The sequence below is a fragment of the Sphaeramia orbicularis genome, chromosome 8 (genome assembly GCF_902148855.1).
Source record: "Sphaeramia orbicularis chromosome 8, fSphaOr1.1, whole genome shotgun sequence".
In the NCBI taxonomy this organism is placed as follows: Eukaryota; Metazoa; Chordata; class Actinopteri; order Kurtiformes; family Apogonidae; genus Sphaeramia; species Sphaeramia orbicularis.
In genome coordinates, this window is record NC_043964.1 from 38,612,934 (window position 1) to 38,825,433 (window position 212,500).

Here is a 212,500-nt window from a genome sequence, read left to right on the forward strand (position 1 = left end):
CAAGAAATGTTAGATAGAGAAAAAAATCATTTGGGAACGACCACAAAAATAGCACCGGGTCTTTATGGATTAACATTCAGAATACTGACTCATTTTGGATAACAAAATGTACTGTTAACCTGTAAAATATGCCTCTATTTCAGATCCCTTATATACTCTTTAATAGTCTTTAAAAATAAATACTCTTACTTTAAATACTTACTTTAATACTCTTTAAAAATTTAAGATGCCCCGGAAATAGAGTACCATTCAGGTTTTCAGGTGCATGACCAAATTCTGGGTCACTTGAGGTAAAAAAAAAAGGAAATATTTGAGTGAAAATTCTCAAAATCAGAGTGAAGGAGTAAATTAACATGAAAACAAGATTAAAGAACAATATCATTTAATATTTTCTGAAATGATAGTAACCATTTTCAGTGATTAAAATGAAAGTAAATTGGTGTGAAAGAAAAAAAAAACGTGTAACTTGTTCATCTTTGAGCTCTTTAATCATACTTTAGAATCTTTATAGACTTTATAATCTCTGGGAATATACTTTTTTTTTTTTTTTTTTTTTTTTCATTTTGTGAGGTGTTTCTTTTAAATTTGTCAGAGAACTGCCAAGTATCTCAGAAAGTTACTTTAAGCTAAAAAAAAAAAAAAAAATTCTGTCAGTACATTACCTCCCTTCTCTACTTTGATTCATTTTCTAACATGAAGCAGCCATTTCAGGTCACAAAATATGTCTTATAAAGTATTTTATGGAGTGTGTAACAGACCATAATTGTTTCATACATATAGTCATGGGTCAGTCGTGACGTATCTGTGATAATAATGAAGAATGTGTCGTAAAATGTCTTAAATGTCACCTCACTATGACCAGGCTCTGAGCTCCTATGCCTGACATTTCTTTTACCCCATTGCAGTAGCGTTTGCTTATGCTGTTCTGCACATTATATTATATTGTACATCTAAAACTAAAACTATCCACAGCCTCTTTACATGCGTTTAACTGCCTGCTCCACGCTTCTCTCATAAAACCACAGTGAGGCTTCCAGTCACAGTGGGGTAAACACCACACTCCTACATACTGCATATAGACATAACATGCACACTTTGGCTCACATCTCAACTGCGTTTTCTGTAATTTGAGGGAAGACTTCGAGACTATAGATAATTCTCTAGCTGTTCATATTATATGTAATAACCCTGCATTTTTCAGAGTTGTTTTGATTTTGTACTTTGATAATTGTTTGCAGATGTACTCTGTGTACATGAACTGTACTCACATTAACACTGTTCCTACGCCTCTCGGTTGTTTTGGAGTGTGATAAAAACAACCGACACAATTTCAGACCGGGAATAGCCTGTATGTATAAACACGTGTCCTTCATGATCAACCTTTTTTCTAAATAAAAACACAATCTTGTAGTTAAGATGACTAAACAGCCTGAAGAAAAATGTAGTTAAAGAAGACGAACATGATTTAGCTTTTCCTTTTCCAGCATTTCCTTATCTGATAGTGATTTTTTATGACAATTTGGAATACGTTTTTGCAGATTTGTCAGTCTTTTTTATTATTATTCACAATTTGTCAAACGTAGAAGTATCAATCCTTAAACTCTAAATGCTGAATGTCAGACCTATGACCAATAATTGATCAAAATCAAGCTACTTTTGTGGCAGTTCCCTGATTAATTTTTCTCTGTATTGAACCTAGGGATGTAACGATTACCGGTATAACGATAAACCGTGGTAAAAGTGCCGACAGTTAGTATTACCGTTTAAATTCTAATTATCATGATAACCGTGTTTGATTAGCACACTTTTCCAGAGAAAACGCCCATGTAAAGATATGCTTTTACGTCAAATATTTGAGTATAGTTTTATTTATTACAAATTTGATTTTGTATACCTAATATTTGGAACCAATATTCACTTTTAAACTCTCTGGAAAGGTTCGTTAAGCATCTTTGTGTTATTTATGCAATAAATTATATACATTTTTCAAATCAGATTTTCTATTTTTTGTGTGTTTTTTGTCCTTTTATGGTGATATAGTAGGTTAAAATAAAAAAAAAATAATAGACAGATGATATAGATGAAGTTGTGCTGAAAAAAAAGATACCAAACATAGGTATAGTAAACATTTGTTTATATAGTATATAAAGGCAAAATCAAAAGTACTGAAAAACGGACACGATAGACTCAGACCACTAAGGGTTAATATTTGAATGTTTCTGCCAACAGAAGTTACTTTGTGCCAATTATTAATTTTTTTTTTTTTTTTTTTTTAAATACAACTTGGTTAAACTATTTCAGTGTCTGTATTAGTACTTTTTGAACATTTTGAGCACAATTTCAACAATACCGTGATAATAATGACAACCGTGATAATTTGGGTCACAATAACCGTGATATGAAGTTTTCATTTCGTTACATCCCTAATTGAACCATTCTTAAGTGATTTATCACCATTTATTGCAATACCATCCTCTGTATTTTAGTTTGTTTTGTTTTGTTTTTTCAGTGAAAATCAGTTATTTTCTATATTTAATTCACTGATCATGTACATGTTCATTCAAACTCAGATTAAAACAGATGATTATTGCATTAGAAACAGACAAAACTGAAGAAAAAATTACTTTGATTGTAAAATCTATCATTAACTGAACATAAACCCAGCGTCTCCATCCACTGTCATTTATTAAACTCCGTGGGTTTTACTGGTGAATCAGTGTTGTAGAATATGACGGTGTTTCCATGGTAACTACAGAGCCTCTGAACATCCAAATGGGTCATATCTGATGACCATGAAAAGATGACAAACTGCATTTTGCACCAATTATTTACATGTATTAATAGGATTACTGGATCAACAGATATTAAACAGTTTACATGACCAGATAGTTTTAGCTGCCAGTAGGGATGTAAAGATTACCGGTATAACGATAAACTTACTTACTGTTTAAATTCTAATTTTAATGATAACTGTGTTTGATTACCGCACTTTTAGGGGAAAAAACCTATGTAAAGATCTGCTTTATGTCAAATAATTGAATATAGTTTTAATTTATTACAATTTTAATTTTATATACCTAATATTTGGAACCAATATTCACTTTCAAAGTCTTTGAAAAGGTTAGTTAAGCATCTGTGTGTTATTTATGCAATAAATTATATACATTTTTCAAATCGGATTTTATATTTTTTTGTGTGTTTTCTGTACTTTTATGTTGATACAGTAGGTTAAAGTGAAAAAAATAATAGACAGATGATATAAATGAAGTTGTGCTGAAAAAAAAAATGATACCAAACATGGGTATAGTAAACGTTGGTTTATATAGTATATAAAGGCAAAATCAAAAGTACTGAAAAACGGACACAACAGACTCAGACCACTAAGGGTTCATATTTGAATGTTTCTGCCAACAGGAGGTACATTGTGCCTATTATTCTATTTGTTTTTTTTGTTGTTGTTTTTTTAATGCAACTTGGTTAAATTATGTCAGTGTGTGTATTAGTACTTTTTGAACATTTTGAGCACAATTTCAACAATACCACAATAATAATGATAACCGTGATAATTTTGGTCACAATAACCGTGATATGAAATTTTCATATGGTTACATCCCTAGTTGTCAGTGGATGTTTGGGTCTTTATAGGTTACAGAAACACTGATGGAAAATGAGGATATAATCATGCATGTGAATGTGTGGTTACATCCTTTTGTCATTTACATCTTTATGTGACTCCCAACAGATTCCCCTTACATGTAAGAGAAAATAAACCAGCAAAAACACACAGAAGACGTCCAGCTAGAACCCTGACCTGCTACCATCCACTGAGACACAACACAGGAGACGTTTGATTGACTCATAAGAGAGCAGCCATGTTGATTATCTTAGTCTTCATCATCCTCTTCCACATCGCTGCAGCCATCTTGCTCTTTGTTGCCACCATACATAATGTAAGTAATGAATCAGTGACTAGATAAGTGACTCAGAGGAACACCGGACACTATCATTGTTTTAAATATGTCTGTGTGTCTGTATTTGTATCTGATGCAGGCGTGGTGGGTGGTGTCACCACCTGGACGTGATGCGATCTACAGTGACCTGTGGTATTCCTGTAACAACACATGCTACCCTGTGGAGAACAGCCACACCGCTGATGCAGGTACAACAGCCCATCAAATGCTAAAAGGGGTACTTAAATAGACAAATTAACATTAACATGCACTGATCAGCCATAATATAATAACCACTAACAGAAGAAGTGGTAATAATATTGATTATTTCATTATAATGGTACCTTAAGTAAGATGTATTAGGCCAGTGTTTTTCAACCTTGGGGTCGGGACCCCACACGGGGTCGCATGGAATTCAAAAGGGGTCGTCTGAAATTTCTAGTAATTGACTGAGAAAACTGGAGAAAATGCCTATGTATGCTTTTAGGTCAAATATTTGAGTATATTTTTAATTTATTACAATTTTTAATATTTGGAACCAATATTCACTTTTGAAGTCTTTGAAAAAGTTCATTAAGCATCTTTGTGTCATTTATGCAATAAATTATATACATTTTTCAAATCAGATTTTATATTTTTTGTGTGTTTTTTGGCCTTTTATGTTGATATAGTAGGTTAGGGTTAGGCCCAGCACGCAGAGCCCAAGGAGGGGAGGACACCATCAACCTCCCGCACACGGTGTATTCATAATTAATTATTTACATTTAAGCTGAAACTCATCTACAGTAGGTACTGTTACCATTACAAGGATCAATCTTATGTAATATAATGTAAGTCTCTGCTATCTCAGTGGTGGTGAATGAATTCATCAGTGGACTTACTGTTATTACTGGGGTTCAATTCGTATTCATTTTTTTCTTTTTTTTTTTCAAATTAGGGATCACAACTACTTTTTAAGGTTTAGATGCCAGAACTGCAACAAAAAAACTAATACTAGGTTTAGGATTTGAGTTAAAAGACCATAGCGTGAGATCAAACTAACCATCTGACACATCAACCATGTGTTAGGAAGACTAGGAAGCCACAGAGGCTTTGCACTGAGGTGCAAATATTCAAAGTACAGGGCTAATAGGATAGTTTCTAATATAAAAATGTTCATAATTTAATTTTACTTTTTCTACACTAAAAACAAAGAGAAACATTGGAGTTCTTATTATTTATAAGCTATTATGCAGATATTTTACTGGTCCGGTCCACTTGAGATCAAACTGGGCTGTATCTGACCCCTGAACTAAAATGAGTTTGAAAGCCCTGGTCTAAAGTATGTTACAAGTGAGGATGTCTAACAAAATATAAAACACAAAATAAACAGGTAAGAAATATATATATAAATATGAGGATTTTAGAAATAAAAGGTAAAAAATAGATGAATCTAACTGAACTGAAGAAGATTACACTTCCATGTATTGTATATCCATGTGTGTATAACGTTACCAAATCTTGAGATCACACGGTTACCGAACAATTCTCGCACAGCCGCCAATGGTTACTAAAATGGGGGGGGGGGGGTTTACTTGCTCAAGGTCACTGTCTCGCAGTGCTGCCACTTGCTCATGTCTGCCAATACGCACTTCAAAAATTCCCGTTTTTTTTTTTGGCCATTTAACCATTGGTGGCTGTGCAAGAATTGTTCGGTAACCGTGTGATCTCAAGATTCGGTAACGTTCCCTGGCCCCCCTAGATCGCCAGATTTGTCCGTTTGTGATTTTTTCTTGTGGGGCTATCTCAAGAGTAAAGCGTACATGACTCGACCAAGAACTCTGGATGAGTTAAAACAGAGAATTCAGGATGAAATTCACAGTATCCCAGCTGAGATGTTGCAGCGGTCAATGAGGAATCTCAACAGCAGATTTCAAGAATGCATTCGTACAGGAGGACGCCATCTACAGGAAGTCATTTTTTTAAAAAATGAAAATTCCATCATTGTTTTCTTAAATGGCATGGTTTAAGGTTTCAATTACTATGAATAAAATATTTTTCTTCCATCACTCTTGGTTTTATTGGATTGTTGAAAAGTTCCCGTTTTTTTGTGTCACCCTGTATATTTGGTTGAGGAGTATTGAAAGTGTGCAGCACGTTATGTTTCCTATTTGTGACATAATGATGTTACACTGTAATGAGAGGGTAGCACAAACCCTCATGCCATGATGCTGTTCTTACATTACAATAAAACACAACCTTATGTGCGTGTCTGCTTGTGTTCGTGCCTATAACACTTCCTGTCTCCTCTCCCCTCAGCCTATTTGCAGGCGGTCCAGGCTACCATGATCCTGGCTACAATTTTATGTTGTGTCAGCTTCTTCGTCTTCATTCTCCAGCTCTTCAGGCTGAAACAGGGCGAGAGGTTCATTTTCACAGCTATTATCCAGCTGTTGGCCTGTATGTAGCTCTCACTGTGTAAATTCATTCAATCCAAATGACTCTCATACATCACCCATTCCATATAACAACCTGTGCCTTGTTCGTCCTCCTCTTCCCAGCTCTGTGTGCGATGATCGCAGCCGCCATCTACACGGCTCAGAAGAACAGCTTTCACGTGGCTAGTCTTCAGCAAGGCTCCTACGGATCCTCCTATATCCTGGCCTGGATCAGCTTCCCTATGACTCTCATCAGCGGCCTTATGTATTTAGTGCTGAGGAAACGCAAATAGAAGTGACGGGCTCGATGTATAGGCACGCAGACATTCACATATATTAACAGGAATACACGGAGGCACATGCATGCACGCATTCTGGTTCAAACCCTTCATATGTGCTATAGGAGATAAAGAAAGTCCACATCCCATCATTTTGACAGTTTCCACTCTAAAGGCCTTTTGTTTTCCTCCTTATGGTACACTGTTCTCACCAAGTGTAACAAAAATACTCAGACACCCAAGACTTCCCAGGTCTTCAGTTGACAGTAAAATATTTCTGGAAACAATTAAGGGCAAAAAAAAAAAAAAAAAAAACAAGCCACATTTTCCATTTGATTTGCAATGCCTCATTTCTAACATATAATCTACCGGAGTACAATGCCCTCTAAATGTTTAATTGCATGACAGAGATGAAAAATCTGTTCTTTTTAGTGCATAACACTTGAACTGTACACTTGCTTCATTTGGTGAGAACATACCTTTCTTCTTTTGCCTCCGCTCTATTACACAGGACAGTAATTTGCCTCATGACGATTTTCTCATTCACTATATTTACATGCACATTAATATTCCACTCTGAATGTGACAATATTCGGATTTGATAGGCGTCATGTAAACAAATATTTCAAATTACACCTATTTCCAAATGGATGCTTTTCATATTAAGATCAGTAGAGATGACAGTTTTTACATGGACCCAAATATTTCAATAATACAACGGTGTATTCGGGCCACATAAGAAAAAACAAAAAAACAAAACGCTTGTCACCACGAGAATAAAGTCGTTATTTAATGAGAATAAAGTAGTAGTTTTAAAAAAGTCATTATTTAATGAGAATAAAGTCGTACTTTTATGAGATTAAACTCGTAATATTTTGAAAATTCGACAGAGTTTCCGGCTTTACGGCGAAGGGCAACAAGCGAAGCAGCAACTTTCCCTTCTGTTGGACTCATAAACTCGCAGTAGAATCCTCACAGTTTGTTCAGAACAACACAAACCCTCTGTGTTTAGTTCTCTGGTGTTTCCACTGATAACCCTACAAGCTGAACACTTCATCACTTTCTCCTCCATAAAAGAGGCAATTTGCTACAAATCAGTTTGGTTCTTACAACAAACCCAAATGTGTGCAAACTCTCTTCAAAGTCCTTAGACCAAGGGTGTCAAACTCATTTTAGTTCAGGGGCCACATTCAGCTAAATTTGATCTGCAGTGGGCCGAACCAGTAAAATAATAACATAATAATAAATAAATAATGTCAACTCCAAACTTTTCTCTATGTTTTACAGTGAAAAAAGTAAAATTACATTATGAAAAGGTTTACATCTACAAACTAACCCTTCAAACAATGTGAATAACATGAACAAACTGAAAAAAAAAAAAATGTAATTTTGACACTATTATGCTTCAGTTTATCATTTCCACATGTACATTATAATTTATAGATCACAGTGGATCTACAGATACACAAAACATTTAGTAACAGATGGAATATTATTAAAATTGCACTTCTCTTAAGACATTTCAGGTTGTTCATATTTGTTCAGGTTATTCAGATTTTTTGCGAAATTATGCTTTGGTTTAGTGTAAATACATAAAAATATTTACATTTAGAAAGGGAAAAATTTGGAGCTGTGAGTATTTATAGGTTATTATGAGATTGAATTGGTCTGAATGTGGAACCTGAACTAAAAGGATTGTATCTTAGTGTAAATTTTGCATTTCACAAATTAATCCCAAGGGCTGGACTGGACCCTTTGGCGGGGCCGGATTTGGCCCCCGGGCCGCATGTTTGACACCTGTGCCTTAGACTAATGTGTGATGGAGGATAGGACTAATGAAAGCAGAACTTCACAAAATGTTTCCAAGTTCTACGTCATGATTAGGTACAACTTCTCATTATATTATGACTTTATTCTCGAAATATAACAACTTTATTCTCGTTAAATAATGACTTTATTCTCTTTAAATAACGACTTTATTCTCATAGTGACAAGCGTTTTTTTTTTCTTACGTGGCCCTAATACGCCGTCGTACAATAATAACTAGTAGAGCTGCAACTGATTAATCAATTAGGTGCTTGAAGCGAATGCAAAAATTCACAATTCAATTTATCGACTTGAATGGATCGAAGGAAAATATTCTACTGCAGTTTTCCTGAATTGAAGCTTCTTTGCACGTCACAATAAGCGTCCGTGTGAAACACAACAGTGGAACCAATGTTTAACAGCAGAGAAATGAAGGAAACAAAGCTTTGATTCAAGAGAATTGTGACTGAATGATTTTTTTTTTTTTTTTTATCATTTTGAGTCGATTAATCGGTTGCAGCTCCAATAACTAAAATATCAGCCCAGTCTGGATAGAAATACATGACGAAACAGAAGTCAGGCAGTCAATCAAAAGAGGCCGGCCTATGGAAGGAAACAGCGGTGAGGTGAATAGGTAAATACACTATTGCTAATAAAGTTAGAGTAATTTTGTTTTCCTCTTTTTATTCCTATGTATACACATCAATAACAGTGGTCAACAACAAATTTATTGTTTAAGTTTTTTGAGCTGATTTAGGATAATTTTGGTGTGCTGAATCCAAAAATCACATTCATTTTGCTCAATCAGGTCAACTTTCTGAACAATGCTACATATTGGCTTTTTAACATTTTTGCTTACATTTATGGGCATTTTCACATCATATGATACAAAATTCTTTCATATTTCTTGCAATAAACGAGTTCTGAAGATTTTACTTTTGCCAATTTATGATTAATGGTTTTTTTAATATTACAGGTGAATGAAATGGCTTCGACTAGAAGATCTTGCAAAAATAAGCCTGACGTATTCTGCTACATCTGCAGTGAATACACCATTGTACCTAACAGGAATCCTGTTAGAAAATGATTTTTTTTTCTCTTAAAACCAATTTTGGGTGAGAACTATATAAAAAATCAACTGATAAATTCACAAAAATGTAATCAGTTTTGTGAGAAGATCAAATTTTTCAAAATCAAATTAGCAAAAAAACCTGACCTGATTGAGAAAAACAGATGTCATTTTTGGATTTAGCGGTGCAAAATGGTCCTAATTCAGTTGAAAAAACCTAGACAACTTGCAAAAAACATTTTTTTGTAACCCAGTGTAATCACCTTTGACCAGGTGTAATGATTACATTCTGAATCCCAGTTACACTTTATCAAGATGTAATCACATTGTTACAATTTTTTTAAGAGAAGAGTTAAAAAAAAATATTTTATTCCAACTTTTTGGACAACAGTGTTATTTGGCCATGTAAAGGCTTGAAAAGATCCACTTGGGAGTGACATTTAACACAGATGGGGTCATGTGATTCATCTTAAATCAGGCTGAAATCACAATTATTAATACTCGACTTAGTGTGCATCTGATTTATGGGAGATGACTTTATTACTTATCATGTTCAGAAAACATGTTAAATGTTGAAATATGATGATTTCTAAAGTGTATCAGTGATCATAAAACACCCTCCAGTCGAAGTTAAGAAGGAATGAAGAATAAAGTAGGATGTTAAAACTAAAACTCCACTCCCCATTATTGGCCATGTGAGATAAGATAAGATAAGATAAGATAAGATAAGATAAGATAAGATAAGATAAGATAAGATAAGATAAGATAAGATAAGATAAGATAAGATAAGATAAGATATACTTTATTGTCCCCAGGGGGAAACTTGTTGTAGGCAATAGTGCAGGGGGGTTGCAACGCCATACAGAGAACATAGTACAAACCAGAAGACATCTCAGTGCAGACACATAATAATAAATAACACTGTAGACACATGACAGCAATACTATGACATGCCATACTGAAACATGGGACAGGATACAGCACCAGTAGATAAATAAATAAAACTATTGCACAACCTTAAATCCATACCAAAATATTAACAACAATCACAAGAATTAAAGCCAAAGTGATTAAAAATATTACCAACAAAGGATGAGACACCACCATCAATAAATAGAGATAAAATGTGATAAATAAATAATAACCAGCCAGTTTTGCAAGACAAGATTCATATGATAGATCATCAGAATTTCATATGACTTGACTCACCACTTGCTTGATCTAAATCAGTGGTTCTCAATCTTTTTCTGTCAGACCCCCCCTTTAGAGCACGAAAAATTTCCAGGCTCAACCCTCAACCCCAACAACATTGTAACAGTGGTGCAATTATTACTTTTATTGAAAGAAACATCAATATTGTAACAATACGTTTTGCTTTTCCTTGAATAATTTGTTGTGCAAATTAAAAATTACTTAATTTTTTTGCTTGAACAATACAAATAAACTCAACCAGACTGCTCCCTGAGATATATTTTTCCAAATAAAAATAGGAAATGTGCAATTATCTTACAGCTATGACAATAAAGTTACTTTTTTTAGAACAACAAACAAATTTGGTAACAACGATGAACATTTTAACAATATCAGTGGCTGCAATCAGCCCATTTACAATGTACATCTCAGAACATTCAGTGCAAACTGCACAAAAAACACAAACATGTCACATTTTCTTTTTCCAGTCCAATCCTAATCCATTCTCCAAACCTAAACTCTTTGTCTACTCTAGTGTCAGATCACCATGGCAGTAGATTGGTTTGTTGTACGTCCCTAAAATGAGTCCAAGGTGCTCCAACACTAAAACATTAGTTCCACCCGCTGCATGTTCTAACCTGAAGAGGAAAAAAAATACCCGGGGGTGATCCCATGCCGCCCCCTGGCAAGCCTCGCACCTCACCTAGGGGGCCTGCCCACAGTTTGAGAAACACTGATGTAAATAATGACGTGACTTGTTTGCTTTTTGACTTTAACCCCAGAACCTTGAGATCTTGAGAGGAGTGTAAACTCACTTGTTTCTGTTACTTGCACATGCTTAACTTCCCATTTCTGACATTTGGTCACATAATGGGTTTCCTTAAAGCAGGGATGTCAAACTCATTTTAGTTCAGGGGCCACATTCAGCCTAATATGATATAAAGTGGGCCAGTAAAATAATATAAATAATAGGGTAAGAACTTTTGAGTGAATAAAGTAAATTCCATAATGAAAATGTTTACATCTACGAATTGTACTTGAACATAACACGAACAACTATGAACAACCTGAAAATTCATTAGTAAAATAAGTGCAATGTTAACAATATTTCGCCTTAGTTTAACATTTATACATGTGAATCACAACTTAGAGATCACAGTGGATCTACAAATACACAAAACATTAAATAACAGGGAAAATATTATTAAAATCCCACACACTTCTCTTCAGAAATTTCAGATATTCACATTTTTTGTTATAGGATAGTCTGTAAATGTAAACATTTTTGTGTAATTTTACTTCTTTTTACACTAAAACAAAGGCAAATTTACAGTTTTCATCATTTATTGGTTATTATGATAGTATTTTACTGGTCTGATCCACTTTAGACTGAATTGACCTAAAATGATTTTAACATCCTTGATTGTTAATATCTTCAGTGTAATTTCTGCATTTCACAAATTCATCCCAATGGCCAGACTGAACCCTTTGCCGGGCCGGATTTGGCCCCCGGGCCGCATGTTTGACACCTGTGCCTTGAAGGGTAGAAATATAGTGGCAGAAAAGCAGGAATGATATTTGGCTGATTCAACTATTTTTGTCATTATTGATCAAATTTTCCTCCCAAAACAGACTGTGGATCCATTTTGTCCATCTTGCTAATAAAAAAGCTTCTTCTTCTTCTTTTATTTCTAACATGACAGACAAAATTACTCTGAACATGTCAAAAAGTGACTAAATTCTTTCAGTAAATGCATATCTTATCATATAGACGTCCATGTAAACACTTACGTCAGAATCTTGAAACAGCATGGATTAACCCTCCGGTATCCTGTCCACCAAGGCCCTTACTGAGCACCAAGTGTGCCTTTTTGGTACACTTGTGGAATAATGTCAAAACATTTTTCATACAGTTTGTTTTTAATTCTTTTACACTTTTTTCTATTTCATCAACTTGAGCCGTGAATAAAAATACCTAATACTCAATAACTGTCACATTTTTTAACCCTTTAAATGCCGTGTTTGTAATGTAAACAAACCATTTTTTTGGATGCAAAAAAACACAAAAAATTTATTTTTTTCAAAATACTACATAAAAAGTGGATCACGTATTATTTGATTTTTGCAGCCTGGCATATGTCAATGATTAACTCCAACATCGGTTAATCTGCATTATTATTTTTGGCGCTAGGTCAGATGTTCAAAAATACTAGCATCTGTCACCAAGTGTGCCAAAATTGCACACCTGTAAATCAAACTATTAAATATTATATATTGATTTATTTTTCTGCTCTAATTTGATTTTATTTTAAGTGAATCAAGGTCAGCCCTAATCATATATATCAAATAATCATTCATTTTAGATTTTTTTAACCCTTTAAACGATCGCTTTTCATCATGATGTCACTATATTTTTTGATGCAAAAAACACAAAATATGTTTTGTTTTGTTTTTTCAAAATACTACATAAAAATTGGAATACATATTATTTGATTTTTTCAGCCTGGCATATGTCAATGAATAACAGCAACATTAACAACGTTAATAAATTAATTCAGACCCTCACCTCTCAAATGAAGCCCAGATATCAGTAAAAGCAGGATTTATGCCTCAATGGCTTTCAGATCAAAAACAGTGGTTATAATGGAAGAAATAGTGCGTTTTAGGCACAGTTGGGAGACAGATGCTAGTCTTGTAATTTTCTTTGTTTACAATGTGCAAATTTTAGTTGGTGGCCAGAATTTTAAAGATCACGCACAAATGAACAACTTTTGAATTCTAACCTTATTTAAATTGTGAAAAATAATATGAAGTTTTTTAACACGAAGTGCAAAGTGTGCCTAAAAAGTGCACCCAGATACCGGAGGGTTAAAGATTTATTATCAATGTAACTACCAGATGTGGAATATGCTATATTGTTCGGTTTTAGGAGGCTCCCTTTGGACATTAATTCAGTGCATTCAGTATCATGTCACACGTTGTGACACACGGCGTCTGTTTACAGTCAGCAGGGTTAGCAACAAAGACCATCTCTGGTAGCAGTGCATGTCCAAAAGACAAGCCCACATTTCTGTTCAAAAGCAGAAGGACGCATACTTTTAAACATTATGGAAGTGGAAATAACAGGTTTCTGATATGTGTAAGTATCATGATTACAACCTTTTCAAAACAGTGTTTGAAGGAATGAAAAATGGAGGCTTTATTCGCATGGATTAATGTGCACCGCCAGTAGTAAACTTAAAACAAAACGTGTTATTTTTAATTGGAATATATGTAAACAGGAATATTAGTGTATTAACATATTACGAATATTGTCTTTTTTGTAATGAGGGTAAAAAAAACTGAATATTTTGTGCATGTAAACATACTTATTGCCCACTGATTTTTACCATTATGCATGATCATAAAGGAAATGATGAAGACGAAACAAGTGGAGAGTTTTGTCTCAATGGGACAAAACTCTTCCCAAAGGGTCCATATGTTTTTTTGTGAAGCTAAATTCAACTGACTTTATTTTGTACATATTTGCTGTGTATTTATAGTTCAGGTAACTGCCACAAACATTTCAGAGACTAAAACACTGAACTATGATCTTATGTTAACCATAGCATCCAAGAAATGTAGTGATGAAGTAGTATAGATATAATATGTAGGAATTTAACCCATTGTTTGTATTTGTATCCTGTTACTGACTTGTGTTTTTAACGGTGAAAGAAAGGAACCAATGATGTGCTGATATATTTGGGATTTTAAAATAACATAGAAACACACAACTTGAAGTAACAATGAAGATTGTTGTATTTTTTTTTTTTTTTTTGTTCACAGCATCACTGAAAAGGACAAAATCTTTTTATTGTTTGAAACCACTGTTGTGTATTTTAGCATCATGTGACTGACGATACATGAAGAAAGCCTTTCCACATCTTTTCCTCTCTGACTAAGCAATGCTTTATTTACTGAAATGGCTCTAAATTCCTCACTACAATCTTTGTGGAATTGTGAAGACAATGTTTTCTTTCTGCAGTAGCTTTGTGTCTAAAGGCCAGCTGGGTATTCACTTATTAGCTGCTACACAACCCAAAACATTAGGAAACAAATGACGCTACTGTGTTGAGTGTCCATTTCAGCCCACGGTTGTGTTGTGACAGGATTTATGTCTATGTCGGGCCGAGTTTGGACCGCAGAGCCTGTGTAGCCCATCAACTATAAAAAAGTCAGGGAAAAGAAAGATAGTGAGTGAAGATTTTGCTCTGTTATCTTAAGGTGATACTTGAAAATGATCAAAACAACACATTGGAGGCCAAGCTTGTGATGTTATCTATGCTTTTTTTTTTGTAAAATTGTCACCCTAAGAGTGTTTCACTAATTAATAAGCCTCCTGTTTGCATGCACGTTCTTGTCCTTCAGTGGATTCCTTTAACTTATATATAGTATGATGAAATAGTTGCTGTATTGCTTTTTTTTGTTTTGTTTTGTTTTGTTTTGTTTTTGTGAAATACTGTTTATTACAAAGTCGTTGTTTGTATGCATTTGGCTTAGCTCTGATGATTTTCAAACCAATGTAAATTACATTTTGAATAAAACAACTATTTAAACAATTTCTGTTGTAGACATTTAATGGATAACACAGCAGATATTCTATGAAGCTAAATAAATAATAAACCTCCCAGAAATATCAATTAAATCTGTACTCATGATGAGTTATTTCAGACATTGCCACAATAATGAAATTATTCTTATGAAGCATTATGAATTATCATGTGTGCTTGATGCATTCTTAAGAATTATAGCAAATTTCTTTTTTATAAACATTGTGATCAGAGATTATATCTGAATATGACCACTTACCAATAACAGTTACCAATAACATAACAGTAAGACAAAATGAGATCTTATAATGTGGACATAAACACAAGATTATCCATGACTTTATAAATTTAAATGGCTATTAATGGAGATGAAAAAATTTAATTAAAGTATTTTTTCCAGAGTAATATAAGATTCATTTAACCTAACTTAATTAAGTATTTGTTGGAATAGGTTTATGAAGTTACAGCATATATACATTATAAAATGTTATAGGGAGAAAGGGCAGGTGTGGTTATGTTGCAGACATTTAATTTAATTTAATTTAATTTAATTTAATTTAATTTTATTTTATTTTATTTTATTTTATTTTATTTTATTTTGACTGAGGTATATTTTCTGTAGAGCATGCCATCATGAAATGTAACAAGTATAATTGAATGAGGGAGGATTTATGTGACAGGATAAATAAATCAGAGCTGAGACGGAGGTTAAAAGGAATATTGGACAGAAATGATAAAATGGTAAATGATAAATGAGTGCTATAAGGCTCTTTGCATTTTTCTGAGGGAAACAGGAATAATAGATAAGATATAAATTCTAATGTATATAGTATTATGCTAATACTGATGTTATTTATAGCTCTACCTCAATATTTATTATTATTATTATTATTATTATTATTATTATTATTATTATTATTATTATTATTATTATTATTAAGATCAGGGGTCTCAAACATGCGACCTGGGGGCCAAATACAGCCCGCCAAAGGTTCCAATGAGGCCTGGGAGATGAATTTTTAAAAAGTGCAAAAATTCCACTGTCAAGGCTGTCGAACTCTTTTTAGTTCAGGTTCCACATACAGACCAATATGATCTACAGTAAAATAATAACAGCAGAATAACCTGCAAAAAATAATGACTCCTGATTTTCTTCTCGGTGTGATGTGAAAAAGATAATATTACATTATGCCTATAAATAATGACAACTTCAAATTTTTGTCTTTGTTTTAGTGCAAAAAATAACATTAAATTGTGAAACTATTTAAATGTACAAACTTCCTGTAAGAATAAAATGTGAATAACCTGAACAAATATGAACAACCTGAAATGTCTAAAAAAAAATTAAGCACAATTTTAACCATTTTCTGCCTGTTACTAAGTGTTTAGTGTCTTTGTAGAGCCGATCCATAATGCACATGTAGAAATGATAAATTGAGGCAGAATATTGTTAAAATTGCACTTTTTTTTTTCTTTAGAAATTTCAGTGTTTGCAGGTTATTCACATCTTTTTTTTTTTTTTTGGATAGTTTTTAAAAGTAAGAATTTTCATAATTTAATGGGGTTTTTTTCACTAAAACAAAGACAAAAATTTGGAGTTGTCATTATTCATAGATTATTATGTTATTATTTACTGGTGTGGCCCACTTTAGATTAAATCGGGCTGAATGTGGCCCCTGAAAGAAATTGAGTTTGAGACCCCTGATCTAGAATGTAACCTGAAGTAATAAACCCTGATTTACACACTCCAGTACAGTAGGTGGCGGTATACACCTTTTAATGTCGCTTGTACGCCGCTGATTAAATGAGAGGAGAAAAAGCAGCAGCGTATTTATTTATTTATTTATTTTTTGAACAATTAACGTTGAACAGTAAATATACATAATAGTATACAACAACAAGGGTAGAAAGTTACATAATTCACAAAGTCTTTTACATTATACAGAGAAATACATGTAAGTAAAAACATTAGGAAAGAATAAATTAAAATAAATTAATAAATAAAATAAAATAAAATAAAATAAATATGTAATAAATTTTTTTTTTTTTTTAATTGCTCGAGGAATAAATAGAGATTATACAAACTGAATAAGATTAAACATTTGACATATTTTTTTTTTTTTTTTTTAATTTGCTTAAGAATTTATACTGTTTCTCAAATTGTCTACATAATTGGAAAAAAGGGCTTTGAAAACAGTGATGTTTGGACGTTGATGTGCAAATTTGGAGCAATGAATGTGAAATTTGGCAAAAATAATCAAAAGGTCGATAATATATCTTTTTTTCTGGAGTTATTTTATCAATGTGTGATAGGCCAAATAAAATGTGTTGAAAGTTCAATTTACACGACGAGTCAATTTTTGTGTTTAGAAAATTATTTAACCCTTTCATGCATACTGATCACTCCAGTGGACAGCTACTCTCCAGCTGTTCTCTTGTATATTCATGGATTTTGTTGTTCTTTTCTTTGTTTTTTTGTTTGTTTGTTTGTTTTTACACATATCTTTATTAAAGTTTTTAGACACTACATATCTTTTATGACATGAATTGGTCATATTATGTAGATCTCTCCTGAGCATAAACCCCCAGAATCATAAGCCCTCCCCATAGTTTTCACACAATTTATCAGTAAATACATGTTTCTGTGTGTCAAAAATTAAACGTGTGGTGTCCAGCTGAGTGGACATTTTTGCAACTTCATGAAAAATAGGTTCAGAAGATTTTTTTTATTATTATTATTATTTTTGTAATGTTTTTTTTTTTTTACATTTTTTTTTTTTTACATTTTTTTTTTTTTTTTTTTTACATTTTTTTAAATTATTCAATTTTTTAAAAAATATTGTTATTATTATTATTATTGTTTTGTTTTGTTTTTTTGTTTTTTTCAGAAGAAAAATTTCAATCGCATTGTGTTTTTTCATGCCTAAAGAGGAATAAAAACACTCAGGAAAAAAATTGATTAAGGTTCTCATAATTCGTGCATGAAAGGGTTAAATCAATCCAAAATATAGGTGTGTAGGTGCAATCCTAAAATAAATGACATATTGTTTCCTCTGCGTTGCTGCAAAAGAACAAAGAGTATCAATATTTATTTTATATTTAATCATACAGGTAGCAGCAGCGTATTACTTGTTATTGTATTGTCCTCGTACGTATCCGGAACCTTTGAAGGGGGAAGACTTTAACGGTAGGACACAGTGTAAATATGGCTGATGTACCGGACAATGCACCTGAGCGTGAGTTTTTATATGTAACTTCAATACCACACTGCACATTTATGTCCAACATCCAGTCGTTTCACGTTTTATCTAATGTTATTATCGTCCTGTAGTCTGTACCGTAACGTTTTGGTACGTTAGCATGTTAGCTTAGCCTCCCTAGTGTTACCGTTACCTGATGTAACAACTATCCGTGAAGTTTTCTGTGTTTTTTTTTTTTTTATTCTTTTATAGTAAGAAACAGTGTCGTGTTTACTATCAGGAGTTACAGACTAATAATGGGTTCAGCAAAAGTAAACAGAAACCATTCGTACAATTGTTACTTACTAGATGTCAGTTTTCCTTTTCATCCATTAGGTTGAAATAATCAGATTGTTATTGTAAAAGATATGTCACTTTTTCTAGAACAGATAAAAGGAAACAAGTAAGGGTTATTGTTATTATTTATTTGTGTATTTGAGTGATAGATATGCTTAAACTTTTGCTGAGTCACAGTGATATTTGCAGTTTCTTCCCACCATGTTTGTGTTGTGGCGTGTTTCCTATTAGAGGTGATGGAAAGAGTCAGATGATAGTAACTCAGTGGTAGAAGTATTCACATCCTTTACTAAAATAAAATACTTAAGTAGTGAATATGACACTTAGAAACAAAGTGGACTTAAGTATAAAAAGTAAAAGTGAAGTAGTCTGTATTATTGTTTTAACGGATTTATTTTACTGCTGCATTAATGACCTAGAATTGTTTTTGTAGTGACATTCAAATGAATTTTAGTCTACATTCAAACTTTAAAAAATGATTTTGCATTTTGTAGTGAAAGTCAGGTGTTTTCCTATCTATTTTACTGACCATGTACATGTTCATAAAAGCTTGGGGTAAATTTGAAGGTTATTTGTTTTATCAAAACAGAGAATTTAGTAACTTTCAGCAAATTATATCATTAACTGAACATTAACAACACTTGTCTTCTATAATCAACTTTCATTTGTTGTATGGGTGTCTGCGTTGTTTATGGAGCCTCTGAACGTCCAAATAAGACACATTTGAAGGTGCTGAAAAAACGGAGAAACGGCATTTTACTTCAATTATTTACATGTTTTGATAGGATTAATGGGTCAAAAGTTATTTAACAATGTGGATCAGTAGATGTTTTTGGTCACCGGCAGCTGTTCAGGTCTTTGAGGGTTAATGTGTGTCTTCTGATTTTTTATTGTTGTATGTGTTGAAGGTTCAGCTTATTTGACCATCTTTATATGTGTTAATAGTAGGGCTGCACCATATTGGCAAAACTTGTGATATGCGATATGGGTGTACAGCATTGCGGTAATAATAATATTACAATATTTCTCCTTCACCTAAAGAAATATCAATTTCATCTACTAAGAAATGTTAAAATGAGCTAGTTGTTTGTATGCTGACTCTATTATTTACAGTTTAAGAAAAATACCTTACTACTACAATCAATTACACAATTCTGTCCAAGAACCTGGTGATGCTGCTACCATAGACCTTCAGACACAAACATAGTCAAATATTTTGTCATTTTATTCACATACAACACTGTGTAAATGACATGGGTGTATTTCATAATAACACAAGTGCCAGAGTACCGCCGTGTAAGAGCTTTTAAAAACACTTTTCCATTGCTTGCCTGGTTTGGTAAATGCTGCATATAAAAATAAAATATTTAAATGTAGTTGTTCAGGCTTTGCCCAAAGTTGTGGTCTGAAAATATTCACATCTTTTCAACATTAATAACATGTAAACTTGCATTCAGCCTGCAGCAATAGCATTACTTCAGTTTTTTTGCCTGAAAAGCTAGTATGTTAGAGTGGTAGAGAAAACCACTCTGGTACCCCATGGTGTGTAAAACAGAAAGTTAATGAAAAAAAAAAGAAAATGAATGATTGCACCTCTTTGTGATATGAATACTGTACACTCCGTTATCGCAACAACGATATTTTTTTGGTATATTATGCAACCCTAGTTAATAGTTTAATCTATGGCAATACTTACATTCTGTAAGAGCATCAAATATCCGTAGTGTTGCTGTCCTGCTTCATGAACCACATATCACATAAAAGGTCGACCTTTCATGACCTCTTAATAACAAGCCAAACTAATTCAAGAGGGATTTTGAAGACTTTATTTAGCATGATAAGTAGAACAATTTTATCAATCCAGAAAGGAACACATAGCTAGTGCTTCAGTTTATTGCAAATATTCACTGGTTTTCACTAGACAGAAAGAGGATGGAAAACTGATCTAGAATGTATATAAAACTGCTAGATAAATTAAGTGGAGTAAAGTGTACAGTTATCACTCCTGAAATGTGTTGGGATTAAAAAATAAAGGTACTTGTATACATTCCACCATTGTAATAAACAAATTAATCAGCAAAATTAAACTTATGTTATGATCAAAATTAAGTAAAATATCACCCGGTACTGATTGAATCTCAGAAAATGTATTGGTCTGCGAGCTGTTAATGATTCCCTGATAATGTGTTTATACTGTGTTTAGAGAATTCATGTTGACGTCTACATTATCCTTTCAGACTGCCCAGGCACACAAAGTGAACAAGCTGGGAAATCATCATCATGTCAGGGTTGTCCCAACCAGAAACTATGTGCCTCTGGAGCTACAAAGGCCCCCGACCCAGGTGAGATAGTCAAAACATTTTGGTATTCTGATCATCTGGGCAATCCGTCAGATACTTGTGGCATTCACCTGAAACCATAAAAGTTACGAGACTCTTAACAGCCTGACTGAGTGAATCTTTGTTTTGTCTGAATGATTAAGAAATCCATGGCAGAGGAACTTTATTAATCCCCAGGCGGAAATTAGCTTTTTTCATCAACTCAATTAAAAGAAATAAAGGAAAATAAACAAATATGAGCCATTATCAATCTATGAATCATCAGACTGAGGTGTAGAGTCTGATGCAGTGGACATGACAGATCTTCCATCAATCTCAGTCCTGCATCTTAATGAGGTAGTCACCCACTGTAGCTGCTCTTCTGGTTTGTCAGAATAAAATGAAGAGGATGATGTGGATTTTCTAAAATGTGCTTTATCATATTCAGTGTGTATATCTCCACCACAGTCCCCAGTGGTGGTGGATACAGTACAACCGACTGGTAAAACTTATGCAGCATCTCATTGCAGACATCAAAGCACCTGAGCCTCCTCAGGAAACACATTTCCTGTGAGAAATGATAGCAGAAAAGGCCTGTTTCTCCATCTCCTAGCCTTTAGGTTATCATTAGCTCTGCATCCACAATGTGGTGTCTTTAGTTCGATTGGAATATGGTGATGAATTCCAGAAGCTCCAGTAGGTCCTTTGAGTAAATCTTGTTGCAGACTTGTACATCATAAGTTTGACCAGTCACAAAAAAGATTTCATGTGCAAACATTGCAAAAATTTGACTGATAAAGTTTGCTGCCATTCCAGAAGGTGCATTAATCCAAAAAAAAATGCTTTTATTATTCATAGGTATATGTTAGAGTAATGAAAAACTACTTTGTGTCCCTGTTGTGGTCTTACTGATTAGTCTTACACAAGTGTCCTAATCTGTTGTAGTCTTTTTATGTCTTTTATTGTCATTGTTCTTTGTATCAAGAAGATGACAGTCCCATCTTAAATTGTCATCCTGTATGCTAATGTTATCATGTGTCTAATACACGTAGTAAGAGCCTGACTTAACAACTGTGGGTATAAAAGTGTTTTCCTTTTGGATGGTCAGCAGACATCTCTTCTCACACTCTGACTATCCTTCATTGATGTGTGACCTCTTACCTGTGCACAAATAAGGCCTTGAAATAAGCAAAGCATTTCTTCTTTCAGCACCTTGTCTCAGAGCGGCGGAACAGCTAATAACAGTTTTCCAAAATCTTAAATGTAGAGCTTTTATTGGCAGACAATTGGTACACAGAAATATTTTGGGTGCTTTATGCCCCAAAATGTAAGCAGCTTGGATTTGTGTGAATTTGTGACCATTCATTTTCCTTTTGGCTGTATTCCTTGAGGTTTTCCATGGGCGTGAAGTGGGCATTTAAAGTGATCCAACAGTGTTTTCATGACCCCCAAGGACCAAAACATACGTCATTAAAATACAATTCTAATAACTTAATTGTGTCTTCTCTCCTGCAGCCATAGCAGAGATTGGAGCAAAGCTGTCGACAGTCAAACATAAGATCCTTGTGCTGTCTGGTAAAGGAGGAGTGGGGAAGAGCACATTCAGCGCTCATCTGGCTCATGCACTGGCGAGTGACAGCACCAAGGAGGTAATGGTTCTGGATTAGAGAATGCTCAAACCACTGTGAGCCACTGTGTAAGATGCCCCAAAAGTTACTGTGCGCTGATGTCTATGCTCAGACACCACTGATTGGTATTTATCAGGTCTCATTCACCACAATGTAGAAGGTCTCTGACAATAGTGTTGTGATAGTTGAGATGACCATAACTATATGAAGATCTAATTTCTATTTCCGAAACAGCCATGTCCCAGTCTGATGTTCTGACCAACGTAAACTCAAAACTTGAGACAACAAAAAATGGTTAATAGTTTTTCTTCTTTGTGGTTTTATGGCTATATTTATGGATGTCACTTACTCAGTCTGCACTGGGTAAATTTACAGTATTACTGCAGCACAGAGCGAGAATAATTTTAGCAGTATAAAAATGTTTTGTTGTGTTTTTTTTTAAGTGAAAGAAATGGCTAAGAAACTAAGAAATAGCACAGAGAGAGCAACAAAATAGTAAACAAGTAGAAGATAAGAGCTCAAGTGCAGGGAATTAAACCAGAAACACTGAACAAGCTAAATTATACAAAAAGAAGATGTGTACAACTTATATAGTACAATGGTGTATGCCAGTATTATGCATTAAGAAAGGCATTGCATAAGAAAGCTATTGGACATTGAGAGTATATTGTAAACAACAAATTAAAAAAAACTAGTCCTGCTGATACTATAGTGGAGGAGAGTGTGATGGGGCATATATCATGTCATGTAATGCCCTATCATAACATCATATCATAACATATGTCATAGTAGGGCTGCACAATATTGGAAAAAACTGACACTGCGTTTTTTGTTTTTTTTTAACCCTGCGATATATATTACAATATGAAAAAATACTCAGAAGGATATAATAGCTGTGTGGTGCAGATGTAAATGGTCAAACAAATTAGTTTCGTTACCTCTTGTTGTGGCAACAGGTGCAAGGCACTGTTGACACAGAACACGTTTTTCAATATCATCCTTCTTGTATCTGAAATAATTCCAGATAACTGACGTTCCTTTTGTTTTTGGCACCAAGTCTACATTTACAGTGATTTTCTCTTGTTCGTTGCTCATTTTTCAATGTTGTTACCAGCGACTCACTCCAAACTGATTAAGAACAATTGTGATTGGTGGATCGCTGCGTGCAGTGTGTGTCAGGTACCCTTGAAATGAGATGAGAACACGTTGAGTTCATTCGCCTCCTACATTGCAGGACCTACGATGTGACTATTTCGCACACGCACATTGCAATGTCAATGCTCAAACGATATATTGTGCAGCTCTATATTTTATCATATAACGATGGATTAGATTTATGTACCGCTTTTCTATCAATGCATACTCAAAGTGTTTACAATAGATCCATTATTCATTCACTCTCACATTCACACTCTGGTGGTGGTAAACTATGTTTGTAGCCACAGCTGCCCTGGGGCAGGCTGAATCAAGCATGGCTGCCGAAATGCACCAACAGCCCCTCTGACCACCACCCAACATTCACATGCATTCATACACTGGAGTGACACTGGAGGTGGGTGAAGTGTCTTACCCAAGGAAGCAACGGCACATGACTAGGACAGAGCTGCCTAGATTTGAACCGCCAACCCTTCAGTTATTGGACGACCTGCTCTACCTCCTGAGCCATGGCTGATATATCATGTCGTATCATATATTATATCATATTGTAATGCCCATGCCATGTCTCTGATCTTGTCTCTGTCTTTATACACTTGTGCCTAGATCATGTCTTAGTGTAGTTGGTCTTGATTACACACTGACAATAAAATCAAATGTGTCCAGACTTGTTATCAGGGCCGTGTGGGGCATTTCCAACATCTGCTGTTGGAAGTACTGCAGTGCACAGTAACTTTTAAGGCATTCTGTTTTTATTTCCTCCAAATATTCACAGAATACACTGCACTACATAGTAAAGATTCTCTCTGCTCTTAGGTTGCGCTGTTGGATGTAGACATCTGCGGTCCATCCATTCCTCGAATCATGGGCTTGGAGGGAGAACAAGTGAGTTGTGGCCGTAAAGTTCACATCATTGCCCAAATAATATGATCAATAACTTGTACAAACATACCATATCTGTTTTCCTTCATTTGACAGAGGCCTGCAGTAGAGCCAGACCTTTATTTGTAATGCCCATTTTCATCAGGTTTTATTCGCCCTCATATGCGATGTTATAATTACGGCGGTGCACCTTTTTGCCAACGCTTCTTTAACCCTTTCAAAATAAGAGCCCTGTAGTATTTCAGTGGGTAGAAACCACTCATTCCGTAATAGAGCTTTTACTGTGTAAACGTTGTCCTCCTTTCTCACTTATGTTTGTCCAAATGAGAGTTCTGCTGAAAAAGTAAAACACAGATACACTAACTTAAACCAGACAAGTACGCTTCAGATGACAGCTATGAAGTGTTGAAATTAGCTGGATTTTGTTGGTGAAAGTATAAATTAAATATATTGAAGTCGGCTAAAATTTACTTAGGGGGTCAAATGAGTGGCCATTTTTGTCAAAAAAAAAACAGTTGTAAGAAATGCATAGAACTGTGTTGAAATAATGCTAATACATTTGTGCACAGACTACTGATATTATTTGACAGTAGAAGCTATATTTTCAGAAATATTGGATTTTGAATAGCACGTGTATGTGAAAACTTTTGCTGGTGGACGGACGTGACATTACCCATGATGATCTGGTCAGTACGAGTACTTTATTAGTAATAAACTTATATACTTACTATTGCTAATTCTCCTCTTATTCATAAATGTTAGTATTGTGGATCTAAAACAATAACAGCTGACACAAAAACACAAAATGTGGCAGTGGACGGATGTGACATGGTTGTTACAGATCCCATCATACTGATGCTCGGCAGCCATGTCACCGTTTCCACAAATGATCCCTGTGCAAAAACTAGGATCATAATTATTTATTGTATAGTTTATCATCATACTAAAGAGTAAATAACAATATAGAATTGTTATTTCTTTATAAAAAGGCTTATTATTAGAAAACTGTTTATTTAAAAAGTGACGTGTGACATTCTTCATGTATGTATTGGCGTAACATAAACAGGATGGATCAGCATGATACTCCATATTGCAACCTGTAAAAATAAAACGTGATATGTAGGATATAATCTTGTAAGAAAAACTGGGGAATCTAAAATAATAGAATATTTGTTTTTCAGGTAAATTCAGTTCAAATATAACTTGGCCATTTGTGACATGAAAATATAGCATTAATTGTGATGAAATTGGACATTTTTGACCTGAAAACACAGTTCATATGACCATCAACAACCAGCAACATAACTGAAATCCTGTAAATTTGCATAACTTACATTTACCAACACAAAGTTCCTTTGGGGATTCACTTATATTGATTTCTTATGCACAAAGACATAAATAAGACCTCTAAGCAAATTTTAGCCGAAGTGAAAATTGTGCTTAACTGGGTGCACATTACTTGACAGGCCCTAGAAGTTTATCCAGATAATTTTTTTTTTTTTAATCATATTGCTGCCTTTATTCGAGGATTGACTTTTAGTTGTTTGTGTCCATGTGTTCCCTGGCTATTTTTAGATACCCAGCTTGTAATTGACTCATGTTTTGTTTTTTGTTTTTTTGAGGAAGTACTGTATCACATTAATACCACAAACCACTCAGATGGTGGATGTCCAGTTTTATTCATTTTAGTGGAAGAGTGTGAGGGATGTCTTTTTTTTTTAGTCTGACAAGCTGATATTGTAAATAAGATAATGTTTTTAATATCTTGTGGAAATAAAGGTTAAAATAAGTCTGATTTTTTTTGTGCACAGGTTCACCAGAGTGGTTCAGGCTGGTCTCCTGTGGTGAGTAAATTCTGCTGAAATTTTAAAGGTTTTAATTCTCTGAGGTCAATGTATGTTAAGTATGTTTTTTTTTTTTTTTCTATGTGTATGTTGCAGTATGTAGACGACAACCTGGCAGTGATGTCTATAGGCTTCCTGCTCAGTAGCCTTGATGATGCTGTGATCTGGAGAGGACCCAAGAAGAACGGTACTTTAATGTTTCTACTATTTTATTTTGTCCAAACCTTAACAGGAAGCTACAACCTATATGGTGTCTGTTTCCAATCAGGGATGATCAAGCAGTTTTTGAGGGACGTTGACTGGGGGGATCTGGATTACCTCATCGTGGACACGCCCCCTGGCACATCCGATGAACACCTGTCTATTGTGCAGTACCTGAGCTCCACCCACGTGGACGGAGCTGTCATTATCACCACACCACAGGTAATACACCAATAATTACAGCGGTAAGCTACACTATTTAATGTCTGTAAGCATCTCTGTAGAGCAGGGGTCTTAAACATGTGGCCTGAGGCCAAAACTGACCCGCCAAATGGTCCAATCTGGCCCACAGGATGAATGTGGGAAGTTACACTGAAGATATGAACAATCAAGGGTGTCAAACTCATTTTAGTTCAGGGGCCACATTCACTCCAATATGATCTCAAGTGGCCCGGACCAGTAAAATATTATCAGTGACAAAAGTAAAATTACATTATGATAATGTTTACACGTTTCCTTAAAAATCTGAATAATGTGAACATCTTGAAATGTCTTAAGAAAAACAAGTGTAGTTTTAATAATATTCTGCCTCAGTTTATTATTTACGCATGTGCATAAAACTCATTGCAATTACAAATACACAAAACATTTACTAACAGGTATAATATTGATAAAATTGTATTTACCTTTCTCAATACATTTCACATTGTTCATATTTGTTCAGGTTATTCACATTTTTGTGAAAGGATAGTTTGTTAATGTAAACATTTTCATGTAATTTTACTTTTTAGACTAAAACAAAGATAAAATTTGGAGTTGTCATTATTTATAGGTTATTATGATTTATTATGATTATTTTTCTGGTCTGACCCAATTGAGATCTAACTGGTCTATATGTGTCTGTATGGAACCTGAATTGAAATGAGTTTGACACTATTGATTGTTAATATCTCAAGTGTAATTTTTGCATTTCACACATTCATCCTACAGGCCGGATTGGACCCTTTGGTGGGCCGGATTTGGCCCCTGGGCTGCATGTTTGACACCTGTGATCTAAAGTAAAATAATAGCATAATAACCTATAAATAGTGACAGCTCCATGTTTTTTAGGGTCAACTGGACTCGGGTTGCTCTTTTGAGGCAAAACTAATCCAGTTGAACCTCGAAGAGCTACTAAGAAGAGCAATGACTTGGGCAAATGAGAAGTTGAATGAGAAATTTTGCTTATTAAAGTTCCAAACTCCAAATTTTTTAACAATATTATGCTTGTTACCAAAGGTTTGCGTAACATTGTGCATAATGCACATGTATAAATGATAAGTTGAGGCATGATATTGTTAAAACCACACTTATTTTTGTTACAAATTTCTGTTTTTTTTTTCCAGGTTATTCACATGTTTTTTGTTAAAGGATAGTTTGTATTTGTAAATATTTTCATAACTGAATGTTTTTTATTGCTCTAAAACAAAGAGAAAAAGTTGTCATTATTTATAGGTTATGATGCTGTTACTTTACTGGTCCGGCCCACTTGATTTCCAATTGGACTGAATGCAGCCCCTGGAAGAAATGAGTTTGACACCCCGCTGTAGAGGGAAACTCCACCCTGTTAACGTTATAGGGGTGTACTGCAGGGAATTTTCTATATTTCCCAGTATTCAGTTTTCCCCCCACAGAACACTCATGGACAGAGTAATTATGATACTGATACAGAAAGACAGTTGACCGTTATATAGAATAGAAACACATTACTCACAATGAGATATTGCCACGGCATTGTTTCCTGTTGACACAACCAACACCAAAACTTTGATTTTATCACAAGTATTACAAATTAGGTTTGATTCAAATGCACGTGAAGCCGCACAGGAAACTAAACCATAATGAAGGACCGCCCTTAGCTGCAAGTCATGAGGGGTTTCTTCCAAGTGGAAACTCCCCACTTTACCCCACTGTTGCAATAACGGTCACCCACACTATTTGTTTGGGTTTTTTATGTTTTATCAGGGTGGGCTACAGAGGAAAGTAATTCTGGTAAATGCAAGTATGGGGGTGGTTATGCAACATGCAAAACTAAATCACCAAGTACATGTTAATCCCAGGTTTAACTGAAGCAATTTCTCATAATATTTTATGTTAAAACAGTAAAGAACAAGTTAAAATTATCAACAGATAGTGAAAAACCACTATGATATTATGTCAAAGATTTCAGTATAGCGTGTTGTGTTGCAGTTAGCATAATAACCACTTATCCCTAGAGGCACAGTGATAATAATACATATGTGGTTGATGCTATATTAGATTCAACGAAGTGAAGTTCAACTCTGCTACTTGTCTACTGTAGATTAATGTTCTGCTGCTACTTTAAATATGAGCTAATATAGCTACTGCGCTAATAAGCCAGTAGCAATTAACATCTGACTTTAAAGCGCTTCACTTTATACACACAGAGGCATTTATTTTTTTCTTCAGGATGCAATATGTCTGTTATTATTATTATTATTATTATTATTATTATTATTATTATTATTAACATTTTAAAGGGGTGGGATTAAAGTTCATAGTCCCTCCCACTCCTTTTCGAATATGCATATTAAATTATTACAAGTTGTTATAAGTTTTCATGTTTTCTTGAAATCTGTTTTTACTTCTAGCCACTAGTGTACGACTGTTTTGTTTATTTTTATTGCATATTGATGCTGTCAGATGGAAACCTCTTAATGTCCAAAAGGGTATTTTTCTGGAAACTAGAAAAATAATGTATATTCTGAATAAATGAATGAAGTTAAGAGATGTAGTCAAAAGCTGTTTTCAACCCTTTTCATTGGTTAAATATTTCTAAAACCATCAGGTCAAAGTGAAGACTGCACAATAGAATCGTTTTGTGACTAAAAAAAAAAGACCAAAAATGGACTTGCGAGGTTTCCGCCCGAAAGTGATGATATTCAGAATAAATTGAAACTAACTAACTTAATATATGGTTTTGCTGTGGTGATTTTCTTGCTACCATTTTCATTCTATCTGTGATTTGATTGCTTCAAACCCATCCGAACCCTTTGACTAGCCTGGCACACAGGACCTATTGTCTAGAATATTTCCATCGTCCAACAACAGGATTATCATTCTTCACCATTTCCTTTATCTGTCTGTCATCCCTTTAAAAATCCCTATTGTGATGTGATAAAACAACAACATCCAGGCTGCAACTACACCCTGAAAATGACAAGTTTTGACAGACGTGCATCTTTTTAAGTGGTTTTAAATGTTGTCTTCTTCTGTAGGGATTTACTCAATTTAATCTCACTATACGCTTCCTCATGAGCACATACTTCTCTCCTGACACTATTTTGCAGCTGCTTTGTGCAGCATCCTGTACTCAGTGCTGCCCGTGAACTAGCAAAATAACTTCCTCCACTATTTCAGAACAATAGTGCTAATTAGTGTAGACATGAGGTGTTGTCTGGCTATGCGAGACTACTATTTGACTAAAACAATCCTCTTCTCTGAAACTACTGGTTTGATTCATTTCAGATTTTATATGTTGCTTCCTTGGGACAATGTCTATAAAGTTTATTCCCAGTTTTTAGAAGTTTTGATTTCTGACGAATATTTGGATTATTAAACATTTGCCTTTGCTTATAATGGGCCATGTTTTGATGTCTTATAACATTGAAATGGTTAGAGATATCAATATAGTCCAGGGTTTCTGTGGGTCATTAAAAAGCATTGAAAGTCTTTAAATAGATTTTGTGAAAATTAAGGCCTGAAATGTTATTAAAAAGCATTCAATTCTATGTCCAGAGGCATCAAAAATTAAATATACTTGATGGAAAAAAGCATTGTTTTTCATGATTATTTTGATTTTGATTGCATAAACGTTTAATAATTTTGATCGGAAGTATAGTGTGATGATTGACAGGCGGAACCCTTTAACTGACTATTGTTTATGGCTGATGCACAAAGTCATAGCACCGGATGCTTGGAATCCAATGTCCTGTGTGTGTGCTCATACTGTGGCAAAAGAGCAGAGGGAATATTAGCAAATGTCGGAAAAATGCAAGTTTCAGTAGAAGGTTAAAGTCCGTTGATGGTAAACCTTTATTTATGTATATATATATATATATATATATATATATATATATATATATATATATATATATATATATATATATATATATATATGTATATAGTATCTCTTAGTATCTCTAGTACCACTTATTATCTCTAGAAGCACAGTGATAATAATACATCTGTGGTTAGTGCTATATTAGATTCAACAAAGCGAAGCTCTACTCTGCTACATGTCTATTGTTGATTAATGTGCTACTGCTACTTTTAATATGAGCTAATATAGCTACATGTGCTAATAAGCCAGTAGCAATTAACATCTGACTTTAAAGCACCTCATTTTATGTGGTAGCAAAAACAATACACACAGAGGCATTTATTTTTTTCTTCAGGATGTAAAATGTCTATTATTATTATTATTATTATTATTATTATTATTATTATTATTATTATTATTATTATTATTATAACTGTATCTGCAATTGGACATGGGCATTAAATTTGTTTAAAGTGGCATTAAAAAGCATTAAATTAGATTTACTGATACCTGCAGGAACCCTGTAGTTACTATTGAGCACTGATAGGAAGTCATATATGGACTTTGATTAAATTAGTTGAGTTCTCCTCCAGTGAAAGTACCACCCACGTCTATTGGGAGATTGATCTCATACATCAAGACCACAGGACTCTGAACCTGACAACCTCACAAATTCAACTTGTTATTGATTCTTGATGGAATATTCCGTGTGCGACAGGGACACTGGTCCTATTTTAGTGTAATTCAAGTTGGAGTGTGTGCATTAGCAGATTCCACCTTTTAATTTTATGTTGTATAAAATGCCCTCACAACATGTTTGCCAACAGAGGATGCTATTTAACTGCAAATCTATAAAAAGTCTAGAGTGACTGCACTATGACTTCACTTGGCGTTACAGCAACATGTAGTCACACCACACACACCTGCCAGTTAAACACCTGCCACCCAGATAAACAAAATAAGATGAATAAATGAATAGAAACAAGCACCCAGTCAAAGAAATTATTGAATTTTTCTTTCACTCACATACATAACATGAAGTTGTGTTTTTATAAATGCATAAAACTGCATTCACATCGTTAAAGGTCAGTTTCACCGCACATTCTTTCATACCTGTTCTGATAAAGTGATATCTGGTTTTACAAGGACACACACCTTTTCCAGCAAATAGGTGTGTATGCTATTACCGGCTCCAAAATGTCTGCTGCAATGGTAAGAGATTGTATCCTTTAGTCATCGAGTACATAGAGTGTATACAAACACACACTTCTGTGGTTGTATATTGGCAGATTCAACATGTTAACACTGGAAATCTGTTTGCAGCCATATGAGAGCTTTAACCTCCTAAGACCACGGACATGTCAGCAAAGTACGAGCATTTTTTTGGTTTTTATTAAATAAGTGCCTATATTGGAAACATCATGATGCAACAGTTTTTTCAGATGCAGTTTTTACATTTTTTATGGAATGTCCTTTGTGATGGACAGTTTTCTTTTCTTTGTTTTTGTTGTTTTGTTTTTTTTTTTGTATGAAGTTGTGAAACTCTTGTCCATAGATGTGGACAGTGGGTCTTAGGAGGTTAAGTTAAGAGAGTTGGGTGGTAGTAGTATTAGATCTGGTGGCTTGTTACCGTGCATAAACAAACAATTCAGCTGACAACATCGGAATGTATTGTCTCTGTACAGGGTATTTTTATGGTTGTAAAATTCACCGATCCGTGTGAACATTTCCTGATTCTTACTTTGTGGCCTGGCTGGTTGAAGTCAGACAGCAGTAGAATCAATTCCTCATTCCTCCAGCTTTCACTTAACTACACAGGCAACAAAGGTGGGAAATACCCTACCGGTCTGAGAATATTTACAAAACTCTGGTGTAAAAGAACGACAACATTCTCACACTCTATTCCTGCTGATTTGCTCTTCTCAAAGCAACCATCACACACAGTTGTGATAAAAACAAAAAGGATCATAGAATAGGAACTACAGTGTTTCTCTATTGCTGTTCTTCATTTTTGTTGTTGTCTGTTTCCTCCTCGTCTCTTTCGTTCTTTGTTTCACCCCTATCTCCCTCCAATCTTTCTTTGCCCCTCTGTTTCCGGTTCTCTCTTTCTAGGAGGTATCGCTGCAGGATGTACGTAAAGAGATCAGATTCTGTCAGAAGGTCAAGCTCCCTATCATCGGAGTGGTGGAGAACATGAGTGGATTTGTCTGCCCCAACTGCAAGGTCACTGATGCATACACTAACGCAAAGACACCATGCTTCATTAAGTTGGAATACATTTTTATAACGTATTTTCTTGAAATGACTGTGACTGTGTGATTTATTGTTGATAGATAAAGTCTAACTGGAACTCGAATCATTACAGCAGGTCAGAGGTGATTACTGATGTGTATAAATAGGAATAAAAAGAGGACTGTGTCTGAAAACAATATTATTCCAACAAAAATGGGCAACAGTGCATAAGTCAAACACAGACAGACTGATGTTCATATAGGATGAATTACTGATGGACTGAACCACACTGAGTAGTTTGTGGTGCCTCAGGAATTATGAAACAGAGCACATTAAGTAGTAGTTATTAAATGGGTGATATTTTGCTTTTTTAAATGGAGTTATACATTCGAAAACATTTCCCTGTGGTCTACATAAACTGTAAATGCTATGCTTGGGTCTGAATTCTTCATGAATTCAACTCCACAGATCCATCTTTAATCCTATTTCTGAGTAACGACACCAGAAAGGTGGTTTTGAGCGCTGGCCCTTTAAATGCAAATGAGCCACTTAACGCCCCACTGCCTCCAGGTGGTTGGTTGTGCTGCTCTGTCCCGTTCAATCACTTGTGTTCCTTAATACAACCAACAACTGAACATTTTAGGTAAACAGCTCGAAGTTTGGACATATTTTCAGTTTTTGCTACAACCGCTGCTGCTGATAAACAATTATGTCGTACTCGGAGAAATTTTCATCTGAAGTCTTGACCTTATATGTGCAAATGTCGTGACATAGCTAGTTATAGACGTAACAAATCAAGAAGAAATTAAAACAGGTTGTAGAAATTCACTCGATTTTTGCCGAAATAAATATAAAGATAGCTTTGTAGCAGCTGGAGGGTTCAAATTCAAACTTTTCGAACTATCAGGGTCCAAATACACAAATAAATGTACCAAAGACTAATAAAAGTGGGTTTAGCAAAATATGACCGCTTAAAGGGTTTTAAACTGCACTGACATTCATTGTTATCTTTATTATTATGTTCCTGTATTCTTTCATCCCACAAAATACTCAGTAAATATCCTTTGGTCTTGCATCCATCCAAGTCAAGTTGATCAATTTCTTATTATACAAAGGCTCATTTGCATTATTTTCATAAATGTGATTAGTAGAATGACACAACGGTCACAACCCAAGGTTAAAAATGAAATTAGACCAAGCAGGTGGGTTTATGTTTTCAAGAGTAGAAGCTCTGGGGAAATACACAGCCTGTTGTTTTGACACTTGAGTTTTCAAAGTGTCAAACAGTGATGCTAGCTGTTTCCTCTCTTAACCCTGAACTACTGTCAATATTAGGGTAGTGTCCATAACATCACCAGTTTTTTGTTCACTCACCGATTGGTCTTGAGTTATTGTGGCATTGTCTTCATTAGCAATTTCTTCAAACTAACAACAAAACTACTGGTCAGATTAATTTAAAATTTTATACGTAGCTTTCCTGGGACAATGTCTACAAATTCTGTTCAAAGTTTTGAGAAATTTAGATTTTCGAATTTTTGCCGAATTTTTGAAATACACTGAACAAAAATATCAACACACGAAGAAATATTTTGATTTATTTTTATGTAATAATCACCTGTTTATTGTTCGCTCACTGATTGGTCTAGAGCTATTGTGGTGTCGTCTTCGTTAGCAATTTCTTCAAACAACAACAAAACTAACAACAAAACTACTGGTCAGATTAATTTAAAATTTTATATGTAGCTTTCCTGGGACAATGTCTACAAAGTCTGTTCAAAGTTTTGAGAAATTTAGATTTTAGAATTTTTGACGAATTTTTGAAATACACTGAACAAAAATATAAACACACAAAGAAATATTTTGATTTATTTTTATATAATAAAATAGAATATATAGCTAACAATAACAGCATATTTTCCTTAACACATGGACTTTAATTTGCGAGCATTACTGGCAGTTAAAAAGAAATAGTCCAGGAGTTATGGCATCAAGAACACAATAGGTGTCAACGATCCAAGTTCACAGACATTAATAACGGGTGTGTCCACCGACCGATGTGACGACGGGCAGTCTAATCAGCAGTTCTGGTTGCTGATCGGAGCTGATCACACAGGTGCTGGAGCCGCATGTGCCGGTCCTGAGCGGGGGTGGTAACACGTGGCCAGCGGGCATGTGGACGGTTCACAGTGCTACCAGTGTCTCTGAAGCGTGTTCTCAGGCGGCTGACAGATTCAGTTGTGCTGCCACTGCTGTAACAGGCAACCCAGCATTAAGCATGCCAATGGCACGCGCCTTCATTATTTGTGACATCTGTGGCATGTTGACAAGTGACGAAAGTGCACTGTTTGGTGTGCCCTTTTATTGCCTAGACTGTAAGGAGTGTCTGTACTGGTCATACAGATTGACCACCACTCTGTCATACTCCATGACTCTCATGGGTGGAAAAACGCAACCTTTGAGTATACTCACTGGGAGTAGCCAAGTGAAATGTGACCACTATATTTGAGCAAAACAAATCTATCAATTCACAAATAAATCATGAATCTGAGCATGTTTCATGAAAATCCATTTTAAGTCACCATTTTATTTTCGTGCGTTTGTATTTTTGTCCATTGTATTACAAATTTGCCTTATAATGGGCCATATTTTTTGGCTTATACCATGGAAATGGTTACAGATATCAGTATAGTTATTGTTGAGCACTGATAGGAAGTCAAATGTGGACTTTCATTTGCGTCCATGACCCTTGACCTTGGATGACGTTGGGGGTCAAAGTCAAGGTCACCAATGTCTAGATTTCAATCATCTTTTCTAAAACTACTAGTCGGAATAATAAAAAAAAAAAAAAAATGCAGCTTCCTTGTGACAATGTCTATAAAGTCTGTTCACTGTTTTGAGAAATTTTGATTTTACAGTTTTATCATGAATTTTGGAAGTATTACAAATTTGCCTTTACTTATAATGGGCCATATTTTGATGGCTTATAACATAGAAATGGTTACAGATATCAACATAGTTACTATTGAGCACTGATAGGAAGTCATATGTGGACTTTCATTTGGGTCCATGACCTTTGACCTTGAATGACGTTGAGGGGTCAAACTCAAGGTCACCAATGTCTAGATTTCAATCGTCTTCTCTCAAACTACTTGTCGGATTAATAAAAAAAATGCAGCTCCCTTGTGACAATTTCTATAAAGTGTGTTCACAGTTTTGAGATAGTTTGATTTTACAGTTTTTTTCATGAATTTTTGAAGTATTACAAATTTGCCTTTACTTATAATGGGCCCTATTTTGATGGCTTATAACATGGAAATGGTTACAGATGTCAATATAGTTATTATGGAGCACTGATAGGAATTCATATATGGACTTTTATTTAATTAGTTGAGTTCTCCTTCAGTGGAAGTACCGCCCACTTCTATTGGGAGATTGATCTCCTGCATCAAGGCCACAGGACTCTGACAATAGTGGCAGAACCTGACAACTTCACAAATTCAACTTGTTATTGATAATTGCTAGAACATGCCGGTGAGCGACAGGGCCGTTGGTCCTATTTTTTTGTCTTCCACATCTTGAACTATTCTTATTGCTGAAATCACAAGCATAACTTCATCTCTTTCTTTGTCTTGTAGAACACCTCACAGATTTTTCCTCCCACAAGCGGTGGCGCTGAGAAAATGTGTGCTGATCTAAATTTACCGCTGTTAGGAAAAGTACCGCTAGACCCCAGAATAGCACAGAGCTGCGACGAGGGCAGGTCTTTCCTCAACGTAGTACCCGACTCCCCTGCTGCTAAAGCCTACAAAAGTATTGTGCAGAGTGAGTTTTTACAGCCGTCCACCACACACCCACATGTACCATTACCCTCCTGTTGTACCTCTGTTGTAATATTGTACAATAGAATAACTTTGTCATTGCAACAGTTACAACGAAATTTAAAGGTGCCATCCAATCTGTACATCATACATAAAACCTGCCATAAATATACAAATAAAACCAGCTAAAATAAATAAGTTTTGGGTAAAAAAAAAAACAAAACACAGTGTTCGTACAGGTGCTTGAAATCCTTGAAATTGCTTGAATTTCAATGTTGCGTTTTCAAGGTCTGAAAAGTGCTTGAATTGTAATTTAAGTGCTTGAAAGTGCTTGCAGTTCTAACTCTGTGAAGTTATTTATTTATTTATTCTTTCTTTCTCTCTTTCTTTCTTTCTTTCTAAATATTAACTGCCAGGTTAGATGCCAAGCCAAGTTAGAGGCCATGTTTTTATATTTATTGCTATTTTATTAGTTGCACTTTAGTAAGGGCATCCTGATTTCATTGTAACTTGGAGTACAATGACAATAACACCTATTCTATTCTATTCTATTCTATTCTAAGCCAAAGCTACTTACAGAGAGATGATACATTTTGAAAATAAAACTTTGTCAGAAAAGAAAATTACCAGGGGCTCTCAGGTCAACTCCACGTACATTTTTATCTGAATCTTTGTCTCGTTGTGTCTGAAGAACGTCAAGTGGCTTTCCTTTTTTTTGGATAAAACTTTGTGTTCTTTAATTTCTAAAGTTTTTGCAGTAATGAAACATCATTTTAGATGTTTATACCATAATGTAATGGACATCATTGTGATAAAAAGTGGGGAAAAAAACAATCATGAGGATATGTTTTCCTGTAGATGTGTATTTTACCCCAGTGATAAGGGGCTGTGCTGGATAAATTTAAAAATGACACTTAAAGTGCTTGAATTTGAAAAGGTAGTACGATCCCTGCAGATTGGTAGAAGGTTGCTGTTACATTATTGATTAAGGAAGTGAAACGCATGCACAGACGTATTTCGATTTCCAGCTAAGTCCTTTATTATTTTCTGATGATTACGTAGTTTAGTTGACGGGCTGATTCCTGATTAAATGTAACGAAAGAAGAAGTGGGCATCTTATAAATGGGAAGCTAAAAAGCTAAAGGGGAAGAAGAAGAGTTGTATTGAAATGTGATTAAAGTGTATGATTTCAGATTAAAGCTGAAAGATCAGATGTGAGCTGTGTAACTGATAGTAACAACTGCACAAACCTAGTATATTGACAGGCATCTTGCCAATATCATCACATCCACTTCCTCTTTTACTCCATCAGGTATCCATGACTATTGCTCCCACCGTGAATCTGAGGAGCACAACGCCACATGAAGCTGCTCTGATAACAGCCGCAGGAACACAAGGATGTCGGAGAGTTTGTTAAACGCGAAAACGCACTGAGAAAAGACCAAACCATTAAAATTGTCTCCACATCTGGCCTGATGTGGACAGAATGTGAAGTGCAGTGACTCCTCTGGGTTTATTCTGCAAGGAGACGATGTGACGACAATGACCAAACCTCCTGAGGCCGATTCTGAGCATCAGAGCTTACAAGAATATGAAACTAAGAGATAATATACCCAGAGCGTTAATTTAGTGATGTATTTTGTACTTCAACTTGACTGTCAAATATGTAAAGGAATAAAGTATTTGATATCTAAATTTTTTGAGCTAGTCTTCTTAATGTCAGAATGCTTATCCAGGTTTTTTCTGTGTTGTAATAATTTCTCTTGGAAATGGAATGTGTCACATATAAGTTGGTTTTCCGAGAAACTAAATCTCCTTTTCATTATAAAAATGTGTAATCTTGTCCTTGTATGTACTCCGGGTTGCGTGGTCTTAGTTCCTCTGGGGTTCACTGAAAAACACATGTGAAACTGGATTTGCATCTTCCTAACAGACCAAGCAACAGCAGCCACTGCCACCAAGACGGTGTGTTTAATAAACATTTCACTTCCTACGTAGATCCTGTTTTTGTTCAGTAACTCTTATGACCAGATGTAACCTCAGATACTCTATAGGTTGTCTCCCACGTGCATGACTCTAAGGATTAAAATGCCTGTTTTCAATAAACAACTGGCCATTTTATTAGGTACACCTGTTCAACTGCTTGTCTAACAGGCTGATCACACAGTAGCAACTTGGTGCATTTAGGCATGTGGCTGTGGTCAAGATGATCTGATGAAGGTCAAATCAAACATCAGAATGAGGAGAAAAAAGGTGATTTCAGTAGGTTTGAATGTGGCCAGGTGTTGGAGTTAGATGGGCTGGTTCGAGTATCTCATAAACTGCTGACCTACTTGGATTTTCATGCGCAACAATCTCTTAGGTTTACAGAGAACGGTCCGAGAAATGAATGGCTAGAATGGTACAAGCTGATAAAAAGACAACAGTAACTCAAATATCCACTAAAATCAAGGTAAATGAGAGAACATCTATAGACACATGTCTAGGGATGTAATAATAAACCAAGGTTAGAGATGTAACGATATGAAAATTTCATATCACGGTTATTGTGACCAATATTATCACGGTTATCATTATTACAGCGGTATCGTTGAAATTGTGCTCAAAATGTTCAAAAAGTACTGATACACACACTGAAATAATTTAACCAAGTTCTATTAAAAATAAAATAATAGGCACAATGTGCTTTCGGTTGCAGAAACATTCAAATATTAACCCTTAGTGGTCTGAGCCTATTTTGGCCGTTTTTCAGAACTTTTGATTTTGCCTTTATATACTAAATAAAGAAATGTTTACTATACCCATGTTTGGTATCTGTTTTTTCAGCACAACTTCATCTATATCAACTGCCTATTATTTTTTTTCACTTTAACGTACTATATCAACACAAAAGGACAGAAAACACAAAAAAAAATAAAATCCGATTTGAAAAATGTAAATAATTTATTGCATAAATAACACAAAGATGCTTAACGAACCTTTTCAAAGACTTTAAAAGTGAATATTGGTTCCAAATATTAGGTATATACAATTAAAATTGTAATAAATTAAAACTATACTCAAATATTTGACATAAAAGCAGATCTTTACATAGGTGTTTTTTCCCCTAAAAGTGCGGTAATCAAACACGGTTATCATGATAATTAGAATTTAAATAGTAATACTAACCGTCTGCAATTTTACCACGGTTTATCGTCGTGCCAGTAATCGTTACATCCCTAACCGTGGTAAAATTTCTGATGGTTAGTATTACTGTTTAAATTCTAATTATCATGAAAACCATGTTCGACTACTGCACTTTGAAAAACACGGTAATACTGCTTATTTCCTGGATAAGCAGCGACACTCCAGGCGTACATGTGCAGTTTGTATTGTTTGGCATCTGAAAACATGGCCGAAGGCGTCTGCATGGATAGCGCTCCAGAGACAGCGGACTGTGCGGGAGCAATTCCCACCCCTACTGCAGATATCTCTAATGGCCATAAGGTGCCATCTTAGTGCACATTTGTATGTTTGATGTTTACATGTTAATATTTTAACCCTTTCATGCATGAAATATGAGAACCTTAGTCAATAGTTTTTCTTGAGTGATTTTATTCCTCTTTAGGCACGAAAAAAAACTATGCAGTTGAAATTTTTTTTTTTTTTTTAAATGAACGTTTTTTTCATGGTGTTACAAAAATGTCCACTCAGCTGGACATCATGCATTTAATTTTTGAAGGAAAGGAACATGTATTTAAAACCCATCATCAGAAAGTAAGATAAGAAAAGATGCACTTTACTGATCCACCAAGGGGGAAATTGAAGTGTGTACAGCAGTGCAATACAGTATGTATCAATACAATAGAAAAATAAAGAGATAAAAAGATAAACAATATACGCAAGTTTGTTAAAGTGGCTAAAGGGACAAAAAATAGCAATAATAACAATAATAAAGTTAAATACTGTGTGAAAACTATGATATAAAAACATTTTTAATGCTGCTAATCTGATGTTTTCTCACATTTTAACATACTCTAATACTAGTTATTACTCACTTCATGGAGATAATATGCAAAAAAAAAAAAAGATTGAGTTGTTACATGTTAGTGCAGATCAGGTTTATCAAGAACAGCAAAGTGATAGTAACGGTATGAATTGCAGTGTATGAGATGATGCATAACTGTCCATTGTGTTGACTGATATGGAACTAAAACCATAAAATGCATGAATATACAAGTGAACAGCTGTAGAATAACTGTCCACTGTAGTGACCACTATGCATGAAAGGGTTAATGTTTCTGCCAACAGAAAATACATTGTGCGCATTATTTTATTTCAAAATACAACTTGGTTCAATTATTTCAGTGTGTGTATAAGTACTTTTTGAACATTTTGAGCAAATTTCAACAATACCAAGATAACGATAAACGTGATATGAAATTTTCATCTTGTTACATCCCTACACATGTCAAACGTTGAAGTACATGGACTACAGTAGCTGAAGACCACACAATAGGTGCCACTCATGTCCCTTAACAACAGGAAACTGGCGATACAATTCACATAGGTTCAACAAAAGTGGACAATAGAAGATGGGAAAAACATTTTTTTTATTTTGAATATAAAAAAAACCTCAAAACAAGGAAAAAAAATGTTAAAAAAAAAAAAAGTTTAAAGAAAACATTTGAAAAGGAGCGGGATGAAGTACAACTTATATACTCTTGCCACCTTACCCCATCTTTTTCTACTGATCTTATAGTCCCATGTCAATTCCTCAAAGTAACTTAAATCTTACACATGTCAAAATAAATTCTAAACAATCCTGTACAAAACACATAAATTATTATACATATCAAAATAAAGTCTGTATTATGCATATAGATAGACTTCACTTCAAACATAAGTAGGCAAAACAAATTCCAGATCCAAAAGGACACTCCAATAAATGGAAATCAATCAACCAATAAAGAAAACAAATTTCACACAAATGTATGATTTTTGTTGCAATACATGGATGGTAGGTGTAAACAGCATAAAAACATGGATCTCTCCTGATGTGTATCAACAGTTCAGGCTGATGCTGATGCTGCAGTGGTGTGGTGGATGTTTTCTCACACCCTTTGGTCCCGTCAGTACCAAATGAGCATCCTTTAAACACCACTACCTCCCTGAGTACTGTCGCTGATCAAGCCCATCCCTTCATGTGCACCAGGTCACGATGCTCACATCATCTCAAATCAGGTTCTTGAAGATGACTAGAAGTTTATTGTTCTCAAATGGCCTCCACTTTCACCAGATCACAGTTCAGTGAGCACCTCTGTGATATGGTGGAACAGGAGTCCATGGATGTGCAGCAGCTGTGTGATGCTTTTGTTTCAATAAGGACAAAAACCCCTGAGGAATAGTTCCACCTTGTTAAATCTGTCAGTTCTGAAAGCAGAGGGAGATCCAACCTGGTAATGACCATGTATAACTAAAAAAAGTGACTAGTTAGTGGTTATTTTAGAGCCCACACTAATGCAATTTTACTGTAATTTATGCAGACCTAAGAGGGCAATTCAGGTAAACTCAGGGTCCATGTAAGTGAAAGTAACACTAAAATGCTTTCTAACAGGAACTGTCACTACCTCAGGAGGTTTTTATTTTTTTCTATGCACTGTCATTGCAAACCACCAACCAAATCTGACAAAGGGTATGTGACTGTATCATGTTACACAACAAAAAAGTCCCTAAAACATTACAACGATAGGTCAAACCTGATCTGATCAGAATATCAGATGATCACGTACTAAATGTTCAGTGGACATTCCACACATCTAGAGAAAACTGTCAAAAATTAAAGAATAGCTTAGATAATGTTCAAAATATTAAATATTAAATACTGCTGTCAGAGTCTTTGTCTTTATGCTGATGCTGTTCATAATATGATATGTATAGCATATGTGTTTTTATTCAGACCTGAGTGATTAATTTAATTCAATTCTCACCAAATAAAACTTATGCAGAAAATACTGAGATGTAAAGTATTTAACACATTTCAGCTGCATTTAGAGGCTTATTTATAGTTTAGTTTATTAGTTTGATCCTCATTAGCTGCTGCACACCACAGTAGCTACTCTTCCTGGGGTTATTAACAACATAAAAACAAGGCACCACAATTTCCTACAACTCGCTCAAACAAACAGGATGTACATACTCTCAAACCAACACAAAAAAAAAAATTCAACAACAAGAACACAATGCAAAACAATTACAACTAGAAGCACTCGGAGAGCGCAGACCTCCGCCAAGGCTGATCCGTGGCCCCCCCGTGGGCCCCCCCACCCCCGATCACCACCAAAATTTAATCATTTCTTCCTCATCCCATTTCCAACAAACCCTGAAAATTTCATCCAAATCTGTCCATAACTTTTTGAGTTATGTTGCACACTAACGGACAGACAAACAAACAAACAAACAAACAGACAGACAAACAAACAAACCCTGGCAAAAACATAACCTCCTTGGCGGAGGTAATAACAATAATAATAATACCAACAACAACAGAAGAAGAAAAAATAAATAAACCCCCCCCAAAAAAAAACAACTAGAAGCACTCGGAGAGCGCAGACCTCCACCAAGGCTGATCAGTGGCCCCCCCCCGTGGGCCCCCCCACCCCCGATCACCACCAAAATTTAATCATTTCTTCCTTATCCCATTTCCAACAAACCCTGAAAATTTCATCCAAATCTGTCCATAACTTTTTGAGTTATGTTGCACACTAATGGACAGACAAACAAACAGACAGACAGACAAACAAACAAATCCTGGCAAAAACATAACCTCCTTGGCGGAGGTAACTAGAAAAGCACTCGGAGAGCGCAGACCTCCGCCAAGGCAGATCAGTGCCCCCCCCCCCCACACACACACACGTTTGTCTGTCTGTTTATCTGTCTGTCTGTGTGCAAGATAACTCAAAAAGTTATGGACGGATTTGAATGAAAATTTCAGGAAATTTTGATACTGGCTCAAGGAACAAATGATTAAATTTTGGTGGTGATCAGTGGGCCACGGGGGCCCACTGATCTGCCTTGGCGGAGGTCTGCGCTCTCTTTTCTAGAAAAGCACTTGGAGAGCACAGAGCCTGAAACTTCTAGTAATTGATGAAAAAACAAAACAAAACAAAAACAAAAAACTTAGTAATAAAAGATATATAAATACATAGACATGACAAACCGTGGAGCTGAAACTGAAGCACCGTGGTACTGTTTATCTTTCAAATGTTCATTGTGGTCGGTTTCAGATGCTCCAGCTCTTTCATAATTCATAGTTTGAGTTATTGTTTGTTCAGTATTAATTGTCAGCCTTGTAAATCCAAGCCTGACTGACTGTGCATATCCTGACCCAGGTGTTACGACCCGAAGGTGAAACACATTTACAAAGGACACCAGAGTCAAAAGAGTATAATTCAAAAGAATGTATTTTATTGTATTAGATTTATTTTGTTTCGTTCTTTATTGGTTTTCTTCTTTTCTCTGTAGAAACAAGCTGCTTTTCATTAAGCAGAAACAAACCCTTTAAAACCCGGTGCCCAAAGTAACAAAAGAAAAGACCAGAGTGGAACGGTAAAATAAACATTAAGATGGTGCAGTGGACAGGCCAACCCCATACAGGGCCATAGGAGCTGCCAGTGCACCGCTACCCTATCAAAATAACAAACCACAAAATAAGTCCTAACAAAAAGAAAAGCAAAAACAGACGTACGGATCCACCTGGCTAAACAAAAAGAAAAAGTAAGTAAAGTCTCTCTGCGATTACTCACCTGAATCTCTTGCATTACGGTGAACAGTTTCGAAGTGCCATCCACCATAAACAAACCATACGTTTACATCTATAGCTGGGAGGTCACTCGGGCATCTTCGGAATTTTATCGCAACGTGCATTGTGAGAAACGCCAGTTCGCTCCGCTGTCTGGCAGCGGCAGTTGCTACAGACACGAGGCAGAAACGGCAGGAGTTCCCTTCAGACTATGCATATTCCTCCAGCCATTTCCGCATTTCAGACGTTTCCGCGTCGTGGTTTTTTCATCCATATAATATCATATGGTTATTATGAAAGTCTCCCGCACCTTTAAACACACAAAAATGGGAGAAATACCACAAAGGATAAAAAAAAAAATAGTTAACCTAGAAAAACATAATCAACTAGGCAAAATATATCAATCAAAAATAGACCAAAGTCAAATGAAGAAAAAGACTAGAAAAAATAGTGCCCAGCACCTAACAAAGGAAAATAAAATTCTCACTTTTTGCAGTAATCTCAACCTAGCTTTTCTGCCTCCATCCATAATAATATCCATTATATAGACTAAATGTCGTCTAAAATTAACATTTATTTGCAGCATAGTATAGCAAACTCTTACATGATCAAACACAAATTAATTTTAGCAAAAAAATGTCTGTTTTGAATGTCTGGGGTCGACAGAAATTTGTGATGTTAAAAAGGGGTCACGAGCCAGAAAAGGTTGGGAACCACTGCTATATTGTGTGGAGTTTACAGCAGTGTGAGTGATAACACAGCATAACAGGGTTATTTTCATTATAAATCACAACTGTTTTTGTCTATTTAGAGCAGCAGCACCCCTGATTTAGAGTCTAATAATGGGCCCTTAGTCCAGATAGTATGTGTGTACTATCTCTGAAAAGGTGATATTTAAAGTAGAGTTAGGAGGATAATTTGTGTTTCCAGACTATTGCTTTCATTGGGTTTTCTAACACAACTTGTAACAATAAATGATCATTCTAGCAGAATGGGATCGTTGGTGTTTGGAGCAGCTTGTACTGCCAGAATATTTACCACTGTGTGAGAGTGTGAGTTTGTTTGACCATTTGCATCATGCTACGCTATAATGCAAATGCTCAAAGGCAGAGGCCAAATATACAGTAGTCTGACAAATCTAATCAAATCAAATTCAAATGTGGACGAAGAAGTGGAAAATGTGTGGGTATTCTGGTTTAGGACACTGATGCAAAAGTGAAGTTTTATGAAGGATAATAATTACATCTGATAATAACCTCAATATCTTCATCAACCAACCGAAACAAATGTGTGTAAAATTTCCATCTATCCTTTGCCCAATTTAAGACCAAAACACAGACACTGAATACATGTCATAGTAACTTCATGTTCACACAGTTTTCCCATCTAAAATGTAAAAAAAAAAAAAAAAAGTTAAATATGAAGCGAAACATTTCAAAGATCTTTAATATTGAATGGGTTCAGTTTGACACCAAATATAATAAGAGCATTAAAACATAGTATAGACTGTCCTTGATGATGGTAAATGCTATAAAAGATCACATAATAACCTTCATGTCAGATCAAATTGTGATTGCTTTATGGTTTTACATCTTACAATATAAATCCACTGTAAATAATATATACATAAACATATATTTTAATAGACCAGGTCTCTGTACACATCTACCCAGTTATTCATATTCATCTTAATTATTCTCAACCCATTGTTGTTCTTGTCTCTAGTCGAATGTTTGTGTATATTAGGTCTATGTTTAACCCATAAAGGCCCAAACATCCACCATTCACCAAAACCATCTGCTGAGCTAAACTGTTTAACCCTTTCATGTATACTGGTCACTACAGTGGACAGCTATTCTACAGCTGTTCCCTTGTATATTCATGGATTTTGTTGTTCTTTTCATTGTTTTTTTGTTTTTGTTTTTTTTTACACATATCTTTATTAAAGATTTAAGACACTACATATCTTTTCTGACATGAACTGGTAACATTATGTAGATCTCTCCTGAGCATAAACCCCCAGAATCACAAGCCCCCCCCCCCCCTCATAGTTTTCACACAATTTATCAGTAAATACATGTTTCTGTGCGTCAAAAATTAAGCGTGTGGTGTTCAGATGAGTGGACATCTTTGCAACTTCATGAAAAATAGGTTCATGAGAATTTTTTTTTTTTTTCATTATTATTTTTTTTTATGTATTTATACATTTAAAAAAAAAAAAAAATATATATATATATATATATATTTTTTTTTTTTTTTTTTTTTTTAATTTATTTTCCAGAAGAAAATTTTCAATCGCATTGTTTTTTTCATGCCTAAAGAGGAATAAAAACACCCAGGAAAAAATTTTGATTAAGGTTCTCATAATTCGTGCAGGAAAGGGTTAATACCTGTTGGTTCACTTATCCTATCAATACATGTAAATAATTTGTGTAAAATACAGTTTGTCATCTTTTCATGGTCACCAGATATGAGTCTTTTGGACGTTCAGATGCTCCGTAATTACCGTGGAAACACCATCATCTTCTACAACATCGATTCACCAGTAAACTCATGGAATTGGATCAATGACAGTTAATGAAGACACTGAGGTTATGTTCAGTTAATGACATATTTTACTAAAAAAGCCACTTTTTCTTCAGTTTTCTCTGTTTTTAAAATAATGACCCTCAACTTTAATCTCAGCTTTTATTTACATCTACATTATCATTGAATTAAATATAGAAAAACACATGTTTTAAACTGAAAAAACACAAAATACAGAGGATAATAATATAATAAATAATGATTAATAACTTAAGAAAAGCCAAATATAGAGAAACAAATATTTTGGAAGTGCCACATAAGTAGCACAGGGTCTTTATGGGTTAAGTGTGTTTGGGTTTATGTTGAAATTGTACATCATGAGCTCAGAAAAACTGAAGCCAAATTCCTTGTATGTGTTCACATACTTGGCCAATAAACCTGATTCTAATTCTGACTGTTTTTGGGATGTTTTCATAAACAAGTGGTATAAATGTTAAAATATATAAAGTTACACATGGAAAAAAGACATTTTCATGGAGCCATCATATTTTATTTTTCATTTTAACTGATGATAATCAATAGTTGCTTCTCCATTGGACATTTGCGGAAAACTTTACTGATATTTACTAAATGTCGAAAAAACAGAAGTACGTAATGTCGGTTTTTCCATTAAATTACAAATGCGGTGATTTGTTTATTATCGTGAGATGACACAAGAAGTCATGCCATAAACATGGCAAATGTAAATATTGTGTTGATTTACAGATATATTCATTATTATTATATACTACCACTCTATCTCATACTAAATTTAAAAAGTGGTTCGGTTTCCTGATGTGTCCACACATACGGCACCATGTTTCTTTTAAAACCCTTCTTCTTCGCTTGCTTTAACGATTGTCAACATCGTTTTTTTTTTTTTTATTCACGTGTCTCTATCTGCAGAAAAAGGTCTTTCCATTGCACTTCTGCATGATATGTGCTACGCCCCAAAAAAACATCTCTTGACAGCGCAAAAACTTTTAATCGAAAAACAAGAGTGTGGCAAAATTGTTGTTTTGCCATTAGGTACATTTTTATGCCCAAGTTATATTCGCTCAGTTTGAGGGTCAATGGAAACGCGACTATTGAGAACATATTCAACAATTCAGATCAATAGGTAATTGTGAATTCAGTCACATTATCAAAATGAAATCACTGCATCTGCAAACCAAGAATCAATTCTACAATATATCTATTGTGTGCATGTTATGTAGAGTTTTGTGTCTCTCAGAGTCATGGAAATTAAGTACAATTAAATATTTCGTGACGTGGAAAGTTGGCATTTTAGCCCTTGATCCTCTAAATCCATCATCTAAGTAATAAGTAATACAAGTAATAAATCATCTAAGGATAGACTGTATTTTTTCTTTGTAATCATGTTTGGCTCTAGAGTAAAAAAAAAAACACAGTTTGACTGGTGCTGATCTGATTTTTTCATAAGTAATATAGACACAGAAACAGATGAACTTTACTGATCTCCAGGGGAAATTCAGTTTTTACATCAGCTCAGTTAAAAAAAAAATAGAGAAAACAGAAAAAAAGACAAGCAGTCATCAGTCTATGAATCATCAGACTGAGGTGTTGTAGACTCTGATGCAGCGGATTTGAAGGATCTTCTGTAAATATCAGTCCTGTGTCTTAAGGAGTTCGTTGCTGACAGCAGTTTTATAGTTTATCAGAATAAGATGAAGAGGATGATGTGGATTTTATGACTTATATGTTACTCAGTCAGCCCTGCAATGAACTGGTGACATGTCCAGGGTGTACTCCGCCTTCACCCTTAAGTGGCTGGGATAGGCTCCAAGCGACCCCCGTGACCCTAGTGAGGATAAAGCGGATTCAGAAAATCAATTCAATTCAATTCATTCATTCATTTTCTGAACCCGCTTTATCCTCTCACTAGGGTCACGAGGGTCGCTGGAGCCTATCCCAGCCACTTATGGGCGAAGGCGGAGTACACCCTGGATATGTCACCAGTTCATCGCAGGGCTGAAATACAGAGACAAACAATCACTCTCACATTCACACCTATGGGCAATTTAGATTAACTGGGGTTAACTGGGGTGTCAAACATGTGGCCCAGGGGCCAAATCCGGTCCACCAAAGGGTTCAATCCGTCCCGTGGGATGAATTTGTGAAATACAAAAATGTTAATGTCAAGGATGTTAAAATAATTTTAGGTCAATTCATTCTAAAGTGGATCAGAACAGTAAAATACTATCATAATAAACTATAAATAATGAAAACTGCAAATTTGTCTCTTTGTTTTAGTGTAAAAAATGTAAAATTACACTAAAATGTTCACATTTACAGACTAGTTTTTTACAAAAAAAAAGTGAATTTCTGAAATGTCTTAAGAGAAGTATGTGGAATTTTAATAATATTCTCCCTGTTATTTAATGTTTGGTGTATTTGTAGATCCACTGTGATATCTAAGTTGTGATTCACGTGTATAAATGATAAACTAAGGCGTAATATTGTTAACATTGCACTTATTTCACTAAAGAATTTTCAGGTTGTTCATATTTGTTCATGTTATGTTCAAGTACAATTCGTAGATGTAAACATTTTAATTACAGAATTTTAAGTGTATTTTTGTGTGTATTGTAGGATATTTAAGCATTTTCAATTGTATTTTTGTGTGTATTGTAGGATTTTTGAGCATAATTAAGTGTATTTTTGCGTGTATTGTAGGATATTTAAGCATATTTAAGTGTATTTTTAATTTTACGGAATTTACTTTTTTCACTCAAAAGTTCTTATCCTATTGTTTATATTACTTTACTGGTCCGGCCCACTTTAGATCATATTAGCCTGAACTAAAATGAGTTTGACACCCTTGGATTAACCTATCAGTGCATGTTTCTGGATGGTGGGAGGAAGCCGGAGTACCCGGAGAGAACCCACGCAGACCCGGGGAGAACATGTAAACTCCACACAGAAAGGTCCCACCCCCATCGACTGGTGTTGGAATCAAACCCGGGACCCTCTTGCAGTGAGGCTCAATTCAGTTCAATTCAACTTTACTTATAGAGCACATTTCATGCACAAGGCAGACTCAGTGTACTTCACAACAGGTATATAACATAAAATATGGATATGAAAACAAACAACAGTCAGATAAAAAGTAGAAGAAGGGAATGGATTAATGTCCCGGGCTTCCCCTGTCCCTTAGACCCTCCTTCTCTGCAAGGAAAAACTCCAAAAACCCAGTGGGAAAAGAGAAACCTCAGGGAGAACCACAGTGAAGGAGAGATCCACTCCCATGAACAGACATGGGAATGAATGAATGAATGAATGAATGTTACTCAGTGTGCCCATCTCCTTGTCCTCATCATAAGTTTGATCAATCACAAAAAAGACGATTTTATGCAGAAAAATTGGAAGAGTTTGATCAAGTTTGCTGTAAATAAGAAAACTGAATAGAAAAAAAGAAACTATTATTTCTGTTGTATCGATGTATTCTGTAAAAAAAAAATGGAAAAAATATGTGAATTGCCAAAAAATGATCTATTATTGTTATTAACATAGCTAGTGTGACCTGTTAAACTTAATTTCATTACAAAATAATTTGAATAGAATAGAATAGAATAGAATAGAATAGAATAGAATAGAATAGAATAGAATGGGCACATGGATATTTTTACTACTATCAGTACATTGTGTCGATCACAGCATAGCGTAATTTATAGCTTCTGTTTATGAATAATGTTGCATGAATATTATTCACTATATGGTCTAAAGCAGGGGTGTCAAACTCATTTTGGTTCAGGGGCCATATTTAGCCCAGTTTGATCTCAAGCAGGCCAGACCAGTAAAATAATGACTTAATAACCTATAAATAATGATAAATCCAAGTTTTTAATTTTGTTTTAGTCCAAAAAACCCCCAATTAAATTAGAAAAATATTTATATTTTACAAAAAAGATGTGAATAACCTGAAAAAACAGAAATTTCATTTGAAAAATTTGTGCATTTTTAACAATATTATGCTTCAACTTATTATGTATACATGTACATTTACACACAATGTTACATAAACATTTGTTAACAGGCAGAATATTGTTAAAATTTTGGAGTTTGGAACTAAAATTTGAACAATTTCTACAATATTCCATCTCTTATTATTTTATTAACACAACTACAGATCACAGTGGATCCACAAATGCACAAAACATTTAGTAATAGGCAAAATATTGTTAAAATTGCACATTTCGGGTTGTTCATCTTTGTTTTTATATATGTATTTATGTGCATTTTATTGTGAAAGAATAGGTTTGTAAATGTAAATATTTTCACAGTGTAATGTTATTTTTTTTTCACTGAAATTTTTACCACATAATTTTTCACAAAGAAAATTTGTAGTTGTCATTGTTTATGGAATATTGTGTTGTTATTTTTACTGTAGATCACATTGGTCTGTATGTGGAACCTGAACCAAAAGGATTTTGACAACCTGGACTGTTCAGGTCCATTTTTGCACTTTCATCCTGCGGGCCGGAATGGAACCTTTGGCCGCCCAGATTTGGCCCCTGGGCCGCATGTTTGACACCTGTGGTCTAAAGTATTAGGACACATTACATTCAAGTGTTTCAAAGCAAAATGAGGCTGACCTACAAAACTATAATGACAACTGACTGACTTTTGATAAATATCACTGCGATAAATATCATTATTTCATCTTAATTTTCTTCACATGCTTCTGTTTTTTTTAATCATAATTATTTAAATATTCTATCTCAATATTTCTGAAATATTTCTCACCCTCTGACCTTAAATAATCAAGTAAACATTTGGCTTAAAATTTCCAATTAAACTTAAAATCAGAATTTAAACTGATGAGAAATATTGATGATAATTATTGACAGCTGACGTGAACATTTTTATCGTAACACATCAAGTCCTACAAGCTCTCAGTGGGACTTCTCCCAGTATTTTTATCCATATAGTGTTTGTTTATAGACTGGCAAATCTGGATAAATAATTGTACATTACAGTATAAGTGAATATGACTGAGAAATCCTTACTTGTCTCGTCACTCTTTAAAATAATCTGCGTAAATATAATTTCAACCTCACTTCCTGATAAAACGATACATCTGCCTTCAGATTATTAATGTCTTACTTCCACACCATAAACTGGAACAGCTCACAAACAGACCTCCCCTTCAACCACACAAACACCTCCCTCCATTTAAAAGAGCTCCTCCTGACAAAAATCACTGTGTCCTTGTTTCAAAGCTAAATCTCACTTATCTATAACTGACAGGTGCATCTATGATTTCAACGCAGAGGCCGTCACCATGGTCCACTTCGACACGGTTCTGGATGGAGTGCGTCTGGCTCTCACCCGGTCTTCTCCTGCTCAGATACAAGTGTTTTTGGAGGGTTTGGTGGAGGAACAGATCATCTCAGAGGTCTACGGCGAACGTTTGGGTCTGCTTCGACTCGCTGAAGGTACCGAAACGGATCATCAACCAATCAGCCACAAGCAAGGAACCCAGGTGAGGATGCTGTCTGAAGAATCTCACAACCAGACAGGGTCACCAGAGGACGGATATTCAAGAACATCACAAATTCAACCTGTGTATGAGCAGTGTATGGACAATGAAAACACATTCAACCTAACTGGGATTAGTGAGATTTCACCAACAGAGGAAATAACTGATTTTAAAGACAGACTTGTATGTGCACAGCCCGATCCGGGGCTAAATGGAGAAATAAGAAAACTGCTGAGAAGTGCAACTTCAATGCAAGGGCCTGTAAGTGATAATGAAAGAAAGGATGAGGGGAATTTGGAGAGTGAGAGGGAGTGGTTAGAGCAGGTAGAGGAAGCAGCTCGCAGAATAGCAGTACCTCTTTGGCAGCACTGGGACAGAGGACAGAAGATGTTACTGTCACTTGTTCCTGATTTGACAAGTGACAGTCCAGCAGCGCACAGAGAAGCACAAAGCAATGATTCGGACATGGAAGAGGAGGCAGAAGTTGCAGTTGCCTGTAAGATGCTGGATTTTTATATTAGCGGAGCAGATGTTACAGATACAAACCTCTCACTGGACACAGACGGAGCTGCTGACCCTCTACACGACCTTTCTCTGTACGACAACATCCTGGATTGTTTCAACGTCCCTGGAGAAACAAAAGCTGCCTCATCTATTATCAGTAAAGATTCCACAACCGATTCCAACAACAACATTGCAGAGTCACTAAAGGATGATTGTGATGTTTTCTGGGCAACAAACACAACAGAAGAAACGAGTAGTTGCACAAAAACTGGACTCGCAGATAGTTTTGCACATTTTATTTCATCTTTTGCACTTAAAGACAATCAAACAAAGCAGCAGGAAAACTCGTCACTCCCAGATGTACATCACAGCATGGAAATAGATGATACAGGAATCCTAGAAAATGTACTCCGGACTGCTTTTTCTACATATGAGTTAATAGACTGCCATGAAAACCAAGAGTCATCATGGGGTAAGTCTGAAAAATATTTACACTTGCTATAAATACAACCAAAAAAGGCTTGTGTTCACTTGTTCCGTTGTGTGTTGCTGGGAGGGATCTGTTATTAAGGCTAAACCAAACTTTCAGTTTCATTTTGACTGATTCCAAAGGGGATTATGGTAGCTACTCTGCATGCGCCCCTGTCCAGAGACACAATGATCTAACCACTAATGGGTGTGGGTTACATCTGGGAACTAAGTCACTCAATAGGAATTTTGACTGTTGCTGTCTGCCATATTCTGCTGTTGGGAAACTATTTCCCTTTACACAGCGAAGTTTTGGCAAAAGAGAGGAATTATAGGCATGTAAATGTTATGTAATAAGAAACAATGATGTCACTTTGAGCTATATTTCCTGCATTTAGTAGCGTTCAAATAGAGTTCAATGAATTTAGAAGTGAGACAATGAGTGTGAGTTTATCAGTGTTTATTGAATACACAAACATCAACAAGTAACAGCAAGAATAAATGCATTGCAAGTTCTGAACACGGAAAAGTTATGAAATATACATTCCTGTTTTCTATATTATTTCATTTAAGACTATTTTTGTTGTGATCGATTTGCTAAGTTATTGAGAAGTGTGTAATTATACCCAGTGTGCTTATGACATGTGTTATAAAGCAGTAGTTGCAAAGACTAGCTTTGTTTTGTGTGCGTGTGCATGTGCGTGTGTGTGTGTTTTTAATTCAATGGTAACACATAATACACCGGTGATTAATCTAAATGCCTCTGTTAAACAGGTAAAGCCGGTACTTTCCACTTCAAAGTGTGTTTCCTCATTCATGGTGACTTTGTAACTGTGCTGCGTGGTTAATATTTTAGCAAAGTTTAACAATTTCCAGTGATTTGGTCACGATTTAAGCCATGTGACTTACTTTTAAAATCATTAACCAGTATTCAGTCTCACAGCTTTATCATGTACATTATAACTGCTTGTAATGTTGTAATAATATCAATGACATGGATATTAATGGGGATTCAGTTACAAGTGTTTTAGGATTAATAATGGCTTTTATTCCACACTGACTACAAAGACAACTGAAAGCACCATGTTTTTCAGCTCAGTATTTAGACTAAAAAAAGAGAAAGTGTGCGCTGAGAGTAACTCTTTAACCCTTAAACCATAAAGACCCAAACATCCAACAGTGACCAAAAGCATCTAAACTGTTTAATACCTGTTGATCCACTAATCCTATCGTATAATTGATGTAAAATACAGTTTGTCATCTTTTCATGGTCATCAGATATGACCCGTTTGGACTTTCAGAGGCTTCGTAGTTACCATGGAAACACCATCATCTTCTACAACAATGATTCACCTGTAAAACCCATGGAGTTGGATCAATGACAGTGGATGGAGACACTTGTTTTTATGTTCAGTTAATGATATATTGAACTAAAAATGTGACCTTTTCTTGAGTTTACTCTGTTTTTGATATAATAACCCTCAATTTTAATTGGAGCTTTTATGAACATTTACATGATCGGTAAATTAAACATGGGAAAATACTTGATTTTCACTGAAAAAACATAAAATAAAGAAGATAATATACAATAAATGGTGCAAAATCACTTAAGAAAGTTAAAATTTAGTGAAAAAATCATATGGGAGTTACCAACAAACCTGATTTTCACTGAAAAAATGTGAAATTAAGAAGATAATATACAATAAGTGGTGCAAAATCACTTATGAAAGTTAAAATATAAAGAAAAAATCATATGGGAGTTACCACGAAAGTAACACTGGGTCTTTATGGGTTAAAGACCTTGAGCCTCTGAGTTGTTTTTTATCAAACATCATGTGATTTAGGAGAATCTGCATCATTTTAGTCCCAATTTTGCTTTTTTTAAGAATAAGTGATGTCTTAGATGCTATCATGTGAACTCACAGAAGGAGAAATTACACAAAATAAAACTAAGAAATACATTTTTTTCTACATGCTCAACCCTTGCTAGGTGATTTCCAACCCTCTATTATTATTTCATTTTCAGTTTACATCAGGCAGTTTCCTACATTTAAGTAACTGATCATGCAGATTTTCATAAAACAAAATTAAGGTTATTATATAAGAAAAGAAAACTGAAGTTAAGAATCATTAACAGATCCTAAAAACAAGCATTAACAATGGGTTTTATTGATGAATCAGTGCTGCATGATGGTGTTACCACATTCACTACAGTCACTGAACATCTAAATGAGTCATATCTGATGTCAGTGAAGAACTGAGAAACTATAGTTTACCTGGATTATTTAACCCATAAAGACCCAAACAACATCTCATGACCAAAAACAAACTGATCTAAAATGTTTAATACCTATTTATCCACCAATCCTATCAATACATGTCAATAATTGCAGTTTGTCATCTTTTCATGGTCATCAGATATGACCCATTTGGATGTTCAGAGGCTCCGTAGTTACCATGGAAACACCATCATCTTCTACAACATTGATTCAACAGTAAAACCCATGGAGTTGGATCAATAAGTGGATGCACTTGGTTGATGCTCAGTTATTGATATAATTGTTGAAAATGTCACTTTTACTTCAGTTTTCTCTGTTTCTGATTTAATCTTTGAATTTACTCTGAGCTTTAATGAACATCAACATGATCAACAGATTAAATATAGAAAAATACCTAGTTTACACTGAAAAAACATTAGATACAGAGGATCATATTACAATAAATGGTGATAAATCACTTAAGAAATGTTCATTTGGGAACTGCTACCAAAGTCTTTATTGGTTAAGTGTATAATAGTTTGAGTTGTCTACATTTTATAGCTGTAGATGATTTTAAGACATAAGTTGCAGTTTAGGGCTTTGAGGGTAAATGGCAACATTTTAGTTTTGCTGTATTTAAATTCATGCTCTATACCACAGGTGTCAAACATGTGGCCCGGGGGCCAAATCCGGCCCGCCAAAGGGTCCAATCCGGCCCGCGGGATGAATTACACTGAAGATAATTACACTGAAATTACACTGAAGATATTAACAATCTGTGGTGTCAAAATCATTTTAATTCAGGTTCCACATACAGACACATACAGTCCAATTAGATTTCAAGTGGGTCAGACCAGTAAAATATTGTTATAATAACCTATAAATAATGACAACCCCAAATTTTCTCTTTGTTTTTTGTTTTTGTGTAAAAAAGTAAAATTACATGAAAATATTTACATTACCAAACTATACAAACCTGAACAAATACGAACAAATGGAAATGTTTTAAGAAAAGTAAATACAATTTTACCAATATTCTGCCTGTTAATGTGTTGTGCGATTGTAATGCACATGTGTAAATGATAAACTGATAAACCGAGGCAAAATATCCTCCTGAGACCCAGTAAGTTAACATTTTCACCATTTTACATTGAATAATTGCCTTAATTGGAAACAGCATGACGCAACAGTTTTTTCAGATACATTTTTTTTTTAAATGTTATGTAATGTCCTTTTTAGTAGCCTTTTTTTTTTTTTAAGTAAAGCTGTGAAACTTGTCCACTACAGAGGACAAAAATGCATTACTGGGTCTCAGGAGGATATTGTTAAATTGCACTTGTTTTTCTTAAGACAATTCAAGTTGTTCATGTTATTCAGATTTTTAAGGAAACTTTGTAGATGTAAACCTGATCATAATAAAATTTCACTTTTTTCTCTGTTATTATTTTACTGGTCCGGCCCACTTGAGATCAAATTGGGCTGAATGTGGCCCCTGAACTGAAATGAGTTTGACACCCCTGCTCTATACACTAATTGAACTTTAGAATGAGTAGCTGTGCAAGACACTTTTGTGGAATCAAGAACCTGGACATTAAGGCCCAAAATATGAAGGTAGGGCACATGAAGCGACAACAGTGTGTACACAGCAAAAATTGGAGAGTTGAATCAACTCCCACAGAGTTGATTTTAACTCTTTTAGGTCCACACTTTACAGAGTTAAATTAAAATTTTCATTGGAGTTAATTATTTAACACTATGCCAGAGTTGCCTTTTTAACTCGGTAACCTGAGTTAACTGAACACTGACTGATTTAACTACCAACACTCACAAGAGTTCGTAAATGGTAAACTTTACAATTCCTCACATTCATCCATTCACACACACTCATACAGTAACATCAGCGTCTTGCCCAAGGACACTTTGACACGTGGATAGTTGGAGCCAGGATTCGAACCGCCAACCCTTTGGTCATCAGACAACCCGCTCTACCAACTGAGCCACAGCCGCCCTACATAGGCTCAGCGACCTGGGTTAAATTAACCCATATGGATTTATTATTGACACTGTCAGAGTTTCTCCTTTAACTCAAACAGAGTTAAATTAACACCATGAAAGTAACAAAAATAACACACATTTTACTTAATTTTCACTCTGAAAGTAGTGTTCATTTTAATCATAAAAAAAAGTGAATCCATTAAAAATGACTTAAAATTCAATGTGAGCAGGATGATTCAAAGAAAGCTGATGCATTTTTTAAAGAAAATGTATTTTTCCTCTTTTTTCTCTCTGACAGTGACAGTCTGATAGAAATTGCACAAGTTCACCTGGTTTGAAATGCAGGGGCCAGGCAAATTAACTATGGACAGATGCAAAACAACACTTCTCCTGAGTTAATTTCCACAGGCTTGACTAACTCTTTTCATTAACCCCAACTCTGAATGACGTTTAAATGACAGTGAGTTAAAACCTAACCCCCCATAGCCATATTAATTTAAACTGATTCATATAAACTCAAAACAGATAGTAACTGATACAAATACATTGTTACACATATTAAATTATTTAACAAGTAGTATTGTGTCTGCCTCCGCCGCTACCGCTGCCACAATAATTCTAGCAAATTAGGCTACTGGTATTATTAAATATTTTTGTATTATTACAACAATTATTATTTTCCCCCTCACTCCCCCCTCTCTCTCTTTCTCACTTTCATTTACACCCCCCTCTTCCCCTTCTCCCTATCACCCCTAACCAAGCTATATGGTTTAGTTGCTACTTACATTTATGATCTTTTTCTTTGTAAAATAACGTTGTTGTTGTTTGTCAATACTCTGTCATTGTTGTTTTTGGTTTGTTTATTTTTATTTGTTTGAGTTTCCCTTTGTTTATGTGTTGTTGTTGTTTTTCTGTCCACATTGTCTTGTCACTATCACTAATAATAAATATAAATAAATAAATTAATTAATAAATAAAAACAGTGAGTTAAAACTACACTTTGAGAGTGAAAATTGACTCTCAAATGTTGAACCCTGAAATTTCATCTCTCCAGTTTTTGCTGTGTAGGTGCACCTGTTCTTTAGACTGTTTCAGCACTGATTAATGTGTAATCAGGGACTTTCCTACAGGAGGACCAAAAACAAAATTCCACATTGCTCCACCACACGCAGGCACAACCCTACCACCAAATCCCCTCACCTATCCACCCCCCTTCTCCCCCCTCATCGCGTCTAACCTTCAATTGCCTGAGAGGGTAAAGTGAAAGCAAAAGTTTATAGGCGATGCAGGATGCATACACACACAGATCGGGTCGAGTTCATATGAGGACACACAAGTGTTGATGCAGCTTCAAGGTGGACTTCATCATTTCTCAGAAACTGGGGACAGCTGGGGAAGTGGACTGAAAACTGAGACCCTTCTCACAGGTAGGGGTCATCCTCCTGGATTATACGGGACCGCGTGGGTGCATGCGTTCATCCAAATTACGCACGCCTTATAGATGCCAAATCGGAACTTTCCCCCTTTTGTGTGTCATGTTAGGTGTAAAAGATGATTGTTTAGGAGTTTTCAGTTGTCGGTTCAAACTCTGAAGCCTTTTTTGTTATTATTATTATTTTTATTATTATTACTATTATATTTGATAATCTGGCGTGAATTAAGTAGAAACAAAAGCAATAGGCGCAAAAAGTTGTATTTTTCTACTTGGAATTCATCTTAATCCGGGTCTGCTTGGTTTAATTATGATGTTTAGTGTGAATCATTATCAGACAGGTTGTGGAACTGTCTCTTGTTGTGTGTGTGTGTGTGTGTGTGTGTGTGTGTGTGTGTGTGTGTGTGTGTGTGTGTGTGTGTGTGTGTGTGTGTGTGTGTGCCAGCGCGCCAACATGCGCACCATGCATCAGCCGTAAGTGAAGTGCGCTTTTACTATTATCTTAAGTAAGACAAAGCAGGTTATTGTGGTGATAATACAGGAGGTGCAAAAGAACAAAAGATTCTGGGTAAACTCTAAAGACTTCAAATAAACGCATGCAGAAGGCGATGGGACAGGATCCATTACGCAGGAGTGCTGCGCAATTTAGAGCTTTTGTTCAGTCTTCCTGCCCTGGCCATGTTGTTTTGGTGTTTTAAAAGAGCAAGTAGAATGTGTTATCCTTGTGGATCCAAAACTGTGTATTTTGCACATCTTCTTTGAGCACTTTGAAGTAACTGAAAGCAAAAGGAAACTTTAAATTGTTTTGTTTATTACAAGCCAAACGAGTTATTTCTTAAAAATGGAAAGATATTCAAGGACCCACAGTGAACCAGTGGATTAAAGAAATGTCTTTTAACTTGGCAGTGGAAAAGCTGATGTACCTGGTTAAAGGAAAGATAAAAGACTATTATAAGGCTATTATTTTTAAAGGACTTGTCCGTATAGACAGTTCAGTTGTGTCTGTCAAGTATGTTTTGTTGCACTGGGAGTGGGGGCTATTGTATGGATGGGGGGTGGTAGGGATTGTTTTGATGTGTTTGTGTTTTTTGCATGTTCTTATAAAATGATGAAAGGACGATAAATATATTTATGGAAAGAAAAAAAAAAGAACAAGTTATTTTTGGGACATATTTTTGGAGTGTGTGCTGCATGGTGTTTAATTCAGCTAGTTCCTCAAACTTGAAGCTATTTGGTTAAACTGGTTTTTCAGTGAAGCCTTCCCATGGCTACATACAGTGGCTTAAAACAGAGCATGCAGCAGGTGCCAAACCGTCACTTTCCAAATGCTCACAGTGATACCATTGTAACAGAAGACGGGCTTATACTTTGCAAATATGCAGACAGGTAAATGCAGAAACAGTATAGATCTGAGGCATCCCTTCAGTCCAATGTTGTCTGTTTTTTGTTTGTTTGTTTTGTTTATTTATTATCAGAGAAAATAATCCCTCTACAACCAATAATTAATAATACAGGTGAGAAACAGAACGATCGCAATAAGATAGACATGACAGGGCAGTAACATGCAATAATTGGCACAGTCCAAAACATAAGTCATCCTTAAAAGGCACTGGGGGTCCAAAAGTTAACTTAGTAATCCTGAAGCAAGAAAGCATTTCAAATCAAACAAAGCAAAGACAAACAGACGTATACTAAATACATAGCAATACTCACTGGCAGATGGACATGCAAGGAGAGCATGCCACCAATGCTTTTCTCCCCTCTAAGAACACCATAAAAGACCTCCACATACTGTCAAAGATGAGAGATTTACCCTTAAATATAAATTTCCAGTGCTAGAGAGTCTGACAGTCCTGTAAACCAGGCACTAACACTTGGTTTGGTAGTGGATTTCCAAGATTTGGCTATGGTATATCTAGTTTATAGCATAAAAACAGTAATTATACATTTATTTGTCTTGCTAAGGTTATGATTTACAGGAAAAACACCAAAGACACAGAGTTTGGCGTCTTTTAATAGTTTTATACATGTGGCATGAAAAATCATATCTATTACTTCATTCCAAAAAGCCTGGATTTGTGTGCAGTCCCATAGGCAGTGGTGTAATGAGCCCTTTCTACCACATTTGTAGCATGTGTCGGGATTATTAGGGTTAAATTTATTTAGCAGAGTTGGTGCTACATATACTCTCATTATCTACTTATACTGAAAAATGGGTATTTATTGTTTGTGTTTGAGGTTTCAAGCAAATCTTCTGCCAGTCCTCAGTTGGGATTACAGAGGTCTGTTTTAGGTAGAGTGAGGGTTTGTGTCCACCATGAATTCAACCTGATTACAAGTAATAGATTTTATTGTGTATTTGCATTTCACTTGTGTGGACATGAAAATCCCAGACAGTCAGTGATCTAACTTTACCCTGCAACATGCCCCTACGACTGCCACATTCTTCTAGACAGATATGCATCTATGCCATCCTGTGCAGATCCCAGTATGGTCATGGGCGTCCCAGTACATTAGAAGAGAAGGAGTTTATTATGCAACAGTGATAATGCAACATTATCCAGTAACACTTTATAATAAGTACACACTATGAAGCATTAGTTAAGCATTGACAAATACTGAATTTGTTATTTATAAAGCATATTTCTGACATGAATACTCATTAGTATATGGTTTATAAGCACTGTTATAAATGTTTTACTCATCATTCATAATCATAATCATTCATCATTCAATCATGCAGTTTGTTTTAATAATCCAATGTGCTGTGCCTTTCCTTTGTTAGAATAACTGAGACTTTTGTGAGTTTTTAGGCATTGCCAACCTTTAAATCTCATTTGTAAATGCTTTATATGGCATAGATAGTGCACACTTTAGATGAGCTCACGCCATATACTTAATTAATGAGTAGTAAGTGCTTTATAACTACTTGAAATAATGAATTCCTGTATTAATAACTGTTTACAGGACATCTATTGGAAAAGAAATGTGTGAGTTAGTATAAAATACCCACTAACATATTCACTAACCATTAGTACATGTCTGAATAGTGTATGTGTGAGCATAAATGCACATCATAACTGGTTTGTAAGTGATGCAATAGTAAATTTTTAAATGCTGAATCCATAATTTACAAAGTATGAAAATACAATCATTAAGCACACTGAAGATGAGCTTATTAATGATGAGTAAATGCTTATAAACCATATATTAATGAGTATTCATGTCAGAAATATGCTTTATAAGTGATGAATTCAGTATTTGTTAATCCATAACTAATGTTCTTATTAATAATGAGTAAAACATTTATAACTGTGCTTATAAACCATATACTAATGAGTATTCATGTCAGAAATATCCTTTATAAATGATGAATTCAGTATGTTCATGCTTAACTAATGTTTCACAGTGTGTACTTATTATAAAGTGTTACACATTATCCTTCTATGGATGTTTGAACACTGTGGTTTGGTCTATAGTTTGATAGAAATAAGTAAAAAGTAAAAGAAAATCAACAGAAAATGGAATCATCAGTGTAGTTTGTCACTGATTCTACCTCTGTTTATGTTCTGTTTGTACTGTCGAGTTCCTTTTGTCTGTTATTGTGGCGTGTTCTGGTTAACTTCACCATAGGCGGAGCTGAGGGTGCACTTGCAGAGTCTCTAACCAAAAGCAAAAGTTCTGCTGTATTTGATTGATGTTAAAAAATTGGCAAGACATAGTGTACGGTTATGTGTTAATAGCAGGTTTATAGCAGGATACTAAATGCGTGTAAGGAAAGTACCGGTACTTCAAGAAAACTGTAGTCATTTTTTAACTCACACACCAGCATGAGGTGGAAAAATACTGCAGCTGACATGTGCTATCACCTGTATTAAACTGTCTGTGTGCTACATGACACACTGAAAACAATAATCAGTGAATATCATGTGATAATACGTCACACACTGGAGAAAAATGCACGTATTTTGCTTCAACAGACATGGTTATTGATATTAGTGCCTGAGTCCTAAACATGTGATCATCATATTCAGAGTATTTTAATACAGTGTGTTAGTTTCTGTTTCAGATAGGTGTTTGATATGATGCCCAGTGTGTTCAGACAGAGTACAGATACAAGGGCCGCTCAATAAGTTCATGGCCTCACCCAGAACAGAACAACACAGACTGATAATTTATATTTTATTTTTCAACATAATCTCCATTTACAGCAATGCACTTGGTCCATCGATGTTCAAGCATCACTATCCCATCACGAAAGAATGTAACATCCTGTATTATAACAACCAGTATTTCTGGGTGAGGCCATGAACTTATTGAACAGCCCTCGTAGTTTGACTGATGTCACAGGTTGGAATGGGCTTAGTTAAGTTAAGTAAATAATCTCAGCGTTGTTTCAAAGTTACTGTTTACATCAGGGCTCACCAACACGGTGCCCGCGGGCACCAGGTTGCCCGCAGGGACCATGCGAGTCGCCCGCAGGCCTGTTCTAAAAATAGAACTAGTTCAGGGTTCTCCAACACGTTGCTCGCTATCTACCGGTGGTTCGCCAAGGGTCACTAATATAAGAACACAAAGCTGATTCGTCATTTGGTAGAACAGGTCTAAATTTCCACCCAATCAAAATTACAAGTGTCCCCCTCCCGAGATGAAATGGTCAACTAGCTGTCAATCAAACTTTAGCGCTGGTTTGCTGCCTGTCATTGGAGAGGGGCGGGGCCCAGGATGAGCCAGATGCCAGGCAGGTAGTGGGTTTAGCCCCGCAACGATGTGGGCCAAATATAGTCAGGGAGTTATTTTCACCAACAATGAGACACGGACTTCTGTTTGACAAATGTGAAAGATGAGTGTGTGTGTGTGTGTGTGTGTGTGTGTGTGTGTGTGTGTGATCTGTGGCGCGTTCTGGAAGTCAGTAAAAGATGCAACGTGGAGCGGAACTTCACCAAAGTTCACAGCAACTTTTCTGGCGATTCTCCAGTGGGAATCAGCCTCCGTGAAGAGAAGGTAAAAGAGCTGAAAACTAAAGTCCAAAAACAACAGTCCATGTTCACTAAACTGTCCAAGGCCAGCACTTCAACAGAGACATCAGTAAAGTGAAAGTGGTTCACATCCTGGACTAGTGCAAACATATGTACACTATCTGCGCATGCGCTCAGACAGCTGGAGTCAGACCTGAACAGGTGCCTCTGCGTTTGACTCCAGTGTGATGACTCTGTAGAAGTGACGGGGATGGTGGATTTATGTGCATAAAGTTCTGGTTTTAATTAATATGTTTTGACAGCATATGTAAATTTAGAAAAGGTCAAATCCTTCAGAAAAACAGCAGCACATGCAGGAGAAGTTTTATTGTGTGAGTGACAGCGTTCCTTTTCACAATTTCAAAGTATTAAAATGCACATACAGGTGTGTATTATTTGTTTTTAGTAATTCTATAAAAATATGCAGGATTGTTCCATTTCATAATTTTTGACATAGTATTAAAATATTTAGGAATACAGCATGCAAATGCTTGTATTTGTTTTTTTCTACTTTTGATTTTCTTAATTAAAGTAAAATAATAGTTTCATATTAACACTTTTTAAGTATTGTAAATGTTAAAACAAAGATATATAAATAAATAAAATAAATGAAGAGCACAATGTTACAAACGTATGATACAAAATATGTGTATGTATGAAAAATAGCTATGTAAATAAATGTTGCTAAATTAGAGTAGCCCTCCGGCAACTTCATTAGGTAAAAGTAGCCCACAGAGGAGAGAAGGTTGGTGACACCTGGTTTGCATTGTCGTCTACAGTCACTGCCTTCCCTTCAGGGCTCATCCTCTGTTATTACTGACAAGATCCTGTAGTTCTACACCTCTGAAAACCACAAAACACACAAAGCAGTGTGTTTTACTCCTGTTAGATGTGACGGTTGGTCAGGAGGGAGGATTAAAAAGTTCAATATGTGATAAGATGCAAAAATATAGTCATTCTAATTATGAAGTTGTCTTTTTAGCTGAACATTGAAGCAGACTTCTTTTTTTTTTGTTTTAATTTGTGTTCATTTTGACCAGTTTCCTTTGTTTTTAGGTTCATTACCCATGTAAATATACATACATACATATTATACATAAGGTATAACACAATGATAGTACGATGAGCACCATAGATATGCTAATACACAGGTGTTTCATTCCTAACATATGATAATGACGACTGTCAAAATGCTATTTTATATTGTGAGAAAATATAGCAATATAAGCAATTATTTTGTCTTTTAAGTTAATTTTGCTTTCATTATTTTCTACGCTTACAGAATTTCCCTATACTTAATTGTACTCAACACTGAAATATTCGTCACTATATGGACAAAAGTATTGGGACACAGTAAATCCAGGTGTTTCATTGCTGACAGAGGGTTGGACAACAAAATGATGGCCACAAATGTCATTATATCATTTTATATTGTGAATATCATGATCAATATTTTTATTTTGTCTTTAGGGTTAATTTTGTTTAGTCATCGACACAAAGCATCTACTCATCTACTCTGCAGTAGTATTTTTTGTCATTATAATTGTTATAAATGTTCTACCTGTAAATTTCTGTTATATTTGTCCCATTTTGACCTTAAATAATCATTTTAAGCCACACAGTCATTTGGTTTCTTCAACTCACAGAAAGAAAAGTCAGCCTTTAAACTTAGAGGGAATATTTATTTGACATTTATCTTTATTATTATTAACAACAACTGACATAAACTGTTTTAGTCTGACAAACTGTGGGTGTGATATGTCCCAATATATTTGTTTTTATAGTGAATAAACCACAAACATACAAAATGTGAACAATTAACCCTTTTAAGACTGCCATTATCAGAGGCCGCCTAGGTGTCCTCATGTTTTCTCTGCAATAAACGTGTCAGAAAGTGTTTTTTGTTTTGTTTTGTTTTCTTGTTTTTTGCCCCTGTTTTTTGCACCTTTGTTTTCAGGAAGAACCTAACTCAATATCTGGCCATTAATTATCCTTATTATAAATCATAAATGCTTAAAACAGTGTGTTTTAGTAAAAAAGAAAAAAACAGACTTCTAGTTTTTAGTATATTTATATCAAGAACAACTATAATTGTCCATAAGGAAACCTTTTCAGATGGCAAAAATAAACTTTCAACTATTTTACATCTGCTTAAACATGCTTTTTGGTCTTCAACATTCAGTATTCATATCATGGTTTCATATTTCTTGTTTTTTAGCCTGTGTGGAAGTGTCTGAAACAGTTCCTTTGTTCTTGTAATAGTCCCACATTGCTTCCATAAAGAGTTGTACAGTCTCGGAAAGGTCAGGATCTCAGCTTGATGCTTGATGCTGTTTCAATTCTGTGGATAGCGCCGACATTTTAGGAGTTACAATCATTTGAATGCTGTAAACTACAAAATGCAGCACTGGAGAGATTACAGTTGTTAAAGGGTTAAAAAGCTTTAAATGTTTTTATGAGGAACCTGGGTTGAGGTGCTTCATAAATATCTCTTGTTCTGTGTTTTTCTAAACAGGTACCAAGATGCAGGAAGTAGATCAGGATCCATATATCTGTCCTGATTTAGGAGATTTACCAGGTAAGTGTTACTAAACTAGCTCATAAAAGGTTCCATCTACACAAAGAAAGAGCAATAGGTGGAAGAGAAATAGTTGCATAATTAAAGATGACCTAATGACTAATGTGAAAGTGAACAGTGGCAGTTATAGCGTTTCATAATTGTCGCTGTTTTGTTTCAGATTTAGAGGATTTATTTTTGGACGACAACGATGACTTCCTGGGGAAGTTAGTCGGTAAGTAAGTGGGTCATCAATCATGTGCAACGGCTAGAATTTTGACACCCACACATAAACACTTACACCTAATGTACAGCATGCAATAATACATTTTGTCACCTAGATAATGTCCTGTTGGGTGACCCCTGGTTGAACTGTGAGGATGGCATCGAGGGGTTCGGTAAGAATCATCACCTTTAATTCACTAAACAGTCGATTCTAATGCTTTTACTGGACCCTTACCTTACTTTGAAACCCTCGGACTTAGGCCTTTTGGATCAGAAGTGTGTTTTATACAGGAAATGGAGTTAGATTTCTATAAATTTAGTTATTAAACAGCATAACATGAAGCTTGATTGATTTGATTTGCACTTATTATAACGTTAAAAAGCATCTTAAGGGGAAGACACACCAACCCAATTTTCGGGGGTTGGATGTTGTCGGGTAGTCTGGCGAGGTCAGTGACATGAGTCTGGTTGGTGTGTTCTCGGCTGTTGTTAATGCCATCGCCAGTCTTTTCAGCCCATTCAACATGTGTATTCGGCCACTACCCGTCATTCAGTCAGACCAATCTGATTGGTGGAGGGATAGCCTTTGACTAGTGAATCAGTGATGAAGAAGTTTACATGTGAGTACAGCTATGCCAAATTACTTCACACTATTATTGTCTTCTATAATGGGCCATTCACTGCTCATATCATATCTCAGTGTTTCCCAACCTTTTTGAGCCACAGCACATATTTTACATTAAAAAAATCACAAGGCCCACCACCAAACACAAATGTCACAGAAAGTATATTTATTGAAATATGATGCAAATCTTGTCCCAATTTACTTAGTGTGAAATCTGGGCCTGTTTAGTTGAACATAAAGCTGATATTCTTGCAGGAATTGAAGAAAGACACACACAAATCTTCCTTAACAGCTCTAAGTCTCTCAGTTTTTTCGTCTTTATATCAGTCATGCTTGAAAAGCCCACCTCGCATAGATAGGTTGTGGAGAAAGGGAACAGAACTGAAATAGCTTTGTTTTCTAGAATGGGGAACTTCTTGGCAACAGTCACCAAACACTCTCCTGAGGGGGGGCACATCGAGGGTGTGGGGGCAACATTGTCACGGGGCGTTTGGAACAAGAAAGCAGAGAGGGGTCTGTCAGCGACCCCTCAGACAGACCCCCGGCTTGCAGATTGAGGTCCGTCGTATAATAGCATGGGAGGCATATCTCCCCCACCCCAACCCAATACCCGGGGTTCATGAGTAACCTGCTGATCTGTGCATCACTAGTGGGGGGGGCGGCTTTATCAACAGAATGCACCGCCGGTTCACTTTCACTTTTATTTTGCAAAGCTAAACAGGAGACTGTAGTTGTAGAGCGGATCATCGGTGTGTGCAGTCGTATGTATCTGTATCACACTGCTCGCTCACAGTACCAATCAGGTTAAGATGGATAATCTTCCATGGCACACCTGATGATTTCTCACGGCGCACTTACATGCCACGGCACACTGGTTGGGAAACACTGTCATATCTGGTAAGTGCCAGTCAGTGTTGCCTGTAGACTTCATTCATTCCACAAAGTGAACACTGTTAGCATTGTTAGCATAGTACGATTTCTCCTTAGTTTTCGCCTGCGACATCTTTCTTCTTCCACAAGAAGAAGCCCAAGAACTGACAACACCAGTATCTTCTTATTACTATCTGTTTAACAAGTACAACAACCACAACAACCCTTTGTGACTGCTCAACACTCTGCTGACAACAATAACTGATGACAGCGAGCTCTGGGTTTAGGGAGATGCTCCATTATTTTCTGGTTTTGCATCTCGCGCAAGCGCAGAACATGCGCTGGAGTCGGTAGTCGATTTGGTGTGTTCTTCACACTTTTTTGACCATGTCAGGGAGACTGGAGCCGCTTGATAGTCAGGCTATCTATTCTGGTGAAAATCGGCAGTCGGGTTGGTGTGTCTTCGCCTTTACACCCTTAATACACCTTCACTAACTCAGAGAGCTCAGACCTCCACTAGGATCATTAGTTCACTTGTTTCACAAACCACAAATTTAGACCTCTGTTTTCCCCCTTTTGGTCAGTGGGTTCCACTGTTCAGTTTAACTGTTTTAAGTTCTAAGTAGCTTGGTGTTCTCAATCTGACTATCATATCATGTCCAATCAGATGAAGGGCTAACATCACCTCCAGTAACTACTGTTATTACTTACAGATTCACATTCAGGTTAATTTATTTATACCTGTAGGTAGGTTTGTTTTGCAAATTGGTCATTTCTCAAAACATAATGACATGTAACATCATCATCATCATCATCATCATAATAATAATAATAATAATAATAAACTTTATTGCAGACACAAGTCCATATAACACAAGCACACAACATACAGAATAAATAGAATAAAAAGGAGATACAGAATTTGTGCACATTATAAGGTATACAGACTATTGCACCAATGCCATCTCAGTTTAGAAGTGAAACAATAGCAGCTTTTCAGGGGGCTGACTAGGGCTTCTATTATGTGATTCTCTGATGTATCCAAGTGACACATAAAACTAAACATCTAAAAACTAAGCTAAACATAAAACCAGCACATAAAATTGAATGAAAAACTAATGTCACATGATACAATCTTATCTTGGGTGTTGTTGTGAGTCACAGTCACCCCAAAATCTTATCTATTTACCATTTTTAAATACTGAACATGTTTGGAGAAACATGATACAATGCCATTATTTTCTGTTTGATACTAGCATGCGTGAGAATAACAACCATATCTGGTTTTGCTACACCTTCAAACTGTTTAATTACTCTTCTTCTTCCTCTTATCGCCCTTTCAGATGAATTTTCTACCCTGACGGAGCTGCTCAACTCAGACATCCAGCCACTGAGACAAGAGGACACACCGACGGGAAAAACTACTACTAAGAGAAAAAGAAGTAAAGGTAAACGATCATCTTCAAACTAGCACTGACTCAGCTGCACCCCAGCGATGTGAAATCTGTCCCATCCCCCATGTTGCCGCATAAAACCATAAAGAATTGCATGCACATTGTGTAACCCTGTGATAACAGATGATCAATACGCCCTTGAAGGAAGTTTTAATGGTGTTTTTGTGTTTTTTTCCTCTTTAGTTCCTCATTCAAAACAGAGCGCTGATGAGAATACACCTACCAGAGCAAAAAGGAAAAGAGGAGCAGGTGACATGCCCTTTTAAAGGCTCATTTAATTTCTGTGAAACCTGTAATGTGCTCAGTAAGCTGTTGGCTACAGGCCTGTGTAATAGCTAATGTTTTACACTAGAAGAAGTGTAAAAGAAGCCAGTAATGAGCAACAGCTGTGCATATAACAACTGAAAGTGTTCTATCAGCACTCTTCTGTTTTACTTTATTATAACTGATTATTATTTATCTTTTATTGATTATGTTTTAATTGTAATTGTGTGTTTTTATCTTGTCTCTTTTCCATTTTTGTAAAGCACTGCAAATTGCCCTGTGTGTAAATTGTGCTATATAAATAAATTTGCCTTGCTTTGCTAAGAGGACAGATGATATGGATCACTGTGACCATGATCATTATTTGTTTACTTCAGTTTTATGATATAACAACTAAGCTTATGTTATGCAGGTATAAATGATTTTGGTGGTTGTACTCTTGACATGTAGAAAAATCAACTTTTTACATGTCCTGGTGCGAGTTTAGGCTGTTTTTTTAATGTTTGTTCTTCAATTTTTGTAGATCGAGGGAAACACATAGAGGTGCAGACTGAACCAGCTGTCACTCAAGGTATGATTTCATTAATCCAGCTTTAAATGTGTACATTTACATGAGGAATGTGCAGGTAAAAAAAATGTGGAGAAGACAGAGAGCAGTAAAACTTTAGTGTCCAACTTCAGATGCCACAATACAGCGCACATTTAGAGTTCATTCTTACACTTCCTTCCCAAGTCGTCACTCCAAGGTGACTTTATAGCGAAACACAAATATCAACCTAACCAATCAGAGTCCAGATAGATAACAACTGTAAATATGAAACGTTAACTGTATAAATACAAATGTGTATGTAGTTTAGAATGCAAGTATTTTATAAATTTGCTTCAGTACACACATATTAAATACATGAACTCAGTGATTTTGAACCTTACACATGTGCAGTAACATTCCACTATTTTCCAAATATAACAATGATGTTATTTTTATAGGTGTCATATAAACAGTATATTTTGTTATGATGTGAATAATTAAGTGTTTTTTTCCTGAATGGAGCATTTTTCAAATAAGGCATGACGTATATGAATACAAGATAACAAATGTATGTGAGTGTATGTATATGCAACTATTATAGTTTTATTAGGATTCTTCAGACGTGTGTAGAGGGCATTCATTATACAGTCACGGAAAAAATTATTAGACCATCAAAAGTCATCAGAAACAATGGTTAGGCAATCAAGTACTAACTCCTGCATGTATCATGTGACTAAAACAGACAGAAAAGAAAACATGGAATGCCTAAAAGCACTGTTTTTGGCAGAACAATGCCATAGCTATTGATGTAAGAACTGAAGTGAGTTTGGTTATTATCAAGAAAACATGGAAAATGGATAGATATCAGCTCTGAAATTAAACTCTTATGAGTTATTTTTGTTGTTATCATTATATTTGTCAGAAAAAATGTACCTTTAGTTGTACCGGGCATTAAGATGAACAAGAAACTGAAGAAAACAAGGGTGGTCTAATAATTTTTTCCACAACTGTATATGTATCTCATTTACTGGTTTTACTACAGGTCCTGTAAACATGACACCTGTTTATGGTCAAAGATCCTCTCTGGTAAAGATGTATGTGTGGTTTTTAATCAGAGTATGCATGCCTGTACCTAAAAACAGAAATATTAACAGAATATCAATTTTAATGGTCATGTAAGGAGCTTCATTTTTAGAATAATGGCAAAAAAACTTAATATTTTGTGTAGCATTTCACTCACCTTGCTTTAGCATACAGTGACTTATACATAATCACTCATCAAATTTAATATCGTAACAGAGTAAAGTGTTTAAGCCTAAAATGTGCAGGCAGAGTAATCCATAAATCTGTGTACTATAAACATCAGACCCATGGGTGAAGCAGACGCTGGCCACTCATGTTTGACTTAGTTCCTTCCTGTTGAATATACAGTCGTGGAAAAAATTATTAGACCATCAAAAGTCATCATAAACAATGGTTATGCAGTCCAATATTAACTCCTGTCTGTATCATGTGACTAAAACAGACAGAAAAGAAAACATGGAATGCCTAAAAGCACTGTTTTTGGCAGAACAATGCCATAGATATTGATGTAAGAACTGAAGTGATTTTGGTTATTATCAAGAAAACATGGAAAATGGCTAGATATCAGCTCTGAAATTAAACTCTTATGAGCTGTTTTTGTTGTTATCATTATATTTGTCCAAACAAATATACCTTTAGTTGTACCAAGCATTAAAATGAACAAAAAACTGAAGAAAACAAGGATGGTCTACTCATTTTTTTACGCAACTGTTGGTAAGAAACAGGAACTTTTGAATCTGTCAGAGAAAGGGTGGAATTGATCGAGCAAAAGGAGAAGTCTGACTTTATGCATCTTCATGCATGTCATGTTGCATTTTTAGGTACTTGGGTTTTTTTTTCACCAAGTGTATTTATTTATTTTCCACAAAAATACAACAAATACAACAAATAATTAATAATAAATAATACAGTAAATAATAATACAAACAATAATACAGGTGCGAAACAGCTATCACAGTAAGGCTCATCTTCAATAAAATAGACATGACAGGGCAGGAACATGGAATATAATTGTTACAGTGTGAGACATAAATCATCCTTAGAAGTCACTGACTTTATACATCTTCATGCGCGTCATGTTGCACGTCATGTTGCATTTTTAGGTACTTGTTAGTTGTAATGATAATAAGGTATTGCCACAATCAGATGTTATACTTTGCAGATGTAAATCACAAAGGTAACTGTGTCTGAGAGAGTTTCAGAAAACAACAGTTCAGATATGTAACAAAAAGTCGAAAATTGCAAAAAAAATATATAAAAAAATACCACATAATAAACACTAAAACAGTTGGAAAAAGTTGACTGTTGAAGCAGCATGTGCAGTTTATACCTCTAATAACACTCCTACCAGTAAGCTAGGACAAAAACATAACATGAAAAAAATCTGCAAACAATGAAAATTCAGTGATGACACAAAGTCAGTCTCTCTATTCTCCATCTGCTATCAGTTCATGTTGGTTTTCCAAGGCCGTTTTTTTGATACACTGAAGGATAACAAAACCTCCTCACACAGGTTGTTTTTTGTTGTTGTGCAGGCAGTGATGCATCAGACCTCAGTCCGGTTGAATTCTTCTCCACACCCCCGCCAAACATCGTACCTCTCTCCCAGGTCCCGTTTATCACCATCCAAGACCTTAGCCCGGGGTATCAGGTCGTTCGGACCCTGCGGTTATCTCCGTCGGTTTTCAGGCTTCCACTCCCCAGTACAGCAGCTCCACCTCAAATCATATTTGGTGAGTTGATCATAAATAGACCTTTGACTGTGATATAAATGTATAGACTGAGCCAGATTAATGCCTATTACAGCTTTAATTTTATGATTACTGAATTCATGTTACAATAATTTCACATAATTTACACATCTTCTTGCCACGTCTTATTATTTCAGTATGTGCATGTAGTCTTTTAATAGTATATTCTTTATTAATTTAGTACCTGCACCCTCACCTGCCTCTAAATGCCAAGTCCCACCCCTTTCACCAGGTGAGTAACACTTGAAATCTCGTATTTTCACTTTTCTTGTACAGTTTTTAAGATTTCATAATTTTTAAAACTCAGGGTTTCATTTTGGTTTTTGAATTTCAGATTAATGAAGACATAACAAGAACTGGTTGATTTTGGTTCAGTTTTAGTTTTAGTCTTAGATTTTAGGGATTATAAAGATATGAGGAATGAAGAACCGCCTGATTTATAGAGGCTAGAAAAGGTAGAATATGAAATATCATGCAAAAAAAAAAAATGGAAACATGATCTTGATTCAGGGAAGTGTTGTAGTGGTTAGCACTGGTATCTCACATCAAATAGGTTTAGCGTTTTATTACCCCCACTATCAAAAACATGTGTTAGGTTAGACCTCCTGTCAGTGCATAGAGTACTATTGATTTCCCTACAAGGACAAAACAAGTGAACTTTACTTGATTTTTTTCTTTTTTTTTTGTCTTAGAGTAAAGTGTCACTACAGTGGACAGTTATTCTCCAGCTGTTCTCTTGTATATTCATGGGTTTTGTTGTTTTAGTTCCATATCAGCCAACACAGTGAACGCTTGTGCATCATCCCAAACACTGCAATTCATACCATTACTGTAACTTTGCTTTTCTTGATAAACCTGATCTGCAGTAACATGTTTCAAGTGTAAATTAATTACTAGTTGTTATAAGACTGTATTTAACACTTTTCTTAAACAAAGAGTTTTATTTTTTACATTTCATCTCCATGAAGTTAGTAATAACTAGTATTATAGTACGTTAAAATGTGAGAAAACATCAGATTAGCGGTATTAAAAATGTTTTTATTTCATAGTTTTCACTCAATATATCACTTTCTGGTGATGAATTTAAATACATTTTCTTTGCTTCAAAAATTAAACGCATGGTGTCCAGCTGAGTGGACATTTTTGTAAGTCCTTAAAAAATAGGTTCATAAAAAATAATTTCAATTGCATTGTTTTTTTTATGCCTAAAAAGGAATAAAATCACTCAAAAAACAACTGTTGACCAAGGTTCTCATAATTCAGGGTTAAGAGACTTAGACAAACTTTATTGATCCACAAGGGAAATTAACCCTTTCATGCATGAATTATGAAAACCTTAATCAAGATTTTTTTTTCCTGAGTGTTTTTATTCCTCTTTAGGCATGAAAAAAAAATGTGATTGAATTTTTTTTTTAAATCAACCTGTTTTTCATGGAGTTACAAAAATGTCCACTCAGCTACACCATGAATTTTATTCTTGAAGCAAAGAAACATGTATTTAAAACCCAATATCATAAAATGATTTGAAAACATAGAAATGAAACCATGTTTAATGCAGCTAATCTGATGTTTTCTCACATTTTAACATATTCTAATACTAGTTATTACTCACTTCATGGAGATAATATGCAAAAAATAAATATTAACAATTGATTTCCACTCAAGAACCAACCAAGAACAGCAAAGTTACAATAATGGTATGAATTGCAGTTTATGAGATGATGCGTAAGTGTCCACTGTGTTGGTTGATATGGAACTAAAGCAACAAAACCCATGAATATACAAGATTAAAGCTGTAGAGTAACTGTCCACTGTAGTGACCACTATGCATGAAAGGATTAAATGGTCATAATAGCCCAGTTGCATACAAAGGCACTTGCAAAAAAAAAGCAAAAAACAAAAACAAAGGAAAGTAAATGTGAAGAGATAAAAGTAAGAAATAATGTAGTTTAATATAATAATTTAATATAATTCATTTTTCATTGGTGTAGTGCTTAGTTTTAATTTTTTCTCTCGCCTGTGCATAGTGAAATGTAAAACTAAGAGTACTGCGTGACTTTAAAGTTCCACATTTTTACAGTTTTAGTTCTGCCTTTTAAGCAGCAGTATAGTCCTCTGTGTCTACAGTATGTGTGAATGCCATATCTTCCTGTTTCTGTGTTTGCAGTGGGCGGGGCAGTAGCTCCTGTCCAGATGAGCTCATCCCCACCAGGATCTCTGTCAGACACCGCCAGCAGAGCCATGTCTCCTCCCTCCTGTGTCTCACCACAATCCCCCATAAGTGGTTAGTATCTACCTGCTCTGTCTCCCACTGTTCTGTTTATCCTGCTCAGTTTTTACAATGTTAGATTTATGGTGATGTATTGCATTTCAGATAAGTCCCCGTTTAAGGAGTCACCTGTTCCTCAGTCTCCCACTTATCTGGATATTCCACGTAAGTTACAAATCACCTGAATCATTTTAGATCTGAAATGATTAATTGATAAAACTGACTTGAATTGATTACAAAAAAAAGAATTTTCCTGAATTGAAGCTGTTGTGTTTCTCACGGACACTTATTATGACACACATAATGCAAGGATCACCAAACAGTCATATGTTAGTTACATCTTAAGTTGTTAGTAAGTACAAATTTGTTGAAGACTGCATAGATAGATAGATAGATAGATAGATAGATAGATAGATTGCTTTTATACTGTTGTTATTGTTGTTATTTCTATATAGATATTTTTTATATATCCTTTTACTTTTACAGTGGTACGTTGACTTAAGAGCAGGGATGTAACGATTACTGGTATAATGATAAACCACAGTAAAATTCTAATTATCATGATAACCGTGTTTGGTTACTGCACTTTTCCGGAGAAAATCCCTATGTAAAGATCTGCTTTTATGTCAAATATTTGAGTGTAGTTTTAATTTATTACAATTTTAATTTTATATACCTAATATTTGGAACCAATATTCACTTTTAAAGTCTTTGAAAAGGTTCGTTAAGCATCTTTGTGTTATTTATGCAATAAATTATATGTTTTTTTGTGTTTTCTGGCCTTTTATGTTGATATAGTAGGTTAAAGTGAAAAAAATAATAGACAGATGATATAAATGAAGTTGTGCTGAAAAACAGATCCCAAACATGTAAACATTTGTTTATATAGTATATAAAGGCAAAATCAAAAGTACTGAAAAACAGCCTAAATAGGCTCAGACCACTAAGGGTTAATTCTTGAATGTTTCTGCAACAGAAAGTACATTGTGTCTATTATTTTATTTGTTTTTTTTTTTTGCTATTGTTGTTTTTTTCAAAATACAATTTGGTTAAATTATTTCAGTGTGTGTATAAGTACTTTTTGAACATTTTGAGCACAGTTTCAACTAGAAGCACTCGGAGAGCGCAGACCTCTGCCAAGGCTGATCAGTGGCCCCCCCTGTGGGCCCCCCCCCATGCCAAGGAGGTTATGTTTTTGCCAGGGTTTGTTTGTTTGTTTGTTTGTCTGTCTATTTGTCTGTCCGTTAGTGTGCAACATAACTCAAAAAGTTATGGACAGATTTTGATGAAATTTTCAGGGTTTGTTGGAAATGGGCCCCCCCATGGGCCCCCCCACCCCCGATCACCACCAAAATTTAATAATTTCTTCCTTATCCCATTTCCAACAAACCCTGAAAATTTCATCAAAATCTGTCCATAACTTTTTGAGTTATGTTGCACACTAACGGACAGACAAACAAACAGACAAACAAACAAACAAACCCTGGCAAAAACATAACCTCCTTGGCGGAGGTAACAATACCGCGATAATAATGATAACTGTGATAATTTTGGTCACAATAACCGTGATATGAAATTTTCATATTGTTACATCCCTACTTACAAGTTTAATTCGTTTCGTGGCTGAGCTCATAACTCAATTTGCTCTTATGTCAAATCAGTTTTCCCCTCTGAAATTTACTGAAACACAATTAATCCATTCCAGCAACCAAAAAAACACCCCGATTGCACACCTAATTTATAGATAACTGATAACAGCGAAAGCTCAGTATGTTGTCTGTGTCATAGCCAATAAAAAGAGAAATGTTGGAGGACTATAGTAGGTATTCTGGTGGTGGATTCTCCATGGATCCATGGATTCTCTGCTCACAACGGTGTCTTGAAGAGTACTAACGGGTTCCATCAGTCAACCCCATTTTTATGTACAGGGTTATTCAAAAAGAATGAACTGATATCATGACGCATTGCTTCAGTTCTCAAGCATCGTCATGGAATAAGTCAGTGACTATTTGAAAGTTTTCCAAGTTTGAGGTTTTAGGGTTTTTTTGTCACTTAACTTTTTATTGAAATTTTTTACACATATTTGACAAAACAATAAAAAACGAAAAACAAACAAACCAACGTCGCTTGGGTACACATACCTATTTCAACACATTTTTATCCAATCTTTCCATCATTCTTCGCTCTGTAAACAGTCCATTTATTCCACTTTTTGTCCATTTGTGCTTCCTGTAGTCGCAGTCTATGAGTCACCCTTTCCATTGTATATATTCCATCAATGATTGCGATCCACTGGTCCTTTGTTGGTGGGTCTGTCTTTCCCCAGTTCCTTGTAATAGCTTTTTTGCAAGCCACTAAAAGTATCTTAACCAAGTATATGTTGTTTCCTACTATATTTCCATCAGATAAGTTACAAAAATACAGAACATCACAGCACATTGGAATCTCATACCCCATTATTTGTTTTAGTACTCTACACACCATATCCCAAAACACAGTTATTTTAAGTTTGAGCTATTTTAAATGAAAAAGTGCCCCAGCGATGGATTGGTCAGAGGGGGGCCCAAAACCTTGCTCTTTATGCTTGGCCTCTGAGATCCCCAGACCTGTGTTTGATTTTTTTTTGGTGGGGACACATAAAAGATCACGTTTATGTTCCACTGCTACCCACTAACCTCGATGACCTTAACCTCCTAAGACCCAGCTATGGGTTTTCTGTCCACATTTGTGGACAAGAGTTTCACAACTTTACACACAAAAAAAAGAAAACTGTCCACCACAAAAAACATTCCATTAAAATTTTAAAAACTGCATCTGAAAAAACTGCTGCATCATGATGCTTCCAATATAGGCACATATTTAATGAAGAACAAAAAAAAGCTTGTACTTTGTTGACATTTCCTGGGTCTTAGGAGGTTAAACATCGAATAACAACAGCAATCAACTCAGTGGATCGTGATATCCTGATACGCGTCTGGGAAGAATTCTGTTATCGCATTGATGTTATCTGTGCTGCAGGTAGTGACCACATTGAAAACTTGTAAGTCAGGAAATAAAAGTTGATTGTGAGGAGAATACTTGTGACTTGGCTGGAGTTTTTAATAGCTTTTCCTTATTAAAATATTGTGTAATGAAACGGGTTCATTCTTTTTGAATAACCCCATATATATATATGTATATTTTTTATATAGTCTACTGGGCAGCTCCGGAGCCACATGTAGATCCTTCATCCCTCTGCTGTGGCTCCCTGTGGCTTTGGACAATTAATAATGAGTATTTAATTTAAATTTATTTTATTTTGTTAGTTTTTTAAATGGAATTCTAAGATTATGGTGATATTAGGTATTACAGGTATTATCTCCTGCAGCACAGCAAAGTCTAGTCACTGTCCGCAGGGGAGGTGCTGAAATGCTTTACCGTGTGTCTGGAAGAGGTGAAAAGAGGTCAGACCCATAGTTAGGAAAAAAAATTTGGCTAAGTACCTGCACAAAAAGCACAAAACACGAGCACAACACAACAGAGATGCTTCCACTGCAAGGTAACTATGCAAAGTGAACAAGTGAGACGCGGAATTCTGGGCGGATGTTGTGCCAGCTAGTGGTGGCATATCTGAAGCTCACTCATAACTCGGGTTTTGACTAGCAAAAATATTTACCTAGCACCGGCTCGAAAATTTGGAAAACTCCTAAATTGAGGCACTCGTAAGTCAAGGTAACACTGTATACTTTTTGTGATTTTACAATTTTTTTTGGCCACTTCAAATAAACGTTTAATCAAATCAAATCGAAGAAAATACTCGATAGATTAATCAATTACAAAAACAATCAATAACTGCAGCTCTAAACTTTTTTACGTCTCAAAGTTACAAATTGCTCCAGAGTGATTTCTGTGTGAGCGCAGTTTGTTAATAGGTTTTAATCTCTTCCAGAAACTGTGAAGGACTACATTCAGGACACCAAAGCCCACATGAGTCAAACCTGTGAGGACATGGAAGCAGGCCTCAGCTTGACCTCTCATTACGTTGACGTCCAAGTAACCCAGAGAGAGATTCCTCGCACTGGAAAAAACACCAACAAATGCCTGGAGAAGGAGTTAGTCATCATGGGAGATACGGACCGAAAGAAAAACATGGTGGGGATGAATCAGGTAAGAGGTGACAAATTAAAATTATATGACAAACATTTTATCTTCCTCGCAGCAATTCAATGTGATATCACAGAAGGTGACTCGGTCCTAAGCATAGAATGAATATATTGAATTTAGATGATGTACAGTTGTTTTATGCCTCAAAGTAAAGTCAAAATATCATGGTTAGGGGTGCTGCCATGTTGCTTCTGTGATGAGTAGATGCATCTTGACAGTAGTCACTTTTCCATTGGACATCTGCACAAAACTTTACCGATGTTTACGAAATGTCGAAAAAACAGAAGTGCATAATGTCGGTTTTTCCATTAAATCACAAATTCGATGATTTTTTTATTTATTACCGCAAGATGACATGAGAAGTTATTCCATTAACATGGCGATGAACATAAATATGGTGTTGATTTACAGATATACTCATTATTATTATATATTACCCCTCTATCTCGTACTAAATTAAAAATTGATTGGGTTTCCTGGTGTGTCCACACATACTGAACATGTTTTTTCTTCTTCTTTGCTTGTTGTAACGTATGTCAACATTCGTTTTTTTTTAATTCACCTGACTCTAGTTGCAAAAAAAGGTCTTTCCATTGCAGTTTTATGTGATATACCATTTGCGCTACAAAACTTTTAATGGAAAAATGAGACTTTTTGTGAAATTGTCGTTTTTCCATTTGGTAAATTTTTATGCGCAAGTTATATTTGCACAATTTGAGGGTCCATGAAAAAGCGACTAGTGATAGTCGGTCATTCCAGCTTTCATTCACTCTTTCTTCCCTGCTACTTTTTCTTACACCTGAATGCAGCAACTCTAACCACACGTGATATTGTACAGTCTACTCTCATTATACCGCCAACTTCCGTTCACGGCCAAATTGGCGGTATAGCGAAAATGGCGTTACAACGGGTTGCGTCCATAATGTGCATGTCTTTACTATATGATGTCTATGCTGCCTCCGTTAACCCGTTCTAATTGCGTTTCTAAATAAATCTTGATTCTGTTATGTTGTAAGGGATCATTTAAGGTGGGGAAACATTTTAAGCATTATTATACCGTGTCGGGAAATGACACCCCATCATCTTGAGGCTTTGGCTTAATCCCACGTCCTCTTCCCGACATCCTGACCTACTGAGTGTTCTGCGATAAATGAACGGTGGCCGTTCCGTAGACCTACTCGTAGCTTGTCGCGATCAGCGTCTGGCGCATTTGTTTCAGTGCATTGTTAAAATTTATGTGTACTCGATGGCAATCACGCTGGCGGTATAACGGTCGGGAAATCAATGGTATAAGTGTTGTTTGTGCATGGAACTGGGCTGGCGGATGGCGATAGGCGGAAATGGCGGTAGCTAATGGAATAATGCATTGGGGATTTTTGTGCAATGGTTTTGGTCAGCGGTGAGCGAAAATGGCGGTATAACGGCGGGCGGTTTAACGACAGTAGACTGTAGTTTTTTGTTTTGTTTTGTTTTTTTTACCATTGTTGGTATGTAATTATTGCTGTGCATTACCACTTGTGGTATTGTAGTTTTTCTCACCATTGTTGGTCTGTGCCGTAATTTATCATTAGTGGTATTTTAGTTTTATTCTTACCATTGTTGGTATGTAATTATTATAGTGTAAGTTAACGGTTAACTCTTATGAATGTAGTTTGTTTCTATTTTTCACACACACTTTGGTGATATAATGTAAATACTGTCAAATGAGTTTATTCTAATTTAGTATAGGCCTATTTTGTTCATTGTTCTGGCTTGAAGTCTAAGGACAGGAGTGAGTATTTAAAATGTGATTATGTTAAGTTATTTGATGATGAGAAAACATTTTTCTTCTTCCCACTCCTTTTTCGAGTGTAGACGAATGATTTTGGAATTTTGCATTTGCATGTATTCTGTAAATGCTCAAAAAAGCAAATAAAAAATGAAAAATTAATAAGGTATTCTTAACCTAAATCTGAAAAAAGCTTCAAGAAATCCATTAAACTGCTAAATTAAATGTAGACCAAACTTGAAAGCAAATTCCCAGTTTGTATCTTACGCCTAATTATGTTCATTTATTTAACGCAGATCTTTGAGAGCTCAGATGGCAACAAACCCAAAAGATACATCCTGCTGCTGGGCAGCGCAGGGATGGGAAAAACTACTCGTATCAGGAGACTGTGTCTGGACTGGTCCAAAGACTGTATCCCCCAGTTTGACTTTGTCTTCTTACTGGACGGCAAAGCGCTCACTTTAACAAAGCCGGTCCATAGCCTTCAAACCCTCCTCCTCAGCCTTTCCTCCTTGGCCCCTTCCTGCACCGACCCCGAGGCAGTGTTTGCTCAAATCCTCGCAGCCCCTAAGCGAGTGCTCATCATTTTTGATGGGTTTGAGGAGCTGCGGGAATATGAAATACTCCTTCAGGCTCAAGAGAAAGACTTGATCGCGTCATTGCAAAAAGACAGTAAAGCTCAATCCTATACAGTAAGACAGGTGTACTCTGCCATCCTCCAGAGGGTCTTGCTTCCAGGATGCACTCTTCTAGTCTCCACAAGACCAAGAGGTAATGTCGGTCCACTGCTGCGACGGGCGGACAGCCTTTTGGATGTGTGTGGCTTCTCTCCCTCAGATGTAGAGACCTATTTGTCGAAGTACTTCACTGATCCTGACCTCAGGGTCTCTGCTATGAACTGCCTAAAATCCAGCAGCTATCTTAACCTCCTCTGCTGGAACCCAGGGTTGTGTCGACTGGTGTGCTTGGTTTTAGAACAATCCCAAAACTCAGAGGTCCTACCAAGAACTCTGACAGGGCTGTGCCACCAAGTGCTTCATCTGAAAATGGAAGCAGAGCGTAGGAGAAAAGACTCAAAGACCGAAACTGAAACTGAAACTCAAAGGTCCGAGCAATCTGAAGAGGAGACCCAGACGCAAATCTCAACCGGTACTCAACTGAAGAAGCGTCAGTCCAGAAAGACAGTATGCACCCGATCTCGGGCAAGGGGAACTGGAAGAGGCAATAAGAACAAGGACAATGGACAGGTAGAGGTAGAGGTAGAGGAGGTGCAGATTTGTGGAGGAGGTGATGTAGATAGAACAGAGAAAGTGTTGCTCTCCCAGCTCAGCTCCTTGGCCTGGGAAGGGGTCAAAGCCAACTCATCTGTGGTCTCCAGGGAACAGACTGTGTCCACCAAACTGAAGGAGTTTGGCCTCAGGACGGGGCTCCTCCTGCGTAACCCACTGACACCTTCTGAAAAAGGAGAGGAAAAGGGAAATAAGACAAAAGTCCAAAAGAAAACAAAGGATGATAAAGACTGTACCACTGAACCGGATGATCACATCCTGTTGTGGGCCAGTCCTTTTCTTCAGAGTTTCCTGGCAGGAGTCCATGTGTCTTTGTCAAGGTACAGATAAGTATATTCATCTTTCAACAATAATAGTAAAGTTTTCAATAGAATGGAAATGATTAATAGTTATAATTTCATTTTCTTTTTTTCATTTCAGTTTAGTTTTGGTTCATTTTAAGAGTATGTGACTTATGAGTTTATTTATTTTTAGTGTTAGTTTTTGTTTTATGGGCATCATTGGGAAATTCCTAACTTGCCAAATTCTAGAACCTTCTATTATAGTGTTGTGATCTTCATTCATGATCCTTTTTATTATTGTTATACATATGAAAAGGAAGCCGATTGTGTTTCATTTCACCTCCTGTTCTATTGTTCACCATATTTCCTGTTTTGTTTTGTTTTTTCAGTTGAGCAGACTATTTTTTCACACCTATTTTTCAGTTTGTTGACTATAATAACCCTGGAAACAATAAATCTACTTCTTTTTTTCTAAATTGAAAGCGAAAGTGTGTATCTATTTTCAGTGCTTGGATCTTTTCCTCTCTTTCACTTCTCCCTACCCTCTCCCACTTTCTGTTTTGCCAGAATGGTAGCAGACCGTACGTTCCAGCAGACCCTCCCTTTCAACACGGGGGCGAGGGGACGCCGGCGACCTCAAAGAGAAGGGCTTGAGCTAACGCAACGGTTCGCCGTCGGTCTCCTGTTCCACGACAGGACCGAGCTGCAGCGGCTTCACCACAACACCAACACGGCCTTCAGAGACATGTTGGTCACCAAACAGAATCAAGTCACAAAACACCTGGAAGGCCTTTCCCTCGGTGACCTGAGCCCCGCCCAGATCCTGGAGGCGTGTCACTATGTTTATGAGGGATGTTTCACACACAGTGAAGGTGGAGGAGACTCACGACTAGCTGTGCACCTGGCAGCGAATCTCCCAGAGCTCCTGACATTTCGTGGAGTCCCCCTCAGCCCCCCAGATGTGTTCACGGTGAGGAACATCCTCCAACGAGGTGGAGGGGAAGGAAGATGTTTCAGCTTGGATTTGCGGGAATCAGGGATACAGATCTCTGGACTCAGATCCCTTATGGAGCTCAGTAACATCAACACATACAGGTAATGTTTTTTTCTTTTTCCGTCAGGTGTCCATTTGAGAGTATTTTGGAAGTAATCATTGATCTCATTCCTTAGGATATGCCTTAATAAGTGGCATATCGTCCATTATATTTAAGTTTCTTTACAACACTGCTTTGTTTTAATGTACTGTATCAGTCTTTATTTTTAACCCTCAGGCCATTTTTGTCCATTTTTGTCATTTTTCTTTTTGATTTACTCATCACACTTGTGTTACTGCCTATGAATTTCTGCAAGAATGTCTCTCTTTTGCCATATTCTTTTTATCTAATGTCACTTTTTGCATCATCTCGGGCAAGGTTATTATCGTTAACGAAAACTAACAAAATGACGAAAACTGGAATTGAAAAAATGTTTTCGTTAACTGAAATAAATAAAAACTGTAATTAAAAGAAAAAAACAATAACTAACTGAAACTGTATTGGGTGTTAACAAAGCTAACTAAAACGTATAAAAATTACAAATAAAATTCCCTTAGTTTTCGTCTTTGTAAATGTCGGATTGATTTGAAATAGATTTATTTCATTTGAGCAATTTTCCACCACCATACAGCACTTCATGGTCCGTACTTCTCATCACTTGTCGTTTAGAGTTGACTTCTCGTCCCCATTCTACCCGGCAACATGGAGATTAAAGTTGGGAGAAAACAGCAGAGTCCTGTTTGGGATTTCTTTGACTATGATGGTGAAAATATGAAAAAATAAAACTAAACTAAAACCAAGCATTTAGAAGAAAACAAAAACTAATAAAAACTAGCAAACCTGCTCTAAAAACTAATTAAAACTAACTGAATTACAGAAAAAAAGTCAAAACTAAATAAAACTAGACTATAATGAAAAATTCAAAACTGTTATAAACCTGCTCTCAGGACTCTCAAGCCAAAAATGTACATGCAACAAAAACTTCTATAAAATCATCATATCCTCCTTAGACCCAGCTAAGTAAACATTACATTAAATTTTATTTATTTATTTATTTATTTATTTATTTATTTGACAGGGACAATGCAGTCAAACATAATTACAAGTTTGCAGCTGATGTGATGCATATAGAGTTTATAGCTAGTGCTAATTCTCAACTCCAGTCCCCAGTTGGGCTTTTCCACAACACTGCAGTACAAGTATAAAATATACATCATTTAAGACAATCATACTGTACCATTCGATAATCCGGTGTTGCATTTATATATGAGGCATTCACTCACTCACTCACTCACTCACAATATACACAATATCTACAAATTAAATAAGTGTCTTGATCAAAAACAGCATAGTGCAACAGTTTTTTTTCAGATGCCTTTTTTTAATGAAATGTCCTTTGCAGTGGACAGGGTTTTGTTTTTTGTTTTTTTTTAAGTAAAGCTATGAAACTCTTGTCCAATAGAGGACAAAAATGCATTGCTGGGTCTCAGGAGGATATATCAAGGTTATAATAGTTTTGGATTTTTCATTATAGTTTAGTTTTATTTAGTTTTGACTTTTTTATTACCTCTAATTCAGTTAGTTTTAATTAGTTTTTAGAGCAGGTTTGCTAGTTTTAATTAGTTTTCGTTATTTTCTAAATGCTAAGTTTTAGTTTACTTTTACTTTCTTTATATCTTTCATCTCCTTCTCCGTCGAATTCAAATAAATCCCAGACAGGACTCTGCTGCTTTCTCCCAACTTTAGTCTCCATGTTTCCAGGTAGAGTGGGGACGAGACAACGACTAAACGACAAGTGACAAGAAGTGACGGACCGTTAAATATCACATGGTGCCAGCAGCTAAAATTGCTTGAGGGAAATAAATCGATTGTATATCAATCTGACATTGACAAAGACGAAAACGAAGGGAATTTTATCCAGAATTTTTATACGTTTTAGTTAGTTTTGTAAGCACACAATACAGTTTGTTAGTTATCATTTTTTTCTTTTAATTATAGTTTTTATTCATTTCAGTTAACGAAAATGTTTTTACAGTTCTAGTTTTCGTCATTTCGTTAGTTTTCGTTAACGATAATAACCTTGGGATATATCAGAATTTTTTTCAGTTGTTCTCTACATAAATCTCTTAAACCACTTCACCTCTTCTCAAAACTATGAAATGCTCAATAATTTTGAGGATTTTAACTTTTGAAATGCCAGTTTGAATATGTGATGCAACTTGGTTTATTAAAAAAAATAACACAAGATATGACATATTTTGTATATAACACACGGTGGAGAGATGTGGCATTGTTTTATATCAGAGTCTTGGACATGTCAAAGATTAGCAATAACATTAGTAGCATTAGTAGTTTTTGTGCAGCACAGAACCCTCATGGCAACGTTGCCTCATGGACTTAAATTGGAGCCAAATTTTGTCATAAATATTACTAATGCAATGAAATCAATGTTGCTGCACATTTTTGACATATTCACGATATAAAAAATATGTATTTTTTCTAAATAACAGTTGCATCATGTATTCAAACTGGCATTTAAAGGGTTAAAATGAAGAAAGAATGAAAGAACTGGTTGTAGTTTTGAGCAGAGCTGATGTGGTTTTGGAGATTAATGCAGAATAAAAGAAAAATTGATGATTTTATAGCAGTTTTTGTGCATGTACATTTTTGACTCGAGGGTCCTCAAAGGGTGCAAAAACTGTCAGTAGTGCCTGAGATTAGGTAAAAAGAATATGGCAGAAAATAAACACTAGCAGAAATTCAGATGCTAAGAGGGTAGTAAAAACTAGAGGGATCCACATTAATCTTGTTAAACACAGCCTGAACCTCTGGGTGTCTTTAGGGCGTGCATTGCTGATGCCATTACGCTGTGGGAGCAGCTGGAGCAGAGCGTTGAAGAGGAACTCCTACATGGAGCTGTGTCCAAGTTCAAGATCCACCCTCTGAAAGCCACACAGGTGTCCCACATAGAACATCTGGCAAAGCTGGTGGACATTCACACTCACAGGAGACTTTCAGACAGGTAGGACGCCACAGGTTCACACAGAAAATAGTACTGAGACTTAGGAACTAGAACACTGGGGAGGACGTTTTCTGAAATGTAGTCCAGATCCTGGGACTTTATTCCACTTTTTCATTTTATTGTTGAAGAAGTTTAGCTGTATTCTGTTTGGTCAACACTCACAGAGGTCAGAAGTAACTTAACCCATAAAGACCCAAACAACCACTAGCGACCTAAAGCATCTACTGATCTAACATGTTGAATATCTGTTGATCCACTAACCCTATGACTACATGTAAATATTTATTTTAAAATGCAGTTTTTCAGCTTTTCTAACAGCATCACGTGTCTTTTTTGGATGTTCTGAACCTCTGTAGTGAATGTGAAAACAACATTGATTCACCAGTAAAACCAATGGAGTTTGATTAACGACAGTGAATGGAGGCTCTCGGTTTATGCTCAGTTAATGGTAGATTTTACTGAAAAAGTCACTTTTTCTTCAGTTTTTTCTGTTTCTGATATAATAGCCCTCAACTTTAATCTGAGCTTTTGTGAACATCTACATGAACAGTAGATTTAATATGGGAAAATATATGATTTTCACTGATAAACTGCTAAATACAGAGGATAGTATTATAATAAATGCTGATAAATCACTTAATAAAGGTTAACTCCACAGACAAATTTATTCTGGAATAGTAACAAAAGAAACACTGGGTCTTTATGGGTTAATGCAAACACTTTGTTACTGTACTTACCTAAAATTTTCCAGTATCTGTATTCTACTTAAAGGGGTCATATTTTGCTAAACCCACTTTTATTAGTCTTTGGTACATTTATTAGTGTATTTGGACCCTAATAGTTCATAAAGTTTGAATTTGAACCCTCCAGGTGCTGCAAAGCTATCTTTATATTCATTTTGGCAAAAATCAAGTGGATTTCTACAACCCGTTTTAATTCCTGCTTAATTTGTTACGTCTATAACTACATTTGCACAAAGTCAAGACTTCAGATGAACATTTCTCAGATTATGCCATAATTGTTTGTCAGCAGCAGCGGTTGTAGTCCATACTGAAAATATGTCCAGACTTCGAGACAATTACCTAAAATGTTCAGTTGTTGGTTGTATTAACGAACACAAGTGGTTTAACGGGACACAAGGCATGGTCAACAACCTGGAGGGGCTGGGCTCATGTGCATTTAAAGGGCCAGCGCTCAAAACGACCTTTCTGGTGTCATTACTCAGAAATAGGGTTGAAGATGGACCTGTGGAGTTGAATTAATGAAGAATTCAGACCCAAGTATAACATTTACAGTTTATGTAGACCACAGGGAAATGTTTGAAAATGCATAATTCTATTTAAAAAAGCAAAATATCACTCCTTTAATATTCATTATATCTGACATGTTTTCACTTTTTCTGTGTATATTTTAACTCACTCAGTACTTTGGTGTTCAAGCTTTTGTGTCATTGTGCCAATTTTACCCTAAAACACATTACGTCAATCCCCTTCTATGGTGCAGATTACACAAAATAAATGTGACACAGTGAAAACAACATAAAGGATGTAACAAGACACAAAGTCGTGTTGCTTACATTAAAAACTGATTTGCACATCGGAGTGAAGCTAATGTTCATTATTCTTATTAGACTGTATTTTTTTATATATATATGAAATGACAGTACTTTAATAGTATTCATATTAGATTGTTATGGGGGTCATTTAGGGTTAAACAGGAGGCATTAGACATCATACTAGGGATGCAAATTATTAATTTATTTATTAATCATTAGTTGGTTGACCTTGTCGATCGATTAATGATTAATTGATAAGCAGTGATATTCCTGTGAACCTGAATTTCTCTTACAATAGGGTCTATAGAATAAAAGCTAAATATTGTTTATAAACTTCATGAAAAAAGCATGTCATATTCCTTAATGATTGATTTATTGTACCATTAGGGATACAGTACAGGCAATGACATTTATGTAGTAGAACTAAATAAATTCTGCAGAGAAATTAAATAAAATAAATGGATCTGAAGAGGGGCAGTTTAGAAGAAAGGTTCATGTGGGGGACGGATTTCAAGGAGCGGGGAGATGCCGTCGAGCAAATTCTTATTGATCATTAATTGATAGTTGATTAATTGTTTCCATCCCTACTCCATACTGTACTTTTTCACTTGAGCTGGACCAGTCTTCCTTACACTGTAAAAAAAATCCTGTTGTTTTTACGGAAAAAAAACTGGCAGCTGTGGTTACCAGAACAATACTGTAAAAAACACATCCAACTGTAAACATATTTGTGGAGTAACGTGTAGATTTAACAGTTTAAACATATAGATTTAACGCTGGATTTAAATGGTAAATGGACTGCACTTATTTAGCACATTTTCTCCACCTTCATGGTGTCCGAAGCACTTTCCAAATCCACCAGGTCCAACTGGGAGCAATTTAGGGTTCAGTGTCTTCCATGGACACTTGGACATATGGACAGTCAGAGCCAGGATTTGAACCACCAACCCTTTGGTTATTGGACGAGCTGCTCTACCAATTCTACCAACCCATTAATTTACAAATTTAAAATATTACATTGTTAAATGTTTACTTTTTTATAACTTTTATATACAGTACAGGCCAAAAGTTTGGACACACCTTCTCATTCTTTGCATTTTCTTTATTTTCATGACTATTTACATTGTAGATTCTCACTGAAGGCATCAAAACTATGAATGAACACATGTGGAATTATGTACTTAACAAAAAAGTGTGAAATAACTGAAAACATCTCTTATATTCTAGTTTCTTCAAAGTAGCCACCCTTAGCTCTGATGACTGTTTTGCACACTCTTGCCATTCTCTTGATGAGCTTCAAGAGGTAGTCACCTGAAATGGTTTCCTAACAGTCTTGAAGAAGTTCCCAGAGATGCTTAGCACTTGTTGGCCCTTTTGCCTTCACTCTGCGGTCCAGCTCACCCCAAACCATCTCGATTGGGTTCAGGTCCGGTGACTGTGGAGGCCAGGTCATCTGGCGCAGCACTCCATCACTCTCCTTCTTGGTCAAATATCCCTCACACAGCCTGGAGGTGTGTTTGGGGTCATTGTCCTGTTGAAACATAAATGATGGTCCAACTAAACGCAGACCGGATGGAATGGCATGTCACTTCAGGATGCTGTGGTAGCCATGCTGATTCAGGTTGCCTTCAATCTTGAATAAATCCCCAACAGTGTCACCAGCAAAGCACCCCCACACCATCACACCTCCCCCTCCATGCTTCACGGTGGGAACCAGGCATGTAGCATCCATCCGTTCACCTTTTCTGCGTCGCACAAAGACACGGCGGTTGGATCCAAAGATCTCAAATTTGGACTCATCAGACCAAAGCACAGATTTCCACTGGTCTAATGTCCATTCCTTGGGTTTCTTGGCCCAAATAAATCTCTTGTGTTTGTTGCCTCTCCTGAGCAGTGGTTTCCTAGCAGCTATTTGACCATGAAGGCCTGATTCACGCAGTCTCCTCTTAACAGTTGTTGTAGAGATGTGTCTGCTGCTAGAGCTCTGTGTGGTATTCATCTGGTCTCTAATCTGAGCTGCTGTTAATTTGTGATTTCTGAGGCTGGTGACTCAGATGAACTTATCTTCAGCATCAGAGGTGACTCTTGGTCTTCCTTTCCTGGGGCGGTCCTCATGTGAGCCAGTTTCGTTGGAGCGCTTGATGGTTTTTGCGACTGCACTTGGGGACACATTCAAAGTTTTTGAAATTTTCTAGACTGACTGACCTTCATTTCTTAAAGTAATGATGGCCACTCGTTTGTCTTTACTTAGCTGATTGGTTCTCGCCATAATATGCATTCTAACAGTTGTCCAATAGGGCTGTCAGCTGTGCATCAACCTGACTTCTGCACAACACAACTGATGGTCCCAACCCCATCAATAAGGCAAGAAATTCCACTAAGTAACCCTGACAAGGCACACCTGTGAAGTGAAAACCATTTCAGGTGACTACCTCTTGATGCTCATCAAGAGAATGCCAAGGGTGTGCAAGGCAGTCATCAGAGCTAAGGGTGGCTACTTTGAAGAAACTAGAATATAAGAGATGTTTTCAGTTATTTCACACTTTTTTGTTAAGTACATAATTCCACATGTGTTCATTCATAGTTTTGATGCCTTCAGTGAGAATCTACAATGTAAATAGTCATGAAAATAAAGAAAATGCGAAGAATGAGAAGGTGTGTCCAAACTTTTGGCCTGTACTGTATATATACATATATATATATATATATATATATATATATATATATATATATATATATATATATATATATATATATATATGTATGTATGTATGTATGTATGTATAAAAAAGCAAATATGCCATTGTTTCACCATTATGGTCTTACAATTTAAACGGCACCACATTGTATTTCAATTTACAGTTTTATTTTCTAAAAACAATAGAAATACCTAATTTCTACATAAAAGTCTGGTTTTGTTCACATACTCTTCCTGTAAAAACTACAGCTATATTTGATCAAATCGTTAACACAAAAATCTTTTCAAATAAACAACTTTGCATTGTATTGTCACTTACAGTTTTTTTATGTTGCAATTTTACAACTTTTTGGTGTTGATTCTACAGTCATTTTTTACAGTGTGTATAAATGCCTACCTGAGGACAGAATATGTGTACTTTTTCTATTTATGTTATTATTTTCAGCCTCTATGTCTAAAAGTGTACTGTATACACACGCTCTACCTTGAAGTCTCAGTGGAAAACATATGACCAGTAGACCGACAACATGGGCAACAGCGTGGGCCAAATGATGTGTAAAAACAAGTTTTTGTGCGTCACAAAACTAATTTGCCTGATCTTCTCAGATCACAGTGGAAATGTTCTAAAGGAATCTCTCAGTTCCTGAAAGTACGAGTTCAGGTTCCTGAAAGTGTACAGAAAACACTGAGATATACTTGGCACCAGGTCAGTCATATGTGTTCAACACCTGATAAGTATGTGTGTGCGTGTGTGTCATTTCCTGTTGTAGTCCCAGCCAATCAGATTCTGTCCTGGCTGACGGAGTACCAGCAGTCAAAGAGCTACAGAAGCTAGAGTTTGAGTGAGTATGTTTTGACATTTGACAGTGAAATGATGATGACGAAGATGCGGTTGTTGATGATGTGGAAGCTGATGACTCTTGTTTTCCTTTAGGTTCGGTCCTGAGAACGGCCCACTGGCTCTTCCAAAGCTGTGGGAGCTCCTGCCTGGTCTCCATAACCTGCAGCACTTAGAGTAAATACACACACCTTTACTTCTACTCCTCCCTTATTGCATTAGTGCTGCAGTATTTAAGTGTCTGCAGTATCTGACAGTGTTGTTCTTTTCTCCTTTAGTCTGGAAAACAGTAAGATTGGAGATGACGGAGCAGAGAAACTGGCCGATGCTCTGGTCCCACTTTGTTCCCTGGAGATACTCAAGTGAGTGTGACATATAGAGTAAAACGACCAATGTTGTGCAAGTTACTTCCAAACTGTAATACATTACAGATTACTTTTTATCGGTATTTAAAAGCAATTCCTTACCTTACAGTATTACTGTATCAGAATTGTAATGCGTTACATGACTCCTATATTACTTTTGAGTTACATACAGACTCTCGTCATAAATTTTGCGTGCGCAGTAGAACTCAACCCCCCCTCAAATACAAAAGATAGGAGAGAGGTACAATGTTTGAATCCCAGCAGGAATGCTTGCATTTATTCCAACAGGATGGCAGTGAATAAATCCGCAATTGATACAGAATTCTAACTAGTCATAGAAACGTTAGCTTACCTTGTCATTGCTGATCACAGGGATCATGCTAACTAGCTTCTGTAAAGCAGGATTAGGGTTAATAATGAACATACGTCCATGTGGACAATGGTCTTCTACCATCTTCGCCTATTGACTGAACACCAGCAGGAAATAGAACTTTCCTGCCAAATTTTTGATTCCTTAAGGCAGGGGTGTCAAATTCATTTTCTTCCAGGGGCCACATTCAGCCCAATTTAATCTGAAGTGGGCCAGACCAGTGTAATAATAGCATGATAGCCAATAAATAATGACAACTCCAAATGGTTTTAGTGCAAAAAATGACATTCTATTATGCCAGTATTTACATTTACAAACTATCCAAACAAAAAGGATGTGAATAGCCTGACAAAAATGAAATTTGTTAAAAAAATATATATATAAGTACAATTTTATCAATATTGTGCCTCAACTTACATATACATTACAGATCAGATTTACAAAGGCACAAAACTTTTAGTAACAGGCAGAATATTGTTAAAATTGCCCTTAATTTTCTTTAGGCATTTCAAGTTGTTCATATTTGTTCAGGTTATTCACATTTTATTGTTAAAGGATAGTTTGTAAATGTAAATATTTTCATAATTTAATGTTTTTTGCACTAAATCAAAGAGAAAAAATTGGTGTTGTCATTATTTGTAGGTTATTATGATATTATTTTTGAGTTTGATGCCCTAAATTGCACTTTGTAAATTCATCTTGCGGGCCAGATTGGAGCCTTTGCCGGGCCAGATTTGGCCCCCGGGCCACATGTTTGACACCTGTGCCTTAAGGTCTCACGGTCTTGCTGTTTTTTTTGTTTTGTTTTGTTTTTTATTTGAGCAATTAAATTATGGTCAAAAAGTGAGTTGTAACACAAACACTATTGAACATGTAAAATATGTGTGTAAAATATTACTGAAAATTGATTAGTAATGCCTTACACTACTGAATTACAGCAAAAAGTAATCTGTTACTGTAATGCATTACTTTTATAACACATTACTCCCAACACTGAATACTACTCAGCTGTGAGAATGGTAATAAAAGACTAGCTATTTTGAATAACAACAAAAAATGCCTTAATGTGTGTTGTACTACATTAAAGGGTATATAATGTTGATATTCCAAACTCTCAACATCAAGGGGAGGTTGCGTACCAGATTACATCCATGACTCCAAAAAACACCAACGAATCAACGCTATGTATCCACAGACTGTATCACTCACAGAATAAAGTATAAAGTTCATAGTTGACACACATCTGTATTATAGTATCAGCAAATTTTCTTCTTCAAACAAAAACTCACAGATCAAATTTTGATCAAACAACAGTCGTATAAGCTTCACATGCAGCTGAGTGTTTACATTATAGCTCTGTTAGCTTAGCTCTTTTTTTTAGACTGAAAACAAACACAGTAAAACCACAAATCACCTTTGTTTTCTTTACAGTTTGTGTTATCAGTACCTGCACTAAAGGTCTGTTTGGAATCATCCAAACAAGATCAGGACTGTCAGTTTAGTCTGAACCATGGATGAACAAACAACAACTTAGCAAAGACAATAACATCACATATTTACTTTATACCTTCATAAGATTCATATTCAAACTCTCATGTGTAGAAGAAACAGTGTGAGTTCAGCATCAAACTCCGTTCTTTTCATTTAGAGCTGAGTCCAGTGGTGAAAACAACAACAGTGTTTGTAACTTTTATCACGTTGTCACTTTCTTTGACTCTAAAAGTTGTTTCTTAGTTGTTCTCATGCCATTTTGTCACTTTGGCCCCATGGTGTTAGTTTTCCTCATCATGGGGGACCGACAGATTGACTCACTACTCTCTCTAGTGGTGATGATCCATCAGTATGAATATATTCAGTGCGTGTCGGTGCTTCTATGAAACTGGGTTCACTTTAGTACCTGGCACTTTGCCAGCTTTTTAGACCCAATAATAAAAGAGACATTTAGACATATTTCCCCCCAGGATGTACCTAACAATGACCTCAGATAAATGCAAAAAAATTATACTCTTGCTCTGAGCCATCCCATAACTAATGGATTTTTAATAAAATATTGGGACCAAAATTGGGACATGAAAAACTACCGAGGTGTCAGTGCATTTGATCTGGAAAACATGGCTTGAAATGGTTTTATATACCACTATAAATAAAGACAATATGTTAAATTTGGTGATCCTAGTGGTTTTTCGAATCCAGACATGAAGGTTTTTCATGAATCTCAGTCTCATTCCAGGTTTTGTATGTAACCCATCGTGTCCACTTGTGTTACATGCAGAACCTGCCCAGTTAAACACATAAATCGTGAATGATTTTGCAACAGCAGTCATTTTTGTTAAACACTCTACTTTGCATAACGATGGCCAGAATACAAAACCTCCTATCTGAAAAAATCACTTTTTTCAGGAAACAAAAAAAAATGTTTAGTTTTATTGTAGTATGGTCTTTGTTAAAGATATCCAAGCATATTCTACTGTTCTCAGACTCTCTTTCTATAGTGTGTTAACAATATCATCCTTGTTCTCACCATTTAATGTGAAAACTCAAAATCTAAAAATTTGCAGATAAGAGGTTTTGTTTTTTGGCCATCGATATTTAGTTCAATTCCCAAAATGTACCTGTAAGAGAATAAAGAGATATAAAAAAAAAATAGTACTATGTAATTTTCATGTCCTTTTTACTGTTAGATTCGGATTTTTGTATTAAAAATAATATAAAAATGTGTTTTTTCTGAAAAATATTTTCTCTTGTATCTCAGTATTTATTTTTAAAATAGACCCAAAATGCTTCCAAACTTGCTTCATAACATTAGTCTGCATCTGGTTTGAATATTTAGCCCCCATGTCCTGTTTTTAGGGACCAGTATCATGGAAGCACCCATATCTGTACAATCCAATACATTAGCATCTTTAACACAACTCAGAAGCTCCTCATTCTAAACACTAATGAGACTTTTATATTGATTTTAATATTTGAAAGTATAAATACTACATACAACATCTTTAACTGTGTGCTCTGTTTTGTTTCCAGTTTGTCCCAGAACTGCATAGGGGATCGCGGGGTAAAGAAACTGGCAGACACATTGATGCATCTGCCCAAACTGCACCGTTTAAGGTACAAGACACACACACTCATAGTGACACCTATAATAATAGCATACATACTGTGGACCCACATAATTTCACTTCCCTCTCTCTCTGTCCACGTGGTTATTTCCAGTCTCTACCGTAATGTGATTTCTGACGAAGGGGCTGAGAGTTTAGCGGCCGCCCTCCCACACATGGCTTCACTCGCTGACCTGGAGTAAGAATCTATTTTATATTTTATTAGACATTTATGGATGTTGGTGTTTGTTGTAAAGGAGCAACTGTTCTGACACATTTCATCCAACAAACTATGAAATCCACTGTGATTTTTTGTATTTCATTTATAGCTTTTATCAAACTTGACATAGAAAAAAAACACATAAAAAAAAGGAACCATGAAAGCTAATTCAGGATCAGGGTAAACTTTATTTTCCCATACAGGAAATACGCTTTGTACAACAGTGCTACACTTTGCTGCATTCACATTCAGACACATACAATCATAAAACAACTCAGTCACAAAATCTTGAAGTCAGCATAATCCCAATTATGTATTACACCTAGTCTATATGTTACACCTTTCCCACCGAGATTCAATAAATAGAAAAAATATAATTAATACATTGGTACAGTGGAAGTCTGCTAAATATCCTTCCATCTCCCGGTGGCTTAAAGACATCATGTCTTTTCTAAAACTCAAAAATATGAAATTCACATTAAGAGGATGTACTGACAAGTTTTTTCCACAAATGGCAACGCTTTATTTCTTATTTTACAAACTTAGAGGTACTGCCTGATGAATGTGTGCCTGTTGTTGTATTTTACCATACCATACCATACCAACTTTATTTATAAAGCACTTTAAGAACTTTACAGCTGGCCAAAGTGCCGTACACCAAACATAAAACAAGGGATTAAATAAGTAAATAAAACTAGTGATAACACAGGGTGTTAAGCAGGCTAAGAACAACAAAATACAACCATCATAAAAACAAAGACAAATTAAAATCTGTTAAAAACAGCATAAAAAAAAACAAAAACAAAAAAAACAGACATCACTCACTGATTAAAAGCTAATGAGAAAAAGTGCGTTTTTAGATGTGTGTACTTTATAATACATAAGTAACTATTATTTTGTACTGGTCAGGATGAGCTGGGGTGGGGGTGCAATTTGTTTATTTTATTATACATTTTATTTTATTTTATTTCTTTTTTTTCTTTTTTTTTTTTTGATACTCTCTAATACAGTGTTTTTCAACCTTGGGGTCACATGGGGTCACCTGAAATTTCTAGTAATTGATTAACAAAAAAAAAAAAAGTACTATGTATGGTGAGTTGAGAGAGACCATCACAATACATAAGACATGACAAACTGTGAAGCTGAAACTGAAGCACTGTGGGACTGTTTATATGTCAAATGTTCATTGTGGTCAGTTTCAGATGCTGCAGCTCTTTCATAATTCATAGTTTGAGTTCTTGTTTGTTCAGTATTAATTGTAAATCCAAGCTGGACTGACTGTACATATCCTGACCAAGGAAAATCAAATTCTCACTTTGTGCAGTAACCTACACCTGGCTTTTCTGCCTCCGTCAAGAATAATATACATTATATAGACTAAATGTCGACTAAAATTACTGTTTATTTGCAACATAGCATAGCAAACTATTACATGATCAAAAACAAATGAACTTTCAGGCTCCATTTTGAATGTCTGGGGTCGCCAGAAATTTGTGATGTTAAAATGAGGTCACAAGCAAAAAAGAGGTTGGGAACCACTGCTCTGTGCACATATGTTTATACTTGGGGAAAAAAAAAAAGGGAACGTAAATTGCAATTCTGTGATTGGAAGTGTTCGATTTTTCTTCAATAAAAAATATTGGGAAAAATATATATATAATTAATACAACAAGTTGATTTAAAAAGTGTTGGAGTAATTTCATCCCTTAGAGTAAAAATTTTAAAAGCATTGAAACACATAAATAGTAAGAACATGGGTAGTGTTAAAAGCCAGACCTTAGGCAATGTTGAATAAAAGACAGAACTGATAGAAGAGGGCATTTGCAGTGACATCCCTGTTCTGGAGACCCCGATACACAGAGTATATGAAGTATTTGAGCCTTTAATTATTGTGTTGTTTCTTTTCCCATTCTATTTAACAGTGTGGCATATAACAAGCTAACAGATGTTGGAGCTCAGAGTTTGGGGACCAGTCTGGGACACTGTAAACAAATTAGGTCTCTGAGGTGAGAAAACTCTGCATTCATTACACTGGGTTACAAAAAAATGGTTTTTGCAAGTTGTCTAGGTTTTTTCAACTGAATTAGGACCATTTTGCACCGCTAAATCCAAAAATGACATCTGTTTTTCTCAATCAGGTCAGGTTTTTTTTGCTAATTTGATTTTGAAAAATTTGATCTTCTCACAAAATTGATTACATTTTTGTGACTTTATCAGTTGATTTTTTAGATAGTTCTCACCCAAAATAGGTTTTAAGAGAAAAAAAAATCATTTTCTAACAGGATGTATTTATTATTTATTATGTATTCACCGCAGATGTAGCAGAATACGTCAGGCTTATTTTTGCAAGATCTTCTAGTCAAAGCCATTTCATTCACCTGTAATATTAAAAAAAACATTAATCATAAATTAGCAAAAGTAAAATCTTCAGAACTCGTTTATTGCAAGAAATATGAAAGAATTTTGTATCATATGATGTGAAAATGCCCATAAATGTAAGCAAAAATGTTAAAAAGCCAATATGTAGCGTAGTTCAGAAAGTTGACCTGATTGAGCAAAATTAATGTGATTTTTGGATTCAGCACACCAAAATGATCCTAAATCAGCTCAAAAAACTTAAACAATAAATTTGTTGTTGACCAGTGTTAACATGGTCACATCCAAAATAAAGCACCTTTATCTTGTTTCCACTCCTGTTGTGTAACTTTTAAACATCTCTGTAATTTTTTTTAATCCATATCTCTTATATTTGACTGTTGTTTTTTTTATTCAGGATGTGGAACGAGTGCATCCCAGTCGGGGTGTTGGAGCGACTCCAGCAGCGGGATCAACGGATTCTGTGGCATTAGACCATCACCTTTACACTACTCAGCGACTTTTTAAGATACACATTAAAGCTATACCTACCGATGTGGCATTTCTCACAGCACTTGGTAAAAGTTTGAACATGAACAACCCGCCTCCCTCCAAAGCCCCGCCCCCTTCCCTCTGCTTGAGCTCTGAGGCTCCTCCTCCTCTCATCTGATGCGCGATGGAAACGGAGGAGGAAGCAGAGGTGGAGGTCCGGTCCGTTTTGGCGTGTCCACGGACCCCTCCCTCAGTAATCAGATGCATCATCCACCTGCTGTGGGCCCGCGGCTCCTGTTCCATCAGTAGACCTGGTCTGTGCAGTACTGGGTCAGTGTTTTCACTGCAGTGCCCAGGGGATGGGTGCGCGCACTGTGAACGCGTGGTCTCCGCAAATTTTCCATGGACATTTGAGGTTTCATAGTCCATACAATTATCATCCTACATCATCTTACATGTGTGACACCATGTACATGTACCTGTATGAGTCCCACCGTCATAAAAGCTGAGCTTTATGCAGACCTGTTCAGTCCAGTACAGCTGACTTCCAGACTTTTATCTCCATCCTTCATTCATCAGACTCCTGTTTGTGCCCCTCAGTTGTCATTTCTGTAAATAAATCCGTTTTTTCCCTTCCACATGTGCATGTCAGTTCTACCATCACATCCACATCACATCCATCCAACCATACAACACATCGTAGACAGTAGACTGTGGTCAGTGACAGGAGAAGCAGCACCAGTGAAGCGTCAGATTCAGAGGGACACATATTGGATGTGAGACGGCAATAATGGTTCGGATGCTGGACGGCCGTAATGGATGATTGACAGGAGGTTCAGTCAGGTTCAGCCAATTATTTTATTCGGACCGACTAAAATGATTGGTCAGACTTTTATCGGAAATATATGAGAATTAAACATTTTTGAGTTTCAATACCTGGCAGATTTCATTTATATTTTAGTTTGACACACACTTATTAGGAGCATTTTAAGATGGCAAAAGAAAAGTGTAAAAATGCCACATCATACGGTATAGCTTTAAACCACACATTCACCAAACAAAAAAAAAAAATTATTTTTTGCTGCTGTATTCAACAATTTGCACTATAATGTTTGCCAAAGCATTCATGTTTTTCACCTCTGCACTGTCTATTTTTTTTATATGCATGTGATGGATTTGAGGAGTGTTTTTATGTGTTTACCTTCTGTCTGTAAATGATTTGGCTCACTAATAAAAACTGGTTCGTGTTGGCAACAGGTAATGGTTTTTACATTTCCTTTTTCACATCACATGTTTACAAGATTCACAAGTGTATCAAAAACTTCTCGTCACTTCCTTCTCAACAGGTTTCTGTTCTCTGTTTTGATACTGAATGACCTTTAACAGGGCTGTGGCGTCTGCTGGTGTTATTTTGTTTGTTTTAGGCCACATTTATTAGTCACTATTGCCTAATTTTGATATCACGGAAAAACAGAAGTGGGGTTACGAGAGACGTCTGGTGTCTCGTGGCATTCACACTACGAAAGTATAAACCAGCTGCATGGTTGGAGGTCTTTGAGTTCAATTCACTGGAAATAAAATGAGCAAGGTAACCAAAATGCAGATTAAGCTTAGCCAAAATGATAAAAGATGAATAAAACACCAGGGTTAAAATGTAAAGGGACCATCTTAATCTAGTATACAAGATGTTCATAAAATCTCTTTACAATTTAACATTTATTACAAAAGCAAATGAACAGACAAATCTGTTAAAATTATTACAAATTGAAAAGTAGATATTGAAGTTTTTTGCCTCATTTAACCCATAAAGACTGAGTACTACTTTTGTAGCAGTTCCCAGATGAATTTTTCTATATTTTAACCTTTCTCAACTGATTTATCACCAATTTTTTATATAATGTTATCCTCTGTATTTAGCCTCTTTTGGTGTAAATCATGTATTTTCCTATATTAGATTCACAGATCATGTAGATGTTCATGAAAACTCAGAGTAAATCCAGTTAGTTATATCGAAACAGAGAAAAATGAAGAAAAAGTTACTTTTTCAGCACAGATATTGCTAACTGAATGTAAAAACAAGTGTTCATCCAATGTCATTGATCCAGCTCCATGGGTTTTACTGGTGAATCAATGTTGTAGAAGATGACGGTGTTTCCACGGTAACTACAGAGCCCCTGAACGTCCAAATGGTTCATATCTGATGACCATGAAAAGATGGTTATGCCATGAAACCCTCCCCCTCCAAAGGATTCTGCGATCAATCCGGATGAAGTCGCAGAGCCACGCAAACAACTTTGCAGTGGTGGAGGCCCGAGGTTGGATGGATCTGTCTGTCTGTAAGTCTGTCTGTCTGTCTGTAAGTCTGTAAGTCTGTCTGTCTGTAAGTCTGTCTGTCTGTCTGTAAGTCTGTCTGTCTGTCTGTAAGTCTGTCTGTCTGTGTGTAAGTCTGTAAGTCTGTCTGTCTGTAAGTCTGTCTGTAAGTCTGTCTGTCTGTAAGTCTGTCTGTCTGTAAGTCTGTAAGTCTGTCTGTAAGTCTGTCTGTCTGTAAGTCTGTCTGTCTGTCTGTAAGTCTGTCTGTAAGTCTGTCTGTCTGTCTGTCTGTCTGTCTGTCTGTCTGTCTGTAAGTCTGTCTGTCTGTAAGTCTGTCTGTAAGTCTGTCTGTAAGTCTGTCTGTCTGTCTGTAAGTCTGTCTGTCTGTAAGTCTGTCTGTAAGTCTGTCTGTCTGTAAGTCTGTCTGTAAGTCTGTCTGTCTGTCTGTAAGTCTGTAAGTCTGTCTGTAAGTCTGTCTGTAAGTCTGTAAGTCTGTCTGTCTGTAAGTCTGTCTGTCTGTAAGTCTGTCTGTCTGTCTGTAAGTCTGTAAGTCTGTCTGTCTGTAAGTCTGTCTGTCTGTAAGTCTGTCTGTAAGTCTGTCTGTCTGTAAGTCTGTCTGTAAGTCTGTCTGTAAGTCTGTCTGTAAGTCTGTCTGTCTGTAAGTCTGTCTGTAAGTCTGTCTGTAAGTCTGTCTGTCTGTAAGTCTGTCTGTCTGTCTGTAAGTCTGTCTGTAAGTCTGTCTGTAAGTCTGTCTGTAAGTCTGTCTGTCTGTAAGTCTGTCTGTAAGTCTGTCTGTAAGTCTGTCTGTAAGTCTGTCTGTCTGTAAGTCTGTCTGTCTGTCTGTAAGTCTGTCTGTAAGTCTGTCTGTAAGTCTGTCTCAAGCAAAAACAAGGTGTGAAACAGTGTAAATTCAAAGTCAAATGCATAGCATGGTCCTTTTTAGAGGTATCAGTAAGACTGACAACACAATGTAAAGGCCTACAAATGACTAAAGTCAAAAAACCCTTCTTAAACAGCCAATAGCTGTAATAGTGTCAGTTTTAATCATGACAGGCAGTGATGGCAAAATGAGGCTTTCTGAAGCTCTGAACCTTTTTGAACCATTGTGTCATAAATTGGTTCACTACTCCAAGCTTCATTCGATTCACTCTGGTGACATCTACTGGCAACAGTGGTTGTCACAACTAAACGAAGCCCTGGAAATGTGATGTGTCTCATGCAAGGCCGGATTAACCATATGGGCAACTAGGCAATTGCCCAGGGGCCCGCGACCTCTGAAGGGCCCTGGGTAGCTCGGGCATAACAAAAATATCTGGTTATCTTTTGCTTATAAATGAAACTGTCCACTGCCCGGAGCCGTTGCTATTATTTATTTTTTGTGAAAATGGAGGACACTTCCCTCTCTTTCTAATGTAGTGGATCAATTTTAGATTATACTGATGCTAATGTGTTTTGTTTTCATATCATCATATGCAAGTGAGTGGCCTTGACAAGAGGCTATAGTGGTGCACTTGTAGTTCTACGAGCATTTACACATTTGTACATCAAAATGCATTTGATGATAGTTAGATATTAAAGTATGGGGTATATTTACATATATTCCTGGAACTTATTCTGCATTTTGCCAGATTATAGGGATCCTGGGGTTGTGATGATGGGGCCCTTGAATATTGTTGCCCAGGGTACAATGAAGTGTTAATCTGGCCCTGGTCTCATGTGAATAATAAGACTTCTTAATTAAAACCCCATTAGCCCTATCGGCCCACCCGCGGGCCTAAAAAATTATATTAATATTCATCTACTATAAAAATATAATAAATCAGGACAATGGATGTTTTTTTCAACTTTTGCTCAAAGTTTAGACCCTAATGTTAATAAAAGTACATCAAAAGTGTATTTTAGTGCAAACTTTAATGTTCAAACATGATTTTTAATCTTTGTGGGGTGAAATATACGCTATCAAAAATCTCCGACACGAACAATTAATTTATGCATATCATTGTCAATCCAGCCGAAAAAAAACAGGCGAGGATAAAAAAAATTCTAATTTCTCTTTTAGTTTGTTACAGTTTACTCAGGCATAGTAATAGATACAATAATTTAGACAATGGAAATAGATTCTGTGAGGTCTCTAAATGTCCATAGACACCAAGAACATCCATATGAACCTTATTATTGTGAAGTAATTCTTCATTTACTTTGGGTTTGTCTTTTTAGGCGTTTTTCCCCTGAAAATATGGTCAGGGTTAAACAGGTTAAAGTTTGTTGGTACAACTACTCAAATGACATGGTTTGTATTTGTTGTTTGTGTCCCATATTAAAAATTCTGAGTGTTCCATGTATGAAATAATAAAAAAAAATACATTTTGAAATGGTTTTGGTTTGTCATTGATTCTAAAATTATTTATTGGACACAGAGAAGTTGTTCAGTAATGATGCAGTGAGGTAGTAGGTATGATTGGTTACCTTGTTTTTCCGCTGGTAAACTGGATATTTTCCTTGGGATTGTGGTTGGTGTACTGGAAATGTGTGCTTACTGTATGTAACTCAGGTGTTTTTATTCAAGAATAATTATTTTTCCACAGTTTATGAACTTAAGCAGTTTCTTTGTTTGGGGACAACTTCCCCACCCTTTCACAAGAAGAGAGAGAGAGAGGGGTGCTTCTATGAAACTGGTCCCTAAAAACAGGACATGGGGACTAAAAATTCAAACCAGATGTAAACTAATGTTATGCGGCAAGTTTGGAAGCACTTTGGGTCTGTTTTAAAAATAAATACTTACTGAAATAAAAGAGAAACTATTTTTCAGATAAAACACATATTATTACCTTCGCCAAGGAGGTTATGTTTTTGCCAGCGTTGGTTTGTCTGTCTGTCTGTCTGTCTGTCTGTCTGTCTGTTCGTATACAAGATAACTCAAAAAGTTATGGATGGATTTGGATGAAAATTTCAGGAAATGTTGATACTGGCACAAGGAATAAATGATTACATTTTGGTGGTGATCGTGGGGCAGGGGGGGTGACTGATCTGCCTTGGCGGAGGTCTGTGCTCTCCGAGTGCTTTTCTAGTTTTTAGAATGCTTTATAAATAAAGTTGACTTGATTTGACCAGTTGTACTGGATTTAGCCAGTTTATCATTTACTGTAGTAAAATTCACTTTATTTGGATATTCAAAACTACACAGTTAATGAGGGTAAAAATAATATGGGGGTGAAACATGTGCATTTTTGAAGTATTACAAATTCACCTTTACTTGTAATGGGCCATATTTTGATGGTTTATAACATGAAAATTGTTAGAGATATCAATATAGTTGGGTGCTTCTACGAAACTGGTCCCTAAAAACAGGACATGGGGGCTAAAAATTCAAACCAGATGTAGACTAATGTTATGAAGCAAGTTTGGAAGCACTTTGGGTCTATTTTAAAAATAAATATTTACTGATATAAAAGAAAAGCAATTTTTCAGATAAAACACATTTTTATATTATTTTATATTATATTCAATACAAAAATCTGCATGTAACATGGCCAAAAGGACGTGAAAATTACAGTTTACAATTTTTTAAAATATCTCTTTATTCTGTCACAGGTACATTTTGGGAATTAAACTAATTATGCAAAGCAGAGTGTTTCACACTGTTGCAAAGTCATTTGCAATTTATATATCTTTAATTGGGCAGGTTCTGTATGTAGAGCAAGTGGACACAGTGGGTTACACATAAAACCTGGAATGAGACTGAGATTCATGAAAAACCCACACGTCTGGATTAGAAAAACCACTAGGATCATCAAATTTAAGTGTCTTTATTTATAGCACTATATAAGACCACCCAGATAGCAAAATCATTATGGCTTAGATCTGGCCTAAAACTGGCATGCCATTTTGGCAAAGTTCTGGGCGGAGGTATGGGCCCTAAATGGCCCAAAATAGACAAGCCAAAACACAAACCAGAAGGAAGCCAGAATTCACCCAAAACTACTTGCGGACTTCCAAAATATAGCCATAATTGTCCCAGAAAATCCCCAAATCCCCATAATCCAGCCAAAAAGTAGCCAAAACTGACCCAAAGAGAGGCCAAAAGGAGGCCAAAATTCACCCAAAATTTGTGTTGGTCATGCTTTTAAAATGAAGTGAGGTTTTCTTCTGGGTAGAAATTCCTGCTCTTTGCGTAGTGTTTTGGCTTTACAGAAATATGGCAAAACACAACCAAAACACATCCTTATATGGAATTAGATGTTGCTGCTCTTTAGTCAGTCTTCTGGCTTGCCATAAACATGCCATACCATCCCTATACTTGATCCCGCTCTTTGCCCAGTCTTTTGGTTAACCACACATATGCCAGAACTCAGCCATATATTGCTGCTGCCTCCATATCTATTATGGATAACCTTAATCATACCACAGTTAAGCCTAAAGGTTTTCATACTGCCAAAAGAAAGCCAAAAATGCCCAATGTATGTCATAATACTGCCAAAATATTTGCTATCTGGGCATTTCATGCCATGGGTTCAAAATAAAACGCACTGACACCTAGGTAGCTTTTCATGTCCCAATTTTGGTCCTATTTTTGGCCCCAATATTTTAATGAAAATTTGTTAATTTTGGGATGGCTCAGAGCAAGAGTATATATATTTTTTGCATTTTTCTGAGGTCATCATTAAGTACATCCTGGGGGAAATATGTCTAAATTTCTCTTTTATTATTGGGTCTAAAAAAGTTGGCAAACGGCCAGAGACCAAAATGAATCCAGTTTCATAGAAGCACCCAGAGAGAGAGAGAGAGAGAGAGAGAGAGAGAGAGAGAGAGAGAGAGACTGCTACTCTAAATACAAATAATAACAGTAGGTATAAGAACACTGGATTACACTCACCACAGTAAAAGGCTGAGATCCCTTCACTATGAAGTCCACAAGAGCCAACATTACATGCTATTCATACCATACTTCATTTTACCTTCTATAGCACAGGTGTCAAACTCCAGTCCTGGGGGGCTGGTATCCTGCATGTTTCAGATGTTTCCCTCTTCCATCACACCTGGTTCAATTAATCATCAGCTCATCACCCAGCTCTGCAGAAGAATGATAACGATGTAATGGCGTCCAGGTGTGATGGAAGAGGGAAACATCTAAAACATGCAGGATACCGGCCCCCCAGGACTTTAGTTTGACACCTGTTCTATAGACAGAGATCTGCTCCTAAAGGACATCTGACTGGCATATGAAGAACACAAATACAACTGAAGAGCTACAGACGTTGTCCTGTAGGAGGGCTGAGGTCCCATTCTGGACCATCCATAGTCCCAGCCCCCTGGTCCAGATCTGAGGATGAGTGGAGAGATGGTGTTGTCTCTCATAAAAGTGTAAATAATTGCATAGAACATAGAGACCCCCTGCCAATGTACATTCTCACAAAGATCTCAAAGGGAACAACATAAAGCAGAAGTGCCAAATCCAGACCAAACACACCTGGTTCTGCTGCTGAGGGGTTTGACCAAAGTGTCTAAATGCAGAATGACAGTAGTTTCCTCAGGTTCATGGCTCTGTTTGTTTCCTGGTTTGTATTTCCTAGAACAGTACAAACACAAAAATGGACAATATGATATCAGGTCTAAATGTGAAAGTAAGGCAAAATAAACCTACATCACACACACCTCAGATACTCAGAACATATTTGCACTTACAATTTCAAACCATGCTCACCACGATCTACACTTACGAAATAAGATTTTAAAAAATAATAGAAATGAGTTTTAAAAATATATATCTTCAACCATAATTTAAAAAATCTTGTGAATGTTGTTCACACACGTTTGTGCATTCGTGCCCAACATCAGATCTTTAGGCAAAAATGAGTTTATGGGGATATTCGAGCAGGAGCAAAGGCCTCCAGTCAACTGTGTGGAGCTTCTTTATTTGAAAAAACAAACAAACAAACAACGAAAAACCCTATTAAAAACAATTACAAGTGCTTTGGAGTGGTGTGTATGGATCTGTGTGTGTATCACAAAGCTGGGACACAAATGCAGGTCAAAGTGAAATTCTTCAGGTCAAAACAGACTGTACTGAATTGACGACAGAAGACAGTATATGGACAAAAACACAACGACAGAGCAGTGAACAAAGGAAACACAAGGACACAAATACAGACGCAAACTCATTAAGGGACACGAATCATTGAATAATGGACTTGTTGGACTTAGCTGGTCAGATAAGTGGGAGGGAATATTTTTGTTGGGCAAACGCAGGGAAAAGCCACCGCTATAAGTAACATCACTGACTGTTGTCGGATGAAAAAGCCTTACTGCAGTGGTTCCCAACCTTTTTTGGCTCGAAACACCATTTTAACATAATACATTTTTGGCAACCCCAGAAATTAAAAATGGAGACTTTTTTTCTAAAATTAATTTGTTTTTGATCATGTAATAGTTTGCTATACTATGTTGCAAATAAATGTTGATTTTAGATTACATTTAGTCTATATAATGTATATTATTATGGATGGAGGCAGAAAAGCCAGGTGTAGATTACTGCACAAAGAGAGAATTTGATTTTCCTTGGTCAGGATATGTACAGTCAGTCCAACTTGGATTTACAAGGCTGACAATTAATACTGAACAAACAAGAACTCAAACTATGAATTATGAAAGAGCTGCAACATCTGAAACTGACCACAATGAACATTTGACAGATAAACAGAACCACAGTGCTGCAGTTTCAGCTTCACAGTTTGTCATGTCTTTTATGGATTGGGATTGTCTCTGTCAACTCACCATATATTTTTTATTAGTAAGTTGGGGGTTTTTTTGGTTTTTTTGTCAATTACTAGAAATTTCAGGCGACCCCGTTTGAATTCCAGGCGACCCCACATGGGGTCCCGACCCCAACGTTGAAAAACACTGGCCTAACCCAAGAGTTTGAATTGTGAAGCATCAATAACAGTGTTACTGTTGAAAAAGAATCTGGAACTAGTTTTAACTACTTTACATCCAGTTTTACTCCACTACATCTCAGTCAAATATTGTACTTTTTCATCTACAATTATTTGACAATTTTAGTTACAAATTACTCTGAAAATTCAGATTCAAGTTTATTTGTCATTTCAGCATATAAAAACACACAGAAACTAAATATTGTACTCAGGTCCCCGACTGTCAGCAGCATTTAGTAAAAATAGTATAAGTTACTGATAAAATAATTAAATAATACAATACTGATATAAAAAAATAGCAATAACAATAACACCCCCCCCAAAAAAAATTTACTTATAAACAACTTAAAAAAAGTTTTATTTATAAAGTGCACAGCAGTAAAGTGCCAATTTAAAAGCACAATGTATTATGTAACAAGCTTTTAAAATACAACACCTTTTAAATATTAAATCTGTGGCTTTCAACCTTTTTATCATTTGGCTCCTCATTAAAAAGCAGTGTGTTGTCAGGCTCATATTTCCGATGTTTGAGTTCATAACAGCTCCTCCCACAGTTTCATTTCTTTCGTTTCAGATCCCCTTAATATCAGCTCTTACTTTTTTCTTCCTTCATTCAGAAACCAGATATGTTTTTGTTGGACCACTGGCTTAATCTCTACCAATGTGTATCTGTTGTGTAACATCATCATAAATGTAACTAAAGCATAAACATACATTTGTTTATTAGTAATTTTATTTTTATTTTTATCAAATACTACAAATTTCAGGCGACCCCATTTGAATTCCAGGTGACCCCATGTGGGGTCCCGACCACAAGGTTGAAAAACACTTCCTTACTGCCACCCAGAAAGCATCGTCTTAAGCCAGCCAGCTGAGTCATTCATACCCAATGACAAGGTAAAAGTTAGCATCACATGGTTAACAACTGGGAAATGACAAACAGGAAGAACAGAACATGCTAGAAAAACTACAAAATAAAAGTCAAGGAAAGTGTAAAAGCATACAGAAAGCATAAAGGTATATAGATATTAGTGGTGGGCAGCGATTAAAATTTTTAATTTCGATTAATCGCATAGTTGTTGGGGGGGCGCATCAACAGCATGTATTGCCTTTCAGTGATATTCCAGACTGGAAGTACTCCGGTGAAAAAAATAATTCCACATCAGTGCTTTCAAACAACTGTGTCCTTCTCAACCCCCCCATCTGAAGACATTTAAAATGAAAATGTCCATGTAAAAAACCACTACTTTTACACATGTTTATGTCCCCACCAGTGTATTTACAGTTGTGAGTGATTGACAGGAGTCTTAAGCCCACTAATCAGTACTAATACTAATAAGCCCATTAATATGTGATGTTCAGTTGTTCAAAGCAAGTAAAAGGGGCCCTGAAGTGGTCAGAATAAGTGGCACTAACATATGTTTTGTCCTTTCCGTGTTACCGTAGTTAGTTCGGACATAAAACTAACAGACATGTTTCTTTCACTCTGTTTGTATGGCCCCAAAAACGTTTGCCTGTGAGTATTTTATGTTCAGTTGTTGTAAGAATGAATAGTATCAAATATCTCTGATGTGAGCCTTTGTTGCTGAATAAAAAGACGTTGTAAATCTTTAATTAAGCTGTAAATGCTAATCGTTAGCGTGTCTATGGATTTTCCCATTCAAGTTAGCATCGAGATAAAATGACTGCTAATACAACATTCACATCGTAAATGAGTAAAGGTTAGTTCAAAGGCTGACATATTCTACCTAAACACAACCAATGAATTTACATAAACTTAGCATGAGCCTGCATAAAGAATTAGCAACCCATCTCCGACTGCTTGCATAAACAAATTAGCTTAAACATCAGCATTACTTGTAAAGTTCGCCGGTTTTCTCCTCTCAGCTGCACATACACACAGCACCGGTGTGTGGACCGGCAAAATAAAAGCATGAGTTTCAAAATAAGAGTCCGTCTGTATAAATCAACTAAGACTTGCTTGAAAGGCAGAACAATAATAAAACGGCGTTAACGTGAGATAAAAAAAAATTGTCGGCGTTATTTAATGAATGCGTTAACGCGGTAATAACGCGTTAACTTGCCCACCCCTAATAGATATATGTGCATAAACGTGTCAGTAGTAATGTAGTAATGTTAGTAGTAGTAATAGTAGTAGCAGAATTAATTGTTGTGAACACTAAATGCCATTTCATTTAAAATGGCTGCCCAGTCATCTGCCTGGTTTAAAACAGTGGGATGCGTAAGGCTTTTTCACTACACACACTACATCAGTGTTTTTCAACCTTGGGGTCGGAACCCCACGTGGGGTCGCCTGGAATTGCTAGTAATTGATAAAAATAAAAACTTACTAATAAAAAATATATGGTGAGTTGAGAGAGACAATCAAAACACATAAAAGACATGACAAACTGTGAAGCTGAAACTGCAGCACTGTGGTACTGTTTATCTGTCAAATGTTCATGTGGTCAGTTTCAGATGTTGCAGCTCTTTCAGAATTCATAGTTTGAGTTCTTGTTTGGTCAGTATTAATTGTCAGCCTTGTAAATCCAAGCTGGACTGACTGTACATATGACCAAGGAAAATCAAATTCTCACTTTGTGCAGTAATCTACACCTGGCTGTCATGCCTGCCACCAGATGTTAGTCTGGTTTTGTCTGTCTTGTGTGTTTGTCTGTCATTTCCTGTTTTAATTTGTTAAGTTCTCCTCGTGTGTCATGTCTGGTGTCTTTGCTTCCTGTCCCTGATTGTGTCCACCTGTGTGATTACCTTTCTCCGCCCTGATTTGTTCCACCCGTGTCTCATTGTCTTCCCTCCCTTTTGTGTATTTAAGCCCTGTGCTTTCCCCTGTTCGTCGCCAGTTCGTATTTTCCTTGTGAGATACTTACCAGCGTTTTTGGATCCTGTCTGCCTGTGTTTGACCCGGTTTGCCATCTCTGTTTTTCGCCTGTTTGCCTAACCCCTGTCTGTGCTTCTGCCTCCAACTGACTCATCGTATGTTCGACCATATCGCCTGTTTAACGTCGGATTTCCAATGTGCCTTACCGATCCGGACTGTGGGTTTTCGTCTCCGGTCCGATTTACTAACCCTGAGAAGAACCCAGGATTCTGTGTTCTCAAGATTTTGTTCATATTCTTTATCAGAGAACTGTCAGTGAACTTTGTGTTTAATAAACACTGTGAACTTTTACGTCTGTCTCTGGGTCGTGCATGTGGGTTCAGTTTACGTACTCAGTCCATTACACTGGCTTTTCTGCCTCCATCCATAATAATATACAGACCATCCCACATGTTCCCCTGATTTAAATCCCATAGAGAACATTTGGGGATGGATGGCAAGGGAAGTTTATAAAAATGGCCATCAGTTCCAGACAGTTGATGCCCTTCGTGAAGCCATCTTCACCACTTGGAGCAATGTTCCCACCAGCCTCCTGGAAACACTCACATCAAGCATGGCCAAACGAATTTTTGAAGTGATTAACAAGAACGGTGGAGCTACTCATTACTGAGTCCTACTGAGAAAATTTTTTGTTCTGGTTTGGAGAGTTGTTTATAATTTTTTGAGCGATGGTCTTAAACTTTTGATCAGCTGATAAACAGCCTATTTCAGTTTACTTGTTGTTTTCAATAAATTACTTTTTCAAAGTGCTTTTTGTCTCACTCCCCCTTCTTGCTTTTGTATATTGTAGCTCCACTTAAAACCTCATTAAGATCCAAATGTGCAAAAGGTAAATTCTAGCTATTTTTCAACTGGTCTTAAGATTTTGATCAGGTCTGTACATTATATAGACTAAATGTCATCTACAATTAATTTTTATTTGCAACATAGTATAGCAAACTATTACATGATCAAAAACAATTTACTTTTAGTGAAAAAAATGTCTCAGATTTGAATGTCTGAGGTCACCAGAAATTTGTGATGTTAAAATGGGGTCACAAGCCAAAAAAGGTTGGGAATCACTGCTCTATGCATATATGTTTATACTTGAAAAAAAAGGGAAGGTAAATTGTAATTGTAATTCTGTGACTGGAAGTGTTACATACATACATTCACTACACACCATTCACTCATATGTGTTGAACAAATACAGCATCTCACTCACTGACATGGTCACATGGTAGCACCATAAGATTTCTACTGGTCTGCTGTCTGATGCACCTCTGTCTAATTGGGGGCGGCCGGCCATGGCTCAGATGGTAGATCGGGTCGTCCAATAACCAAAGGGTTGGCGGTTCAAATCCTGCTCTGTCCTAGTAAGTCCGTTGTGTCCTCCCTGCCTCCAGTGCCACCCACACTGGTATGACTGTTTGGTGGTGGTCGGAGGGGCCATAAGCATGAATTGGCAGCCACGCTTCTGTCAGTCTACCCCAGGGCAGGTGTGGAAACATACAGACGTAGTTTACCACCACCAGAGGGAGAATGTGAGAGTGAATGAATAATGGGTCAATAATGTAAAGCGCTATGAGTGACCAAAAAAGCGCTATATAAATCTAATCCATTATTATTATTGGCCAAGTCCAGTTCACATCGCCCACAAGATGTGACGTCAACTGGACGCCACACGCTAACATACTGGCACTTCTGTGAGCTGCTCAGAGAGGAAAAGTCAACTGTTCTTGATATGAAGAGCAGTGAAACATCACAACAGCACTGCAGGCTAAGAACTGTTCCTGAGAGTCTCTGGTCTATGTTTGCATTGTTTTTCAGTGATAATAGGGTGAAGTTAAGATACTGAAACTGCTGAATAAATAATTATGATCTTGTCTCAGAATCAGGAAGTCAAATATATAACCTGAAATGTGTGTAAAACTGCCACTAACCCACAGAGTGAAAATTATTATTATTCCTGCTTCTCCTAGTCAGAATGTTATAGCTGATGAGTGTATTTAGTAGTAATAAAAACAATGCATAATATTCCAGAACAGGGGTGTCAAACTCATTTTAGTTCAGGGGCCGCATCCAGCCCAATATGATCTCCAGTGGGCCAGACCAGTGAAATAATAGCAGTGGAAAAATTGAAATTAAATTATGATAATGTTTACATCTACAAAGTTTCCTTAAAAATCTGAATAATAGGAACAACTTGAAATGTCTTAAGAAAATTAAGTATAATTTAAAAAATATTCTGCCTCCGTTTATCATTTACACATGTACATTATAACTTGCAGATCATGGTGGATCTACAAATACACATAACATTTAACCCTTTCATGCACAAATTATGAGAACCTTAATCACATTTTTTTCCTGAGTGTTTTTATTCCTCTTTAGGCATGAAAAAAACAAACAAAAAAATTAAATAGAAATAAATAAATAAATAAATACTTAAAAAAATAATGGAAAAAAAAAATTCTTATGAACCTATTTTTCATGAAGTTGCAAAAATGTCCACTCAGCTGGACACCACACGTTTAATTTTTGATGCACAGAAATATGTATTTACTGATAAATTGTGTGAAAACTATGGGGAGGGCTTGTGATTCTGGGGGTTTATGCTCAGGGGAGTTCTACATAATGTTACCAATTCATGTCAAAAAAGATATATAGTGTCTTAAAACTTTAATAAAGCTATGTGTAAAAAAACAAAAAACAAAAAACGAGAGGGACAACAAACTCCATGAATATACAAGAGAACAGCTGTAGAATAGCTGTCCACTGTAGTGACCACTATGCATGAAAGGGTTAATAACAGAATGCTGGTAAAATTGCATTTACTTCTCTTAAGACATTTAACGTTGTTCATATTTGTTCCGGTTATTCAATTTTTTTTGTAAAAGTATAGTTTGTTAACCCTTTCATGCATATTGGTCACTACAGTGGACAGCTATTCTACATCTGTTCTCTAATATATTCATGGGTTTTGTTGTTTTAGTTCAATATGAGTTAGCACAGTGGACACTTTTGCACCATCTCATACACTGACATTCATACCATTACTATAACTTTGCTGATCTGCAGTGACATGTTTGAGTGTAAATCAATTGCTAATAAAAATTGCACATATGATAAAATGTGAGAAAACATGAGATTAGCTGCATTAAAAATGTTTGGATTTTGTATATCACTTTCTGATATTCATAAATTAAACACATGGTGTCCAGCGGGGTGGACATTTTTGGAACTCCACAACAAAATTATGAAGGTAGATTTGTTTCTTTATTGCTTTAACCAAAAAAATATTTTCATTAAAAAAAAAAAATAAAATCAATTAAGAAAAAAATCCACTTCAATCAAAGAAAAAAAGTGTACAAATGCAATTTTTTGGATCGTAATTTTTTTTTTTTTTGCATTCAAACACTTTTTTTTAATTGAATTTTTTTTTTTTTTTAGTTAAAGCAACAAATCTACTGTCATAAAAAACAGGTTTATTAAAAAAAATTTAAATTGCATTGTTTTTTCATGCCTAAAGATGAATAAAAACACTCAGGAAAAAAAAATCTTGACTAAGGTTCTCATAATTCATGCATGAAAGGGTTAATGTAAACATAGTTACATAATCTTACTTTTTCACACCGAAACAAAGACAAAATTTACAGTCGTCGCTATTTATGGGTTATTATGATAATATTTTACTGGTCTGACCCACTTGAGAACTAATTGGTCTGTATGCATCTGTATGTGAAACCTGAATTAAAAGGATTTTGACACCATTGATTGTTAATATCTTCAGTGTAATTTTTGCATTTCACAAATTCATCCCACAGGCCGAATTGGACACTTTGGCGGGCCCGATTTGGCCCCCGGGCCGCATGTTTGACACCTGTGTTCTAGAATCATATGACTTTGAAGAGTTCCTATGCAGAAAGTGTAAATGCAGTAAAGTACATTTAGCTGAAAATACTTAATTCCGGACTTTTATTTGTAATAGAGCATTTAAACACAACTGTATTTCTGCTTCTACTGTAGTAAACGATCTACTTTCCATCTCTAATTCAAATATAGGATGAGCGTTGTTTTTTGCTTCACTGGTCTCTTCCATCTCAGACGTGCAGTGTTTCGGTGGTAGAAAAGTTAGTAAAATGCATGTATTACGGCAGTTGATGGATTTTTTTGTAAGTTTGTACAAGGTGGGGAAGCAAAATTTACAATATTTTGAGGCAGGGATTGAAAGACAGTGTATGACCAATTAGTTTATTGAAAGTCATGAGAATTTATTTGCCACAAGAAAATTTACATCATAGAAAATGTTTTTATTCTATGTGTCCTCCTTCTTTCTCAATAACTGCCTTCACACGCTTCCTGAAACTTGCGCAAGTCTTCCTCAAATATTCGGGGTGACAACTTCTCCCATTCTTCTTTAATAGTATCTTTAAGAAAGTCGACATTGCTGTGTGATGTTCTATTGGTAGCATGTTCTAAAACACCCCAAACAGCAGAATCCAGAGGGTTTAGATCTGGGCTAGAAGGCGACCATAAACATGATTCCCAAAAATTGCTAAAGTTGGATTTGTTGCTGTTGTCAACAAGTGTTTTGGTGTTCTTGTGTAAGATTTTAACTTCAAATCATATTTTACTGCATTTCTAACGGTCCTTGTTGTCTACCTCAAGTTCAATTGCCATTTTTCTCATGGATTTGGTTGGATCCTTTAGGATTTTGGATTTGAGAGCTTTAATAAAAGCTTTGGTACGTTTTTTGTTGCTTCCTCCACTTCCAGACTTTCTCGTAATAGTTTTGCTCATAGTCATTCTCTTCTTTACATTATAAACAGTCTTTATGGACACTCCAACTATTTTTGAAATCTCCTTTGGTGTGACGAGTGCATTCAGCAAATCACACACTCTTTGACGTTTGCTTTCTTGATTACTCATATGGGCAAAAGTTTCTGAAAAGGTATGGATAATAGTGTTAGGTATGATTATGACATCAATATATGTTTGGTTTCAAAACAATTGACGCAGTGCCTGCTGAGAAAAAACAACTAAATGTTCATTGTAAATTTTGCTTCCCCACCCTGTATCCCAAAGAGATACCACATTTCTTGTTTGGGTGTTGACCTGATCTAGTGCAGAATACTTGACACAGACAAATCAATTAGAAGACAAAAAAGCTGGCATTCGCTCATAGTTTATTAAATACACATTGGAAAATAAACCTCTGTTACCATCCGTAGCTTATTACAGCATGTGCATGTCTGCGAAGAAGCAGATGTGGAAGGATGACACAAGCACTGAGTAAAGACTTTGTTGATGACGATAAATGTTATATAGTGCCTGGGAAATGACAAAAAAAAAAAAGTGTTTCACGTTCCAAACTTTTGCCCAAAGCTACAATCATCCCCAACTGACAGCATGACTTCCAGCTGATTTCTCAATATGTAGAGTTATGTAGACTCTTACATTGGAAAATATCGTCATCATCGACCATTAGATTAAAATCAGCATGATAATGTCGTTCAGCCTCAGCATGACAGTGTTCTGTTACACATTTTACCTCTTGAGAACATATTATTTGCATACTGTTCATTACAGAGAAGCCCTTACTTGTGATTCCTTACAAACATCTCCCTATATTTAATGAATTATTAGTGTCCTGTGATCAACAACTTATTTCGGATAATTTTTTCTCTAACTGCCAAAAAATACTCAACATACTGACAGAATTGATAATTAACTTCCTCCCAAAAATCATTAATAAATCATATTCACAAGAGTAGAATATGGGTGACTCTATAAAAATAAGAGTGGAATTAGTAGAAACAAATATTTTCTCCTTCTAAAGGTTTTTTTTTTTGAGTCAGACCATGGCTTTTTCTTCTTCATTTATTAGACAACATTGTAGTGAAAACTGCATCTGGCTATATTTAGTCTAGTGCATCATTTGAGCTGAGTTGGCACGGAGTCGTTCGAAATGACATCTCAACAACCTGAACTGAATACAGCAGAGCCATGTTGGTGTAAAGGCTGCCTGGCAGAGGCTAACCTTCAAAACACTGATGGGTAACATAAATATGGGGTAAGAGAGTATGAAACATGCATGTATCAACACTTTCCCTTCTAATACTTTCGGTTATTCATGTCGCTTTCTATTGTCTTTTTGGTTTAGTATCCAGGGTGTAAGTGATCATCATAAATGTATATTGCATAAAGCACTTTCAGACACAATCAGTCCCTTTACAATCTTCAGTCACGGTGAAGCAGATGATTTATTATTTAATTCATGATCTGGTTTAATTGCCCCTAGCTTAAATCCTGTTTATTATTGCTGCCAAGAAATAGAAATTTAAATGTGAAGTTCTACAAAACAGAAGTCAAACTTGTTTAACAGCCATTTTAACATTATCAAAACAAATTCATAGGCAAAAAAAAAATGAACGAGTAAATATGTGTAGCACTTTTTCTCAAAATGAGGTTCAGCCTTTTAACGCTACTCACATTGAGAACATTTTGACACATTAGTCCAGCGATGATCACAGCTGTCGTAACTCACCGGTTACTAACATCTTTGTTAAGAGTGAGAATAAACTTGCGACAAAAGTCATACTGCTTTAAAGGAATAACGTGGTGGATGAGTAAATATTTTGTGTTACAGTAAAAGGTGTGGTTGGTAGGGTCTTCCTGATATGTGAGAGTACCCAATAAGTTTAGGGCTCTCCGTGTTTCACAGCCTGTGTCCAGTGTCAGTGTTACGTTTTGCCAGTATGCCCCAAGTTCCAAACTGTGCTCCTGAGAGTTTGATTTCATCCCTGAAGCAGACATACAGTAACATTTCACCTCAAAAAGATGGAAAGATTAATTTTTGATGACATGTGAGCGAGTGAAGCAGCAATACTTTATGTGTTCTGAAAATGTCAATGACGCTTAAAACAAATTCTTGTGAGAGAGATTAATTTGACTTTTTTTTTTTTTTTCCTAACAGTTTTGAGTTCTGAGCTGTCACAGACATGTAGGACATCACACTGGAAGTGAAGTTGGGAAGCTTTGAGTAATTTCCTTCTGCAGTCCACTACCAGATCTTCCACAACTTGGATGATTGTTTGGTTGTGATCCAGTCCAAACCACTCTTAGTTTTTACCTTCGTGCCACGGTGCACTCACAGGCTGTTTAACTGTTGTCCATGCACACAACCTGAAACATGCTCCGCTTCTGATTAACTCTCCATATGGAAGGGCCAGTTCTCCTCGCTTGCAACCCTTTGTGCTCCCCTTTTGGTAACCAACAAGCTGCTGTTGGGTAATGAGGGAGGACAGAGTGCTGTGATAACCCCCTGGTTTCCTGAGTCGATTGCCTTTCAAGAGCAACAGAGAGACTGACAGCTGATCCAGTGTGGAGTGCTCTTCCCCTGGGACATTTGCTGACCATATGGCTGGCGGTGCTGCAGCTTTCCTCAGGCTACCTTCTTTTGAGCCGAGACAACCTAGGACATGTGAAAGCAGATAAAACAATGCTCACAGATTTCCAAAGAACAAAAGGACATGCTTTTGTTAATAGCCTAACCCAGGGGTGTCAAACTCATTTTAGTTCAGGGGCCACATTCAGCTAAATTTGATCTGCACTGGGCCGAACCAGTAAAATAACATAATAATATATAAATTATGTCAACTCCAAACTTTTATCTGTGTTTTAGAGTGAAAAAAGTAAAATTACATTATGAAAAGGTTTACATCTACAAACTATCCTCTCAAAAGATGTGAATAACATGAACAAACTGGAAAAAATAAGTAGAATTTTAACAATATTATGGCTCAGTTTATCATTTACACATGTTCAATATAACCAACAGATCACAGTGGATCTACAAATACACAAAACAGTGAGTAAGAGGCAGAATATTGTTAAAATTGTACTTACTTCTCTTAACACATTTCAGATTATTCACATTTTTTTGCAAAATTATACTTTGTTTTAGTGTAGATACATGAAAATATTTACAATTACAAAGAGAAACATTTGAAGTTGACATTATTTCTATGTTATTATGATCGTATTTTACTGGTCCTGCCCACTTGAGATTGAATTGTTCTGAAAGTGGAACCTGAACTAAAAGCATTGTAAATATCTTAGTGTAATTTTTGCATTTCACAAATTCATCCCAAGGGCCAGACTGGACCCTTTGGCGGGCCGGATTTGGCCCCCGGGCCCCAGGCATGGCTGTTCCAAAGTTGAGGCTTAAATTGAACGGTGACCGGACCTTTTCCATCAGGGCCCCTCGACTTTGGAACAGCCTGCCCGAGGAGATAAGGCTTGCGGAATCAGTGACATCTTTTAAATCACTTCTTAAAACACATTTTTATAGGCTTGCTTTTATGTGATGTCTGTCCCTTTTAATTTTTCATTTTAACTTTTTTAAATGTGATTTTATCCTGTTTGACTACTAATTTATATTCTCATACATGATGTTGTTTTATCTCATTTATTAATTTTTGCATTGATTTAACAGCATCATGTTACATTATCCCTACCCTCTTTACTCCGATTCACTTAATTTATTCAAAGTACCATATTTTTTGCATTTGTTGTACACCTCTTTCTTATTGTGTTGCTTCTGTTTGCGTTTTTACTTGCTTCTTGTATCCTGCTGTTGTGCCCTCTGTCAAAGCACTTTGTAAACTTTGTTTTTAAGGTGCTATACAAATAAAGCAATTATTATTATTATTATTATTATTATTATTATTATTATTATTATTAGAATAGAATACCTTTATTGTCATTATACCGCGGGTCAACCAATAACCGAAGGGTTGGCGGTTCAAATCCTGCTCTGTCCTAGTCAGTCAGTTGTGTCCTTGGGCAAGACACTTCACCCTCCTTGCTTCCAGTGCCACTCACTGGTGTATGAATGTTTGGTGGTGGTCGGAGGGGCCGTAGGCACAAAATGGCAGCCATGCTTCTGTCAGTCTGCCCCAGGGCAGCTGTGGCTACAGATGTAGTTTACCACCACCAGAGGGAGAATGTGAGAGTGAATGAATAATGGGTCAATAATGTAAAGCGCTTTGGGTGTCTAGAAAAGCGCTATATAAATCCAATCCATTATTATTATTATTATTATTATTATTATTATTATTATACATACTGTATGTACAACGAAATTGTAAGAGACAACTCTCTAGTGGTGCGTAGTGCAAACAGTTTAAAGAAGAAGAAAGAAAAAAGTAAATATATATACAGAATAGAAACAGGCATGTCACCAACCAAGAAACAGTAGAGATAAGTATATATTGCACTTTGACCCTGGCTGAACACTATGAATATATGTTAAATATATGTCATTATTATTATAATTATTATTATTATAATAATAATTATTATTATTATTATTATTATTATGTTTGACACCTGTGGCCTGTAGAAGTATTAAAGCCAGAACAAACAGACTGAAAAATAGCTTCTACCCCAATGCAGTTAATGCACTGAATGCTGCTAAAAGATAGTGCAATAGGATGTGGCTGTGTCTGTGTGTTTTTATTTTTTAATCTATTTTATGGTAGTGTGATTGTGTCTGTGTGTTTTTACTTTCTTAATCTATTTATTATGCAAGTGTGATTGTGTATGTGTGTTTTTTTTATGTCAGGGACAATGACAATAAAGATCTATTCTATTCTATTCCAACCAATAAGACTTTGTCCCATTCTACTTACTTTTTCACTAATATGTCCCTGTGTGACAAAGGCAGCATCTTCATCGTCCCCCACATCACTGAGTAAGGGATGTTCCCAAGGTCCCAAACTGAATCACCACCATCTGAACTCTATTTCTTCTTCTTCCAGAAACGTCCTGTTACTCCAGGTACCCCTCAAACACATCTAGTTCCGTGTCCGTGTCATAGGGGACAGAAGCCGAATCGGACAGCACCCCAAGGTCCACCAACGCCTGGTCCATGTCCTCAGGTAGAAATACTATCCCCACATTCAGGACAATGTACTCCATCAGAAAGGCATAGTAGAGGATCAGGACGTTCACAAAGAACAGGCCCAAATAAAACATATATGGGAGTTCAAACAAAGGCGATCCCACCGAATCTAGTCGGGCATAAATCGGGTGTGTCATAGAAGATCCAGTAAGTCGCAGCTGGGGTTGTTGTGTTTATGCCCGGCAAGGACGTGGCGGACCCGAGTTGGTTAGTGGTGGGGTTAGCAATGTGCCTGCGGTGATGGGGTGAGGGACTCCATTTCGACTCGTACTGACCTGCAACAGTGATTGAAAAGCAGCTTTAAACCGTCAAAAGTGTTAAAAGACATAAACACCGGGACAGTTAAGGGTGTAACTTTGCTAGCTTCAATGCTAATAATAACCAACAGAGCTATAATATCGGGTTAAGCTACTCGACGCATTCTTGGTTTCTTGGCTTTGCGGAATTCACGCCATGCCAACTAGCTATGGCTAAAAACAGTAGCATGCAATGCTCGTATAAAAAAAAAAATAAACGCGACTATTTTTAAAACAGACCATTTTTTTGATTGTACATGCACACACCTGGAAGCAATACGTCTACGAATGAATTCTTTTGACAACGCCTTTAAATGTTTCTTCTGACATTTTTCGTCAACCGCATCAAAACACTGCATATAAAAGTGAAACCTGATACCTTGACGTTTGATTGGTTAAGAGAATGGTCTCTCTGCTGTGACTAGTCATTTGGGATGTCAATCAGCGTCATGCCCTGTGTCGCGTGCTTTAAATGTCACAGCTAACACAGGAAGTGATTTTTGTAGTTTTCTCAAAGCTTTCTTATGTGGTCTATCAAGTAGCCTCTGAAGTGAAAGAACAACAACTCCCATGTAACCCAGATACCGGAGCTGTTACGCAATGACCCCTGTGCGCTGCTATCGCCGCCTATCACCTTCTGTTTGCTAAGTAGCTATCTGTAGGGGAAAGTGGGTGTAATGGATAGATGCGGACACCAACATTAGCAAAATAACGCGCCTGGCAAAGTATAACCCACCTTTAAATCACAACCATGTTCGGCCGGTCACGGAGCTGGGTTGGAGGACAGGGGAAAACAAAAAATATCCATTCCTTGGATCATTTAAAGTGAGTAGCTAGCATTAGGTAAGCTAACGTTAGCCTCTGGTCACCGGGTGAGAAGGAATGCCAACATTTTCAGTAGATCATTTATTAAGAACTAAATTAACAGAGGTTTAGTTAATTAATTACTTGACTCAAGACGTTCTGTCCGTCAGATAGATTATGAATAGTTGCTGTGTTGTTACAGTTCTGTTTGGTAAGTTGTGGCTACATGCAAACAGATTACCGTTCAATTTTGCAGTTAAAGATCCAACACTGACAGCAACATTACTTTACAGCCAGTATCTAATTTCTGCTACTTAACAATAACATAGTCATTAAGTTAAGATTCAAACTATGTCGACTTCAAAACCTTTCCATTAAACGTAGGTGTCTTAATTCTGGCCGAGTAGCTCTGCAGAAGTTGAAAAACAGGGACCTATGTCTGTTATTATTGATAGTAATGTCAGTTCACCAGTCAAAATGGCTAAAGTTAAAATTGTCCCACCTTGACATGTGCACAATATTGATTTTCCATCAGGCGAAGTAAGAGGTATCACTTGTCTTGGTGTATTGTATACAGTCGGTGACCTACATTATACTACAATACTACTTCACACGATAACTTTTGTGTGTTTACAACAAGAGCAAAGGTGAAGTGTCTCTACATGAGTATATCATGTGTAACAGACTTACAGCAGTTTTCAAGTATTTCTTTTTATTGCAATTTAGTGTTACTTCACTTAGTTTTGCAAGTATTCAGTTTGGAGGGCTAATTTTATTTTTAGTTAACTGTTTTGCTCATTTTCAGGCATTATGAGTAAAGCTTTGATTTATAAAAACTGAAAAAAAGAATGAAAGAAGCATAACATCACATAATTTGCACAACTATCATTTATTAAAAATATTAAACATAATGTTTAAAGTAGTTCAACAACCACCAGTCTACAGTGAGAGGGAAAGAAATTTCATGTTTACCTACAATACTATTTCATCTATGTTGCATTGTGTGTGTTTTGTTTTTAAAAACTCTTTTTCACTGGTAGGTTCAGTTTTAGTCTTAGTTTTCGTTAACTTGAATTATTCTGTTTTTAATCAGGTATTTGTACCATGTCCTGACGAAAAACACCACAGTAACGGACCACAACAGAAATCTGCTGGTGGAGACCATTCGCTCCATCACAGAGAATCTCATCTGGGGAGACCAGAATGACAGCTCTGTGTTTGAGTAAGTCCCAGCCAGTGTGTTTGAGCTGCTATTTAATAAGTAAATGTTACTCCTGCATGGAAATCAAAGTACGTTTCTTATGATATAATAAAATCAAAGTGTTTTTTTATAATGCAGACATATAGACAAAGCTTTCAAATTATGCATGCTCCTTCAAGTGCGATCATGCACTGAACAGATCCACATCTGTGAACTAATAAGCTCTGCAAGGACGGCCTGGTGTTCGTCACAGAAAATTGCTCTGCATAATTTTTTTACAATCTATGTTTATTCAGTTGATAACACTCAGGAAACAGGAAATTACAAGTACATCTATGAAGAGCTGAGGAGATGCAGATGACTTCTTGGTGCTATCATTCATTAGTAGGAATGTATCCAAATATTAATAGCTGTAATAAAACTTGAACAGTCCCTGAAAATTAAAATTTTTGTCCCCACCTGTAAATGTTCATCTTTTTTGGAAGTTATTATCATAACTATGGTTGTTAATTATTTATCCAGTGTACAAAGAGGAATTAGAAAAAGTAGCTTCTTTTTGTTTCTAACATTCAAGTCTTGTACCTGGGAATGACATGCTGCAATCTTAGCCTTTATGCCTGGCACATGCAAGAAAATTATTTTTTGTTTTGAAAATTGTACAGAAAATCAAATCATATTGAGTTCAATCCTATATGTATCTGTCTTCACGTACCTGGATGTGTTCAGCTTCTTCCTGGAGAAGAACATGTTTGCCTTCTTCCTGAACATCCTGCGTCAGAAGTCAGGACGTTATGTTTGTGTCCAGCTCCTTCAGACCCTGAATATACTATTTGAGAACATCAGTCATGAGACTTCATTATGTAAGTATGAACATTTACACTGACTGACCAATAGAAGTGGAACATATTGATTTAGTCCAGTTCAGTGAAATGAGCCTGCAGAAAATACCAGAAGAAGAAGTTCTGTTTTGTGAGAACTGTGCATTTACTCAGTTGTACAGTACATTTAAAATTCATATTTTCTGTTGGTTTAGATTAAAACATTAGTTACAGGTGTGGTATTCATTTCAGGGCTATTGGATTGTCCTTCATTATACTGTGTGCATTATTGATGCATTTGAAACGTGTGTTGTACTGGTTTGTCTGTTTTTAAATATACCATACACAGATTATGGCAGCTTGCAGCAGTTTTGTTGTTGCTAGGCAACCAAGACTTAGCAGGTTCTGGGGAGTCGGTCAGACAGTGCAGTTATGTTATGAAGTATTTAGGATTATTGTATTAAACTAAATTCTACAATTATTAAACACAAACATCAAACTAAATATGATATGATAAAAAAATATGATCCCAGTGGCACACCCTAAAGGCTAGAGGTTCACCTTTCACAGTAAACAGTGTGATCTGATGACAGACAACTGTACTGACTGCTACAAACATGACTCTTGGATTGAAAATAGCAGTTCACAAAAGGGTGATACAGTCTTCCAAAACATTTCTCTTCTTTTCAGATTACCTCTTGTCCAACAACCATGTGAACTCCATCATCGTCCACAAGTTTGACTTTTCAGATGAGGAGATCATGGCCTATTATATCTCTTTCCTCAAGACGCTGTCACTCAAACTTAATAACCACACCGTGCATTTCTTCTACAATGAGGTGAGGCCACCGAGCAATGGGGAAGTATAAAAGACACAGGGATGGAAGGAATGTAGACAAGTCATCAACAGATTTTATATTTTGCACTGTCAGAGGCTGAGAATAGGTTGTATATGATAAAATAGTCACAAGACCAAAGAAATACTGCAGGTGCAAGTATTGCGCTTGCATTGTGTACACATTGGCCAAGTTGTACAATGCGGTAACCTTGATCAGTGCGTGCTCAGTTGCACACTTCCCCTGTCAAACACCAGCTTTCTGTGTAGATACTGCTAAGTGTACAGACCATATCCACCACAGGCATGTTTTTCTTCACTAGCAGGACAGATAAAGTGCAACATCATGCTGATGGTATCACTTGAGGGCATTTTTCGTCATATTATTGCTGAATAATTTTGTGCTTCTTGTGTGTTAATAGAGTATTTGAATAATGTTTCACATTATTACCATCCATTGTTTCAGCAGCATCAGTAGTTCCTTCTTTGGCCTGTGTGTGCTGGGGAAAGTTATTGGTGTACTGTGGATGGTAGTTTGAACCCTGAAGCCAAAACCAGACCCACTGTGTAGATCTGAGAGCAAACATGTAAATCTTACCGTTTTACTTAAATTCTGTTTTACATTTTCAGATCGTGGTTATTCCAGGGTTTATCATTTCAGTATCGTATTTTTGTCATTTGCTTTACCGTTTGTTCTCCTCCAGGTGGTGCCATTTTTGAGCTATTTATGTACTTATGCATCCTTTTGTTCCTGTCAGAGCTACACAAGTCACATTCTGAAGAAACGTTTTGGTTTGGTTTTGGTGTCAGGGTCCGGTTTCTTCATTTGCTGTGACCTCAGGGTGACAGTGTGAACTCTGACCCTTGACTGTAAATGGTTCGAGGTCACTGTGACTGAGGAATAGTTGGGTAGAGCGTCATGGGCTGGCACAGAGAGAGATGATGAGGAGCTGCCGGTTTGTCACAAGCAACACATTTGTGTATGCTGACCACCTAAATTAATATTACTACTATTTACTATAGCTATTATTGTGAAGAAGATATGTCCTTTTAGTGTAACTCTTAACTTTGTTCAAAATATTTGTCTTTTGGGTGTTCTTTCTTCCAAAAGTGGACGTTTTTATACTATTTTTGTTAAACCAAGCTCAGAAAAATCCACTAACAAATACATTGTGATTCATTTTAACGTGTTAGGCTTTTACTGTGTTTTTCCACTGGGAAACTGCTTAAATAATTCCGTACCTGAAGTGATAGAATTCATCTTTTTAGTCTCATTCTGTTTTACAGTAATGCCCTGCTCTTCATTATTAACCCACTAGGCGCAAGAGTTTTTTTCCAAAAATATTCAATTTTGACATCCACATTTCAAAAAGCTGTAGTTTGGAAGTGGTTAGAGATGAATGTGTACTGTAAGGGAGAAAAATATTGGGTATGAATCAAAATGTATGATGGGAGTAAATTTATACATCTAATTTGTATATTGTGATGTAACAGAGTGGCGGCCATATTGGATCTTTTAGTAAAATTGAACTTTGAACATATTTACATGGATGTTTTCTTTGTGTTTTTGGTTTTTTGTCATCTTATCCTTAAAATAAATGAACTTAAACATTAGTAGAAAGCAAAATACAGTGAGTTTTAGTAGCTTTTTAGCCAAGCAACAGAGAAATCTGTCCTTATCCATCAAAACTAAAACTAAATAAACTTTAATTACGTACTAAATCAGTTCAGGACCATACCTTCCAAACTGGACTGTCTTCTTCACTTTGAATAGAAACATGCCCTGAAATAGTGTTAGGATTGAAGGGGCACATATCTGCCATCTATTGGTGGGAAGTGGTAACAAGATTCGGCAACTCTGTCTGGAACTATGGTCTGTTTCATTCAGTTATTGCTTGTTACATTAAGGCCATGTTTGCGCTTAAAGGGTTAAAAGAGCTTTTTTGTGTTATTGCTCAGTGTGTATTTCAGATAGCCCAGCCAAGGCAACATCATGATGATATGATATGCAGTGATACTCCCAGTGAATAAAATACTGCCCAGTGTTTCTCTCTCTCTGTGGTCCGCTGTGGCCTGAGCGTTGTCGGTGCAGTGCCTTGCTCACCGGCGCCCCCTCTCTGTCTCCCACACACAGCACACTAATGACTTTGCCCTGTACACCGAGGCCATTAAGTTTTTCAACCACCCTGAAAGCATGGTCCGCATCGCAGTCCGCACCATCACACTCAACGTTTACAAAGGTGAGTGCTGGCACGAGCACATGCCGACATTAACACCTATGCGCGCGCACACACACACACACACTAGTGGGATGGTGAGACTGCCTACTGCCTTTCCTTCGACTTCTTCCTGTTCTCGCTGCTGCTTCTGGTGCATGAGCATGACTAACAGGTGACAAACTCACAAGCATACTGTTACTGGCCTTTAAGGTGTTGTTGCCTTTATGTAATTTACCATCACCCTAGTGTAAAAGAGGGGCTCTCTAGAAAAAAGTGTTTGGCATTTAAGGCATTATGTAACAATCCTTTGTTTTATTTTCCACGCAGAACTTGTTCATTTTTTTGCTATCTCAAAAGTAGATGAACGTGAAATACTTTGTTCCTTAAACTAGAAGGACATCTTTTAATATCTCACAGTTATTTGCCTAGATTTTGGCAGATTAAAATATAACAGTGAGTTGAAATGACATTTTCATTCAGAGTGTATATTTTGCATGTTGTTGTTTGTTTTTTTTTAAAGTTTACTCAGAAATCACAGCTTTAGTCAATTTTTATGCCATCTGAGTTGCAAAGGGAGAAGATACAGCACAGAAAATATCTGTTAAAGTAAACATGTCAATACAAATGTTAGATATTGCCATATTAACTTAAATGCCATCATGTAGGATTAGATTAAACCCAACGTCCACTTGTTCAATGTAAAATTCAGGCACCTATCACCACCACCAGGTTCAGCATCTCTGGCATTAAACTCAAACCTACATTACCCAGCATCCACAGTTCTTAAAATCCATCCACCTTCTAATGAATCATGTATTAACACTGCAGGTTTTTCAGAATGAGTTGTTCTGTGAGTACAGTGGCTGTGTTGTAAATTTGGAAACAGCAGGACCTGTCCCCTGGCTGTGTTGCTTTCCACACCTGCCTCTGCTTCTCCCTCTTCCTCTCCTCTCTGTCTCTCTGGGGCTCTTTGGGGCTCTGCTGGTGGGCGACAGTCCAGAAGAGGCACCTGGTGCATTCGGCAGTTTAGCTTTTCTCTACACTTCACGCCTGTTATCTTAACTGTAAAGAGCATCACATCATAACATAAGGGCTGTGGCTTACGGCTCTCTGTCTTTCCCCATACCTGTTTGTCTTTTCCTGCATGCAGCACTGTATAACTGTTTCTCGCGTCGTCCATAATTCCTTAATTCCCTTCAAGATAGTGAGTACTACTGATTCTAACCTTTTGTAAAACAGTAGTTAAACATAACCTGGTATGGGGAATGCGCTGTATCACTGCTGGGCTCTGCTATGGTAAGGAATCTGTCAAAGAGGAAGGCATCAACCTAATGCAAAACTCAGGGATCAAACATCTGGATCACAGGTGTCAAACATACAGCCCGCAGGCCAAAACCGGCACGCCAAAGGGTCTAATCTGGCTCATGGGATGAATTTGTGAAGTGTGAAAATTTCACTTAGAATTTTGACAATCATTTTAGTTCAGGAGCCAAATTCAGCCCACTTCAATCTCAAATAGCTCAGATCAGTAAAATCTATGTCATAATATAACCCATAAATAATGACTTAGTTTAGTGTTAAAAAAAAAAGTAAAATTACATGAAAATGTTTAGATTTACAAACTATTCTTTCACGAAAAAAGTGAATGGCCTAAACAAATATGGACAACCTGAAATGTCTGAAGAGAGTTAAGAGTAAATTTTATAGTATTATGTTTGTTACTATCCATTTTGTGCCTTTGTAGATCCACTGTGATCTGTAGGTTGTAATTAACGTGCAAATAAGAAGGTGAGGCACAACATCATTAAAATTGCAAATTTTTATTAATAAATGTTAGTTTGATCACGGTTGGTCATGCCATTCACATTTTTTAAAGGATAGTTTGTAGATGTAAACATTTTCTTGGTGTAATTTTACTTTTTCACTCCAAAACAGGGTTTCTCAACCTTTTTTGAACCACGCCCCACAAACGGCGTCATGAGCCTACTGGAACTCACCTTATCATTGACTACCTGCTGCCCCCCAAAAACGAATTTGCAGACGGGGGGTGGCCGATGTGCTGGACGATATCGCCCCCCCACACACACATACACCCACTCACGGTCCATGAGCAGGGGGACAACAGTAGTCGCTAACACACCTGCACACACACACAACAATGTTATGCGCCCCCCAGTTGAGAACCAGTGCTCTAAAACATAGTGAAAAGTTTGGAGTTTACATTTTATATATATATATTATTACGTTACTATTTTACTGATCCGGCCCACTTAGGATCATATTGTGCTAAATGTGGCCTCTGGACTAAAACGAGTTCGACACCCCTGATCTAGATCCTGATGTGTCGCAAAATATTCACCGAATCTGGAAGTTTTAGACGGTAAAAACACAGCTTTATTATTACATATTAAGTGCATTTCAGACTGTTACATTTGTACTTGCATTAAACATGTGACTGTTTGATGCTTTTTATCGATTCCTTGAGTCATTGACTGCAAAAAATGACAACCTGGAAAAAGATTTTATTAGTTTCAGGCCAATCATGTCACTACCAGGTTATTGACTGGTTATTTCGGAAAAAAAAAAAACGGAGGTGCTTTGCTTTAGATACAGTGAAAAGCAGCTGTAAAAGGCTTCTACGCTGCTTTTCCCGGTGTGTCATTTTTTGTAGTGTATTTGTTAAACCTGCAGGGTCCTTCCCAACCTTCACCCCTCCACAGCCGCCCCTTTACTCACATTAACCCTGTGTCTGTTTCCCCTCTTCCTCCTCAACAACCACTCCTCCTCCTCCTCCTCCTCTCCCTCTCCTTGTCTCTCTCCCCCCCTCTCCCTCCCTCCCCCTCCCTCTGCGCGCCCCATCTGCCTAACTCCAGTTTCATGTAAGTTGGTTCCATTCATTCAGTCTTATATTTAGGGCTGGGTATCCTAGAAGCATGGTCTGTCCTTATTGTTGTTGTTGTTTTTCCTCATACTGATGACCAGTTCGAATTCACGGGGCTACGTTTCTCCATAAGCCCACACCAGTGTCATACTGGGAAGGCTGGTTGTATCAGTAGAGATGGTCTTAATGGGGTCGATTAATTTCAACGCTTCAAATAAATAATGATTGGAGGAGGTGGTTGTCCATTAACTATTATTATTATTATTATTATTACATGGCATCTGTTGATACCCAGCCCTGTTTTTTTTGCTTACAGTGTATTTATTATAAATGTACCACTTTGAAAATTCTTGCAGTTCTCCTTATGAACCATTCTGCATCACCCTCCCTACTTTCATGCAGAAAATCCAGCATGCTTTTAATTAATTTTCTTGGGTTAATCGTTCCACTGTCTTAATTTCAGCCGAACCCCACATTTAGTTTTTTGATTTGGTGATGGGTTTAACAGTTTTGCTCACTGCTGTTATTGAGTCAGTGTCTTATTTCTTCTGTTAATAGACAAAGCTGAAAAAAAAACCCCAAAAAAAAAATACAGTCTCCCCCCGAATAGTTGCAGCTTGTGATTTGTCTTTGTTTTCTGCTGTTCTGTAAAACATTATTTCTGACATGGCTGCTCATTCATTACCTGTTTGACCCAGTGGATTGGTACTGTCAACTCACTCTCCGCTCTACTTTTGCATTTGGACTAATGCATAAGAGTTACTCCGCAACTTTTGGTTTGTACAGTACAGATATAGCCTATTGCTTTTAACACGTCTGTCACTGTGAGCAGATTTTTCTGTTCTGATTCTGGAGAAATTTAGTCGACGCTAGAAGTATATTCGTCACATTACTGTTCTTGCAGGTTTCATTGAGGACAGGTAGATTAATCTTTCCAGAGTTACCCATTATTGCCAAAACAGAGCTTTCCCTACCAGTTAACTTTATAAAAGGAGCTATACTGAGATATTTAAAATTTTAAGCTTTTCATATTATTATTTTTTTTTTTTTTTATTATTAATATTTGCTTGGACACAGTCTGGCTCAAATCTTAGTAACTCGGATAACCTAAAAAGCATCTATAAATCCGACACTCTGATATGTCAAAGCTCTGATCACAGACTTAACAAGTGGAAAATTGGCTTGAAAAACATTTCCTCATGTCTCTTGATATATGTGTGAGAGGCCACAGTTGATTCAGATTAATCTTGATTTCCTTTTCAACCACCCTCCAGTCGTATTTGGTTCACACACTTACTCTGAACTGATGGTCACTTGTTAATCGCTTTAATTTGTCTGTTAATTTTAATGCTTCTGTTTTTTTGTTTTTTTTTAAGAAATCATTTTTAATTGTCACATTATGGGTTGCACAGGGTTCGTTCATTCATGCAGAGTGTGTGTATGTAGCATCTCTTGGCAGCTTTTGTAACTGTGCCTCTTCCTGACATTCATTTCTCCAGTGGACAACCAGCATATGCTGCACTACATCCGAGATAAGACTGCAGTTCCATATTTCAGCAACCTGGTCTGGTTTATTGGCAGTCATGTCATTGAACTGGACAAGTGTGTCCAGACAGATGAAGAGTAAGTACCTTTTATCTATCAGTGTATCAGTGTCGTTCTCAGTGTCGCCTCTAGAGGTCAGGCTTGTCTTGGGTTTGTAGCCATTGTTCTGTTGTTTATTACAAAACCTGACTTAATGTTTTCAAGCAGTGAATAATGTTACAGTTTGTTTGTTTGTTTGTTTGTTTTTCCATTTAAAATAGCCATCTTATACAAAAAGACTATAAAACATGTCTGTTTGATTTGTGTTTTGCTTGTGTCTGTGTTAACCCAAAAAGAGTGCTACTTTTGTGGCAGTTCCCAAATGATGTTTTTTCTTTATTTTTAACTTTTCTTATGTGATTTATCATTATTTATTCCAATATTATGCTCAATATTTTGCATTTTTCAGTGAAAATTAGATATTTTCCTCATATTTAATTTACTTATCATGTAGATGTTCATAAAAGTTGAAATTCAAGTTGAGGGTTATTGTATCAAAAACAGAGAAAATGGAAGAAAAGGGGACTTTTTCAGTAAAATACATCAACTGAACTTTAAAACAAGTGTCTTCATCTGCTGTCATTTATCAAACTCCATGGGTTTTCCTGGTGAATCAATAGAAGATGTCAGTGTTTCCACGTTTACTGCAGAGCCTCTGAACATCCAAATGGGTCATATCTGATGACCATGAAAAGATGACAAACTGTATTTTACACCAATCATTTACAAGTACTAATAGGATTAGTGGATCAACAGGTAAAATATATCAGTAAGTGATTTAGGTCGTCAGTGGATGTTTGGGTCTTTATGGGTTAAACAGATGCATAGAGACTATTTAACTTTTAGCATGTGACCTGTTTGCAGAACAGTTTTAATACCTAGTATCTTCTCAGTGTCTCCTCTGGTCTAATTGTAATTACAGGCATAAGAACAGGGGAAAGTTAAGTGACCTGGTAGCGGAGCACCTCGACCACCTCCACTACCTCAACGACATCCTCATCATCAACTGCGAATTCCTCAATGACGTTCTGACCGATCACCTACTCAACCGCCTGTTCCTGCCTCTCTACGTCTACTCTTTGGTTAGCCCCGAAACGGTACGTTTACCTACGTGTGAAACCAAACCTCTATACACACAAAACTGGTAGTACCTGTGAATCTTCCCCCTCTCATGTTTGCTGGCACTCGTACAGCTGACTTTGTAAACAAGTCAGCTTTTGCCTGATTAAAATAAAATCTAGAAATAAAACTTTGTAATAAGTGGGGACCTCGTCTGTGATTTAATCCATTGTAATTCTACCATGTTGGTAATCTGTAAAGTAAAATTTCACTATAAATTACATACCCTATTTCAGTAAAGGCAGAGGCCTTGTGACATTATTAGTCCTGTGTGAATTAACATCTCTCATTTGTTTGGATATGTGACATCTTTTGTTTCCGTCATATACTTACTCAACCTTTTTCCTGGTTGAGGACAATGGAGGCTGGTGTTGATAAATGGAAGTTTTGAAAGTGTTTTAGTGATGATTCAGGAGTTTGCATCACAATTAAGTATGGATATTCAGTGAAAGAGGAAATTTAAATCCTTTAGAAAAGCACTATCTGAAAAGATGGTGTTTGATATGCATGACAGCGACAGTAAGAAACATTTTTATGTCTTATAATGATGAGGCTTGACATCAGAAGCAGAGAATAATTTCAGTAAATTCAAGTAAGAACAGACTTCACCCTTTCCATGATGATGCACTGCATGAAACACAGACTGGAGGAATCAAACCCATACAAATAAATAATAATCTACTGTGGCAATACTTTACCATAACATCTTATTCAAGATTCCAGCTGGATCTTTTTGTCTTCATTTCCTATCAGATGTACAGTATATTGTTTCATATCTAGTAAAGACTAGTACACAATAGCTACGCCCTCCAGTTTTCCTTTGTTTGTATCTCAATGTGAATTTTTCATTTTGCTGTGAAGGCTAAATGTATCTTGTTCTTCTGTCTTTCAGTCTGAAGACCGAAAAATCAACCCTCAGGTGTCTCTATACCTGCTGTCGCAAGTAAGACACACACAACCTACCACCAAAACACCGGCATATCTTAATTTTAGTAATTTTAGTAGTAGTGGTAGAGGTGATAGTAATGGTAATAGTTTTACAATAATTTTGACCTCGATATTCAACAAGGGCAAATTTATCAGCCACTTTTAACTCTTTCAGTGCCATGGGCCGATTAAATCGGCTTTACGAATACGACCTTTGAAGTGCCGTGGGCCGATCAGATCGGCTTTGGAGAACACGCCGGATGTTACCGAGCGGTTTCCTGCAGGATTCTTCAAATATTATAAAAACGACGCGAAATACTGAAAAATTCTGTGGCACTTTTAAGGCTTATTAGCCCCTTAACTGTCTGGCACCGAAAGAGTTAAAACACACTAAAGGGGCATAATCTGTACAAGAATGATTTTAGCTTCATGTGTCTATTATGCACAGTTATCTTGTCTTTATTATCTCATGTAAGATGAGCCAGATCAGTGACTCTCTAGCCTGAACTATTCAAAGTCTATTTTTATAATCATACGAAGATATTATAAATAAATCCTGATACTTACATTATCAATCATTCAGATTGTTTGGGATATTTTGTCAGAGAGAAAAATGTGTTGCTTATTCAGACATCTTCTTTGTTTTAATTACCACATTGTGTATTTTTTATACTACTTTTATACGTTATTTGAATGCTGCTTTAGTTACCTCCGCCAAGGAGGTTATGTTTTTGCCAGGGTTTGTTTGTTTGTTTGTCTGTCTGTTTGTCTGTCCGTTAGTATGCAACATAACTCAAAAAGTAATGGACAGATTTTGATGAAATTTTCAGGGTTTGTTGGAAATGGGATAAGGAAGAAATTATTAAATTTTGGTGGTGATCGGGGGTGGGGGGGCCCACGGGGGGGCCCATTTTCAACAAACCCTGAAAATTTCATCAAAATCTGTCCATAACTTTTTGAGTTATGTTGCACACTAACGGACAGACAGACAAACAAACAAACAAACCCTGGCAAAAACATAACCTCCTTGGCGTGGGGGGGCCCACGGGGGGGGCCACTGATCAGCCTTGGCGGAGGTCTGCGCTCTCCGAGTGCTTCTAGTTCTTGTGTATTTAACAGGATGTATGTGTGTGTTTGTGTGTTGCAGGTGTTTCTGATCATCCACTATCAACCACTGGTCAACGCCCTCGCTGATGTTATTCTCAATGGAGACCTGTCTGTCTTCACGCCACAGACAGACATGCATAGCGCACACAAGAACACGGTAACACACACACACACACACACATGCATAAATGTGACAAATACAGTCAAACATACAAGCGTTCCAAACCAACATGCAAACCCGACACAGTAATGTTTCGACATAAACAAATGTACACTGCATTAAATACACACACACTAGTTCTGCACACAGTTAAGAAACACACAAATACGCCCACACAGTCAACCACATGGACGCATGCGCACACACACACACACACACACACACACACAAACACACACACACACTCTTAGACTGGCATTCCAGAAGTGCACGTAGGTGGTTATGAGATTGTGGGGTCATGGTTTCTCCATAATTCACCCACATCAAGGCAACAAGATGCAAATTTCCTCCACATTTTTTCTTTTTTTTTTTTCCTTTTTGTGTTTGAATGGCACTCTCCTTTTTCCCCAGTTTTCTTACCGTCTGAGTTCAGATTGATATGATGCTTTTTCTTTGTTCTGTTCAGCTTTTGTTGTTTTTCATCCTTCTGCACTTGTCTACCGGTACTTGTCAGTAACTTGAATGTTATTTTCCTTTTCCTTTTAATCTTTTTTCTTCAGTCTCCCCCTTTTCTCCCCCTTATCTTCCCCATCCAGTTCCCCTCATTTCTCATTTTCTACTTCTCTATTCCTCACACTCTATTTTCCCTTGTGGCTCAGTTTCCACCACCACCTCACCCCCCCCCCCCTTCCCCTCATCTCCTCTTCTTAAATTTTTTGACCATCTGTTTGTAAACTCAGGTGGGTGTGTTGAGTTAGTGAGCGTTTCTGAGAACCCCTGTGGTTATTCTCTGTGCTGTGTGTGTGTGCATGCGTGCTAGACCTGTGGCTTTTGTAAGAAGCAGCCTACCTTTTCAGTGAATGTGAGTTGAGGCGTAATGTCTTAACAATATTGGTCTACCGCAATAGGAGACAACCAGATCCAAACTAGTATCTGCCACTTATTTCTTCATCAGTTCATTTCTCCATGTTTGTGGCAGTTTTACAGTGTTTAAAACTAATTATAGGATATCCCACTAAATTAAATAAACTATAGAAATTCATATAGATTTTTTAAATTTATTTTTACACGATTTTACTCTTCATGGTTTTCACAGATCTCAAATTTCAGACTCAGTTTTATAGTCATTCAATCAACAGACATGATAGAACCAAATATAGTTAGCCAGGTCTCTGTGTTTGCGGCATGAAAATAAGGTCAAATATTAAATAAAATATATAAAAGCTAAATAGAATTCAATAAAAACTATCATAAAATTTGCTAAAGTATAATATAATAAACCTCTGAATATGTACAATAACACAATGTTAACCAATTATACTGTCTCGTTATTTAGGGCTGATGTACGTTTTTTTTGGCCTAAATGGTAACATGGTTATGAACTCAAATGTTTTAAGGCTGCAAGTGATGCATCTGTCTATCTGTAGTTCTTCATGACCTGCTTGTGCAAGTTTCTCTTATAAATAGTCAATCCATACCAATAATATGTCATTGTATAGAAGAGTTGTTTATGTTCCGTGGATCAAACTGTTGTGTTATGTTTTTTGATGTAGATGAGAAGACATGGGCTCCGTCCCAGCACAGGTGGTCAGATGGTACTTCCTGTTTGTCTGTGATGTGGCAGGAAATTAGGTCACATGACAGAACACTGACAGAGCTCACCTAACCCAGATCTCTTTCCTGGAAGAAGTGTTGTTTTTTTTCTCTTTTTCTCAGTCTTTCTTTCTCTTCTTCTTCTCTCTCTCTCTCTTTTTTTTTTTTTTTTTTTTTTTTTGTGGTATACACATGTGCACCAGTACACGATGTAAACATTTGCATGTGTAAACTAGTATCTTTACTTGTGCATTCATTGCCCTGCCAACGGTACCCTATTTTGTTGCGATCATAGGTGTGCGTGCAGAAGTTTGCCTGTGCGCATACATGTGTAGGATTATCTTACTTGCTCCTTGACCTCCATTAGTTTCTCAGCATTGGCTCTTAGTGTGAGCGGTTTACCAGAACACAGTCAGCTTACAGGTGCAACACACACCACACACTGATACTAGTGTGTGGTTTCTGTCAGAGAGCATACACAGTGTGTTGTTTAGCAGCAACTATAGTGTAGTCTTAAGGGTATAACACATACACTACACATGCTTGATACATGTCAGAAATAACAGCGTTTTTAAAAGTATGAAAGAGACAGTAAGATTGTGTGAAATTAGTTGCTAAGTCTTTCCGGTTTATAATGCTGAGTGTAATCATCTAAAAACCATGGATGACATAAGAGGAAACCTAAACAAATGAACATATTTTAGCCTCGATAACTATTTTTTTGTGCTTTTTTTAAATGTGTAACCCTTTGAAGATTACTGAAGTACATAACTGACAGAAATTTACAAGGTCATCTGTGTGCTTTTGCATTTACAATCATTAAACAATAAAATGGTCTTGCCAAGAAACCATTTAAGGCATCAAATGTAACTTTTGGTTTTGATTCATGTGGTGCACATCACCTTCCAGCAAGTGTGTATGCAGAGAAACCACAGCTCGGGCTGTTCTTGGTACAAATTTGAATAAGTAGGACAGGCCTTATTCGTCTTGCACGCCAGGTGTACATGCATATACCCACATACGGACATGTGTTCACCTGCTCATATATGTGTAAAAAGATGCTCGTGAAATGACAGTAAAATAGGGCAGTTTCCTAGAAGACACCTGATCCTTTTCCTCTTTGTCTTGTGGAAACTGAAGCTTCTTTTGCAAATAAAGCACACAGCAGATATATTCTCGTATCTACTAAGGAAGTATTTTGTGACTTATTTTTCAGGGTTTGGATGATTATGTGTACTTCAGATAACGTTATCTGTCTTTGCCGTATGTGACATTGGAAAGATTAAGCATTTGAATAAAACTGGAATCTCTTGAGGCAACCCTGATTTGAGTCTTTAATCAGTCCATAAATGAGAGAATAATGTGAAAAATTAATGTTACAAGTTAAGTGAAATGACTGTGGCCTTAAATTGGTGCTGTATGTATATCTCAAGTGGTCATTTTCTCCTTTGCTTTGATGAAATGTATTAGGAGGAAGTGGCTTTTGGGGCTTAACGGATGCTGATAAACACGATAGTAAATGAAATAGTTACTGTAAATGTGTGTCTTCTTTTTCTGCAAGAGTGAGTGCTTGCATGCAAAAGAGATATATATTATGTACAGAGTTTATTTGCGTTCACCCCTGCCAGTAATCCCAGCTAAGTACACCCCACCCCATTCTGTCTTTTTGAGGTATGATGCTCTGTTGCCATGATGCCACAATATACATAGAAAAAACAAACCAAAGCTGTATTAATCATATCTAATCCTTACTTCTCTGATCTTCCATTATGACCTCACTTTTCCCTGTTCCCTATCCTTCTCGTATCCCCATCAGGCCAGTGTAGGAGGCGTGCGTCGCTTCACCAAACCCCCCGAGTCTCTGGAGCGCTCGCTGGAGATGTCCCGCCACCGTGGTCGCAAAAGAACCCAGAAGAGACCGAACTACAAAAACCTGGGCGAAGACGAGGACGACGAAAGAGCCGGGGGAGGGGGAGGAGGAGGCGGCGGCGGAGGAGGAGGGGAGGAGTGCTGGGACGACGACGGTGGCAGAGGAGAGAGGGAGAAGGGAAAAGGTACAGAGGGAGGAGGAGGAGGTGGGAGTTCTAAGGGAAGCAGAGCGAGTGGGGAGACGGCGGAAGGTGAGTGTGCGTCTCATTGGACACAGCAGTACAGGGTTGTGTTTGTGTGTGTTTCTCTACTCCCATCAATCAGACTCCCATCATTCACCCCGATTACCCAACAGGCACCACAGCAGCAGCAACCCTCGTCTCCAGACTAAAAAGAGAGAGAGCAGCAGCCTAATTTGTCAACATTTTGCGCTTTGCTTTTTTTTTTTTTTTTTTTTCCCCATTTGCATACTTTAACGTGTCTGCAACATGCATTTAAACTGAACTGACATTCATATTAGACTCCGCAGCTTTTTCATCAGTAGCAAGATGGAGTCAAACATGATGTGTCAGGGGATGAAACAGAAAAAAGAAAGACAAAAACAACAAAAAGGAAAGTCAGCGCTATAATATAAAAAACAGTCCTCTTTCAGTAGTTTTGAGATGAGGCTGCCGTCTTTGTGCTGCTGCCCCCGTTTGACACCCTTTAATTCTCCTATGGTTACCAATGGTACCACTGAAAACGAGTCCAGCATAATCAGTACATGTGACTGTCAACTGTCCCATTTCCACGGTGACACACCATCCATCCTGTGCTCCTCACCTCTCCGCCTGTCTCTCACTCCAGCTCCGTGTGCATGTGTGTACCAATGTCACTCATCTGAAATGATTCCTCCTTAACTCTTGCAGTGTCTTTGTGCACAGCTTCACATTCACAAACTGCTGCCTCTGGAAACCCAAAAGTGCAAAAATACATTTTTAACGACATTGATTTTAACATAAATAACCTTGTGGGCTGCAGGGGAACAGTTTCAGAATGAGCTATGTAGCATTTAGGGTGGAAAGATAACACCTACCCTTTGTAACCGATAGATAAGAAAAGCGATGAATTAAGAAACATTTTTTGTGCTGTACCTCTTGATTTTGTTGATGTGTCTGTTTTTGAGACATTATCAGCACTACTCGGACCTGTACTTTATTGTGATGTCCTTTTTTTTAAAATATATTTTGATCTGTACTAAATATAAAGAAGATGCTGCTGATACTTTAACATGATAAGGCAGTATTTGCTGTGGTATTTGACTTAAGAAGGAAACACTTCAGTATCTGAAGTCATGATCACCGGTGACAAGAGTGTATTTTCCCCTTCATATCTATCATGTGTGTTTGTTAAAGATGTGCAATGTAAATATGAACAGCATACACATTTGGACATATATGCGCATGATTACAAAGTGACCATGTGCGTGTACGCAGAAATAGAGATGGTGGTGATGGAGAAATGCAAAGTGTCTGAGCTGACGGAACAGAACATCACAGACGAGGAGAAAACTGCTGCCGCCACGCGCACACACGCACAGAGGAGCAGGTACACGCACACACACACACACACACACATACAGATACACGTACACATACACATACAACGGCTTATATTGTGTAAAGCAGGAGTGTCAAACTCATTTTAGTTCAGGGGCCACATCCTCCCAATATTCATTCCTTCATTCATTTGTTTGTTTTGAGCAGAAGAAAAAATCAAACATCTTTGTATACAAGGAACTAATGGCAGAGCAAATACATTAATAAACAAAGGTGATCAAGACAAAATAGCAATTGCCATGTACACTAGTAATAACAAAATAAATTCAATATGTACTGCTCAAAAGGAGTGGGAAGAAGAAAACTTAATAAATCCCACCCCCATCTCACATTTATATAACATAACACATTACTTTTGCCTCCTTAACAATATAATTACATTTGTTAGAGTCTTAATAATGTAAATAATAGATAAAAAACAGATTAGGAAAACTTATATATATTACACGTAGTAACTATCTAATTGATAGTTGAACTGGTGAAATGTCCAGGGTGTACCCCGCCTTCGCCAGTAAGTAGCTGGGATAGGCTCCAAGCAACCCACGTGACCCTAGTGAGGATAAAGCAGGTTCAGATAATGAATGAATGAATGAATAATTGATAGTCTGCATAGCTTATAATACAATATATTTCAACAATAATCACATACCAACAGTGGTAATGGAAGTGACGCATACCAACATGGTAAACGACAAGCACGTACCAACAAAGGTAAGAAAGAGCCAAGGATGGAATGGCCCAGCAATTAACAATAAGCCCCACCCTCTCTGTACTGTGACCAGACCATCTGTTTGTAAAGTGCTTTAAAACTGTGGATATTTTGGTATTGCTTGTGGTGAAGAATATCATCTGATATGGGCCAGACCAGTAAATAAATAACATAATAATTTATAAATAATGTCAACTCCAAACATTTCAAAGTGTTTTATAGTGGGGAAAAAAATAAAATTACATTATGGAAATGTTTACATCTATAAACTATCCTTTAAAAAATGTGCACAACATGAACAACCATGAAAAAACTGTAATTAAGAAAAATAAGTGCAATTTGAATATTATGCCTTAGTTTGTCATTTACACATATGCATTACAACTTACAGATCACAGTAGATCTACAAATACACAACACATTTAGTAACAGAAAGAATATTGGTAAAATTGCACTTCTCTTAGGACATTTCAGGTTGTTCACATTTTTTGTGACAATTACATTTTCATGTAATTTAACTTTTTTTACACTAAAAGAGCAAAAATTTGGAGTTGTCATCATTTATAGGTTATTATGACAGTATTTTACTGATCTGACCCCCTTGAGCCAAAAGTAGAGCTTTTTTTTAGCCCCTAAAGTAAAATAATTAACTGTTAATATATTGAGTGTAATTTTTGCATTTCACAAATTCATCCCACGGATTGGACCCTTTGGCGGACCGGTTTTGGCCCCCAGGCCATATTGTTTGACGCTTCTGGTGTAAGGTAAGAGCAGAAGCAGATTGTTGACGTCCTTTCTCTCTTCAGACCATTCTTAGACATGGTATACAGTGCCCTCGACTGCACCAGTGATGACTACCACGCACTGTTTGTCCTCTGCCTGCTGTATGCCGTCTCACACAGCAAAGGTCAGCCTTATTTGGCTTTATCTTATTCATCTGTATTTAGTCACTGACTCAAATGTTGTCATTAATTGTTTATATAGTTATCTGGTAATGATGAATGTTTTTCACATTTAATCACTGTTACTCTACATCTTAAAATATTATTCAACATATTAAAGGTGAGGTTTATCACACTTTTTACGTAATCACCTCATTATACTTATTTGAGCTAACCACAAAGCTTTAAAGGAGTGATATTTTGCTTTTTTTTAGATGGAATTATGCATTTGAAAACATTTCCCTGTGGTCTACATGAACTGTAAATGCTATGCTTGGGTCTGAATTCTTCATTAATTAAACTCCATAGCCCCATCTTCAACCTTATTTCTGAGTAATGACACCAGAAAGGTCATTTTGAGCGCTGGCCCTTTAAATCCAAGTAAGCCACCTCATGCCCTACCCCCTCCAGGTTGTGCTGCTCTGTCTTGTTCAACCACTTGTGTTCGTTAATACAACCAACAGTTGAACATTTTGGGTAATCGGCTCGAAGTTTGGACATATTTTCAGTACTGATTACAACCACTGATGCTGACAAACAGTTATTGCGTATTCTGAGAAATGTTCGTTGGAAGTCTTGACCTTATATGTGCAAATGTCGTGACGTAACTAGTTATAGATGTAACAAATTAAGCAGGAATTAAAATGGGTTGTAGACATCCACTCGATTTTTGCCAAAATGAATATGAAGATAGCTTTGCAGCACCTGGAGGGTTCAAATTCAAACTTTTTGAACTATTAGGGTCCAAATACATACATAAATGAACCAAAGACTAATAAAAGTGGGTTTAAGAAAATATGACTCCTTTAATAGTCTCAACTCATATGTATTAAAACAGATAAAAGAGATATCATATTTCATCACAACTTCCTGATCACTTTTCACCGTGTGAGATTTTATTGCCACTCTTTTAATGACATTATCTTGTTTCGTCACTCTAATATTTAGACGTAGCTTTATTTGGCCTTAGCTTTTATTATGGTATATATTTTCTGTGGCATTTTTTCAACATACATAATGATGATGAACCTGGACCTGACCAACTGAATCAACCCCAAATCATAAGACTGCCCCCACAGGCTTATACTGTAGGCACTAAGCATGATGGGTAATGACTTTATCTGGCTGTTTTCTAACTCTGATGTGACTATCACTCTGGAACAGGGTCAGTCGGGACTATCAGACCACATGTCCTTTTTCCATTGAAACACAGTCCAACAAACTAATGGTTATATAATAAATAAATAAAAGCTCCCTACTGCATCACTTAAAGGGTGAAGATCTTGTTGCAGCTCGAACATATTCATCACAGTGGTAATGTTTCCAATGAAAGAATCTGAACTATTTGCTTAATTAAATCTACTTGGGGATTGGCCAGGCTAAGTATCCTTCTAGCTATATATGTGGTTATTTTATCTCAAGTTAACACTTACATACTTACTTAACATAAGATAGCGTGTTAATGTGTGAGCAAATGAATAATGGCTCAATAATGTAAAGTGCTTTGAGTACCTTGAAAAGCATTATAGAAATCTGATCCATCATTATAATTATTTTTATTGTTGTTATTATTGTTTTTAATATTATTATTAAGATAGAGTTTATTAATCCCACTATGGGGAAGTTTCTCAGCTGATAGCAGCAAACACGAGAATAAAGTGCAGGAAAGACAGAAAATACACTTGTGAAGCATGAAATCTAAAGAGAAAAAATGAGTATTTATATCAATTTAGATTTAAATATATTATTATTTTTTATTTAACTATAATATTAGAAGTAGAGAATAGTTCACATGGCAGGGAAGAACAAATTAAAGCATAGTTTTGTCTTCATTGTGACACTACACCATGCAAACCACCACATGTCGCCCACAATCTTTTGTAATTTGATAATTAATGGACACATTAATAAACTTGCAGCCCTGTGGTTTATACATCACACATACATTAATACATCTACAATACCCATGGATAGTTTTTATTTCAATCTAATTTTGCAAACCTTCCTAACCTGTACGTTTGCTGAATAGTCCGTTGTACAGTCAGCCAGGTAACTAAACCAACACTTGACGACACCACACCCGTTTTGATATTTTTAAGACATGAGGACTGAAAACAAGATACCAAACGTATACTGTCAGCGTCTGGCTGTTTCTGTGTTTATTCTACTGATGCTGCATCCAGCCTTTGTCTTACCCGGTCCTCCTGTCCTGGTTTTGTTCAGGTATTAACCGGGATCTGCTGGAGCGGCTGCAGCTCCCAGTTCCCGATCAGGAGAGGAGCTCCTACAGTTTGGTGCTGGTAGAGAGGCTGATCAGAGTCATGAGTCAAGCAGCACAACCAGGTAACATGCACACAGATGCACATTATCATCCATCATTTACATCAGTGTTTCCCTAAATCCTTTTCTGATGACCTGTTGCTTACAAACTACAAACCATCACAGCTAGTTTCATAGTAAGCCTGATTATGAGAAAAGGGAATTTGCTCATAAATGAACATCTTCTTGACCATTTATGTACCACCTTATGATTATTCTAAATGAGTAGTAGTACTAGTAATAGTAGAAGCTAGCTGAGTGTTACTGAAAACATATACATAATTAAAATATTTCACCAGTGAGTCTAAATATATGTATTTAAAGAAAACCAACAGGCTCTCATTATTATCCTCTCATCAGTCAAACAAACAGAATGTAAAAGTGCAGTAATCTGTGTCATCAGAATCATCTTACTTTCCAGAAGTTGAAATGCTTAGAATGCAAATTTATTTCCTGACCTAAATAACACATGAGCCACATGTGGGTCAAGGATCCGTCTTTGGGAATGGAGGATGTAGACCATAAGAATAACCATCGTTCTATTGCTGTGTCATCTCTACTAATAATACAAGTACACAGCGTTCCTTCCTCTACACATACGTATCTGTATTTTCTTACATATGATTTATGTTCTGGATAATAGACATTAACTTGTCACATTATTTATGGTGAACATGCTTATACTGTGCCCTGTCTGCGTGTGTGTAGATGGTAAAGTGCGTCTTGCAACCCTGGAGCTGAGCTGCCTTTTATTAAAGCAGTCTGTGTTGTCTGGAAGCCACTGTATAATTAAAGACGTTCATCTGGCCTGCCTGGAGGTACACAGCACACAAACACGTGCACAACATCACACACTTAACCCTTTAACTCCTGATGTGTATGTGGTGAACGTTCTGAATGTATGACTTATTTTAAATATTCATAAAAATTCAACCGTTTGTTCAATAGGAAAAATTTCAAAACATGCTAATAGAATGGACCTTGCGCTTTCCATAGACATCTGAGCATGCTCAGTTCAACCCCTGCTGCCTGTGTAATTGGGAGCAAAACACAGAGCAGAGAGTGAGACCAACTCACTGTAAAAATAGAAAGTTTGGGTTTGGGCTTTTTCTTTTGTTCATGTTTTGTTCATTGTTGTTGCGATTTTCCTTTTTATTTTTATTTTTTTTACTGTGTTTTTACTGAGTTTTGACCATGTAACTGTGTTTTGGAGTTCAACCAGGTGCCAGAAAGTAGAAAAAAAGAGCCCCAAACAAAAACTACTGGGCCAAAATTCAAATACTTGTTGTTCAGTGTGTTCCAGTTCACAGTTTATGTTCAACATCCTAAATCTCCTATTGATGTACATTCTGAGTGCCTTATTTAGTAAAAACCTGTTAAACTTCAATTCCTCTCTTTGTCTTTTTCTGTTATTCCACCCTGTTTTGACCTTAAAATCCCACAGTAAAGAAAACCACTGAAGAAAAGGAATGCAAGCACATACTCACAGCAGTTTTTGTAACATTTCAGCCATAAATTCCAAGCAGCCTGTTTCACTGAAATAATGTCTCAGGGGTTAAAGGGTTCAAGAATTTCTGCCAGACCAAAAGTCAGGATTTTACATATCTGAGAAATGACAACAGTTTCCCTTCAACTCTGTCAGTTTCAGCTTTTCAGTAAACTCTTACTTGTGGTTTTGACCATTCACTCTGAGCCCAAACTTACACTATCAGTCTTCCTCTTCCTCACTTGCTTCCTCTGACTCACATTTTTTGCTTCATGCCTCCACCTGCCCGTGTTTCCTTTTAAAGAACTCCTCTTAGAGTCTTTTGCCCCTCCCTGTCTTTTCTGTATCCCTGCTTCATTTCTTCACACAAGTTAAAGGGAATTGTAGCTCTTCTAAACGTGTGATTCATCCAGATGCTGCTGTTTAGAAAATGTACTGTTTGATTTGGCAACACTTTAAAATGATTTGAAACCTGTCCTTGGTAATTTTACACTCCTTTTTCTTGTAAGTCTGCCAAGGTTTGACCTGCTCTTAGCATCAGTCAGTTTTTCAGTGGGGTTTTCTGCATGAGGGATAGAATTTCCCTCTTCTGAAACATTTTAACATTAATGAGTAGCTGCTTTGGTCAATGCTCCTTAGGCTGAGTTATTCTAGTATTACCATCTTTATGATTAGTCCTCTCTAAGTTTTTATTTTTTACTAACTGGTAAGTTTGTCTGGACCCAGCTAAATCCCTTTTCTCTGGGGAAACTGCTGACAGGACTTGATCTTTATCTCCCTGCCAGGCCAGCATTTCCTGGTTTGGTTTATTTAGTGTTAATCGCATCTCCTTGCTTTGTTAAAGGTCTTATAGACTGTGTTATCTACGTTCAGGGCCGCTCATGCAAGAAGAACATCAGCTACACATGACTGTCCTTGTCCCGGCACTTTGACACTTCATGTGAATGTTAAAGAAAGGTCCCTTGAATTACACAACATGGAAGTGACAACATCCAACAGTTGAGCTTCAGTTATGTCGATAATCTTTCCACATTTTCTTAGAAACATTATTAATAGAAAGATGACACATTACCTTCTTCATAGTCTTGTGTTGATAGAAGTCTTAGTGTCACACACCACAGGCCTCCCTAAAGTGTTTCTTTATGAAAACTTTTAAAAAAGATAGTTTTTTGAAAATATTTGAGGAGCTGGATGATGTTGGAATCTTTTCAAATTGTATAGGAATTAGCCCAAGCATGAAATCTCATATAATTGCTGTCCGTTTGTTGATGCCATATTGATAAACAGGATTTCTGCGGGTCATTAAAAAGCATTAAAACTCATTAAATAGATTTTCTGAAAATTAAGGCCTTAAATGGCATTAAAAACCATTAAATTTGATGTCCAGAGGCATTAAAAAATTAAATACACTTGATGGAGAAAAAAACACATTGTTAATCATAATTAATTTTGATTATATAAACATTTAATAATTTGGAATCAGAAGTATAGTGTGATGATTATTGACAAGCGGGACCTTTAATTGGCAATTGTTTATGGCCAGTGCATGAAGTCATCAACACCGGATGCTTGGAATGCAATGTGCTGTGAGCGTGCTCATGCTGTGGGGACAGAGCGGAGGGAGTATTAGCAAATGTCAGAAAACTGGGAAGATGCAAGTATCAGCAGAAGTGATTGGAAGAGGAACTATTCAGAACCTGGTTAAAGCTTGTCGATAGTAAACCTTCATGTGTATATATAAAACTATATATAAAACTGTATCTGCAGTTGGACATCGGCATTACATTTCTTTAAAGTGGTATTAAAAAGCATTAAATTAGATTTGCTGATACCTGCAGAAAGCCCGATTAATGTACTGCCAGATGTGATGTTTACCTGTGATTGGCACTTTAGTCTGTTTATTTTCTATAATTTAGATTTTATGTTTGACACTTTCAGGGCGCAAGAGAAGAAAGTCTGCATTTATTGCGGAGATTCTACAAGGTGAGTGTGTCGCAGGAGCATGATCCCACATACGTACAAACTTCCACAACAAAACAGTTCAGAAATGCTTTAGGAAGTATAAGCACAAACTAGGTCTTGGTTTAGAAGCTTGTGCAAAGAAAAAAAACAAATGACGCTGGAAAGAGGCGGCCCGGCTGGAACCATACGTTTCTCTTCTGGTATTAAAGCAAATACAGGATGATGAACGCAGATGTTTGCATAAAACCTGTACAAACGTGTACAAGCAGTAAACTATAGTGAAACTGAAGCCTTCATGGATAAATAACACGGACCTTGTACGTGAAATCTCAACTCTGGAAAGACAAGAATGTATAACGTATGCCTCTCCTCTGAAGTAAAGTGAAAGCATTTTCTCCAACTCTACATCAGCGTAATCAAACATTGGCACTGTGGCTCCAGTGTAGTCTTTGCTTTCTGTTTTGTTTTGAGTGGATCAGAGTTTTGGAATCAGTCACAGGGCACAGATCAGGTTCACTATCACGTTACATGTTAAGTGAGGAAAACATTTCCAATTCACAGCATATCATGTTCATTTTTATTGATATGAATATTTTTATCAGTCCGTTGCAGTTCCAAAGTTTCACTTTCAAATGAGTTTCTTAGTGAACATTTGCACTTAATCAGTAACATTGACTTTCATGGCATGATGTCATTCAATTAGATAGAAGTTTTCCATTTTCATCCAATGTACTTGGAGTTTTTTTGTTTTTTGTTTTTTTTTTTAATCAGGTTCTATCATGGCGGTTAGATGAACATGCAAAACAAGAACCAAGCCATGAACAATCAGTTTAACTCTATATGCCAAAGAATGTGACGCATCAGTCCAACAATTCCTGTTCCTCTCATTTAAGAATCTTTTGTGATCTATGAACATTTTTGTGTCACATGTTGGAGCTATGAGCAGATGAGCAAGATATTTGCTTCACACTCTAGTTACATACAATGGTACATTTAATCAGGCCTTGCAACAAAAAAAAGGCTTGCAAGAGTTTCCTATCTCCAGATAAGTCCTTATTGAGTAACTCACTGGTCCGTTGCATGTAAATGTAGAAGAATGTGGTCACTAGAAAGCTGCCATAGTCCAGAAATAGGATGCTTACCAAAAAAAGAAATGTGTACAGCATGTTCCCCACAATGATACTTATCAAAAAGTGTTAGAAGAGTCTTCAGTAGAGTTCATTATTTTATCATAGGATCAAACAATGCAGTAGAGAGGAGATGAAAAAGAATAAGAACGTGGGTGTAGAAATATTTGAAGTAATCTGTTGACATTTACAACTGTGTATAAATGTTTTATGGGTAATAATTAGGAACTCATAAACAAAACTAGCATTTATTTGAAAGAAGTAAATTGTGTACTGAAAGGATTTAAAGGCAAAAGAATGTTTATACATGCAGTGAGTTCAGGTGTTTAGTTATACATGCATTTGACCAGTGGAGTTCAACTAAATTCTTCTTTTTACACATTGTTTGGTTTATTTTTAATGCATATTTATTTCATTGTGTCATTTCAGGGGGAGGAGATCTTTCTCGACATGTTTGAAGATGAATACAGGAGCATGACGGTTAGTGTAGTGTTCTGTTTTATTAGTACATCACATCAGTGCTCGGAAACAGACAGCTCACTGCAAAAGTCAAAATCTTACCAAGTGTATTTTACTCTTTTCTAGTCAAAATATCTCATCACACTTAAAATAAGACATAATCACCTGAAGAGTAATTTTTAAGTGAGAAATATAAGAACTTATTTTCAGACAATAGATCTTGAAAATCTTATTTCAAGAAATCTGACCAAGACAAAACAAATTTTCACTTGTTCTATTGGCAGATTTTTTTTTTCGCTTAATTCAAGATATTTTTTGCTTCATTCAAGCAACAAAGTCTGCCAGTGGAACAAGTGAAAATTATCTTTGGTAAGATTTCTTGAAATAAGATTTTCAAGATCTATTGTCTAAAAATAAGTTCTTATATCTCACTGAAAAGTTACTCTTTAGGTGATTATGTCTTATTGTAAGTGTGGTGAGATATTTTGACTAGAAATGAGAAAAATGCTCTCGGTAAGACTTAGATTTTTGCAGTGCTGGTGTTGCATGATTTGTGTATAAATGTGGAGGGCGATGGCACACGTATCTGTGCTCACACGTTTGTGTATGTTGCAGAGTAAACCGCTGAATGTGGAGTACCTAATGATGGACGCCTCCATCCTACTGCCACCGACCGGAACCCCTCTGACTGGTATCGACTTCGTCAAGAGACTGCCCTGTGGAGACGTGGAGAAGACACGGAGGGTACGTTCAATAACACACTCGAGCTCAGCAAACACCACGTCACTATACAGGGTGTATCAAAAAAAAAAAAAAAAACACACAAAAATTACCCCCAGTTCTGCATTTGATAATTTTTTCGAATTTTCTTTCATGGACGTCGTTAGGTAGGGGATTGGTGGATATTTGTCCAAATTTACAGACCCAGGCTGTCATGCATGGGTGAGCAGGGGCAAATTGCGCAATCCAAGTGAAAACTGGTTTGCGTGAAGTGGCAGTGGGATTTAAATCCAATCAAAGGTCATGGGAGGGGACAATGGGCATCCATCTTGTTTTCCACAAAATTGCCAGGTTACAGCATTAACACTTTGGCCACCATGTCAGCTCCATTTCTTTACCCACAGCAGCTGTTCCTGCCTTTCAAAGTTAATTCAACTTGTTTAGGCCTGAAAATGTCACTGAGGACAGGCCAGGTTAGGGTTAGGGTGAACCAGGCTGAGTTAGGGTTAGGGTTAACCAGGCCGAGTTAGGGTTAGGGTTAACCAGGCCAAGTTAGGGTTAGGGTTTGGGTTAACCAGGCTGAGTTAGGGTTAAGGTTAGGGTTAACCAGGCCAATTTAGGGTTAGGGTTAACCAGGCCAAGTTAGGGTTAGGGTTAACCAGGCCAAGTTAGGGTTAGGGTTAGGGTTAACCAGGCCAAGTTAGGGTAAGGGTTAACCAGGCAAAATTGGGGTTAGGATTAGGATTAACCAGGCTGAGTTAGGGTTAACCAGGCCAAATTAGGGTTAGGATTAGGGTTAACCAGGCCAATTTAGGGTTAGGTTTAACCAGGCCAATTTAGGGTTAGGGTTAGGGTTAACCAGGCCAAGTTAGGGTTAGGGTGGTTAGGGTTAGGGTTAACCAGGCCAATTTAGGGCCAGGATTAGGGTTAACCAGGCCACGTTAGGGTTAGGGTTAACCAGGCCACGTTAGGGTTAGGGTTAACCAGGCCAGGTTAGGGTTAGGGTTAACCAGGCCAATTTAGGGTTAGGGTTAACCAGGCCAGGTTAGGGTTAGAGTTAACCAGGCCAATTTAGGGTTAGGGTTAGGGTTAACCAGGCCAAGTTCGGGTTAGGGTTAACCAGGCCAAGTTGGGGTTAGAGTTAACCCTAACCTCAGTGACATTTTCAGGCCTAAATAAACTGAATTATGTTGAAAGACAGTAACAGCTGCCATGGGTAAAAAAATGAAATTGACATGGTGGCCAAAGTGTTAATGCTGTAACCTGGCAATTTTGTGGAAAACAAGATGGATGCCCATTGTCCCCTCCCATGACCTTTGATTGGATTTAAATCCCACCGCTACTTCACGCAAACCAGTTTTAACTTGGATTGTGTAATTTGCCCCTGCTCACTCATGCATGACAACCTGGGTCTGTAAATTTGGACAAATATCCACAAATCCCCTACCTACCGACATCCATAAAAGAAAATTACAAAAATTATCAAATGCGGAACTGGGGGTAATTTTTCAAAATGTATAGTTTTGTTTTTAATATATATATATATATATATATATATATATATATATATATATATATACCTTGTATATTTGTCAGGAGCACAGCTACACAACAAACAGGTTTCTGAATAGGCCAGTCTGAAAAATCAAGCAAAGTTTACTTGGCTTTGAGGCACGTGCTGACAAATGCCTGTGTAATTACATTGTACAGAAACCATAACTGGTGTACAGTGACTACTTTTGGTTTCATGCTGTGCCAGAAACAACAAGCTTACTATAAATGAATTATGCAAACAAGTTACTTATGGTTGAAATAAAACATGAAGGATAATTTTGATTTATGTCTTTTACATGTATTGCTTCACATCGATAATTTGAAGTGCTGCTGTTGTTTTGATTTGTTTCAACAACAGGAAACTAAAGGTCTGTGTGTGTGTTTGTGTGGGTCCTTTCCTCTCCCCACTCAGGCAATCCGCGTGTTTTTCATGTTGCGGTCGTTATCGCTCCAACTTCAGGGAGAACCTGAGACACAGCTGCCTCTGACCAGACCCGAAGACCTTATAAAGACAGATGACGTCCTAGACCTCAGTAAGACACTCGCAAAGACAAACACTATACTCATTAAGACAGACAGAACACAGGCTACAGGACAGAGTTTAAGCTCCGCATGAGTAAAGGACAAAGTTTGGTCTAATTAGTAGAGGAAAAAGCCTAAGATTACAAAGATAAGAGTGTGTTATAGATAACAGAAGGCAGAAACAATAACATCTGAGGGACTTCATTCCTGTAATACACACAGTTACAGCGTAGCAATGTGACGCACAGCAGATAATTACAAGTACAAACAAACACACAGTAAAAAAGAAAGTAAATGTCATCCAAGCAAGCTGAAATATGAAGGCACATGAAAACACTTTTTAAGCACAACCTGACACGTGGATACAGACATAGGCTACATGTGTGAATATAGTATATGCACACAGCCTCCCACACACAAAATCTGAACAGTTTTGTCCTACTATACACAGGCCTGGAGATGCAGTTGGTGAAACTCGAGTCTGTCACAACCTACAATTAGAGTCAGTTATATTAATGATTAGACTAAAAAACACCAAAAAGTTGAGTGTGATTAACCTTTTCATGCAAGACTTGTTAATAAACTAGTGGTATTTTTGACATAAGACATATCCAATCCGATTTCTTCTGTGTCTTATTTATTTGTCATAAAACCTTATAGTGGATTCCATTCATTAACACAGTGGTTCCCAACTTTTTTTAGTTTGTGACCCCATTTTAACATCACAAATTTCTGGCGACCGCATACATTCAAAATGGATTTTTTTTTTTTTTTTTGCTAAAATTGATTTGTTTTTGATCATGTAATAGTTTGTTATACTATGTTACAAATAAATGTAAATTTTAGACGACCTTTAGGTGATATAATGTATATTATTATGGCCAGAGGTAGAAAAGCCAGGTTGAGAATTTTATTTTCCTTGGTCAGGATATGTACAGTCAGTCCAGCTTGTATTTACAAGGCGGTAAATTAATACTGAACAAACAATAACTCAAACCATGAATTATGAAAGAGCTTCAGCATCTTAAACTGACCACAGTGAACATTTGACAGATAAACAGTACCACGGCGCTTCAGTTTCAGCGTCAGAGTTTGTCATGTCTTTTATGGATTGGGATTGTCTCTCTCAACTCACCATATATTTTTTATTAGTATGTTTTTTGTTTTGTTTTGTTTTTTTTGTTTTTTTATCATTTGCTAGAAATTTCAAGCAACCTCATTTAAATTCCAGGCGACCCCAAGGTTGAAAAGCACTGCATTAACAGTTTAACATATAATGGTATTAATTAGTTTTTTCTTTGTCAATCTTGTTATTGAGGGATTAATCACAAAAACATCCATTATTACAATTTGTTCCACATTTTGAAAATTGAACACAGAGTAAACAAACCAAAAGTACACCAGAAGAACGCAAACAGAACAAACACACATTTTAACAACCCACAACCCACCCACCGCCCATTCTAGAACTTATAACATATCACACCAAGGGAGGCTACATAAATTCTAACTATATTCAGGTTCAGTTATCAACGTATTCTAGAAGGAGATGCCACATCTGATTAAACTGGTGTGGTTTATGTAACAATGAGAACTGGATTCTGTCCAGATGAGATGAGAGAGTACAGTGTTCATTTTTTTAAGCATAAACACATCCATAATGCCCTTTCCATACAGAGAATATATCACTGCTTCAAGAAAACATGTCATTTCAGTGTAAACTGTAATTTTCCATTGTGGTGAATGTCATGAATCAGTGATTAGATTCTGTGAAACTTCAGTCACTGAAGCAAAATGACAAAAACCATAAGATTTAAACTGTGACTGAGCATTCCCCAAGCTGTAGATTATTACAGAATTTCTTTGCAATCGCATTTTAGAGTCATTAAACAATATATTGGGATAAGGTAAGACTTTATTTATCTACAGTAGGGAAATTTAAGTGTCACAGCAGCATTTACATTAACGTGAGCCTAAGAAATATTAGAAAACACAATAGGGGCGAAAAATTACTACAAGTAATGTAGCTTTAATTAAATACTGAATATCTGTCCACTGCAGTAATGTCATGCATGAAAGAGTTACTTGTTGGATGTTGTTAATAGTTTATCATGACCACTGGTGTGTTTGTCATTCCTAGTTGAATTTCCCTAGTGTTACGTCATGTAATGTCATTAATCTGTTCACCTCTGCCCTCACATCCCCTCAGAGAACTGCACTCTATTTCTCTGTAACTTAAGTTATTCTGCTCCTCAGCAAACTCTGTATTAGATTGTTTACTTGGAAGTGACTGTCATGCTAAGACACTCTTAGAATAACAGTCAATTGCTGAGATAACATTTTCTAGGAACAGAGGAAGGACATGCAGTACACCCTTGATATGCTACTTTCAGAGGTTTTTGTCTTAAGTTCAACCAGACTTTTTTCTGCTTAGGAATGGTTGAAATGCATTACTGAAAAAAGAGAAGTTTTTCAGGGGTGAATTGGTGACCCTCAAGTTGGCTTTGAGGACAAATATTTGACCATAAATGTAAGTGTTAGATCTGTAATAGATGTGTTTTTCATGCTTGTTACTAAGTGACAACAGGGAACAGTAGCTGTAGATTCAGATTAGATATTTTCAGTGATAGATGACATGTGTGGAACATTAGGTCATTTCGCTTTAACTTTGAAAGTCCACATGACTTATGATTTTCACTCACTGAAAAAGAGTTGAGAAACCTTGCCTGAGCAATGGAATAAATACACTCTGAATAGCAATTATTAATTAAATTTGTATAAAGGGAAGTAAAATGCAAGAATACCAGTCATGCAATGACGATAAAATCTAAGAGGGCATGTAGAGCAGCTACGTCTTTTACTTGAAATCAGGTTATTCCATATTTGAAGAAAACCTCAAAATGAAAGTAGGGGTCACCACAATTTCCCCATAGCAGCAGAAATGCAAGTGTTTCTTTATTATGTGTGCGTCTTTTTTCTTTTCCTCTTTCACTCTGTCTTTCCCCTCATCTTCTCTCTTTCTCTTTCTAAACTGATCAGACCCAGATGTGGTGGTGGTGTGTTGAGAAAACCACAGTTGTATCTCTTGTAAAATTATACAGTGTTACCATTACTTTTTTAGGATTTTAAACATGGCATTTAAATCCTCTCAATTGGTTACATAGAAGACAGAACTTGTACCATTTGTGACAGATGCAGTAAGGTTTCACCTCTGTGTTATCGTATCATCAGTGCTGATGACGTAGCGGGAGTTTGGTACTTTTTGGTAACACATTTACCAAATGAGTCATGATGTAAACCTGTCAAAAGTGGTGAGATAACACCATCACACAGCAGTGAGCTCTCTCTATTTATGTCTCACTGGTTCATCTGGCGTTTCATTTACCTAAACCCAGGTGATGGAAACATAGAGGGGGATAAGCATTTCTGAAAATGACAGGCGGATGGAAACAGACCAAATGAAATCATATTTGTCCTTCAGTTTTAGTTTCAAATCTAATTCAGTGGCTGAAACTGTGACTGATTTTCTGATCCCAAATGCCAGGTGAGAGAGTCTGTGGCAGATTGAAGGGGTGATAGATTTAAAGATCGCTCATTTCATAGCTTCAGTTCCAGTAATATTGTCCATTACTTGAAAAAGCCTGTATCCGTTTATCTGCCCTACATTTGATCTCTCGCTTGTATTGTTTAAAAAACATAAAAGGAGTCCATTCTTATCTTCTGATTTCATTCAGGCAGGGTGCTTGACTAAGATCACCCTTGGCAGAGTGAATGTGTGGAGGAGGGGTTTTCCTACATTTGCCTCCTGCTGATTAATTTGACTAAATTCTTTTTATATAAATATCACCCTAATTCCAAAAACATTGGGACACTGTAACATGTAAAAAAAAAAAAAAAGTAAAGGAGAAGAATAGAATGATGTTTGAATCTCATGAATCCTTATTTTATTCACATTAGAACATAAATCTATCAAAAGTTCAATCTGGGAAAATGAACCATCAACAAAAAAAAGATAATTTTTTATTTCATGGCGAAGACATCTCAGTTAAGGTATGATGGGGCTATGTTTACCCATGTCTAACATCCCCTGTTCTTTTAACCCTATGGGGCTGTTGTGCGCATTTTTACATGCTTTTCACTCTTCGTTTTTGTTATATAACTTTGGCTGTGTTCACACATATGGTATACATTTTGGCAAGATTGTGTATTTTTTTTGATCTTGCCATTTCCAGCTCGGCACCTACAATAAATGTAAATACTAAAGTTCCACTCATACTGTTAAACACAAAAAATTACCATTTAAATCAAGGTATAATATTTTTAGAGCTACCTTATAAAAAGCGCATGTTTGTAATTAGTGGCATGAGTGTGAGTATTTGGCACTGCACAAAAAATAATAGTGCTAAAAAAAAATCAGTGTTAATGTCGTTAATCATTGTATGTAACGCTAATAAGTGAAAACAAAAAATCTACTTTGCATGCAGTTTATTGAAAATAATTAATATTTAATTTTTTTTTTCATCTGAAAACATGGTATCATCATGATAAAAAAAACTAACATTTAAAGGATAAAAATATTTTAAAATTCATTAGATCAGATGTAGATGAAAAATAGCTCAAAGAAAGTAAATTGTAATATTTACGTATATTATTTCTTAGAGCTTGCTTTTAAAAAGTACGTTTTTTGTGTTTAGTGGTAGGAGTGTGACCAATATTAGACCCAGTGTCACACAGAAAAGTGACCCCCATGGAAACGTGACCCACAGGCCAGTTTTCTATTATAGAATTCTGACCCCCCCATGGAAAAGTGACCCCCCCCCCTCCAATAAATCTAAATTTGTAAAAAAATAAAAATAAAAGTTTATTTAATGTATATATAAACACAAAACATGTCATGAAAAGCACAAAAATTTATTAACAATCATACATTACACACATGCACAAGCACATGATATTACAAATATATATGTGAATCTGTGATTATTTACTCAAAAAAAAAAACTCTTATTGATTCAAATTCCATAACCTTTACTGCAATCTCTTTTCACCCATTCATTGTTACATAGTTTTTGTTACAAATATTACAAAATTAATATATATATTAGAAAAAAAAATACATAAAACCTGTTTTTTTTCAGTTTTTTCAGATTTCATGTCTATGATGCCCAGAAACTCTAAAATGAACACAAATTATTTACTTCAATGGCTATATGAATGAATGAATTTCATAGTTTCTGGTGAAAATTTGAAATTAAACACATATATATTTAACCTTATTATGATATAGAAATGTATTAGAACATTTGTATTAACATACAGTACAAATTCATATAAGGGGTCAAAATTCTCCACACAGCTGCAGTAGCAAGAGGCAATGAAGCCGTTTCTGTGTTTGTTGCCGCTGCGGCCATAATGCGGCTGTGTGGAGCTCTACTTCCCACAATTAATGTCGTGACAAATTTCCAAAAATGCCTAAGTGACCTTCCGGCTCTGTTTGTAAACAAATGGATTGTTTATGATGGAGTACAATTTGAAATTGTTCAGGGAAGAGGGAAGAGGTTCAGGTGCGTAATCAGGGAAAAACTTACAGATTCGTGATACTTAGGCTGTGACTGGGGTTTTACAGATTTGATGAAAAATTGGTGACAAAATTCATACACAGCTTTAAAGTCAGTATTTAGTGTGACCCCTGACCCCATGACAAGAAGCAGCAAAAACCGTTAGAAACATCTAGCATGTGTTGAATGAAACCTGGAATGAAAAATCAGGAAGTGAATACAAAAAATTTCCTATTGTCTGAACAAAAGGATTAAACATATGTGAAGTGTAAAAGGCAGGTCAAACTAAATACGACTACTTTGGTTTATAGAAGCTGTTTTTTTCACTGAAACTTTTGTTTTTACTGCTGTACATACTTCACTGTAGTATGTAACCCTTAGAACCCATTTAGTTCTGTTTTTTGTGTGTCTTTTAAGGCTGTGCACATATTTCTTGTATTTTCTTCTTACCCCGCCCCCCAAAGGGGAGGCAAGGGGTATTGTTTTTGGTTCGGTTTGTTTGTTTCTTCATTTGTTAACACTGTAGCAGCAAAACTATTGGTTGAATTCATACCAAATTGGGTTTATATATTGCCAGTGACCCAGAATAGATGTGGTTACATTTTGGGAAAAGTTGGTCAAAGTTTAATTTTTTGATGAATTTTTTAAATCTTTTTTTTCTCCTATTTACTTATAATATACTTTAATTTAAAATTTCAAATGTCTATAAAAACATAAATTTTGTTTCAATTTACTTCAAACTTGCCACATATATAGAGGCAATCGATATGCTGACATCAGTACACGCATAGACATGATGACATCAACTAGACTGATGCCAAAATAAGCTACAATACGGGTGGGGTTTGTTGTGCCTGACACCACTTTTTGTATCTGAAGAAAAGAGAATGAGAAATGCATGTTCATTTCAATGCTGCAAAAACAACAACTCTAAAGGCCTCCTAAAACTTCTGCACAGTACTGTACATCTACCTTTCAACATTTATGGCGCCTATCCAGATGTGCAAGCTGCCGTTCTATAAGCGCTAATACACCCCCATACACACCCCACTCAAAATTTGTTACCGACTTGTTGCTGCTTTTCCAGCTGTTTGTTTGGCCCCCTTTCTACCTTTTCCTTTATGTTTTGCCACCATCAAACTCAAAAATTACTTATTTTCTTCATAAAATGGTACATTTTGTCAGATCAGGATAAACTTTATTGTCCTGCACAGGAAGTTTGTTTTGGACAGTAGTGCTACACATGGCTGCGTTCACATTCAGACACATATAGCAACTAAACACACTCAGTCACATGATTTTGGAGTCAGTATAATCACAGTTATGTAATACACCTAATCTATGTATTACACCTTCCCCTCCAAGATAAGATAGAATAAATACAATTAATTAATATAGCAAATGACTTTAAAAAGATGGGAGTAATTTCATTCCTTCATTTTCAGTGCCAAGGATTAAAAAAGGAAAAAGTTTAGATCTTAGTTTTTGGTAAGTCAGATAAAACGTTTTATGTTTTGTGTTGTATGGGTTTATGAAAGATGTGCAAGTCATTGCATTGTTTTATTTTGCATTTCACACAGTGTCCCAACTTTTTGTGATTTTTGGATTGTATCCACATGTTGCATCACATGAGTTCAGTCTCGTCTTGCATGAATACTTTACCTGGTGCCTCCAGTTATAGGTCAAAAACAAAATACTGATAATAAAATACGTTTGCCGTACGACCTCCTCTTAAGATAATGTGCGAGCACTTTAACCCTATAAAATAATAGTGCTTGAGAAGAATGTGGTTTAAAGCTGTTCTTTGACTTTAGAGAACAGTGCGTCCATTGTCTACTGTTGTGTGTGTGTGACTTGAGGTTACATAGGGACACTTTACAGCCAAGATAAACACTTGAAAGAGCAGGGAAAGTGTTTAGGTACAGATATTAACACTGTAGGTGAGAAAAGCAGCCTCCCTTCTGTAGCTCACACCTCAGTGTCCAAATGTAGAGGTTTATTATGAAGACAGACAACCTGACACTATTTTAGTAGTGAAGCAAAGTATCCCAGTTAGGGGAGTAGAGTAGTAGATTCACATCTGTAATTAAAGCTGGCAGTCACATGTTTAACCCCCTCTTTTTTTTATACTTCTAATGTATTATGTTTGCTCTTGTGTTCTCTTTTTACTGTGTCATGCTGCTGCTACACTACAATTTCCCAGTTTTCTCTCTAGGAAGAAGCATGAATCGCCCAAATCATGTGTCCACATAAAGTCCTGTTTCAATTACAATATGCCTAAAGGTTATTATGGAATTTTTAGGCAGTGATACTAAAAAATGCTACATTCCATGATAACCTGGTGACTTTCACCTACACTGCTTATTTATTTCATGTTCAGTGGTTGAGGTTATAATGTTATTTTCCATCCTTTTACAGCTTTGTATATGTATGTAGCAGTCATTTTCTCTCTGTCTTGAAGGCTACTGCAGACATAATTCACTCTTGAAATGAACTATGTTATTGTAACTGTTTAAATGATTCCAAAAGTAACTGAATGTAGTTTCTGTCTTTTGCATGACCCACATTTTTAAGTGTTTTGATTCCGCTTGGTTATTCAGCTGTTTGCATCACGTCGCCGCCGCCTCTGCAGCTGCAGGTACTTTTCATCGTTCACTGCTTCAGTTATGGCAATGGTTAGAGAGGACTACATCTATGACAAGGCCGTCAAACTCATTTTCGTTCAGGGGCCACATTCAGCCCAATTTGATCTCAAGTGGACCAGACCGGTGTTATATTAACCTATAAATGATAACTCCAAATCTGTCTCTTTGTGTTAGTGCTAAAAAAAAAAAGTAAAATTGCATTCAGATTCAGATATTTTATTCAGGCACTGAGAAAGAAAAATAGATTATACATGAGCAGTTTACAACAGATGTACATGAAAGGGAACCCCAAGGAAGCAAGAGTGCTTATAGACAGGGGACGTTATGGAAATGTTTACAATTACAAACTATCCTTTCGCAAAAACTGAATAACATGAAGAACCATGAACAACTGGAAATTTCTATATATAAACTGAACATCAAAAGAAACTTATCACATATTCTATGTGATGCCATTTCACACCATTTTATTAAATATGAAAACAAATTCTTTCTTGTTCTTAAAAAACATTTAATTAACAAACAAAATACAACAAACAACAAAACAGTGGATGAGTATCCAGAGGATAATGTAAAATATGACAAAGGGTAGTTCAACAAAGTTCACATTTAGCAACAAGCAACATTATTAATCCACAGCAAGTCAAAGATTGACCAAATGGTCCAGATCAATGTCCTCAGTGCTGGGTATGTCCTCCCTGAGCCCTAACACAGGCTGTGCACTTTCTGCACATACTCTGGATTAACGTCCTGATCCTATCTTGGGGGATGTTGTCCCACTCTTCCTGAAGGCCCTGTATGAGCATTTGGCGGTTGCCAGGTGCTGGATGCCTAGCATACACGCCAGAGTATGTGCAGAAGGTGCACAGCCTGTGTTAGGGCTCAGGGAGGACATACCCAGCACTGAGGACATTGATCTGGACCATTTGGTCAATCTTTGACTTGCTATGGATTAATAATGTTGCTTGTTGTTAAATGTGAACTTTGTTGAACTACCCTTTGTCATATTTTACATTATCCTCTGGATACTCATCCACTGTTTTGTTGTTTGTTGTATTTTATTTGTTAATTAAATGTTTTTTTAGAACAAGAAAGAATTTGTTTTCATATTTAATAAAATGGTGTGAAATGGCATCACATAGAATATGTGATAAGTTTCTTTTGATGTTCAGTTTACAAATAAGTGCAACTTTAACAATATTATGTCTGAACTTATTAGAATACAATACAATACAATACAATACAGTACAATAGACTTTATTTGACATTTGCACAGACACATCGCAGTATAGGTACTGGAATTGGTATTGGAATTCTTGTGCATTTCCCTGAGTCACAGAATCCAAAAAAAGACATGAACAAAAACGGAAACAAAACAGAAACACAGCTAAAACATATAAAAACAGTTATTGCACAGACAAACACTAATACACACTTATAAAATAGTGTATCAGGGGGAAAAAAAAATTCAGTTCAATTAAAAGAATGGTATTAGTTAAGTATGAGGGCTGTGAGTGACTGGTGGCCTGGGGTACTGGTACTGTATTATTATTTACACATACATTACCACTTACATGACGTGCTGTAACGACAAAAATGCCCTTCAGACTAAACATCTATGGGACCAACCTTTAACAGTGTTCTATGTAAAACAGAGGGTGAGACATTAGTCACTCTGGTCAAAAATGAGAAATCAAGAAACCGACAGGCGATGATTTTTCTTGCCAGACTGTGAGACAATAAGAGGAAGAGACTTTCATCTGGGGATTCCACACCAGTCTGGTGTTAACATGTCGAGCCAGGGCGGGTGATATTTCAGCCAAAACCAGTGACGCCAAAGGAGCTCATTATGATTTTCACATTTCATCTGCGTTCAGTGTCGCGGTTGTGTAATTTCTTCATTCTACGTATGAACATGTGACAAACAGGTGTCATCAGCTGTCTGCACCCTCCTGCCTATTTTTCTTTTTTTTGTTTTTTTTTTTTCTCTTTATTGCTGATGTCTTCAGCTAAATAAGTCATGTTTAAGGAGTTGCACTTTACACTTTAGGGATGTAACTACTTCCGTCATTCTGTGTCTGTGCGTCTGCAGAAATGAATCAGCACGTCTGAATTTAATGTGTAACTTAAAACTGAAGTAGTCTGATAGACAGTGTTCCTATTTTAAGTGGTTTTATTATGAGTAATCAATGATGTGGGAACTAATCATAAATTATTTGTGTTTAAGAATCAGATAACTTTATATTATTGTATATTTTGTACTATTATTATTACAATAATATATACTATTACTATATTTCAATATATTTTAAACAGTTTATATTTTTGATGAATTCATACTAAGTTCTATTTTCATCATCTAGTGCAGACCTGGGCATTGTACGACCCACGGGCCACATGTGGCCCGATAGCTGACCCTCACTGGCCCACATGAGGTCATCAGCAAATTAAAAGTCAATGCAAATATATATCATTGTAATAGATGGAGCCAATACAACGCCACTGCTTTTATTTTGAAGGATGTGTTAAATTAAAGTTTTTTCACTTTCCGTACTTAGCATAAGGCTGATGCACTGATTGGTGTGTTGGTCAGTTTCAGCCCATGAAGATGTCAGCAAACACCAAAAAAAAGAAAGACTGATTCAGAATGCAGAATTTTTAACAAGACATGGACTTCTAAGTATTTCTTTACTGAAGTCAGAGGTAAAGAAAAAGAAAAGAAACTGAGATATGCAAACAGATAAAGCTGTTTTCCATGTAAAGTTAACGTGGAGCTGGTTTTGCACATTTTCGAAAGTGTTTTTGTGAATATTCATTAAATAGTTGTAGATGCTCCACATTTTCATTTCATCATTGTATTGTTGCATTTACTGTTTTTTTTATATTATAGTAAAGTGTGTATATATATAGAAAGATAAATATTGAACAGAGCTGCAAGTATATTGATCCGGCCCTTAACAACTGTCAAAGTTTCTCATGGAGTTTCCCATAGGAAAATGAATTGCCCACCCCGGATCTAGTGGAAAAATTTTGCTGTTAAATCTAAGTATTACACTGTTGTACTCTGCATTTAAAACCCAGTATATTCTGTCTCTGCTCATCAAAAATTCTATGCATAATCAAATATTTTAATGTGCGCTGTTTTTATTTTTATTTTATTGTATTTCTCTCAAATTTCATTTTATTTCTTGATGTATAATCAAATCTTAATGTATTTTAATATTGTATTTTTTCAATCAATGTGAAGCACTTTGGGCTACAATTTCTGTATGAAAGGTGCTATACAAATAAAGTTTATTATTATTATTATTATTACTATTATTATTATTATTATTATTATCAACGCAGTCTCCTTTACTGGCATGTTTCGTTCAATAATACATTATATTTTCCTGTGTTCTTCAGATAACAGTGACCTCATAGCCTGCATGGTGGTGAGTAAAGATGGCGGCCAGGCCCAGAGGTTCCTCGCTGTGGACGTCTACCAGATGAGTCTGGTGGAGCCGGAAACCAAACGTCTCGGGTGGGGCGTGGTTAAGTTTGCCGGACTCCTCCAAGTAAGTGCTTTTTTTTGCTTTTAAACTGATCAAGTCGCCACTACTTTTCACTTTAGATGTAATAATTTACCAGATTTCTACATAGTTTCTGTGGTTCCACCCATTTTCTCTTAGTCTTCCCTAGACTTTTCTCGAGCAGAACACTTCTCTTACAGATAACATGTTGGTTATACACACATGGAGTCCTGCTGAGAACCATTTACCATAATGTAAATGTAATGTAATCATTGTAATAACTTTAACTCATGTTTTGCTACATGATGTTGTCCATGTATGTAATGTAATGATGTTCGAATCAATGTCATGAATCCTTATTTTAGTCACAATAGAACTTGGAAAATCTATCAAATGTTTAAACTGAGAAAACGAACCATCAACTGAAAAAAATATAAAATTTTTAATTTCTTGGCAGTAACACGTCTCAGTAAAGGTAAATGTGTAGAGAAGGAGGGTTTTTCCTTGCCACCTGCTAATTCCTGCTCCTGATAATTCATTTAACTAAATTGTCTTATATACACCACCGTAATTCCAAAAACGTGGGACAATGTGAAATATAAAAAAAAAATAAATGAATACAATGCAGTAATGTTCAAATCTCATGAATCCTTATTTTATTCACAGTAGAACTTAGAAAATCTATCAAATGTTAAAGCTGAAAAAAAAAAAAAAAATTAAAAATAAGACCATTTTTGATTTCATGGCAGTAACACATTTCAGTAAAGGTAGGACGGGGCCATGTTTACCAATATATAAAATCTCTTGGTCTATTAATCCTAAGGGAGCGTTCTGGGCATTTTCCAAGCTTTTCACTTTAACTAATGTTAAATTTCACTTTCCTTTTACTTCAGTGCTGTGCTACACCCGTATAGTATTGTTCACAATGTTGTGCAAATATTTGTCTTGTATGTGAACCTTATCATCATCCTTCAGTAAATGATGATTCACAGTCAGACTCCACAGAAACCTGTTTATTTCTTGCATGTGTTCTTCACTTGTTTTCTCTCATTTTCACACATCTTTTTTCTCCATTTTCCCATCTTTCCCTGCTCTTGTCTCCGTTAAACCCTCTGACCCTTTGCTCTTTTATTTTTCTTTCCCCGCTCCTCTCTTCTCTCACCAGGACATGCAGGTATCTGGCGTGGAGGACGACAGCAGAGCGTTAAACATCGTCATCCATAAGCCCAGTTCCAACCCCCATGCCAAGCCCCTTCCCATCCTGCAGGCCAACTTCATCTTCGCAGATCACATCCGCTGCATCATCGCCAAACAGAGGCTGGCCAAAGGTCGCATCCAGGCCCGACGCATGAAGATGCAAAGAATCGCAGGTCAGTGCTTGGGTATTCACACTCATCAAAGCCCCTATCTTAGACAATTAACATCGGAGATCTGACACAGACTTGTTGGAATTTTTCTAGAATTCTTCACCCACGGGTCTTAGTGGTATGTGCTCACACAGTAAAGACTGAATTTACCCATCAGTCACTAGTACTTCCCCTTCCCCTTTTCATGGTCTGATTCTGTAGAATTACACACAAGTACAGGGTTTCTATGGGTCATTAAAAACTATTAAAAGTAATTAAATAGATTTTGTGAAAATTAAGGCCTTAAATGGCATTAAAAAGCATTAAATTCAATGTCCAGAGGCATTAAAAAATTAAATACACTTGATGGGAAAAAAAGCATTGTTATTCACAATTTATTTTGATTATATAAACATTTAATCATTTTGATCGGATGATTGACAGGCAGAACCCTTTAATTGGCTATTGTTTATGGCCAATGCACAAAGTCATAATACCAGATGCTTGGAATGCAACGTGCTGTTAGTGTGCTCATGCTGTGGGGAAAGAGCGGAGGGAATATTAGCAAATGTCGGAAAAATGGGATCAGCAGATGTGATTGGAAGAGGAACTATTCAGAACCTGGTTAAAGCCTGTCGATGGTAAACCATCATATATATGTAAGACTATATAAAACTGTATCTGCAGTTGGACATGGGCATTAAATTTGTTTAAAGTGGCATTAAAAAGCATTAAATTAGATTTACTGATACCTGCAGAAACCCTGAAGTAATATCTGAAATTTTGCAGCAAAGTCGAGAATCAAATGAACCTAAATGCCTAAATAGACACATGAGAAACACAGAAGGCAGATGTTTTGTTTGGGATGTGACTGAGTTTTTTACCCTTCATAAAGTGTTTCTTGATCTTCCTTACATTACCTGATTTTCACATTCACATCACTGTCAATGAATGCCGCACACACAGAACTTGTACATATTTAATTATTCATATTGTGTTAAGAAACAACTTTAACAGGAACTAAACCTCAACTTGAGAATACAGATCCAACCAGTTTCCAATGAAAAACAGACTGTGAGCTGTTAGTCACACTGGTCAGACGTAAGAAATCAATAAACCGACAGACGTTAATATTTTAAGACTGTGAGATGAAAGAGGAAGAGAGTTTCAGCAGGGGATAGCACACCAGTCTGGTTTTAACATTGTATGTTTAGAACCAGAGAGGGTGATATTTCAATCAAAACTAGTGATGATAATGTTTTAGCTGTTGTTTTGAGTGTATAAAGATAAAAAAAAAATTGTGTTATTAATAATTACTGTTTGATTATTAATCAAACAATATTGAAAGTGAAGTACCAGCATCAGTAACAGTAGTGAAAATTCTCAGTTCTGGCCCTTTAAAAAAAAAAAAAAAAGTTTAAAATATATCATGAGAAACTAAAAATCTAAATAATGTAGTTGTACTTTTTATCTCACCAGCCGAGTTCAAGTTCAAAAATTCCAAAATCATTCATTTACACTCAAAAAGGAGCGGGAAGAAGAAAAACTTATTTAACCCCATCCCCATTCTCATCATCAAATAACATAACATAATAACGTTACTCACTCCTGTCCTTAGACTTCAAAGCCAGAACAATGAGCAAAAATAGGCCACTAGCAAATTAGAATCAACTCATTCGACAGTATTTACATTATATAACCAAAATATGTATGAAAAATAGAAACAAACTACATTCATGATGGTGTGACCACGGATAACAGTTAACCGTCAACTCAGATTATAATAATTACATACCAACAATGGTTGTGAAGGCGCTGTGTCTGGCGTGGTCTTCGTCATCGTCATCTTTGGACGTAGACCGATACATCAGCCAGCCAATATATTGGGCCAATACATGGATTTTTTTTTTCTTTTTTTTTTTTTTCAATATTGGCCATCGGCTTTTATTTATTTATTTATGTAATTTTATTTTATTTATTTATTTATTGAAAGCTGATATTTGATCAGTAGTAAAAATGTTATAAGATATTTAATCAGGCACCTGTGTGGGCACCACTTGAAGTTCAGTAAATGTTAAAAGAGTGCCATGTGTACGTGTATTGATAATTTTATTTATGTCCCTGCATAAAAATCATAATTATCTGAGTGTTTCAGTTGTATTTTACAATCAATGTGCTTAAAAAAAAAATCGGCCTTAAATATCGCCCTCAAAACTCAGCAGTAGATATCGGCCATCAGCTGACCAAATTTTTAAAAAGTTGGCATCAGCTTTAGAACAACCCATATCGGTCGACCTCTAGTCATCTTTGTTAGTAATTTCTTTAAACATCATCTTTGGCAAAACTACTGGTCGGAATAATTTAAAATTTTGTATGTAGCTTCCTTTGGACAGTGTCTACAAAGTCTGTTCACAGTTTTGAGATACTTTGATTTTTGAATTTGAATGAAATATTTAAAATGTGCCTGTACTTGTAATGGACCATATTTTGATGCCTTATAACATGGGGATACTTAGAGACATCAATATAGATACTATTGAGCACTGATAGAAAGTCATATATGGACTTAATTAATTAATTAATTTAATTAAATTTAATTAGTTGAGTTCTCCTCCAGTGAAAGTACAACCCACTGCTGTTGGGAGATTGATCTCCTGCATCAACACCACAGGACTCTAACATAGAGACACAACCCAACAACCTCACAAATTCAAGTTGTTATTGATTATTGATAGAACATGCCGGTGAGCTACAGGGCCATTGGTCCTACAGGGGTTGGACAAAATAATGGAAACACCTTCACCTCAAGATGATAATGCCCCAATCCATACAGCTAGAATTGTTAAAGAATGGCATGAGGAACATTCTAATGAAGTTGAGCATCTCGTATGGCCGGCACAGTCCCCAGACCTCAACATTATTGAGCATTTATGGTCAGTTTTAGAGATTCAAGTAAGACGTCGATTTCCACCGCCATCGTCTCTAAAAGAGTTGGAGGGTATTCTAACTGAAGAATGGCTTAAAATTCCTTTGGAAACAATTCACAAGTTGTATGAATCAATACCTTTGAGAATTGAGGCTGTAATTGCCGCAAAAGGTGGACCTACACCATATTAAATTATATTTTGTTGATTTTTTTAAGGTGTTTCCATTATTTTGTCCAATCCCTGTATTTTTACTGATTTAGTGGCTTTAAGTGTATTTAGACATCTCTATCAATAACAGTGGAACTGTAACTTGCCTTTGCTCTGTTCGTAGCTCTGCTGGACTTACCTGTGCAGCCCAGTGCAACAGAAGTGTTGGGTTTCGGTCAAACCGCCAGCGCTTCACCGGGCGGCCTACCTTTCCGCTTCTATGAACAGTCAAGACGGGCGCCCAACGACCCGACGGCGAACAGATCAGTGTTTGCGTCGGTGGATAAAGTACCAGGTGACACACAGACTCTGCATCAAACATATTTCCCTGAACCCTCATCAGTTGAAAGCAAAAAGTTCCGACCAGTTTCTTTCATTCAGTTAGTTTTGTTGTACAAGTGATTAAGTGTTTTGGAGTTGAAGCGTGTTCATAGATTTATGGAAATAGGCTTATGTAACTGAATTTGCACAGTGAGATGGCTGTGTTGAAAGACTCGTCTTTGTGCAGATACAAAAAGATTTAAAACAGAAGCGTATATCTGAGATCTGCAAGCCAACGAAACCTAACAAAACAGTGAACTGAGGTGTTTGGATTACTCTCATTGGTTCATTTGTGGGAAATAAGCACTGGGGACTGAGTTTTTCAGAATGCTGGCCTGACCTTTAGACCTCCTCTTGAATTGTAACTGCACTGAAAATGGGTTTGTGAGAGGATCTGTGTGTAGAAGTGTAACACCAAACCAAATGTGTCACCATCAAAAGACTTTAAATAGAGATGTAGAAATGAAACCTCTGGAAATACAGCTAATTCTGCAGGAAACAACGTAGTTATTTTGACTTAGAGCCATCCTAGAGCCCTAGTTTCGCAGTAGTCTGGCGATGATGAATATATCTATTATCATAAGATTTTACACCACTTTTAGTAGAATTTCTTCTCGCTTGAAATCTCGATACAGGAAATAGTATCTGATGGTACCTGGTGGTTCCTGCTCTCACGCAGCAGAAATGCTAAAGCCATGCTGAATCATAGTGAGTAGGGCTGACACCGGCAGTGGAAAGCAGAAATAGCATTCACTTCACACTTCTGACTTTTCTATTGGTGTAACTTTTCACATGAAAAATGTCATTATGTAAAAACCAGCTGACTATTTAAAGCTGAGTGCCACTAATGATGGAGGATGTGGTAGACACCAACAAATACAGGCCGAAGGAAAAAAGAAGAGCAAAAAAAAAAACCTGACAAAATGTTCATGACAGTTAAACTGAATGTACTTTTTACTTTTTTTCAACTTCTGTGAAGTCAGCCATATAGTCAGGATATTGTGAACACTTTGTTATTCTGGACGACTCTTCTAAAATGTACGTCTCATCCTACTGTACTTACATTATGTACAAGTACAGGGTTCCCTTGAGGTCTTAAAAAGTCTTAAAGTCTTGAATTTACAAATCTGTATTTAATACCTTCAAAAAAGTCTTTAAAAGGCAATCATTTGATATGGTAGGTCTCATGTTATGTTACCATAAACTTGTTGGCTGTATTGTGTTTAACCCTTTCATGCATAAATTATGAGAACCTTAATCAAGATTTTTTTTCCTGAGTGTTTTTATTCCTCTTTAGGCATGAAAAAAAAAATGCGATTGAATTTTTTTTATGAACCTATTTTTCGTAGAGTTGCAAAAATGTCCACTCGTGTTTAATTTTTGAAGCAAAGAAACATATTTACTGATATACTGTGTGAAAACTACAAAATAAAAACATGTTTAATGCTGGTAATCTGATGTTTTCCTACATTTTAACATACTCTAATACTACTTACTACATACACTACCAGTCAAAAGTTTGGACTCACCTAGTTTTTCTTTATTTTCATGACTATTTACATTGCAGATTCTCACTGAAGGCATCAAAACTATGAATGAACACATACGGAATTATGTAGTTAAAAAAAAGTGTGACATAACTCAGAACATGTTTTATATTTTAGATTCTTCAAAATAGCCACATTTTGCTTTTATTACTGCTTTGCACATTCTTGGCATTCTCTCAGTGAGGTTCATGAGGTAGTCACCTGAAATGTTTTCCAAAAGTCTTGAAGGAGTTCCCAGTGATGCTGAGCACTTGTTGGCCATCTGTGGTCCATCTCATGTCATTTAAATGAGAAGGTGAGTCCAAACTTTTGACTGGTCGTGTACTTCATGGAGATAATATGCAAAAAAAAAAAAAGGTAAAAAAAAAAAAACAGTCTAATAGCAATTGGCAATTGATTTACAGTCAAACATGTTAATGCAGATCAGGTTTATCAAGAACAGCAAAGTTACAGTAATGGTATGAATTGCAGTGGATTAAATGATGCATAAGCTGATATGGAACTGATATAACAAAATCCAAGAATATACAAGAGAACAGCTGTAGAATAACTGTCTACTGTAGTGACCACTATGCATGAAAGGGTTAAATGTGTGTGTTAAATGTCTAGTCTGCAAAGAAAATAACGTTAGTCTACTCAGTTTCAACTCGACAATTTATATTAAAATTAGGAACCAATTATCTTCAACTTTACAGCCCTCTGTGAGAAATGACTAAGTACGGTGGGAATGAAGGTGTTGGAGTAAATAAATCAGTCACGAATTTTTGCCAGTATGGGCATAAAATGGGGATAAAACTCTTCTCTAAGTAGTCTTAAAAAGTCTTAAATTTAACCTGTAGGGACCCTGAAGTACCACAAGATGCACAATGCCAAGTGTCAGACAGGGCAACTATCAGGTTAGTCAGTTACACAACATATTACAGCTTTATGTGTCACTCTAAAAGCCCTGAAATGATGAATTTCTGTCCACTGACACACTGGAAAAGTTTCATTCGAAACAGTTACAAAATCAAATCCGGACTTTGTACTAACATATGACTAACGGTACTTATTATACCCAGTACTTGAGTAAATTCTTCAGCAGATACAGTAGGTGCGGTCACGTAGTTGGTAACCCTTGTGTGTTGTGTACACCGTCCACAGGGTTTGCAGTTGCACATTGTGTGTCGCAGCACAGCCCCTCCCCCCTCTCCTCCCCATCGCCTCCCTCCAGTGGGAGTGGGAGCACAGGACGGTGTGACTCGGTTACTGCGAGCACTATATCAGCTCAAAGCCCCACAGGTAACACACAACACACACACTCTCCTTAGAAACAGAGATACTTTACCTAGAATCAGAATACATGAGTAATCCCAGGTCACATTCGTCATAATGAGGCTGAGGTGTGACTCACATCATATATCATCACCTATAGAGTACTAGGTGTTACCGCGGTGCAACCATACATGTTTACACACAGCCAAAACCACAGCAGTGTTGCAATGTCAGATACTCAACATACAGGGTGGGGAAGCAAAATTTACAATATTTTGAGGTAGGGATCGAAAGACAGTGTATGACCAATTAGTTTATTGAAAGTCATGAGAATTTATTTGTCACAAGAAAATTGACATAATAGAAAATGTTTTTATTCTATGTGTCCTCCTTCTTTCTCAATAACTGCCTTCACACGCTTCCTGAAACTTGCGCAAGTGTTCCTCAAATATTCGGGTGACAACTTCTCCCATTCTTCTTTAGTAGTATCTTCCAGACTTTCTCGTAATAGTTTTGCTCATAGTCATTCTCTTCTTTCCATTATAAACAGTCTTTATGGACACTCCAACTATTTTTGAAATCTCCTTTGGTGTGACGAGTGCATTCAGCAAATCACACACTCTATGACGTTTGCTTTCCTGATTACTCATATGGGCAAAAATTTCTGAAAAGGTATGGATAATAGTGTTAGGTGTGATTATGACATCAATATATGTTTGGTTTCAAAACAATTGACGTAGTGCCTGCTGAGAAAAAACAACTAAATGTTCATTGTAAATTTTGCTTCCCCACCCTGTACATAAGTTGACACTATGTCAGTCTGCTGTTGTCAGGATCAGTCAGTTTACTTTAACATGAATGATGGTGGCAACTAATCCTACATATGTTTGTCCTGACAACATGTATTATTGTATCCCCCATACTGCACGCTTACACTGTCACAATGTAAGTATGGTAACGATGTAGTTCTCATTGTAATGGGTGGGTCCGATCAAGTGAAGGTGAACATCAACATGAAAAGTAAATTTGCACACATTATTTATTAAGTGGGCTCATTTTTTAGCTAAAGATCTCTATTTCATGGAACTGTTAGCCTTTTTAACCCTTTCATGCATAGTAGTCACCACAGTGGACAGCTATTCTACGGCTGTTCTGTTGTTTATTCATGGGTTTTGTTGTTTTAATTCCATATCAGCCAACATAGTGGACGCTTATGCATCATCCCAAACACTGCAATTCATAAAATTATTGTAACTTTGCTGCTCTTGATAAACCTGATCTGCAGTAACATGTTTAGTGTAAATCAATTGCTAATTGTTATTAGACTGTAATTAACAGTTTTCTGGAACAAACTTTTTTTTTTGTTTGTTTTGTTTTTTTGTGTATCCTCCTGAAACCCAGCAATGTATTTTGTCCTCTATAGGGGACAAAAGTTTGACAATTTAACTTAAATGCTGTCCATTGCAAAGGATATTCCATTAAAAAATCAATCAATAAATAAAAATGATTTTAAAAATGTATCTGAAAAAACTGTTGCATTAAGCAGTTTCCAAACAAGACAATTTTTTTTGTGTAAAAAAGCTAAAACTGTCAATTTCCTGGGTCTCAGGAGGATATTATCACAATGAAATGAGTAATAACTAGTATTAGAGTGTGATAAAATGTGAGAAAACATCAGATTAGCTGCATTAAAAATGTTTTTATTTCATTGTTTTCACACAGTATATCACTTTCTGATGATGAGTTTTAAACACGTTTCTTTGCTTCAAAAATCATATTTATGGTGTCCAGCGGAGTGGACATTTTTATGACTCCACAAAAATTAGGGTCATAAAAAAAATTCAATTGCATTGTTTTTTTAATGCCTAAAGAGGAATAAAAGCACTCAAGAAAAAAATATTGACTAAGGTTCTCATAATTCATGCATTAGAGGGTTAAAATACCACTTGTGGAAAAAAAGTTCCAACCGATTTTATCGATTGTACTTTTTACACCATAGCCATAGCTCGAATTTGACGCTAAAATTATATCTAAAAAATTTGAAAATGTATTCAGTCTGTTGATTATGTAGATGATTGTTAAGTTTCAAGTATAGATTGTCATTATTTTGTGAATATTGCTGATATTGTTTGAACATCTGTGAGTTGCTTAACCCATAAAGACCCAGTGCTACTTTTATGGCAGTTTCTAAATCCTAAATTTTTCACTATACATAACCTTTCTTAAGTGATTTTTCAGCATTGACTGTAATATTATCCTCCTTATTTAGCATTTTCTCAGTGTTCATCATGTATTTTCCTCTATTTGATTTACTGATTATGTAGATGTTCATAAAAGCTCAGATTAAAGTTGAGGGTTATTCAGTTAGAAACAGAAAAAACTGACTTTTTCAGCAAACATATCATTAACTGAACATAAACCCAGTGTGTCCATCCACTGTCATTGATCCAACTCCATTGGTTTTACTGGTGAATTAATGTTGTAGAAGATAACGGTGTTTCCACAGTAACTACGTAAACCTCTGAACATCTAAGTGGGTCATATCTGATGACCATGAAAAGATGAATAACTGTATTTACACCAATTATTTACATGTATTGATAGGATTAGTGGATCAACAGGTATTAAACATTGTACATCAGTAGATGATTTTGGTCGCCAATTACTGTTTGGGTCTTTATGGGTTAAAAGGCCCTTTCCATGTGTTACCACAACAAACCCAGTTTTTAAATTTCAAGTTACTTATAATTCAGATATTTGAGTGAAACTTATAGAAAGTAATGGTCTTTTGATACATTTTGGGTGATACATACAATGGTAAAGAGTCGTCCATGTGTTACTATGGCAACCTGTCCACATGTTGCCACATTCTCGTGTCAATAAAACAGAGAGTTTTTAATATTTTACTCCAAAATTTATTTTCCGCATAGTTGAACATAATATCCAAAAGGTTTTGTCCTACTTGATATCAATTTCTGTTGAGAACCGCATGTTTTGAATGTTTACAAAAAGCTTAAAAAACTCATGTCCATTTCAAGTCCACGTGTTACCAAGCAATAATTTGACATTTTTCACCTAAAAATTGTATCTCCCCAAATTTAGTTATACATAATATTAAAGTGCTTATAAATACCTACTCAAATATGTAAAATAAGTTACTGTGCTTACATGACAGAGACTGTTGGACATGAAATGTGTCCACTTGTTACCGCTTGATCGGACCCATGTAGTATATGCTGTATATATGTAGTATATGTAGTAGTTACCCATTTAAACCTCTCTTTTAGACTCCCAGCCATGTTGCTTCTGTTGCCAAAAACTCATGTAGCATCTTTGCAGCCTAAATGATGCATTTAGAGCAAAGCTGAGATTGTTCTAAGGCAGGGGTGTCAAACTCATTGTAGTTCACAGGCCACATCCAGCCCAAAGTGATATCAAGCGGGCCGGATCAGGGAGATAATAACCTATAAATAATAATCAAAATTTTTCTATTTGTTTTAGTGTTAAATGACATTATAAAAATGTCAATAAATAAAAGTGCAATTTCAATAATATTATGTCTTGGCTTATTACTAATAATACAGATCACTGTGGATCTAGAAATGCAGAAAACATTTATTAACAGGCATTATATTGTTAAAATTGCACATATTTTCTGATGACATTTCATGTTCATATTTATTCAGGTTATTCACATTTTATTGTGACAGGATAGTTTGTGATGTAAATATTTTCATCATGTAATTTAACTTTTTTCACATTAAACTAAGGACAAAATTTGGTGTTGTCATTATTTATGGGTTATTATGGCCTTTTTTTTTTTTTTTTTTTTTTACTTGAGATCACATGTGGCCCCTAAACACCCTTGACTGTGAATATTTTCAGTGTGATTCCTACAGACCAGACTGGACCATTTGGTGGGCCAGTTCTGGCCCGTGGGCCTTATGTTTGACACCCCTGTTGTTAGGTATCAGTTTATTCATGACTTCAAATAAATGGACGCCATTCTCTTAAAACACAGGTGTCAAACATGCGGCCCGGGGTCCAAAAGCGGTCCAAAGGGTCCAATCCAGCCCATAGGATAAATTTGTGAGATGCAAAAATTACACTCAAGACATAAACAGTCAGTCCTTTTGCTTTAGGGCCCATATAAAGCCCTACTTTAGTCTCGAGTGGGTCAAATCAGTAAAATACTATCAAAATAACCTACAAATAATGACAATTCCAAATTTTTCCTGTGTTTTAGTGTAAAAAAGTGAAATTACATGAAAATGTGTAAATTTATAAACTAGCCTTTCAAAAAAAAAAAGAAAATCTAGAAATGTCCTGAGAGAAATAAGTGCAATTTTACTATTAATCTGCCAGTGTATTTACAGATCCACTGTGATCTGTAAGTTGTAATGCACATTTGCAAATGATAAGCAGAGGCATGATATAGTTAAAATTGTACTTATTTTTCTTAATAATATTTCTGTTTTTTTATGGTTCATGTTATTCACATTTTTAAAAGGACAGTTTACAGATGTGAACATTTCCATAATGTAATTTTACTTTTTCAATAAAACACATTGAAATGTTTGGACTTGACATTATTTATACATTATTATGTTATTAATTTACTGGTCCGGCCCACTTCAGATCATATTGGGAGGATTTGGCCCCTGAAGTAAAATGAGTTTGACACCCCTGTCTTAAAAGAAGGGTCTGTCCACAGCACTGAAGCACAGATGGCTCCCTCCCCTGTTATGGGATTTATCATTTAGTGAGTTATAGGGGTTTGTTTTAAAAACCATCTCAAGACTCTGATTCATGCAGGCATTTGAAATCCAAACTGACTCAGGGCTGCTACAAACTGACTGCATTTAATGTATTTATCGCATTTTAACTGTATTTTAATTTTATTTTGAACTGTAAAACACTTTGTGACCCCCCGTCTGTGAAAAGTGCTCTATAAATACAATTTACTTACTCACTTGTTCTCTGTAAACCAATGAATGAAAACACACCACAAATTCATCAGACACTTGTATGGAAACACAGCTACTGGGAACAGTTACAGATGTGTGTCTGCGTTGGTCTTCTTCACCGTCTTCTCTGTTTTTATCTTCTAGATGATGGTTTGTTACTGGAGCACACCCCACCGTCCTCTTCTGGAGGAGAAGGGGAATCAGGAAGTATGGAGGTAACATCAGTCTCCTCTTCTCCCGCCGGGTCAGTTCATCCTCCGGCCCTGGCCCCCAGCCTCACCCCGGCCTCCCAGCCCACCATCTCCCTCCTCACGGACAACAGCGCCGACACCCTCAGCGTGGAGTCGCTCACGCTGCTGCCCCCCGCCGACCCACCCCACCTGCATCCCTGCGCCAGCCACGTCCCCACCACAGCGCAGTCCCACCAGAGACGAGACAGCGCCATCGCAGAGGAGGAGGAGGAGGACGGCGAGACAGAAGGGGTTAAGAAAGGAGAAGAAGAGGATGAGGACGGGTCTCCGACGGATGAGACGGAAACGGACGCGACGGTTAAAGAGGAAACCACGACGACGGAGATGGTCACACCTACTGACGAAGCACCGGAGGAACAAGACGGAGGAGAGGCGCCAGAGGGGGAGGTCTTAGATAAAGACACACCCCTAGGAGCAGGTAGGGACACGCCCCCTGCTGCAGAAACACAGGAGTTGACGGAGTCTACAGAGATGCGCACTGGAACACCGGACTCAGCCGAACTGGATTAAACGGCGCACACCATTACTGATTTCATGCACTTAAACTGTTCTGTCTCACACACACACACACACAGATGAAAGCAGTGTGTGATAGAGCTTGGCTGCAGTATATTTTCATGTCGCGATCTGTAGATAGTGCGTGCGTGTGTGTGTGATGTGAATGAGTCCAAGAGGCTTTTGGAGGCATCTCAACATTTGTGTTTGCACATGAAGAAAGACTCTTTTTACTCACAGAAGATGGGATGGAAACCGGTCAAACTCGGGGCTCGAAGCACATTTGGGTTTTTCTGCACTCAAGTGTGTCCTGTCGTGTGTATGCGAGTGTTTTTCTTTTGTTTTGTTTTTTAAGCACGCGTTCGTCAAAGGCGCGCAACCAGCAATGTTTTTTACTCATTCTGACTGATTGTTTCAGCTTAAAGACACAGTCATGCACCACTGCACCGCTGTTCATCTTCTTATAAGGTTTTAGGAGACCGGTTCTGTTTTTGCGTCTTACGTTCACACAACTCACTACGAATATTTTGTGTTTTTTAGTCTGTACGATGCTAAACACACACACAAAGTCAGCAGCGCTACACTTTAGCCAATGCATGCTAGACCCGTTAGTGGGTAACTCCACCAATAACTGCCATGTGGTTGCTAGGGCTGTGTATCGGCAAGAGTCTGGTGATATGATACAAATCACAATATTGGGACAACGATATATCACAATATATTATGATTCTGTTAAAAAGGCAATTTTTTGGTTTATTTCTTTTTTTTAAATGATTATTTCCTTAAAAAATATAATTGGACCAGAAATATGCACAAATATTAAACACATTTTTATTTGATCCCAACAGGATCTAATGCTATATCACAAAATGTTCCCGTGTTTAAACTTAAATTCTGTTTTACAGACATTACAGTTTAAGATCCTGCTCAAATGTTCATATTCTATTCAGAACTAACATCAGAACATTAATTTTTGTCCAATCCCAACAAAAGAACTAATATTATTTAATAAAATAGTGTTAAATAATAATAAATCAAATATAAACAATAAAGAAAAACAAAAATGAACCTCCACAATATCTGCATTTGAAGAAATATCTAAAAAATATCGATACAGTACTTTTTAATATCGATACAATATTGTGAAATGAAATATCCCAATATATTGCAGAACTGATATTTTCTTACACCCCTAGTGGTTGCAGTGTATTTGTGTGTGTGTGTGTGTGTGTGTGTGTGTGTGTGTGTGTAGAGTTGTATCCAGACTCAAATGGCTCAGCTCACATGGGTGTGTGTTCTGCTGATGCTTAAGTTCCTATTGATCCATGTAAACTAACGATCAGTTCATTTTCCATTTAGCAACAGTCGTCTAATATAGTAAATATATGAAATAATCTGCAAAAAGCGGAGCAGGTGTCGAGCTGTAAACAGCAATTCAATGTTAGCATGACATCGTAGCTCCCCTTTTTAACGCGGCCTTCTTGTGGCCTACTAACACACATTTGGATAATATTTCGATGCAACACGAAGCAGCTTTTGTGATCACACAGTCGATTTATTAATATTAAAGCTAGCAGTTCCGGTAGCAGGTTATTCGGAGCCACAGGTTGTTTGAGCATTTTCTTTAGTGCGCTGGTTTTTACTCTTCAACACCCAATTAAATCCATCATCCGGTGCCTGCAGGGGTTAAAAAAGTGTCTTTATTCACTGATGCATTCAAAGTAAAACACAGGATTTATCAGTCTATGCATTAATATACTTTGTGGCAACATAATACATTAAATACAGCTGTTTAAGTCATAGAATATTTGAAATAAATAAATATTTAGCATAAAACACACACTGATTCTAATATAATACAGATTACTGATGTTAGACACGTCCTAAAATAGCATTTCCTGTAACCTCTGTAGCACCGTACGTGCACGGCAACACCAGGTTGAATGTATCCGCTGCCCCTCTGGCGCTGATCTGGGGTCAGTTTTCTTCTCCATGTACCGTCAGCATTAGCTACATAAACATCTGAGGTGAAAATACTAAAAATGTCAACACTGGAATGTACAGCCAATTTGGCACGCAATGGTATATGCATTTAACGCGAAAAATGAAATCTAAAAGGCAAAGTTTGGATCGTCTATTAGCCACAGTATCAAACGCTAACACACACAACCTCACGACGGCCTCGGGAATCAACTGCTTTCAACGGCTGCTTTCACTGCTCTGAGGTCAGCGTCAACGCCTTCCTCGCGCTCCTTTTTATTGAGCCGGACGGAGCTTTACTACTGCAATAATCGTAAGAGCTAACCAATGAGGTGGGAGATGAATGTAAGACACGCCTCCTCTTTCCAAACGGTCATGTTTCCTCGTCGTTTTGAACTGGATCGACGTGTTTTATCCTTACTCAACGATGATTTAATTCGTAACTCTCTGGAACAAAGCACACACATGCCATGTCCTAACCCTTTTAATCCTTTAACCTACTCTACTTTATTTTATTTTTCCGGCCCCTCCCCCTTTTCTTTCCTGCTTTCTGTGCCATTGTTGTACAGCTAAAACACAGGTGTCAAACTCATTTTAGTTCAGGGGACACATGAAGCCAAATTTGATCTGAAGTGGGCCGGACCAGTGAAGTAATAACATAATAATATAGAAATAATGTCAACTCCAAACTTTCTTCTATGTTTTAGAGCAAAAAAATGAAATTATGCGATGAAAATGTTTCCATCTACTAACTATCCTTTAAAACAATGTCAATAACATGAACAAACTGAAATTTTTTAAGAAAACTATGTGCAATTTTAACAATTTTATGTCTCAGTTTATCATTTAACCCTCCGGTATCCGGATGTGCTTTTTAGGCACACTTTGCACTTCGTGTTAAAAAACTTCATATTATTTTTCACAATTTAATTAAGGTTAGAATTCAAAAGTTGTTCATTTGTGCATGATTTTAAAATTCTGGCCACCAACTAAAATGTGCACATTGTAAACAAAAGAAAATTACTACCATCTGTCTCCCAAGTGTGCCAAAAATGCACTATTTCTTCCATTATAACCACTGTTTTTGATCCAAAAGCCATTAAAGCATAAATCCTGCTTTTACTGATATCTGGGCTTCATTTGAGAGGTGAGGGTCTGAATTAATTTATTAACGTTGTTAGTGTTGCTGTTAATCATTGACATATGCCAGGCTGCAAAAATCAAATAATATTTAATCCAATTTTTATGTAGTATTTTGAAAAAAAAAAAAACAAACATATTTTGTGCTTTTTGCATCAAAAAATGTAGTGACATCATGATGAAAAGAGATCGTTTAAAAGATTAAAAAAATCTAAAATGAATGATTATTTGATATGTATGATTAGGGCTGACCTTGATTTACAAAAATAAAATCAAATTAGAGCAGAAAAATAAATCAATATATAATATTTAATAGTTTGATTTATAGGTGTGCATTTTACGCACACTTGGTGACAGATGCTAGTATTTTTAAACATTTGACCTAGCACCAAAAATAATAATGCAAATTAACCAATGTTGGAGTTAATCATTGACATATGCCAGGCTGCAGAAATCAAATATGTGATGCACTTGTAGTCCACTTGTAGATCCACCATGTAGTATATTGGAAAAAATAAATTTTTTGTCTTTTTTGCATCAAAAAATGGTTTGTTTACATTGCAAACACGGCATTTAAAGGGTTAAAAAATGTGTCAATTATTGAGTATTTGGTATTTTTATTTACGGCTCAAGTTGATGAAATAGAAAAAAGTGTAAAAAAAAATTAAAAACAAACTGTATGAAAAATGTTTTGACATTATTCAACAAGTGTGCCAAAAAGGCACACTTGGTGCTTAGTAAGGGCCTTGGTGGATGGGATACCGGAGGGTTAAACATGTAAATTATGACTTACAGATCACAGTGGATTTACAAATAAACAAAACATGTAATAACAGGCAGAATATTGTTAAAATTACACTCCAGACATTTCAAAATGTTTATATTTGTTGAGGTTTTTCATGTTTCTATGAAATGTTAGTTTGTTTTAGAGTAAATACAGTAAAATGACATGAAAATTTTTACATTTACAAAGAGAAAAATTTGGAGTTGGGAGTATTTATGGGTTATTATGATTGTATTTGACTGATCTGACCCACTTGAGATTAAATTGGTCTGAATGTGGAACCTGAACAAAAAAGGATTCATATCTTAGTGTAATTTTTGCATTTCACACATTCATCCCAGGGGCCAGACTGGACCCTTTGGCGGGCCAGATTTGGCCCCCGGGCCGCATGTTTGACACCTGTGAGCTAAAGTCTTAAAAAACGCTCCATCGTGCTTATTTTTTAAGCCTGTACAGTCACGTTTCTAAACAAGAAATTCCGAGCAATACTCTCTTTTTGAGTCTTTCTCTTCGTATTTCCATGTGGCTACTGTAAATAGCAGCTGAATGGTAGTGGTGATCACTGACGTGCTGAAGAGGCTTTGGCACAAGGAGCGTTTGGAGAGCAGCTACCGACGGAGGACGCAACCCGCCGCCATGTTGGAACTGTACCTCCCACGCAGCGACGCCCGTCCCCGTCGGCAAACCTGACTCAAACATACCATGACAAGCTTCCATTATTAAGTCTCTGATTGTAGTGTGTGTGTGCGTGTGTGTGTATTGTTTGTATGCTCTGTAAATGCATTCGCTTTTAAACCTGTAATTATTGTTAATGAACTGAAACAGAGGAATAAAGAACTGCAATAAATTATTCTACTTAACCAGTCCGCAGCCAGAGGTTTTGTTTGCAGATATGTGAGGGGTTTTTCCTATTCGCTGCTTCTTTTAGCTTCTTTATCATCTTTTTTTTTTTTTTATTTATTTTATTTTAAGTTCACCGTCTGAAAGGCCATGAGCTATTCTGAAGGTGCCGAGTCCCAAGGTTATAATAGTTTTGGATTTTTACCTCCGCCAAGGAGGTTATGTTTTTGCCAGGGTTTGTTTGTCTGTTTGTTTGTTTGTTTGTTTGTCTGTTTGTTTGTTTGTTTGTTTGTCTGTTTGTTTGTCTGTCCGTTAGTGTGCAACATAACTCAAAAAGTTATGGACAGATTTGGATGAAATTTTCAGGGTTTGTTGGAAATGGGATAAGGAAGAAATGATGAAATTTTGGTGGTGATCGGGGGTGGGGGGGCCCACGGGGGGGCCTTGGCGGAGGTCTGCGCTCTCCGAGTGCTTCTAGTTCATTATAGTTTTATTTAGTTTGGACTTTTTTTTCTCTAATTCAGTAAATTTTAATTCGTTTTTAGAGCAGGTTTGCTAGTTTTTATTAGTTTTCATTTTCTTCTAAATGCTTAGTTTTCGTTTAGTTTTATTTTTTTCATATCTTCACCATTGTATTCAAATAAATCCCAGACAGGACTCTGCTGCTTTCTCCCAACTTTAGTCTCCATGTTTCCAGGTAGAGTGGAGACCAGAAGACGACTGGAAACCACAAGTGATGGGCAGTGAAGGGCCATATGGTGCCGTTAGATAAAACTGCTCAAGCGAAATAAATCGATTTCATATTAACCCTTTCATGCACAGAGGTCAGTACAGTGGACAGCTATTCTACAGCTGTTCTCTTGTACATTCATGGGTTTTATTGTTTTAGTTCCATATCAGCCAACACAGTGGACACTTACGCATCATCCCATACAGTGCATTTCATACCGTTACTGTAACTATGCTGTTCCTGATAAACCTGTTCTGCAGTGACGCATGTTTTAGTGTAAATCAACAAACAAAACAGGGGTTTTCTGCATATTATCTTCATGAAATGAATAATAACTAATAATAGAGTATGTTAAAATGTGGGAAAACATCTGATTAGCAGCATTAAAAATGTTTTTATTGCATACTTTTCCATATCACTTTCTGATATTAGGTTTTAAAAACATGTTTCTTTGCTTGAAAATTAAATGCATGGGCTCCGGCTGAGTGGACAGTTTTGTAACTCCTTAAAAAAAACAAACCTAAATCGCATGGTTTTTTCATGCCTAAAGAGCAATAAAAACACACAAATATTGTGACCAAGGTTCTCATAATTCCATGAAAGGGTTAAAAAGATTCATAAAAAATCTATTGCTTTTTTTTTCCATGCCTAAAGAGGAATAAAAACACTCCAGAAAAAAATATTGATTAAGGTTCTCATAATTTATGCATGAAAGGGTTAATCCAACACTGACAAAGATGAAAACTAAGAGAATTCTATCCATACTTTTTATACATTTTAGTTAGTTTTGTAAGCTCACAATACAGTTTAAGTTATCATTTTTTTGTTTTAACTATAGTTTTTATTTATTTCAGTTAACGAAAATGTGTTTACAATTCTAGTTTTCGTTATTTCGTTAGTCTTCGTTAACGATAATAACCTTGCTGTGTCCATCTTCATCTTCATTCGCAATTTTTTCAAACATCTTCTCTGACAAATCTACGGGTTCCTTGGGTTAATGTCTGCAAAGTTTGTTCACAGTTTTGAGAAATTTAGATTTTTGCATTTTTTTTGACAAATTTTTGAAATATTAAAAATTACTTATCACTTAAAGTTACTTATAAAGGGCCATATTTTGTTGGTATATAACATGGAAATGGTTACAGATATCAATGTAGTTACTATTGAGCACTGATAGGAAGTCATATATGGACTTTCATTTGGGTCTATGACCTTTGACCTTGGTGTGACCTTTAAGCTTCCTTGGGACAATGTCTACAAAGTTTTTTCACAGTTTTGAGAAATTTGGATTTTTGATGAATTTTTGAAATATTAAATATGTGCCTTTACTTATAATGGGCCATATTTTGTTGACTTATAACATGGAAATGGTTACAGATGTGACTGTAGTTACTGTTGACCACTGATAGGAAGTCATATATGGACTTTCATTTGGGTCTATGACTTTTGACCTTGAGTGACCTTAAAGGGTCAAACTTAAGGTCACCAATGTTTACATTTCAACAGTCTTCCTCGAAACTACTGGTTAAATTCATTTCAGATTTTTTATATAGCTTCCTTGGAACAATGTCTACGAAGTTGGTTTACAGTTTTGAGATATTTAGATTTTTGAAACTTTGACACTTTTTTAAATACTAAAAATTTTCTTTATAATGGGACATTTTTTGTTGGCTTATAACATGGAAATGGTTACAGATATGACTGTAGTTATTATTGAGCACTGATAGGAAGTCATATATGGACTTTCATTTGGGTCTATGACCTTTGACCTTGAGGGACCTTAAAGGGTCAAACTTAAGGTCACCAATGTTTACATTTCAACAATCTTCTGCTCAGAAACTACTGGTCAGATTAATTTCAGGGTTTTTTTTTTTATTTTTTTTTTTAGCTTCCTTGGGACAGTGTCTGCAAAGCTTATTCACAGTTTTGAGAAATTTGGATTTTTGACGCATTTCTTGAAATATTTAATGTGTGACTTTACTTATAATGGGCCATATTTTTTGGGCTTATAACATAGAAGTGATCAGAAACATCAGTAGTTTTTATTGAGCACTGATAGGAAGTCATATATGGACTTTCATTTAATTAGTTGAGTTCTCCTCCAGTCAAAGTACCAATCACTTCTATTGGAAGATTGATCTCCTGCATCAACACCACAGGACTGTAACACAGCGGCAGAACCTGACAACCTCGCAAATTTAAATGGTTATTGATTATTGACAGAATATGCCAGTGAGATACAGGGCCTTTTTTTTTTTTTCATCTGCACAACACATAACATCAGGTGAAGTTCTCTTCAACTTTTGAGCCAGAAAACCCACAGGAAGGCATGAAAAAATAAGGACAGGAACACTCACCTCTTGTTTACTAAATAACTGAGGGCTTTCACTTTGGGTTTTAGTGTGCAGAAGGTTCCCCATGATGCGTTTAGGGCAAATCTTTACATTGCATGAACAAAAATAAACATTTTAGTGCTGTCAATGTATGTATCCGAGCTACAACTTGTATTACATCCCATGCTAAAGTTTTACAACTAGGTGTAAGCTGTTTCAGAGTACTGTCAGATGTGTGAAAGCAACACATACGTGGTCTGTAGATGAACTCAGACGTGTGTTGCAAGATCATGACGTTGTCGTTACACTTTGTGCCTCCTTGGCGATGCGTTCATGTGGCCGCTGCAGAAGCCCTCAGTCATTTTGTGGTCTGTATGTGTTGCTTTTATCGCGGTTCCTCTCTTCAGGGAAATCTGTGTGCGTGTGTGCGTAAACGTGAAAGGTTTCCTGGTAGTGCACCGATAACTGATATGGTAGTGTTTGTATGCATATGTTTTTCTTCTCAGTATCAAAACAGTTGCAGCTTTAAATTGTTGCAAGGGTTCCCTGTTTTTTGAGGTTTGTCCCTGCTTTTGATTTTGTTTGTGTGATTTTTATGCACATTTACGCCTTAAAACATCACATTTTTTATATTTTATTTATTTTATAACTTTTAATTGCTGAAATTGGTCTTAGATATGCATGTACATCTTTGGTTCTTACAGGTAGATATACAGGGTGTCCACAAAAGCAACTGTTGCGATATGTTCATCAGAGTTTTTAATCACATTGCGTTTTTGTCCATTTTTCTTCAACAACAGATCAATAACTGCACGTTAACCTTGACCTTTTCATTGAATATATGGAACCACAACTGGATGAACCTTCAACCAACCATTATTCTCCAGGTAGATGGTCCACCACCACACTGGGGACTGCATGTTGGTGGGTTTCTAAATCAAACATTTCCAGACCAGTGGATTGGAAGGGATGGTCCTGGACACCTCCTTCACTAGATACCACTGCCCTGGATTTCTTTCTATGGGGTTATGAAGTAAAAGACCACCAATGCCATTGACACCATTGATGAATATATGTTACAGCCAACATGGCAAGAAACCCAGTACTGTCTTGATGTGTTGTTAACATCATGTCTCGTGTGTCATGATTCTGTAGTGGTATATCCACTGTTGGTGCTTATACAGGGTGACACAAAAAACACAGGAACTTTTTAACAATCCAATAAAGCCAAGAGTGATGGAAGACAAATATTTTATTCATAGTAATTGAAACCTTAAAACATGCCATTTAAGAAACAACTAGAAAAGCACTCGCAGAGCGCAGACCTCCGCCAAGCGCAAAAATTCCCCATATAATCGGTGATACAAATCCTACATTTATTTTTTAAAATAAAATCCGCCTTCTGGATCAGATCCGGATCAGCCTTTGAAAGGTGATAGAGGACCCCATTGTCAATTCCTGAGTTAAATTTCATGAGTTTCGGTCAATAATTAAGCGAGATATTGGGAAACAAATATTTTGTCCCCATTTACCACAATGTTAACGAAAATTTCAAAGTGATCCAGAATCCAGGATTTCTTCTGGATCACCCCCAAAAGTTAATAATTTCTTCCTTATCCCATTTCCAACAAACCCTGAAAATTTCATCAAAATCTGTTCATAACTTTTTGAGTTATGTTGCACACTAACGGACAGACAAACAAACAGACAGACAAACAAACCCTGGCAAAAACATAACCTCCTTGGTGGAGGTAATGATGGAATTTTCATTTTTTTAAAATTACAGGGTGACCCAAAAAAATGGGAATTTTTGAAGTGCGTATTGGCAGACATGAGTAAGTGGCAGCACTGCGAGACAGTGACCTTGAGCAAGTAAACACACCCCCATTTTAGTAACCATTGGCGGCTGTGCGAGAATTGTTCGGTAACCGTGTGATCTCAAGATTCGGTAACGTTCCCTGGCCCCCTAGATCGCCAGATTTGTCTGTTTGTGATTTTTTCTCGTGGGGCTATCTCAAGAGTAAAGTGTACACGACTCGACCAAGAACTCTGGATGAGTTAAAACAGAGAATTCAGGATGAAATTCACAGTACAGTGATCCCTTGCCAATTCGCGCTTTAAGTTCCGCGGTTTTAGTTATTCGCGGATTTTTCAGAAATATTCATCAAAAAATAAAAAATCAAGAAAAAATCGTGGAAATTCCGTGAAAATCCACCCCACAGCAGACGAGAGGCCGCAGCTGCCAGCGAAACGTCAAACGATGACTCACAGCCTCCTGTAAGCAACATGAGAAACGCAGACGGCCCAGCAACCGCTTACCCCGAGCGAGAGAGAGAGAGAGAGAGAGAAAATGTAGAAATGTCAGTTCATGCATGCCCATGTACGTGTTTGTGTGTGTTGATGCTCGAGACCAAAGAGAGAGAGAGAGAGAGAGAGAGAGAACTGATTCGTTTCTTGTGCGTATGAGAGGAAAAGAGAGCTGGGAGTAGATGTGCGTGTGTTCGTGTGTACGTATACGATGGATAAGCGTCACGAATGAAGAGAGGAGAGAGTACGTATCACCTGTTAGTACGTATGCATGTGTGTGTGTGTTTTGTTTACCTTCTACATTCTTTTCTTTCATATGTTTTACAGTACGTACATGTATCCAATCTATATATATGCATGTATACATGTACTAATCATTGTTTTCTTTTATATATATCTCATTTATTTCATAATTATTACATTTGCAGTACTTATATACTATTTATAGATACATACATACATGTACCTAGGTCTAGGATAGGCTCGGGGGACTCCGGCTCCAGTTCGCGGATTTTCGATTTTCGCGGGGGGCGCCGGTCCCCATTTACCGCGAAAAATAAGGGATCACTGTATCCCAGCTGAGATGTTGCAGCGGTCAGTGAGGAATCTCAACAGCAGATTTCAAGAATGCATTCGTACAGGAGGACGCCATCTACAGGAAGTCATTTTAAAAAAAATGAAAATTCCATCATTGTTTCTTAAATGGCATGTTTTAAGGTTTCAATGACTATGAATAAAATATTTTTCTTCCATCACTCTTGGTTTTATTGGATTGTTAAAAAGTTCCTGTTTTTTGTGTCACCCTGTATTTGTAGTAGTAGTATTAAGTGTCATGGACATTTGTTCTGGTTGTTAGTGGCAAGGTTATTATCGTTAACGAAAACTAACGAAAAGACCAAAACTAGAATTGAAAAAACATTTTTGTTAACTGAAATAAATAAAAACTATACTTAAAAGAAAAAAACAGTAACTAACTGAAACTGTATTGTGTGCTTACAAAACTAAAACGTATAAAAATTATGGGTAAAATTCCCTTAATTTTCATTTTCGTCAATGTTGGATTGATATGAAATTGATTTATTTCGCTCGAGCAATTTTATCTGCTGTCAACATACGACACTTGACGGTCCGTCACTAGTGGTTTCCAGTCGTCTTCTGGTCCCCACTCCACCTGGAAACATGGAGACTAAAGTTGGGAGAAAGCAGCAGAGTCCTGTCTGGGATTTATTTGAATACGACGGAGAAGAAGAGAAAAGATACGACAAAACTAATACTAAAACTAGGGATGCACGATACCACTTTTTTCCAGACCGAGTACAAGTACGAGTACTTATATTTGAGTACTTGCCGTTACCGAGTACCGATACGAGTACTTAATAATCCCATTCCAGTTCTTAGTTCCTTTTGTAAATGTGCTTTATTGTCGTGGAAAAAAGTGCTGCTACTGACATTTAATGTGTTGGAATGAGCGTTTGTCAATTAATCCACCAGGGGGCGCTGCTCTGAATTAACCATACTGGACAAATACCACAAAGAAGAGTAAAGTTTTTTGAGGAGAAGAAAGTCAGTAATAACAAACATGGAGACGACAGAGGTAACACTAATGTGATACTAATATTGCAGCGTTTTCACTGGTAAGGTTTAAAAGTTTAGCTTCAGCAGGAAGAGAAAAGAGAAATGAGGGATAAGTTTAGTTTTCACTTCCGCTGGCGGCGGTCTGCACCGCTCCGTACTCTCGCTGGTATTCTCATTCTGGGTACTCATCCGCCAGCACCTGGAAAACGGATGGAATGTACGCAGAGGACGGACAGAACGCTGCATCCGTATCTGTGTCTTTAACGTTACTGTCAGTCAGTGTTACTTTTATTACTGTCATTTATTTGAAAAATCTCCACACTCTTCACACTCCACACACATTATTCCACTGCCACGTACCTGCTGCACTGAACTGGGAATGTCAAATGGCTGTAAGTGGTATCGGTGCATTTGTATCGGATTACTTTTACAAGTACGAGTACGAGTACACACACTGAGTATCGGAGCCGATGCCGATACTCGTATCGGTATCGGTGCATCCCTAATTAAAACTAAACTAAAACCAAGCATTTACAAAATAAGGAAAATCATAAAAACTAGCAAACCTGCTCTAAAAACTAATTAAAACTGAATTAGAGAAAAAAAAGTCAAAACGAAATAAAACTAAACTAGAATTAAAAAATCCAAAACTATTAGAGCCTTGGTTGGTGGTTGTGCCAGCACCAGCTGATCTACTTTTAACAGTTCAGGTTCAGTTATCTGTGCATCAACTGCATCCATGTGTCGTCCCCCCCCCCCCCCCCCCCCCCCGCTTCTCTCCCTCGTCCCCAGTCTCTCTGTCTCTCTCTCTCCCTTTCTCCTCCTTTACTCTCTCTCTTTTACCCCAGCTGGTCCTGTCAGACGTCCATCCTCCAGCAGTCTGGGTCTGCTCCAGGTTTCTGCTGTTAAATGGAAGGTTTTCCTCACCACTGTGGTGTTTGCTCCTGGAGGATTCTGTTCATTTCTGTAAATTGGCTTAGAGTCTGGTTCCAACAGGCTCTATATGTGAAGTGTCATGAGATGAGTTTTGTCATGATTTGGCACGATATAAACAAAATTAGAACTGATTTGATTTGCTTCATGTAACTAATGGTGTCCATATACAGTAGAGGTGGATTAAATGAGGCAAAAAAATTCAATATCTACTTTTCATTACCTCCGCCAAGGAGGTTATGTTTTTGCCAGGGTTTGTTTGTTTGTTTGTCTGTCTGTCTGTCTGTTTGTCTGTCCGTTAGTGTGCAACATAACTCAAAAAATTATGGACAGATTTGGATGAAATTTTCAGGGTTTGTTGGAAATGGGATAAGGAAGAAATGATTAAATTTTGGTGGTGATCGGGGGTGGGGGGGCCCACGGGGGGGCCCATTTCCAACAAACCCTGAAAATTTCATCAAAATCTGTCCATAACTTTTTGAGTTATGTTGCACACTAACGGACAGACAAACAGACAGACAAACAAACAAACAAACCCTGGCAAAAACATAACCTCCTTGGCGTGGGGGGGGCCACTGATCAGCCTTGGCGGAGGTCTGCGCTCTCCGAGTGCTTTTCTAGTTTTATATATTTATGGTTTTACCCCAAACGCCGCTGGAGCCGCCGGATATCCTTCGTGTGAATGCGATGACAAGAACAGATTTGGTTGGATTTTTTTATCCCTTGATAGTGGACCCCTAGTGGAAGAACCCTATCGATTTCAGCTTCTCTGTGAGTATTCTAAGTCATCCAAATGGGGGTGCTTCAGTTGAAAATCAGTTTTTTGGACATAAATCAAGCAATAATAGGCTGATTGAGATAAAATTTGGTACATATTGATCGTCTTACAGATGTCCATTTTCTGTCTACTATCCAGAGTTCATATGGGGTCATTTTCATTCACTAGTTCTGTGGAGATAAAAGGGTTCTCTGACCATTATTCTGCCACGAACAGGTCAGTGTAGCTCAAATTGAGTTCATATCAATTGTCTAACATTTGTCTTTCTTCATGCTACTATCTTGAGTTTACATGATGTCATATTTTAACACCAGGCGGTGTGTGTTTTTTTCCAAATGGCTGGAGGAGCTTCTGTTGAAAAATCTTTTTTTTTGGACATTATTAAAGAAATAGTACACCAATCAAACTCAAACTTGATTCATATTGATCATCCAACAAATATCTAATATCTTTTCTGACATTATTCAATAAATAGTTTTCTGACATTGTTGAGGCTGGATATCTTTGGTGTGAATGTGATAACTATCCACCTTTAGCACCAACATAGGTGACCCCTAATATTATGATAAATGGTGATAAGTCACTTCAGGAAGGTTAAATATAGAGGAAAAAATCATTTGGAAGTCACCACAAAAATAATTCCGGATCTTTATAGGTAGATAGATAGAATGCACTTACCATTTTTCCACTTTTACTGCATTATAATCAATTCCAGATTGCTGTTTTAATATAGAACTCCATTGACTAACAAATTAAGTAGCAAATATATTGTCTTTGCACAAAAAACAAAAAATAATTAATAATTATAGTACCTTGACCATCCATTTGGCTCAATTATAGAACTCTTTTGCTTTGGCAGCATTTACACTACACAATGAAATGTCATAACATTTATTTATATTCATGAATTTTTAGCCAAGATCTTATATCAAGAGTGTCAAACTCATGTTAGTTCAGGGTCCACTTTCAGCTCAATATGATCTCATATTGTTCATATTTGTTCAAGTTATTGACATATTATTACACTGGTCTGCAAGGAAAATGCTTCCAGAATAAAAGTAATGAAATTTTACCACATGAGAGTCACTGATAAAGAAAAATCAAGTCAAAAATGCTGGTTGGCTGAACTTTCCAAGATACAGCCTTGGGTCAAAATGGGAAATTCAAGAATTAACGAGAGAATGGGTTTGACTTAAAAGGAATATTTGTCTCAGAGCTACAAGATCTACTTCAAAACACTGTCTGCACATTAGAATACATTCACTTTACAGGTTCTATTTAGCGGAAGATTTCTAAAACTATTATATAATAATAATAATAATAATAATAATAATAATAATAATAATAATAATAATAATAAACTTTATTTGTATAGCACCTTTCATACAGAAATTGTAGCCCAAAGTGCTTCACATTGATTGAAAAAATACAATATACATACATAATACATTAAGATTTAATTATACATCAAGAAATAAAATGAAATTTGAGAGAAACACAATAAAATAAAAATAAAAACAGCGCACATTAAAATATTTGATTATACATAGAATTTTTGAGTGCAAGAAATAAAATGAAATTTGAAATACAATAAAATAAAAAATAAAAACAGAAATACAAAAGAATAAAATAAAAATGAAAACAGCGCACATTCCTGGTTCCTGAATTGTGACCCCATTTTTATCTCCTTTCAAAGGCTGATGAGAATAAAAATGTTTTTAATTTGGTTTTAAATATATTCAGTGAACTATAAATGTACATAAAGCAATATATATGTGTAATAACACTTAATCATATACCTTGAAAACATCAGCAAACCGGCACTTTTGTCATTTATTTTCCAATTAATCTTATTAAAATACATAACATTTAGCACATTTAATGTCTGAAGCAAATCATTTCTAAAAAATTGTAGACCAGTGTTATTAAAGGATGTCAGAATTTAATATTCTTTGCAATAAATCGAAGAGAAAAAATTGGTGTTGCCATCATTTATAGGCATAATGTCATATTATTTTTCTCACATTAAACCGAGAAGAAAATTTGGAGTCATTATTTCTAGGTTATGATGCTATTATTTTTGAGTTTGATGCCCTTGACTGTTAATATCTTCAGGGTAATTTTTGCATTTTACACTTTGTAAATTCATCCCGTGGGCCAGATTGGAACCTTTGGTAGGCCGGTTTTGGCCCCTGGGCCACATGTTTGACTCCTGTGTTGCAGAAGATGACGGTGTTTCCGTGGTAACGACAGAGCCTCTGAACGTCCAAATGGGTCATATCTGATGACCATGAAAAGATGATAAACTGTATTTTACACCAATTATTGACATGGATTGATAGGATTAGTGGATCAGCAAGTACACAGTAAATTTGCCAGTGTAAAAAATGCAGTGTCAAAGTATTTTAATTCTTTCGGAGTTATTCCAACAATGGACAGAGTAAAATTTAACAAGATAACTTCCAGTGTTGGTGAAAATAATTGGAGTTAACAGAGGTTTTACACTGTCAGTGTCATATATTAATTCTTAAAGTAAATTGACTCTCTCAAAGTTAATTCAACACCAATAAGAGCAAGATACCTTTCAGTGTTAAAAAATAATGACTCTGAAAAGCCCCGCCCACCAAGCTCTGTGTTCAAACTGAGTGAGAAGTTGGACTCTGGCATCGCCATCTTCCTCACATGGAAAAACTGCGGTAATTTTGTGTAAATAAACTATTGCTTTTGTTATTTTATACAAGCGGAATCTGTGTGCAAGAATATATTTACGTCGTCGTTGTCAATGTTGTGTTTTCAAATACCGAATTTCAAATGGATAACGTGATATTGGGTCGGCGGCTTTCATTTTACATTTTTTACATCATTTTATGTTTACTTTTAATTGTAGTACTTCATTTTTACTTGGAATTAATTGGGTCCAGAAATAATGTTATCTTTTTTTCTTCCCTGCAGACACTGGGACTATAGTACATCATATGTAACACTGTTAGGAGGCAGGTAAAAATCAACACTCTTTGGAGTAATTTATTGATCAGCATGTAGTGTTAAGTAGGTTTAACACTGGAAACGTTATTTTTTAACACTTAACTCTTCAGTGTTGAATGTGAATAATACTATGTGTGTTACTTCTCACATAGTATAAAACTTGATTGACAGTAATTAGTGTAGTGTAGTGTAAAATATTAACTCTTACTCTGGAAATGTAACTCTATGTTCAGTGTAAATTTTACACTTTGTAGATAGGGACCATATGTTCACTGAGGTAGTGTTAAAGTTAACTCTTTAAGTGTTATATAAGCACTGTCGGTTTTACTGTGTATTAAACAGTTTAGATCAGTAGATAATTTTGGTCAACTGTGGATGTTTGGGTCTTTATTGGTTAAAGGGCTCTTTTGTAAAATGGAAAATAAAAAGTTTTAAATAACCATTTGGGGGTTTCTTGGCCTAAACATTCAGCTGTTAGAGGAAGTGCAGTTTATTACACATTTATAGAGACTTCAGTTGAAATTTCATTCCCCTCCCATTTTTGCAAATTTCCAAAACTCATGCTTCCTACTAAAATGACTAACACAGTTTGTCATTAATGAGTGGTCATCCTGTAAACAGTTCGATATCCAAGCAGCAGGAAGGACTTTTGGGGAAAAGCTTAACCCCAGTGACTAAAGACATGACTTTTACAAAAGACAGAGGTTGTCAGACAAGAATTTCCGCGTCTTGATGCTGATTCGGTCTGTTTCATTTGAACTCAGTGAGGGAAGTAAACTCACATGATTTATTCATTTTTGTTGTGGACATTTTCAGTTTATTTCCTTCAACAGGTGGGTGTGTCTGAGTGTGTGAATGAGCGCACCTTTAAAGTACAGAAAAGTCCAAGCAGAGGATTCCACAGAAATCAGCTGATAAGAGCAGAGGAGTCGCGAAAAGCCTCACTTCACCTTTCACTTCTCAAAATAGTCGGGAATGTCCTGAGACACTATGAATGAAACCGCGACGTTCGACTGACTCATCACCCCCCAACCCAGACTCTCAAGAAAACACACCTCATCACTCTCATCTCGATTTCTAGATAAAGCTCCAAAAGGTGAAGTTTGCTATCACTGACAAAGCTGCGTCGAAAATACAATCATTCAGATTATATCACTGAGTCATGTTCCACTGTGGGTCTTCCTCATTTACAGATAGTTCTATCTACACACAGGTTTAGTCTGACATTAAATATGATCAGTGTATTCACTATGACTCAGTACTATGTGTATGTATGTATTTCTATGGTTACATTAAGTCTATATACAGAAGATGACGACTGGTCAACCATTTTATTTCACTCTAAATTTAAACTGGTCTCAGTTCTAAGTTCTTGACCTTTCATAAGTTTTTCTCTTTCTTCATGGACTTTGGAATTAGGTAAAACTGTGTCAGAATATTTTACTTCAATTTACATCCAGAAGACTGAAAATAAATGAGAAACAGAATCATCTTTATTTACAAAGTACGTAAATATGTACATGGGATTATTTGCCAGTAGATGTTGTTTGTTTAGTAAATTGTAAGTGCAAGATATAATAAAAAATGTAAGACAGTAAAATAAGAAAAACAGAACGTGTGTGTGTGTGTGTGTGTGTGTGTATTGTTAGAATTGACCTTATTTAAGACGTTTCATGTTCATATTTGTTCAGGTTATTCAAATTTTTTTATTAAGTAATTTTACTTTTTCATTCTAAAACCAACGTGATATCATGAATTGTGTACAGATAACGCACCACTTTTACTGTGTTATCTGTACGCATTATAAGCTTTCAGTGTGTATATTTACACTGCTAAAATAACACGCCATTAGCATGATAAGCGGCTAGCATGGTTAGGGTTAAGTTTAGGTGTAGGGTTAGCGGTTAGCGCAATTAGCGATTAGCATGGTTAGGGAAAGGGGTTAGGTTTAGGGTCAGGGTTAGTGATTAGCATGATTAGCAGCTAGCACATTGACAACGCCATCAAATGGTGTACAATAGGGGTGTCAAACTCATTTTGGTTCAGGGGCCATATTTAGCCCAATTGGATCTCAAGCGGGCCAGACCAGTAAAATAATGACTTAATAACCTATGAATAATGACAAATCCAAGCTTTTCTTTTTGTTTTAGTACAAAAAAAGCCTAAATGAATTATGAAAATATTTACATTTTATAAAAAGATGTGAATAACCTGAAAAAACTGAAATTTCATTTGAAAAATTACTGCAATTTTAACAACATTATGCCTCGACTTATTATTTATACATGTACATTACATACAGTGTTACATAAACATTTGGTAACAGGCAGAATATTGTTAAAATGTTGGAGTTTGGAACTAAAATTTGAACAGTTTCTACAATATTCCATCTCTTATTATTAACACAACTACAGATCCCAGTGGAACCATAAATGCACCAAACATTTAGGAACAGGCAGAATATTGTTAAAATTGCACATTTCAGGTTGTTCATCTTTGTTTTTATTTATGTATTTATTTGCGTTTTATTGTGAAAGAATAGTTTTGTAAATGTAAATATTTTCACAGTGTAATGTTATTTTTTCACTGAATTTTTTTCCACAGAATTTTTCACAAAGAAAATTTGTAGTTGTCATTATTTATGGGTTATTGTGTTGTTATTTTTACTGTGGATCACATTGGTCTGTATGTGGAACCTGAACCAAAAGGATTTTGATAATTTAATTTAATTTAATTTTGGCACTTTCATCCTGCGGGCCGCAATGGACCCTTTAGCGGGCTAGATTTGGCCCCCGGGCCACATGTTTGACATCTGTGGTGTACAATAACCAATCCAACTTTATTTATAAAGCACTTTAAAACAACCACAGTGGACCAAAGTGCTGACAACACTGGTCTGCAAGGAAAATGCTTCCAGAATAAAAGTAATGAAATTTTACCACATGAGAGTCACTGATAAAGAAAAATCAAGACAAAAATTGTGGTTGGCGGAACTTTCCAAGATACAGCCTTGGGTCAAAATGTGAAATTCAAGAATAAACGAGAGAATGGGTTTGCCTCAAAAGGAATATTTGTCTCAGAGCTACAAGATCTACTTCAAAACACTGTCTGCACATTAGAATACATTCACTTTACAGGTTCTATTTAGTGGAAGATTTATAAAACTATTATATAAATGTACATAAACCAATATATATGTGTAATAACACTTAATCATATACCTTGAAAACATCAGCAAACTGGCACTTTTTTCATTTATTTTCCAATTAATCTTAATAAAATATGTAACATTTAGCACATTTAATGTCTGAAGCAAATCATTTCTAAAAAATTGTAGACCAGTGTAACATGCGAAAGGAGGAAAATGCGTACGTATAGCACGCCAAATGCAATAAACTGGCGTCACATACAACGCAATTTCATGAGATCAGTCTGCTAAAACAGTGTTTTTCAACCTTGGAGTCAGGACCCCACGGAATTTCAATGGGGTCGCCTGAAATGTCTAGTAACTGTTAAAATAAATAAAAACATTACAAATAAAAAAATATATGGTGAGTTGAGAGAGACAATCCCAAAACATAAAAGACATGACAAATTTTGAAGCTGAAACCGAAGCACTGTGGTACTGTTTATCTTTCAATTCATAGTTTGAGTTCTTGTTTGTTCAGTATTAATTGTCAGCCTTGTAAATCCAAGCTGTACATATCCTGACCAAGGAAAATCAAATTCTCACTTTGTGCAGTAATCTACACCTGGCTTTTCTGCCTCCGTCCATAACAATATACACTATATAGACGGGATGGACCCCTCATGTGTCCACCCTACTGCATCCTTCAGACTGGAACTACATCTGCAAATGGACGTCCATCAGTCCTGGTGCATCTCTAGCCTATCCGTCCATGGGAGTGGATCTCTCCTTCACTATGGTTCTCCCCGAGGTTTCCCCCTTTTCCCACTGGGTTTTGAGTTTTTCCTTGCCGAGAAGGAGGGTCTAAGGACAGGGGATGCCCAGGACGCTACTCATCTTCTTGCTGTTTATTTGACTGTTGTTTACATCCAACTGACTCTGTAAAGCCCTTTGAGATAACCTTGTTGTGATATTGGGCTATACAAATAAAATTGAATTGAATTGAATTAAATGTCATCTACAATTAACGTTTATTTGCAACATAGTATAGCAAACTATTACATGATCAAAACCAAATTAACTTGAGCTAAAAAAAAATGTCTCCGTTTTGAAAGTCTGGGGTTGCCAGAAATTTGTGATGTTAAAAAAAAAGGTTGGGAACCACTGCTATAAAACAGAGAAAAATTTGTAGTTGTCGTTATTTATTATAGGTTATTATGGTGGTCTTTTACTGGTCCAACCCACTTTAGATCATATTGGTCTGTATGTGGAACCTGAACTAAAATGATTTTGACTTCCTTGATTGTTAATATCTTCAGTGGAATTTTTGCATTTGACAGATTCATCCCACAGGCCTGACAGGAGACTTTGGCGGGCCGGTTTTGGCCCACGGGCCTTATGTTTGACATCTCTGTCTTATATCCATGATAGGAGCGTCGAACCACTGTGCGTGCAAAGTTTTCTCCGTGACATCCCAAAGACTCCTAATGCGCTGTAGGAACGACAATGGAGCGGAATCTTTAGTGTTTAGACGTACAGGGTGGGGAAGCAAAATTTACAATGAACATTTAGTTGTTTTTTCTCAGCAGGCACTACGTCAATTGTTTTGAAACCAAACATATATTGATGTCATAATCATACCTAACACTATTATCCATACCTTTTCAGAAACTTTTGCCCATATGAGTAATCAGGAAAGCAAACGTCAGAGTGTGTGATTTGCTGAATGCACTCGTCACACCAAAGGAGATTTCAAAAATAGTTGGAGTGTCCATAAAGACTGTTTATAATGGAAAGAAGAGAATGACTATGAGCAAAACTATTACGAGAAAGTCTGGAAGATACTATTAAAGAAGAATGGGAGAAGTTGTCACCCCAATATTTGAGGAACACTCGCACAAGTTTCAGGAAGCGTGTGAAGGCAGTTTTTGAGAAAGAAGGAGGACACATAGAATAAAAACATTTTCTATTATGTCAATTTTCTTGTGGCAAATAAATTCTCATGACTTTCAATAAACTAATTGGTCATACACTGTCTTTCAATCCCTGCCTCAAAATATTGTAAATTTTGCTTCCCCACCCTGTATTTTTGTGCAGTTGCCATATCAACTGTTCATTAAAGCTCTAATGAAAGACTTCAAAGCTTTGTAGTTAAATGTAGTTTCAGTCTGTTAGTTAATTATGAGGAAGAATGTGTTCAGTTAGTTATTTATTATTAGTTAATTAGTTAAGGTATGCTCTGTCATTATCTCACATGTCAAACGTCAAAACACTGAAAACATCAAACTTTCCTACTTGGACTAGAGACCAGAGGTTATTATCCTTATTAGTTTAATAAATTAATTAACGGCATATGTTCTTACGTTTGGGTGTTTTCATATGTTTGTATTTAAAGGTGTAAAGTTGAACATTTTCTTTTTTAAGGGTTTACATGAAGTGTGTGAATGTTTTTTTATGTTGGGATCCTGTGGCTTGTTGGCATGTAGGCCGGTGTAGATAATGCAGCCATATCTTCGATTGTGGTCCGACATCGCACAGTGAAGGACGTTCACAGGCGCTGTCGTATCGGTCTTGTGACCAAAGATAGCCTGGGACAAAGTTCTGAACAGAGATAAAGTCCCGCCCCTTCTGGTTATACTTCATTTCAGAAAAAGAAATTGTGCAGTTCATCTGAATTCTGCATCATTTACTCATAGGACGTTTGTCATTTTAAAAGAGAATTTTACAAGGTGACGTCATCAGAAGTGACTCTGCGTGAGCTGTTCAGAGCTGGTGAAGACAAGGAGATAAATTGAGATAAAATGTGCCAAGCCATTTGTATCATGTATCATCTGAAAAAAGAGATGCAGTCCATTGAGCTTTTAACACAAAACTAGATGTTTTTTCAGTATCTTTACCACAAACTGTTTTTTTTTCTTTTAAATTGACAAGCATCATATTGTTAGCCTCACAGCATAATTGCCTAAGTCATATTTTTGACCTAATTTTGATATGTGCGTAACATTATTCTCCTGACACTAACGAATAATTTTACATCATTAGCTATGACCTGAAAACTGACCTGAAAATATAACTATCAGGCTAAAAAATATCTGCAAATGATGACACAGGGTTAAAAATGATTTGTCTCTCGCTACTTAAGTTAGGTCCTATGGCAGGGGTGTCAAACTCATTTTGGTTCAGCGGCCATATTTAACCCAATTTGATCTCAAGCGGGCCAGACCAGTAAAATAATGACTTAATAACCTATAAATAATGACAAATCCAAGCTTTTCTTTTTGTTTTAGTACAAAAAAAGCCCAATTAAATTGTGAAAATATTTACATTTTACAAAAAAGATGTGAATAATTTGAAAAAACAGAAATTTCATTTGAAAAAGTAGTGCAATTTTAACAATATTATGCCTCGACTTATTATTTATACATGTACATTTACACACAATGTTACATAAACATTTGGTAACAGGCAGAATATTGTGAAATTTTGGAGTTTGGAACTAAAATTTGAACAGTTTCTACAATATTCCATCTCTTATTATTAACACAACTACAGATCCCAGTGGATCCATAAATGCACCAAACATTTAGTAACAGGCAGAATATTGTTATAATTGCACATTTCGGGTTGTTCGTCTTTGTTTTTATTTATGTATTTATTTGCGTTTTATTGTGAAAGAATGGTTTTGTAAATGTAAATATTTTCACAGTGTAATGTTATTTTTTTCACTGAAATTTTTTCCACATAATTTTTCACAAAGTTTTCATTATTTATGGGTTATTGTGTAGTTATTTTTACTGTAGATCACATTGGTCTGTATGTGGAACCTGAACCAAAAGGATTTTTGACAACTTTGACTGTTCAGGTTCATTTGGGCACTTTCATCCTGCGGGCCGGAATGGACCCTTTGGCGGGCTAGATTTTGCCCCCGGGCCGCATGTTTGACACCTGTGTCCTATGGGGTGTTGTCAGAAGGGGTGGGACTTCAGCCCTCTATGACCTTCGTCTACCTAACAACCAATAGGAATGCACCATGAAATTACAGACTGATCAGTGATAGGTATGTTTATATTTGTAACCAATGACCACAAGATTTAGTCACAGATTAACATCCCAGGTCCCAACTCTGCTCCTTCCACTAACTTACTCAGTAACTCACTCGCTAACTTAGTTCAGTGGTTCTTAATCGGGGGGGCGCGGACACTCTCCTGTGGGGCGCGAGCATACGGGTGGGTCATGAGTGACATGGTTGTGCGTACATCACAACATTATAAATCACTCGGCACATACTTTCAATCTGTGAGCAGAGGGCGGAGGGGGTTCCATATCACCCAGCACATTGTGTGCCCCCCCCCCCCCCCCCCCCCCCCCCCTCCCCATCCTACAGTCACAAATGCATCTTCGGGGAGTAGCAGGTAGTCAATGATAAGGAGAGGGGAGCTCACATTCATGTTCTCACAGCTTTATCTACAGAGGGGGGGTTGCATATCATCCAGCACATCACCCCCCACCCCCCCCTTCATCCCCCAGTCGCAAATGCATCTTCTGGGGGCAGCTGATAGTCAATGATAAGGTGAGGAGAGCTCACTTTCACTTTCTCACAGCGTTATCTACTGAGCTTTATAACTCCATGCTCATGGATTGATGTTCGTGAAGGGGGGGGGGGGGGGGTGCCTGTCATCTGTCACCACCACCACCACCCCCCTCCCTCCCATGGCTCACAGCTCATTATGCCATTAGTGGAGCATGGCTCAAAAAAGGTTGAGAAACCCTGGCTTCATTGTTTCTGACTATTGAAATTCTTCTAGGTTTTAATACCAGGCAGTTTGCATATGGGCAAAAATTTACTTAAGGGGTCAAATGAGTGGCCATTTTTGTCAAAAAAAAAAGTTGTAAGAAATGCATAGAACTGTGTTGAAATAATGCTCATACATTTGTGCACAGACTACTTATATTATTTGACAGTGGAAGCTATATTTTCAGAAATATTGGATTTTGAATAGCACGTGTATGTGAAAACTTTTGCTGGAGGACGGACGTGACATTACCCATGATGATCTGGTCAGTACCAGTACTTTATTAGTAATAAACTTATATACTCACTATTGCTAATTCTCCTCTTATTCATAAATGTTAGTATTGTGGATCTAAAACAATAACAGCTGACACAAAAACACAAAATGTGGCAGTGGACGGATGTGACATGGTTGTTACAGATCCCATCATACTGATGCTCGGCAGCCATGTCACTGTTTCCACAAATGATCCCTGTGCAAAAACTAGGATCATAATTATTTATTGTATAGTTTATCATCATACTAAAGAGGAAATAACAATATAGAATTGTTATTTCTTTATAAAAATGCTTATTATTAGAAAACTGTTGATTTAAAAAGTGACGTGTGACATTCTTAATGTATGTATTGGTGTAACATAAGCAGGATGGATCAGCACCATACTCCATATTGAACCTGTAAAAATAAAACATGTGATATGTAGGATAGAATCTTGTAAGAAAAATTGGGGAATCTAAAAGAATAGAATATTTGTTTTTCAGGTAAATTCAGTTAAAATATAATTTGGCCATTTGTGACATGAAAATATAGCATTAATTGTGATGAAACTGGACATTTTTGAGCTGAAAACATAGTTCATATGACCATCAACATGTTGCAACAGAACTGAAATCCTGTAAATTTGCAGAACTTGCATTTACCAACACAAAGTTCCTTTGGGGATTCACTTATAGTGATTTCTTATGCACAAAGACAGAAATAAGACTTCTAAGGAAATTTTAGCCGATATGTATCATACCCAAGTTTATTACTTTGTCCCACTGTCTTGTCTCGTCCTGTCCCTGTACCATTTGTTCTATATGAGCCCACCCTCTATGTATACAGGGTGGGGAAGCAAAATTTACAATGACCATTTAGTTGTTTTTTCTCAGCAGGCACTATGTCAATTGTTTTGAAACCAAACATATATTGATGTCATAATCATACCTAACACTATTATCCATACCTTTTCAGAAACTTTTGCCCATATGAGTAATCAGGAAAGCAAACGTCAAAGAGTGTGTGATTTGCTGAATGCACTCGTCACACCAAAGGAGATTTCAAAAATAGTTGGAGTGTCCATAAAGACTGTTTATAATGGAAAGAAGAGAATGACTATGAGCAAAACTATTACGAGAAAGTCTGGAAGATACTATTAAAGAAGAATGGGAGAAGTTGTCACCTGAATATTTCAGGAACACTTGCGCAAGTTTCAGGAAGCGTGTGAAGGCAGTTATTGAGAAAGAAGGAGGACACATAGAATAAAAACATTTTCTATTATGTCAATTTTCTTGTGGCAAATAAATTCTCATGACTTTCAATAAACTAATTGGTCATACACTGTCTTTCAATCCCTTTCAATCAAAATATTGTAAATTTTGCTTCCCCACCCTGTATGTATACAAGCAAGGAATGGAAGAACATGTGCATATAAAGTTTGAGACTGTTACTTAAACACAAGCTGTAATTAAAAATAAAGCTGTCCTCCGAAGAGGGTGGGGTGGGGTGGCGGTTTTAAGAAAAAAAAAAGAAAAAAAAATCAATAAATCAATCAAAGAATAAGTGCTGACTAATGACAACACATGACTGGAACCCAACACACACCTTTCATAAACCCACAAACACAGAACTAATACTAACTGAAAACAGTGAAACCTGTTGTGTGACACTTTTAAGGTGGTATTTCTGCAAAGAGACTTCTGCCTGTGGGTGTGTTTTAGAAGAAACCACATACCTGGAAGAGGAGAGAACTGAGAATAAAACTATAAACAGTGTCATTGTTGAGAGGTACTGAGAAAACCTGATCATTCTTGTTTGGCAGGCAATTAAAGGGAATTAAATAAACAGAAATCACCCGGTGCATTTCCCATAAAAATGACTATTATGATTCTGTGGGTTGTGTTAACCTTCTTATCATGAGCTCTGTTGTAATACTCTAAATTGCCAAAGTTTGTTGATAACTCATTTCTATCATGTGCTCATGGAGTTAACAGTGTTTAGTTCATTCACTATGAGGATTCAGAAATAACAGCCTTTTTTAATGTAAGCCTCACAGAACACTTAACCCTTTAAACCACAGGTGTCAAACATGCGGCCCGGGGACCAAATCCGGCCCACCAAAGGGTCCAGTCCGGCCCTTGGGATGAATTTGTGAAATGCAAAAATTACACTAAGATATGAACAATCCTTTTAGTTCAGGTTCCACATTCAGACTAATTCAATCTCAAGTGGGTCAAATTGGTAAAATACTATCATAATAACATATAAATAATGACAACTCTACATTTTTCTCTTTGTTAATATAAATATTTTCATGTATTTCCACTAAAACAAAGTATAATTTCACAAAAAATGTGAATAACCTGAACAAATATGAACAACCTGAAATGTCTTAAGAGAAGTAAGTGCAATTTTAACAATATTCTGCCTGTTATTAAATGTGTTTTGTGTGTTTGTAGATCCACTGTGATCTGTAAGTTCTAATGTATATGTGTAAATGATGAACTGAGGCAGAATTTTGTTAAAATTACACTTATTTTTTCAGTTTGTTCATGTTATTCACATCTTTTGAAAGGATAGTTTGTAGATGTAAACCTCTTCATAATGTAAATTAACTTTTTTTTGCTCTAAAACATAGAGAAAAGTTTGGAGTTGACATTATTTATATATTATTATATTATTATGTTATTATTTTACTGGTTCGGCCCACTTCAGATCAAATTTAGCTGAATGTGGCCCCTGAACTAAAATGAGTTTGACACCCCTGCTTTAAACCCTGAGCCTGAAATGGTCCACCTGGACTTTTTTTCTTATTTTGACTAACTAAAAGGTTAATAATTGGTGTAAAATGCAGTTTGTCATCTTTTTGTGGTCATCAGATATGACCCATTTGGACGTTCAGCAGCTCTGTAGTTAACATGGAAACACCGTCATCTTCTATAACATTGATTCATCTGTAAAATCCATAGAGTTGGATCAATAACAGTGGTTTTTGAGGCTTGTTTTTATGTTCAGTTAATGATATATTTTGCTGAAAAAGTCACTTTTTCTTCAGTTTTCTCTGTTTTTATATAATTAGAGTTTTCATGAACATCTACACAATCAGTTAATTAAATATAGGGAAATATACATTGTTTACACTGAATAACGCAAAATACATAGGATAATATCGTAATGAATGGTGACAAATCCATTCATAGTTCTTATACATTAGTAACTGGATATGACTCCACTTCTCTGAACAGCCAGACTTGAATAATAAAAGTGGATAAGGTGATCCAGTGGTAAATGTTAGCTTCCTGGTATGAGACACTTTCTAAACAGAATCATTTAATGGCATTGTGTAATTATTAACCACAACTGCAACTGTCGGGGAAAAGAAAACAGAAAGCGTTTTATTTAATGACAGACATGGAAGCCTTTTATTAAGCCTAAAATCTTACAGAGGGAGTAACGTCATGATCACAAGTACATTCATTACAGGGTCCAAATCATTAGCCTCGTAGCATAACCAGCTAAATCATATTTTTTTGGCCAAACTGTGATATCTGTGTAACTTTACTCTCCTAACACTGTTGCTTCATTTTATGTAGATGTCACAATTTGGCCAAAAACATGAGTTAAGCTACTGTGCTATGAGGCTGATGAAATAAAGTCAGTGAGGACTTAGTGAGTATTATTGACTTAGTATTTTTAGAGATAAGTTTAATGTTTTCAGTCAATCGCACTTATTTGAAGAACTTTAGGATTGGACATTCAGTCTAAGTCACCCATAGGTGTGAATGTGACAGTTGTTGGTCTGTATATGTCAGCCCTGTGGTGAACTGGTGAAACGTCCAGGGTGGATAGGCCCCAGGACCACCAAGACCCCCCCAGTGCTACTTTTGTGGCAGTTACGGAAGGATTTTTTTCTCTATATTCAACCTTTTTTTAAGTGATTTATCACTATTTATAATAATATTATCCTTTGTAGTTTGCATTTTTCATTGTTAATCATGTATTTTCCCATATTTAATTCACTGATCATGGAGATTTCAAAGTAAATTCAAAGGATTTTTTTTATTTTTTTTGTAAATCTTTTTGTTGGATTTTTCATACACAGCAATATCTGACATGTGTAATGTTTCCAAGAGTTCTAGTTGAAAAGTAATACAAAGTTGTCTAATACAATGTATACTGAGAACAACAACAGTTTTAACCCTTTCATGCATAGTGGTCACTACAGTGGACAGCTGTTCAAAGGTGTTCTCTTGTAATTTCATGGGTTTTGTTGTTTTAGTTCCATATCAGCCAACACAGTGGATGCTTATGCATCATCCCATACACTGACATTCATACCATTACTGTAACTGTGCTGTTCTAGATAAACCTGATCTGCACTAACATGTTTGAGAGTAAAAAAATTGGCGATTGTTATTAGACTGTAATTAACAGTTTTGTTTTCTTTCTGTTTTTTGTTTTGTTTTTTTTTTTTGTTTTTTTAAACAAAAAGTTTTTTTTTTTTTTGCATATTATCTCCATGCAGGTGTGTTAAAATGTGAGAAAACGTCAGATTAGTGTATTAAAAGTGTTTTTATTTCATAGTTTTCCCACTGTATGCATGGTGTCCAGCTGAGTGGACATTTTTGTAACTCCATGAAAAATAGGTTCATTAAAAAAATCAATCAAATTGTTTTTTTTTTTCCATGCCTAAAGATGAATAAAAACACTCAGGAAAAAAATCTTGATTAAGGTTCTCATAATTCATGCATGAAAGGGTTAATTAAGCCAGAACGACTTCTATGAATAAACCATAATTAACCATTATCCCTTCCCACCCACTATTAAGAGAAAAAACAAACTAAAACAAATCACAAAGAAATATATATATATATATATATATATATATATATATATATATATAAAATAATAAATTGAAAAAAAAACATATGACCACTGTTGGATTTACCAATACAATAAATGAAATTGAAATAGGTAATTAAAACAAACTAAAGGACAGGAAGTGGGGGGGGGGTATGTAGTCACTCTCTGGGTGAATAGTAATTCTATCTAAATACTCCATGACAGACTGTCAGGTTTTATTGAAAACATTACTAGAACCCACAGTTGAGAATCAAACTTTCTCAGGTTTGTTATGAGTTCAGACTTCTCTAATCCAGCTATTGTGTGAAGGGGGGGGGGGGGGGGGGGGGGGGGGGCATGTTACCACTTCAGCAAAATAAGGCATCTGACCTATAGAAATTCAAAGGATTTTATATCAGAAACAGAAAAAGTTACTTCTTAAGCAAAGATATCAATAACTGAATACAAAAACAAGTGTCTCTATCCACTGTCACTGATCCAACTCCATGGATTTTGCTGGTGAATCATTGTTGTAAAAGATGACGCTGTTTCCACAGTAAATACGAAGCAGCTGGACGTCCAAATGGGTCATATCTGATGATGAGTCATAGCTTAGAAACTGCATTTTACACTATTTACTTGTATATATTGATAGGATTAGCGAATCAACAGATTTTAAACACTTTAGATCAGTAGATGCTTTTGGTTGTCAGTGGATGTTTGGGTCTTTATGGGTTAAACTGTTCAGAAAACAAATTAATGAAACTTACAGAGCAGTAGGACTCCAGTTGAACTACAGGAGGAAGTTTCAGCAATGTCTGCTGCAACTATGAACCTAACTGTGTGTTAGCTTGTGTAAGAATGTGGACTGTTCCTGGTAAATGTACTAGTGAAGGACATTTGCACAAAGATCAGGGCTGTGGTTTAGTCTGATAGTAATTCAGATGAAAGAGCAGTGTTGTGTCTTGTGTATGTAAAACAGACACAGTCCTAGAGAGTGAGTCATGCCACACGGGTATACTCTTAGGTTTGTATTACCACACCCATTATGGAAAAATGATTTATCAATGAATGAATAAACACTGTCTTTTGAATGAATGTTCTTTCTCTTTTATTTTCATTGACCGCTTTTGTCAGTGGTTTTTTATTTTTCTTTCCAACTTAAGGCTATTTTGTCTTCTCAACTTCAAAATGTACTTTCTTCCCCAGCTTTTACATTCCCTGCATGACAGTTTTGATAGTTTTCTTATATTGTTTTAATATGCACTATAGTCATAATCTACAAATTTCAACACAAACCCATAGATTCGCCCTGACCTTGATCTAACATGTCTGTCTTAACCACTAACCCAAAAAAAATTTCCCACTTCCTCTGAGGAAATTTTCATCTATACTAGGTCCTCATTAGTTTAAAAGCACCACAACACACACACAATCACACGCTTCATTATGTGTCACCTCTGCCCCTGTTTCTGGTAAGTGTGTGTGTGTCTAAGCGTAACAGGCCATTTACTACAAAGCAACCCCACCCACCTGTCACTTTACCCTACATAGATGAATCACTGTGGGGATGATACTGTACACTACGCTGTCACACTTCCTGTCTGCCTGTCTGTCCTATAGTCTGTGACATAGCATGGCCTCAGTGTTTCGCTGTGTGTACTTGTCCCTCCTCTGTTAAAGCATAAACACTCCTACCACTGTTTTCACATGACATATTTTACACCACGCATCTGTCAACGATCATTTAAAGAAAAAAAACAAGGAAAATCCAGCAAGTTTAGTCTAAATATATTTTATTTCAATAAAATAAAATAGTGGTTATTAAAATAGAACTTTAAACTTCATATGTCTGTTTAAGACATGGTTGAAAATGAGACCAGAAGCCTCAAAACAGTACAACTTTGCACCACATGACTCTAATACACTTCTGTTGTTAATAATATCTCATTTGAGCTGCACTTACATTTCTTAAACATGTACAAAACAAGCAATAAGTGCATCCAGATGTTAAGAAGAAGGTATATGAGTCATCAGTACCAGCGAACATTCATGTGTAATGTAAACATTCACATTAGAGTATTTAAATCTGCTACAAAAATCAATGAAGTCCCATTTGAACCAGTGTCTGTGATGGTTTCAAACGAACTTTCCCCAGAACAAAAGAGTTTCTAAGAGTCAGTGACCTTAAAGTCCCGATAGAAATGTTTTTTTTTTCTCCCAACATAATCCACAGTTAAATAGTTTTGGGTCTTTGGTGGCCACAAACGGGTGAAAACAGACCCTACAGCGTCCAGTGGAGCCGTCACACTAGAGAACATAAGTTCTATCTCAGTACGAGCTCTGTTGCTTCTGTAGTTTTGTCTTAATGCAGCAGTTTCCAACTTTTCGTACTTCTTAAAAAGATTCTTCATCCCTGAGCATGAGGGAGCGGAGTCTTTAGTGGTAATGTTTACTGAGATGTCACGCTCCATGTCATGGTGGCAATGCCTATGAAATGTTTTGCAGTATTTTAGCTTATAGAAGGGAAGCCAGTCTTTCTGTAACCATGACGATGCAGTCCTCACCTCCAACTTGTTACAGGAAGGCCTCGGTAGCCACTTCCAGTTACCATTACTCGGTAAAAACTGGTTTCCTGGAATTGCTAAAAGCAACGGCAAAACAAAACATGCCAAGCTCATAACTTGTAAGGGAATTCCAGCAGGAAGTTTTTGACAACAGCATTGATGGGGAGGTTGGAAATCTGACTTTCTCCCCCACACAGCTCCATTATGCGTTTTCGGCACAAGTCCTGCAGCGTCGGCTTCCATTTCCTATACGGTACGCTTAGGCTCTTCTTGGGGGAGGTGATGTAATGTTCCAAAAGGGCGAAGAGTGTTGGGAAGGAGCGTTCGTTTCCAACCAGTGAGAACTTCTGCTGCTTGTAGTCGATGCGAACGCTGACCGGTCCGCTCCTGGAGTTGTAGGACAGAGTGAAGAAGATGTCTTTCTGGCGGCTGTCGCGGATGAGGAAGCTGCCCAGAGGAGACTCCCGCAGCATACGGTGGGCGTCCTCAACTCCCAGAGGACCCCAGTAGAAACCGCTGCGCTCGAGCTTGGACGCTGTATCTGTAATGATGTCACAGTCCTCCTTGCAGGAGAAGATGGGGAAATGGGTCAGGTACACGCAGGGAACAGGGACAGACCTCTGGGTGGGATCTGGGACCGCTCGATGCTGAAGGCGATCCAACTGTATGGCGCGGGGGATGACCGCGACCTCGTGCCTGGGCAGCGACAGCGATGATGATGAGGAGGATGATGAAGATGATGAGGATGAGGAGGATGATGCTGATGAGGATGAGGAGGATGAGGAGGATGATGCTGATGAGGATGAGCTTGACAAGCGCCTCTTGTCATGGCCTTCCACTGTGCTGTCGGCTACCATCCTACAAGCCCCAAACCCTCTCCCATCTCTGACCACCACACTGACATCCTGAAAGAGACAAAACAACACACAGGGTTATTCTCTTCATCACAATCATTCATCAGTATTTAGAACAAGTGGCACAATTTAACCAAAGTCAGCGTATTAACTAATCTATCCCCAACATAAAACAGTGATGCAAATGTAATGATTCATATTCAGCCTTTGGAATCAGGGACCTGAAACCAAATGAACACACTCTACTGTGTGTGGTTGTGTGTGTGTGTGTGTGTGTGTGTGTGTGTGTGTGTGTGTGTGTGTGTGCATTTCAGCGAAGTGTAGGTTAGAAATTCATTCTTGTTTCCATTGACCAGAACTGGGTTTGATATGACTGGAATCTGTGGTTTGGCTCGTATACAGTCAGCGTTGATGTCAGCCGCAGACAGATTACAGTACATCCCAGACAGTGGTCTGTAAACTGACCCACATGTTTCGATGCTTAGATCCCATATTTCTGTCTAATCGGAGTTAGTTTGAAAGAGATGTGAAAAAATAAACAGATAATATGTATAATTTTAAAAAATGCTGCTTCATGTGACTTTTTCAACGATCTCAGATGTTTCAGATAATTGAATAACCACACAAGTGTATGATATATATATTTTTTTTTTTTTAAGAAATGATCTGCCTCAGAGATTAAATGTATTAAATCTGACAGACTTTAATAAGATGAAGTGGAAAACAAATGACAAAAGCAGTGGTTAGCTCATGTTTTCAGTGTATGTGATAAACTGTTATTGCACATACTCTACATTTTGGTTTATGTACATTTATCCAATCCAACTTTATTTGTAAAGCACTTTAAAACAACCGCTGTGGACCAAAGAGCTGTACAAATAAATATATAAATAAATAAATAAATAAACAAGAATAGATTAAAAGGCATAGAACAACTGTACAAAAAAAACCCCAATGCTGCACAGAAAAATAAATAAAACCTTTAAAAAGAGGATAAAATACAAGAATAATGTGCAGACAGTGTTTCAAAGCAGATGTAGTGGCTCTGAGACAAACATTCCTTTTGAGTACAACCCATTCTCTTGTTAATTCTCACAATTTCACATTTCAACCCAAGACTGCATCTAAGAAACAACCAGTATTTTGTTTTGACTTTTTTTTCCTCATTATTAATAGTGACTCAAACTTGGTAATGTTTCATAAGTGTTTTCTTCATGATTAACTTTTAGTCACTCATCAGCTGAGTATAACTTTCTCCAAACTTTGCCTGATCACTAATATTATATTAATAGTTGCTCCTGGAGGATTCTGTCGGGTTTCTGTAAATTTGATTTGATTCTGATTTGATTTGATAAAGCACTTTGTGACTCTGTCTGTGAAAGTGCTCTATAAATAAAATGTACTTACTTATTTACTTACTTAGTTTCTACTTATTGTATGAGTCAGTCTGTTTTGTGCAGTGTGAACTTAAAAGTTGTGTTTGAAGTTGAATTCCAGGAAAAGTGTAATCATGAACAGGGGATTACTTGTGTTAACTATTGACATTAAGTGACATGTTTACTTGCAGACAAAGCTCCTCTGTTTTTACACTTAGTTGGGTGGGTTTAAGTAACTAAAACTACGTTACGTAAAACAAAATCTTTTTCAGTTTGACATTTTAATTCAGTATTTTTAAGTGCACAGTTGGAACTAAACAGACATTAATGCAGTTTTGTTTTTTTTTTTTTGTTTTTTTAGACACTCAGATTGTAAAGTCTTACCGTTTTGCTTTAACAGCAACAGCAGCGGCTTTAAAATATCCGACACTGTTTAGTCCCAAAATGACGGTACGTGAAGGCAACGCAGACAGTGAATATCCTAGCCGTAATCCAAGAGGCATCTGACAAGTCCGAGCCCACCGGTTGTGATTTCCACTTTACAAGAAACACTCTCATATGTGTGGAGTCTTGACAGTCCCGTCCTCTTTTATATGCCACTGCTCACACACCCCACACACTCACAACGTGTGTGAAGGAAACGCTCCGAATTTCCCGAAAACGAAAGTGAAACTAAA

At 36.4% G+C, this 212,500-nt stretch overlaps 6 protein-coding genes across 15 annotated transcripts in view; 4 read left to right on the forward strand and 2 right to left on the reverse strand.

Annotated features, from left to right (window-relative positions):
- emp2 (epithelial membrane protein 2) overlaps positions 1-7,004 on the forward strand; it is a 37,106-nt gene extending 30,102 nt beyond the window's left edge. For both annotated transcript variants that reach the window (XM_030141690.1, XM_030141691.1), the window contains exons 2-5: positions 3,743-3,950; positions 4,051-4,159; positions 6,249-6,389; positions 6,491-7,004. In XM_030141690.1, the coding sequence (XP_029997550.1) occupies positions 3,873-3,950; positions 4,051-4,159; positions 6,249-6,389; positions 6,491-6,660 (498 nt within the window). In that variant the 5' untranslated portion in view covers positions 3,743-3,872 and the 3' untranslated portion in view covers positions 6,661-7,004. The remainder of the gene's footprint in view (positions 1-3,742; positions 3,951-4,050; positions 4,160-6,248; positions 6,390-6,490) is intronic.
- An 11,412-nt stretch (positions 7,005-18,416) lies between these two features.
- On the forward strand, positions 18,417-38,721 carry nubp1 (nucleotide binding protein 1 (MinD homolog, E. coli)). The gene is made up of 10 exons (XM_030141689.1): positions 18,417-18,536; positions 21,074-21,178; positions 22,670-22,803; positions 24,754-24,822; positions 26,631-26,663; positions 26,760-26,850; positions 26,932-27,086; positions 33,079-33,189; positions 36,834-37,020; positions 38,329-38,721. The coding sequence occupies exons 1-10, from the start codon at positions 18,506-18,508 to the stop codon at positions 38,379-38,381; spliced, it is 969 nt and encodes a 322-aa protein (XP_029997549.1). The 5' UTR covers positions 18,417-18,505; the 3' UTR covers positions 38,382-38,721.
- Positions 38,722-52,616: 13,895 nt separating this feature from the next.
- Positions 52,617-99,857, forward strand: ciita (class II, major histocompatibility complex, transactivator). Of its 2 annotated transcripts, none has more exons than XM_030142178.1 (22): positions 52,617-53,840; positions 67,055-67,117; positions 67,278-67,331; positions 67,438-67,494; positions 70,160-70,264; positions 70,454-70,519; positions 71,058-71,105; positions 73,682-73,879; positions 74,079-74,129; positions 76,065-76,181; positions 76,272-76,331; positions 80,095-80,312; positions 82,374-83,686; positions 84,215-84,742; positions 87,524-87,703; positions 92,727-92,798; positions 92,891-92,971; positions 93,073-93,156; positions 96,554-96,637; positions 96,743-96,826; positions 98,770-98,853; positions 99,621-99,857. In XM_030142178.1, the coding sequence occupies exons 1-22, from the start codon at positions 52,667-52,669 to the stop codon at positions 99,694-99,696; spliced, it is 4,797 nt and encodes a 1,598-aa protein (XP_029998038.1). In that variant the 5' UTR covers positions 52,617-52,666; the 3' UTR covers positions 99,697-99,857. The 2 variants fall into 2 exon arrangements, with proteins under 2 accessions (XP_029998038.1, XP_029998039.1); XM_030142179.1 differs by lacking the exon at positions 52,617-53,840 and adding an exon at positions 59,389-59,516.
- Positions 99,858-116,988: 17,131 nt separating this feature from the next.
- On the reverse strand, positions 116,989-122,462 carry dexi (Dexi homolog (mouse)). Of its 2 annotated transcripts, none has more exons than XM_030140625.1 (3): positions 122,345-122,462; positions 121,510-122,056; positions 116,989-119,288 (listed from the first exon to the last, which is right to left on the reverse strand). In XM_030140625.1, the coding sequence occupies exon 2, from the start codon at positions 121,916-121,918 to the stop codon at positions 121,649-121,651; it is 270 nt and encodes an 89-aa protein (XP_029996485.1). In that variant the 5' UTR covers positions 121,919-122,056; positions 122,345-122,462; the 3' UTR covers positions 116,989-119,288; positions 121,510-121,648. The 2 variants fall into 2 exon arrangements, with proteins under 2 accessions (XP_029996485.1, XP_029996487.1); XM_030140627.1 differs by having other exon boundaries at positions 122,358-122,445.
- A 234-nt stretch (positions 122,463-122,696) lies between these two features.
- clec16a (C-type lectin domain containing 16A) lies at positions 122,697-178,267 on the forward strand. Of its 7 annotated transcripts, none has more exons than XM_030140617.1 (24): positions 122,697-122,902; positions 123,975-124,103; positions 124,809-124,942; positions 125,591-125,739; positions 127,870-127,975; positions 130,828-130,833; positions 132,335-132,458; positions 133,342-133,516; positions 134,431-134,481; positions 135,613-135,729; positions 139,142-139,445; positions 140,670-140,781; positions 142,308-142,408; positions 144,666-144,785; positions 145,470-145,579; positions 148,186-148,230; positions 149,766-149,816; positions 150,411-150,539; positions 152,482-152,602; positions 164,200-164,351; positions 165,472-165,676; positions 168,911-169,081; positions 171,798-171,935; positions 177,020-178,267. In XM_030140617.1, exons 1-24 carry the CDS (start codon positions 122,829-122,831, stop codon positions 177,634-177,636), a joined length of 3,441 nt encoding a protein of 1,146 aa, XP_029996477.1. In that variant the 5' UTR covers positions 122,697-122,828; the 3' UTR covers positions 177,637-178,267. The 7 variants fall into 7 exon arrangements, with proteins under 7 accessions (XP_029996477.1, XP_029996480.1, XP_029996479.1 ...); XM_030140620.1 differs by having other exon boundaries at positions 177,125-178,267; XM_030140619.1 differs by having other exon boundaries at positions 139,142-139,379.
- Positions 178,268-209,555: 31,288 nt separating this feature from the next.
- socs1a (suppressor of cytokine signaling 1a) lies at positions 209,556-212,415 on the reverse strand. The gene is made up of 2 exons (XM_030140164.1): positions 212,208-212,415; positions 209,556-210,498 (listed from the first exon to the last, which is right to left on the reverse strand). The coding sequence occupies exon 2, from the start codon at positions 210,448-210,450 to the stop codon at positions 209,704-209,706; it is 747 nt and encodes a 248-aa protein (XP_029996024.1). The 5' UTR covers positions 210,451-210,498; positions 212,208-212,415; the 3' UTR covers positions 209,556-209,703.
- Positions 212,416-212,500: the final 85 nt, after the last annotated feature.

Coding starts and splice junctions, on each gene's coding strand:
- nubp1 (XM_030141689.1), top strand. CDS start 18,506: ATGGCTGATGTACCGGACAATGCACCTGAGC. Junction 24,823..26,630: donor TGGGCTTGGAGGGAGAACAA/GTGAGTTGTGGC, acceptor TTTTGTGCACAG/GTTCACCAGAGTGGTTCAGG. Junction 26,851..26,931: donor GAGAGGACCCAAGAAGAACG/GTACTTTAATGT, acceptor GTTTCCAATCAG/GGATGATCAAGCAGTTTTTG.
- ciita (XM_030142178.1), top strand. CDS start 52,667: ATGGTCCACTTCGACACGGTTCTGGATGGAGTGCGTCTGGCTCTCACC. Junction 67,332..67,437: donor CTTCCTGGGGAAGTTAGTCG/GTAAGTAAGTGG, acceptor TTTGTCACCTAG/ATAATGTCCTGTTGGGTGAC. Junction 84,743..87,523: donor AGTAACATCAACACATACAG/GTAATGTTTTTT, acceptor GGGTGTCTTTAG/GGCGTGCATTGCTGATGCCA.
- dexi (XM_030140625.1), bottom strand. CDS start 121,918: ATGACACACCCGATTTATGCCCGACTAGATTCGGTGGGATCGCCTTTG.
- clec16a (XM_030140617.1), top strand. CDS start 122,829: ATGTTCGGCCGGTCACGGAGCTGGGTTGGAGGACAGGGGAAAACAAAA. Junction 135,730..139,141: donor ATAGCGCACACAAGAACACG/GTAACACACACA, acceptor TATCCCCATCAG/GCCAGTGTAGGAGGCGTGCG. Junction 149,817..150,410: donor ATGAATACAGGAGCATGACG/GTTAGTGTAGTG, acceptor TGTATGTTGCAG/AGTAAACCGCTGAATGTGGA.
- socs1a (XM_030140164.1), bottom strand. CDS start 210,450: ATGGTAGCCGACAGCACAGTGGAAGGCCATGACAAGAGGCGCTTGTCA.